Genomic DNA, 250340 nt, shown 5'->3' with positions numbered 1-250340 from the left:
ATTGCGAGCTGGAGGAGTTATGTCGCCCAGGAATTCCACAAACACACTCTTGCGACCCTCCAAATGACACTCATTTTCGCCACGAAACTGTCCTAGAAATTCCCATCTTTGGCGCAGTTGCTGATAGTCAGAAATGGTTGCCTCCACCATGCCTAGGTCCGCATTGACCGTGCGAGTAACCCCGGCCACGTGTCGTTCCGCTTGGGAATCCGCGAGTCGAAGTAGACTCGCAATGTACCCTGGTGGGGTTGTCGAACAGTAGCGTCCCACGTGGATCCGTTGGGATTCCGCGTCAGATGGTTGGTCAATGTGCGATAAACAACACTATCACCTCATTGTTCGTGTACTTTTCCCGCAACATCGCGCAGCGAGCCCTCGGCCGTTGCTCCAGCACGATCGGTCTCTTCGGGTTGAATACAGGCTGCAACAAATTCGTCTCGTTCTTCGGCTCTTGCCATCAACAGACCATACTAGTAGATCACGAGAGTGGCAGTATGCCCTCGCATTTTCTGTGTCCACCGCTTCCATGCCTGATCTGACTTAGTAGGCTCCACAACCTTCTTCGTGACCCTGAACTTCACGTCATGATCCCATTCAGCCACATCGTGGGTCTCAACAGACCATCCACCGTCCGTTGGCACCGGTCTACACTTAACGCGACCGCTGAACAGATTCCCGACCCCTTGTATGATCTCGCGAAATGATCTACCGTTAACTACGGCGTCGTCGAGGGTCTCAGTCAACGTATCGCGTTGGGCAATACTTTTCTTCACCATCGCTCGCAACATCAACTGGTACAGATGCCTTGGGGCTACTTAGTCTTGTTCTTTAGTCGCGTGGGGAGATTCGCCTGGTAGTATTTGCGCCGTTGCTCTTGATGATGGAGGTGATGCAGCTGTGGACGTAGCTGAGGGACCGACAGTACGCCTAAACCAGGCGCACCTGGTGTTGATGTTGTTTAAGAGTACCCCGGAAAGATGGAGAAAGTGTCACCGAAGATAGGAGAAGGCGGCGCGATGAATGAAGAGTGACGCGGTCGACTGTGACGAGAAGGGTGAACAGAGCAATGGGCTGCGACATGGCGTCTGAATCTGATACGTCACGGGATCAGTGCTGATCCGACGCTAGGCCTAGCACCTGTCTGTTCCTGGACCATCATTCAGAGAAACCCCGTCACTCAAGATCCCGTCACGCAAGACCCCGACACTCAAACACCGTTAGACGGGAACTATGATCACGGGCCATAAATTTGGTTGAAGATCGGCTGCGGGAAGCACACCAGAAGTAAGGTTGGGTATGGAACGGATGGCTTAGCAGGCAGAAGTAGCTAGTAGCTGGTAGCCAGTAGCAAGGACATAGGATAGGGTAAGGCTCGGTCCCGAAATTTCTCTGAACTATGTGACGAGGTTCGCTCAGATCTTTTCGGCGAACCCGTCAATAGCCTGCCGCCAACGCACTCTATGTTCGACGCACGACCCTTAGTGGATGGGAGAGGGCAGCTGGCTTCAAGGAACCGCCGCTTCAACAAGAACTGGCTTGGAGATCATGAACACACTCTCGGCCGAAGCCCCAGGTCTCAGCTGAGAGGCTCAGCTATTTCGCTGATACTATTGCGACTCTGAAGCCACGACGACTGAAGTTGACTACCGGGGATCAGCTACTCATCACTGAAGCTTCGTTGAAGATCTGCTGAACCCATGCCTGACCACGCTGGATTTTGCTGAGCTCGGTTCATTATTGGCTAAACCTCAGGCCGAAGCGTCGAATGCCTTAGGCACACTGGCAGCTCTCAGGATGGTCTTAGCACCCTTTGTGGGTGCTCTCCGAACGGCGCTGTGCGCCCCCACTTGATAGGGCTTTGTTTGCATGTGTGATAATTGAATCAGAATCGAATTTGCCCCGAAGGACGCAAGTGGGAGTGTTTCCTTGTGTAAAAGGGTGCCGAGGACCGGTTCCATCAAAACTCAACCCCATATAGTCTTTTTGGGTGTGCCTCGGTGTAAGGAGGAGCTTAATTAGCTATTTTATATTATTACGTGATCTGGACGACATTACCGACACGTATTTCGTATTTTCGGGAGTAAGTGACTCTCCTGAGGTTTCGGCGGAGCGACTACGCGGGGGCTGAGATAGGATCAAGTCTTCAGTGCGGTTGCTGAATTTCGCTCATTTTGGAGCGTGGTGCGCGGGCGTCCCTGGGTGCAGAGCGAGAACCCAGACTACGGACAGGCTCAAACCTAGCCAATTTTCTCGGGGCCACTCTAGGTCTGAGGGGCGAGTGAAGACCTGTGGAAGCGGCTCTCAGCTGGAGCCGCCGGAGGAAGTGAAGAAGCTACGGAGACCAGGTCCAAGGACTCGGAGGAGGTGGACAAGTTACGTGTGGAGTGTCGTGTTTTGTATTGGAGAAAACCCGGGGCAGATTGGGTTGCACACGTGCGAGCTGAGACCTGTTGAGTGGGGAGCAGGTTTCGTTTGGAGAGCGCTGGAGACATCTGAAGTAAGGACAAAGTTGCTGTGGCTGGCTGACGTCTGGGCCCAAAGCGTAGCCCTAGGAAGAACCGTTAAGGGGATCGCAGGGGATGTGCACGCCGCGCCTGACCAAGGACCGGAGCTGGAAAGTTTCATCCGAGCCGTTGTTGGGCTCAGCTGAGGTATTTCAGCTGAGACCCCAAGACGCTGAGCCTTCTGAGCTTTAGTCCGACGTTCGGCGGTCTACGTTTATTCAAGGTTCGATCTGGAAAGCCGGGAATTGGCCCGTACCTCGCCACAACTACAAAGGCCTTGTACAGATCTTCCACGGTCAGAGAAACAACCAAGCGCCGGCAAATCGCGCCACCAGGAACTCATGCCCCCCCCCCGACGCTCGCTGGCTCGGATCTCACCTGTAACAGGGTTACACGCACAAGTGGCTTGTAGCCACTTGTGGTTCTAACTAAAATGTATGTTAGATGTTTTGGATACTTCCTCACCTTGGTGTAAATTACACCAATGGCTACATTGAAGTGGGCCACACATACCCAAAGATCCCGTCAGTCGAAAACAGCATATTTCTACCAATCTGTGATGAGTACAATGACGGGGCTGTGCTAGCCAGCCGCTGGAAATCCTTTTTAGATACGATATTACATTTACGAGGAAGTTCAATTTAGAAACACTGCAGTTCTCATTTTACCTTAATCTAGCTACTTGGCGTCTTTATTTGATTTGAATTATATTTGTGGACAAGTATAATGAATTCAATTATCAATAAATCTACAGCTTCCTCATACACGTAGAGCAACGCGTAAGCTAAGTAGTGAGCCAAAGTAGGCCCATTGCATTTCGCCCTTCAACCCCGTGCCTAACAAGTGGGCACGCTAAACTATACCGGCTATAGGCGCGCTTGGTAACGCGCTGCCCAAGGCGAAAAACCGCACTCGCCCGAGAATCGCCGTGGACAAGACCTCTTAGGCCCGATAATGCCACCCAAGCCCGACAAAACGCCGGCCCAATAACCCCGCTCGACGACACGCCTGCGTCTGAGCAGATGTCACCCGGAACCCCCAACCCAGGTGTTTGCCGATATGATCTATAAGTGCCTTCTCCGAAGATACGCTGTTCAAAGGACCGGGAAATAGCCCGACACGACCCCGGATTGGGTGTGACGGAATTGTGCGAGGACGAACTTACAGTTTTCTGTGAGGGCGCTACTCCACAAGGTCCCTTGTGGGGCTGGAGGCGTAGTGGTCACCTGCTGCTGTATCGCTTTTGCAGTGGTTTATAGTGACCGTGGTCCTAGATCAACAGCGTCTGCTCGCGTTGGGGTTGTGCGTCTAGCCACGTAGGGCGGCAAGGTCGGTGGCGAGCGTCTGGGCGTCGGAGTGTAGTATTTTAACGGGTAAGGCGAGACGTGTGTTAGCTGACGTGGTGACCTACGTGGCGTGGCTGGCATGATGTTCCTTGGAACTGCAACTTACTTGTGGAATACAACAGGAAACCTCTAAACTTGCATACAATTTCGTGGTTGGGGCGATGGGTGCGTCGACTGAGCTAATCGTACAAGGTCAAAAGCGCCACATATTCGCTGAAAGCAGTGGAAACGGAGCCTACAGAGCGGACTTTTTGCAACGAAAGATGAACAATCGTGGCCACAGAAATAATCCTATTCAGCCGGAGGTGTATCTAGATGAATCGCACGTGAACATGAATCATGTTACTAATAAAACGTGGTTGTCACCTAAAAAAATCGATAATCAGCTAGTGTCACGGGAACACAGTTAGCGTTTTATTATTTACTACTCTTTTTCAACATTCTAGCTGTCTTTGTAGAATATGTATCGTAGCTGTAGGCTTGCTATATCGTTCAAGCAGCACGCTAAACGCCGAAATTGTGGAAAACTCTCTAGTTCGTCTGAATGCGACCCACAAACATTACACCAATGCTACTGAAGATGACAACGACAATCATGGGAAATTCAATGCTGAACAGTTTGGAAAGTGGTTCGAGAAGCTGTGCATTGTACTTTGTAAACGGTTTAATCCACCCCAGTATTGCGAGTTCTATATGGATGGAGCTAGCTACCACAAACGGTCGATGTATCCCGCACCGACGTCGAGTTGGCTTAAGACGGACATCCAGAAATGGCTTCAAAATAGTGGTATGTGAAGGGGAACATGTATACTAGCAAGAAGCACTACGTGTAACAGCGCTGAATTATTGGTAGGTGTGGCATACCACCCGAAAGTGGTGAAAGCACAGCTAATCGAGCTTGTACATATGCACAAAACACCTCCAGTATACGCGGCTTATTTGCTTGCCAAGATGTATGGCCACGAACTGTACTTTACACCACCATCAAGGATCGGTAATAATATCGATTTCACACCTAAAGTATTATGAATAATTAGAGAGACGATTTTGACTTACTAACTGTATTAATATTACTATTTGGTTGTGTGTAAAATGTAATATTACAAAAGAAGTTGTAATAGGAAAATCAAACTACTAAACGGCCTTAGCACAGATTCCGCTCGCATTTCCTCATTCGCTCAATCTCTTCGTCGTTGGGATGGAGAATCAGCTGGTACTGGGATCGCACATTGCTTGTACGTGTGCGGAGAGGGCATATCACAAACGAACCTGTCGAAAAGACTCTCTCTTGAAAAGCTGTTGAGGAGCAACGCCCCAGCCAAACTCGAGCGAGCAGTGCTACGGTCGGAAAGGTCTGTTTACCAGTGTCAACGAACCATCCACGAACATCGATGAATTGGCACAGACGCTCCACATTCCAGACTCACTTGGCATTAGGGGAAGTCATTGACAACTTAACAAGCACTGCTCTGCGCTCTTCGGCGTCAGGGTACTGGTGTTTCGCAACTTCAGCCCACTCCACTCGATGGGAGAGCCATTTGTCCATCACGTCATCAGATTGTGTGTGTAGGGTAGATTCTGCCAGTGATTGTTCTGTTTGTTCAGAAACCTCCTCTCCACGAAGAGGGCTAAGCTCGAATTCTGAGGCGTCGAGCACTTCATCATGTGGAGATGCAGCAGCTAATGCACCAGCTGCAGAATCATTCGATTGAGTACTAACGCCATACTTTTGTCTGTATATCTCTCGGTGCCCTATATATACACCTTTTCCAGGCCAAGTTCACCAAGCACAAGGCCAGGTTCAAAACGAACAAAAGCAAATGCACTGAAACCCAAAGCAAATGCACAATGTGCAAGTTCAACTGCACAATCCTACTACATAGAATGTGCTGACTTGTATTATGTTTACTAGGTGATCCAGCCGTAAGGGTTCGCGCCACTGCGCGCCAAAGCAACCACGTTGAGCTCGACGGCACTCCTTCACATCCACCAACCCTGCTTGTCCCTCCTAGATTCCACCAACAGCTGAGCTGCATGCTTTATCCTTGGGTTCGCTCGCCACGTGCGGCCAAGGGATCTTACACACACTGGTCTTTGCTCACTTTACAACCTTCTTCGTGAGCGCCATGCAGTTTCGCTACAATCGCTACACGCTCGATCGAGACGCTCTCCCCCCCCCCGTTGCGACCGCGCAGCTTTGTGCGTCATGATACCGCCACACGCTCAGATTCCACGTCAAAGTGGCGGCGCTCGAGGACATGCCAGTTGGTTGCAGCAAGAAGCACGAAGTACTGATAATTGCGCATTTGTCAGGGTATTTTATTTGGAAGGTCTACTGTACTTGCTTAAGTGCATTTGGCCTTGCACGTTGTGCATTTGATTTGGGCTTCAGTGCATTTGGTTTTGTTCTTTGTGAATTTGACCTTGTTCTTGGTGAATTTGGTCTGGAAAAAGGTGTAGTAGCGTTTTAGTTTAATCCATAATGTTGTTGGTGTGGGCCTCCGTCGCGTCAGGGATTCGAAGGTAGGTTTTTCCTGATCATTTGGTCCGAGAATCAAGCAGTAGGGTCATCGCCATCGGTACGTACGGTCTGGGTAGCCTGGTAGCAATTTGGGGGAGGGTTCGGGTAATGCAGGGGTGCCCCAGCTCGGATATCTTGTCAAACTGCAACTCAATGCAAGGAAAATTCTTCTCGTTTGTATCTTTGTATCTGAGGCTATTGAGCTGGTAGGCAGCAAACGTGTATGTGTTCATACGAGCTGAAGCAACACGGAGTAGTACAAACATCGTAGATGAGAGTGTGTTGGCCGCTTGCGACTCAACCAATACAAGCTCGGCTACACGATGCATAATAGCCTCCATTTCGACAATCAAACTCCATTCATTTTCCGAAATGCAAGTAAAGATAGCTTCTTCCTTCTTGCCATCTTTGCCATTCTTGAAGTACCATTCAAATGCCGTGTAGTTGACGATGGATCTCTGAAAAAAATTGACAACAGATGCTACACGAACATCGACGTCGATGATACCACCCAGTTCCTGTGAGCCGTGCGATTTCTGGACTTCGGTTAGCGCATGTCGACGCTGCACTGCTAGACTGCTGGCGAAATACTTGTTCAGCTCTCGCAACTTTCGAATCACGTTGGAACCTTCACGGAATTCACCTCCATCTGTCACGATGATCCGTTGTTTCATCATTACCTTGGTTTATGGGCACTTGCACGGTTAAGACTGACTGTTTTCTTTGAGCTCTACCCGCACAAGTTTAGGCAGTGCATTGCATAGTCGGTTTGTAAGTTAGTGTTGAATTGACGTGAAACTTTGCGAGCGGCGGGAGCAGTGTGCGAATTGTAAACTTCTCGGTAGTCTCCACATCCAAACTGAACAACTCCCGAAGCTTCAAGTTAATAACTCCAGCAACCTCAACTGAATCATGCCAGTCATTCTTTACTACAGCCAGCAGCGCCAAGTAGACGAACCGCCAGTTGTGGTCGATGAAGAAAATAGAGACCCCGATGATACAGTTATTCGACGTATTCGTCCACAGATCATGCATTGAATTTAGAAATCGCATCCTTTACAACAGCACAAACTCTGACCGCAGCAACTTCATAGTATCCTTGAGGAATTTCTCGTGCAAGACACTTATAATATCATTGTGAGTTTTCGACGATGGTACGGTAGCTGTAGGGTAGCCTGTCAGTATGCGGAAGAGTTCCTTGAATCCTGGTCTCTGAGCAAAGTTGTATGGGTGTCCTAAAACCATCAATAACAACAAACCATTAGACAACTTAACTCACTAAAGCACTGTATTCAATACATAACATCACGAACCAACCAGCGCGAAACAATCCCAGCTAATTCGGTCTTTGTCTGAGCAAAATTCTTTTTCTGGACGTTCGCGTGATGCCCCTCGCTTGTGGTGGGCATATTTTTCTTCGGTTCTACTAACCCCAGGTATTTGTGAGCTCGTTTTGTCCGGGCTTGACGCTCTTCACAGGTAAGTTCATGCTCGGGATGCTTGATCAAGTGACTCCTCGCATTCGAACTGTGAGCACAGATGCAAAGAAATTTCGTCCAATGTTTGGTTTTCGCACAAAGCGTACCAATCTGGGTGAACGTTCTCCCATTGACGGTCACTGCCGACTTCAACATGTGAATAACACTCCACACTGTGTCCCGAGCCCGGGAGAGTTTGCACAGGTCAATATCAGCCAAAATCCCAACACCAAATTCACGACTCGCTATTGCTTGAGTAAGGTTGTTAGATTCTGCGAAAGTAACTTCATCCACCTTCGTAGCCTAACTCGACACCTATATCCCTTGACTGCTTGCTGGGGAGGGCTCACCGTCCGGTTCATCGTTATTCCTGCAGGTTAGATCGCACCCTGAACTGCAAAATCTACGCACAGAGATAACCGCGTTAGAAGCCAGCAAACCATGGACTCTAGTAATGCTAGCCGTACCATTTGGAAAGATCAACCTCATCCTAGAGTTGATTGCTGCAGAAATGATGAACAGGATGACCACAGATGTACCACGGTGCCGTTTCCGTCACATCAGGCAAACAGCAATCGGCATTGGAGCACCTCATCGGATCCGGTTACGATCTTTAGGGAGGAAAACGCAAAAATGAGCGAAAGAATACGACAGAGCAGCTCGGCAACCACCCGTTTGCCGCGTCCTTTGAAGGTATTGACCTAGAACTTCAGCCTGGAATTTAGGAGGATATTTAGTAATTTTATTAGTAATAATATCGTAATTTTTGTTCCTACTAGTACTAACTGCTGTACTTGGCATTGTGATATTAGTACTACTAATAGTGTAGAACTATTAGTATTGTATAGTACTAATAGTGATTTTACTATCAATCCATGATCACCATGCACGTTCTAATTTCGGCCGATTGAGTTGATTTGGAAGCAGGCAACACAGCGCATTGCAAAAGAACCAGCTCGCACTGCTGCTGAACTGAACACGAAAGTTGTTGAACGTTTCACAAGCCAAAAAATTGAGAAAGGCGTATCGTCACGTTCAAAAAGAAGGGGATGCATATTTCAAGAACCTTGAGGAGTGTGAACTGGGGTCAGAGGGCAGCATGGATATTTCAAGCATTGAAGAAGAAGATGAAGACGCATGAATGATCCGTATTGTAGTGGGTCTACTTTGGCTCACTACTTAGCTTACGCGTTGCTCTACGTGTATGAGGAAGCGGTAGATTTATTGATAATTGAATTCATTATACTTGTCCACAAATATAATTCAAATCAAATAAAGACACCAAGTATCTAGATTAAGGTAAAATGAGAACTGCAGTGTTTCTAAATTGAACTTCCTCGAAAATGTAATATCGTATCTAAAAAGGATTTCCAGCGGCTGGCTAGCACAGCCCCGTCATTGTACTCATCACAGATTGGTAGAAATATGCTGTTTTCGACTGACGGGATCTTTGAATATGTGTGGACCACTAATTGTGGTGGCCCACTTCAATGTAGCCATTGATGTAACATATTGTAGTGGCAAAAAAAGCTCGTACCAAATTTCGTCCTCATGTTTCTCCAAGAGATGATGACTTCCCACGTACGATATTTAGGTATAAGGGGTAAATATCGGCATAGATGCCGGTTTTGCAGTCAGATCCGCCGAATTCGCACTCCTTATACTCGATATTCTACCTTGAAAGGACGGTCCTCGAGAGCTCAAAAGTTTGGGGAAAGGGCGCTATTAGGGCTAGCCCATCAGTAATGCAAATTCAAGGATATTATTGGCTCAATCAGCAAAACGTCTGGATAGCATATGGTTTTCAGGCCAACTGCCAGGGTAAACACCTGGCAAGGTCATCGGATTGCATTATGATGATTGCAACATTACAAATCTAAGCATGGATACCAATATAATATTTTAAGGGTCATCTTCGCTGTCGCTTCCTTCACTCTCGTCACCTGCATATGCACACTCAACTTCATCACGTTCTAGAGCTCTTAGATAAGTGTCCTCTTGCTTTTGGACGATAATATACGTTTTTTCAGTCCTTCGATACAATGCGCTGTTTGTTTGCGTCCACTTTCTCTTCAAGCTCGCCGATATTTTTCGCTGGGTTACGACCTATCCAGCCTTTCATGTTGCCCCAAATGAGCTGAATTGGTTGTAACTCAGGGTGGTAAGACCGTGTGTATGACCGTACATGGTACGGCCATGTACAAAGGAGGTTGTAGTGGGTCTAACTTGACTCACTACTTTAGCTTACACGTTGCGCAACGTGTATGAGGAAGCGTAAGTACTTAGTAATTACTTAGGTTAATTATATTTGAATACACAAATATAAGTTAACTTAGACAAGACTCCAAGTAGCTAGTTTAAGGTAAAATGAGAACTGTATTGTTTGTAAATTGATCTTCCTCTAAAATCTGCTAAAAACTGTTTATCATCTATGAAAGGGTTGGCAGCGGCTGGCTGTCAGAGCCCCGCTAATATGCATGTCTCTGATTGGTAGAAAGATGCTGCTTTCTACCAATAGGATCTTTGGGTATGTGTGGACCACTCACTGTGGCGGTCCACTTCAATGTATCCATCGGTGTGTCTTACACCAATGTGAGGAAGTATCCAAAACGTTTAACAGATAACCTATCTGTTAAATTCACAAGTGGCTTGCAGCCACTTGTACGTGTAACCCCGTTACACCATCCCCCCCTTAAGGTTAGACGCGCGGGGTCCCCGCACGTCAATCTTTTGGAATTTGTCCATTCGTCAATTCTCCGCGTTTGGAGAAGAAACCCGCGCTCATTCAACGATGAGCGCGCCTCAGAAGAAGTCCGCAAAGTCGGTGGGGAGTCATCTCTCCATCGACGACTACTTCGAACGCCAGAAGGCGAAGTACGGCGACGATGAAGACATGGAGGGCGAGGAGGACTCGCCCTCAAAGCGTAAAGACTCAGTGTCGAGCGAATCGCTCGACCCTCACGCCAAGAACGTTCGCCCGCGTGAAGGGGACGAATCGGACGCTTCGAGTTCGAAGCGTTCGCGTACTGAGAGTGATACCCCACTCGCTTCAGCTGGGGCTCTCCGCACTCCGTGCGCTGCAGCAGCAGCGCGCGATGTTAAAGCTCAAGGCTCTCCGCGCGCTGCGCCTGCAGCGCGCGATCCATGGATGCCGTCCGCGTCCGAGATCGCGGACCGGTATGGGAACTCGGTACCTCCGAATGAGGTGCCGCTGTACGTATGCAGCGCCATCAAAGATGACGCTGTGGCTGCCGAGCTGCACTTTGATGCAGAAACGCATCAAAGGCGCGATTACTACATCGGACTCTTTCATGAGCTACGATGGTTTCAAAGCAAGAAGACCTCTTCTCGCAGCAAAGTGCCCGAATGGCAGGCACTTTATCAAAGCTGGAATGCCTTTGTTGAGAACTTCAACAAGAGGCCGAGTGCTTACCGTGATCGGATTAAGCAAGCGCGTGATCGCTTCGAGACGTACTCGAAGCGTGGAAAGCTGGAGCAACTTCATGTTGCTGCTGAGGAGGCAAATGTGCCGTGCGCTGTGCCCGAGGGCTTTCAGTGCACGAAGTGCTTTCCAGGCGCGGTCCGCTTGAGCGACCGCGATTTGAACGGGTACACGTCGTTCCGTGTGCCCGAGAGTCTCAAAGAGCTCCGTGCTAAGTTCTTAGCACGTGAGGGTTCGGGCGCTAGCGATGATCGCAGCGCTCGTGTTACTTCCGCTGCGCCAGCGCGTACTGCTCTTCGTACGCCCTCACCATTTCCGGAACGTCCTCCAGCAAGACGTTCCGCGGCTCTATGTATCTCGATGGGGAGGAAATCCTCTCCAACGAATACGAAAACGAGCCCCTTGAGGGTTCGTTTTCGGGATACTATGGTCAACAATCCGCTCAACAATCCAGCGGGTTGAGCCGCGGGCGTCACGGATCGGCGGTGGCGGGGGTGGGAACACGCCCCAGGTATGATCAGCCCTGGGCTGATCAGTATGCGCCTCTCCACGACCGGGTGACCGCCGTGGAGCGTCTTCAGGGCGCTGAGTTCGCCGCCCTAAAACAGGAGCTGGCGAACCAGAAGGCCCAAGTCGCGGCGGTCTCGCAGACCGCCTCGAATATCCAGGTCGAGCTGGGGACCCAGATGAAGGGGTTGCTCCAGCGCGTCCGCGCGCTGGAGGAGAGGTTGCTCGTCGCCGAGGCCAAGTCCTCCGCTTCTGCCTCGGCTCCTGCCGAGGCTTCGGGTCAGTCGAGCTAGATGGCTCGTGCTGCCGGTATGGCTTCAGCCGTCCGACGTAAAAGGTCGGATGGAGGCGCATGCTAGACGGTATGTCTAGCGTGTATGCGTTGCCGTGCCGTGCCAACACAGTGAACGGCCCGATGAAGCGCGGAGCAAGCTTGCTTGCTCCGAAATCCGAAACTGCATGTCTAGGCAGGTTTTGTGTAGCTAACAAAACTAATGAACCAACTTTAAATTCATTTGTGTTGCCTCTGCCCGCATTGTCTGCGTTCAGCTTCTGTTGATCAACAGAAGCTGCTATTGTGTCTTGGACAAACCGAATCACGGCTTGTCTTTTGGTGATGAAACTGATTGCATCCGAGCTGAAGTCATTCAGCTCGCTCTCCGCTAGAGGCCCGGCCTCTGCGTGGTTCTTTGCGGTGTCTGCGCCCTGCGCAGACCCGTGGTCGTTGGCCATGTTGTTGGGGGAGTCTGCGCCTTGCGCAGACTCATGTGGTTTGTCCATTGTTGCAGCTGACACTGTGCAAGTGTCAGCGGTTTTCTGCGGCTGCTGTATTGCAGGCGTAGATCCTCCCCCACTTAAAGTGGGAGCCATCACTCCGAGTAAACTCGGTAGACGTGGATGCCGCATGGCATTCACGTAGAACGGTGTATGCCCGGTCGAGGCATGCACTGAGTTATTGATGGCAAACTCTGCCATCGATAAGCACTCGCTCCAGTATTGGAACGAGTGAGCGTAGCTCTTCAGAATACACGTCGACGAGCACGCGGTTCACGCGCTCGGTTTGACCGTCCGTCTGCGGATGATCCGCAGTCGACATGGAAAGCTGGCTCCCAAGAAGTGTAAACACTTCTTGCCACAGGTGCGCTGTGAAGCGCGGGTCTCTGTCCGACACGATGTCGGACGGCATGCCATGGTGTTTGAACACCATGTCGACGAGCAGACGGGCCGTCTGCTTCGCGGTCACCTCTGCTGGCACCGCAGCAAGATGTACCATCTTGCTGAAACGGTCTACAAAGACCACAACACCGGTGTTCCCTCCGCTATCCGGGGAAGACCAAAGATGAAGTCCAAAGACATGGACTTCCAACACTCCGACGGAGTCGGTAGTGATTACAGTGGAGCCTGCGCGAATGGCGCAGGCTTTACGCGTTAGCATACCTCGCAAGCACGGATGTACTTGCGCACCCACTATACTGGTGGTGCCAGTAGAAGTCGCGCGTGAGAAGGACGTAAGTCTTCTCACGTCCGAGATGTCCCGCAGTCGGGGCATCATGATACTCGTACATGATCCTGAGTCGCAGGTCATGGTCATTTGGCACGACAACGCGATCCGCGTTGTCGTCGACTGCGTTGTAGAGTAGCAGTCCGTCGTGCACACGAAAACGGTGTGCACGCGCTCGAAGGTGCTTGGGCAGCTTCTGACGGGACTTGTCAGAAGGCGCTGTGCCATAGGCCAGCAAGAGTTTCGCGTCCGCGTCGTGCGCGTACGCGGCCTTCACATCATCCAACAGAGATGATGTGGGTTTGCTCGATCGCATGGCGTCAATGGCATTGACGTCAACAGCTTCTGCATAGTCCGGCCGACGTGATAACGCGTCGGCCACCACGTTCAATCTTCCGGGTTTGTATTCGACCCGGAAGTTATACTCCGCAAAGAATGAGAGCCATCTCGCCATTCTTTGTGAAATGTGTGGCGACTTCACTGCGGTGCGCAGTGAAGCATGGTCGGTGTAGACCACAAATGGTCTACTCCCAAGCAAGTACACTCGGAACTTTGCGAGTGCATACTTCATGGCAAGGAGTTCCTTGTCATGCACCGGAAAGTTGCGCTCAGCTGGCTTCAGCTGACGCGATTGGTAGTAGACGACACGATCACGGCCCTCGTGATCGTGCTGCGATAACGCGCATCCGATCGCGAAATCGGATGCGTCACACACTACGTGAAATGGGCGATCTTGGTCAGCCACTGCCAAGATCGGCGCCTCAGTCAAGCCCCGCTTGACTGCATCGAATGCCTTTTGGCAATCGGGTGTCCAATTCCACACAGCTTCTTTCTTAAGAAGCTGTGACAGCGGGCGGATCTTGCCCGCATAGTCCTCCACGTACTCGCACAAGTACGTGGCTGGCCAAGGAACTGCCTCAGTTCCTTTACACTTGAAGGCGTTGGCCATTCATTGATCACTCTGACCTTTTCCGGGTCAGGGCGAACACCATTCTTCCCTACGAGACACCCGAGGACGGGTATCTCGCACGCCCCGAAGATACACTTCTTCAGGTTCGCGTAGAGCTTATGTGTTCTCATAAGCTCAAGTAGTTTCCGGAGATGCACCCTGTGCATCTCTACGTCGGTCTTTCCGTCCACAGCCCGGCTGTGGATGAATACATCATCGAAGTAGCTCGGTGCGAAGTCGCGCACCGAGCGCAACAAGTGCGTCACGCACCTGTTGAAAGTCGCAGGGGCGTTCTTAAGCCCCTGTGGCATTACTAGCCATTCCCAGAGCATGCCGCTTGGCGTGCTCACTGCCGTGAGAGGGATATCGCTCTCACGCATTAGGATTTGATAAAATCCATATCGCAAGTCGAGAGCACTGTAAACGGTGCTCCCGGCCATCGAATCGATGATAACATCTTTTCGCGGTATCGGCGTCTGCGCCGGTACCGTCGCATCGTTCAGCTTGTTGTAGGCATGAACGATGCGCCATCCGCCCTGTGGCTTCTTGACACAGAACGTCGGAGCACTGTGCGGGGACTTTGATTCCCGCATTTGTCCTGCTTTACGACGACTTTCAAAGAAGTCGTCGATTGCTTTTACTTGATCTCGCGGCAGTGGCCACTGACGCGTGACACAGTACTTCGTGCCCGGCACGAGATCAATCTCGTGCTGAATGCCCTTATCGTGCGGAAGCTCCGCAGGAATATCTTCCGAGAGTACGTCTTTGTACTCCCTCAGTAATTCGTAATAGGGATTCGACTTTAGCGAGTCCCAACCTTGTTCCTCGAAGCGCTCTCGTTTCGTCTTCGCACTGAGAGTGAAGACACTCTCAGTGGTACTTCCCATGAAGAGCTGTCTCAGCTCTTCGCTCTCGCTCTCCGTTCTTACGTTGTTCGAAAGAACGCAGACCTGCACGATGCGTCCATCGTGCAAGTCGTGCGTGAAGCGCTTCCAGCTCATGGCTGGAAGCGAAGTCAACTCCGACGCCGTCGTCGGAGGACTAGCGAGTTCCATGTCACGATACTGGAATCCAGTATCGGTGCGCGTCAAGACGCTTAGCGTCTTGACATTCGGCGTCACCACCGCAGTCTGCCCAGCAGACTGCTCTTGTTGCGTCTCGGTCCCGGACCGAGACTTGCGCAGCGTTTTCCGCTCGCGCCGTCTTCTTGTTGTGCGGAGCCCGGCTCCGCACAGTTGCTCTTCTGGTCCAGGCCCGGCCGTGGACTGTCGTTCGCCGGCGGACCCTGTCCGCGGGCGCGCGGTATCAAGCCCGGCTTGACCGCATTTTCCTTCGTGCAGCCCGGCTGCACGGTAATGTGTCCTTCGCCGGCAGACCCTGTCTGCGGGCGCGCGATATCAAGCCCGGCTTGATCGCATGGCGCTTCGTCGTGCAGCCCGGCTGCACGACAGCATGCAAATTGCGTCAGTGCGGTACGTTTGCAACCGTCCGCACTGTTTGCAGCGTCAACTCCCGGAGTTGACACGCCTTCGTCACCTCGACGCCATTCATTGGCGGAGCCCCTCATGACCGAGGGTGCGTCGGCTCCCGGAGCCGACGCGTCGTTGTCGACCTGACCGCTTCGGGTCAGGGACTGTCCCTGCACGCTTGAACGTGGGTGTTGGTTCCCGGAACCAACACATCTTTTTTCTTCCGACGTCGGCAGCATTGCCGACGTGGGTCTCACTTGTGCGCGCCCTCGCGCACTTCTTGGGCACTCCGGGACAGCAGCATAAAGCGCTGTCTCGACTGGTGAGCCGCACGCACCTGCTGGTGCGCGCGCTGCGGTAACAGGGCCATCGCTCTCTGTTCCGCTGTCGCGTCCGAAGCGCACGAGCGTGCGCTTCTTCCAGTCTATCACCGGATCATGCCGCGCAAGCCACGACATGCCCATTACTACGTCGAACTTATCGTCCAGGTCCAGGACGATAAAGTGTTCGACAAACACTTGTTGTTTGTACGAGAAGCGCACGTTCACGACGCGCTTCTCGGTTTTTACGATGGCACCTGTTGCCAATCGTACCTCCAGAAGACTTCGAGGTGTATCTACCTCCTTGAAGTCAAGTCTCGACAGGCTTCGTAGTCGAACAAAGTTGTTCGACGCGCCCGAATCTATCAATGCTCGAAGAGAGTCGCTCGCTCTCTTCGACGTTACCTTCAAGATGACCAGGTTCGGCCTGTCATCTCGTTTCTTACAGCGAGAGCTACTCTCTCTGGGGGCTGCAGTCCTCAGTGTCGCGTGCCCGATGTCGGCACGCGCGACTGCATTACCAGTAGGGCGCCCCGCGCCTACTGGATGTTCGCGTTTTGTTGGACCGCGGCGATGCCTAGCATCGCCACGACGGCCACCTCCAGGGGGCATGGGAGCTGTGCACTCCCGTGCAAAGTGACCGATCCTTCCGCAACGGAAGCATCGCACGTTACCTCCCTGCTGCTGGTAACCAGCAGTTGTTGCGCTCGAGAGGTCCATTGGTTCCGGACCTCCCGTCCTCGCTACCGGACGTGGTTGCGGCCTCGGCACGTTCACATGCAGTTTAGCCTGCCGCAGGCTAAACTTTTCTTGCATGGCAAGAGTGATCGCAGCTTCGAGAGTACTCGGGTACTCTCGGAAGAGATAGGTCTTCACAGGCCCATCTCTAAGTCCTTTCATGAACGTGACGACCTTGGTCGCCTCGTCAATCGGGTTAGTCACGATATTTGATACCAAATATCGTGCGCGCTGCGCGTAAGCATGGACATCATGCTTACCCTGCTGAAGGTCGAGGAACTCCGCCCTCGACCGGAATTCTCGTTTGCGGGGGCTCAAACGCTTGTTTGAGCTCCTCCTTAATACTTCGTACGTGCTGAAGCACGTAGGATCGGAGAGTCGGCGTCCATACGCCCAACTCCTTGCGCGTCCGCCAAGGCAGGACATGGCGAACGCGACCTTCGACAGCGGGTCGACGATGCGTCGAGCCGCTATGGCTGTGTCGAGTTCGACAAGCCATCGGAGGAGAGGCTTGCCCTCTCTTCCCACGTAATTGCTTACGCTCAATTTTAATGGTTGAGCACGCGGTGTCGTCCCTGACGACGCCGTCACTGAGGAAGCAGCGTCACGCTGCTCCTTCATGATGAACCCCAGAGCAACACCATGTTGCTCCGTCGGCGATAGTGTACGCAGCATTGTAGCTGTCGCCGCTTCTCCAATGACTGTTGACAGTCGTTGGAGGGCCTCCCACTCTGGGTCAGACAGGTGGGGGCAGTCAGCGCGTGCAACATGCGTTGCAGGCGTGTTGGAGCTCTCCATGGGCACCTCCGTGCTCATGTGGTTCTCGGCTCCGCGTTCGTACACCGCGTACGAACGTCAAGCAGTCGGTCGTTGGACGGACTACTAAGTGCTACCAGGTGTAGTGGGTCTAACTTGACTCACTACTTTAGCTTACACGTTGCGCAACGTGTATGAGGAAGCGTAAGTACTTAGTAATTACTTAGGTTAATTATATTTGAATACATAAATAGAAGTTAAGTACGATAGGATTCCAAGTGACTTTGATTAGGTAAAATGAGAACTGTATTGTTTGTAAATTGATCTTCCTCTAAAATCTGCTAAAAACTGTTTATCATCTATGAAAGGGTTGGCAGCGGCTGGCTGTCAGAGCCCCGCTAATATGCATGTCTCTGATTGGTAGAAAGATGCTGCTTTCTACCAATAGGATCTTTGGGTATGTGTGGACCACTCACTGTGGTCCACTTCAATGTATCCATCGGTGTGTCTTACACCAATGTGAGGAAGTATCCAAAACGTTTAACAGATAACCTATCTGTTAAATTCACAAGTGGCTTGCAGCCACTTGTACGTGTAACCCCGTTACAGAGGTGGCTTGTGCGCACGGACGAACTCCATTAGTTGAGGCTTGAATAGTTTTGCATCGTGCTGTACATCTATCAGCATTAGTTATAACAGTTAGTACATACAACCTTTAGTAATAATAAATACACACTTACAGTTTGTTTGAAGCCATTCCAATATATCGTCTCTTTTTAAGCGTGTCGTTGGAGCTGGAAGGAGGTTGCGCTTGTGATAAGTGGCTCCATCCATGTAAATATTACATGGCCCGTGTAAGATGCTCGATTGTTGGCATAAATCCGTAAACCAGAGTTCAAATTGTGCAGCATTGAAATTGCCGTGGTAGTCTCCTTCACTGCCCTTTCTACTAGCCACTCAGTTCTGAAACGACTATTCCACAAAGTGACTACGGAGTGCTTTTCCTTGGCGGTACAAAATGCCTGCAGCAACAATACATATTCTACAGTTAGAAATTAGTATTGTTTAATAAATTTGTAGCAACGCCGAAGAATAAATAATAATAATAATACTTTACCTTGTTCCCTTACCGCTCGCTGCATACCGTTTGCGATCCGCACCCAATCGTGTTGCTCCTCGAACGTGATTTACATTCACGTATGACTCATCTAAATACACCTCTGGTCTTAATGGGTTGTTGGTGCGGTCACTGTTGGCTACCTTCTCCTGTAAATACTTTGCTCGATATGCAACATTTTGCACAGCGTCCGCCATGAAGTGGAAGCGTCGCCTTTGATGTAACGATAGCCTAGGCATCGTAGCAGCCAGTCCTTAGGCCGACGGGATATTTGAGTAGAGGTTCGGTTCAATACTTCATCAGCAACCATCCGAGTAACAGGTAGTCGTTCCTTGTTGGACTCGATGACGAATGCACGGATCACGATGGCGACATATTCGTCTTCATAACTCCGAGGGCGGCCTCGTTGCTCTGAGATTTGCGCCACCTGATTCAATATTATAAAGCCAAAGTGTTAACAGATATATAACGTTAATATAGCTCACAGGCTCTCGGCTCGGCAGACTCGGCGGCCTTGCTCGCTTTGTGAGCCTCTCAAACGTCCCCCAACGTTCTTTGAGGCGTGCCAAGACAGCTGTGAACCAACTCGCGTGTGCGCCCAGCCAGCGTTTTGTCCTGTTTCCGACCTTCGAGAAAAAAATTTTATGCGTTCACAATCATAGTGCGCTCGCCGACTCTTAGTTTCTTGCCCCTCGCCATAGCTCGACACCTTTTTGTGGAGAATGAACTATTGCTACTTACAGATGAGGTCGTCAGCATTATTTTGAGGGTCGTTTCATCTTCCTACGTCTAATATTGGAGGAGTTACGCTCGGAATTCTAGCCGGGTTACAATTGGTACGAGCTGTTTTGGCTACTAATACACCAAGGTGAGGAAGTATCCAAAACTTCTAACATACATTTTATTTGTTATAACCACAAGTGGCTTGTAGCCACTTATGCGAGTAACACCGTTACACGAATATGTACTTGTCAGGAAAACGTCGTGTAAAACTTGTGGTTTCGATGCATTTCTTCGTGCACTGTGCACGAACATTTCACCGAATGCAGATATTTCAGGCATACAAAAAGCTAGTGGGTTCACGTGAATGCAATCATTCACTAGAATTCATCGTGCAATTTGCACGATGGGACTCGATGCGTGATCAGCTCGAAAAAAGAAAGAAATATACATTTTTCAGCGTAAGTTTTGGGTGCTCATCTCTCTAGCTAGTGTTTTCCACGACAAGTGATCTAATCTTCGTTCTCTGCCCCTACTAGACACAGACGAAAACGGATGACGAGATTTGATCTGCTCGTACAGAAGGCCAGCACAGTCGGTAGAGCTTTTAACTCGGTGCAGCTCGGTGTTTGATAGTAAGCCTTCTATAACACGCATCAGTCGCTGGAGCTCAGCCAGCCGAACCTTTCGAACTCGGGTAGCCATGTCATGCTTTGACAGCATCCGTAGTGCAGGTGATCCAACACACCAATGCTGCCATATTAGCCGGAGGGTCCCGTTAGGAAGTACAAAATCTTCTGCAACTCGGTGAAGGCCACCACCCCATTGCTGTAGCTCAAGAGGTGATTCCGTCGTGGAAACGACATCAGCAGTCCTTCTATCCGGTTGTTCGCCAGCTAAATGGGTACAACTAAGTTGTGAACGAGCAAGAACCGCAGCAAAAGCTGATTCCAACGCCTCGATCGTCATTATTGAACCATGGACGTGCCGTTTAAGAGTATTCTCGAAGGAATTAGTCAGATCTTGTTTTAACGAATCAATTTCCGCTTTGTACTGTGCCAAGTTGACCATTATTCCCACATGTGGAGGAATTCCGCTTGGAGTGGTGGGATCATTGACTTGAAAATTACGACAAACAACTCGTTGGCGAAGCCACTCAAAATGCGATCGATTGCATGGTGTAAATAAAGAGGTAGTGAACAGCAGGTGATTATGTGGCAAGTGTTCGCGTAAGAACACAAAGTGATACAGTATTGAAGCAAGACCGAACTGACACACCATTCGCAAGCTTGGTGGTGCTCCAGAATAGACGGTATCCATGGCAAACTTTAAACGCTTTTCTAGCTCCAATCGATCTTCTTCAGAGCTGGTTACTGGGCTAAAAACTGGGGGTAATATAGCAAAGTTTGGTGAATCAAAGGGCAGATCAGACACATAGCGCCCAACAATCATATCACCAGCAGCCTCAAATCTCACATACTTGTCCTGGACCCCAGGAAGAGTCCAGCCAGCGCGAAGGCATATTGACGCAGCGGACGGACCTGATGTTGAGCAACTGCTAGCGTATGTAGAAGCTCCTTTCCTCGCAGAATGAGTGCCAAAATCCTTCACTGTCATCCCTAACTTTGATAGCACATGTTGCAATACGTCTTCACTTAGCACGCGTTTCAGTAACTTGAGAAATCGACTGTATTGATTTCTACCCTTGAATAATTTTCCATCGCTGGCGAAGCCCAGAACAGCAAAATCAATCCCCAAGCCCAAAATCGGACAAATCTCTGGCATCGTCGGATTGGCGTAAATATGGCGAGGATCCCGAGGACGACTACCGTCTTGGTCGTTCTTCATGTGTGCAAATTTTATGGTAACGGCATCTTCTTGTCACGAAACATGTGCATGTCGAATGGTTGTTGCATTCTTAGCGCGGCACATTAAATTCCAACAAATAAGTAAAAAGGAGTGACCAAGAACATCTTTCTTCTTGCTTAAGCGCAGCATAGCCTTGGCAATCTCTATGTACATCGAAAATGAGAATGGCTCCTTACCCTCAGTAAGTCGCTCGTTGTTTCGCTGTGCAGTGCGGGCAACAGTGTGATGAAGTCCCCTGAAAAATCTTTTCATTTGGCGGTCAAAATCATGAGGACGTGAGTGCTCAGTCGTAGCGTACAGATACACTAAAGCCGAACGAACATTACCAAACGTGGACTTCCCTCCTATACCGCGCTGCTCCATCGAGGTTAAATAGCGCATGCAATCCTTAGTCGTTAGCACCTGCAGGTCCATGGGGCTCTCCAAAGGTTTACGTGTGAACCATTCAGATATGCTGTCATCATTGACGGACTCCAGTGCGAGAAATTGCCTTGTAAACAGGACTTCACGGTGATCACGATCTGTGTTGGCATATAACCACCCCACAAGCTGTATCAATGCACGACAATACACGTATTTGGTGGACGCTGCGGTGGTGTTGCCGAGTACTTCATCAACTCGAGCGTCCAGGGCCTCCATGATGATGCTGTGCGACTGTTCACTAGATTTGAAGTCTCAAAATATCTTCTAAAATAGATTGCGTGCACTTTGCACGACGAAATCCATTTATCTATACATTTATCTGTCAGGATGCACCTGTTAAGGTTAAAATGTAATCGGACCTAATTTTCCTCTACCCACGGCGGCTATTGAAAAAGCATATGAAAAAAATCGAATTAGCCTATTAGAATGCAAGATTCGCAAGCAGGGATTGGTAGTAATATTGATTTCACCCCTAATGTAATATTTATTATTCAGGAGACGATTTTGATTTACTAATTGTATTAATAGTAATACCTGCGTGTGTGGAAAATGTAATTTTACTACATAGAGTTACTAATAGTAAAATCAAACTACTAGAACGCCCTTGCCACAGATGGTGCATGCATTTCCTCATCCGCTCAATCTCTACGACGCTATGCTGAAGAATTAGCCGGCCTCACATTACGTGTGCGTGTGCGGAGAGGGATCAATACAAACGAACGTGTCGAAAAGACTCGCTTGAAAAGCTGTTGAGAACAGGGTTGGGTAGTAGTCTACAGAATAGCGGCTTTAGTAGACATATTGTCACTTCTTCTTTTCTTATTACTATAGTTTTGGGCTGAGGTCATTGATAGTGCCAATTGAATAGTAGCCAATAAAACTTAAATGGTAGTGCTATTAGCACGTCTAAGGGTGACCGTACCGGTCGCCGACAAATGCCAATTTGGCTTGGGTTTGTCTACAGGTGGCGCCAACGGCCTCGCCAAATGCCAAACAAAAAGTAGCTCGAGAGCTATTTCTGCGACCAAATTTGGCCGTGAAAATAGCTTTGGGTAGCGTGAGTAACGTCATCTCACAATCAAAAAGAGCGGCCGCACGAGCAAACTGTCGGATATCGGGAGATAAAGCTCTCTGCGATGCCTGGATCGAAGTTAGCAATAAGCAGTGTGATATCACTGTTTGAAAGTGGTGCTCATGTTATACATTTAACGCTTAAGCAACGTACAAGTAAATATCATCGGCTTCGTCCAGGAAAGCTTCCACCCACCTCGCACCAGCATCGCAATCCATTACCTCACGCATTGTGTGACAGGAAAATAGCAATACCGCTGTGAGATTTCCACTGGCCATTGCCAAATCTACAATTACCACATGGTTTGCTTGCCAAATTTTGAATAGGGATCACCATCAGTTCGGAAACTCTAATGTATCCATATTAGTACGTATGATCGTGATCCCAACTGAGGTTAGGACCCCTTATCCCTCGATTTCGTCATCAGGGTGCCATATTGGAGACCTCCCCTTGTTCTGTGCTGCCTCTAGTCAGTCATAAAACAGTGTATCAAAGGCAGCTAACGCTAATATTCACAGTCGCTCCTTGTCACGATGGTAGTACGAAGAAAGCCAACACGCAGATGTTGCCGGGTGTTCTCGTAAAAACATTTTGCTGTTAAAGACAAGTAAATGCAGTATAGTTGCTCGTGGCGGACACGATGGGGCTGGGCACGGTGCCGTGCTCTTGCGACTAGGGCTGCACTGCTCGCAGATGAAGATGGTTGAGCGAAATGGAGAGTTGGGTGCCGTGGGCAAACACGGACATTTCTACAACTCGTGCTTGGCACGATCAGTACTCAGTTGCACCACACAACACTGCCGCAGAAGCTGTTTTTTTTAAGGAGGATGTGGGAGAGGGCGGGAAGGAGTAGGAGGTGGAAGAGGATGGCAAGGGGGAGATGTAAAGGAAGAAATAGAGATTAGATCGTGAGTAGTTGACATACATAGCTCAACTAGAAGTTAAAAAATGTTTATGTCTAAAATAAATAGATGTGCAAAGCTGATTACATGTTAGTGTGCTGCGAGGGTTACCGCGTTTTGATGGTGTTGAGGATATCGGCATGGTTTTATTACTAGTACGATGAATAAGTAAGTTTTCCACAAGGTAAAGGAAATTAATATTGCAGCATTTACTGGGTCACAAGGCACTGGGAAAAACAAGTCCCATACGCCCAATCAACTAAAGGGAATGTGTGAAGATGTAGTAATTAGATATGTTACAGGCCCTTTGTAGGTCTACTAGATGTAGCTCACCGAGTTCACTCTACTCACGCATAAGACAGTAAGTTTACCTAAGACGATGAAACACGCCAATAGATGGGAATGAAAACGACCAACCATCACATAATGCATGGCGAACAACGATAGTAAGCAGGCCAGTAGCGATCCCAAGTCAGTGAGACCTAGACTACCGTCCAAAACTTCGACGTAGGCTAACAGGCGCCGATCATCTAAGTACTCTGAGTAAGACGCTATATTCGCGCTTCTACTTTATATCAGAGTGTTGGTATGCGGTTAGCGGATCCAGCGGCTGTGTTCGTCATTCGAGTTACTACATAGAGGAACTCGGTGTACGACTCCGAGTTAGCGAATTGCTCAATCATCCGAGGAAGTGGCAATCACGCCCCATGGATGCGTTTTCTCAACCGATTTTTTCGTGATGATTCCTCTAAAGACTAGAACCGACAACAAGCGTGCGCAGCGGAACCTCATAGTTCGCCACAACCGACTGGAGACAAGGCGTATGGAGGCCAGTAAGTGCCAGATATGGTAGCTTGATCTCAGTGATGTTAGTAGTTATAGTAGTAGTCGTATTAGTACCATGGATACCTCACTACTAGAATATATAGGATTCCACTATTGCTCGAATTCAGATAGCAGTAGTAGTATGACTACTAGCCTAAATTTCCCACTACTACCAAACCCTGGTTGAGGAGCAACGGGCTTCCCGAGCTCGTAATGACCAGCCAATATCAGCCAAAATCCCAACACCAAATTCACGACTCGCTATTGCTTGAGTAATGTTGTCAGAATCCGCGAGAGTAGCTTCATCCACCTCCGTAGCCTAACTCGACACCGATATCCCTTGACTGCTTGGTGGGGAGGACTCACCGTCCGGTTGATCGTTATTCCTGCAGGTTAGATCGCACCCTGAACTGCAAAATCTACGCACAGAGATAACCGCGTTAGAAGCCAGCAAACCATGGACTCTAGTAATGCTAGCCGTACCATTTGGAAAGATCAACCGCATCCCAGAGTTGATTGCTGCAGAAATGATGAACAGGATGACCACAGATGTAACACGGCGCCGTTTCCGTCACATCAGACAAACAGCAGTCGGCATTGGAGCACCTCATCGGACCCGGTTACGATCTTTAGGGAGGAAAACGCAAAAATGAGCGAAAGAATACGACAGAGCAGCTCGGCAACCACCCGTTTGCCGCGTCCTTTGAAGGTATTGACCTAGAACTTCAGCCTGGAATTTAGGAGGATATTTAGTAATTTTATTAGTAATAATATCGTAATTTTTCCTACTAAGTTTATATTAGTTTCGTTTTAAAGTCTACTCTAGTGGAGTGGCAGCCGATGAACACCGGCTAATGCATGCTCGTGAGTGTGTTGGAGGCCCGACCGAAGTCCTCCCTATCCGGATTGTTGTCCATCCAGTGCTCTGCGTCCGCTTGGAGGAACGCGGCCACTTGTGCCCAATGGTTCGGCAGGCGATGCAGGTATTCCCCCGTGGCATGTTTACTCTGTTTTGTGTCCACGGCTATGAGCAAGCCCGTCCCCCGTCTTGGTGAAGTGACGTAGCTACTTCCAGGAGGCCACCATGAGACGGTCAGCCAGCAATCGGCACTGACCATAGAGTCCTTGGAGGTGGCGACATCTCGGCACTCGCCGCATTCGCAGTTGAGTGATAGTAAGGCTGCTATCTCCCACTATGTGCAACCGCATCATGTTCTGGAGCATAGCGTACCGCAAGCCAGTGAGAAGTGCGCGATATTCAGCAACGTTATTCGTTGTCTTGGACGCATAGGAGATACTAGCCAGCCATACAACCGTAGGCTGAGGTGTCGACATTCCGAGTCGCAGGATTACCGACCCAACTCCACCAGGTCCTGGGTTGCCGCGAGAACCACCGTCGAAAAGCAGCAATGTGAAGTTTATATTAGTACTAACAACTATACTTGGAATTTGTAATAATACTATTAGTAATAGTACTATATTATACTATATTATACTATACTATTAATCGTGTACCGTACTAATCGTGATTTTACTACCACTCCCTGATCGAGAGAATCCTAGCATATGATTTTCCCGGGCCTAATAACGACAAAACGGCTGCGAAATGAGCAAATCTGACCTCATTTTCGGGATCTAACGGGTGATTTTTACCTTATACATAACCATCGTATAAGGAAAGTCGAACGCTTATATACGGGACGGGCACAGGCCCATGAATAATGACCGGTACAATAATCTATGCGCGCGTACGGGTAGGATTGTACCCATGTTACCCGTACGCTTTCGACCTGGGGAGCAAAGATTAAAAAGTCGCATAGCTCTCGACTATCACTGCTTTGGACCGGCAAATATGTAGAATTTACATGTTGGGTTGAAATCTCCAGATGCTTGCAACGTTTCGCAAATAACAAGCATTATAGTAGATTTGTTATTCTGTCGATTCCTAAAAAAATAGGATGTTACTCGAAAATATAGTTTTTCGGAGCATTTCGTATCCATCGAACTCACTCACACGGGACTAGACTAAATATCACCACTCTGCTTACTAAATGCAAGACATCATTTCGCCCCAATCAATTTCTGACCCACGGACAGAGCTGCGTCGGACCTCGTCACGTAAGTGTAGCTGGCAAGTGATCCTCTGGCTGCTTGTGGAAGGATTTCACTCCTAGTGTGTTTTCTAGCATCTACAGAATCATTTTTGTTAGTAAATGCTGAAGTGGGCGTGTAAAATCCGACGTAACTTACCGCGAGTTTTTTTCCGTCTTTTCAATACTTGCTGCAAGCTCTTAGCTTCTAGCGTCTGCACCTCCATCATCTCACGAAGCTTTCTGTTCTCCTCCTCTGACATTTCCCGCTGTTCTTGTTGTCTCTGGGCAATCTGTTTCCACAACTGAGAAGTGCTTGTCTTCTGCGGTGCAGGGCATTTCTCTTGAGGGCCCCCCAGCGCCTGCAACTGGACCGTTAATTCTTTGATCTCATGATGCAGGTCTTCTATCTTCTTTTTAGCGGATACTCTCTTGGTACGCTTGGGCTTCGGAGGGCTGGATTCACGCGAAGAGTTCAATTTAGCAGCTAGCGCCCCCACAGATACAGTCGTTTGGTACGGTTCAGGCTTGGAGTTGCTCGTGTACTCGGCCAAGTTTGCGGTGGGTTTGTCTTCAAAGCAAAGCGTCGTCTCTGACAATCCTGCCCATATGCCGCTCTCGTCAAGGCACTGCGATGCGTCATCCAGCTCAATATCCCAATCCAGCCCCAGGGTGTCTTCATCAGCGTCAGGGATCTCGAGGGAGTGGGCGCGAACAAAGGTGTTCATTGCTTCGCCGGACCTTGTTAGTGAATGCGACGAAAATGCGATTCGCCCGAGGCAGCCAGAAGCGCGTTTGGAGCAACTCAAAATGCATTATGCACATGTCTTGCTGACTATAGCGACTAGTTTACCGACCTCACCGAAGCTGGTGAAGTGGATTTTTCGCGGAGACACATTCGCGGTAACATCTGTAATGCTTCACGATCGGTTCCAGCCCTTCTATCACTCGGAAACATGACCCGATGTGTCTTCGTACCGCAGAGCACTTCATCACCACTTTAAAGGGTGCATCACCTGCTGAGGCAATAGCCTGGTGGATTTTTCGTTGCTGTCCATCTTCGACCTTGTGTATTGCTGCCTCGATGGACCGGTACTGTACTCCAAGATGATTACGACGATGATGTACTGGCAGCGACTGACAAATATCCAGTAGGTCCCTTTCGTGCGGTTGTTCGCTGCAGGTTACAGCTAAGCTGTTAGCTCAGGTAGCCGTGCCTCTGCGCCCTGATGGCAAGCACCAAGCGATATACCCACTGAAAATCCCCGACTCCGACACAATTTGAAAGCTGATGAAACGTTTTCGGCCAGCCGAACACGATTTACCGCGTGGTTTGAGGGCCGTTCTTAACAGAAATAGTTTGATAGATTTTGATACATCCGTGACACCTGCGAGCATAATCGTTGCTAACAGAGCCAGGCGCAAAATAGCACATAGCCAGCCATGAGGTGTATCACGAGGTTGCACAAAAGGTATCATATGAAGCTCGTGAGCCTTTGCCAAATTCCGCGCGGCCCTGCTCCTCACTACCGTCTACTATTAAAAGCACTACTTGTCTCATATTTTCACAATCTGTGCTATTCACGGATTTGTCCTGCGGTTTACCTTCTCTCAGAGAATTGGTAGTCAACTGAACCTTAGTTAATAGCCTCCCGGAGTTTTGTCGTTGGATTCCCTTGATGCAGATCCCCGCCGTCATTTCACGCGCTATCTAGCGTGAACTCTTCTTCCGAGGCGCTGTAACTCCAGGCAAAGTGTTCGTCTTCCGAAGCGCTGTTGCCAAAGTGCTCGTCGACGAGGTCACTATCACCACCAAAGAGCGTCTGCTCATCTGACTCAGCATCGCTGTCCAGGCCCATGCTTGAGCGAGCGCGAGCCCAATCAGGGAGAGAGGTGAGAGGGGGGGGGGGGGGGAGTTGCCGGAAAATGACAATTGAAAAATCAGGAGAGCCGTTGAGTTTCATTCTCATCAGAACTGTAGATCGGTTGCTCGGTGATACTCCCCTGTTTCTTGCACAATTAAACCAAGGTTTCACGGTGATACCGATCTACCTCTGTCAATAACGCTCTGCTCACACCACAGCCGCTATGTACGAAACACATTGTACATGGACATGTAGTAAACTGGGCGACCAAAATGCTTACCCCCGCTCGGATTACTGAAGGCCATCGGGCTGTCAGCCAATCCAGCGTCTTGAATCGTCCGTCACCCAATCAGCAGCCTTGGTCAGTGAAGATTAGCGCGACCAAGAGATTGTGCACGATGGCAGCTTCCCTAAAGCGGCACAGGTAAGCGCAGATGGAAGGCGATATATCGCAAACCTGCTTAACTCCGCTCGGCTCATTCCACAACTAGACGCAAAGCGCGCACTTCAACTGGAAACAACCACCAACTCCGAAATCTTCAACGAAAAAAAAACTCGGGTACATTGTTTCCACGCTCATGACTCTCCAGGAGAAGCTCATGAATGGCTCCAACGAGAACCTGGCGCAGCGACGTACGTCCTGGACGTTCATGCGGGCGTTGCTCTGGAAGAACTGGCTCATCAAGAACCGTCAACCCGTTGCTACCGCGGGCGAGATCCTCGTGCCCACCTTCTTCATCTTGCTGCTCGGAATGCTCAAGCTGATTACAACAACGGTCGACGTTCCTCCAGGCTGGAGCGACGACGCCAGCAACACCGCTGGCACCAGTTACAACCTGTTCCAGCCCACGGGCCAGACCAGCGAGTGGGTCGATGTCGACCTGCCCAAATTTGCGCTGCACGAGTCCACCATGACCGGCCTGATGCTCAAGCTTGGACATCAGTCCATCGACGACGGTCTGCACCTAGAGGACCTGTCCGCTTCTGACTTGGCTGCATGCCGGACGGGAGTAATGGCTGATGGACTGGTCGACACCAACACCTCATCACCGTATAGTGTACCGACCGAGTGTGCCGGCAAAGTTGTGCCCTACAAGATCGGCATCGCCCCCGACAACGCCTTCACGCGCAACTACTTCGCCGAGGCGATGGACATGTGGTACCCGCGAATTGAATTGTTGAACTCGTCCAGTGCGTCTCTGACGGTCCCGTCGTTCAAGGAGAGCATCCAGTTCTTCGACTCGAACGACGCACTCACGGAGTACGTGAAGGGCGACAAGTACGGCGACAACTTCGACAATCCCAAGATCTTTGCCGCGATTGTGTTTGATTCGGCTCCATCGGGGGACGACATCGGAACGTTCGCGTCCATCGAGTACTCGCTGCGGCTGAACGCAACAAGAGGTGATAAAAGAGATTCTGTTGGTCGTGTACCTACCACTGACGGGTCTCTGGTCGACTTGGACTCATTCCAGAAGGACATCGTGACGGACTACTACTCGGCCTACACCGTCACGGGTTTCATGACGCTGCAGACACTTGTCACTCGCTTTGTGGCCTGCATGCCTGAGTGGAGTTCGGCAAACCAGTCCACCACGGGTATTTGTCAACGTGCTCAGACCACCGCCAAAGCATCGTCCGAGCTCGACAGCTCGTTTCTTAACACCATCACCGAAGATGCATTGGTTCAGGAAGCACTTGCTGAACTTGGTCTCTCTGGAAGTGCTGGCGATTCTGATCTGTTCGATGGTTTCTCGAATAGCACCAAAGAAGCCTTGTTAACTCCTCTACGCCAAGCCCCTCAGCCGATAGTGGGGTCTATCGTCGCCCCATTTCCTGTTGACAACTACACCAGCTCCCCTTTCTACGCGAATGTTGCGACAGTTTTTTCAATTGTCTTCATCATGGCATACCTGTTCACGATCTCACGAATTCTAGTAGTGCTCATTCAAGAAAAGGAACTCCGCCTGCGTGAATTCATGAAGATCCTTGGTGTGACAGAGAAGACGATCATTTTGACGTGGTACATCACGTACACGGCCATCCTCTTCGTCGGCGCTGCCGTGCAAGCACTTGCTGGACTGGCTGGCCTGTTCCCGAACAGCTCGCTGATTGTCACCTTTCTGTTCTTCTTCCTGTTTGGAATGAGCGTGCTGGCGTTGGCATTCCTCATCAGTACACTCTTCAGCAAGGCCCGAGTGGGTGCGTTCGTTGGAATGGTGGCGTTCTTCGCCATGTATGCAATCTCGCAAGGCTTCTCAACCGGCACCTCGGAAAGCACCAAACAGTTGGGCTCGGTACTGTCTCCGGTTGCGCTGTCACTTGGCGTCAATGTACTAGCGAATGCTGAAGAAACGGGTGAAGGCGTGCAGTTCTCGACGATGGGCACGCTCAGCGACAATTATCGTATCAGTACGGCGCTGCTGATGTTTGCCATCGATACGGTGCTTTACACAATTCTTGGTTTGTACTTCGAGAAGGTGATGCCCAAGGAGTACGGCACGTCGCTCAAATGGTACTTCCCAGTTTCTCCTTCGTACTGGCGAAGTCGCAAACAACGCCAAGTGACGGTCGAGAACCCGGGTGATAGTGCGATGGACACCGTTACCTTGGACGTGAGCCCGAACTTTGAGCCGGTGAACAGTGAGCTTCGGGACCAAGAGCACCGCGGTGAGGCACTTACTGTGAAGCGACTGCGCAAGGTGTTCCAGGTCCCCGGAGGCGAAAAGGTGGCAGTCAAGGGGCTCGACGTCACCATGTACAAGGACCAGATCACCTGCTTGCTGGGTCACAACGGTGCCGGCAAGACCACACTGATCTCCATGCTCACTGGCATGACCGCTCCCTCCAGTGGTAACGCCACCTACCGCGGCATGTCGATCAACGAAGACATGGACGAGCTGCGCCAGTCACTTGGCATTTGCTTCCAGCACGACGTTCTGTTCCCGGAGCTGTCGGTCCAGGAGCACCTGCAGTTCTTCGGACAAATCAAGGGCTACGCGAACGAGGAGCTGCAGGCTGTGGTCGATCGGCAGATCCGCGAGGTCGGCTTAACTGAGAAGCGCAACTCGAAGCCCAACGATCTGTCTGGTGGCATGAAGCGCAAGTTGTCGGTGGCAGTGTCGCTGCTCGGTGACAGCTCGCTGGTGTTCCTGGACGAACCCACCTCTGGCATGGACCCGTATAGCCGTCGCAGCACGTGGGAGATCCTGCTGAACAACCGCAACGACCGCGTGATGGTTTTGACGACGCACTTCATGGACGAAGCTGACATCCTGGGTGATCGCATTGCCATCATGGCTGAAGGCGAGATGCGCTGCTGCGGCTCGTCGCTCTTCCTGAAGAACCGCTTCGGCGCGGGCTACAACTTGACCCTCGTGAAGGACGACGCCAACTGCGACGACGACGCCGTGTCGGCCTTTGTAACCTCGTACGTCCCCTCTGCACAACTCCTGAGCAACGTCGGAAGCGAGATTGCGTTCCAGCTTCCCCTTCACAGCTCGGCGAGCTTTGCTTCCATGTTCGCTGCGATGGATCTTCAGTTGCAGACGCTGGGTTTGCTGTCGTATGGAGTGTCCGTGACTACTTTGGAAGAAGTGTTCATCAAGGTGGCGGAGTTGGCAGACGAGAACAACCAGCATACGCTAGGCAATATTGCTCGAGCGAATTCTTCCGAGTCGGCAGGCAACTATCAGGCGTGTGACGAGTTGATCATGACTGAACCAGTCTTCAAGACCCACTTGCGCGCGTTGCTGCTGAAGCGATTCCGATACGCGAAGCGTGACAGGAAAGCACTCATCTACATTGCAGCGCTGCCCGTTCTTCTTATCGCTGCTGGCTTGGGGATTCTTAAGGCCAGTATGGCGATCAAGGACGACCCTCTGAAAGCTCTGACGACGGAGGCTTATTCCGGTAACGAGACTCCGACGCCGTACTTCTGCCAGGCTGGAGCTGGAACTGGGCAATGGTGCAGCGAGATGATGGCGTCGTCATATTACTCTGGAGCCAACGCACAGGCCCTTTCGATCTCGGAGCCGGCATTTGACACGGATTCGCCCACGGTATTTGGCATCACTTACACGGACCCGATCATCAATGCGAGCGGCGCGACCGGGTACAGTGTTGCGATGGGCCAGCAGGTTTACGAGCGTGGATATGGTAAGGGCGCTGGTCTTGTAGAGGGTCAGTATGGAGCTTACTTGGTGTACGGTGACAGCGACCATAACGTGTTTGGCTACAACGTGTTCACAAACACGACGGCGTCGCACTCGTCGGCGATTTTCAAGGCGTTGATGGACCAGGCGGTGTATCGGTTTTTCGCGGCGAACAGCTCGAGTGACTCGGCAGCTTCGACGGTGAACCTGAAGGTGAACAACTACCCGTTACCGTACACCACAGCAGCGAAAGCGGTGTTCAGTTCATCCACATCGTTCACCGCGGCGCTCTTCGTGTGCATTGCGTTCACGTTCCTGCCGGCATCGATTGTCGTATTCCTGGTGAAGGAGAAGCAGGCTGAGCACAATTCGAAACACCAACAGCTCGTCTCTGGCGTATCGCTGCCTGCGTTTTGGTTGTCCAACTACATCTGGGACCTGATCATGTACATCTTCCCGTGCGTGTCCGCATTGGTCCTGATGGTCGTTTTCAAGGTTTCGGCACTGACGGGCCAAGACTGCGATAGCTGCGCGCCAGAAACGTTCCCTGCCGTGATCCTGCTGTTCATCCTCTTCGGCCTCGCGATCTGCCCGTTCACATACTGCCTATCATTCCTCTTTAAGGAACACTCTTCTGCGCAGACTTTCACGATCGTGCTCAACTTTATGATCGGTGTGGTGCTGATGATCACCTCGTTCGTCTTGGACATGTTCGACTCGACTGCCAACGTGAATTCGGTGCTAAAGTTTTTGTGGCGCTTCTCGCCGCTGTTCGATCTCGGAAATGCTCTTCTTACCATGGTCACGAATGACGTCGACAGCATTCAAAACAGTGAAACTGACACCACGAGTCCGTTCAGCACCGACATCATGGGATTCGAGCTACTCTACCTCGCGCTCACGGCCATTGGGTTTATGGGCTTGACGGTCTACATCGACTACTCCAAAACGTTCCCTCGAAAGGAGGAGGCGGGTACCAGCGACAACTTTGGCGAGGACCACGAGATCGACGAGGACGTGGAAAAAGAAGCGCAACGGGTTGCTTCTGGTGGCGCTGACGGGGACGCGGTGAAGCTTGTGGGACTCCGTAAGGTTTACCCGGGTGGCAAGGTAGCTGTCCGCAATCTCTCATTTGGCTTGAAACGTGGTGAGTGTTTTGGCTTCCTCGGTATCAACGGAGCTGGTAAAACAACCACCATGAAAATGCTCACGGGCGATGTTCAACCGAGTCATGGCACCGCTACGCTGGGCGGGTTCGACATTCTGGCGCAACAGATCGAGGTTCGTCGACAAATCGGATACTGCCCGCAGTTCGACGCCTTGTTCGACTTGCTCACTGTGCGCGAGCACCTGGAGCTCTTCGGTGCGATCAAGGGTGTACCGCAAGACTCGTTGGAGCGTGTCGTGATGGAGAAAATCCACCAGCTGAACCTCGCAGACTTCGAGAACAAGCTTGCTGGCAGTTTGAGTGGCGGCAACAAGCGCAAACTGTCGGTGGCCATCGCCATGATCGGCAACCCGGCCATCATCTTCCTGGACGAGCCTTCCACCGGTATGGACCCTGTCTCCCGACGATTCATGTGGGACGTCATCGCGGACATTTCAACTCGTGGCAAGGAGTCGACGATCGTGCTCACCACTCACAGCATGGAGGAGTGTGAGGCGCTGTGCTCGCGCGTTGGCATCATGGTCGGCGGTCGTCTTCGCTGCTTGGGCAGCGTGCAGCACCTCAAGTCTCGGTTTGGAGATGGCCTCGTGTTCGATGTGAAGCTGGACATGCCTACTGCGGATGAACTGGAGTACCTAGTCCAAAGCGTCTTTGGTAACGGCAGTGAGTTCGTCACGCCTGCAGAACTTGAAGACAAGTGCCGCGCATTCGGCAACGTCCAGCTCGCCGATCGAGTCACGGCGTCGCACCCGACCGGCTACAGTCTTGCGGCCGCCATGGAGCGCGATGGGTTTGTCCGCGCCGAGGCCTTCTGCTCGTGGTGCATCGAGGAAACGCGCTTCGACAAGCTTAACGATTACCTCGTGCAATCCTTCGGTGCGGGCCAAGTGCAGGTGATGGAGCGCCAGAACGACTTCGCTCGCTTCAAGGTGCGCAGCCACAATAACGAAGTAAAGTTGTCCAAGATGTTCGCGCTGGTCGAAGATGTGAAAACCAAGATGCACATCCGCGAATACAGCGTCTCGCAGACGACCCTGGAACAGATCTTCAACTCGTTCGCGAGTCAGCAGGAGGAGGAACAGGGCGTCGCTCGGGGTGTTTTCCAGTAGGAGAGATAAGTCGAGCCAGGAGTAATACTACCTCCGTTCGGAAATAGATAACCATTTTTTTTTTTTTGCGCAGCGCTCCGCCTCGTTCATTTTCCTGATTATAAAATTGTGGGAGTGCTGGTTGACATCAAGCGAGGCACAGTCCAGAGTGGCGCAGGCGTTTAAATTGTGGGAGGGCTGGAGATCAAGAGTTGACACTAAGCGAGGCACAGTCCAGAGAGGTGCAGGCGTTCTTGTTCCGCCCCACTACATACACAAAAATGGATCTAAGGTCTCACTACATGTACTTGAGGGGCACTTGATTTGGCTTTGGGTGCTACGAGAATCCCACTTGCTGCGATGGATAGCAGGGAGGCGCTCGCATTGGCGAGAGATGTTGCATCACATGGCAATGACGTTGGAAGACTGTCCATTCGCATCAGTTTGTCCGTAGCAAATGTTCGAGCCGGTAATCATTTCCACCATTAGACTTCATGATATGCTCCATGGGCGCTGGCAGCAGGAAGCGCGAGCCCTCCGTCCAAGCGTCGCTCTCAGCCTTCGCCTCACGCTCATCGTCAGCAACCGAGCCCTCCATCGTCGTCGGATCCCGCATCGCTTCCAGCACACGACGCGCACCAAGTCGAGCGCGGGGCACGTAGCGCATGTACATGCGAGACACGGGGGGAATCGGTCCGGGCACGAAAGGTCGAATCCAGCGTTCCAGGCCTCGGCGCAGCAGCGTCAGCGCGTGGCGTCGGCGAGGTTGCGTCCGGCGGTTGGCAGGGGCAGCGGGCGGCGGTCCATCTTGCACTCTTTATTGACTTGACCACAGCTGCTACTCGATCTCCCATCGAGTTGATTCCACGCTTCCAATGCGCTCGACAACTTGGCGGCTCACGTGGAAGTACATTGCAACCCGGACGATCTCCCCACGTGTAAGCACGCCTCCTACGCTGCGAAGCAGTAGGGTTTCCCAGACGGCTTGGCGTTCACTATCCGTAATCTCCCCCATCCGCCAACTTTCGAAATGAATCCAGAAGCCAGTGTACGGGGGCCAGCAGTGTGCGGGGGCCAGCAGTGTGCGGGGGCCAGCAGTGTGCGGGGGCCAGCAGTGTGCGGGGGCCAGCAGTGTGCGGGGGCCAGCAGTGTGTGGTGGCGGAAAGCGCGGGAGATTCAGAATTCAAACTCGATTGGTTTAGAAGGGGAATTATGTTGAGTTGGCTGAAATATGATTGGAAACGGTCATCTATTTCCGAACGGAGGTCGTATGCAATGTCGGGCATATTGAAATGAATAAATTGCATGGAATCTGCATAGGTTTCACTCTTGTCATCCTCGGTGGCATTTTGCTTCCGAGCGCTGGAACGCATCATAAATATGTCTTTACAACAAACAGCACGATAATCAAGTCAAATATACTGCCGGCTGCATCATCGTAACAAATCCATGAAAGACATTGAGCATCGTAAACTCGTTTGTGTTACACAGTTCTTTGTTCCGTAATCGGGACAATTCTTGTGTTCCGATAAAACATACAGTTGCGTTGGCCATTGATCCACCTGACTTTCTTTTCGTCGCCCAGCCGAGGTATCACTGCAGTTCAAGCAATCTCACGTGGAGGCTATCCAAGCAAAGGCGCTTGCTGCTTGAAACGTCACGGAGTGGCTTAAGCGCGATGTTCGGATTCATGACAATCACGTGGATTGCGAACACGTCAGCAAAAGGACTCCCTAGCTGTGTCATCGACGATATCTCGTTCGAAAATAGCGTGTCCATGCTGGAAGATCGCTCCCCAAGCATCAGTGCCTTCGCATTGTTTGATGACAATGCCATCCATTCTCCGTATTCTTTCGCAAGATACAGTCGCGTTTTCCCAGCATCCACAGTATCGAAGCATTCACCCACCTCTTCCTGAATCGCCTTCTCCAGCTCCTCAATACGCACGATCCTGTCGAGGTTTATGCCAAATGGTCGACTCCCCGGGACAATGCAGCGCAATATAGGTTTCAGCGCGATCACATGGATGACGTTCGCCTGCAGTGAGTCTTGGAAGACACCCTTCACATGTCTGCTCGGCATGATTTGCCACACCAATAAATCTCGCACGCTGGAGCAGTCTCCCAGCTCAATTGATATAATTTCCTCCGAGTTTGCGGAAATCCATTCGTCCCTTCTCTTTGTGAGATACAACCAAATTGAGGTGGATGGTACGTCAGCAAAATACTCAGGTTTCGCGTCGCGGATCACAGTTTTCAGGTCGTGGATAGTGGAAAGCGCATTTATGTCGACCACAAAAGGGGAATCCCCGGGGGCGATGCAACGAATCCCATGTTTGAATTTTGACTCGATTTCCACTGGCACAGGTTTCTCGTTAAGCGACAGTTGGTCACGCGCCTTCTGCACATCAATTATTGAGCATTTCTCGGCTAGAATGTCCACAATAATCCTTTCGTCGAGCTTAGCAGCTTGCATCAGCGCCTGTGCAACAACTTCGGTGCTACATTCCTTGTACAAACGCTTCACCACGTCCCATTTCCCCTTGCTCACTGCGCAATTGAACGCCTTGTCAATATTGTTCGACTCCTTGTAGCACATATCAGCCAGCAGCTTTATCGCCGTCCAATTCTCGTGCGTAAGTGCCTCAGCCATCGCCTTCTCGGCCTCGTAGCACATGCACCGCTTGTACAGCACATCCAGCAGCGCGCGTCCGCCATCTTTATCCGCCAACGCCAGCCCCTGCTCATATTCCTGCGTCTGCAGTTTCCCACAGAGCAACTTGACCACGTCCCATCGACGTTGCAGCGCGGCCGATCTCATGGCCTCCTTCAGTCTCCCCTCTTTACAGAGCGGGGAAAGCAGCTCCACCATGTCCCAGTTGGCTGCCACAGCGGCGCACGTCAGCGTGATGCCCAGCTCCCTTGAGCCGAGGCCTTTGTGCTTGTGCAGAGCTCTGACCACGCCCCAACGTGCCGCCACCGCCGCATCCTGCAACGCCCGCGCGACGTCATGGGCGTGGCAGTCTGCCAGCACGAGCTGCACGACATCCTCCCGCCCGGCCCTTGCGGCGGCTTTCAGCACTTCTCCAAGGGCGGTCGATCCTGTGCTGCCTCCTTCGTAGAGGATCTGCACCACGTCCCAGTGGTTGTTGCGCGTGGCGTACCTGAGCGCTCGGCGCACCGCGTCGTCGCTGCAGTCGGCGGCCAGAAGCTGCACCGCCTGGCTGTTGCCCTGCTGGGCGGCGCACTTCAAGGCTTGATTAGCAATCATGGACTGGGGAGCCAGCTTTCCGTAGGTTATGAGCCCTTTGATGACGTCATAGTGGCCGTTCGTCACGGCTGCGAGCATGGCGATGGTGGAGCAGGACTTGGCCCGGAAGCGCTGCACGACGTCCACGCAGCCGTGGCGCACGGCGGTGTCCAACGTGAGCGGTATCACGAAGGACGTTATGGCCTCGTGGACGTGGGCCAAGTGCCTGACGCTCTCGGGCAGCGCCACCTCCACGCACGTGAGCTCCATGGCGCAAATTGCGGAATGGAGGCAATCTTTTGCACTAGGCCATACGAAAAGCAAGTTGTTTATCTTGGTCTTTGATTGATGGAAAGATGTTGAAGTGAACAACCAATCAGATGATTAGATTGAGTTACAGTTCATTGCTTCAACGCTGGGAGCATTGCGTCCACCAGGAATCTCTCGATCTGGTGGTGAATATGGGCGATGGTCTCGTCGCACACGGTGAGGGTCGCGACCTTATTGGCCGGCAGCCGCAGTCTCTCCGCCGCTGCCAGTCCGTCGTCGTGCCGCTCCGCGCTGAAAAGGATCTGAATCAGGGTCATGGGCTCGCCGGAATCAGCCCCACTCCCATCGCGAAGTTCTACCAGCAGCGTCGACATCAAGTGCAACCCAGCAGGCCCAGTCACACCAACGAGCTTGGGCTCCATGGTTGTGCAGTAAACAAACACCGTTCGAGTGTCTTCAACGTATCGGCGCACAGTCTTCGCCACATGGAGTCCGTCGACGTGGTTGTTCCGTTTAAGTGCCGCGAAGAAGCTGGAGCTCAACATGTTCCTGTCGTTTCCACTACCTGAGTACGGAGAACGATCCCCCATCGTATAACCTCTGCCGACACTTGGTAAGTCTTGTGGTTCCTGTTGGCCCAGTGCGTGCCAGACAGCTTCCGCGGCTGAACTGGTGCTGAATGGGACCAGCTTGCGCTCCAAGAGTTTGTAGCATACTCCGTTGAGGGTCGTGCTGTCTGTTCGACGCGCTCGCCCCGGACATGGGATCTCGTGCATGCCATTCTCGCGGAACATCACGTCTGCTTGGGCGTACAACTCATCGACGTTATGCAGCATTTTCTCGAAGCACAGTGCGCTGGTACTGAGGCCTGAGTGATTCTTCTTCTGCCGCTTCATCCCAAACATTTCTTGCAGCATCTAATCACACACATGAGGTTAGAATAGCAAGGCTATGTTCCAATAGGAGTAGGCAGGGGGCCTACCTCGATGCGAGTTCGTCGCTTCAAAATCCGCCGCAAATGTCTGGCCTCCTGGACTTGCATTTTCATCACTTCACGGAGCTTGTCATTTTCATCCTCTGCTTGTCGTCGCAGTTCCAACTGCCTGACTGCAATTTGATGCCATAACTGGTGCCTTTGCGTTGGAAATTGCCCTGTCGTCTTCGGCTTCTTTGAGCTTGTTTGGAGATAGCGCAGGCGACTCGTTAGAGTCTCAATTTCCTTGTGCAGTCTGCTTATTTTTTGCTTGTTAGTCACCCGTTTCCCCAGACGTGCTGGGTTTCCCACTGAGAGTTGCGATGTCGAGCAACACTCCGCATTTAAATCTGTCGCCACAGGAATCTGCAAACCGATGTTATGGGTTTCCGGGAGTTCGAGTGGCTCTAGCATAGAGTCCCACAACTCTTCAGTGGCCACGGTGTCCAAGAAGTCCTGCGTCTCTTGAAAGTCCATGTCAGAGTCCGTCCCGGAGACCTCATCCTCGCCCGGGATTTCAAGAGAGTGCGATCGATTGAACAAGGTTGTGGGGGAGGCGTCTCCACGAGCTCGGCTCTGAAATAGCTTGGTAGTTGTGACGCTGTCGCCCATGTTTCTTCAATTACCAGTCCACGTCGAGAGAGATAATAGGGCGAGCAGTATGCGGTATTCCCAAGAATGAGCAAGAATAAGCAAGGAGGTGGACGGTGGATTTTTTTATTGCCCACCAATCGCATCCCGAGCACTGAGACCATAGATTATGCGTTGGTTGCAGCCAAATGTTTACGAGCGCAGCAGTAGAATCACACAGACAGAACAGCTGCAGGCCTCTCAAAATTAGGCAGTGTGTGAAGGGAAAGTGCAAAATGCCTAATCCTATTTTTTTTCAAAATACCTAATTCCGGACATACCTGAAACCACCCTGGCTCGCAGTCTATTCGCATCGCTGCCTGTGCATTCCACCTTTCGGCGCTCTCCACCTCCTAGCACGAATGGGGAAGACAAAAGGATCAAGGCGAGGGTCTAAGAAGGGTGCTCGTGGAGACCAACAGACCGCACCACAGCCTAAAGTCACTGGTGCAAACCGCTGTCAACACTGCCCTTGTGCAAACTAAAATCACCCCTCTGCAGCAGCGACAAAAATGAATCGAGATTGATTGACCAGGAAATTATTGATCGCGTGCCAGAAACGCCAAAAGATGTGATGAATTGCAACGATCTCCAGTTTCGCAATATTGAAACGCACAAGGCTCGGTTGACCGCTGCGTATGGTCCGACGGCAAGTCATGATATTTGGAAGCAGAGACATGATATGGTCGAGCGATACAAGGTCGACACTTCTTTTCATCACCGCGTTGAAAGTGTTGATCGATCTTCGTTTCTTGATGCGTGGTCTGCTGTGGACTGCGAGGGCAATTACAGGTTACTGTTCGCATTCGTCGCTGGAGTGGCGGCGATATCGCCCGGCACTCACTCAGTTGAGAGTGAGTTCAGCGTCTTGAGAACCCGCAGAGAACAGCTCTAACCAACTATGCAATGGAAGGCCAACTCCAGTCGCTGCAGTACTTCTTTTTGCTCGATCTAGCTGAACGCGTCGCTAGGAGTGCACGTAGCTAAGACAATTCACTTGAATAAAGTATACCACCTGCATGCCTAATTTGGATTTTGAGCCATTTGTATCGAACTACTTAAGAACAACCTATTCAGACTTTTCCCAAAATGCCTAATCGAAATCAAATTAGGTAGGTAGGTATTTCTGCCTAATTTTGAGAGGCCTGCAAATTTAGAATAGGCTCTACCGACTTCCCTGGCTTATAGTGGACACTCCACTTACCGGCACAGTGTACCAGGCAAAAAAAGCCTTTGCCTTTTCGGTTACCGGTATGCATACCGAATGAGGGTCGGTTTGAAATATTATATGCATCTAGCCTACTCGACGTGTCGTCCGAGTCGATCTAGCACGGGTTCTAGCTCTCATGGACACTTTGTGTCGGGCTTTGAAGGCTTGCAATCAGGACCACGACCCTCCAAAACCCTCCACATCATACTCCTCTGTTACTGTCAGGCCTCTAGCGTCAGCGTTAGACTCGAAATGGGCACGCCCTCCTTTCTGAAGTCGTTGACCCACTTTACGAGCTCCAGCTCTGCCTCCAGTGGCAGCTTCGTGCCGATTCCGGTGCGGTGCGCTTTCTTCTTGCTGCTGCCATTCTTGGCAGCACACAGGAAAGCAGTGTGCTCTTGATTCGTACCCACTTCAGCACTAGTTTACGTCTAGACTCGTGAGCAAACTCGCTAAAGTTAGGATAGTACTCACGAATACCTAGCCTTGCGAACGTCCTTGCACTCCTCTACAGCTCGGACAACACTAAGCTTCTCGCTAGCCGAGAAGGACGTGCGTCGCTTCTTGTGGCGAGGCGCAGGGTGCCCTCCGTCTGACTTTCGCTTTGCACCCCCTGCGTCTCTCGCTCCCTAGCGCTGTGCCATGGCGGACGACGACGGCTCCTCCGTGTGCGTGGCCGTGCGCTTCCGGGTGCTCATCGAGTGCGAGAAGGTTCCGTGGGGAAGCTTCGGCATCTCTGCTCGCCAGGGGGGGGGGCATCGCCGAACGAGTGGCAATCAGAATCACAATACTTGTACCAAACCGGTAAATTTGTATCTAAATGATTATAGCGGAACTTATATGCCGATGCGACAGCTGGCGTTAAATACTGCCATTTCATTGGCCGCTCTTATATGCAGTTCAAGCCAAGGAAGTCGGTACTGGTACGGTCACCCTAACCCGCCCTATCATCCGAAGAGCCAAACCATGAACAACATCGTCGTTCTCCTTGTTGTCGCTGCTGCCGTGCCCAGCTCTGCCACGCGGGACCTGGGAGAACAAGCTGCTCCGCGTTCCAAATTTGTGAGGCCATGCGATGTGGATGCCTGTGGCCCAGCCGACTCCGACAAAAACATTAACACCAGCAAATGCTGCAACTCTCAGCGATCATCCTGTGTACAAAAACTTTGTGCCCAAAGCTGCACGATCAACTCCCCGTGCATTGTGAAGTAGATAGCAAGTGGGCGCCTGAACAAGCAAAGCAAATCAAGGCATACGCTTCGTTGGAGTAACCAATTTGAGTTCGTTTTCAACACAAGCAATACAAGCCATTCACCCGACTACTCAGTGAACCATCGAAATGAACGTGTCTGACAAACATATATTGTGTGTTACTTTGAAATCCGCGCAGAGACAAACAAGATCAGAGCTCGGAAAAATAATTATTTTATTTTACTGAGAGGGTGGGTCAACTGTCGCTGGACTCTGTAGCACCCGCGGCTACGATAGGATCACCAGCTCCACGCCAATTGACGGGCAAAACCATCTCTGCAGTTAGAGCCCTTGTGGAGAGAACGTGTAGCGTCCAGGGAGGGGAGAACGTATAGCGTCCAGACAGCGAGCTGTGGCACGCATGATTTTCGTGGGCAGCCATGGTGTTCTGAACCAAGTAGTGGATGCGCTGCTCAAGAGCGCAGTGCCGTCTCAGAAGGCCATCGTGCGTGCGTCCAAGGCGGCCAGCATCCAGCTCTTCGTACCCACCCCTCGTGGTCGACAACGACCGCCGCTGCAGAACGGAACTTACGCTGAGAAGAAGATCAGCAGGCAGTAGCATACTGCAGGATTCCTGCAGCAGGGAAAAGAACCCGAAAATGCTGTGATTTTCCTAACTATTTGATGATGATAGCAAACTAATGATGTTAAGTAAATAAAATATTAAGAGACGAAATAATAGCGGATCAATGCCGTGGAGAGGGAAGGCAACTTACTTATGGCGGCACGCCTGAACTAGGTCGTCTGCGACTTGGCTGGGAACACCTGTGTTGTGAAGTGCAGCTGCAAAGATTGATACAGATTGCCGTGGCATGGACGACCTCGTGATCGAGATAATATTTCGATCAAGGAGATCAACATTACTTGTCGTTGAGGCCAACTGGCTGCATTTCTTCACCTCCACCTCGTCGATATCTTCATCCGCTTCAGCATGCGATTCGTTACCATTATCATAACTCTTGGTTTCGACTTGACGCTGGAAAATGTTTCGACGATCAATTCGGCTGGAATACACACTGTAGCATACAAAAACTTCAAAATAGGGATATCGCGACGTTCTCGCCCACTTCTACCGCAGCTCATCATGGCGGTCACGCACAAGTTTCATCTTACCAACTAGGCAATCACCGGGGGTCACGCACCATAGCGCTAATGCGTATTATGCATATCACCCAATTATATTAGCAACCATCGGATTAATAGCTCAATCGAGCAGCCCTCATTATCAGATACTTCTTTTCGCACGCTCACCGCAAAATCCAGAGCTGTTCCGGGCGAAGCACGGCTTTGTTAAAAACACCTGTAATTGCATTTTCTGCGTATCATACGTGAGGACTGACTTTTTGCGTCTGTTATCTACTGCTTCAACACTGGGACCATTGCGTCCACTAGGAAGCTCTCGATCTGGTAATGAATATGGGCGATGGTCTCGTCGTACACGGTGAGGGCTGTGTCCAGATTGGCCGGCAGCCGCAGTCTCTTCGCCGCTGCCAGTCCGTCGTCGTGCCGCTCCGCGCTTAAAAGGATCTGAATCAGGGTCATGGGCTCGCCGGAATCAGCCCCACTCCCATCGCGAAGTTCTACCAGCAGCGTCGACGTCATGTGCACCCCGGCAGACCCAGTCACACCAACGAGCTTGGGCTCCATGGTTGTGCAGTAAACAAACACCGTTCGAGTGTCTTCAACGTATCGGCGCGCAGTCTTCACCACATGGAGTCCATCGACGTAGTCGTTCCGTTTAAGTGCCGCGAAGAAGCTGGAGCTCAACATGTTCCTGTCGTTTCCACTACCTGAGTACGGAGAACGATCCCCCATCGTATAACCTCTGCCGACACTTGGTAAGTCTTGTGGTTCCTGTTGGCCCAGTGCGTGCCAGACAGCTTCCGCGGTTGAACTGGTGCTGAATGGGACCAGCTTGCGCTCCAAGAGTTTGTAGCATACTCCGTTGAGGGTCGTGCTGTCTGTTCGACGCGCTCGCCCCGGACATGGGATCTCGTGCATGCCATTCTCGCGGAACATCACGTCTGCTTGGGCGTACAACTCATCGACGTTATGCAGCATTTTCTCGAAGCACAGTGCGCTGGTACTGAGGCCTGAGTGATTCTTCTTCTGCCGCTTCATCCCAAACATTTCTTTCAGCATCTAATCACACACATGAGGTTAGAATAGCAAGGCTATGTTCCAATAGGAGTAAGCTGGGGGCCTACCTCGATGCGAGTTCGTCGCTTTAAAATCCGCCGCAAATTTGTGGCCTCCTGGACTTGCATTTTCATCATCTCGCGGAGCTTGTCATTTTCATCCTCTGCTTGTCGTCGCAGTTCCAACTGCCTGACTGCAATTTGATGCCATAACTGGTGCCTTTGCGTTGGAAATTGCCCTGTCGTCTTCGGCTTCTTTGAGCTTGTTTGGAGATAGCGCAGGCGACTCGTTAGAGTCTCAATTTCCTTGTGCAGTCTGCTTATTTTTTGCTTGTTAGTCACTTGTTTCTGCAGACGCCCTGGGCTTCCTACTGAGAGTTGCGATGTCGAGCAACACTCCGCACTTAAATCGGTCGCCACAGGAATCTGCAAACCGATGTTATGGGTTTCCGGGAGTTCGAGTGGCTCTATTAGCATAGAGCCCCACAGCTCTTCAGGGGTGAAGGTGCCCAAGAAGTCCTGCGTCTCTTGAAAGTCCACGTCAGAGTCGGTCGGTCCCAGAGACCTCATCTTCGCCTGGGATTTCAAATTAGTGCAATTGATTGAACAAGGTTGTGGGGGGGAGTCTCCACGAGCTTGACTTTGAAATAGCTTGGAAGTTGTGACGCTGTCGCTCAATTACCAGTCCAGGTCGAGAGAGATAGGGCGAGCGGTATGCGGTATTCCCAAGAATGAGCGGACGGTGGATTTTGTTACTTTGTCCACCAATCGCATCCGCCCAGCAGACAGCTGTGGATTATGCGTTGGTTGCAGCCAAATGTTTACAGTCTTGGCAGCAGGGTTTCACAGTTATCCGACTGGGCGGTACAAAACAGTACTACGGTAGCAGTACTATTACTACTGTGGTTCGCATTTTCCAACCACCTGATACGATAGTACTTAGTAGTTCACCCCGCCGGAGGTACAGTACTGTTTTGTACTACCGAGAATCACGGGGATTGGAAGTGTGGACGCCATAGATGAATGGATGCTTGTGTCGACCGCACAGGCTGTGGTTTGCGTATGTGAGGCTCACTCGCTCATTCTTCAAGCTTCTTCGCAACCGCTAGGAAGCCATATTACGTTCTCAACGCCCAAGTCGAGCTCTCATGGCCCTGTCTTCCGTTTGAGGTTATGCAGTTCGTCGACCCGAACGGTGTGGAGACGTTGCTGTCTCTAGCCAAGGACCAGTCCGGCATCTTCAAGGTGGAACCCGTCGAGACAAGCTCGGCATCGCCCACGGTCTCCTCCTCGATGTCGCCGCCGTAAGAGCGCCTACGTCATCGTCCACTGTGCTTGGCCGACGTGCACATCATGCAAGCGTCTCAAGCAAGCCCGGCGGCAAGGTGCAGACGCGGTCCCCCCGTCAGTTCCACTCTTCTCTGCTCTGCCATATTTAAGTGCATGTCGCTTCGCTCACGCGGGTGTCTCGTCATCGACTTCTGAGTTTTCTGCCGCGCGAACGATTTCAAAGGATCGCTGCGGGACATCTTCGCCAACCTGGACGTCGTCGCCGCTCGCGATGCGTAACCCCAAGCTGATGTCGCTGTTCGTGCGCATGAGCGCCACTTTACGTGCAAAGTCCCAATTGTGTTATGAAGGGTTTAGGAGGTCGACCTAGGTTCAAATACATGTATTTGGTGAAATTTCGACAGTCGACTGGCTGTTGTTCAGTAGTACTATAGTACTACATCTATAGTAGTCTAGAATCCATGTGTTGAGCTATTAAGTACTATATTAGTTTAGAAAGTAGCACTTGCTAACTTCTTACAGTAATATTGAAAAGTGCCAGTGCTGTCAATCCCTGCTTGGCAGGGGCTGCTAGCTGCAGCCCGAGCTTCAGGAGGTCAGTTTCAACAGCTAAGGTCTATACAATGAATCACCGTGTAGATACGCGGCATCTCATTACAAGTCTATACACCTCACCTTTCGAATACAATCGATACCCACTCCCACTTTCGACGACCTGAGTTCTCTCCCGGAGCATCGTCTATCACTATTAATAACGGAGACTGTGGCAAATGACAATGATATTATCGCGTTACAGCATCAGGCCCCAAGAACTTGCAAGTTTTGGATCCATGCCGGGCAATCGATCGACTTCTCCGTAATGACAAAGTCTTCGAGCACTCCTCCGCTACTCCGCGAGGTACCATCACCCGAGTTGGTAGTTATTAGTGATAATTTGTCATCAATAGCATTTCTAGACCCTGCGAATATGCTGCGTACTTGTTATTTGCGAGGCAGCAGGATACCGGTGCCGTTTATTCAGCGATTCCGGACCTGCTGTTTACCCTTCTGCATGACTCCCCACGTGGCTTCTTTTAGCACCCCGCCATCGCAGGCGTCCCTCCGTTCGGACAGCAGCGATGACCCAAGTTCAGACGTTGAGGATGAGACTGCCATATTCCACCGAAACCTGTTCAAATAGCCAAACGGGCGGGAAATCACGCTCAATCCACAACCGCCATTTTGACACCAAATTGCTGTAGTATGTGGGTGGTCAGCTCCTGGTAGACCGTGTCGAAGTCACTGACGCATTCCGCACCGCACACAGGCACAAGCGTCATCCGGCTGAAGCGGTTACATGTGCATGTACCGCTTGTCGCTGGATATTCTTGAGCGATTATCGCAACAGAGGTGCCGCTTTGATCACCCACCGTGAAACATCCCGCCCCGTCTTTGCTCTCCATACAAAACCCAAGTGTTCAGCGCCAGGGCTCGATTACCCTGGTGCGTGGTGCATCGTGATTGCCACTGCAGCTCGAAAGCGAATCAATCGAATCGATGGGGCATTCCTCAGCACAACATTCCTGAATTCGCTATCTCGCGCACACTGGTCCTTCGGCACAAAGAGCCCCTCGCTCCTCTTTCAACCTACGCGCCAACCATTCCGGCCGACGAGACCGCCGCCAAACCGCATCTCATGATGCCGGACAAGGGCAAGCAGCCCGCCGCCAACCTGTCGGAGCGCCGCACGTCCTGGACGTTCCTGCGCGCGCTGCTCTGGAAGAACTGGCTCATCAAGCGCCGCCACCCGGTGGCCACCGCCTGCGAGGTGCTGGTGCCCGTGGTGTTCATCCTCCTCCTCGGGCTGCTCAAGAGCACGACGACCACCGTTGCCGTGCCCTCCGGATGGAGCGACACGACCGCCTCGTCGGGCGACGCGGCCGTCGGCACCAGCTTCAACCTGTTCCAGCCCTCGGGCCAGAGCATCGAGTGGGTGAGCGCCGACCTGCCCAAGTTCGCGCTGCACGAGTCGTCCATGACCGGCCTCCTGCTCAAGCTCGGCGTGCAGTCGGTGGACGACGCCATCCGACTCGAGGAGCTGTCCGCGGCCGACCAGGCCACGTGCACGGCCGGCGTCATCGCTGATGGCTTCGTGGAGACCGACACCGCCTCGCCCTACCGAGTGCCCAGCGAGTGCGCCAACAAGGTGGCCCCCTACAAGATCGGCATCGCGCCGGACAACGCCTTCACGCGCAGCTACTTCACCGCCGTCATGGACATGTGGTACCCGCGGCTCAACATGCTCAACTCGTCCAGTGAAAGGTTGACGGTCCCGTCGTTCAGTGAAAGCGTCCGCTTCTTCGACACGAACGACGACCTGACGGAGTACGTCAAGAGCGACGACTACGGCAAGGGCCTCGAGAACCCGCGCATCTACGCCGCCATTGTCTTCGACTCGGTTCCGCTGGGGAGCGACATCGGGTCTTTCGCATCCATTGAGTACTCGCTGCGACTGAACTCGACGGACGGCGACTCGGCTGGACGCGTGCCTGCAACGAGCAGCTCGGTGCTGGACACGGATCCGTTCCAGACGGACATCAACACGGAGTACTACTCGCGGTACGCGGTGACCGGGTTCATGACGTTGCAGACGCTCGTCACGCGCTTCGTTTCGTGCATGCCGGAATGGGATTCCAGCAACCAGTCGACTACGGGTGTGTGTCAGCGATCGCAAACCACGGCACTCACTTCGACCAGCCTCGACGACACGCTGATGGAGTCTTTGAGCAATGACGCGTTGATCCAGGAGGTATTCAACACGGGGTTGGTGTCGGGAGAATCATCCTTTTCGAGCATTTTGGCCAACATGTCTGATAACACAAAGGAGCTACTGCTGACCCCGCTGCGTCAAGCTCCGCAGCCTTTCATTGGAGCCACCGTCGCTCCATTTCCGGTCACCAGCTTCGACAGCTCGTCGTTTTACGACACGATCTCGAACGTGTTCCCGGTGATTTTTGCGCTCTCGTATCTGTTCACGATCTCCCGAATTCTCGTTGTGTTCATCCAAGAGAAGGAGCTTCGGCTGCGTGAATTCATGAAGATCCTTGGCGTCACGGAGAACACGATTATCATCACGTGGTACATGACGTACACGTCGATCATCTTCGTTGGAGCAGTCGTCCAGGCCGTCGCTGGTCTCGCCGGTTTGTTTCCGAAGACGTCCGTGATCCTGACGTTTTTCTTCTTTTGGCTGTTTGGTATGAGCGTTCTCGCCCTCGCCTACTTGATTAGCACGATTTTCAACAAGGCTCGCGTCGGCTCCTTCGTAGGTATGGTGGTGTTCTTCTTCATGCACGTGGTGTCCCAAGCATTTACCACGGGCACGGCAGAGAATATCAAGACAATCGGATGTCTTCTGTCTCCAGTGGGTCTGTCGCTTGGTGTCCAAGTCCTTGCGGATGCGGAGACAACCGGTGCTGGTGTGACGTTCGCGAACGTGAGTGCGCTGAGCAGTAACTTCAGGTTTAGCACGGCTTTGTGGATGTTTGCTTTCGATACGGTGTTGTACACACTCATCGGCATGTACTTCGAAAAGGTGATGCCCAAGGAGTACGGTACGTCGCTCAAATGGTACTTCCCTGTGTCCCCGTCGTACTGGAGAAGCCGTCGTCACCGCACAGCGAACGTTCAAACTCAAGATGCGTTGCTGGACAACGTCGCACTCGATGTGAACCCCAACATCGAGAGGGTGAACGCGGAGCTCCGTGAACAAGAGCGTAACGGCGAAGCTCTCACTGTCCAGCGCCTTCGCAAGGTTTTCCCAGTTCCAGGAGGAGAAAAGGTGGCAGTTCAGGGACTCAACGTCACGATGTACAAGGATCAAATCACCTGCTTGCTCGGCCACAACGGTGCCGGCAAGACCACGCTGATCTCCATGCTCACAGGCATGACCGCTCCTTCCAGTGGTAACGCCACCTACCGCGGCATGTCGATCAACGAAGACATGGACGAGATGCGTCAATCCCTCGGTATTTGTTTCCAGCACGATGTCCTGTTCCCCGACCTCTCCGTTGAAGAGCACCTGCTCTTCTTTGGACAAATCAAGGGCTACGCGAACCAGGAACTGCTAGCGGTAGCTGAAAAGCAGATCCGTGAGGTCGGCTTGACGGAGAAGCGCAACTCGAAGCCTAACGACCTGTCTGGCGGTATGAAGCGAAAGCTCTCGGTGGCTGTGTCGCTGCTTGGTGACAGCTCGCTGGTGTTCCTGGACGAGCCCACCTCTGGTATGGACCCGTACAGCCGTCGCAGCACGTGGGAGATCCTGCTGAACAACCGCAACGACCGCGTGATGGTTTTGACGACGCACTTCATGGACGAAGCTGACATCCTGGGTGACCGCATTGCCATCATGGCTGAAGGTGAACTTCGTTGCTGCGGCTCGTCGCTCTACCTGAAGAACCGCTTCGGCGCGGGCTACAACTTGACCCTTGTGAAGGACGACGCCAATTGCGACGACAAGGATGTATCTGCTTTTGTTACCTCGTACGTCCCCTCTGCACAACTCCTGAGCAACGTCGGCAGTGAGATCGCGTTCCAGCTTCCGCTCCACAGCTCATCGCAGTTCGCGACAATGTTCGCTGAATTAGATCGTCAGTTGCAGACGCTGGGTTTGTTGTCGTATGGAGTGTCCGTGACTACTTTGGAAGAAGTGTTCATCAAGGTGGCGGAGTTGGCAGACGAGAACAATCAGCACACCCTGGGCAACAACATCCGAACGAACAATTCGGAGTCGAGCGATAATTATCAGCCGTGTGATGAAATCATTACGTCCACACCGATATTTAGCACTCACCTGCGTGCACTGCTACTGAAACGCTTCCGGTACGCTAGGCGCGACAAGAAGACAATCGTGTACAGCGCGTTGCTACCGGTTCTGCTCATTGCTGCTGGACTGGGGATTTTGAAGAGTAGCGCTACCGCATCAGACAACCCTTCCAAACCATTGACGACGGAGGCGTACTCCGGAAGTTCGACCCCGACGCCCTACTTCTGCCAAGCTGGGGCTAGCACGGGAGAATGGTGTAACGAGGTGATGGCATCGTCGTTCTTCTCCGATGCGGACGCACAGACACTTTCGATTTCAAAACCAGCGTTTGACTCCAACTCGCCCACCGTCTTCGACGTGGCCTACACGGATCCTTCCATTAACGCAAGCGGGGCCACCGGCTATAGCGTTGCGATGGGTCAGCTACTTTACAATCGTGGTTACGGACAGAACGTGGATCTCGTGGAAGGGCAATACGGAGCCTACCTGGTGTACGGCGACAGCGACCAGAACTTGTTCGGCTACAACGTGTTCACGAACACAACAGCACCGCACTCGTCAGCGATTTTCAAGGCGTTGATGGACCAGGCGATGTATCGTTTTTTTGCATCAAACAGCTCAACTGGTTCGACGTCATCGGTGAACCTGAAGGTCAACAATTTCCCGCTTCCAGTGACGGCTGCCACGAAGGCGTTTTCCGGTTCTGCAGCGGCATTCGTATCGTGCATGTTCATTTGCATCGCGTTCACGTTCCTTCCGGCCTCCATCGTAGTCTTCTTGGTGAAGGAGAAGCAGGCAGAGCACAACTCGAAGCACCAGCAACTTGTCTCGGGAGTGTCGCTGCCTGCATTTTGGATGGCCAACTACATCTGGGATCTGATCATGTACATCTTCCCGTGCGTCTGCGCCCTCTTGTTGATCTACGCATTCAACGTTTCCTCGATGACCGGCCAGAACTGCACTAGCTGCACGTCGGCGACATTCCCAGCGGTGATCCTACTTTTCATCCTGTTCGGATTCGCGATCTGCCCGTTCACATACTGCCTGTCGTTCCTGTTCAAGGAGCATGCTGCTGCGCAGACGTACACGATCATGGCCAACTTCGTCATTGGTGTTGTGTTGATGATCGTGTCGTTCATTATGAGTGTCATTGGCTCGACGTCGGACGCTGATTCGGTGCTCGTTTTCATCTGGCGACTTTCTCCGCTGTTCAATCTCGGGATGGGCTTGCTCCGACTCGTTCTCAACGACATCACATACGTTCGCTTCACCAAGGATGAAAAGACCAGTCCTTTCAGTGGCGACATTATGGGCTTCGAGCTAGCCTATTTGCTGCTGACCGCCATCGGCTTCATGGCACTTTCTGTATACTTGGATTACAGGAAAACATTCCCCAAGGTGAAGGACCACGGTGAGGACATCGGCGGCAGTGATCTCCAGATCGATGCTGATGTAGAAAAGGAAGCCCAGCGTGTTGCTAGTGGTGCTGCTGACGAAGATGCGGTGAAGCTTGTGGGACTCCGCAAGGTTTACCCGGGTGGCAAGGTGGCTGTTCGTGATCTCTCCTTTGGCTTGAAGCGTGGAGAGTGCTTTGGTTTCCTCGGTATCAATGGTGCTGGCAAAACAACCACCATGAAGATGCTCACTGGCGACGTACCTCCAAGTCGCGGCACCGCTACGCTAGGCGGCTACAACATTCTGACACAACAGATCGAGGTTCGTCGACAAATCGGATACTGCCCGCAGTTCGACGCCTTGTTCGACTTGCTCACTGTGCGCGAGCATCTGGAGCTCTTCGGTGCGATCAAGGGTGTGCCTCAGTCTTCACTGAATCGCGTCGTGATGGAGAAAATCCACCAGCTGAACCTCGCAGACTTCGAAAACAAGCTTGCTGGCAGCCTGAGCGGCGGCAACAAGCGCAAACTGTCGGTGGCCATCGCCATGATCGGCAACCCGGCCATCATCTTCCTGGACGAGCCTTCCACCGGTATGGACCCTGTCTCCCGACGATTCATGTGGGACGTCATCGCGGACATTTCAACTCGTGGCAAGGAGTCGACGATCGTTCTCACCACTCACAGCATGGAGGAGTGTGAGGCGCTGTGCTCGCGCGTTGGCATCATGGTCGGCGGTCGCCTTCGCTGCTACGGAAGCGTACAGCACCTCAAGTCTCGGTTCGGAGATGGCCTCATGTTGGACGTCAAACTCGATACACCTACGTCCGAGGAACTGGAATACCTGCTTCAGCACGTGTTTGGTGACGGTGGCACACACGTGACGCCAGTGGAGCTTGAGAGCAAATGCCGTGCATTCGGCAACCCCGAACTGGCAGAGCGAGTCACTGCTTCTCATCCGACGGGCTACAGCCTCGCTGCTGCCATTGAGCGTGATGGATTTATCCGTGCAGAAGCCTTCTGCTCGTGGTGCGTCGAGGAAACACGCTTCGACTCCTTGAACGACTACCTCGTGCAATCCTTTGGTGCGGACCAAGTGCAGGTGATGGAGCGCCAGAACGACTTCGCTCGCTTCAAGGTGCGCAGCCACAACAACGAAGTGAAGCTGTCCAAGATGTTCGCTCTGGTTGAGAATGTGAAGGCCGACACGCACATTCGCGAGTACAGCGTTTCTCAGACGACTCTGGAGCAGATCTTCAACTCCTTCGCCAGTCAGCAAGAAGAAGAAAAGGGCGTCGCTCGCGGAGTCTTCCAGGCGTAGAATGAAGCACGCCGCACGCATAATTCAAAGTATACGAAATGATCAAAAGGATTAGTTACGACGAGAGGAGAAAGTCCGATCACTTGCCTTCGTGCCTTGTTACTGCAGCGTGCAGGTTTCTGGCGGTAGTGTTTCTTCACCCTCGATCACTTCCCCAGGCAACATTGTCTGAATCGCTTGCACAGCATGCTGCTGAACCTTCGGATCACGGGGAAATCGTAAACGTGCTTTCTCACAAGCTGGTAGGGCTCCTGCATCCAAGCATGCCGTTTTCATCTCATCTTCAATGAAGAAAAGCAAAACACGGTCAGATTACTTCTATTAGCCTTCGCAAATACGGAGTTCTCATCGGCTCACCATTTTTGCCGCTGACAATTGCGATAAACCAACATCCTGCTGCTTGAACAAGAGCTGCTGTGCTGAATCGCTTCATACTGTCGACAACAATCTCGAGGCCGCCTTTCGAGACAATCTCAAGCATGCTAGCGTCTGTTAGATAATGCCAAAAGTCAGTAGTGGGAGGATGGAGCTGGACGCTCGTGAAAGCTGTACTGTACCTTGACGCAGGCTCAAGTTGGCCAGCGCGAGACAACTCAGACCCTGCACTTGCTCATTTAGAGGGAATCGCTCCATCGCCGAGAGCACCAGGCGGCGGCTTTCCGGATTGACCCGAACTACCGCCTCATCTAATGACACACGACGAAACGTTAGTCTACGGCATCAAGATCCAGTAAATATGTGTTCCCGATACTATAGCATAGATCGAATCGTAAAGCTGGTGTGCATACCTGCAATTTTCGGGTGAGCAAGCACCGACAGCCCCGCCATGTTGGCAGGCACGTCGTCAGGAAGAGCGACCATTGCATCGATGAGCGAAATGATGCCGCCACTGGACGTGATTATCGCAATGTGATCGTCCGCTTGGTTCGCGTACTCAGCGAGACAGAGCAGTCCATCGCGTTGCAGCGGCAGGGCCTCAGGAAATTGCTTCATCTTGTCAATGACCATTTGGATGACGAGCCGAGAGCTCGCCTTGTCCTTCTGCGCTCCATGTTCACGATCCTCCTCCGCCTCTTCAGACGCCAAACCAGTAGCCAGGAGCGAGTCCGTCGGCGGCTTTCCCACCTCAGAAGCATTAGCCGTACTCCGAACCACCCCCTTCAACGCACGAACCCCGTGCGTCTGGATGCGAGCGTCCGTCCGGAACTTCCTCATGGTCTCCAGCACGGCACTGCCGTCACCCACGTCTCGACCCACGGCTCGTCGCATGATCCCCGCCGGGTCCGTCGCCACCGCAGCAGCAAGAGCAGCAGCAGTGGCTTTGGTCCCCGTCGTACCAGGTCGGTTCTCACTAACTTTAACACCGTCTTTAGCTGGTCTCTCTGCAGCAGCAGCAGCAACAACAGGTCTCGTCTCGTGCTTCTCCTCCTCCATCGTCTCCTCTTCACCATCTTCTCGCTCTTCTTGCTCTTCATCCTCATCAACAATTGGCGGCAGCGCCTCCACCACGGCCTGCACGACTTCCTGCGTGGCCTGCGCCGTCGAGCGGCGGTTGCTCATGTGCTCGTGGCAGATGCCCAGCAACTGGCGCGCCAGCTTCGCGTACTTGGCCAGCGCGCACACGAAGGTGAAGGCGCGCAGCGGCTCGTCCAGCATCAGCGCGGCCAGCCTGCGCTCCAGCGCCTCCTGCGGCAGGCGGTCCAGCTGGTGGAGCGACAGCCCGCCGGCGGGCGGCGCCAGGCCCGCGGGCGGCTGGCGCAGAAGGCACGACATGGCCAGCGACATCGGCAGGAACGACGCGTCCGCCGGCCGCTCGCCCTTGATCTTGGCCTGCTGCAGCAGCAGCAGCATGTGCGCGGCCGCGTCCAGCATGGAGTGACCACCCGAAAACTTTACGCAATTGCTTGTTGAAGTGGCGCTATCGATTTATGAAGGTTTGGTAACCTCGGATCAATTTATGAAGTCTGGGGGCAAATATACAGACATGCATATCTAATTCGGCAGAGAACTGATAATTTCTTGAGGCGCTGTGACTTGACAAGTTTTCAATCACGTATAGATTATCTGAGGTTATGTATTTATACCAATGCCGAATTACAGGTGCTAACATCCACTCGATGGTCGTAAAAAACGGTTTAAATTTGCACCTCAGATGCAGTACTTGTCGTTGCAGGGGGCTCTCTCCAACCATGGTTGAGATTCTTGGAGTACACTGACAAAGTGCTCGACCTCTGACGCCCGCGTCAAGCGTTTCATCGTGACGATATTTTAAGTCCGTCACCTCGAGTGGAGAGTTAAAACGATCGCAACTCAACAGTTCACTCAACGTCCGTCCTTCGGTTGAAGTCTGTGCACGTCAACGTATTTTTAAATTGTGTAGCCCCCAGCACTGTCCACACGCTGCTTCGCAGTTGTTGGTTCGGGAGGAAGGTGACGACGACATACCCGTTGTATGTGGCGAGAATGGTCCGAAGCAGGGGGAGCAATGCCAGCAAAGGGACGACCAGCAAAGGCAGTAGAAACAGCGAGAAGCATTCGTGGATGGCGTCGGTAAGTCGCAGATCGGTCGACAGTGTCCACAGTTCCTTCACTTTGCACACGCGCTTGGCCAACTTGTTAGCGGAAGACCGACAAGACGCCTTCGACCCGAGCGCGAGGGCCATTAAGGCGTGGGACCACATTCTACTGCTGAGCCTCCTGCAGGAGTCGTTCCTGCTGCCGTACTTCCTGGCGTTCCAGCCTGACGCTGTCGGCTCCATTTCGACGTTTTTTGTGCTAATCATCGCGTGTGAAGGAGTGTTCGCGGTGGACTTCTACGTTCAATCCCACACAGGATACTACGCGGACGGCAATCTCATTCGTGACAAGAAGCTCACCATCCGACGATACGTACGCTCATTCCAGTTTCTGCTGGATGTCGTTGCAATCTTGCCGTACCAAGTCCTTGTGGTGAAATACCCGCGAGTTGTGGCTAAGCTGCTGTTTCTGAAGCTTCTGCGGTGGTCCAGATTACCGGCTTTTGTGTCGAGTCTGGACGAGTTTTACACAAAGCACTTCGTAATACTGAAGCTACTCAAGGTCGTGGCTTCCACGGTATATCTAGCACACGTGCTAGCTTGTATACGATACAGCTTTGGTACGGACGAGACCCGCACTAACCTCTGGCTACCAGCACACACAGCGAGCCATGAAGCGCCTCACGTGGAATACCTGACGTCGCTGTTCTGGAGCGTCGGAATTATGACGGGGCTTTTCGAGGGAGAATTACCGCATCATAGCATGGAATTTCTCTTCACAACGTTGGTGGCGCTGTGCGGGTTCTCGATGTTTACGACGTTAGTCGCAACAATTTTCGTCATTTCCAAGTGTGAAAGCGGCCATACCGAAGCTATGGAAGCACGGATCAATCAGCTTGTTCACGTCCTCTCTTTTCACCGTGTTCCTGAAATCCAACAAATCCAGGCTGTCGAATATCTCAAGGTAAGTCTTCCCTGGCTACACTGCAGTCACTCTACCTAGTAAGCTAATGTGGGTAATTTTGTGTTTGAAGCGTTACTACACCGATGCCGAGTCAAATGACCGCGAGGCGGCTAAAATGTTGTGTCCGTCTATAGCGAATGACATCCAAGTGGAGCTTCTAAAGTCGACTATTTCTAAAGTCTCGCTTTTTGACGGCTGCGGTGATCAGTTCATTGTGGCTATGACGAGCTTATTGAAAATGATCGCTGTACCAGCGCAGACGATTTTATTCTCATCAGGAGATTACGGTGATGCCATGTACGTTGTTCAGTCCGGAGTGCTCGCGATCGTTGTAAAGTCCGTGACGGTGCGTGAGATTCGGAAGGGATCGTGTTTTGGAGAGTTATCTGTATTTTCTTCGATGCCGCGAACAGCAACAGTCCTTTCGACGACGTTCTCGATTCTGTACAAATTATCGAGGTTTCACTGCGAGCGTGTTCTTGAAGGGTATCCAAAGTGTGCTGCTGTGATTTCTGCGCACGTCGAGGATGTTTTGAACCAGCTAAACAGCAGCGAAAAAGATGTCAGTAATCCCTCCCCCGCCGATGGCATCAATTCTACAAGTATTTCAAGAAAGGGAGATTATCGACGAGTTTCTGTTGCAGCGGGATGTGTAGCAGGTGTATCCACTCTATCAAAGATGCTTTCGAAAAGAGGAGCACTGGGTTTCTCCAGGAAGCCACGAAGTGCGAAGATAATCCCTTTGCAACCGGGTCAATCACAGTCAAAGTCGAAACGGGAGGGCAGTCAGTTATCTGTGCCCAGGTCGATACTAGAGCCTTCATCTGTGCCAGATACCTGCACTGACACCGGAGTGGAAGACGCTTCTGTTTTATCAAGTAGCACGCTTGGTAGTGGCCACCAACTCACGAGGAGAAAAACACTGAACCCGTATGATCGCCGAGAAAACCTGACGAAAACTACTATTTACAAGCACCACGGTTTGAGGCGTCTGATATTACTCCCAAGGTGCATCGATCACCACTCGCGTGCCCGGATGTGGTGGCTCTTACTATTCTTCGCGAACCAGTGGTATTGTTGGACTCTGATCCCGGTCCAAGTGGTGTTTCCGCTCTGGCAGCGACCGTCGTGGACGACTCTAATTGTCGACGCCATCTCGAATACCTGCCTGCTACTAGATGTTGTATTCACCCTCAATTTGTCCTTTATGACTGACTCTGAGAAGATCATGGATCCCAAGCGCAGTGCGCAGCGTTATCTCGACGGCAGCTTCTTCTTTGACTTGCTGTGCTCGCTTCCGTACGAATACCTACACGTGGCGAGGTACGGTATCATGCGACTCCCGCGCCTTCTGCGCATTGTCCATCTGAAGAAACGTCTGAGCGAGATGGAGTACTTTGTCCACTTAAACAGCAGACGCCAGCTTTTGCTGTTTGGGGTGCTCTTGTTCATGATGTTTCACATAGTGGCTTGCATTCACTTCGCAATTTCATATGTTGAGGGATTCAATCCGAATGAAGAGGAGGCCTGGATTTCGTCGATTAAATTGTGTTTGCGGAGACTAAACGGGACTCACTTGGAAGACTGCAGTGGCACAATATATAACGAGAAGGCTGATCGAGGGAAACTACTAGGAATTACGTGTTTAGAGTACTTCCGCTCGCTCTATTACGCTGTTGGAGTGCTTGCATCACCAGGGAAAAGCGTGGAGCCTGCTAGCGACGTGCAGTTGGTTGCGGCGCTGATTCTCATGCTCAGTGGATTTTTAATCACGGCCATCGTAGTAGACAACGTGCAAAAACGGTTTACCGCCTCTGCCTTCGAGCAAAAGGAGTTCTTTGCAACAAGCACGCGGATTCAACTCTTCTTGCGACGTCAGAAGGCCCCACTAGCCATATACCATCGCGTCAAGTCATTTCTGGACTATTGGTGGTCCTCGCACCGCGGGGCTGTCATCAGCGAACTGCTGGCCGATCTCCCACGACCGGTTCGTCTAGATCTGTTGCGAAGTATTTGCACCCCCGTGCTCCAGACACTAGCACTCCTCCAAGGATCGCGCTTAGTGTGGAGTAAGCTGGAAGAGTTGATGGTTGAGAATGCTCAATTCATTCTGTATGGCCAAGGCGAGATCGTCTACCGGCACGGCGACTATGTTACAGGAATGTTTTTCCTGCTCGAAGGAGAGGTTTGCGTAGTGAAAATGGGCGGTTCGCCTCGTGAAATACCTCGCGGGAGCTTTTTCGGTACAGCAGTGCTTACGCAGCAAGAACGAGGGGAGGGATATACGGAACATGTCAGCGCCAGCAGCGGCTGCATTCTACTATTTGTGTCGCGAACCCAGCTGCAAGCAATGGAAGTCATTTTTCCCAAACTGAAGACGGAGCTTCTCGCTCTTGAGCAGCGATTGCTCAGCAATAAACTGGCAAAAATGCACATGGAGACGCGACGAGACTTGCACGCTCATAGAGGTTCCGCTCCTGAATTACTGCAAAGTGCACTCGCAGGACTAAAAGACTCGCTCACGAGCGTCCACGATCCTAATTCTTTGTTCATTCTCGCGTGGGAAACCTGGGTGTTTCTCGTGATGACCGTGCAATGGGCACTCGTAATGTTTCTGGCGTGTTTCCCTCTTGAAGACGGGCACAAGAATGCTGACGCTCTCGTGGTCTTTCTTGAGGTTTCGTTCGTTCTGGATATGTACATCCGTTCGCGACTAGGATTCTACGAATACGGTAACAAGATGATGGATTTACAGCGGATTCAACGCGCGTACTTCAAGTCCGGCATCTTCGCTCTGGATATTGCGGCACTGTTGCCACTTTACGTTGTCAACTGGTGTGTGCCAGCCGCCAAGCGTTGGGATATGCTGAATATCAACAAACTTTTGCGGCTGTTCAAGGTCCCCAGACAGCTATACGCACTTGAAACGAGATACTTAAAGCGCACGACGGAACTGCGTTTATTCAAACTGCTCTACTACACGTTCATGCTGTCACACGTTCTCGGTTGTATTTGGTTTAACTTCGCATCTAAAGTGGCCGTCCCAACCTTCTTTGAAAGCAGTAGTTTTCCCGTCACGAAGAAAACCGCTTTTGGTGCCAACCAATGGTTGCCGTCTGAGCACTTGGAGCACGAATCAAATATTCTGCAGTACATGTCATCTCTCTATTGGTCGTTCGGACTCATGTCAGCCTCAAGCGAACCGGAATTCCCCAAAACTACGGCGCAATGCATCTTCAGTGTGGTTACCATGACAACCGGGTTTTTCCTGTTTGCCTACGTCATTGGCAACTTCACCGACATCATCGAACTCACGACTTCGGAAAGCAGGGACTTCAACGCGAAAATGGGAGCTGTGCGGCAAATGCTGGACCACTTTCGGATGCCAGGAGCTCTGCAGGAGCGCATAAAGACGTTCTTATTGTTCAAGCGCTTCCATACCATCACGCAGGAACACATCCTTGTGCACTGCTTGCCACCATCGCTTCTAACTGACATCCGCCTTGTTCATCTAAAGCCGATGATTGAGAAAGTGGAGTTTTTACGAGGCATGGAGGGTTCGATCACGCGAATGCTGGTCTCTCAGTTCACGCAGGTGTTGGTGTCACGCGGCGAGTTCGTTTGCAAGTTCGGTGAAAACGGGAGTGACATGTTCTTCATCTTTACGGGTGTGCTCAACGTGCTATTACCTTTGCGAGTAGCAACTCGGACTAAACTTACCTTCAAGTCCATTGTTGAAGGCCTGGTTGGTAAGAAGGCTGGTGCGAGCAACGTAAAGTCTCGTGATAGTGGGGTTGCTCCCACCAGCGCTCAAGACCAAGAACAACTGAAGAAGGTGAATGAAATATCGGCGGGTAGCTACTTCGGAGAAAACTCGCTATTCACAAATGCGCAGCGTGACGCGCACATTCAAGCACAAACTTCCTGCATCTTGTACAGACTGTCACGGGAATCTCTGGAAACTGTTTTCGATCGATACCCAGAGTGGAAACACAAAGTGCTTCGCATTGCTAGTATCCATCGCGAGCAAGATCGTCTATTGCAACTATCGCGTGATGAACAACGACGCAGAACGACAACAGCAAGTGGTGTGATATTATCACGTGCGGACATCATGAACGAGCGCGCCGAGCGGTTAAAAGAGAAGATGTACTCGTCACGCTTGCTACGCAGTGAGAGCGTGCACATTAGCATCATAAAAACCTCTAGCCAACGTGGAGCTCAGTTGCTAAACCAAGGCGTGATGAAGCCCTCTCGTAAATTTGTTGATTCCTTAGTTGAAGGTGTTGCGGTGCAGAGCGACTTCCATCTTCTTTGGATGCGATTTATCGTGTGTTGTACCATGTACGTTGCTGTAATGGTACCCTACCAGCTTGCTATGGACCCTCTGGATCGTGCAACAATTGCTGCATCCGTAGCGAAAGCGATCGGGTTGCAGTGTGAGATTGCTTTTATCATCGACATTTGGTTCAACTGGCACATAAAGGAATCTCCGACCGCGATGGAGCTTTACGACCAAAATCTGCGCAGCATGTACAAGAAGGAGCGAATGGTCTTCGATATCATCGCTGCCATTCCATTCCACGGCTTCCTGTCGGCGTTCAAGTGCGGCTCGTGGGTCAAGCTGCTGCGTTGCGTCAAGATTATCAACATCATGAACTACTTGAACGAATTGAATCGACGCAGCGTTTCCAGCGAGATCACTCGCTTTTGGCATGTTTGGATGCTTTACCTGTTGGTGATCTACTGGGCAGCTTGCTCCTACCTTGTTGTTGCAATGCAGGCCGGATTTGGCACCGAGTGGGAAGGGTGGCTTCCTTCTCAGGAACTCGAAATTTCGGATCCTGATGACCCGTCACCCGCCCAACTAGCTCGGCGCTTTTTACGTGGACTTTTCTTCGCTACCACAGCATTTCTCAAGAAAGCGAGGAACTTGGCTCCTGAGACCGCATCGCTGTACGCGTTCCAAATCGCTGCTTCATTTACGGGGCTGATCACGATGTCCTTCGTGCTGGGTGAGCTTGCAAGCCTATTCATCTCGTACATTGGTTTAGAGGTGGACTTCCGCAAAAATCACATCGCTGTCGAGCTCTATCTAACTCGTAAACGTGTCAGTGATCGGCTCAAACTGCGCACGTACGCCTTCATGACGTCGCTCTGGTCATCACACGCAGGGGTTAACTACGAAGAGCTATTGACAGAGATGCCTGAGTCGATCCGCACAGCTTGCGTGCTCCACACGGCGAAGGAGCCTCTCGACTGGTTTGTCATGAAAGTCGTCTCCCCCATTTGCTGGGAAGGCAACGAGAGCGTAGTGGCATTTACTCTGTCTGTGGCCGAGCGACTGCAGTTTGAGTGCTACCCTCGAGACGAAAACGTTGTGACCGAGGGCAGCGTCGTCCGAGCCATGTACTTCGTGATCAAGGGCCACCTTCAAATGCAAAGTCGATCGCTGCTGGCTCGTCCCGTTGGTCTTCGCGACGGTAGTTACTTCGGTGAGCGTGGACTCTTAGGCTGCACAATCAGCCCCTACACTGTTCGAACGGTGAGGGCCTGCGATCTTCTCTCTCTGAGCTCGGAGGCGTTCGCCCAGGTACTCCAACAGCACCCTTTTTCTCGTCTGGCACTTCAGATCTGTAGTAGCGCGCACAGATACATTAAGGTGCAGTATCGAGTTCCTTGCTCGAGAATCGACATGGAGGATCGCTGGGGGGGAGCTCTACTGCATTCTGTCATAGAATTTAAAAGCAAGTATGAAGCGACTTCAACAAACGCCGAGGTGGTCTCGGCTGAAAGTTCTTCGAGTGCTGGTGTTCTTGGCATCAATGACACACCAGACTTGTCGGCCTCCGAAAGCGAGGCACTCAGGCTAGCGACTTTTCTCAAAGGGAGCGAATTCGTCCCAGGAGAAGGGTCCTTTGCTGCTTGCAGCGTCAACGTCAGCGCGGGCAACCCCGCCGAGTTACCAGCCCGGCTGCGCGAGATGTTTGATGCGCTAGACACCACCACCACCTGCTATGAAGCGTTCGCAGCGCTGCTGCACTGCATGTTGCCTACCGATCCGTTGGACTGGGGCGCTTCGTTTGCCACAACAGAAAACGTCGATCTCACTGCGACGTTGGCTACGCTGACAACGTCGGGCGCAATAGGCTTTCGATACCGCAGCGTACTTCCAACCATCGACGGGTCTTTCAGTGCGAACGACGAACCTGTCAATGGACACCACCGCGCACACCACGAGGAGCAGGAACTGAACCAGGTGGCCGAGACAGCGGAGTTCAATGCGCCGGAGGATCACGAGGCTGAGGCCGCAGAAGCGATTGGACCTACAATTGAAGACACAATGACCGCGATGGTCGCAGAGGTGTCGAGCTCAACAAACGCAACAGTGGAGCGTCAGCAATCTCGGTTGATCAGGGTGAATATCCGACACGGACCGCTGCCGCATCTCCCACAGCTTGGTCCACACGTTCGAGACCTATGATAACGGCCCGAGTGACGAATCCGATATCTTTCCCACGCATTTACGGACATTGTTCGTCATCAACTGAGTTCCCAGGGGTGCCAAATACAGCAGTGCTTTACCAGGTCGGTACTAGTAAAATTATATTGAAGCACCTCCCACAACATCGATATACTACAGTAGTTTATGGTACTTTTGTTCGGGGTTTTATCTCTCCGCTCACTCGCAAAACCTTCAACAGTTCGGTTTGTCTTACCAAAACGCATAACTAACTGCTAGTTACTCCACGCCTAGAACAAACCAAACCACGTGGTTTGGTTCGGTAAACAAACCAAACCAAAATTACCAATGAACCAGGTTCGAAACGGTTTCGTGGTTTGGTTCGAAGTGGTTTGAACCGAGTGAGACGCTGCAAACCAAAGCAAACCACGAGAATGTGGTTGGCTAAAAACTTCGATTTGAAACTGTTGACGATGCGGCTCTTATCGAGAAGTGCCGCGCTGCACAGCCGAAAAGCCGAGCGTCGTTGAAGGCTGGAGCCGCTGTCAAAGACGAAAGCTGCATCAGGGTGAGATGGTCGCCGCCTTCGGGAATGCAAATCCTGCCATCCAGGAGGTGCAAGCGAATAAGCCAACCTTGCTACCGATACCAGCCGCAGATTCTAATTCTTCGGGTATGCCGCTTGCTTGGGCGCGGCCTTTGAAGAGAGCCCGCCGGGAGGACAGAGAGCCATATTGACCAACCAGGCAGCGGAAAAAGCAAACCATCGGTTGCAGCTGAAGCTCAACTCCAAACCACGAAACTCCAAACCTCAGGAATGGTTCAAGAGCGTTGGTCTGGTAACGTTCAAACCAAAGTAACGGCGAAAACTGGTTCAAAGGTCGTGAAATATAACTTCGAACCAATAGTTTGCACTTTGGTTGGTTTGGTTTGTTCTAGGCGTGAGTTACTCGTTGTGCGTTTTGGCCCAACGTCTCCAATAGGGCTGGCGCGATGGTTTTAATTATTAGGTTTTAAGGATAGGGTTTATAGTACGGTAAAACCTGTCACCAACAGAAGTTCTGATTCAGGACTCTTTGTATGATACCGCTTCTTCCTAACACGGCCTAAGATGATTCAGCTTGCTTATCGCGGCCCAAATACCATAGTAGATAAGGCAAATAATACAACTGGTACACCGCAGTCGTTGGAGACCAAGGCTGGTAATACCTGTTGATTTTTAAAAATGCAATTCAGTTTTTGGTTCTATATTGGTTAAATTAATATAACATATCTTTATTGTTTTCTATTCATTGGCTAGTCTATTCTTGGTGGTCTACGTGCTTGTAATTATGGTTTGCCTTGATGTAAAGCAGCTTTTCCACCTTCGGTGAAAATCAGAGCATTTCTAAGCTTCTTATGGACCCAGAAAGCGTTCGGATGCGGAACTTGAAGCGACTAAGCTGAACACGCTCAAGGCGAGCATTTTTAGCGTCGGCCATCGGGATCCAGTCGCAATCCAGAATATATAGCGTCTTGACCTTCTCTTTGAACACCGTGTATCGTCGATCTGAATTCGCTTTCATTTTATTGCAGTACACCTGGAAGGCAGTCATTTCAACTCTTTAATATTTGTTTCGTGCGGTATTAGAGCTGGTGTCACGCAGGAAAATTAACGATAATATCCTTGTGTCGGGAACCATTCCACACCCAAGTTAGCGAGGATCAAGCAGGCACGCGACACCATGAGCATGGGCACGCACGAAGTCTGAGCGGTTTGTCAGTATTTGTCGTGGCGACCCTGGGTTCACCCTCGCCCCACATGTTTTGCCGCCACCTGAGGGAGCGTTGAGAGCAACGGTAAGAACAGCCTCGAATAGTGCTCCCCAACTTCAACGTCAAGTCACATCTAACATTGCCTGCGTCCAGCATTGCTCGACGGAGGCAACAGCACCAATTGTCTGTCGCTGACAGCAACAACTTGACCATACCCGCATTAATATTGCACGTGCAGAACAGTGTTGCCGTGCAGTGCTCTCCATGTAGTGCGCTCCGTGCAGTGCCCTCCATTTGGTCCACCCGCGTTGATAACGCTGAGACCGAGCGTGCCCCTTCATTTCCGATCGCACTTAGCCGCGAACAAACCGCACGAGACTGTCTCCTTTTCCGCAATCACTCAAAGAGAGAACGAGCGGCAACCGGCAACACGCGCCTTGTCGCTTTAGGCTAGTGCTAACCGCGGCAGCGTCTAACGAGCGGCAAGGATGCAGGTGGCGACGCCGAAGCACGCGACGGCGCTGCACGCGCCCACGGCCGCCGTCGCCCCCGCGCTCTGGAGCGCCGACGACCAGGCGCTGCTGGACATTCTGCTCTTGACGGAGCCTGCGGACGACGGGAGCGCAGCGGTTAAAGACATCGAGATGCAAGAGCAACACCCGCAGCAGCAACAGCCACGGCAACAGGCGCAACTGTATACGTCATCACCCTCCTCGCCGGAGGTGCAGCCGGCGTCGCCCGTGGGCGCCCCCAGCCCCTCTCGGGCGGCCAAGGACTCGCCCAAGGGCAAGCTCTCGGCCATGGAGCGGCGCGCGCGGCACCGCGAGGTGGTCAAGCGCGCCTACCATCGCAACAAGGTACACTTCGACACAAGTTGCAGCTCAAGAAAAATCATTACGACATAGGATGGTACTTACGTTGATCAACTTTTGTCATTTTTTCCCTGCTTGCCTGCATGGCTGCTGCAGGCCGCGCTCAAGGGCCTGCGCGACACGGTGAAGGAGCTGGAGCAGCAGCTGGAGAAGCTGTCGACGTCCAAGCACCAGGTGCAGCCCAGAAGCAGCGCCGCGGACGAGATCCAGCGCCGCTACGCGCTGCTGACCCAGGAGCAGGACCAGCTGGGCGGAGAGGCCGCCAGGCTGCGTCTGCTGCTCAACTACAGGCAGCAGTTCGCCTCCAGCATGGTGGCGCTGGCGCAGAGGGCCGCGTCCATCTCGTCCGACGACTCGGACAACTCGGACACGGACTCGGACGCGGCCACCGCGTCGTCCTCGGGCTCGTCGCCGCTCTACGTGGGCGCGGACGCGTCGCCTCCCCCCGCCATGCAGGGCGTCGACTGGAGCGTCTCGCCGCTCAGCAAGAGCCACAAGAAGAGCTGCTCGCCGCAGTTCTTCAGCGAGCCGCGCCCCACGTTCGTGGGCCCCACCATCACAGGCAAGACGCCGCTGGCCGTGGCCATGCGCAAACAGCTTGGCTACAGGCCGCTCGGCTTCGCCGAGTCCTCGGCGCTCGTGAACGAGTTCTACCGCTGCATCCTCGACTTCTCGCTCAGCGGCAGGGCGCTCACCACGGGCGCCAGCATCATGGGCTGGGAGGACAAGCGTCTGCTCGACGGGACCACGCTCAAGTTCTCGCTGCGCAAGCGGTTCGCTGGACGCAGCGCCATGGAGCTCATGACCAGCACGTGGCAGTGCTTCTCCGACCCGGAGTGCACCGAGACCAAGTTCCGCGGCCTCATGACGCTGCGCATCCTGCAGCGCGTGAACGACGACACCATCGTGGCTCTGCGCGAGTCGAGGAGCCCCGACGGCGACAAGCTCTACCGGTGCGTGTATTTATTGTTCCGCGTTCGCACTCGGAAGGGCTTCATCATCTGCGTCAAGTCGGTCTCGCCCGAGCGTCTCACCGATCCGGCGCTGAGCTCCATCAGCCGGGATGGGAAGCCCGTGCAGTGGACAGAGCTGTCGGGATGGTTCGTGTTCGAGCCTACTGTGGAAGCAGGGGGTGATGGCGGGTTCTACCAAGAAGGTGCGCAGGTTGAATACGGCGGCTGCATGGACTACGGTGACGTCGAATCAATAACGGAGCTCGCCATGAACACGCTGTCCATCGTGCTCAAGTGGGAAAGTATGATGGTCGGCCCGCTCTTCACTCTACCGCCGTGCTCATGGTGACTATCGAGTGACTTCATTTAACCTTTTAGCCAACCATCCCGGATCAACGTGAGAGCAATGCGAGAAGAAGCGCTGTGCCGTCGAGTGAGCGTGAGTGCGAGGTTGCGTAAGGTGCGAGATCTGGTGGAGTTAGTTGTATGATAAATAACCATGTTTCCGGTTCTTCTTGTTGCTCTGTTGGACCAACAAGCAAGACAGGAGAAGCTTAGGTGTGTGAGTGTGTGCTGTTCGCTGTTTACGGAAATGCTGGAGCATCGGTAGTTGAGCAAGCACTTGGAGCTCAGTCGTATCTCGAGCTGCCGCTGCTGGACCCTGGTCGCCTCGAGATGCCTAGCGATGTGAGGATCAGGTCCGTGGCTGCAGCCTGACTAGCAAGCAGGCGCTTGACCTCTTCCAATTCCTTAGCGGCGGATTGCTCCACCGCCACAAGCCGCTCCTCGAACGCCTGGGTCGCGGTGGCAAATCGCTCTGCCACCCGCACTGCCTCTTGCTGGGCCTGCTCTCGGAGCGCGAGCTCTCGGCGCTGAGCATCAATGATTGAGACCAACGTCGCGCGCTCACTGCAACGTCAGACATGGTTGTCAATGTTTCGGTTCAGCCAAACGTCGACACGAACGCGTGAGCTAGCATGACGCACCTTTCCCAAGCCTCCTCTTCCTTCGTCGTGGCGGTGGACGTTCCACACGTTGCGTGCGAGCACCGAGGCGACTTGCTCGGCCCTCGTGCTGTGGATCCGTGGCCCTTCATCTTCTTGGCACCAGCCTTGTTCGTCACTTTCGGCTGCCGCTCGTCATCCACCGCGGGGCACCCCACCTCCAATGCACAGACCCGCGTCGGCGATTCGATCGTGCTTTGTCGCGGTTTCTGCCATCGCAGTCAAGTTACTCGAAAGCTTTAGACACTGCAGGTCCAGCGGAAGACTCACCCAGTTGGTCGAGCTCAGCGCGAACGGCGCGACGGTCGTCACCTTACCAAAGTCTTTCGCCAGCGAGACGCCAGCCAACCTGAATGCACGCAGCACCGCCGTGTCAGCAACACAACCACCACCACCTTCTCCTCCTCTAACTCTCCTCTCCACGTACTTCTGCTGCGCTTCGAGCACTTGCTCGCGCGCGCGCTCCTGCCGAGCCAGGTGCATCTGGATGGACGTCTCCTGCGACTCGGTCGGGTGCAGCAGCGCCGCCTCCGTCTCCACGCTCGTGGCCACCGTCGCGTGCTCGCCGCCGTCGTCCTCGTCCTCCGCCGCAGCCGCGTAGTCCGCCGCGCGCAGCGACCGCGCGTTGGTCTGCCACCACCAGCCAATTCACACACCACCGTCACTTCCTCCTTCGTGCAACGCCGCAAAGCTGCAGCAGCCACCGACCTTGGGCGAGAACGTGCACTCGAGCTCCTGCTGCGCGCGCAGCTCCTGCGACCTGCTCGCCAGCTGCGGACGCCCGTAACGACGTGTCAGACGCAGCACAAGAACATTTGCACCCGAACCAGCACCACCTTGCGTTGGCCGTGCACTTTCCAGGCCAGTTGCTTGTCGTAGATGCTGCTATCGATCGCAGGCGGCACGGCTGCTGCAGCCAGCCCTGAAGGTGGCGGCGGCATTTTGCTCTGCGTCGCTTCAAGATCGTCGGCACCACGTCACTGTTACGTTGTCCCTGGACTGTACACCAGCGTTACACACGCCTCTTGGGCTTTGTAACACAAGAAAACAGTATATTATACTGTATGCAGTCAGCGGCTATCGCTACACACTACGTATACGCACTAACGTTCGCAGCATGCCGCTCGAGCTGCCGCCGCTGGCACCGCCCCGGGCGCGCGCGCAGCGCGCCTCGTTGTCTCCGGCGTCTTCTTCGCCCGCGTCCCCCGCCGCGCAGTCCGCGCTCGCGCTGGCGCCACGCGCGGCGCATAAGAAGCCGGCAAAAGGCAAAAAGACGAGTGTGACGCTGGACGACGTGGAGCGCCGCCTCGCCGCGCAGCTGAGCGCGGACGTGCCGCCCGACACCACGCGCCGCATGGCCAAGGCCGAGTTCAAGCGCCTCAAGCACTGCGAGATCGTGCGCCAGTCGCGCGTGCGCAAGAAGGTGGGGGCGACTTCCATAACCTGTCCGAGACAGGATAACGATTGCTATAGAAAACGCTTAACTTGTATCGGACAAGATAACCAGCTTCTCACTAACACAGGGTGCTCTTGCCTGCAGAACGAGCGCAAGGGTCTACGCCAGGTGAACGACGAGCTAGAGGCCGAGCTGAACGGCCTGCTCACGGCCTACCGCCGCGCGCACGACTGGATGCACTTCGACGAGCGCCGGCTGCGCGACGTGCTGTTCAAGAGGTTCGTGCACTCGATCTACGAGGTGCGCGGCCTGCGCCGCGAGAGCGCGGAGCTCAAGGATCAGCTTTTGGTGTTCGACGCGCTGGGCGAGCAGCTGCAGCGCCTGCAGGACGACTTCCAGATCCCGCGCCAGCTCGGCGCGCGCACGTCCATCGGCACCATCCACTTCCAGGAGCTGAGCGTGGCCGAGGCGCGCGACACCATGATCGACTCGCACCGACAGGCCACGTCCTTCTTCGACACCATGCGGCGCGTCGAGGCGGCCGAGCAGGAGCAGACTATGGGCTGGACGCAGCACCAGCGCATCACGCCCGACGGGCGCGTGCAGTTCAACTTCACCAAGCGGATCGAAACCATCGGCGCCGAGGAGCTCGTGGACAAGAGCTGGGAGATGTACTGCGACTTCGGCCTGTACCACGGCATCTACTCGTCCGTGCAGAAGCTCGAGATCCTGCAGAGGATCAACGACAACACGCTGCTGATCCGCAGAGACCTGCAGGAAGGCAGCTCGGCGCCGATCTTCCGCACCATTTTCCTGCTCTTCCGGATACGCCTGGCCAACGGCTACCTCATCTGCTTCCGGTCGCACAACCCGGCCGTGTGTGTCGAGGACGACGACGACCCGAACGTGCAGTGGATGGAGATGTTCTACTGGCTCATGATCACGGACCCGCCCGCAGAGGAGGCTGCTGCTCCGGGCGTGATGGGGCCCGCGAGACCCCCTGTTCGAGGCTGTGACGTCACGTTCGGCGGTAACTTGCTCAACGGCCGGAGTACCAAGCACGCTACGATCTGGAAGTACCAGATCGCCATGGCTCTACTGCGGTGGGAGAGTAACGCTGCTGCGCCGCTCTTCGCGCTGTATGGGTAGCTTATCTGCTCGTCAAGATACTAACGCTAATTGTACTTAATATTTAACCAAAACTTGTCGCCATGACTGACATCAAACACGGTGGCGTGTTGTCACGATCACTCCAGCGACTCTATGTCCTCGTCTTGCAGCGGTGCGTACTTGCTTGACGAACCTCCTGCATCTGAAAAAAAGAAGATAAAACTTCTTGAGCTGATCTGCAAAATGCTGCCAGACATCAACAATATCCGTGTCGTACCTGTGCCACGTTTGCGAAGTACATGAACTGGAGGCGCGTTCTTGTTATCATCGGTCGCGAAACTCAGCGCGTTTTGCGAGTTCGCGCTCGCATTTTGCATGCTGAATACCATGGCTTCTTTCGTGTCGGCGCTTGGCGCCAACTGCTCCACCGGCCGACCCGTAGCAGCATCCACGCTTCGAATCCGCGAGGCGAAGCTACCCTGGTTGATTTGTCCTCGAAGGGGAACCGTGTCCGAAGACTTAGCTGTACGAGCTTCGGCCTGTTCTTGCTGGAGCGTCGACACGATCGCTTCAATGATGTTCGGGTCTTGCTTGTGCACGCTGTCTCCGTCCTTACTGGATTCACCATTAGCCTTGAGACGCCGATTACTGCGCGAAGAACCCCTTTCAACCAGTTTAGGCGTGACCTTGCTGTCGATGTTCAGGCCTTCGTGGTGTAAGTGATGGCGGAAGCTCGCGTTCCAGTCGAGGGGGTCGCTGGGCATTAGGATCTGCAGTAGCGGTGAAAATGCCGCATAGCAGTCCTTACCATCTTTCAGCACGCCGAACATCCTGTCCACGTGCTTCGGTAACTCTTTTTCTGTAATGTCGAGGTAGGTGAAGACTGGTTCCTTGTCGGTGTTATTGAGATCGCTATTGATTTCCTGGACGCTTCCCAGCTCGCTGACTGGTGTGTCAACTTGCGCCTCTGGCGCTGCTGAAGACGAGGATAACTTGGCGTGAGCTGCAACATTGAAAACTCGCATCCCTACATTCATCAAAGCAGTGATGCTAGGAGAATGGACGGGTATCTCTCGTTTGTGTCGCTTTCGTAACTCGTCTACCATCTCAAGCAACGCCTTCCCCCAGTTTTCCTCCATGTCTGGTTTCGAGCAGGCGACCAGGTTTTTCATCTTGAGGTGTTCGTAGGCGCACTCGCAGACCCGAAACGCTACGTGCGAGAACGGGTGCTTGTGTAACACCTCGACGAGATCCTCAGAGCTCAGAGAGAACAGGTCGCAGGCTCGAACACTGCGCACGGTGAAGGCACTGATCGCACTACCCAAAAGGCCTCGTTCACCAAAGAAGTCACCATTTCGTAGTCCGATGGGACGAGTAAGCGCTAGTAGTGAGCGACTGTGCAGGCGTAGGTGGCCGCGCAGCACGAAATACATGGCTCGCGCGATACTTCCTTCCACTACAATGTTCTCGTCCGACGGGTAACCCTCAAAGTGTAAATGCTCCACCAAGGTGTGCCTGAAAACCTCGAGCTCATCGGCCCCCTCCCAGCAGATCGGGGCGATGATTTTCTTGATAAACCAGTCAACAGGTTCCTTCGACACGTGCAGGACGCAAGCTGTTCGGATCGGGCGGGGCATTTCACCAAGAATCTCTTCATAGTTCACACCAGCGTGTGACGACCAAAGCGAGGTCATAAACGCGTGGGCGCGAGCTTTGAGCTGGTCGCTTACGCGTAGACGTGCCAGGTAAATCTCGATCGCGATGTGGTTCTTGCGAAAGTCCACCTCGAGACCGATATACGAGATAAAGAGACTGGCGAGCTCACCAAGAACGAACGACATGGTGATCAGACCAACGAAGGAGACTGCGATGTGGAAGGCATACAATGACGCGGTCTCGGGCGCGAGGTTTCGTGCTTTCTTGACAAACGTCGTGGTTGCGAAGAAGAGGCCCCGCAAGAAGCGGAGAGCGAGTTGGGAAGGCGACGGGTCCTCTGGATTGGAGATCACTAGTTCCTGGGAAGGAAGCCAATCGTCCCATTCCGTGCCAAAGCCCGCCTCCGTCGCCACTGCAAGGTAAGCACATGCCGCCCAATAAAGCATTAGCAAGTAGAGCAGGCAGATGTACCAAAAGCGTGTGACCTCGTAGGTGACACTGCGCCGATTGAGTTCGTCTAGGTAACTCACGACGTTAAAAATCTTGAGACAACGCAGCAATCGCAACGATGGACCGCTGTGAAAATCGGACAAGAAGCGCTGGAAAGGAATAGCTGCAATGGTATCCCATAACATGCGCTCCTTCCTGTAGGTAGCGCGTAAATCCTGCTCGTACAACTCCATAGACGCCGGCGATTCTCGTACGTGCCAACTGAACCAGATATCTACAATGAAAGCGAGCTCGCACAACAATCCAAAGGCTTTTATGATGACAGGTATCGGTGTAGCGCGATCCAGACCATCCATTGCAAGTTGGTACGGGGTCAAGATTGAGACGTACAGAATGCAAACTACCATGAATCGCAACCACGCCAAATGGAAATCGCTTTGCACTTCGGTGCCCTCTACTAGGCAATACAGTGGCGTGGTGATGTATCGTTCAAACCACTTGAGTACTGCTCGTCCAGCACTCGCGACCATTGCAGCATGTCTGCTCTCTCCGTCCTGCAACCGTACGTGCTGAAGTTCCTCCTTGATACGCTCAGCTCGCTGATTCAGGATGTCTGCCCTAGACAGCATTAAACCGGTCGCAGCATCCGTTCCACGATTCTGCTCCTCGCGTGAAAGCTGCAAAAGACGCGTTTGCTCGCGGTGAATATTCACGATGCGCATGACCTTCTCCTTCCACTCCGGGTAGCGGTCGAACACAAGCTCCAGCGACTCTCGAGACAGTTTGTACAGAATGCACGACGTTTGTGCCTGAATGTGGGCGTTGCGTTTGTTATTGGTAAAGAGTCCGTTTTCTCCAAAGTAGCTTCCAGCAGATATCGTGTTCACCTTTCGGAGTTGCTCAACAAGGCTGTTCCTCTTAACATTAGGGCCGCTCGAGCTTCTCCGAACGCCAAGCCGCCATAACTTGGCTGGTGCGGTACTTTTCGTAGTGTTATTTGGTCCTGTTGCCTTTTCCTTGATACCTGTTCCGTTGACACCAGTCGAGGTATTAACAACCCCCAAGGGCAGAAGCACGTCCAGTACCCCCGTGAAAACAAAGTACATATCACTGCTCTTCTCACCTAGTCTGCAAATGAACTCGCCTCGAGAGACCAGCACCTGCGTGAACTGGGAGACGAGCATGCGCGTGACGGAACCCTCCATGCCACTGAGGAATTCTACTTTCTCGATCATTCGCTTTAGGTGAACGAGTCGAATATCCGTGAGTAGTGAAGGTGGCAGGCAGTGAACCAGGATATGCTCTTGAGTGATCGTGTGGAAGCGCTTGAAGAGGAAAAACGTTTTGAGCCGCTCTTGAAGTGCGTCGGGGAGTTGAAAATGGTTCAGCATTTGACGAACCGCCCCCATCTTTGCGTTGAACTCCCTCGTCTCGGAACTTGTAAGCTCGATGATGTCAGTGAAGTTACCGATCACGTAGGCAAACAAGAAGAACCCCGAAGTCATGGTGATGACACTAAATACGCACTCTGCCGTGGTCTTGGGGAACTCTGGTTCACTCGAGGCCGACATGAGTCCAAACGACCAGTATAAAGACGCCATGTACTGCAGAATGTGTGGTGAGTGCTCTAAATGTGCTTGAGGCAGCCAGTCGTTGTCTCCGTATGCCGTCTTCTTCGCGGCAGGTAACAAGGTGCTGGTGAAATTGGGCACGGCCACCTTGGACGCGAAATTAAACCAGATGCAGGCTAGCACGTGCGACAGCATGAACGTGTAGTATAACAGTTTGAATAAACGCAACTCGGTTGTGCGCTTTAGGTAGCGTGTCTCCAGTGCGTGCAACTGACTGGGGACCTTGAACAAGCGCAACAATTTGTTGATGTTGAGTAGATCCCAGCGCTCATGCTCAGGCACACTCCAGTTTACAATGTATAGTGGCAAAAGTGCTGCGATATCCAGTGCGAACGCGCCTGATCTCAAGTATGCACGCTTGATGCGCTTCACATTCATCATTTTGTTGCCGAACTCGTGGAACCCAAGTCGAGATCGGATGTAGATGTCTAGAATGAAGCAAATCTCCATAAAAACCATGATAATGTCTGCAGTCTTGTGTCCATCTTCTAACGGAAAACACGACTGGAACATGACTAGAATCCACTGTGCAGTCATTACGATGAAAACCCACGTCTCCCACGTAAGAATAAACATTGAATCAGGATCGAACACAGTATTGTGGTGCCTCAGCGACCCGAAGATGGCGTTCCGAATGATAATGACCGTAGATTGGCGTCGAATGCGCCGCTGTACCTCTTTGCTCACTGCAGACTTGGCCAACTTGTTGTTAAGTAATCGTTTATCGAGCGTTAGCAGCTCTACTTTTAATGCCGGGAAAATCGCCTCCATTACGTGCAACTGGTCTCGTGAAACGAAGAGTAAGATGCAGCCACTATTGGCGCTCACGTGATCTGTATAACCTTCTCCCCGCTCCTGTTGCGTTAGCGCTGCCGTGCCAAAAAATCCCCCTCGAGGAACTTCCCGGGGTGGGCCGCCAGCAGTCACAACACACACCTCTCCTTCCAGCAGGAAAAACATCCCTGTGACGTAGTCACCGTGGCGATACACGATCTCTCCTTGACCGTACAAAATGAACTTCGCATTTTCCACCATGACCTCCTCGAGCTTATCGCGTACTGTGCGGATTCCCTTAAGAAGCGCTAGAGTCTGCAATACAGGCAAGCAAATGCTACGCAGCACATCTATTCGAACTGGCCTCGGTAAATCTGCCAGCAGCTCTCCAATGACAGCTCCACGGTGAGACGACCACCAATAGTCGAGAAATGACTTGACACGGTGATGAATAGCCAGTGGCGCATTCTGGCGACGCAGGAATAATTGAATTCTCGTGCTTGTTGCGAAGAATTCCTTCTGCTCGAATGCAGACGCGGTGAAGCGCTTTTGGACGTTGTCAACCACAATGGCCGTGATCAGAAACCCACTCAGCATCAGAAGAAGCGCTGCGATCAATTGCACGTCGGTGGCGGGCTCGAAGCTTTTGCCCGGTGATGCCAGCACTCCGACTGCGTAGTACAATGAGCGCGAATACTCCAAAGCGCTAGTCTCGCGAAGGGTGGTGATATTTGCTCGCTCATTGAAAACCGTGCCGTTGCAGTTTTCCAGGTTAGTGGCGTTGAGCCTGCGCAAACACAGATTCGTCGACGATATCCATGCTTCCTCCTCGTGTGGATTGAATCCCTCGATGTACGAGATCGTGAAGTGAATGCACGCAACGATGTGGAAGAGCATAATCAGCAACACCCCCAGTAGTGTGAGTTGCCGTCTGTTGTTCATCGGGTAAAAGTACTCGATCTCGCTTAAGTGTTTTTGCAGGTAGACCACGCGCAGAAGGCGTGGGAGCCGCAAAGCACCATACCTCGCCATGTGGAAGTATTCATACGGGAGTGCGCAAACGAGATCAAAGAAAAACGGTCCTTCAAAGTATCGTTTTGCACTACGCATGGGGTCCATGATCTTTTCGGAATCGAAAGTGTACGACAAACTAAAGTTGAGCAAAATGTCGACGTACAGACCGAACGTGAAAGTCATGTCAATCGTTTGGGTTGCCCATGAAGGGTATTGCCACAACGGGAACACCATTTGAACTGGAATCATTAGCCACGTATAACACAGGTTTAGTTGGAGCAGGACGAGCCACCACAAGCGACCTTGCGATTGATGATCGATGCACTTCTCACGCAGGATGTATCTCCAAATGCCACGTCTCGGTTGGGCGAGTGACTCTGCGGATGGAGATATATTGCGCATGGAGTGGTCTCTTGAAATGCTATGATTCCCCGTTGAAAGGGGCAGCGCACGTTGCGAGTCCACTGGATCCACTTGCGTCGGAATCACCAGACTGCGCCTTCTTGCTGGCATCAGAGCATCGGAAAGGCTTCGTCTCGAGTTGAAATCTCCATTCATCGTCAAAACTCGAGTCAAGGTACTGGTTATTGCCGAAGTGCCTGCCGCAAGCCCAGCGGAAATCGAGTTGCTACGACCAGCAGTTTTAACGGCAATCGATGCATTCGGAGATACGATGCTATCAACAATGTAGTTACTGCCCCCTTGCATATCTCTCAGAGCTGCTTCGACGTGTGCGTCAATCATCATCGCACATCTGGGATAGCCATCAAGCACTCGTTCGCAGTGGAACCGCGACAATTTGTAGAGAATCGCATAAGTGCTCGACATGACTGCTGCAGTGCGCTTTATCGTGGAGAACACCGACAATTCACCAAAGCAAGCTCCTTTGCGGATTTCGCGCACAGTCACCGACTTAATCACGACGGCTAGGACACCCGAGTGGACGATGAACATGGCGTCTCCTTCATCCCCCGCCGAAAACAGAGTCGTCTGCGCAGGAATTGCGATCATTTCCAGCAAACTCGTCATCGCCACGATAAATTGGTCACTGCATCCTTCAAAAATCGGGATTTGGGCTATGGCCGACTTCAGCAGTTCCACCTGGATATCGTTGGCTACCGATCTACACAACCTCTTTGCTGCCTCGCGGTCATTGGACTCAGCATCTGTATAATACCGCTATCGGACATTTAATAAATCATATCAGTGTTTTCACGCTCCGGTAGCATAAAGTAAAAAAAAAAGTGTACCCGCAGATACTCGACCGCTTGGGCTTGCTGGCTTTCGGGAACTCGGTGAAAGGACAGAAGATGTACAAGCTGGTTGATCCGCGCCTCGACGGCTTCGGAGTGGCCGCTTTCGCACTTGGAAATCACGAAAATGGTTGCAACCAGTGTCGTGAACATCGAAAACCCGCAGAGAGCGACGAACGTCGTGAATAAAAACTCGCTGATGTGACGGGGTAGTTCTCCCTCAAAGAGACCTGTCATGATTCCGATGCTCCAAAAGAGTGAGCTCAAATACTTCGTGTGCAGTGGGTGATGGCTTTCCTCCTCCGGAGGTAGCCAGTGATTTGATTGATTCTCATTGTAGCCAAAGCTATAACGTATGCATGCCAACACGTGCGCCATGTACCCCATGGACATCACCACCTTGAGCAGTTTCAGCGCGACGAAATTCTTCGCGTAGAGCTCGTCGAGGCTCGAAATGAATTGGCCCAGTCGCAAGCACCGCACAAACTTGAACAGTGAAAGCCTCACCACCATGTTGTCACCGGAGAAGAAGGCCTGTACTGGAAGAATGGCGATCACGTCCGTCGCGAAATGGTACGAGTGGAAGTATCGTCGCCGCGTGAGTTTCTTGTCTCGAACGAGGTTCCCGTCCGAGTAGAAGCCTGTGTGTGCTCGCACGTAGAAATCTACCAAGAAGGCGCTTTCAGACACTAGCGCCACGACGAACTCTGCGTTGGCCGTCACGACGACGTGAGGTTGGAACGATAAGAAGTAGGGGACCATGAACATTTGATAGAGTAGACACAGAAGCAAAATGTGCTCCCACGCCCTCACAGCGCGAGATTTAGGGTCGAAGGCGTCCGTGACGTCGTCGTCCAAAAGTGATCTCGCTCGGTTCTGGAGCGAGAACGCGTCCAAGACCTGCTCTAACGACCGTCGACCCACTGAGAGACTGGCCAGCGATCGCCGTCGACCTTGAGATACACTGCCGCCCTCCACGCGCCGCACGGCGTACCCGCTAATCATGCTCATGATGGATTAAATAAATGGTGCTGTTCGGCCATACGCGTGCTCGTATAATTGAGATGGAGGTTGCGAAGGTGGTCCGTGTGACGCCCGCAGTCCTCGCCAGGCAAACACACCACCAAATAGAACTTCGCCAGCACGAAACCAACTTGTGTTCGAGAAGCTATCTATCTCCGTCCTCCGAATTAGTTCGGGGGCGGGTCATTCGCCTTCGGCGATCAACCCACTGCAACCAGTTCCGACAGCATGCCCATTGTCGAGCGCTAAGAGAATCCACTCAAATCCGACACAGACACCTTCGAGTGGACAGGGCAACACCTCTCTAACTGCTACGGAACCTCCATTGAACGATCTCAAAACCTGGGCGGCGCTTCGCCAGTAAAACCACAGACCGCGTGCCATCACGATGCCGGCGTCACGACTTCGATCCCTGAGTGTGCCGGCGATACTCGACGAGATCATTATTCGCCCGTCGAGACGCGCCCGAGATCCTCAGGCAGCAAGCTTCAAAGTATGGCATCAAGTGCTGCTGGTTAGTCTACTGTACGAGTTTGCAACCATCCCGTTCATCATCACGTTCCAGCCCAGCGTTCCGCTGTGCGACAACGCCGCTGCTATCGTATTCTACGTGGTTGAATTCTTGTTTCTGGTCGATTTCTACGTCAAGTTCACCACGGGCTTCTACAAGGACGGCAACCTGGTCAACGACATCAGGGTCACCCACGCAAGGTATCTCAAATCTCGGGAGTTTGCGGTGGATTTATTCGCCATCATCCCGTTTTCCACGCTACCGGTGCGGTTGTCGACGTCGACGATGGTCTTAGAAGTCCACAAGGTGCTCCGCGTGTACCGAGTGCCGAGATACCTGTCGACGGTGGAGGACGTCTACGTTCGCCACTTTGAACTTTTGAAGCTGTCCAAGCTGCTGGTCGGCGTCGTGCTGCTGTCGCACTACATCGCATGTATCCGCTTTTCTTTCGGGTATGATGATCACCACAACAACGACTGGCTGCCTTCGCCTCCTGAGCACGCAGCTACGACGCGTACGCAATATCTGATGTCCATGTTCTGGGCGTTCGGTCTCCTGACCGGTCTCTTCGAAGGAGAGCTACCTCACAATATCAACGAGTTCTGCTTTACGATCGCAGTCGCCATTTGCGGATTTTCAGTATTCACGTCCCTCTGCGCAACGTTTTTCTTGATCTCCAAGTGCGAGGCCACAAACTCCGAGGTTTCTGAAGCGCGAATTACGCAGCTCAAGCACATTTTAACCTTTCATCGCGTTCCTGATCACGTGCGGGACCCGATCATCGAGTATTTGAGAGTACGTAAGTTGTACACTATACGTATACTATCTAACTGCTGGCTAACTTATTACGTTGTCTTTCTTACATTTCGCACCGCAGCACTACTACACGGGTACAGACACAATCGATCGCGAAGTGACCAAGCTTTTGTGCCCCTCCATCGGCAAAGATGTCCAGATTGAGCTCTTGAGGGGAGTGATAGCAAAAATCACCGTGTTCTCCAGCTGTAAGGCTGAGTTTATCGAACTGTTAACGTCACTGCTTGAGCGAATATCCCTACCGGCTCAGTGCACGCTCTTCAGCATAGGAGACCCCGGCGACGCCATGTACATCATTCATGCCGGAGTGCTGGACGTCATCGGAAGGAAGGCGAAAATCCGAGAGCTTCGGAAGGACGACTTTGTTGGCGAACTTTCATTGTTTTCGAGCTTTCCTCGTTCTGCTACTGTGGTAACCAACACATATTGCGTCCTTTACAAGCTTTCACGATTTCATACCGAGTTGGTTCTTGATTCCTATCCGACTGCTGCGAACGGGATAAAGAAGATTGTTGATGCAATAATTGAGAAGACGCGGGTGAAGAGTACGTTTGCGCCTGTGGAAGAAAGACCGTTGATCAAGCCGCAAAGAATGAACAGTAAAGAAAATCTGAAGAGCACTACTCAAGCGGAAGTTTGGACAGGAATGACCGCAGCTGCAAAAAAGAAGACAAGTGTTGTGATTCCGACGCTGTTCCACCCCAACTCACCAATAGAGGAAATCAGTCCGCCAATGACCACGGAGATTTCGCAGCCACCTGTACGGCGTCGACCGCGCCTCCTTCTTCAGCGAGTTTTAAGTATGAAAAAAAAGCGCTTATCAGACGCGATGAAAGATGTGTACGATGAATACACGGCTCCTCGAATTGATACCATTGCGCCGAAACCTTGGTGGACAGCTCTGCTTCTGAAGCAAGGACTGGCATGTAATGATCCCTTTCGAATCGCTTGGATCATTGCGTTGGAGATTGTATTAATATTTAACTGGTGCTCGATCCCGCTACAACTCAGCTTTCCAGCTTTTGACAACGTAGATTGGTTCGTTTATGTGATGAACGGTGCTGCCGATGCAGTTCTCTGGGCAGACATCTACGCGAATTTCAACCTGGCATTCGTCCAGGCCTCCGAAACCATTCGAGATACGACCAAGAGTGCGCCACGATACTTGCGGGGAGCTTTTGTTTTTGATTTATTATTCGCCCTGCCATACGAGGTTTTTGCACGCCCCGCTTTGCATTGCTTAGCTCGCGTACCGCGTCTACTAAGGTGAGTGCATGTGATACATAAAGCGATAAACGCCAAGAAAAAATTAACAGATGCTTTTGATCGCAGAGTTTGGCGCGTCCCAGGGCATTTCCATGAAGTAGACGCAATTTACCCCCTTCGCAGCAAGCATCGACTCATACTGTTTGCTGTGCTGTTGTTTCTACTGATCCACATCGGAACCTGTCTGTACTTCAGCTTCACCTCTTTTGTAGGATTCAGCGACGAAGAAGAAGGGTGGTTGTTGTACCATGACGTTGAGCTTCAACGCATCAACGAAACGCATTTTCTCGGCTACGGCAATATCATATACAAGCTCGACGATCCAGAGCTCGAGCATATCGCCACGATGCAGTACTTGCGCTCCTTTTACTTCGCAACCCACAAGTTCACTGGTTTGGGCAAAGGCGTTGAACCCGAAAATGACCTGGAGTACATTGTGGCTCTGCTATTCATGTTGAGTGGGTTTGTCATCACCGCTATCGTGGTGGATAATGTTCAAAAGCGATTCACTGCATCAGCACACGAAGAAAAGGAGTTTTTTGCCATTCGATCTCGAATCCAAGGGTTTTTGCGCCACCAGAACATGCCGTTCGCAATCCACCACCGCGTCAATCTGTTCCTCGATTTTTGGTGGGCGTCACATCGCGGCACATCCGTTAATGAGCTGTTGACTGAACTTCCGGTCTCCTTTAAAACGGAAGTGCTGCGAAGCATATATTTGCCAGCTTTGCAGACGTTGTCCCTCCTGACTGGGGTTCGCCAGGTTTTGACTAATCTGGAGGACACGCTAGTCGAGAATGCTGTGATGATGTTATTCGGCCAAGGTGAGTATATCTATCGGGCGGGTGATAACGCGCGTGGGCTGTACTTCTCGCTAGAAGGACTTGTAGTCCTGGAAACGAGTGATAGACGGACCAAGGTATCACGCGGAGGGTATTTCGGTACAGAAGTTGTGAGTGTTGCCACAATGCAAGCAGGGTATACGGAGGACGCGATAGCTCAAAGTGGATGCGTTGTCATTTTCCTATCGAGAGACGCGCTTCACAAGCTTTACTCGACTTTTCCGCCGTTCCCATCACAGCTGCTCCAGCTTGAAAGTCGACTGCTTCACACGAAGCTTGCGAAATCGGCATTCACCAGCCAGGACTTTCGTCAGTACTCGAAAACTGTGGGCCGTGTGTGTTTACTATCGAGGCAGGAGCGAGCCATTGACCCCGATTCCAGATACGTGATTTTGTGGGAAACGTGGCTGTCAATTGCTATGACCGTGCAGTGGACTCACGTCCTGATCAATATTTGCTTTGGTGCCCTTGTCGAGTCCTCCACTACAACAGACGGAATCACGATAGCACTGGAAGTCTCTTTCGTCGTCGATGTTTATGTTCGTTTATGGCTTGGGTATCGCGAGTTCGGTAATAAGGTTATGGACTTGAAAGCGATCCGTCGGCGTTATCTCCGTTCGTGGTATTGCATCGTGGACGTCGCCGCGTTGCTCCCGCTATTCATGATCAATTGGTTACCCTCGGTCAAACGCCGAGAGCTCTTCAATCTCAACAAAGTAGTGCGATTGCTGAAAGTGCCCAACCAGTTCCGAGCCTTAGAGCAGCGGTACATCAAATTTACGAGCGAGCTGCGCATGATGAAGCTGGTTTACTATACGTTTCTAGCCACCCACATCCTGGGCTGTATATATTTCGACTTCGCTTTTCACGCGTCAGGCCTCCACAGTCTAGTGCTCGGGGAATCATCCGCCACTAGCTTCGGGGAGAACTCTTGGTCCCTTCCAACGTCTTTGGAACACGCTTCGTTGCTTCACCAGTACTTCGCTTCCAACTTCTGGGCGTTCGGCATCATGTCAGCTTCGAACACGGGCGAACTCCCCCAAACTGCATCGCAGTGCCTACTTACGATCATCACGCTTATCATCGGCTTCTTCTTGTTCGCGTACGTGATTGGAAACTTCACGGACATTATCGAGCTCTCGAACGCCGAGCACCGCGAATTCAACACAAAGTTGGGGTCGATTCGCCGTCTTCTGGTGCACTTTAAGCTGCCGACAGGACTGCAAAACAAAATCAAGACGCTCTTGTTTTTCAAGAGATTCCACTCCATCACGCAGGAGGAGGTGCTTGAGCGTTGGCTGCCCCCTCCGCTTATGACGGATATTCGGCTACTGAACTTGAATCCCATGATCGAGAAGGTGCCGTTCCTCAAGGGCATGAACGCGTCCATCACTCGAATGCTGGTGGCTCAGTTCAAGCAGGAACTGATGCTTAAGGAGGAATACGTGTACAGGTTCGGCGATGACGGCACGGATATGTACTTCGTATTCAGGGGAGTTCTCAGCATGTTCACACCGAAGCGAAAAGGTGCACTGGGCGATTCATGCCGGTCGGAAGGAATCCTCGAGTTCGCTCGGATGAGGCCGCTGCAAAAGGTCAACGACATATCTGCAGGAGATTTCTTTGGGGAGAACGCGCTGTTTGCAGACGCACCTCGAACGTGCTCGGTCCGTTGCAAGTCGTCGTGCATACTCTACTCCCTGTCCAGGCATTCTTTGGAGATGGTGTTCGACTTGTTTCCAGAATGGAAAACATACGTGCTCCAAACCGCAAAGCTCCAGCAAAAAGAGATGAAGCAACGCGGGAATTCGATCACAACTCTAGTGCGCAGTTTTAACAGCTCTCCTGGATTGAAACCCATCGAGATTGCTCAGCCACCCACCGGGAATATTCAAGGTGCGTTCGTATCTCCAGGAAGCTGGTGGTGCTCCCTAAACTGGATTAGCAGTTTGTCAGCCGTCTTGGAGACGCAGAGCCCGGAACATATTATTTGGCTGCGTATTGTGACTGCGAGCACGTTCTACGTAGCCTTCATGCTGCCGAGTTGTGTTGCTTTCGATGCATGCAGGGCCTGGAGCGGACTCTCTCTGGGTGCCAATACGCTCGAAGTTCTTAGCTTCATCGTGTTCGTGGTGGATATTTGGGTCAATTTGCGGTTGAAACAAACGGAGCTCGAAATGGAGCTGTATGAGGTTGACATCCGCAAGTCCTATCGACACAACAGATTGGCAGTTGACATTATCGCAGCTCTTCCCATAAAATATCTGTTCTACATGTTCTCCCCGCCAACGGAAGTTGCCTGGCTCAGTGTGAACAGATGCGTTAAGGTGCTCAACGTCGCGCACTACATGAACGAGATCCATCGACAGAGTGTTTCGTACGAGTCGGGTCGCCTCCAAACTATCTCGCTGCTCTACATGTTGGTCATTTACTGGGGCGCGTGCGTCTACTTGATGTTCGCGGACCTCGAAGGCTACAGCACGGAATGGAACTCGTGGTTCCCGTCCACAGAGCTCGACACGGACGAGAACTCGCCATTGTCCATCCTGTACCTCCGTTTCCTCCGCGGGTTATTCTTTGCAGTCACTGCGTTCATCAAGAAGGGGCGGACGTTCATGCCGGAGGGCAACGGCTTCATGTTCGCCGACATCGTGTGCTTCTTAGGCTTGATGGTGATGGCGTTCATGGTCGGTGAGCTCGCCAGCCTCTTCATCTCCTCGATCGACAACGAAGTCAACTACCGCAAGAACCACATCGCCGTGGAGCACACCATTGCCCGGTGGAAGGTCAGTCCAGCGCTCAACGCACGGGTACACGTCTTCCTGTCCAACCTGTGGTCCTCTCACCGTGGTGTTGCCTACCAAGAGGTATTTAGCACACTACCCCCGCAGATTCGTCGAGAAACCGTGCTGTACATTGTCGAATTGCCGCTCCAAGCTTTGATATTCAAAGTCTTCCGTCCTCTAGCGCAGGGCGATGGCCCCAGTCTAACACGACTCACCCAGGCTATCGCAGACCAACTACGGTTCGACAGCTATCCCAGCAGGGAGTATGTGCTGCAGGAAGAGCGGATGCCGGAGGGAGTTTTCTTCGTAGTGTCTGGTCATTTGTTGGCGACTACGAAGACTCGAGGCCCTGACCAGCCAGTCGCGCAGTACACAAGGGGCGACTACTTCGGAGAACGCGCCATCCTCACCCACTCCATGAGCAACACCTCGGTCCAGACGCAGATGCCGTGCGACCTGTTCCTGCTGAGTACTCACAGTCTCATTAGCATTCTGAGCGCCGACGAGTTCTTTTCGATCGTTCAGATCGCGGTCGAAGGCCTATTTCACGCGCTGCAGCGCCAGCAGAGCAAGCAGGGAGGCCCCTCTCCATTCCCGATGACCCCTTCCGTCTGGGAGCAGTATTTGCGGAAGGTGTTCCAGCGACAACAACTCAAGTGGGCGCTCAGCAGCAACTTCTCCGACGGAGATTCTTCGAGCGCATCCAAAGGCGAGGTGCTCTGGAACAAGCTGCTCACCAGCATCCTCGATAACAGCGACGCCACGCTCTCGTGCTTCCAAGCGTTCCGCCCCTTTCTGGAGATGGCTGGGCCCAAGGGCGAGCTCTTCGACCGAAGGGTGCCTCTGCGGCGTGTTGCGAACGGTCTGGCCAACTCGCGCAAGAAGCCTGGGGAGAACTTCCGCTCGCTCGCTCGCCAGATCGGCATTGCAGCTATAAGCACGAAAAACCGTGTGATTCCGATGCTGCACGGGAGTACACCCAGCTCAGCCTCCCGAGCCAGCTCCGTTTCGCGGGGCAAAGACCGCTCCTCGCGGTGGTTCACCGAGAGATCGCAGCGCATTCACGACCAGCCCAGCGGGGCGTAGCTGTGCAGGTGTAGTTCAATACGTACTTCCATTCTACGCAAGTCGTTGGCTCGGAGTCAAATCGCGGGAAATACAGTGATGATCGAGAGAGTTTGCAACGCTGCACGGACGTCTGGCAAGGTAGATTCGGAGGCTGCAGTGAGTGGGGGGGGCTAGAGCATCTTTAAACAACAACACGGCAGTTCACGAACCCACGAATCCGATCGCAAATTTGTGTAGTGTAGTTCTTTGAAGATATCCTCTTGAACTCAGTTACAGCGACCTAAATACATGTATACTGATGCAATCGCAATGATGCAGTTGAAGCTGGCGAACCAACTTGCGAATCGCGTCGGGTAACCCAAAAAATATACTTGTTTTACCTTCCTAGTCATCTTGTCACCGTGTGGGGGTCATCACGTTAAGCGCAACCGGGGGCTTAAGGCGGCAGCGTTTCCGGTAGGCCGAAAAAACTCGTTGAAGTTGGTTCTCAGATATATACGGAGGACAGGTGCGGGATGGCTTTGCATCCGGCCTGGCTGATATCCAGGGTTTAACGTGTCAGTTTGATCTGCGTTGGTTCTCGCTTCGCCTCACGAACGAGCAGAACATGTAGTCTTCAATTCCAAAGGACTTCTCTGTTCTGAAGGATTTATGGTCGAATGCACTCAAGTGACTGTAGCGCTCGACAATCGGTGGTCGGCGGGGCCGTCAGCGCGGAACAGCGTTCCCACCAACAAAGCTGGTTTCTACACGAACACGGGCTATCATATGATATGCCGGCCAGCTGGCGTGTTGATGAATGCGTAATACACATAGAGGGCTTTGCAAGTTTTCCTTGAGCTGCTGTGTATGCTTCGTTCAGAGTGTATCCTAAATGTTATTCACTCTCGCTACGTTTTCGCTTCTAAACAATCTAGACCGAGAGGATTAGACGAGTGGCAGCACTATAATACAATTTGTACACACACAGCGGTGTTCGTCCTCGACGGTCGATACAGGTTAGCAAGTTTTGCCGCAACCTGCGTACATAACTCCCTATGTTCAGCTGGATCGGCTCAGTGAGCCGAAGCAAGCAGGCAGTCACGCTTCCCGGTGCTACATCCGAGCGATGTGCTCGTTGCCCTAGCGGATCCGCTGATGTGCTTTTTCGTGGGATTAATGGCGGTACCGCGGTGATTAACGCCTGTATCGCCCGAACATTTGACGACGACGCCCGCGTCCTCGTGTGCAATACCCGCCTCAAGCAAACAGAAATCCAGACGTGAGCCGGAGTAGCAGCGGGCATCCCCACAGCAGGTCCAAGCCATGTGCGTCCTCATGTCAACAAGTCTAGCGGAGACCGTGGAATCGTGGCTGGGGCCTCAAGGCTCTGCACTGCAGCAGGTCTCGCTCTTATCCCGCATGGGGCGATTCATCTGCTTTGACAAAGGTCAGCAACGTCTTTGTGCGCGAGTTCCTGCAGTGCATCCTCAACGTCGAAGTTGCAGCGCGTTCCGTTCCGCGAGCGGGTCGACCAAGAGTTCATTCCCAATTCCACCGCCTCCGACGCAGGTCCCGCACTCCGCTCCACCCCTTTCAAGACCCACCTGCCTCGGATCCGGACTTCACCATGTCGAAAGGACCGTTCCTCACCGGCGAGGACTGCAAGTCAGCCTTCAACCTCTTCTGCTGCATCTACGGCATTGGAACGCTTGGTATGCCGGGTAACTTCGCTCGCGCCGGTCCGACGATCGCTGTAATCGCCATGGCCTTCATGGCGTTCGCCAACATCTACTCGTCTATCACCATGTCCAAGGTCATGCTGCTGGCGCCCCGGTCCGTCAAGACCTTCGGCGACCTGGGTGAATGGAGCATGGGCATGACAGGCCGCTGGCTGTGCGTCGTCTCGCAAATGGGCTCCTGCTTGTTGATCCCGTGCGTGTTCCTGGTGCTTGGCGGCCAGTTGCTCGACGGTCTCTTTTCCGGGGCCTTCAGCCAGTCCACCTGGACCATTTTGATGGCTCTCATGGTGATGCCCGTGTGCCTGGTGCCCACGCTTAAGGAAGGTTCAGGCGCTGCCTTTGCCGGCTGCATGGGCACGATCATTGCTGATATTATCGGCGTTGCAGTGGTCATCCACGGCATGCGTGGCCACCCGGACGTGCCGTTCCCGGAGCTCAAGTTCTCTCAAGTCGCTGGTGTGTTTGGCAACTTGTCGCTCGCCTACGGTGCCGGTATCGTCATCCCCGACCTGCAGCGCCAGCACAGCGACCCCACACGCATGCCTCGTGTGGTTGGTGTCACGGTCGCGTTCGTGTCGTGTTTGTTCCTCGTGCTTGCCAGTACGTCGTACTCGGCTGTGGGCTGCCAGATCTCGGGCAACCTGCTCTTCACGATTTACCCGCACAAGGAGACTGGTCTGACCTCGCTGGGATTTAAGCCGAAGTGGGGCATTGTGGTGCTGGCCTACCTGTTCATGCAGCTTCACATCACCATCGCCTTTTCGGTGATCCTGAACCCGGCCTTCTACATCTCGGAACGTCTGCTGCTGGGCATGCACAAGGTCAAGAACGAGGAGCTCGAGAACGGATTCGGCTACGATGAGTCGGCCACCCCCGCGCAGGTTGCCAAGCACTCGGACGCCGGGGTTTCCGGCGCGAACAACTCGGTGGTTCACGAAAACCGCCGCTCAAAGATGTCGTACGTGTCGGTGGCTGACTCGGAGAGGGTGCACAAGGACGATGAAGAGGAGGAGGCTGCGGAATACACCGGCGCCAACGTGATCAAGTACGTCGTGCTGCGTGTCGCCATTGTTGTCATCTTAGTGATTCTGGCCATTGTCTTCAAGGACCACTTTTCAGAGTTCGCCGACTTTGTGGGTGCGTCGTGCATTACGATGAACTGCATCCTGCTGCCGATTGTGTTCTACCTCATCAAGGCGTGGGAGCGTGTGCCGGTGTACGAGAAGGCTTCTGCCATTGTGGTGGTTATCGTGTGCTTTATCCTCGGATGCTACGTCACGTACACCACTGGCAAGGCACTCTTTTCCCCCACTGAGAACGACGCTGAGTTCCCGTTCTGCTCCGCCAAGTACGAGAACACCATCTACTACAACTACACTGCCGAGCACGAGGGTTAGACGTCTCTCAGTTAGACATGTACGTGCACGTAGAATCTCTGCCTTGAATGACATATTTTTTTTGCTTTCGAAACTGAGTGTCTTAGCACCTTATGTCTATCTAGAGATAAATGGTTACAGGATTTCATCTTCCCGAAGTAGTGACGAAGTGTGCTCTGGGCATCAGCACTGAGCTACTTTCCCGACGACCTACTACAACACTGGATGAATGGAGCTGCACATGCAGAAGGCGAAAATTACAAAGCGGCTTAGTCCTCACCACACCCACGAAGGGTGACAGCTTGCAGACGACGCAAACGAGAGGAGGCAGGAACTTTGTGTTGGAAGTCGGTAGAATATCTAAGTGACTACAACACAAACAAACAAAAAGTAATGACAGAGTTAATGAGTGGATTCACAAGATATCTGTATGTGGTTTTGGTAACAAAGTATCGAGGATATTACCACGCATGAAAAAGATTGAGCAACGACGATCAAACAAACGTGGTCTCAGCAGCTTTGTAATAAAGTGACGGTATCGGCCTAAGCACTTGCCTATGTCTCGTGAGCAGCCGTGTAGTTGTAGTAGACCTTGTTTTCGTACTCGGAGTCGCAGTACGGGAACTCGGCGTCGTTGGTCGTGGGGAAGAACAAGTCCTTGCCGGTGGTGTACGTGACGTAGCATCCGAGCACGAAGCAGACGAACAGCACGATGCTGCCAGCAACCTTTTCGTAGGCCGGAACGCGCTCCCACGCCTTGACGAAGTAGAACAAGATAGGCAGGAGGATGCAGTTCGTCGTAATGCACGACGCACCCACAAAGTCGGCGAACTCCGAAAAGTGGTCCTTGAAGACAATGGCGAGAATCACCAAGACGACAACAATGGCGACACGCAGCACGACATACTTGATAGCGTTGGCGCCAGTGTACTCGGCAGCCTCTTCCTCCTCGTTGTCCTTGTGCACTCGCTCGGAGTCGGCCACCGAGACAAACGACATCTTGGAGCTACGACGCACCGGGTGGCTGACACTGCCGTGTCCGGCGTTCGAGTGCTTCGTCGTCAAGTCAGCGGGTGTAGCGGATTCCTCGAAACCGAAGCCGTTCTCGAGCTCCTGGTTCTTGACCTTGTGCATGCCCAGCAGCAGACGCTCAGCGATGTAGAAGGCCGGGTTCAGGATGACCGAGAAGGCGATAGTAATGTGCAACTGCATGAACAGGTAGGCCAACACAACGACGCCCCACCTCGGCTCGAAGCCAAGCGATGTCATGCCCGTGGTGCTGTTCGGGTAGATCGTGAAGAGCAGGTTGCCCGAGATCTGGCAGCCCACTGCCGAGTAGGCAGTGCTCGAGAGGATCAAAAAGAGGATCGATACGAAGATGACGGTCACGCCGACAACGCGGGGCATGCGGCTCGGGTCGCTGTGCTGGCGCTGCAGGTCGGGGATGACGATACCGGCACCGTAGGCGAGCGATAGGTTGCCAAACATGTTGGCCACCTGCTCAAACTTCAGGTCCGGGAATGGCACGCTCGGGTGCCCCCGCATGCCGTACATCACGACCGAGACACCGATGATATCAGCGACGATGGTTCCAAAGCACCCAGCGAAGGCCGCTCCAGAGCCCTCCTTGAGTGTGGGGACCAGGCACACGGGCATCACTAAGAGAGCCATGAAAACGGTCCAAGTGTTTTGGCTCCACGCGCCTGGGAAGAGGCCGTCGAGCAGTTGACCTCCGAGGATCAAGAACACGCATGGGATCAACAGGCAGGAGCCCATTTGCGAGATGACGCACAGGTAGCGACCGGTCTTGCCCATGCTCCATTCACCGAGGTCACCGAACGTGTTGACCGAGCGGGGAGCGAGCAGCATGACCTTGGACATTGTGATCGACGAGTACGTGTTGGCGAACGCCATGAACGCCAAGGCGATGCAAGCGATCGTGGGCCCAGCGCGAGCGAAGTTGCCGGGCATACCAAGCGTTCCAATGCCGTAGATGCAGCAGAAGAGGTTGAAACACGACTTGAGATCCTCGCCGGTGAGGAACGGTCCCTTCGCCATGGTGAGCGGAGTGTCGAACTGTGCAGGGGAGTTGCTTGTGTTGGAGGCGGCGAAAGTGAAAATGAGCAAGAACTGTCGACCCCAACACAGGCTGCCACTTCGTCTGCTCAGCATTTAACTACACATACTTCAGGCGTACACTGTATCCGCACATGCATGCCCGTGTGTGAGCCAGGGCCTGTATTCTTCAACATCGTTTCAAGTGCCCGCTGCTCCGGCTCAATGAGGCGGGCTCTGTACTTTCGAGTCGCGGTGCGGCGTAAGCTGTGATGCTCTAAGCACACATCTAACTTCTGAATCTCTAGTATTTCGTTCCCGAAAGTTTAGCGCTGGTCATTTAGGAAATTGAAACAGCGCTATTGGCGTTTGCCAGTATCTGGCTAAGCTCAGTTCGAGTTGTAGAAGTCGACGCTTTAATCCCTCGCGGCGGAGTAAGAGGAACAGCAGCATGTATAATACTCCTCTGGTCCTGCCGCTGAAGTCGAGATCGAGCAAAAGTTCGCGGGCAGGCTACAGAACTCAAATCTCTTGCAGCACATCGTTCGGAAACAGCAGGCTGAGCCTTTTGGCTTCGAGCCGCCAGCATCTGACTTTGGAAAATCACGTGTTCGAGAAGCGTTGCGGAGGAACGAGGTCACAACGACTCGACGGAGGCAAAGCCGAGTGCTCCATGCCGACGCATGACTCGAGTCTAACGAGGAATTTCGTGCGAGAAGCGTGGAAGTTGTATACAGTGTGCAGTGGGGACCGATACGGGTGATCCATCGGATGCAATTGCTGTTCGCTCCGACTTCGGAATCCACTTTGCAGCCGCAGTGCAAAGCTTTCGAGCATCGTCCTCCGTATCTCTGCTAACCAAGGTGAACATTTCGTAATCAGGAGCAATTGTACACGGCGCGTTCAGCGCAAAAGCACTCTTGGCATGGATCGGATCGGGCTGGTGTACCGTAGGTGCATCCGTATCTGAAAAGTTTCAGTGAAAACACGATGACAAATTATTGCTTGGTCGTAGCAGGGCTCGTGTTGTGAGTACAGTATGTATTATAGTTGTATATGCCGTTGTAAACCATGGTGATCCGGTAAGCAACATGAAATCTCCATACCAGGTCGAACTAGTATTTCCCAGCGTGTACCGGTACGTGTAGCACCCAGGAACAAAGTAAACTGTATCAGCAGCCTGCGATAGCCGGAGCCTCCATATGCGAACGCCGGGGATGCGCTTGCCGGGCAAGTTGCCCAGGTAGGGAACGATGGGAAGCAAGAGCATCCTCGGTAAAACTGAGAGCGGATTTTCACCACCGTGGAGCGAGATATCCTTGCTCTCAGCATCGGAGCAGTGCACCGATTCGTGCTCGAAAGACCAACATGCGAATATGTGTAACTCAGTGTTCGGCAGCTGCCTGGAACGTTGTACAGTATCGTACTTCGCGTTAGTCCCGGCGGCTAGTGGTGCTGTTCCTTGTGAGCGTAGCACTGTTGTCCTTACTGGGTAGATCGTGGGCAACGCACGATTCCCGAGAACTGGTCACCCACAAGGGCCTCGCGAAGGCTGGGATGGAAATTTTCCGCTTGTCGGAACTGGGCACCTAATTTTCTCGTCCTCGACGTTTGATGTTTGGCGAGATCTCTAGGTGAATCGGCATCAACGTAAACTGACCTCAAAACGCTTTCCGGTTCATCACCTGTCCTGATTGGGAGCACCCTATTCCAGTTTAACCGAGTACTACATGTAGTTCAGCGACCCAGCCAACGCGTAGGCTTGGGAGCGTAAGCCTGCAGTAAACATAATGGTGACCGAGATCACGCGACATGCTACAGGGGTCTTTGTGGTTCCCGGGAGGGTCCAGCGCCGAAGTTGTAACAACCTTGATGTGTCGTGCTGCCAGTGTCGGCGACCTCTTATGCCTCGGGCGAAGTCGCCATAACCGCAACAAATACAAAAACAAATCTGACCCAAACCTTACAACTAACACTACTGTACACTAACTACCGACGCACCCGATACTCTGGCCATGACCGTCATCACTCGCCTGTACGATCGGGGGGGGGGGGGGGGGGGGGGGTATTTCACAACACGGTGCTTGATAAAGTAACAATAGAACTCGTCGGCAAACAACGACATGTTTCTCTGATTTGATGCCTTCGTCACCGACAACTTCAGAAACCAGGCTAAAGATTTGCATATGGGTAAAAGATTCTGCTGCAGAGTTCACATGGTTACCTGTTAGACCCATGCCGGTCTCCCCCGAGTCGAGAAGAACGTCTTCACAAGCGTGCGAGTCGCGGAGGGCCCTCCATTCTGTCTCCCCAGTGCCGAAAGTCGTAGACTGGCGGAACTACCTGTAGATCTTGGCAATGTGTACACGCGCAAGGAATTAATTAATCGCTAACGAATTCTCGCTACAGTAGTAACAGGTTCAGCAGGTGCAACTTGAAGTGAAAATGCGGTTCCTCCCCGTACATGATCAACAGGTGATTTTCCAGCTAGGAGGTTGAACTGATAATGGGGCCCATAGGAGAAAATGTGCGCGTTATTTTCTGTCTAATGGAGTTTACTACGGTACTAATTAACCACCAACACCCAATGCCGCGCTCAGTAGCAGCAGCGAGGTGGGTCGAGATCAGACAGGCAACTACTGTACGTTACGGAGCTAAGCCGTGAGCTTGGGTGAACGCGTTCAAGACTCGTGCTCCGCCGTGTAGTTGTAGAACACAGTGTTTTCATACTCAGGCTCGCAGTACGGGAAGAGAACATCCGAGTCCGACGGAGCAAACAGATTTTTGCCCGCCGTGTACGTGGAGTAGCAGCCAAGCACAAAGCACACCACGAACACAACGATGGCGGCAATCTTCTCGACCTTGGGCATGGTATCCCAAGCCTTGATCAGGTAGAAAGCCACCGGCAGCAGGATGCAACTCATGGTCAAGGACGAGGACCCCACAAAGTCGGCAAAGTCGGAGAAGTGGTCCTTGAAGAGAATGGAGAGCACCACGAGGATCACGGTCATGCACACGCGAAGAACGACGTACTTGAAAGCATTGGCGCCACGGTACTCGGCGGCCTCGACGTCGGTCTCTTCGTGGCAGTTGCAGTGGCACTTGCTTTCCACTGGCGCAGCGTCGGGCTGCTTCACAATGTCATCCGCCGGGCTGGCAGCCTCGATGTACTGCACGCCGCTCTCGACGTCCGCCGGCTTCACCGCCTTGTGCATACCCAGGATCACGCGCTCGGCAAAGTAGAAGGCAGGGTTCAACAGCACCGAAAACGCGGTCGTGATGTGGAGCTGCATGGCCAAGTACGCGAGCACCACAGCGCCCCAGTTCGGTTTGAAGCCCAGAGACGTCAGCCCAGTGCTCGAGTCCGGGTAGATCGTGTACAGGATGTTGCCAGAGATCTGGCAGCCCGCGGACGTGAAGGGCACAACGGACAGCACGACGAACAGGATCGAGATGATTCCCATCGTGAAGGTGATCACACGCGGCATGCGGTGCGGCTCCGTGTGCTGGCGCTGCAAGTCCGGGATGATGATACCGGCACCGTAGCTAAGCGCGAGGTTACCGAACGTGCCCGCCACCTGCGACAGGCTGACATCCGTCTGCGGGACGCTCGGATGGCCACGCATGCCGTGCATGACGACAGCCACGCCGATGACATCGGCCACGAGGGTGCCCACGCACCCCGCAAATGCAACACCGGAACCCTCTTTCAGCGTCGGCACGAGGCACAGCGGCAGCACCATCGCAGCCATCAGGATGATCCAGACCGTGGGGCTGAAAGCTCCGGGGAAGAGACCATCAAGAAGACCGCCGCCGAGCACCAGGAAGACGCACGGGACCAGGACGCACGAAGCCAACTGGGAGCCCGTGCACAGCCAGCGTCCGGTCTTGCCCATGGCCCATTCACCGAGATCGCCGAAGGTCACAACGGAGGTGGGCGCGAGCAGCATGACCTTGGACATGGCGATCGACGCGTAGACGTTGGCGAAAATCATGAAGGCCATGGCGACACTGGCGTACACGGGCCCAGCACGGGCGAAGTTGCCCGGTAGACCAAGCGTACCAATGCCGCAGACGCAACAGAAGAGGTTGAAGGAGATCTTGATGTCCTCGACCGTGAAGAACGCTTCCCTCGTCATGGTGGATCCGCTGGAAAGTGTTGACTTGAGTGTAGATCACGAAGTGAGTGGTGCTTGGCACTGCAGCGCGTGTCTGTCGCGTTGTACCGTTGTAGAAAAGTAGACGAACATGTTTAGATGCAGCCTTCCTCGTCCAGTCATGCGCGCTACGTGAGACAGACGAAGGAATTGAAGCGAGCAGCGCCGCTACTCCGGTGTTAGAGTTCCGGACACTGGTGCTATAGCTCAGGGCGATTCGGCGTGCCGGTGGCTCTGGCGACTGTCACCGCTGATAGAACAGATCTCCTCCGTGTTCCCCGAGTCACACGGAGAAACCAGTCCTCACACTCGCCGTGTCCAGGAAGGTTGTGGATCTTCGATCCTACAGTTCCTGGACTTGCTGTAGGATGCTTCGCAGTTCGTCTACTGTCTTCGTCTACTGCACATGAACGTTTTCTGTCGGAATACCGGCTACTGGTTCATGAACTAGTACACGTAGTAAATCGGTTTGAGCACCAGTATTCATGGCGGTTTCATTTATCGAGTGTGGCACAGATCAGTCGATGAATGAGCGACCCATGCCGTGGGGGGTGTCAAGCACAACCGATGGTTGTGCTTGACACGAAGTTTGGATTCCAGCAAAACCGAGGTAGTTTTCATAAAATGTCCGACTTACGACAATGCAGCGATTTCGTGTTGGGACTGCAACGTGAACACCACTGGTGCTTCGTCATTTTGATGATCCACACCTTGTCGTGTGCTCACCTGTAATAGACTCGCAAATACTGTACTGGGGACATGTTCATACGTACGACAGGCTTGACACACATCCATTCATCTACACTACGCGGTCTGCTCTCGACTTCTGTAGATTCAAGCTGCTTGGTTGTAGTAAATTGTGTTCTGGTACTTCGGCTCGCAGTACGGAAACGTGGCGTCCGAGTCCGAGGGTGTAAAGAGGTTTTTGCCTGCCGTGTACGTCGAGTAACAGCCCAGGACGAAGCACACGACTAGCACCGTGACGGCAGGGATCCTCTCGTACAACGGAACTTGGCTCCAGGTTTTGGTAAGGTAGAAGATCGTCGGCAGCAGGATGCAGTTGGCAGTGATGGCCGACGCTCCGACGAAGTCGGCGAAGTCTGAAAAATGATCCTGGAAAATGATCGACAGCACCACCAGGACGATGACGATGGTGACGCGCAGCACAATGTACTTGATCGTGTTCGCACCGCGGTATTCGGCCACCTCCGCCTCGTGGGCGTGGATTGGCTGGCGTTCAGCAGCAACAAGAGGAGGAACAAGAGAAGTCTTCGATCGACGGTCTGACGAGATGCTGATCCGCGCAACGTCGCTCTGTTTGGCGAGGTCCTCCACAGGTGTTCCAGCTGCTTGGTATAGCAGGCCGTTCTCGACGTCCTCCGGGGTCTGCTGGTGCATTCCCAGCACCAACCGCTCAGCGATGTAGAAGGCCGGGTTCAGAAGTACAGCAAACGCGATCGTGATGTGCATCTGCATGGCTAAGTAGGCGATCACGACGGAGCCCCATCTCGGCGCAAAGCCCACGGAAGTGAGACCAGTGGTCGAGTCTGGGTAGATCGTGTACAAAATGTTACCCCCGCCTTGGCAACCCATGGAGAAGTACGGCACCATCCCGATAACCATCAGCATGCACATGATGAAGATCATAGTAGCGCCCACAACGCGTGGCATGCGACTCGGCTCGCTGTGCTGGCGTTGCACGTCCGGGAGGACGATCCCTGCGCCGTAACCGAGCGAAAGACTGCCGAACGCACCGATGACTTGGCCCAAGTCGAGGTCAGGTGTCGGAATGCTCGGGTGGCCCTCCATTCCGTGGACGATGATAGCGATGGCGAGGCCGTCTGCAACCAGCGTGCCCATGCATCCCGCGAAAGCGGCACCTGCTCCTTCCTTTAGCGTCGGCACCAGACAAAGCGGAAGCACCGTCACCGTCATGAGAACAATCCAAACCGTGGGGCTGAAGGCACCTGGAAAGAGCCCATCAAGTAGCCCACCGCCGAGAACGAGGAAGACGCATGGGATGAGCAGGCAGGAGCCCATTTGCGAGAGCACTGCCAGCCAACGGCCGGTCTTGCCCATGCTCCATTCGCCCAAATCGCTGAACGTCTTGACGGAAGTCGGAGCCAGCAACAGCACCTTGGACATGGAGACCGAAGCGTAGATGTTGGCGAAGGCCATGAAGGCGGTGGCGAAGAAGCCCAGTACGGGGCCAGTGCGAGCGAAATTGCCCGGCATACCAAGCGTGCCAATGCCGCACATGCAGCAGAACAGGCTGAAGGCCATCTTGAAGTCCTCGAGTGTGAAGAACGGTTGTTTAGCCATGGCTCAGCAGCGGCAATATATTCTTGAAAGGTGAGGTTTGAGCGGAAGACGTCCAATTTGAAAGTGCCATGAGGAGAACAATGTATCGGAGGTGGCTTGACGTCGGAGCTGATGAAGACGAAAGCTCATCCTACAATGGTAGACAGTAGCACCGCCTGAAACGTCCCTGAAGGACACTTGTGTCTCCGGTGGTGCGACCAACGGGTTGGCTGCTTTTTGACTGTGTCACGAGCTCAAGTCCAATAAACAAGACGAACGAAGGCGTGTCGGCAAAACGCCACGCTGCGTGATGGTCGCTATCGACGGACACGAGGACCAAGGTGTACAGAAACTATTCCGGCGCAAGGACATGAGCCAGGGCGAAGCAGGTTTGGCTTGGAAGACTGCACGTGACAGCGATAGCTGCGCAACCATTTCCCATCTTGCTTGCAAGGAACGCTGGCCACGGTCGGCCTTGGCCACGCGGGTGCCTCCCGCGCTCTTCGTGAGCGCGCGCCTTACATGCATAGTATCGGCGGACACGAGCAGAGGCGCCACATGGACTGCGTTTCTCTAGATTGCCCCCGAGCTAGAGCTGCCCTGGAGCACGCAGGCTGAAGTCTGGCAACAATGCCAGCAGGATTGATTGATCCAGGTTGTACGAAGCTACTATAGCGCTTGGATTGGACAATGCCACTCGCTGGCAATAGGCAACACACGTTGACATCGAAGAGCTTTGGCCACCAAAGCTCTTCGCTGTCAACTTCAATTCTGAGGTTGCGAAGATGGTGAACACTTTTCTTGATTTTTCAGGAAAATGTTCACTAATGCGCCCCCGCTGCGTCAGGCTGTAGATGTGTGGTGGCGGCGCAAGCTGTCAGGAGACGTAGGTATTAATAGTGATGGTGGTTAGCGGACGTCGAAGCTCGAGCGGTATTTACATGTACTTCAACAGTTCATGGCGATCGCGTAGCAGGATGATGCACATCACGCGGGATCTTGGAGAGCTTCACGCCAGTCTACGTTCGTCTACAGTGCCGGCGTCACAATGGCATTTCATTAAAACACAAAAAAGCCTAGTCTTCTCGTCGATTCTGGTTTGCCCCTTTCGCTGCCAACGCAACCAAGTTACATGTATTGGGCTACCGTCGAACCACGGGTCTTGCGAGTGGAAAGAGTGTGTCCACGGTTGAAGATAACTGCGGTCATGCCATGTTTGATGAAACTCAAGTAATAAGTAAGTAAAAAAATGACTTGCATCCACAGTGCTTGCAGCAGCAAGCAGCATAAAATGTTTTTCGCGGCACAGCAACTAACACCTCGAAAGCATTCAGAACCATACACGATTGATGCTCGAAGTTCCTCATCGGAGAGCTGCTTGACGCGCTCATACATGTTAGCCGCCTACGAAGCTCGCAATTACTCATTAGTCAGTGAGGATCGACTACATCAGCACAGTTCTCGTTCTACGAATTCCCTTCAGCAAGTGCCCTCGCCCTCGGTGAAATTTAGACATTCGGGGCAAACCATGTCTGGACAGGAACAAGAAGACCGGATCCTTGTTGTGCTCCAAGTCGACGGCGTGGAAAGGAGCGAGAACGACCTAAGCGCGTTCCTCGGCACGTTCAAAGCCAAGGAGCTTCGCTCGGCGTGCACTAAGCTGCACCTTGGGGCTCAACGGCGTGCTTCGGTACAGGACCACAAGATCGGCTACGTCAATCTTCTTTGGGGGGTTTACAAGGCCAAATGTGATGGAGTGCCGGCGGCGCTAGAGGGGCCCAGCGCGATGACAAGACGAGCGACGAGGCATTGTCGATTCCGCTTGCTTAACGTCGTCTTCTCTGATGAGTTTGTGCATCGGATGATTGAGACAGATCAGATTCCGACCCGCCAAGCGCTGGGTCCTGACTGGGGCAGTCAACGCGGATTCTCCATAGTGGGTGGACGTCGCCGAAGCATACAATAACGATCGAGAGCACTACAACGGTTACGCTTCAGGTAGCCCCAGACCAGTCTACGCAGGTGTCAATCCGGCCATAACAGCGCCGCATTCTAGTGGCAAGCTCAAAAGTTTGTGGGATCAGATTGTTAAACGATACGACACGGCCCTATACAAATGGAAGAGGTCAGGCTCTCATGCGCCGTTTTGGAATTATTGCGATGGACATGTGGATGCACTCTACATGGAGGATTGGCTGACTACTCGCGAGGATCGCCGAGAACAGATAGTGGGAATGTTGCCAGCAGCGGCTCAAATGACGACCTTACCAAGCTCTAGCGACTCCGCATCGGAGCCGTCTCAGCAGGATTCAAGTTCTGGGCGTCCTCCTAAACGACGCCACTATCTTACTACTGCTGAGGAGCGCATTCTCGAGTTTATGGAAAAGAATCGAGAGGAGGAACTGACACGGGAGCGACTGCGAGAAGAGGCTTCAACGAAAGGTAATTACAGTGATATCATGGTCTTGCCCGCTGCTGTGCAAACTGCCTTTGCAACGCTTAACGCGTTCAAGGCAGCCCATGCAACTCCTGACCAAATCGAAGGAGCAGAGTTTGTTGTCAACAAACTCATGTCACGCTGGAAGCAGGCTGCCGAGAAGGCCACTGTCACGTGATCTGTAGAACGGAGTCTTGCGGAGGACTTGAGATAGAGTAGGAAAATTGAAGACTGATAGATTGAATGAAGCAAATGAAAGGAGCTCTGGGCTACGGCTGTTACCTGGCTCCAGAGGGAGCTTGCGTGTGCCTGTCAGTCCGTTGGGAAACGGACGCTGCTAGTGTTGGTTTCAGGTTGCTGGATGCAGGTTGTTGCAAGTTGGTAGGCAGACTGACGATGCATCATCGTCACAGTTCCTCCCTTAGACGCGCAGTAGCGCGAGTTTTCGGTAATGTGTCGAGGTAGCGGCGAATAAGCCCGATGACTTGACTCAGATTTTGAACCGGTTCCCATGAAGGGCTGATCGTAGAATCCTGCCATCGTACGAAGTATTGCGTCTGGCCGTGGCGCCTCCGATGCTTGGTGATCGCGGCAACGAGGTGACCCACGGCTCCATCAGCTGTAAGCACGGGTTGAACTCGGTTGATCCTACTGGCGGAGGCGTCATGATGATATGGCCGAAGCATGGAGACGTGAAATTCGGGAAAAAGTCGGAGCCCGGGTGGTAAATCGAGTTTATAGCGATCGGGGCCCGTGATGCTTGTCACGCGGTAGGGTCCGATGAATCTTGCGGCAAATTTTCGCGCACCATCCGTACCGACGTGATCCAATTCGAGGTTGCGAGTGTTTAGTAGTACATCATCGCCAACGCTGTAGGTGGTGTGAGGTCGGTTTTGTCGTAGTTACGCTGCCAATTGGCCTGAGCCGCAGCAATAGCGTCGCGAGCTTGACCGAGAATTGTCTGTTGATGCTCGAGAAATGAAGTTGCCTGCCGCTGCTTCGGGGTTGGACGTGGGATGACGCAGTCTGCCACCGACCGAGGTTCGTAGCCTAAATCCGCCATGAATGGTGACATCCCGATAGACTCGTGGTTGCGGGAGTTGTAGGCGAATTCAGCAAGAGGTAGTAGCTCGTCCCAATTGCTCTGATGCGGGTTCACGAAGTGGCGAAGATATTCAGACAGCACCTTATTGGTGACCTCCGACTGCCCATCGGTGGAGGGTTTAAATGCTGTACTGAGGTTCAGCCTGGTACTTTGAAGGTCCATGATGTTTTTCCACAGGCTAGAAGTAAATTTTGCGTCACGATCAGAGACGATAGACATGGGTAATCCGTGGAGCCGCTGGTAAAGTCTCGAAAGAGCTTTGCCGTCTCGCGAGTGGTCGCGTTTGATTTGGTAGGCAGGAAGTGAGTCCTCTTCGTAAGTCGGTCCACAATAAAGAAAATTGCATCGAAACCCGTATCGGTCTGGGGCAAATTCGTCATGAAATCCATGCTGATGTCGGTCCAGCGCTGCTCGGGAACCTCCAAAGGGTGAAGATGCCCGGTTGGTTTGCCGCGAATGTACTTGTTCCGCTGACAAAGTTCGCATGTCTCGACATAGGAGCGGATAGACTTCACCATGCCAGGCCAATAGTATTTAGACGCGACGAGTAGTTGTGTCTTGGCCTGTCCAGGATGACCGCGAGTCGGTGTGTCATGCTCTTCGTGTATGATGGTATTTATCAGCGCAGTGTCGGCTGGAACACACACTCGAGCCGGCGCGCCAGGTCGAATCCGAAAGAAAAGCAGACCATCTAAGAGCTCGAAGCGCTGATATTTGCGCGGCCGAGTTGAATTCGTCGTGAGTGAACTCCAAATTGGCCCAAAATATTTGTCCGAAGGGTAAAGGCGACTGCATTCCGCCGAGATATCGACCGGTGTTGAAGTTGAGTGGGCAAATAGTGCTTCTTCGTCGGTTGGTTCTGGACCAGTAAGCGACTTTAACAAAGCCGAAAGGCTTACTGCTCGGCTGGTACCGTCGTTCCAGCTCGGATTGCGCGAGATTGTGTCAGCCACCACGTTTGTTGCACCCGGGACCCACTTGAATTGAGGTTGAAAAAGTGCGAGCTCGTTCAGCCATCTAGCAAGTCTCTGAGAGCACGTCTGCTGTTGTAAGATGCCTTCGATCGTGCGGTGGTCAGGATTTATGAAGAATGGTCGGTCGATCAGATAGACCTTCCAAACTCGCATCGCGTGTAGCGCAGCTAACAATTCCTTTTCGCGAGCAGGATAAATGAGTTCCGCCCTTGAAAGCTTACGCCCATTGAAAGCGATGATCCGCTCGCGACCGGAATCGTCGTACTGGAAAAGGTACCCCCCGATTGCGAAGTCTGAAGCGTCCATACTGACGTGAAATGGTTTTGAGAAATCTGGGTGCGCGAGGACTGGTGGGGAAGCCAGCTTACGCTTGAGCTCATCAAATGCGTGCTGCTCCTTCTCGCCGAAGGTGATTGGGTCGCGGCGGCTCTTGCCTTTTGTCAGTTCGGTGAGCGGGGCCATCAGGTCGCCGAAGCCATCGCAGTACTTCATCACATAGACGCAGGTACCGAGAAAAGACTGCAGCTCTTGCTTCGTGCGAGGTGTCGGCCAGTCTTTATCACTTGAATTTTGCTGGGGTCCATTCGAATGCCATCCTTTCCGACAAAATCACCGAGACATGGGATCTCAGTGGCACAAAATGTGCACTTCTCGATCTTGATGTAGAGATGTTGCTCAGCGCACCTTGTTAGCACTTTCTCCAAGGCGACGACGTGGTCATCGATCGAGTCGGAGGAGGTGAACACGAAAAGGTCGTCGAAGTACGTCTGGCAGCAGGACTGGAGATCCGAGAATACCGCTAGCACGAGGCGGTTAAACGATGACGGGCTGCTGGAAATGCCCATCGGAGTCACTAAGTACTCGAAGAGGCCGTCTGGGGTAGCGAATGCAGTAAAGGGTATCGATTCTTCGACCAGCTTGACTTGAAAAAATCCCCACAGCAAGTCCATTGCTGAAAACAGCTTGACCTTGGCCATCGCGCGCAGAATATCGTCCTTCCGTGGGATTGGATTCGCAGGAACGCGAATTTTTGTGTTCAACCCCCTGAAATCATGAACTATTCGCCATTCCCCGGTACGCTTCTTGACACAGAAGGTTGGGGCGCAGTACGGTGAAGTGGAGGGCCTGATCATCTTGGCGTCCAGCATCTCAGCCGTCCACGCACGGATAGCCTCACGTTGCTCGGCAGAAACCGGGAATTGTTTGCGGTGAATAGGAACGTCGTCTTCTAGCTCGATCTTGGCGTCCGTACCAGCTTGGCGGGTGGGGGGAACGGCTGGAAGATGACTGCGAAAAACTTTATCGCGGAATTTGATCACAAGCGGGTAAGCAGGAGACGTTTTCAGCTTTTCCCACGCCAGGTCTGCCTTGCTGGGTTCATCACTGGGGTTCACAAAGAAGCAGAACTCGTTGTCGCATTCACGAAGGAGGCGACGTAGGTGACGAGGTCGAACTAGCCTCGTAGTTCCAACATCCGAGTGATGCCCATGTAAATAGTAATAGTTGAGAAGTGCTTCGTCATCCGATTGGTCGGTACGTCGGGTGCTGCCGCGACGTTGCCCTGCAATACATCGCGCAGGCTGTACGGGGACGCACGGGTGAAAAGCAAGTGCAGATAGTCGGTCGCGTGGTCGGACAGTTTTGAGCTTCCAATCAATATCGGGGTTGGTGTCCACTAGCCACGGCATACCGAGGAGAATATCCTTTCCTTCAGGAATATCCAGTACAAAAGCTTTGGAGCTGTAAGGAGGGAATCCGTCCAAAGCAAACTTGAGCGTGACGACTCGTCTTGGAATAATCGTGGTTGAGCCGCTCCCCAAGCGAATTATAAGGGGTTTAGAGTAGTCTCGAACAGGCAACTGCAGAGACTCAACGAGTCGTGGTGATACCGCGTTGAACGAAGCACCACTATCGATAAATGTAGATGCAGCATGGCTACCGACACGGCCATGCTGCTCTAGGTAACCATAAATTTTGTTGGAGGTCGATCTGAAGACCGCTTCGTCAGTGCCATAGTTGAAGCTCTGAGAGGCGATATGAGACCGAACCTTGGCTTGACGGCTTGCAGTCGCATGGCGGGCGGCTGAAGCGTCAGACTCGGTGGGGCGCCAGCCCACCGAGTCACCTAATTTTGGCTTGCCACCACCACCTTGGTGCCGATCTGGGCAGGCAGGTGCGATGTGGCCCTCCACACCGCAGTGGTGACAAGTGGGTACAAAACCAGTCACTTTAGGCTGACTAGCCCCGAGGCGGGTTTGCTCTTCCGGAAATTGGGCTTAGTCGAACCGGCAGCGTCAAGTCGAGTTGAAGCCGAAGTTGAAGTTGACCCCGAACCCTTCTGATTCTGATTCTGGGGTTGATTCTGGCGGAACTTCGAGGGCTTGCGCGCGTCTTCAAAGCGCTGCGCGTGGTCGATAGTTTCTTGCAGTGTCAACGGGATGTTCTGGGAGATGTGGCTCGAGGTATCTGGGCGCAGATTCTCTTGGTACAGCCAGCGCTTAACCATTTCTGGCAGTTCCAGCGATGATTGGGACAGCAGCAGCATGAATTTGGATGTATATTCGTGCTGCGTGCCCGTCACCTGGAGATCGTGCAATTTTGAGAGTAGTTTGAACTCGAAATCGCTTTCACGAAAGTGAACACGAATCTGCTGTTTAAAGAGGAACCAAGTCCGAGGCTGGTCACCGAGGATGTTCTTGAACTCTCGGTACCAGGACATGGCATCCGGTCCCAGAAACAGGACGACCATGTCGACAAATCGCGAGTCGCAGCTGTCGCGCTCGACAGCAAAGCTGCTCAGGTGTTCTTCGAAAGAAAAGAGCCATAGTTCTAGGTCCTCGCCAGCTCGCCCGTAGAACTTCTGAGGGTCGGTTTTGTGCTTCTGGCGAGTATCACGAGACTGTTGCTCAAACATCTCGCGCTGAAAGTTGCTTTGATGCTCCATGAAGGATTGAAATTGCAGTTGTTGCAGCTGCATGGCTTGTTGCTGCATGGTCATCATGTGCAGCAGCTGACCCAGAAATGCGTCACTAGTGCCCACCCCGGGTTGTGGCATGGCCGCACCGGGAAATTGCGGGGGTGGTGACGTTGAAGATGATGCACTCGGGCCTTGCGGCGCCGGTGTGCGAGTTGAATTAGTAGCAGGCCGCCCTGGCGTCGGAGATTGATCCATGTCGTTGTCGTCGGTCCTTGGTTGCTGGCGCGGTCTCAGGTTCGGCGATGTATCTTCAGTAGCGCGGGGAGTCTTGGGTCTTGGCATGCAGTTAAATCGCACTTAGTCGGGTATACACGGTAGTGCCTCGAATACGGTCGTACAGAGTTTTCACTCCTAATTTCGAAATTGTCACGTGATCTGTAGAACGGAGTCTTGCGGAGGACTTGAGATAGAGTAGGAAAATTGAAGACTGATAGATTGAATGAAGCAAATGAAAGGAGCTCTGGGCTACGGCTGTTACCTGGCTCCAGAGGGAGCTTGCGTGTGCCTGTCAGTCCGTTGGGAAACGGACGCTGCTAGTGTTGGTTTCAGGTTGCTGGATGCAGGTTGTTGCAAGTTGGTAGGCAGACTGGCGATGCATCATCGTCACAGCCACTCGTGATTCTAATTCGTAATAGTTAGATTTGATCTCTCTCACTTAGCTTTGATACTAAAACCTAGACGAGTGAACCTGGCCCCACGAATTTTAGCCTGGTTGTTATCATAGCTCAAAACCGAGTCAATTGTCCTGCCATGGCGTCTCGCAAACAATCTGAGGTCCTCGTGAACAGGATCGGGATACCGGGCGATGATGTCGCCCACCCCGGTCGAGTCGAGATCGCCTGATCGGAAGCATGACTCTCGCCCAATGCAGGGTCCGCCGGACGAACATAAGAAACACACCCTGAGAGTCTCGCCCCCGTCCACGAGGGGCTCGCACCAACTTTGAGAAAATTTCGGTATTGTAGCGAGCTCGGAAGACTTTACGTGCCATTTTGCATTTTGTGTCTTAGTGAGGAAGGGGCATCGACTACTGTGGTTCAGAACTGCAGGGCTCGACGCACGGGCGGACTGGGGCGCAGCAGCTCTCGGATCCTGTGCATGGCTCGGTAGGCGTCGAGGATGGTCTCACGCATCACCCCCCGTGTCTCGATCTCCTCCATGTGATTTACCGCCGCCGTGACAATGTCGAGACACTCGTCGTACGCGATGGCCACGGCCAGACTGCGCGGTTCGCGAGCCAGGGTCACCATCCGCTCGGCGGCGGCGAAGATGGCACGCGAGCACGTCTCGAGCGTCGGCGGGTGTTGTTGTTGTTGACCACTGTCATTGTCGCTATCGCTGTCATCGTCGCATTCGGAAGTCCAGGCGATGGTGGAGCTGCCGCAGCTATATCGGACCGTCGACATAGTTCTCACCAGCTCCGTCGCTCGTAGGTCGTAGCTGTACGCTGGGGTGACGATGTGGTGCGCCGCGCCGATGGTGTCCGGGGTGCTCATGCTGCGCGCTCTACTGCCGTCTTTCTTGGTTTTTAGCGGCGACTTCAGGTGTGAAGGTGGGCGGATGTGAGGATCCACGCTCGAGAAAGTACTTCCACCTGTGTTTGCATTACTTTTGCTTGGCGTTGAGTCGAGAGGCCTGGAACTTGTGCGGTGAAAGTGCGCTCTGCGTCACGGATAGGTTCACGTCTGGGAGGCTGTTATGGCGATAAGCGGTGCGCCTTGTTGGGATGATCGGGTCTCGGCGATCTACAGCGCTCAGATTGGCTGTTGGAGGATCGATAGCTGGTGCGGACCGCGTGTCGTCCTCGAATCCTAAAGGCATGCTCATGACAGACTGTTGAACCGTCAGCAAGTTTGTCATGACGTCTTGTGTCTGCGTCTCTACTCCTGCACCGGTCAAATTCGAAGTACTTACTAGCCCGCGATTGCTACCTGTCGGTGCGACAGTCTTCTTCGTTAGTAAACTCGTATCGGCAGTTGGGTTGCGGTGAGGCAGCGCCGCTTTCGCGTAGATGAAGCAGTCGCTCGTCGCCATTGCATTTGCGCCAGTTGTCATCACTGCCTGCGTGCCTTTTCCTCCATCAAGAATGTCATCAAGTGTATCCGAGCTGTTCCCAGGTCCACCTCCGCTCGAAAGTTGATTCGGCGCCGTATTGGCTCCCGATCGGGGGGTTCTTGGAGTTGCCACAGAAGGTCTTCGTGGCGGCACGGCTGTATTAGGCCCGAACATTGGTTTTCCGGACATGCTAGTCGCCACCGAGCTCACAACCTTGAGTATCTGCTGCATTCGCTTCTGGGAGGTGTCGCTTGAGTCCTGTAGTTCGAGTCGTAGTACTTGCATTTTCGAGGAAAGCTGAGAATGCGAAGACCGCAATGCAGCCACCGCGTCCTCAGCAGCGCGACGCGTACTTTCAAGCTGCAATTGATGCGCAGTCTCATGGCTTTCGATACGCCGTTGAAGCGCTTGCAACTCTTGCTCGTGTGCAAATTGCGCAGTTGCAACCGTAGCAAGAGATTTCTCAAGCTCAGACATTCTTGCAGGGTGGGCTGCAATTTGTTGCTGGATCTGGCGTAACATGGCTCGAATTTGTCCGTCGCTCTCAGCTCGAGCTTTTTCCAGCGCTTGAATGGATCGTGCTTGTTGGCCCCAAGAGTGCATCGAATCGTCCATTCGCTGCTGGAGTTCATCGACAAGCGTATCCTGCTTTGTGATTGCTGCATGTGCCTCGTTTTGCACGTACGCCATCTGCGTAGTGCATCTTTGAAAGAGTTCGTGTTGAGCCTTTGCCACGTCGCGGCGCATCAACTCGATATCGGTAACAACTGCAAGTCGTGCCATAGCTGTGAATGAGCTATCCTCAATTCCGCTGCCTTCATCGCTCGAGACGCGGTTGCTTTCAGTTCGCTGTTGCTGTCCGTGGTAGACGTTTGAGCTCCAAGCGCTAATGAGGTGTAACTCTTCAACAATGCGAGCGAGATAGCACTGAACACTGCGCGCAAGATCAGCACAGTTTCCACATTCCTGGCATCCGAGGTCGATAGTCGAGGACATAGAGCACACGTAGGATCGTCCCAGTCCTTCGTCATCATCTCCTGGATGCAAACCCGATTCATTACCCTGCTGCAAGCTGCCAGCACACCCAAGGTGTTCATGTAAGTCGCCAACCTCAAACATAACAGCCATTTTCAGCTGACTTAACCCCACAATGCAAACTGGGATAACAAGTAAGTTGGGGTGTGGCCTTCATGAACACACAGAAATAGCGACCAAGCAACTTTTTCAGTGCTCAGACGTCCAGGCAGTTAGGAACAGAAAGTGTGAACGCACTCATCTGTCCAATGCAGTCCGAAGCAAACTGTTTGCATTTTAAGATATGGACCAAGTTTAGTTTCGCAATGCGTTCTGCACAAATATAAAAACACACGACGTACATTCAAAATGAAGCTGTGGTGTCTTGCTTGCTTCATCAAAAGAACAGTCCGTTGGAGCCTTGGTTCATGTCAGTAGTGGACGCAGCTTATATTGCGAGATGCAGCGATTCCGTGACAAAATTGTCTCGGCGCTGTTGTGTCAGCTTGACATGCCCCAACTGATCCCTGAGCGCCGCATTCTCCTGACTTACACGAAGCAGTTCGTTGCGGTACAGTACATTCTTCCGCTCGGCCAGGAAGCGGCACTTTTGCTCTCGAGCGAGCGTCTCCTCCATCCCACGCAGCTTCCCTTCTAGCTCCTGCATCGCCGCCGCATCACTCGAAGTCGACGTCGAGCTCACAGGCACCGTCGACGCTACAGCCGAAGCACTCGCGCTCAGTCGCTGGAACATCGTCCAGCCCTTGGGTTTGCCCTTCTCCTCTGCCTCGGTGGTAGCCTGTTCGTGCTGCACTTTGGTCTCGCTCTGCTGCTGGTTCTCCTCTGGAGCCTCCACTTGTGTCTCCGGCGACGCCTCGACCTGCTTACCTGGCGGGCGCTGGAAAACCAGCGTCACGGGGCCCCTAGGCACCTGGCGGAGCTGCTCCACGATCTGCGGGAATCGCAGAGTGGACACGTCGCTGTCGTTCACGGACAGCAGCAAGTCTCCGGGCGCAATAGCGCCGCTGGCCTCCCCCGGCCCGAGCGCCCCGGACGGGAGGCGGTAGAACGGCACGCGTGTGTCCACGACCGCGTGGGTGGCGTCTGCCGCGGCTGCGAAGTAGATGCCGAGGCCATACGCGCCCTTGACGAGCTCCACGGAGTAGCACGAGGCTTCGGGCGAGGTGGTCGAAGCCATGCCAATCAACCAAATGCGATCTTTCGGTGCGCGTCTCTTCGCAGGAGATGGCTACATTGGAAGATTTTTCGATGACTCACTCATGCGGACAACCTGTCCTCCTCAGTTCAAAATTTGATCTACGTGCAGTGTTCAGCATGCAATGGCATTGACGACGCTCTTCCAGCGTGGGGGCTCGACGTTAGCCTTGCCGCCGCTGCTGGAGTAGGTGCCGAGGTCTTTGACCCAAAGCGCGAACTCCTCCAAGTTCCCGCGGAGCCGCGCCTCCTGAGTCGGGTCCTTGCTTGTGATGTAGTCGATGTAGAAAATGTAGTCCCTGTTCGGCATGTCAGTGATCAGCTGTGCGAGCCACCTTAAGTGAAAGTAGGGTTGCAACATACCAGTGCGTGGTCTGGGCGTTGAAGAGGCTGCCGGCGGTGGCCGCAGGTCGGCTCTCGATCTTGACGATCATCACGTTGCGCAGCGCAAAGGCCGACACGATCTTGAACAAGGCCTGGGGTTCATTGGGCACAGCTACGACAATGCTGGACTTGGTGGTCGTGTGTGGACGCGCAGAGTCGCCAGGAGCGGCGCCCAGCGGCAGCGGCGACGCATCAAGACGTCCGAGAATCATGTACCGCGTCTCGCTGTTGAGCTCGTCCCCGACACCGCGCTCGAGCACGACGAGTCCGTGCGCCAGCGCTGCCTGCTCACTGGCAATGGCTGCCACGTGACGCTTGTATTCCTGCTTGACCGTCTGGCACGCGCCGGCGCTGTCCCACGCAGCGTTGCGCTCGATGATGGCGCCGGTCCTGCGCTCCATGGCGCAGATGAAGCTCTCGCAGTGGTCGAGCACCGCCGGGTGCGACGACAGCTGCTTGATCTCGCTCATGGCCACGCCGGGCAGCGCGCAGAGACACAGCTCCTGCACGCACGCCACCTCGCCCACGATCTTGAGGTGCGAGGCCACCAGCCGGTCCAGGTTGCCGTGGAACGTGCCGGAGATGGAGTTCTCCACGGGCAGCACGCCGAACTGCAGCTCGCCGCGCTCGACGGCCTCCACCACGTCCGTCATGTGGGACAGCCCGATGGTCATGAAGTCGCTCGGGCGCAGCACCTTGGCGGCCCGCAGCTCCTCGAACGCGGCCTTGGCCGCCACCTCCGAGAACGCGCCCTCCTTGCCCTGGAAGCCCACCAGCACGAAGCTGGCGGACAGCGCGGCGTCGTCCTTCTCCCCCGTCTTGTGCTCCGCCTGCTTCTTGAGCCTCTTGCGTCCGCCGGGCGCCTTTCCCTCCGCTCCTCGCTTGGCTGCGACTGGCGCTGCAACTGGCGCCGTCGTGGGGCGGCGGCCGGCGCCGGGCAGCCGCTTGGCGCCCGGGTGCAGCGCCAGCAGCTCCGCCTCCTTGTCCCGCCACGCGCGCACGCAGTTGCGGTCCACGCCGAACTGGCGCGCCACTGCACGCAGCGATTGGCTGCGGGAGGCCGCCACCACCTTCAGCTTCTCCTCCACGGTGAAGCTGCGCTTCTTGTCGCCCTTGGCGGCCGTCGTGGGCGCCGCGCTGCTGCCAGCGTCCTCCTCGGCGTCCGACATTTTTGGGGGAGAATTTGCAATTTGGTCAGGTTTTTGACTGGGAATTTGCAATTCGGCCAGGCGTTTGATGATCAGTCGGCACTTTCGAAACTTGGAATTGGAGCACACCTAAAATTAAAATAGCTAAGCTGCAGCCATGCAACCTTATGTGTATTGGTCCCAACGTTGGAGTAGTTAGAAAAAAGGACTACAGCGAGAAGTAGAGAACGGGAGCTTAGAGCTCATTCCACAAAACACCGACTGGCCTCGCAGGTGGCCTTTGCCGCCTCCTCGTCAACCACATTTCTTGAGTCGCTTCACAACCGATGTCAACATATTTTTGTTTCCAGACAAGAAGCCCCAGTCATGAAGGCATGCATGTTCCTACACGACAACAGTCTCCACGAGATTCTTGAGCTTGTACACGCAGATGCTCGAGTAGCCCTTGGCGAGCAAATTGATAGTGTGAGCAGCACGCGGGTCTGCTTCGGTGGCAGTGATTCGGATGAGGTTTTCGGTAGCTCCAAAACTTCCATGTTTCCTCGCTGTGGACAGAGAGATCTAGTCTTCGGTGCATAGAGACTCGTCATACAGAACCAGTCGAGCGTGTGGTTTGCGGCGGCAACGATCATGCACTTACTGAATGGCAGATTCCTAGTTTCATTGGGCCGAATTGCAAATTCCCAGTCAAAAACCTGACCAAATTGCAAATCCCCACTTTTTTTATTAATATAGTGTGGAGAACACGAATGTAGCCATTCGATGTAGCCATCTGGAAATAGGCAAGTTGAAGTGAAGTGTGAGACTAAAAATACGAGAGCAATGGTGTTGTGCTCTGCTGTGATAGATTCTGCTGGACTGAGAGTTTGGGGCGGCCATGGCGATGGAGTCGCTGCCGCTGCCGCCGACGTCGGCGCGGGGTCTGGACCAGCAGCAACAGCAGCGCAGGCTGCAGCAGTTCCTGGACCGCGGGCGGGTGCCGCCTCGAGAGCGCCGCCCGGAGCGAGCCACTAACGACGTGGCTGACATCCTCGGCGCTCGACCGCTGCTCAAGAACCACGTGTACGTCAATAAGCCGCACTTCTACGATGCGCACGACATCAATGGCTCCACGAGCATGGAGCTGCACCCCAAGAACTGGCGGGCGGGCACCGACGACCGCTTTAGGCAGCTCCCCATCGAGGGCACCACGTCGCAGCCTGCCGGGTTCCACACAGATCGAGTTGTGAACCCGCTGGAGCCGAACTACAAGCTCCCGTCCTTCATCAAAGCGCCGCCGGTGCGTTTGGTATACTTGTATTGTGTTGAGTATTTGTGATCTCATCTTGGTTAGCGTTTCTTGCGCCTTCGCAGCTCGAGCCAAAGTTCCTGCGAGACAGCTACAATGTGTCCGACATTGAAGGCACTTCGATCAAAACTCGCAACATTCAACACCCCCGAGACGGCTTAAAAGTGGTAAGAAGGGCGCAATTGAGCTCGAGCTAATTAGAACAGTGGACTGAGCGTGGGGTGCTTGTAGGATGACATTGCAGGTACTCAATGTGGCTGGCTGCCGCGGCACAAGCGGGGACTACGAGAGAATCCTCCGCGAGATATATTGAATGTCCAGGATATAACCAACGTGGATTTCAGGTCCAGCCGAGTCACGTGAGTTTTGTCTTGTTGCTGGTTTCAACTTATCGAAGCTAACGATGGAGACCTGACCCACAGGAACGTGCTGAATCCCGTATATACGGTCAATGGCATGACATTCGCGGACGATCCATTGTCGCGACCGCTAATTCAGCACCCCAAGCGAGACAAACCCAGCTACGCTCTCACGACGAACGATATCGAAGGCGCGTGCTGTGCGGACCCAGCCACAGCTATTGTGGCGGGCATCGTCATGGCACATCGGCGCAATTACCGAGACACCAATGTCACTCAAGACATCACGGGCGCCAGGGCGGATACGTTGCTGCATAGCATCCGTTCTACGAGGCGAGTTGACCCAAACGCCCCACTGTATTCGGCTCTGGATGGCTCGCGTGTGGATGCAAGCGCGATATCTGTTGGCAAATCAATCGTCTTCGCTGACCTTGTCCATCAGCATGAACTGCTGGAGGCTGCCCACAAGCGCGATGACGGCGAGGTGAAGCCGTACGCAGTAAGCGGTGTTGGCAATGTCGGTCTGCTGGGCTCCGCTAACCGAGACCGAGACAAGAAACCCCCAGGGGCTAAGCGAGTTTCGATATATGGTGACAACGATCCTCCGCCAAGAACCGCACCGGTGAACGTGGCCAAAATGAAGACCGATCTCATGCCAGCCATTACTGGAGGTAGGTCGAAGCTGTCCAAACCTGCTAAGCCTGCGTCGGTATTAGGTGGAGCGAAAGACGGAAGGACTCGTAACGAGCGCAAGCAGGCAGAAGTGAGGCGAGACGAGATTAAGCTGGTGCGCGAGCTAAACTAGGATACAGCAAATACATTTTATCAGCATCCTGATTGTGCTTGCTGCTTGTAAATGCTGTAATTCATACCCTGCCAGCAGGGTGTGGCCGCACACGAGAAAATGAGAAGAATGCGTCACTACCCAATTGGCATCAACCTAGATCCATGTGCGTGTCTGACAGTGCAGTTTAGGTGAGGTCGAACTCATCGTACATAGGAGCCGCAGCCTTGGGTGCAGGCTTGGACGCCGGTGCAGGAGCTTCGGGCTTGGGAGCGGGCGTCGCTGAAGGCTCAAACGCAGTGGCAGGATCGTCCGGTATCGAAAATTCAAGCGAGTCCGAATCCGGCATGGCGAACTCGAGGTCGTCGATCTCGTAATCCATACGTACGCTGGCCCGCACGGCTGCAGGAGGCGGCGAAGGTGCCAAGTTAGGGGAAGATTGGTCACTGCGTTCCGGCGATGCGGGCTGCTGAGCCTTAGGAGCAATTTCCTCGCGCGCACGTGGGGCTGGTGCCGGAGCTGAAGGCTCCTTGTCTTCGTTGGAGACGCCGACTTCACCTAAAGCTGCAGCCAGCATCGCTTCGTAGTCACTATCCCGAACGTCGGAGCCGGACGCCGTCGGCGCCTCGGAGGAACCGACGTCGTACTCCGAGTCCAACGACGGCGCGTGCACCGGAGCTGGGGGTGGTGCTGCAGCCGGCGCTCGGGAGGAAGGTGCGAAAGGATTGCGCTGCGCTGGCGCAGCACGGGCAGATGGAGCGAACGGGTTCCTCTGGTTCGGCTGCTGCTGGCCCACGCCTCCCGCGCTCGAAGGTGCAGGTCTGTGGTGTTGCTGAGGCCGCGGCGGAGCGGCGTCCCCGGATCCGTACACCGAGAGCTTGCGGCAGATCCGGCCGACCTGGTTGTCCAGCGCCATGAAGCCGGGCTTGCGCACCGTGGCCTGCAGCAGCTCCTCGTTGCCCATCTTGAAGGCGCGCACCAGGTCCTCCGCGAGCGCGCAGTCGTCCGACGACAGGAAAGAGTCGTCCTGCAGGCAGCGCGAGTACAGCGCGTCGGCGGCAGGCACGTCGCCCGAGGCCAGCATGAGGATCACCTGGCTCAGGTGGGCCTTGTGCACGTTGTGGCGCTGGTCCATGGCCTCGTAGAGCGCCGTGATGCGGTCCAGCAGCTTGACGGCCTCGCCTAGCTTGCCGCTCTTGACCAGGAAGCTCAGCGTCTTGCGGAACGTCTCGACGGCCAAGTGCGGCTTGTCCTGCGCCTCCAGCAGCTCGCACGCCTTCCAGTACAGCGGCAGCACGTCGTCCGCGCCGCAGCCGTGGGTCTCGCAGGCCTGCGCGCCCTTGACGAGCGCGTCCGCGGCCTTGCCCAGCTCGCCCATGTCCACGTAGCAGCCGCTGGCCGTCTCGTAGGCCTTGCGCGCCTCGGCCGTGCGCTGCTGGGCGCTGTGCGCGCCCGCGCGCTCGGCCTTGAGCTGCTGCAGCGCCGTCTTGGCCACGTTCTCCCAGGCCTGCGCGGCGCGGAACGGCGACTGGTTGTGCAGCTGCGCGTCGGCGCAGCGAGTGAAGGCCTGCTTGCTGGCCTCGAAGTCGCCGCCCAGGCGGAAGAGCTCGCCCGCCTTGTCCAGGTGCGGCGCCGCGCTCAGGTAGTCGGGCGCGCCGCGGAAGAAGGAGCGCTTGGCCAGCGCCTTCTCCGCCTGCTTGAGCTCCGCGGCCGCCTCCGCGCACTTGTGCTGCTGCAGCGACGACATGGCCGAGGGAGGACACGTCAGATCGATAGTGTGCAGTCGTAAGGGCAGGATAGGATGCCTCCGTTCATGAGATGGGTGCTGGGATCGTATAAAGAGGTAAGGTGTACCATTTACATGGTACAGTAAGTAGGCTGCAAACTATGCAGGCATCGGTATGAGAGGAAGTTTTTTTTAACACTATCGTGTTTTTGAGGTTTTTCAGCGTCGACCTCAGGGCGAAAGCGCGGCATCTAGGCGCTATTCACGGCGAATACTTCACCACATCTATACTCGAAGTAGAGGTTACGGCCGATTGCCCGAGGCAACAAGACCCGACGGCCAAAAACTATTTTATTTGGTAGTTTCAGAAAGCTAAAATCCTGGGTTATCCAATCAGCGACTTCTGAAACGTGCTAGAACATTCTAAAAACATTCCTAGAAGGATCCTAGATTGCCTGTAAGAAATTGTTACCAATCAACAGTTTCCAACTACTCCACGTGAACAGCGACGTCTGTCAGCTCCTCAAGGAGAGAACCGCCCTCGGGGACAGAAGGAGCATCAATTGCACTCACGGGAGGCGCGATTTCTTCTTCACCCAAGATGCTGTCTAAGAGAAATATGTCGACTTCAAACTAAAGCTGAGAAAGGGATGCTACAGTTGGAGACTTTTGATTCCAGCCAACGGGTGGAACTACTGAGGGAGTCGAGAATCTGCTAAGTCACAAACACACTCGAAATACAACATCAAAGCGTCGCCCGAGCCCACCGCTACCGCTGTCTACAAGTCGTTCTCCATGTGAAACTTGTTAGATTATGAGCCCAAAGAGCGAGCATGGAGGGTCAGAAAACTGATACTATCCAGTCACTCCTGTAACGGGGTTACACGTACAAGTGGCTGCAAGCCACTTGTGAATTTAACAGATAGGTTATCTGTTAAACGTTTTGGATACTTCCTCACATTGGTGTAAGACACACCGATGGATACATTGAAGTGGACCACCACAGTGAGTGGTCCACACCTACCCAAAGATCCTATTGGTAGAAAGCAGCATCTTTCTACCAATCAGAGACATGCATATTAGCGGGGCTCTGACAGCCAGCCGCTGCCAACCCCTTTCATAGATGATAAACAGTTTTTAGCAGCTTTTAGAGGAAGATCAATTTACAAACAATACAGTTCTCATTTTACCTAATCTAAGTCACTTGGAATCCTTTTGTTACTTAACTTATATTTGTGTATTCAAATATAATTAACCTAAGTAATTACTAAGTACTTACGCTTCCTCATACACGTTGCGCAACGTGTAAGCTAAAGTAGTGAGTCAAGTTAGACCCACTACACCTGGTAGCACTTTGTAGTCCGTCCAACGACCGACTGCTTGACGTTCGTACGCGGTGTACGAACGCGGAGCCGAGAACCACATGAGCACGGAGGTGCCCATGGAGAGCTCCAACACGCCTGCAACGCATGTTGCACGCGCTGACACCTGTCTGACCCAGAGTGGGAGGCCCTCCAACGACTGTCAACAGTCATTGGAGAAGCGGCGATAGCTACAATGCTGCGTACGCTATCGCCGACGGAGCAACATGGTGTTGCTCTGGGGTTCATCATGAAGGAGCAGCGTGACGCTGCTTCCTCAGTGACGGCGTCGTCAGGGACGACACCGCGTGCTCAACCATTAAAGTTGAGCGTAAGCAATTACGTGGGAAGAGAGGGCGAGCCTCTCCTCCGATGGCTTGTCGAACTCGACACAGCCATAGCGGCTCGACGCATCGTCGACCCGCTGTCGAAGGTCGCGTTCGCCATGTCCTGCCTTGGCGGACGCGCAAGGAGTTGGGCGTATGGACGCCGACTCTCCGATCCTACGTGCTTCAGCACGTACGAAGTGTTCAAAGAGGAGCTCAAACAAGCGTTTGAGCCCCCGCAAAACGAGTTCCGGTCGAGGGCGGAATTCCTCGACCTTCAGCAGAGTAAGCATGACGTCCATGCTTACGCGCAGCGCGCACGATACTTGGTCTCAAATATCGTGACTAACCCAATTGACGAGGCGACTAAGGTCGTCACGTTCATGAAAGGACTTAGAGATGGGCCCGTGAAGACCTATCTCTTCCGAGAGTACCCGAGTACTCTCGAAGCTGCAATCACTCTTGCCATGCAAGAAGCGTTTAGCCTGCGGCAGGCTAAACTGCATACGAACGTGCCGAGGTCGCAACCGCGCCCGGTAGTGAGCACGGGAGGTCCGGAACCATGGACCTCTGCAACGGCTACTGGTCACCAGCAGCACGGAAGTAATGTGCGATGCTTCCGTTGCGGAAGGATCGGTCACTTTGCACGGGAGTGCACGGCTCCCATGCCCCCTGGAGGTGGCCGTCGTGGCGATGTTAGGCATCGCCGCGGACCAACAAAAAACGCGAACATCCAGTAGGCGCGGGGCGCCCTACTGGTAATGCAGTCGCGCGTGCCGACATCGGGCACGCGACGCTGAGGACTGCAGCCCCCAGTGAGACCAGCTCTCACTGCAAGAAACAAGATGACAGGCCGAACCTAGTCATCTTGAAGGTTTACTCGAAGAGAGCGAGTGACTATCTTCGAGCTTGGTAGACTCAGGCGCGTCGAACAACTTTGTTCGACTACGAAGCCTGTCGAGACTTGACTTCGAGGAAGTAAATGTACCTCGAAGTCTTCTGGAGGTACGACTGGCAACAGGTGCCATCGTGAAGACCGAGAAGCGCGTCGTGAACGTGCGCTTCTCGTACAAACAACGAGTGTTTGTCGAACACTTTATCGTCCTGGACCTGGACGATAAGTTCGACGTAGTAATGGGCATGCCGTGGCTTGCACGGCATGATCCGGTTATAGACTGGAAGAAGCGCACGCTCGTGCGCTTCGGACGCGACAGCGGAACAGAGAGCGATGGCCCTGTTACCGCAGCGCACGCACCAGCAGGTGCGCGCGGCTCACCAGTCGAGACAGCGCTTAATGCTGCTGTCCCGGGGTGCCCAAGAAGTGCGCGAGGGCGCGCACAAGTGAAACCAACGTCGGCAATGCTGCCGACGTCGGAAGAAAAAGATGTGTCGGTTCCGGGAACCAACACCCACGTTCAAGCGTGTAAGGGACAGTCCCTGACCCGAAGCGGTCAGGTCGACAACGACGCGTCGGCTCCGGGAGCCGACGCACCCTCGGTCATGAGGGGCTCCGCCAATGAATGGCGTCGAGGTGACGAAGGCGTGTCAACTCCGGGAGTTGACGCTGCAAACAGTGCGGACGGTTGCAAACGTACCGCACTGACGCAATTACATGCTGTCGTGCAGCCGGGCTGCACGACGAAGCGCTCATGCGATCAAGCCGGGCTTGATATCGCGCGCCCGCAGACAGGGTCTGCCGGCGATAGGACACCATTACCGTGCAGCCGGGCTGCACGAAGGAAAATGCGGTCAAGCCGGGCTTGATACCGCGCGCCCGCGGACAGGGTCCGCCGGCGAACGACAGTCCACGGCCGGGCCTGGACAAGAAGAACAACTGTGCGGAGCCGGGCTCCGCACAACAAGAAGACGGCGCAAGCGGAAAACGCTGCGCAAGTCTCGGGCCGGGACCGAGACGCAACAAGAACAGTCTGCTGGGCAGACTGCGGCGGTGACGCCGAATGTCAAGACACTAAGCGTCTTGACGCGCACCGATACTGGATTCCAGTATCGTGACATGGAACTCGCTAGTCCTCCGACGACGGCGTCGGAGTTGACTTCGCTTCCAGCCATGAGCTGGAAGCGCTTCACGCGCGACTTGCACGATGGACACATCGAGCAAGTCTGCGTTCTTTCGGACAGTGAAAGAACGGCGAGCGAGAGCGAAGAGCTGAGGCAGCTCTTCATGGGAAGTACCACTGAGAGTGAAGACACTCTCAGTGCGAAGACGAAGCGAGAGCGCTTCGAGGAACAAGGTTGGGACTCGCTGAAGTCGAGTCACTATTACAAATTGTTGAGGGAGTACAAAGACGTACTCCCGGAAGAGATTCCTGCGGAGCTTCCGCAGGATAAGGGCATTCAGCACGAGATTGATCTCGTGCCGGGCACGAAGTACTGTGTCACGCGGCAGTGGCCACTGCCGCGAGAGCAAGTGAAAGCGATCGACGACTTCTTTGAAAGTCGTCGTAAAAACAGGACAAGTGCGGGAATCAAAGTCCCCGCACAGTGCTCCGACGTTCTGTGTCAAGAAGCCACAGGGCGGATGGCGCATCGTTCATGCCTACAACAAGCTGAACGATGCGACGGTACCGGCGCAGACGCCGATACCACGAAAAGATGTTATCATCGATTCGATGGCCGGGAGCACCGTTTACAGTGCTCTCGACTTGCGAGATGGATTTTATCAAATCCTAATGCGTGAGAGCGATATCCCTCTCACGGCAGTGAGCACGCCAAGCGGCATGCTCTGGGAATGGCTAGTAATGCCACAGGGGCTTAAGAACGCCCCTGCGACTTTCACCAGGTGCGTGACGCACTTGTTGCGCTCGGTGCGCGACTTCGCACCGAGCTACTTCGACGATGTATTCATCCACAGCCGGGCTGTGGACGGGAAGACCGACGTAGAGATGCACAGGGTGCATCTCCGGCAGCTACTTGAGCTTATGAGAACACATAAGCTCTACGCGAACCTGAAGAAGTGTATCTTCGGGGCGAGCGAGATACCCGTCCTCGGGTGTCTCGTAAGGAAGAATGGTGTTCGCCCTGACCCGGAAAAGGTCAGAGTGATCAATGAATGGCCAACGCCTTCAAGTGTCAAGGAACTGAGGCAGTTCCTTGGCCAGCCACGTACTTGTGCAAGTACGTGGAGGACTATGCGGGCAAGATCCGCCCGCTGTCACAGCTTCTTAAGAAAGAAGCTGTGTGGAATTGGACACCCGATTGCCAAAAAGCATTCGATACAGTCAAGCGGGGCTTGACTGAGGCGCCGATCTTGGCAGTGGCTGACCAAGATCGCCCATTTCACGTAGTGTGTGACGCATCCGATTTCGCGATCGGATGCGCGTTATCGCAGCACGATCACGAGGGCCGTGATCGTGTCGTCTACTACCAATCGCGTCAGCTGAAGCCAGCTGAGCGCAACTATCCGGTGCATGACAAGGAACTCCTTGCCATGAAGTATGCACTCGCAAAGTTCCGAGTGTACTTGCTTGGGAGTAGACCATTTGTGGTCTACACCGACCATGCTTCACTGCGCACCGCAGTGAAGTCGCCACACATTTCACAAAGAATGGCGAGATGGCTCTCATTCTTTGCGGAGTATAACTTCCGGGTCGAATACAAACCCGGAAGATTGAACGTGGTGGCCGACGCGTTATCACGTCGGCCGGACTATGCAGAAGCTGTTGACGTCAATGCCATTGACGCCATACGATCGAGCAAACCCACATCATCTCTGTTGGATGATGTGAAGGCCGCGTACGCGCACGACGCGGACGCGAAGCTCTTGCTGGCCTATGGCACAGCGCCTTCTGACAAGTCCCGTCAGAAGCTGCCCAAGCACCTTCGAGCGCGTGCACACCGCTTTCGTGTGCACGACGGACTGCTACTCTACAACGCAGTCGTGCCAAATGACCATGACCTGCGACTCAGGATCATGTACGAGTATCATGATGCCCCGACTGCGGGACATCTCGGACGTGAGAAGACTTACGTCCTTCTCACGCGCGACTTCTACTGGCACCACCAGTATAGTGGGTGCGCAAGTACATCCGTGCTTGCGAGGTATGCTAACGCGTGAAGCCTGCGCCATTCGCGCAGGCTCCACTGTAATCACTACCGACTCCGTCGGAGTGTTGGAAGTCCATGTCTTTGGACTTCATCTTTGGTCTTCCCCCCGGATAGCGGAGGGAACACCGGTGTTGTGGTCTTTGTAGACCGTTTCAGCAAGATGGTACATCTTGCTGCGGTGCCAGCAGAGGTAACCGCGAAGCAGACGGCCCGTCTGCTCGTCGACATGGTGTTCAAACACCATGGCATGCCGTCCGACATCGTGTCGGACAGAGACCCGCGCTTCACAGCGCACCTGTGGCAAGAAGTGTTTACACTTCTTGGGAGCCAGCTTTCCATGTCGACTGCGGATCATCCGCAGACGGACGGTCAAACCGAGCGCGTGAATCGCGTGCTCGTCGATATGTTGAAGAGCTACGCTCACTCGTTCCAATACTGGAGCGAGTGCCTATCGATGGCAGAGTTTGCCATCAATAACTCAGTGCATGCCTCAACAGGGCATACACCGTTCTACGTGAATGCCATGCGGCATCCACGCCTACCGAGTTTACTCGGAGGGATGGCTCCCACTTTAAGTGGGGGAGGATCTACGATTGCAATACAGCAGCCGCAGAAAACCGCTGACACTTGCACAGTGTCAGCTGCAACAATGGACAAACCACATGAGTCTGCGCAGGGCGCAGACTCCCCCAACAACCTGGCCAACGACCACGGGTCTGCGCAGGGCGCAGACACCGCAAAGAACCACGCAGAGGCCGGGCCTCTAGCGGAGAGCGAGCTGAATGACTTCAGCTCGGATGCAATCAGTTTCATCACCAAAAGACAAGCCGTGATTCGGTTTGTCCAAGACACTATAGCAGCTTCTGTTGATCAACAGAAGCTGAACGCAGACAATGCGGGCAGAGGCAACACAAATGAATTTAAAGTTGGTTCATTAGTTTTGTTAGCTACACAAAACCTGCCTAGACATGCAGTTTCGGATTTCGGAGCAAGCAAGCTTGCTCCGCGCTTCATCGGGCCGTTCACTGTGTTGGCACGGCACGGCAACGCATACACGCTAGACATACCGTCTAGCATGCGCCTCCATCCGACCTTTTACGTCGGACGGCTGAAGCCATACCGGCAGCACGAGCCATCTAGCTCGGCTGACCCGAAGCCTCGGCAGGAGCCGAGGCAGAAGCGGAGGACTTGGCCTCGGCGACGAGCAACCTCTCCTCCAGCGCGCGGACGCGCTGGAGCAACCCTCATCTGGGTCCCCAGCTCGACCTGGATATTCGAGGCGGTCTGCGAGACCGCCGCGACTTGGGCCTTCTGGTTCGTCAGCTCCTGCTTCAGGGCGGCGAACTCAGCGCCCTGCAGACGCTCCACGACGGTCACCCGGTCGTGGAGAGGCGCATACTGATCAGCCCGGGGCTGATCATACCCGGGGCGTGTTCCCACCCCCGCCACCGCCGATCCGTGACGCCCGCGGCTCAACCCGCTGGATTGTTGAGCGGATTGTTGACCATAGTATCCCGAAAACGAACCCTCAAGGGGCTCGTTTTCGTATTCGTTGGAGAGGATTTCCTCCCCATCGAGATACATGGGAGCCGCGGAACGTCTTGCTGGAGGACGTTCCGGAAATGGTGAGGGCGTACGAAGAGCAGTACGCGCTGGCGCAGCGGAAGTAACACGAGCGCTGCGATCATCGCTAGCGCCCGAACCCTCACGTGCTAAGAACTTAGCACGGAGCTCTTTGAGACTCTCGGGCACATGGAACGACGTGTACCCGTTCAGGTCGCGGTCGCTCAAGCGGACCGCGCCTGGAAAGCACTTCGTGCACTGAAAGCCCTCGGGCACAGCGCACGGCACATTTGCCTCCTCAGCAGCAACATGAAGTTGCTCCAGCTTTCCACGCTTCGAGTACGTCTCGAAGCGATCACGCGCTTGCTTAATCCGATCACGGTAAGCACTCGGCCTCTTGTTGAAGTTTTCAACAAAGGCGTTCCAACTTTGACAAAGTGCCTGCCATTCGGACACTTTGCTGCGAGAAGAGGTCTTCTTGCTTTGAAACCATCGGAGCTCATGAAAGAGTCCGATGTAGTAATCGCGCCTTTGATGCGTTTCCGCATCAAAGTGCAGCTCAGCAGCTACAGCGTCATCTTTGATGGCGCTGCATACGTACAGCGGCACCTCATTCGGAGGTACCGAATTCCCAAATCGGTCCGCGATCTCGGACGCGGACGGCATCCATGGATCGCGCGCGCTACCTTTAACATCACGCGCTGCAGCAGCAGCGCGCGGAGTACTGAGAGCCCCAGCGGAAGCGAGTCGGATATCGCTCTCAGTACGCGAACGCTTCGAACTCGAAGCGTCCGATTCGTCCCCTTCACGCGGGCGAACGATCTTGGCATGAGGGTCGAGCGATTCGCTCGACACTGAGTCTTTACGCTTTGAGGGCGAGTCCTCCTCGCCCTCCATGTCTTCATCGTCGTCGTCGAAGTCGACGACGTCACCGTACTTCGCCTTCTGGCGTTCGAAGTAGTCGTCGATGGAGAGATGACTCCCCATCGACTTTGCGGACTTCTTCTGAGGCGCGCTCATCGTTGAATGAGCGCGGATTTCTTCTCCAAACGCGGAGAATTGACGAATGGTCAATTCCAAAAGATTGACGTGCGGGGATGGTGTAACGGGGTTACACGTACAAGTGGCTGCAAGCCACTTGTGAATTTAACAGATAGGTTATCTGTTAAACGTTTTGGATACTTCCTCACATTGGTGTAAGACACACCGATGGATACATTGAAGTGGACCACCACAGTGAGTGGTCCACACCTACCCAAAGATCCTATTGGTAGAAAGCAGCATCTTTCTACCAATCAGAGACATGCATATTAGCGGGGCTCTGACAGCCAGCCGCTGCCAACCCTTCATAGATGATAAACAGTTTTTAGCAGATTTTAGAGGAAGATCAATTTACAAACAATACAGTTCTCATTTTACCTAATCTAAGTCACTTGGAATCCTTTTGTTACTTAACTTATATTTGTGTATTCAAATATAATTAACCTAAGTAATTACTAAGTACTTACGCTTCCTCATACACGTTGCGCAACGTGTAAGCTAAAGTAGTGAGTCAAGTTAGACCCACTACACCTGGTAGCACTTTGTAGTCCGTCCAACGACCGACTGCTTGACGTTCGTACGCGGTGTACGAACGCGGAGCCGAGAACCACATGAGCACGGAGGTGCCCATGGAGAGCTCCAACACGCCTGCAACGCATGTTGCACGCGCTGACTGCCCCCACCTGTCTGACCCAGAGTGGGAGGCCCTCCAACGACTGTCAACAGTCATTGGAGAAGCGGCGATAGCTACAATGCTGCGTACGCTATCGCCGACGGAGCAACATGGTGTTGCTCTGGGGTTCATCATGAAGGAGCAGCGTGACGCTGCTTCCTCAGTGACGGCGTCGTCAGGGACGACACCGCGTGCTCAACCATTAAAGTTGAGCGTAAGCAATTACGTGGGAAGAGAGGGCGAGCCTCTCCTCCGATGGCTTGTCGAACTCGACACAGCCATAGCGGCTCGACGCATCGTCGACCCGCTGTCGAAGGTCGCGTTCGCCATGTCCTGCCTTGGCGGACGCGCAAGGAGTTGGGCGTATGGACGCCGACTCTCCGATCCTACGTGCTTCAGCACGTACGAAGTGTTCAAAGAGGAGCTCAAACAAGCGTTTGAGCCCCCGCAAAACGAGTTCCGGTCGAGGGCGGAGTTCCTCGACCTTCAGCAGGGTAAGCATGACGTCCATGCTTACGCGCAGCGCGCACGATACTTGGTCTCAAATATCGTGACTAACCCAATTGACGAGGCGACCAAGGTCGTCACGTTCATGAAGGGGCTTAGAGATGGGCCCGTGAAGACTTATCTCTTCCGAGAGTACCCGAGTACTCTCGAAGCTGCAATCACTCTTGCCATGCAAGAAGAGTTTAGCCTGCGGCAGGCTAAACTACATGTGAACGTACCGAGGCCGCAACCGCGCCCGGTAGCGAGGCCGGGAGGTCCAGAACCAATGGACCTCTCGAATGTAACAACTGCTGGTTACCAGCAGCAGGGAGGTAACGTGCGATGCTTCCGTTGCGGAAGGATCGGTCACTTTGCACGGGAGTGCACAGCTCCCATGCCCCCTGGAGATGGCCGTCGTGGCGATGTTAGGCATCGCCGCGGACCAACAAAAAACGCGAACATCCAGTAGGCGCGGGGCGCCCTACTGGTAATGCAGTCGCGCGTGCCGATATCGGGCACGCGACACTGAGGACTGCAGCCCCCAGTGAGACCAGCTCTCACTGCAAGAAACAAGATGACAGGCCGAACCTAGTCACCTTGAAGGTTTACTCGAAGAGAGCGAGTGACTCTCTTCGAGCTTTGGTAGATTCAGGCGCGTCGAACAACTTTGTTCGACTACGAAGCCTGCCGAGACTTGACTTCGAGGAAGTAAATGTACCTCGAAGTCTTCTGGAGGTACGACTGGCAACAGGTGCCATCGTGAAGACCGAGAAGCGCGTCGTGAACGTGCGCTTCTCGTACAAACAACGAGTGTTTGTCGAACACTTTATCGTCCTGGACCTGGACGATAAGTTCGACGTAGTAATGGGCATGCCGTGGCTTGCACGGCATGATCCGGTTATAGACTGGAAGAAGCGCACGCTCGTGCGCTTCGGACGCGACAGCGGAAAAGAGAGCGATGGCCCTGTTACCGCAGCGCACGCACCAGCAGGTGCGCGCGGCTCACCAGTCGAGACAGCGCTTAATGCTGCTGTCCCGGGGTGCCCAAGAAGTGCGCGAGGGCGCGCACAAGTGAAACCAACGTCGGCAATGCTGCCGACGTCGGAAGAAAAAGATGTGTCGGTTCCGGGAACCAACACCCACGTTCAAGCGTGTAGGGACAGTCCCTGACCCGAAGCGGTCAGGTCGACAACGACGCGTCGGCTCCGGGAGCCGACGCACCCTCGGTCATGAGGGGCTCCGCCAATGAATGGCGTCGAGGTGACGAAGGCGTGTCAACTCCGGGAGTTGACGCTGCAAACAGTGCGGACGGTTGCAAACGTACCGCACTGACGCAATTACATGCTGTCGTGCAGCCGGGCTGCACGACGAAGCGCTCATGCGATCAAGCCGGGCTTGATATCGCGCGCCCGCAGACAGGGTCTGCCGGCGAAGGGACACATTGCCGTGCAGCCGGGCTGCACGAAGGAAAATGCGGTCAAGCCGGGCTTGATACCGCGCGCCCGCGGACAGGGTCCGCCGGCGAACGACAGTCCACGGCCGGGCCTGGACAAGAAGAACAACTGTGCGGAGCCGGGCTCCGCACAACAAGAAGACGGCGCAAGCGGAAAACGCTGCGCAAGTCTCGGGCCGGGACCGAGACGCAACAAGAACAGTCTGCTGGGCAGACTGCGGCGGTGACGCCGAATGTCAAGACACTAAGCGTCTTGACGCGCACCGATACTGGATTCCAGTATCGTGACATGGAACTCGCTAGTCCTCCGACGACGGCGTCGGAGTTGACTTCGCTTCCAGCCATGAGCTGGAATCGCTTCACGCGCGACTTGCACGATGGACGCATCGAGCAAGTCTGCGTTCTCGGACAGTGAAAGAACGGCGAGCGAGAGCGAAGAGCTGAGGCAGCTCTTCATGGGAAGTACCACTGAGAGTGAAGACACTCTCAGTGCGAAGACGAAGCGAGAGCGCTTCGAGGAACAAGGTTGGGACTCGCTGAAGTCGAGTCCCTATTACGAATTGTTGAGGGAGTACAAAGACGTACTCCCGGAAGAGATTCCTGCGGAGCTTCCGCAGGATAAGGGCATTCAGCACGAGATTGATCTCGTGCCGGGCACGAAGTACTGTGTCACGCGGCAGTGGCCACTGCCGCGAGAGCAAGTGAAAGCGATCGACGACTTCTTTGAAAGTCGTCGTAAAGCAGGACAAGTGCGGGAATCAAAGTCCCCGCACAGTGCTCCGACGTTCTGTGTCAAGAAGCCACAGGGCGGATGGCGCATCGTTCATGCCTACAACAAGCTGAACGATGCGACGGTACCGGCGCAGACGCCGATACCACGAAAAGATGTTATCATCGATTCGATGGCCGGGAGCACCGTTTACAGTGCTCTCGACTTGCGAGATGGATTTTATCAAATCCTAATGCGTGAGAGCGATATCCCTCTCACGGCAGTGAGCACGCCAAGCGGCATGCTCTGGGAATGGCTAGTAATGCCACAGGGGCTTAAGAACGCCCCTGCGACTTTCACCAGGTGCGTGACGCACTTGTTGCGCTCGGTGCGCGACTTCGCACCGAGCTACTTCGACGATGTATTCATCCACAGCCGGGCTGTGGACGGGAAGACCGACGTAGAGATGCACAGGGTGCATCTCCGGAAACTACTTGAGCTTATGAGAACACATAAGCTCTACGCGAACCTGAAGAAGTGTATCTTCGGGGCGAGCGAGATACCCGTCCTCGGGTGTCTCGTAAGGAAGAATGGTGTTCGCCCTGACCCGGAAAAGGTCAGAGTGATCAATGAATGGCCAACGCCTTCAAGTGTCAAGGAACTGAGGCAGTTCCTTGGCTTGGCCACGTACTTGTGCAAGTACGTGGAGGACTATGCGGGCAAGATCCGCCCGCTGTCACAGCTTCTTAAGAAAGAAGCTGTGTGGAATTGGACACCCGATTGCCAAAAGGCATTCGATGCAGTCAAGCGGGGCTTGACTGAGGCGCCGATCTTGGCAGTGGCTGACCAAGATCGCCCATTTCACGTAGTGTGTGACGCATCCGATTTCGCGATCGGATGCGCGTTAATGCAGCACGATCACGAGGGCCGTGATCGTGTCGTCTACTACCAATCGCGTCAGCTGAAGCCAGCTGAGCGCAACTATCCGGTGCATGACAAGGAACTCCTTGCCATGAAGTATGCACTCGCAAAGTTCCGAGTGTACTTGCTTGGGAGTAGACCATTTGTGGTCTACACCGACCATGCTTCACTGCGCACCGCAGTGAAGTCGCCACACATCATTTCACAAAGAATGGCGAGATGGCTCTCATTCTTTGCGGAGTATAACTTCCGGGTCGAATACAAACCCGGAAGATTGAACGTGGTGGCCGACGCGTTATCACGTCGGCCGGACTATGCAGAAGCTGTTGACGTCAATGCCATTGACGCCATGCGATCGAGCAAACCCACATCATCTCTGTTGGATGACGTGAAGGCCGCGTACGCGCACGACGCGGACGCGAAGCTCTTGCTGGCCTATGGCACAGCGCCTTCTGACAAGTTCCGTCAGAAGCTGCCCAAGCACCTTCGAGCGCGTGCACACCGCTTTCGTGTGCACGACGGACTGCTACTCTACAACGCAGTCGTGCCAAATGACCATGACCTGCGACTCAGGATCATGTACGAGTATCATGATGCCCCGACTGCGGGACATCTCGGACGTGAGAAGACTTACGTCCTTCTCACGCGCGACTTCTACTGGCACCACCAGTATAAGTGGGTGCGCAAGTACATCCGTGCTTGCGAGGTATGCCAACGCGTGAAGCCTGCGCCATTCGCGCAGGCTCCACTGCAATCACTACCGACTCCGTCGGAGTGTTGGAAGTCCATGTCTTTGGACTTCATCTTTGGTCTTCCCCCGGATAGCGGAGGGAACACCGGTGTTGTGGTCTTTGTAGACCGTTTCAGCAAGATGGTACATCTTGCTGCGGTGCCAGCAGAGGTGACCGCGAAGCAGACGGCCCGTCTGCTCGTCGACATGGTGTTCAAACATCATGGCATGCCGTCCGACATCGTGTCGGACAGAGACCCACGCTTCACAGCGCACCTGTGGCAAGAAGTGTTTACACTTCTTGGGAGCCAGCTTTCCATGTCGACTGCGGATCATCCGCAGACGGACGGTCAAACCGAGCGCGTGAATCGCGTGCTCGTCGATATGTTGAAGAGCTACGCTCACTCGTTCCAATACTGGAGCGAGTGCTTATCGATGGCAGAGTTTGCCATCAATAACTCAGTGCATGCCTCGACCGGGCATACACCGTTCTACGTGAATGCCATGCGGCATCCACGTCTACCGAGTTTACTCGGAGTGATGGCTCCCACTTCAAGTGGGGGAGGATCTACGACTACAAAACAGCAGCCTCAGAAACCGCTGACACTTGCACAGTGTCAGCTGCAACAATGGACAAACCACATGAGTCTGCGCAGGGCGCAGACTCCCCCACCAACAAGGCCAACGACCACGGGTCTGCGCAGGGCGCAGACACCGCAAGAAACCACGCAGAGGCCGGGCCTCTAGCGGAGAGCGAGCTGAATGACTTCAGCTCGGATGCAATCAGTTTCATCACCAAAAGACAAGCCGTGATTCGGTTTGTCCAAGACACTATAGCAGCTTCTGTTGATCAACAGAAGCTGAACGCAGACAATGCGGGCAGAGGCAACACAAATGAATTTAAAGTTGGTTCATTAGTTTTGTTAGCTACACAAAACCTGCCTAGACATGCAGTTTCGGATTTCGGAGCAAGCAAGCTTGCTCCGCGCTTCATCGGGCCGTTCACTGTGTTGGCACGGCACGGCAACGCATACACGCTAGACATACCGTCTAGCATGCGCCTCCATCCGACCTTTTACGTCGGACGGCTGAAGCCATACCGGCAGCACGAGCCATCTAGCTCGGCTGACCCGAAGCCTCGGCAGGAGCCGAGGCAGAAGCGAGACTTGGCCTCGGCGACGAGCAACCTCTCCTCCAGCGCGCGGACGCGCTGGAGCAACCCTTCATCTGGGTCCCCAGCTCGACCTGGATATTCGAGGCGGTCTGCGAGACCGCCGCGATTTGGGCCTTCTGGTTCGCCAGCTCCTGCTTCAGGGCGGCGAACTCAGCGCCCTGCAGACGCTCCACGACGGTCACCCGGTCGTGGAGAGGCGCATACTGATCAGCCCGGGGCTGATCATACCCGGGGCGTGTTCCCACCCCCGCCACCGCCGATCCGTGACGCCCGCGGCTCAACCCGCTGGATTGTTGAGCGGATTGTTGACCATATGTAACGGGGTTACACGTACAAGTGGCTGCAAGCCACTTGTGAATTTAACAGATAGGTTATCTGTTAAACGTTTTGGATACTTCCTCACATTGGTGTAAGACACACCGATGGATACATTGAAGTGGACCACCACAGTGAGTGGTCCACACATACCCAAAAGATCTTGTTGGTAGAAAGCAGCATCTTTCTACCAATCAGAGACATGCATATTAGCGGGGCTCTGACAGCCAGCCGCTACCAACCCTTTCATAGATGATAAACAGTTTTTAGCAGATTTTAGAGGAAGATCAATTTACAAACAATACAGTTCTCATTTTACCTTAAACTAGCTACTTGGAGTCTTGTCTAAGTTAACTTATATTTGTGTATTCAAATATAATTAACCTAAGTAATTACTAAGTACTTACGCTTCCTCATACACGTTGCGCAACGTGTAAGCTAAAGTAGTGAGTCAAGTTAGACCCACTACACCTGGTAGCACTTTGTAGTCCGTCCAACGACCGACTGCTTGACGTTCGTACGCGGTGTACGAACGCGGAGCCGAGAACCACATGAGCACGGAGGTGCCCATGGAAGCTCCAACACGCCTGCAACGCATGTTGCACGCGCTGACTGCCCCCACCTGTCTGACCCAGGTGGGAGGCCTCCAACGACTGTCAACAGTCATTGGAGAAGCGGCGATAGCTACAATGCTGCGTACGCTATCGCCGACGGAGCAACATGGTGTTGCTCTGGGGTTCATCATGAAGGAGCAGCGTGACGCTGCTTCCTCAGTGACGGCGTCGTCAGGGACGACACCGCGTGCTCAACCATTAAAGTTGAGCGTAAGCAATTACGTGGGAAGAGAGGGCGAGCCTCTCCTCCGATGGCTTGTCGAACTCGACACAGCCATAGCGGCTCGACGCATCGTCGACCCGCTGTCGAAGGTCGCGTTCGCCATGTCCTGCCTTGGCGGACGCGCAAGGAGTTGGGCGTATGGACGCCGACTCTCCGATCCTACGTGCTTCAGCACGTACGAAGTGTTCAAAGAGGAGCTCAAACAAGCGTTTGAGCCCCCGCAAAACGAGTTCCGGTCGAGGGCGGAGTTCCTCGACCTTCAGCAGGGTAAGCATGACGTCCATGCTTACGCGCAGCGCGCACGATATTTGGTATCAAATATCGTGACTAACCGATTGACGAGGCGACCAAGGTCGTCACGTTCATGAAGGGCTTAGAGATGGGCCCGTGAAGACTTATCTCTTCCGAGAGTACCCGAGTACTCTCGAAGCTGCAATCACTCTTGCCATGCAAGAAGAGTTTAGCCTGCGGCAGGCTAAACTACATGTGAACGTACCGAGGCCGCAACCGCGCCCGGTAGCGAGGCCGGGAGGTCCAGAACCAATGGACCTCTCGAATGTAACAACTGCTGGTTACCAGCAGCAGGGAGGTAACGTGCGATGCTTCCGTTGCGGAAGGATCGGTCACTTTGCACGGGAGTGCACAGCTCCCATGCCCCCTGGAGATGGCCGTCGTGGCGATGTTAGGCATCGCCGCGGACCAACAAAAAACGCGAACATCCAGTAGGCGCGGGGCGCCCTACTGGTAATGCAGTCGCGCGTGCCGATATCGGGCACGCGACACTGAGACTGCAGCCCCAGTGAGACCAGCTCTCACTGCAAGAAACAAGATGACAGGCCGAACCTAGTCACCTTGAAGGTTTACTCGAAGAGAGCGAGTGACTCTCTTCGAGCTTTGGTAGATTCAGGCGCGTCGAACAACTTTGTTCGACTACGAAGCCTGCCGAGACTTGACTTCGAGGAGGTAGATACACCTCGAAGTCTTCTGGAGGTACGACTGGCAACAGATGCCATCGTGAAGACCGAGAAGCGCGTCGTGAACGTGCGCTTCTCGTACAAACAACGAGTGTTTGTCGAACACTTTATCGTCCTGGACCTGGACGATAAGTTCGACGTAGTAATGGGCATGCCGTGGCTTGCACGGCATGATCCGGTTATAGACTGGAAGAAGCGCACGCTCGTGCGCTTCGGACGCGACAGCGGAACAGAGAGCGATGGCCCTGTTACCGCAGCGCACGCACCAGCAGGTGCGCGCGGCTCACCAGTCGAGACAGCGCTTAATGCTGCTGTCCCGGGGTGCCCAAGAAGTGCGCGAGGGCGCGCACAAGTGAAACCAACGTCGGCAATGCTGCCGACGTCGGAAGAAAAAGATGTGTCGGTTCCGGGAACCAACACCCACGTTCAAGCGTGTAAGGGACAGTCCCTGACCCGAAGCGGTCAGGTCGACAACGACGCGTCGGCTCCGGGAGCCGACGCACCCTCGGTCATGAGGGGCTCCGCCAATGAATGGCGTCGAGGTGACGAAGGCGTGTCAACTCCGGGAGTTGACGCTGCAAACAGTGCGGACGGTTGCAAACGTACCGCACTGACGCAATTTGCATGCTGTCGTGCAGCCGGGCTGCACGACGAAGCGCCATGCGATCAAGCCGGGCTTGATATCGCGCGCCCGCAGACAGGGTCTGCCGGCGAAGGGACACATTGCCGTGCAGCCGGGCTGCACGAAGGAAAATGCGGTCAAGCCGGGCTTGATACCGCGCGCCCGCGGACAGGGTCCGCCGGCGAACGACAGTCCACGGCCGGGCCTGGACAAGAAGAACAACTGTGCGGAGCCGGGCTCCGCACAACAAGAAGACGGCGCAAGCGGAAAACGCTGCGCAAGTCTCGGGCCGGGACCGAGACGCAACAAGAACAGTCTGCTGGGCAGACTGCGGCGGTGACGCCGAATGTCAAGACACTAAGCGTCTTGACGCGCACCGATACTGGATTCCAGTATCGTGACATGGAACTCGCTAGTCCTCCGACGACGGCGTCGGAGTTGACTTCGCTTCCAGCCATGAGCTGGAATCGCTTCACGCGCGACTTGCACGATGGACGCATCGAGCAAGTCTGCGTTCTTTCGGACAGCGAAAGAACGGCGAGCGAGAGCGAAGAGCTGAGGCAGCTCTTCATGGGAAGTACCACTGAGAGTGAAGACACTCTCAGTGCGAAGACGAAGCGAGAGCGCTTCGAGGAACAAGGTTGGGACTCGCTGAAGTCGAGTCCCTATTACGAATTGTTGAGGGAGTACAAAGACGTACTCCCGGAAGAGATGCCTGCGGAGCTTCCGCAGGATAAGGGCATTCAGCACGAGATTGATCTCGTGCCGGGCACGAAGTACTGTGTCACGCGGCAGTGGCCACTGCCGCGAGAGCAAAGTGAAAGCGATCGACGACTTCTTTGAAAGTCGTCGTAAAACAGAGACAAGTGCGGGAATCAAAGTCCCCGCACAGTGCTCCGACGTTCTGTGTCAAGAAGCCACAGGGCGGATGGCGCATCGTTCATGCCTACAACAAGCTGAACGATGCGACGGTACCGGCGCAGACGCCGATACCACGAAAAGATGTTATCATCGATTCGATGGCCGGGAGCACCGTTTACAGTGCTCTCGACTTGCGAGATGGATTTTATCAAATCCTAATGCGTGAGAGCGATATCCCTCTCACGGCAGTGAGCACGCCAAGCGGCATGCTCTGGGAATGGCTAGTAATGCCACAGGGGCTTAAGAACGCCCCTGCGACTTTCACCAGGTGCGTGACGCACTTGTTGCGCTCGGTGCGCGACTTCGCACCGAGCTACTTCGACGATGTATTCATCCACAGCCGGGCTGTGGACGGGAAGACCGACGTAGAGATGCACAGGGTGCATCTCCGGAAACTACTTGAGCTTATGAGAACACATAAGCTCTACGCGAACCTGAAGAAGTGTATCTTCGGGGCGAGCGAGATACCCGTCCTCGGGTGTCTCGTAAGGAAGAATGGTGTTCGCCCTGACCCGGAAAAGGTCAGAGTGATCAATGAATGGCCAACGCCTTCAAGTGTCAAGGAACTGAGGCAGTTCCTTGGCAGCCACGTACTTGTGCAAGTACGTGGAGGACTATGCGGGCAAGATCCGCCCGCTGTCACAGCTTCTTAAGAAAGAAGCTGTGTGGAATTAAGACACCCGATTGCCAAAAGGCATTCGATGCAGTCAAGCGGGGCTTGACTGAGGCGCCGATCTTGGCAGTGGCTGACCAAGATCGCCCATTTCACGTAGTGTGTGACGCATCCGATTTCGCGATCGGATGCGCGTTATCTAGCACGACCACGAGGGCCGTGATCGTGTCGTCTACTACCAATCGCGTCAGCTGAAGCCAGCTGAGCGCAACTATCCGGTGCATGACAAGGAACTCCTTGCCATGAAGTATGCACTCGCAAAGTTCCGAGTGTACTTGCTTGGGAGTAGACCATTTGTGGTCTACACCGACCATGCTTCACTGCGCACCGCAGTGAAGTCGCCACACATTTCACAAAGAATGGCGAGATGGCTCTCATTCTTTGCGGAGTATAACTTCCGGGTCGAATACAAACCCGGAAGATTGAACGTGGTGGCCGACGCGTTATCACGTCGGCCGGACTATGCAGAAGCTGTTGACGTCAATGCCATTGACGCCATGCGATCGAGCAAACCCACATCATCTCTGTTGGATGACGTGAAGGCCGCGTACGCGCACGACGCGGACGCGAAGCTCTTGCTGGCCTATGGCACAGCGCCTTCTGACAAGTTCCGTCAGAAGCTGCCCAAGCACCTTCGAGCGCGTGCACACCGCTTTCGTGTGCACGACGGACTACTGCTTTACAATGCAGTCGTCGACAACGCGGATCGCGTTGTCGTGCCAAATGACCATGACCTGCGACTCAGGATCATGTACGAGTATCATGATGCCCCGACTGCGGGACATCTCGGACGTGAGAAGACTTACGTCCTTCTCACGCGCGACTTCTACTGGCACCACCAGTATAAGTGGGTGCGCAAGTACATCCGTGCTTGCGAGGTATGCCAACGCGTGAAGCCTGCGCCATTCGCGCAGGCTCCACTGCAATCACTACCGACTCCGTCGGAGTGTTGGAAGTCCATGTCTTTGGACTTCATCTTTGGTCTTCCCCCGGATAGCGGAGGGAACACCGGTGTTGTGGTCTTTGTAGACCGTTTCAGCAAGATGGTACATCTTGCTGCGGTGCCAGCAGAGGTGACCGCGAAGCAGACGGCCCGTCTGCTCGTCGACATGGTGTTCAAACATCATGGCATGCCGTCCGACATCGTGTCGGACAGAGACCCACGCTTCACAGCGCACCTGTGGCAAGAAGTGTTTACACTTCTTGGGAGCCAGCTTTCCATGTCGACTGCGGATCATCCGCAGACGGACGGTCAAACCGAGCGCGTGAATCGCGTGCTCGTCGATATGTTGAAGAGCTACGCTCACTCGTTCCAATACTGGAGCGAGTGCTTATCGATGGCAGAGTTTGCCATCAATAACTCAGTGCATGCCTCGACCGGGCATACACCGTTCTACGTGAATGCCATGCGGCATCCACGTCTACCGAGTTTACTCGGAGTGATGGCTCCCACTTTAAGTGGGGGAGGATCTACGACTGCAATACAGCAGCCGCAGAAAACCGCTGACACTTGCACAGTGTCAGCTGCAACAATGGACAAACCACATGAGTCTGCGCAGGGCGCAGACTCCCCAACAACATGGCCAACGACCACGGGTCTGCGCAGGGCGCAGACACCGCAAGAAACCACGCAGAGGCCGGGCCTCTAGCGGAGAGCGAGCTGAATGACTTCAGCTCGGATGCAATCAGTTTCATCACCAAAAGACAAGCCGTGATTCGGTTTGTCCAAGACACTATAGCAGCTTCTGTTGATCAACAGAAGCTGAACGCAGACAATGCGGGCAGAGGCAACACAAATGAATTTAAAGTTGGTTCATTAGTTTTGTTAGCTACACAAAACCTGCCTAGACATGCAGTTTCGGATTTCGGAGCAAGCAAGCTTGCTCCGCGCTTCATCGGGCCGTTCACTGTGTTGGCACGGCACGGCAACGCATACACGCTAGACATACCGTCTAGCATGCGCCTCCATCCGACCTTTTACGTCGGACGGCTGAAGCCATACCGGCAGCACGAGCCATCTAGCTCGGCTGACCCGAAGCCTCGGCAGGAGCCGAGGCAGAAGCGGAGGACTTGGCCTCGGCGACGAGCAACCTCTCCTCCAGCGCGCGGACGCGCTGGAGCAACCCTTCATCTGGGTCCCCAGCTCGACCTGGATATTCGAGGCGGTCTGCGAGACCGCCGCGACTTGGGCCTTCTGGTTCGCCAGCTCCTGTTTCAGGGCGGCGAACTCAGCGCCCTGCAGACGCTCCACGACGGCCACCCGGTCGTGGAGAGGCGCATACTGATCAGCCCGGGGCTGATCATACCCGGGGGCGTGTTCCCACCCCCGCCACCGCCGATCCGTGACGCCCGCGGCTCAACCCGCTGGATTGTTGAGCGGATTGTTGACCATAGTATCCCGAAAATGAACCCTCAAGGGGCTCGTTTTCGTATTCGTTGGAGAGGATTTCCTCCCCATCGAGATACATGGGAGCCGCGGAACGTCTTGCTGGAGGACGTTCCGGAAATGGTGAGGGCGTACGAAGAGCAGTACGCGCTGGCGCAGCGGAAGTAACACGAGCGCTGCGATCATCGCTAGCGCCCGAACCCTCACGTGCTAAGAACTTAGCACGGAGCTCTTTTGAGACTCTCGGGCACATGGAACGACGTGTACCCGTTCAGGTCGCGGTCGCTCAAGCGGACCGCGCCTGGAAAGCACTTCGTGCACTGAAAGCCCTCGGGCACAGCGCACGGCACATTTGCCTCCTCAGCAGCAACATGAAGTTGCTCCAGCTTTCCACGCTTCGAGTACGTCTCGAAGCGATCACGCGCTTGCTTAATCCGATCACGGTAAGCACTCGGCCTCTTGTTGAAGTTCTCAACAAAGGCATTCCAGCTTGACAAAGTGCCTGCCATTCGGGCACTTTGCTGCGAGAAGAGGTCTTCTTGCTTTGAAACCATCGGAGCTCATGAAAGAGTCCGATGTAGTATCGCGCCTTTGATGCGTTTCCGCATCAAAGTGCAGTTCGGCAGCCACAGCGTCATCTTTGATGGCGCTGCATACGTACAGCGGCACCTCATTCGGAGGTACCGAGTTCCCATATCGGTCCGCGATCTCGGACGCGGACGGCATCCATAGATCGCGCGCTGCAGGCGCAGCGCGCGGAGAGCCTTGACCTTTAACATCACGCGCTGCAGCAGCAGCGCGCGGAGTACTGAGAGCCCCAGCTGAAGCGAGTGGGGTATCACTCTCAGTACGCGAACGCTTCGAACTCGAAGCGTCCGATTCGTCCCCCTTCACGCGGGCGAACGTTCTTGGCGTGAGGGTCGAGCGATTCGCTCGACACTGAGTCTTTACGCTTTGAGGGCGAGTCCTCCTCGCCCTCCATGTCTTCATCGTCGTCGTCGAAGTCGACGACGTCGCCATACTTCGCCTTCTGGCGTTCGAGTAGTCGTCGATGGAGAGATGACTCCCCACCGACTTTGCAGACTTCTTCTGAGGCGCGCTCATCGTTGAATGAGCGCGGGTTTCTTCTCCAAACGCGGAGAATTGACGAATGGTCAATTCCAAAGATTGACGTGCGGGGACCCCGCGCGTCTAACCTTATAGGGGGGATGGTGTAACGGGGTTACACGTACAAGTGGCTGCAAGCCACTTGTGAATTTAACAGATAGGTTATCTGTTAAACGTTTTGGATACTTCCTCACATTGGTGTAAGACACACCGATGGATACATTGAAGTGGACCACCACAGTGAGTGGTCCACACATACCCAAAAGATCCTATTGGTAGAAAGCAGCATCTTTCTACCAATCAGAGACATGCATATTAGCGGGGCTCTGACAGCCAGCCGCTGCCAACCCTTCATAGATGATAAACAGTTTTTAGCAGCTTTTAGAGGAAGATCAATTTACAAACAATACAGTTCTCATTTTACCTAATCTAAGTCACTTGGAATCCTTTTGTTACTTAACTTATATTTGTGTATTCAAATATAATTAACCTAAGTAATTACTAAGTACTTACGCTTCCTCATACACGTTGCGCAACGTGTAAGCTAAAGTAGTGAGTCAAGTTAGACCCACTACAATAACTTCCGGGTCGAATGCAAACCCGGGAGATTGAATGTGGTGGCAGACGCGTTATCACGTCGGCCGGACTATGCGGAAGCTGTTGACGTCAATGCCATTGACGCCATGCGATCGAGCAAACCCACATCATCTCTGTTGGATGACGTGAAGGCCGCGTACGCGCACGACGCGGACGCGAAGCTCTTGCTGGCCTATGGCACAGCGCCTTCTGACAAGTTCCGTCAGAAGCTGCCCAAGCACCTTCGAGCGCGTGCACACCGCTTTCGTGTGCACGACGGACTACTGCTTTACAATGCAGTCGTCGACAACGCGGATCGCGTTGTCGTGCCAAATGACCATGACCTGCGACTCAGGATCATGTACGAGTATCATGATGCCCCGACTGCGGGACATCTCGGACGTGAGAAGACTTACGTCCTTCTCACGCGCGACTTCTACTGGCACCACCAGTATAAGTGGGTGCGCAAGTACATCCGTGCTTGCGAGGTATGTCAACGCGTAAAGCCTGCGCCATTCGCGCAGGCTCCACTGCAATCACTACCGACTCCGTCGGAGTGTTGGAAGTCCATGTCTTTGGACTTCATCTTTGGTCTTCCCCCGGATAGCGGAGGGAACACCGGTGTTGTGGTCTTTGTAGACCGCTTCAGCAAGATGGTACATCTTGCTGCGGTGCCAGCAGAGGTGACCGCGAAGCAGACGGCCCGTCTGCTCGTCGACATGGTGTTCAAACATCATGGCATGCCGTCCGACATCGTGTCGGACAGAGACCCGCGCTTCACAGCGCACCTGTGGCAAGAAGTGTTTACACTTCTTGGGAGCCAGCTTTCCATGTCGACTGCGGATCATCCGCAGACGGACGGTCAAACCGAGCGCGTGAATCGCGTGCTCGTCGATATGTTGAAGAGCTACGCTCACTCGTTCCAATACTGGAGCGAGTGCTTATCGATGGCAGAGTTTGCCATCAATAACTCAGTGCATGCCTCGACCGGGCATACACCGTTCTACGTGAATGCCATGCGGCATCCACGTCTACCGAGTTTACTCGGAGTGATGGCTCCCACTTTAAGTGGGGGAGGATCTACGACTGCAATACAGCAGCCGCAGAAAACCGCTGACACTTGCACAGTGTCAGCTGCAACAATGGACAAACCACATGAGTCTGCGCAGGGCGCAGACTCCCTAACATGGCCAACGACCACGGGTCTGCGCAGGGCGCAGACACCGCAAGAAACCACGCAGAGGCCGGGCCTCTAGCGGAGAGCGAGCTGAATGACTTCAGCTCGGATGCAATCAGTTTCATCACCAAAAGACAAGCCGTGATTCGGTTTGTCCAAGACACTATAGCAGCTTCTGTTGATCAACAGAAGCTGAACGCAGACAATGCGGGCAGAGGCAACACAAATGAATTTAAAGTTGGTTCATTAGTTTTGTTAGCTACACAAAACCTGCCTAGACATGCAGTTTCGGATTTCGGAGCAAGCAAGCTTGCTCCGCGCTTCATCGGGCCGTTCACTGTGTTGGCACGGCACGGCAACGCATACACGCTAGACATACCGTCTAGCATGCGCCTCCATCCGACCTTTTACGTCGGACGGCTGAAGCCATACCGGCAGCACGAGCCATCTAGCTCGGCTGACCCGAAGCCTCGGCAGGAGCCGAGGCAGAAGCGGAGGACTTGGCCTCGGCGACGAGCAACCTCTCCTCCAGCGCGCGGACGCGCTGGAGCAACTTCTCATCTGGGTCCCCAGCTCGACCTGGATATTCGAGGCGGTCTGCGAGACCGCCGCGACTTGGGCCTTCTGGTTCGCCAGCTCCTGTTTCAGGGCGGCGAACTCAGCGCCCTGCAGACGCTCCACGACGGCCACCCGGTCGTGGAGAGGCGCATACTGATCAGCCCGGGGCTGATCATACCCGGGGCGTGTTCCCACCCCCGCCACCGCCGATCCGTGACGCCCGCGGCTCAACCCGCTGGATTGTTGAGCGGATTGTTGACCATAGTATCCCGAAAATGAACCCTCAAGGGGCTCGTTTTCGTATTCGTTGGAGAGGATTTCCTCCCCATCGAGATACATGGGAGCCGCGGAACGTCTTGCTGGAGGACGTTCCGGAAATGGTGAGGGCGTACGAAGAGCAGTACGCGCTGGCGCAGCGGAAGTAACACGAGCGCTGCGATCATCGCTAGCGCCCGAACCCTCACGTGCTAAGAACTTAGCACGGAGCTCTTTGAGACTCTCGGGCACATGGAACGACGTGTACCCGTTCAGGTCGCGGTCGCTCAAGCGGACCGCGCCTGGAAAGCACTTCGTGCACTGAAAGCCCTCGGGCACAGCGCACGGCACATTTGCCTCCTCAGCAGCAACATGAAGTTGCTCCAGCTTTCCACGCTTCGAGTACGTCTCGAAGCGATCACGCGCTTGCTTAATCCGATCACGGTAAGCACTCGGCCTCTTGTTGAAGTTCTCAACAAAGGCGTTCCAGCTTTAACAAAGCGCCTGCCATTCGGGCACTTTGCTGCGAGAAGAGGTCTTCTTGCTTTGAAACCATCGGAGCTCATGAAAGAGTCCGATGTAGTAATCGCGCCTTTGATGCGTTTCCGCATCAAAGTGCAGTTCGGCAGCCACAGCGTCATCTTTGATGGCGCTGCATACGTACAGCGGCACCTCATTCGGAGGTACCGAGTTCCCAAATCGGTCCGCGATCTCGGACGCGGACGGCATCCATAGATCGCGCGCTGCAGGCGCAGCGCGCGGAGAGCCTTGACCTTTAACATCACGCGCTGCAGCAGCAGCGCGCAGAGTACTGAGAGCCCCAGCTGAAGCGAGTGGGGTATCGCTCTCAGTACGCGAACGCTTCGAACTCGAAGCGTCCGATTCGTCCCCTTCACGCGGGCGAACGTTCTTGGCGTGAGGGTCGAGCGATTCGCTCGACACTGAGTCTTTACGCTTTGAGGGCGAGTCCTCCTCGCCCTCCATGTCTTCATCGTCGTCGTCGAAGTCGACGACGTCGCCGTACTTCGCCTTCTGGCGTTCGAAGTAGTCGTCGATGGAGAGATGACTCCCCACCGACTTTGCGGACTTCTTCTGAGGCGCGCTCATCGTTGAATGAGCGCGGGTTTCTTCTCCAAACGCGGAGAATTGACGAATGGTCAATTCCAAAAGATTGACGTGCGGGGACCCCGCGCGTCTAACCTTAAGGGGGGGATGGTGTAACGGGGTTACACGTACAAGTGGCTGCAAGCCACTTGTGAATTTAACAGATAGGTTATCTGTTAAACGTTTTGGATACTTCCTCACATTGGTGTAAGACACACCGATGGATACATTGAAGTGGACCACCACAGTGAGTGGTCCACACATACCCAAAAGATCCTATTGGTAGAAAGCAGCATCTTTCTACCAATCAGAGACATGCATATTAGCGGGGCTCTGACAGCCAGCCGCTGCCAACCCTTCATAGATGATAAACAGTTTTTAGCAGATTTTAGAGGAAGATCAATTTACAAACAATACAGTTCTCATTTTACCTTAAACTAGCTACTTGGAGTCTTGTCTAAGTTAACTTATATTTGTGTATTCAAATATAATTAACCTAAGTAATTACTAAGTACTTACGCTTCCTCATACACGTTGCGCAACGTGTAAGCTAAAGTAGTGAGTCAAGTTAGACCCACTACAACTCCAGTTCGACGGCAAAAAATTCCTGCTTACAAGGAGGGCATCAAGGCAGCGCTTCGTGCTCGGTTAATACTGGAAAATCCTGACTAGCAAGGAAACTAAGCCTGAGAGGGACGGCACGGACGCAGTAAAGAAGAAATGTAAAGAGTATAGGCAAAAGGTGCTGATGCTGAATGACACCCTGACAAACATGTTAGATGACGGAACCCGAGTCTGACTCGCCCATTTGAAGAATCCTCAAGATAAGTGGACTGCTCTAGTAGATGATTTCGAGAAGAAGTCTTTTGTTGTCACATTGTCCAAGCGCCGAGAGCTTCTCAACGTGGAGTTTGATCTGGACAGAGAGTCTATCTGTGGTTACATCCATCGAGTTGAGGCCATCCGGCAGGAGATGACGCTGATGAATAAGGAAGTATCGGACTAAGAGATGATTACTGCGCTGTCGGCGGTCCTAGGCGAAAAATGTGAAAGTACGGTTGAAACGTTTGATAACCTGGATGAATACTCGCTACACCAAGTGGAGATTAAACTCACAAGCCACGAGGAACGACTTAACCAGGCCAAGGCTGTCACGGAAGCGAAGGCTCGGAAGAAAGGGAGTGATCATACTGGGGCTGGTACACTGAAGTCTGGAGGTGCGCAATGCGATGATTAGGACGTGTCGTTTGTGAACTAACGGAACCGAGATCATGGAGAAGGCCGAAGTCCACAAAAGCGACGTCGTGCTGAGATTGATTGCTACAATTGCGGAAAAAATTGGCATTACGTGTACAGGTGTCGTGCTCCGAAACGGGACCAGCAGCAAGGTTGCAAACAGAGACAAGGCAATTTGCAAGGTTAACGTCGCAAGCAGCAGAAAAATGATGCCAGTTGTGACGATCTCCCGGGAACCCAAGCAAGCCCAGTGGAAAGAAGTCTAAACCTGTTACGATGATTGAAGTGGTGGATGAGGAATAGCCCCTGGCATGTTTCGCTAATCCTGAGGTGAAGAAAGATGCTGGTAGCAGCTTTTTCGTTCCGTTTGTGTTGGGTAGCGCCTCTGGAGTAAAATATATGGGGAAATTGAGAGGCATTTGTGTCTTTGACTTCCGATTGTGATACCGTGATGAAGTGGTTTGAGAACACACGCAAGAAGGAGCAAGTGCAAGGCCAGGTGAAGTTTGCGATCGTCGATGCGATGACCAGGGTATGGATAGCGGTGGAGACGCTGTATGTTGAAGGTGTAACAACCCTGTTATCTCAACGATCGTTGTACAAGGACTATGGTTATAGCGCACAGAAAAAGAGGAAGACCAGGAGGTGCGCATCGAGTGAAGCACTTTACCTGGCATTTCGATATGGTAGATGGTCTCTATCATGCAATGGTGGAGGTGCCATGCTCCCATCCTGCATTAGCTGCGTTGCAGAATTCCGTGCAACCTACCAGGAGCCTCCGTTCGTGGCATCATCGTCTGGCACATGCAAATTGGCAAATGATTAAAGACATGGCTGTGAAAGAACTTGGTGGTCTGGACTTGTCACAGGAGGAACGAAGGAAGAAAAACTCAGTGCTACAACTGTGATATGGCGAAGATGAGAAGAATGTCTTTCCACCACACCAATCCAAGTCGGACAGATATGCCGTTTGAAACGGTGTTGATGGATGTGAGCTGTACTCAGGATCCAACTATAGAGGGGTACCCAATTTACTTGCATTTGATTGACGAAAGCTCATGTTCCGGTGGTGGTATGGACAGAGAGCGAAGAAGGAAACTGTGGCCAAGTTGAAGTGCTTTCGAGATATGGTGAGTGCAAAACATCAGAAAGTAGTGAGGACGTTGTATTGTGACGAGGTCCGAGCCAATTCTAGGCCAGGACCCATTAGTCAGAAGCCCAAACCCTATCACGTACCGGCCACAATGCACTTGAAACGTGGATATTTCTTGACCCAAGTCTGGTTTTTGTACATACTTCAAGTTGTGCTGGCTACATCTGGAAACTGAGCTCTGCGAACGTCCAGTGGCAGCGACCCAGACCCCCAGGTCTGAGGTTTGAATTCGGTCTGGGGTCTGAGGTCTGAGATTCGCTCTAGAGGCCGCAGATCTGAGGTTCCAGGCCTTGAGTCGGACTCTGGGCGAAGAGCTGAGCCCTGGCCTTCTGGATCTGTGATTCGAATCCCCATGGTTGCTCAAGTCTCAACGGGATCATGTCACAGTTCTTCTCTGCGCAGTCGCGTTTCTCTTTACAGTCGCTTTCTTCTTAATAGGACTATCTTATTCACTTTCACAAACGGCACATTTGAAGCCGATACCACACGTTTCAGGTGATAGAATAGCCGTATCAACATGACCGTACTTGCCGATTGCTGCGCCTTTGCCGAACTCGACACACTTGACACCAAGTCGATGTCACACCGCTGCGCTTTCGCCGAACTCGACGCACGCGATACCAAGTCAATAGCAATGCTATTATTCACATGTGCATCGCTAACAGCGTGATTAGTGTCAGCGCACCTCTCCGATAGCACTTCGCTACCCGCTTCATCCAAATCCACCCGATACACATCAATGATACGTTTGGTCTCGCAGGTCGAACCCGACGCGCATGACTGCAAGTCAATCACTCTAGTCTCGACTTCACGTACATCACTCCAAGCAACTTAGGCGCGCGATAAGGTTCTCCATCAGAACTTACCATTTCAAAACTATGGGAGCTGCTGATATCAAACCGAGCATCTAGAGAGACTGACCCGGTCCAACAAGCCTGTAGTGAAAGAAGAATCACGGTAGGAACAGCGCTGAATTCGGTCGGAGCGGCGACAATGACGTATGACTGATCGTCGTCGTTCTGGAATTTAACATCGAGCTCATTTGCCTCGTTCAACCACCCGGTTGACTGGGACCCCCTTCTTGCAGCGCAACGGCCGAAATTCAATCTCAGTGTGGTAAAATTGTGTTACCCACCCTTCAAATCTGCTTTGAATCTCGTACTGGATCTCGACGACTCGTCGGTACGTGGAAGCCCGTGCCCGTAGTTCGTCGCTTGTGAAGGCGAACTTCGGCTCGCCATATTCTTGGACGGTTGCACCGGCACCAGCACCATCACAAGCAGCGGCGACGCGTGAAGATTAGGCTCTTCCAAGAGCACAGGCAAGCGCAGCTGCTGGAAAATTGGTCGGATGGGTGTGTGTGCGTGATTTTCACATCTCGCGCGGAGATGACTTCTTCATGCACTACAAGCCACTAGTCACTGATCTGTACAAGAACCTGTCCGGAGTGCAGCATTCCAGATTTTTATCATGGAGAGCTGTAAGCTGGGAGTCGTGCAATGCAGCAAGGGACCAAGCAGTGGTGTTGAAGAGCAAGACCTACGCCGCAAGATCGACAGTGTGATGACCGTAGGCTCAAAAGTCGAATGCATTCTTGAACACGTCCTAACTGCGCTACCACTGCCACCTATCAATGCTGAAAAAGTGTACACAATGCACTACACGGTCCGGAAATATGTGTCTGACGAGTTCCTGTCTGACCCCATGTATTCCGCTCCGACAAAGAAACAAGGAGATGCCGCTACAACGGCGAACCAAACACGACGAGAGCACAGAGCTGTAATGGAAGTGGCAGCAAAGAAAAATCAAGATCACCGCGGGCGGGAAGAAGAAGGAGAAACAACTCACACGGGGAACAAGATGCGCAAGACGTCTAACAAGGAGTAGGTGATAGTGGAGTAGGAGACAATTCACAGCGATACTAATGTCCACGTCATTTTCAAAATGATACTTAGAAACAACAATGTCACTATTCTGAATTGAGGACAACCTAAATTTTGATCCACATCCGTTTCAAATTTTAGCAATCCGAAAACACCACCGGATCTCCAGCGAACTCCCAGAAAGCCTGTTGTGGCTCAATACAAAGAGGAGACGCGGCGCGTTGTAGTGATGTGCCTAACTCGCGATTAGTAGCTGGGTTGATTAGTAATAGAGTGTTTGACGCCGTCTCATATTTACAAAAGGCCTCTAGCGTACCCCTAGAACCCCTTAGATACAATGTTAACCCTTTAGCTACTGGACCATTAAGAAGTCCATATTGAGCTCTGAGTGCCCCAAGTCAACGATGCTAATTGGCTAAATTTAGATTGGGGTATGCCGCGGTACATACTTGTACGGATCCGAGGGTCATAGAGAACTATCGGTGGAGCTAGATAGGGCATCTATTTTTGGATGTGATCCGTTCCTAACACCGATATTAGAGAACTTTAGCTTCTGGAGTTGTACCTACATAATATCTAGATAATCCGAAATAATCTGGAATAACTTACGGATAAAATACTGGCGGATATTCCGATACTTAACTCCAAGGAGTTTATTTTTGGAGCAATTCCAAAATAGCACCAAAACCCGAGATAGCCCCGGAAACGAAAGTTTTCTATTAGCGCCAAATAGGTTTTGGTGACGTTAAGCAACGCGTAGAATGTTGTGCCGAGCATGTGAAGAGCTTAAGCAGCAGCAAGAGTACCTCATCGAAAGCATTGCACTGGATGCACTCGTGGACTGAAAATACCTGCTGTAGGACCTAGACGATTCCGGCGACGTCCCGATTGACGGAGCTCACGACTTGTGCTGGAGACACGTGGCTTAATGGACCTCGCCATCTGCTGGCTAATGGTGCGGCGATCTTCAGCTTCAAGGAGCTCGCGACTGCCGGCTCATGGTGTCAGCGATCTGAAGATTTATAGGGCTCGCGACCTGCTGATCTGCGGAGCTTTCGCCCGGGCAGATGGCCTACCAGAATAATTGGAAATACTGTTAGGTACTGAGCCGTCCTATTGGCATTGTTAGTGACCAGATATTCCAAACACATGCCTCTGAACTTAACACCAACATCCACGCACCATGGCCAGTGGGCAAAGCATGCATGGAGGTTCAAAGCATGCCAGGCAATCTTCACGTTGTTGCATAAGACAAAGTCAAAAAGCTTACCGCGAAAAGCTGAATTGGGGCTAGTTGCATTGTTTTTACGAATACGTTTCGGCGCAGCCTCCAGACGTGGACTTCCTATGTTCTAGTATCCAAAGAACAACCAAAGCTGACTGAAGTGAGTCCAGCGCTTACTTTGGTCTCGAGATTGCCCTGACTGTACGCCCGCTTTGTGAAATATCTTGGCATTTGCCTGACTGTAGATTTATGGGTCAGCCGCATTCAAGGATTCCATACCAAGAGCAAGACTTCAGAGGGTACTATCAGCACTTTAGCTCCATGCTCCTACTGGCCCAACACTTGGCAAGTTCGGGGGCACAGTCGGACCATTCTTGCTCAATTTCAAAAGCGTTTTGCTGGATTTTCTGACGCCATGTGTGTAAGCAGCATCGATGAAATGACAGTACCTACCAACGCACGACCACAGGCGCGAACAACATATATGCATTCCAAACCCAACATATACGGAATTCGCTTCTACGCTGTTGTCGAATAGAATTTGCGTTACAGCCACACGTTGTGGGCCAATGCCTCTGGTAACTTAGGGTCATCTACTTCTGCACAAAGGTACACAGAACTATTTCTGCCGCTGCGTACCCCGCTGTATAATACACTGAGGAGTGATGATGTTACTAGAAGTCCCAAGTCAACGACTGCACTATGGATCGCCATGATAGGTCACCAAGCAAAAAACGCTGCGTTCTCTGAGCAGGTAGCGACTTTCCGAAACCCCGAAGGTTTCTCCCTCCCCGGGGAGGGACGGCACGTGCGTTATGCTGTGCTATCCTGAGGATCAACGCTAGCCTCATACACATGTGCTCACTTTAACATTTACCATGTCGCCCAGCCAGCACGACCCTGACCCTTGGACAGAAGCAGACCCTAAGTGCGAAGGCCGCCACGCAAACGTCAATGACACAAGGGCAAATTGCCCAATGGGCAACCGACCAATTAGAGAGCCTTCGATGGTGTGTAACATGATCGGGGGAGACCTGGTACCGAGCCGAGGCTGGCTCTACCGGTTCCGGTAGCGCACGGGACTCAGATTCTCGGTCCCCATAATGAGGATGGCCCCTCGACATGCACGTGGTGAAGGCAAGCAGGAAAAAGATGAAGGAGCTGGTCTCGTCCTACCGCCCCAAGGACGTGTTGAAAACGGATGAGATCTCCTTATTCCACCGCTGGGAGCCCCGCGGCACGCTCACCCCGGACATGAAGAACAAGGTGCGCGTGACGGTGTGTAAAGTCACTGTTGAATGAGGAGGCGCGCAGCGCGCGCCCCGCTCGTAGAATGGCAGCAGGCAACGCCTGTCTACCAGTCGAGTAAATGAATAATGAAAGAAAAACCTCGTTAAGGTGTTAATATTTATATTAGCAAGTACGAGAGGAAAATGTTCAGACCGCCAGCTGCGATCTGGATAGTACAGGCAGAGAGCTACCTGCCATCCATAGTGCGATGACGACGTGAGGCCGAGGAGTGAGCTGTCGAGGACGCAGCCCGAAGACGAGCTCACTTCCTCTTTTGCCTCCAGGTACCGAGCACGGACCTAGAGTAGTAGGCATAGGAATATGAGGTTAAGAGTAATATACTGTAGTGAGTTACCTACAGTATTCTGTTCATTTTAACATTTCAAGTAACATGAGCAAGCCCCAAGTTGACAAGAGTTCGGTCGACTCGCTGCGGTTCAGCGGAAAGCCTCTGCACTTCGCACCATGGAAGAGCAAGCTAGTTATCCACCTCAAGGCGCTAAGCGAGCAACGCGCGCTGGAGGAGCTACAGCACAAGCGTGCAAAGCCGCTGACTCGGTTCGAGGATTTGCTCGAGAGCCAGCCGGTAATGCCGCCGCGTCCTCCTGCAGAGGATAAAGCCGCGGCATGGCAGCACGATTTGCACGAGACGCTGCTAAGTCAGCAGTCGTCGTACATCAAGCGGCTTCTGGGCAAGACGCTGCCGGGCGATTTCAAGGGAATCGCGACCAAGCGCATGGACGAACCCGTCCATGTAATTTGGCGGCTCGTTGAAAAAAAGTACAGCCTCAGCAACGCGGCAGGCGTCGTCGGGCTGGTTCGGCAGTTCACGGTGAACACCGACTTCAAGAGCGTGGGACAGCTCTTTCAAGATCCCAACAGTCAACGTGAACGCGCACGAGACTCTGCATAGCCACATGTTGACCTCCCAACTTATGCTGGTGATGGTGCTCGGAGTGCTTCCGAGGCACATGTGGGGCTCTTCGGTTGAGCTGACCCAGGATGGGCTTACGCTCGAGAAGGTGAGCGACAAGCTCAATGCCATCTTCGGCACCAAGAGCAAGAGCGAGATGCGGGCTCTGGCCAGCGGAAAGGCGGTCAACCATGTCAACGCGGCTCCTGCAAATCCGAAGGGGCCTGTGCTTGGCAAGCGCAAGGCCGTAGACGGGCCGGTGCGCGATTTGCACTACAACATTGGTGCAATGAAGTGCCACTACCGTGGTGGTGAGCACAACAAAATGAACAATGTTGGGCCACACAAGATGATCAACTGCCCCAAGCGTGCACTTGACAAGTCAGCTGGCGTGCACCGCCGGAACATCTGGTCAAGGCCACGCCGCCAGGCTCACAAGGAAGTCCACGAGCCAACGCCCAAGATGAGGGGCAATGACAAGGGGAGGGCCAAGGCCAAGGTGAGACGTGAAGTCCCACCAGATGAGTGCCTGGCTAAAGCCGCGGCGGTGGACGCGTGCAATGCTGAGCACGGCGCGTCACCAGCGACAGCAGATGGGTACACGAGCCCGCCTCCGAGCAACTTCAAGGTGCCCATGACCCCGGGAAAGGGCACGCTGCCCTTCAGCGACGTAGACGAGCCAATGGATACCGTCGTCAACGCAGTGAATGCTGACGCCACGGGCAAGGCTCAAGCCGCGGGTAAGGAACCGGACGGCGACGTGGACATGGAAGAGCAGCCAGGCAAGGACATCAATCAAGCGATTGCTGAGACGACGAAGTCTTTCGCCGGCATGCTGACTGAGCTCGAGAAAAAGGTGCGAAATTTGTATCCATTTCTGTTAGATGATGAAATGTATCTAACCACAAATTCTTGGGTACTTGACTCAGAGTGGGGCATGGCCTAACCATCGAGACAGCGCGGTTTGTGCGGAAGGAGCCCAACACCCAGTACATGTTTACAGTTGCACAGGGCTCTAAGCATTCAAATACACATATTGGTACAATAAAGTTGTATTTTGCATGGTCCACGAGGAATTGGACCTGTTTTGTTCGAACATATTGCATTAGTACCGGACGCTACCTCGAACATTCTGAGCGAGTTCTGCCTCAGGCGCGGTGGGTACCAAATTTTTGGATCCTTAACTGGCGAGTACAAATTTGTACTTTTCAAAAACGAATTAGTTTTTGTTGCGAAAGCTGTCAACGGGGCGTATTATACCCAAAATAAAACGCTGCAAGAAAGAAAACTGCTGTGTAACGCAGTGAAGCAAGGGCTCACCTTAATAATAAAAGGTTTGAGCGCACACTGCAAGAGTGGCATGTCAAACCAGGCCACCTCAATCAAGAGGCAGTTGTTGCGATGCTAAGCGCAAAGTCAGTGGCTGGAATGCCAAAATTACCCTCGTCAGGTCTACGAAAAATTCTGTTCTTCTGCACAACGTGTGCAGAGATGAAGGAACGGAGGATGTCCTACCGGAACGCGAGGGGTTCGAGATACGAACACCCATTCACATGGACACAAACGGCCCCATGGAAACAATTGGGGTGTATGGCAGCTGCGGGAAAATTAACCCTTTCGTTCGGCCATACACTTCTATATTAAGCTGATCTATAGTGAAATCAAGTCAAATCTGTAAAAAGAGACATTATGTCTGGTTCTTACTGATCTATTCGTAGAGGTTTTGCTAAGTAAATCGAGTTATAACAGGATTTCTTATAAGAAGTGCAAGTGTTTTGGCGACCCTTCAACAAAATGGGGCATTAAGTATGGTTCTGCATACGACGCATCGATTTGCCGAAATAAATCTTGCATGATTGCTATTCGTCAAAACCCAAGCACAACTCACCGTTTTGGTAGTACCGTGCGGAACGCCAACATTCAGAACAAGAAAAATGCTTTCCAACCGCCAATCGCGTAGCAGAAACACAAGCGGCGTGCCATCCTCGTGCTGAGCTCCACGGTGATAGCCAGGATTGGAGCTATCTGCCTTCTCGCTTCGACGCAGTGATGCAGCCGCCTTCGAACATACTGCTGCTGGTCTTCAGCGCCAGTTCTCTGGACGCGACTCGCTGTCCGTCATTCTCAGTGTCGATGTGCCGTTACAACAGCTTCAAGACCACGTTGCAGGCGGTCATGATCGCGAACACAGCGCCGCCCTCTTGAACACCAAGGGCGACAACCGCACGGGCTTCGTGCGCAGTTACACTTCGAGAGCAATCTCGAAAAGAAAAAAATGCTTTGGCATCAAGAGATGTAACCTGCTGCTGTAATTCGAACCTAAATCAGCACAACACTTGTTCGCTGGGTGCGATTCTAATCTGGTAGCGGTATGTGCCCAAGCTCGATCACATCTACTAATTCGTTTGTTTGTTGTACTTACTAAGTGTGGGGTATTTCACTACACCAGGGTGCATCTACCATACGGGTGTTTCAACTCAAGATATATCGCTGCGACTGTGTAGTAAATCGTAACTTGTTGGCTGGGGGTATCGTTCTCATACGTGTCAATGACTGCGAGTGTTTTATACTATCAATTTGTCAGCTTTCTGCTAGTACCTGAATTGACGGATTGGATTCGCGCATTTCGCGCCCAGAAAGTGGTGCCCTCTCAAGAGCACCCAATGTATGTTCATGTGATATGTATCAAAGAAGACTGGAGGGGTAATTTTCTGCTGGATTCTTTATGCTGCTAATGTGTGAGCCGTTGCTGCTGTGACGACAGGCTGTAGCTTGTACCTAACGAGAGGACGATTCTACAAACAAATTATCGCAGCTGGAACGTATAGAAGACATGTCAAAGCTATTCACCGCTTCGCGTTTACATCGAGTGATAGGAATTTTGCTGGACACGTGCATTTTCACTGAAGCTACATCTCCCAGGAGAGCGGCCTTGAATGAGAGACCCGGTAATATCAATGTGCTTCTAATATCCACCCCAACCTCCTCAAACTCTACGGCGTCTGCGACTTTGGTGCCGATCGCTACAATGTCTACGAATACGTGGCTCACGGTCAATTGAGTAGCTATCTCAACCATCAATGGAACGGATCTGTGGGCGACCCCTTGAAACTGGTGTGGAGAAAACTACTGGAAGTGGCCCAAGGATTGCATTATCTTCCCGAACGCGGACTCGAGCGCGGAAATCTGAAAATTAAAAATCTGCTGGTGGATGGAACGGCATCGTCAATCATGGTGGGTTTGGTGACAATGGGGTTCCGCGGGAGGATGGACGTGGCGATGAATGGTTTGCCATCGATATTTTCGCGTTGGGTTTGTGTATTGTGGAGCTGGTGGACGGCCACGAAGTGCACTGAAAAACAATGCTGCCTGCAACAGCCCCAGAACTTATCAGCGACCAGTGGCGTTTAGTACGGCACTGGTGCAATTCGATTCCACAGGAGAATCTAACTGTCGATGCGGTAGTTCACAACGTTAGCCCTCTACTCTATAGTCTCACTACTAGCTTTCAGCCTGGACATTCAGATTCAGTCGGTAATGGCCTTTGAGTATGAGCGATGCCCATATGTAGGACGGAACACGTCAGTTCATGAGTCTTTGTAAATACTTTTGACGCCAAATGGATGAGTTTTAAAAGCATGAATTATTTTATGAATGCCTATTCTAACAGGTACACGATGTAGCAAAGCTATCAGCGTCCTCTGTGCTCTCCGGGCAGCTGGTTTCGTTGGTAGCACATCGGGAACGATCCTTGTTCCGCCGTCTGATAAATTGAGCTTGGGCTTTATAAATCGCTGAGCTTCGAAGCAAATTCCCACCAAGACTGTATACTTTTCGAGGTAAGTAGTAATGATGAAACTTTTGCCAGCAAGTCCAAGATACTTCTTGACACAGGTGTGATTTCGTGCTATCAACTGAATAGGAGCGCTTACATAGCGCGACGTGGTGTGTCTCGCAAAAATCGGTTTTTTGAGTAGGGACTCTCCCCTCAAACCTACACACGGTGCACTCACGCTTCGCCCTGCTCCTGTTCTTCAAAATTACTGAAGATTCTTTAGCGACACAAATAGGTACTGCGCTCTCCGTTACGCTGCTTCTATTGCTTTCGCTGAGTGCTTGAATGACTTGAGTAGATGTGGGATCTTCTCCGGCGTATGCAATACCCTCTGCAGGACTCAACCACTTTTTCCAAGATCCATCAAAAAGTTCGCGAACGAGCTCAGCGACAAACACACGGTGTGGGTCACGTCCCTGGGGCACGTTACTGTCTTCACAATGCGAGCTATCACTACCACCATCATTGTTCAACCCTCCAGCTGCAAGTCCGTGACAAATGTACGCGTTGCAACGTGCAATATCGATAGCAGACATGGCCACCTTTTTGTGCCATTTTTTGAATGAATGCCCGTCAGCGATAGAAAATCTACCACGAAGCTGGTCGTGGCGATCAACACCCTGCATGGCAGCGTTATATTCGCTGACACACGTTGGAGCTTCAAAGCCCACACGATCCTGTTTGATTCTACGCAGAACGGTAGTAGTGCTGGAGTCATCAGCGTTCGATATAATGTTGACTATCGACCCGTCCATCCAACTTGCTGCTACAATATGCTTGTCCAAACACACACCTTGTTTCATACTCCCTCGGTCCTTATCCACTTTTGGGTCAAGCATGGTGAAGTGCGGGAAATGCTTACTGGACGAGCGAACTGTTCCCCGACCATGTAACCCAACTGAACGCAGACTCTCGAGAAGCAAACAAGAAGTATAAAAATTGTCCGTGTTTACAATTCGACGTGACCCCTTCAGTGAATTCGTTACTTCCAGTACGTGTCGTCGTATTTCTGACGATTTTTTTGTAGCCTCTGCCAACCGAACAATTTCAGAAGTCTCTAGTACACCTTCCAGCCGGTCGTGAAGCTCACTGTCACAATGTAGCTTGAAGTCTACCACAAACCAGGTCGTCGAACAGCAGCACATGTAAAATTTGAAGTGGTACTTTCCTGTTGGTTTTCGTGGATTATACACAATTATATGCCTGGCATACTTGGATCTGCAAGCCACGCTGGCCTCATCGACCGCCACGTTACGGCCCACAACAACGTGGCGCTTGCAACGTGTTTTCAGGATTGTAAGTAGGGGGCGAATTCTAGCAGCCGGATCCCGCTCCATTTCTCGCGGCGTCACCTCTGCGCGAAAAGCTAAATTCTTTCTGATGTATATGAATCGATTCCACACCATAACACCCGCCATATTGGTTGAACCTGACCCGGGAAATATTCTTGATTCTTCGTTGTCTCTCCAATAGTTCTTCATTTCGCCTTTATCGACAAGAGACATGTACCAAAGGATACCCAAAATATCATGAGCTCATCCAATGTAATAGGCTGACGGGAAGCATTGCCTCGTTCAACTGCATAAGCATTACTGAATTCGACAACTTGTTTCCAGAACGAAATCGGAAGAAACGCAAAAAAACTTGAGGTCGCTGAGTGACCAAAGTACTTGCGACTACTTTCATGCATCTTAGTCTTAGTAGACCCATCGGCATGGGTAAACAAGCCCGCTGGCTGTTCGAGTGATCCAGTTGGTACAAATGTCATAGATTCGATAGCTTCAACTTCATCGGGGCTCAGTGCGATCTGAAGTTCTTTCCTACCTCGAAATGCACTCAATTCTCGGTAGTCTGCTTCATCTAGTTCCTCATACTCCTCGGTAAGAGCCGGAATGTTGGAGTACTTGGGCACCATACTGCACAGTGAACTCCACGACTCCATAAACTCTATCTGACCTCGATGCAAACGAACAAACTGGGCGACACCACGAACTACAACGTCTTCAGATATTCCGTGAACGTGGTCTTTCGATTGGAAGGCTGTGTTTGTCCACAGCAATTTGAACATTGGTGTTGGAACCTTTACACGTTCACCACTTTCCATTTCTTCAATTACATAGCGAGTGATGATACCGGTGAGATATGCTGCTCCTACATCACGGTAAGATTTTGCTGGCATCCACGATTCTTCGGCAGGCGAAAACGAAACCTTTGCGTTGATAAACCGATCCGCTGAAATTTGGATTCTGCGCAGGAGCTCGGATCTGAAAGTGGCATCCACGTTGCTGGTGGATTTCTTTCCTTTCTTTTTTGCCTTGAACACAGATGAACTTGAGCCAGGCTTTCTTGTATTTTTCTTCGTGGGTGGCGAAGTTTTCTCTGAAGACGTAGCGCTTGTCCTCTTCAACGGAGAGGGATGCTTTGCTTTTTGCCGTTTTCGCTTGGTATGCTCTGTTATCGTTGTTGCACGATCACACGTTTTGACCACCGCAATCGAAGTTGTCTTGCGTTTCGTGAGTGGCATAGGTACTGTTGTATTGCTCAGCGCCGACACAGGCACTAGGTCTGCCGCATGACCATCCAAACTCGGTTGTGAGTCCCTCCTTGCTGTATATAAATGATGGGTCCAAATAACTTCGCTTCGGTTTGCTGTAGCCGCCATGTAACATTTTTCACTACAATAGCATGACTCCCCAAAGTCAACAATCGCTTCACCGTTGCTGTCGTGAAGATCAAGTCTAGCGCACACATCATGTGAGGCAGAAGTGGTGCATGAATGCACCACAATTCGAACACGAACGCTCGAGAGAGCACTCCATCTGACAAACAACGCATACTGTAGCAGAAATACTTTGCGCTAAACTGTGTTGAACGTTACTCCACGCGTCACTATGAACTTCAGCATCCTTTTGTTCCTCCAAATCATGTTCGCTCTGTGGAATCGCTTCGCGCGTACCACATGGAGCTGGAATCGACCCACTAGTTGCACATGCAAAGAGGCTTCGATTACCACTGACTTGCGATTTAGGCACACTCAGATTGGTAGATTGGTCGCGTTCACGTCTAGCACCAGCTGTCGCGATATCCATAGCCTCCGTGTCTCCATCACGTGACGGCTTTTCTCCACTCAACGATTCGTAGTGCTCGACAAGGCTCTCCTCCCCAAGAAAAAAATCGCGGCCTTCTTTGCCATTGACATTTCCACCAGGAGGAATATATCTGTAACGGTTGTCTAGGCTCCGACGTTGAGGTGGCTTCGAATCCCATCCCGCTCGATGTAAAATCCGCCACACGTCTTTGAACCTCGCTGCATCGACTACATTTAAAAGAGCACGAATATAGATTAGGAGACACCAATTTATACGCCGTCATGATATGCCGCAATACCTCGTCTGCCCGATATAACGACAGGTTGAGATTGACCTCGAGTAATTCGACGAGGCGAATCATTCTCCATCGTTTGGCGAAGGCCAAACCGTGTACAATATACGCTGTCTAGACGGTTTGTTGAGGAATGAGCGGCTCCTGCGGTCGCTCCGATCATGAACAGTCAGGGGAGGACTAAATATCTCGTATTTTGTATGTCAGCCTTCGTGTGGTGGGCTGAGGGCTTCCAAAGATCTTCATGGGTTCATGAAGATGGTTCATGGAAAGAAACCCACTCCACCCCACGGAACTGAATATGGCTCGTTACATGAATTCAACTATGAGTACGTTTATTTACGTGATTGCCTAAAGGCTCAAAATCGAGCTGGCGTGCAAGGCGACCGGCTTCGCCTTCACCTCGGAACGACTTACATGGCGTCACGTCTTGCCACCAGCACCTCTTTTCGGCGCGCCTTGACGTCGCTATCGGGGAGCAAGTGCTGTATGGACAAGCTTGAAGTCGAGCAACTCTCCATCAGCCCCCGAACCCGGTGAGGAACGTCTTCAGATGATCACACGCCTCAAGTGTGAAAACGACTCCCAGCGCTTGTCCAACCGCTACAAAGACCGCATGTGACGCATCTCGTCCAGCGAAGGCACCAATCGAGTCGGAAACCCGACGGCGTACCCTTATCCCCGAAGTCCAACCGTTGGATAATGGCAGCGAACGCGATCAGACGTGGGTGGGATGAAAGCCATCGCAGCACGAGAAACGGCGTCCGGCACTGGGTAAACATGGCCGCTCAATAGCGCTTGGTCCACGCGCGGTGTCATGTAGCGCGGCAGCGCGGTCGGTCCGGTGTGGCGTTCCTTCCCTGGGGTATGGCACTCGTTGTCACGCGGCGCCGTCCAACCCAGTCGTCAGTGTGTTGTGGTGGATAAGATCCAATGTGCGGGTGGGCGTAAGAACCAGCATTGTGAGTTTCAGGAACCGGCACGTCGCTCGGAGTCTAGCATGTCGCCATCCAACTTGCGTAGACTTGGTGTAGAGCATCGCAACGTTAGCAACTCAAGTGTGGTGCTTACAACGCCATCGCGGATCCGTCATCCGGGCACTCACCATCGAGTACGGGGCTGTCCACGTAGATGTATCCAGCAAAAGGCACCACAAACGACGGAATCTGGGGCACGGCGCTCGTTGCTGAGTGTGGAATCGCCTAAGAAGATAACGCTCGGCGTCGTGCAGTACGGCACGACAGAGCGATCAATCCGGAGTAGTGTTGGTAGATTCGTCGTTGGTCCGACATCCGGACCACGGTACACAGCTTCGAGCACGGAGCTGTCCAGTACAGCGACCTCGGCGTCGAGTATGACGTCGCCAAGGGGCGCTTGAATAGTCGGCAAATGATGTACGGGATCAGCATACGCGGACCGATAGCGTGGGAGTGGCGAAGTCGTACGAGCGCATGATGCAGGCGTGCCGCATCAGCCGTATGGAGTCGACGCGGCAGCATACGGGCACCATGCTTGGTACAGCTTGGAGGCGACACGGACGTTGTGGAGTTGTGGGTGAAGCCGCACGGTGAAGAGCGTTCGTTGCAGCGGTCTCTTGGACAATGTGTGCAGGCCGAGGTAAATTGGAAACTGAGAGTCGATCAGCAATTGGAGATCTTTTCGCGCCACAGAGCATCAGGGCCATCGAGTGCCCGTTTAGATCTGGCGCGCGTGGTTCCGTCAATCACAGTCTTTCATTCAAATATGAAAGATGTTGATTGGCGGAACCGGACCAAAGCGAACCCAAGGAAAAACTTGTGGCAAGATGATTGGCGGAATTTGCCAACGCGAACCCCAAGACGAAACTCAGCACCGATCTTTTGTCAACTTCAACTTCGCGTCACAGCTTTACTGCGTGCGCTAGTATAGATAGGACCGGTACGCTAATTGTTAGACTTCCGATAGTAATTTCACCCTAGATTTCCTAACTCATTTCATACAATTAAATATATAAATGGCCTGAAAGTATAGTGTTTTGTTAAATCACAGCGTGCCGAACGTCTACAGTAACCACAACTGCTTCCGGCTCGCGATCCGCCGTCGACATTGCGATCGGAACCAGCTGGGGTAATAGTTACCCAAGCAGGAAACGCTTACTCAGAGGCTCGCACATTCACGGTTGGCAATACCACCAAACCGATCTCACACTGAGCTACATCTACGGCAGTCGCGACATAGGCACCCCTTTCACCCAGCGGCCCGCTGTTGGTCGGAACGACCAGCGGCAATATTCGGTCAATGTCACCCCAGAAAAATCGCATACTCAGAAGGTCATACAAACTACGGTAGTCGTTGGTTGGTCAACTCACCAATCCTTTCTCGGGGTGAGCTATACAGTTACAGCAACCAAAACACGCATACATCTTTCCTTCCTTGACCTGCCGTCGACATTGCGATCGGAACCAGCTGGGGTAATAGTTACCCAAGCAGGAAACGCTTACTCAGAGGCTCGCACATTCACGGTTGGCAATACCACCAAACCGATCTCACACTGAGCTACATCTACGGCAGTCGCGACATAGGCACCCCTTTCACCCAGCGGCCCGCTGTTGGTCGGAACGACCAGCGGCAATATTCGGTCAATGTCACCCCAGAAAAATCGCATACTCAGAAGGTCATACAAACTACGGTAGTCGTTGGTTGGTCAACTCACCAATCCTTTCTCGGGGTGAGCTATACAGTTACAGCAACCAAAACACGCATACATCTTTCCTTCCTTGACCCGCCGTCGACATTGCGATCGGAACCAGCTGGGGTAATAGTTACCCAAGCAGGAAACGCTTACTCAGAGGCTCGCACATTCACGGTTGGCAATACCACCAAACCGATCTCACACTGAGCTACATCTACGGCAGTCGCGACATAGGCACCCCTTTCACCCAGCGGCCCGCTGTTGGTCGGAACGACCAGCGGCAATATTCGGTCAATGTCACCCCAGAAAAATCGCATACTCAGAAGGTCATACAAACTACGGTAGTCGTTGGTTGGTCAACTCACCAATCCTTTCTCGGGGTGAGCTATACAGTTACAGCAACCAAAACACGCATACATCTTTCCTTCCTTGACCCGCCGTCGACATTGCGATCGGAACCAGCTGGGGTAATAGTTACCCAAGCAGGAAACGCTTACTCAGAGGCTCGCACATTCACGGTTGGCAATACCACCAAACCGATCTCACACTGAGCTACATCTACGGCAGTCGCGACATAGGCACCCCTTTCACCCAGCGGCCCGCTGTTGGTCGGAACGACCAGCGGCAATATTCGGTCAATGTCACCCCAGAAAAATCGCATACTCAGAAGGTCATACAAACTACGGTAGTCGTTGGTTGGTCAACTCACCAATCCTTTCTCGGGGTGAGCTATACAGTTACAGCAACCAAAACACGCATACATCTTTCCTTCCTTGACCTGCCGTCGACATTGCGATCGGAACCAGCTGGGGTAATAGTTACCCAAGCAGGAAACGCTTACTCAGAGGCTCGCACATTCACGGTTGGCAATACCACCAAACCGATCTCACACTGAGCTACATCTACGGCAGTCGCGACATAGGCACCCCTTTCACCCAGCGGCCCGCTGTTGGTCGGAACGACCAGCGGCAATATTCGGTCAATGTCACCCCAGAAAAATCGCATACTCAGAAGGTCATACAAACTACGGTAGTCGTTGGTTGGTCAACTCACCAATCCTTTCTCGGGGTGAGCTATACAGTTACAGCAACCAAAACACGCATACATCTTTCCTTCCTTGACCCGCCGTCGACATTGCGATCGGAACCAGCTGGGGTAATAGTTACCCAAGCAGGAAACGCTTACTCAGAGGCTCGCACATTCACGGTTGGCAATACCACCAAACCGATCTCACACTGAGCTACATCTACGGCAGTCGCGACATAGGCACCCCTTTCACCCAGCGGCCCGCTGTTGGTCGGAACGACCAGCGGCAATATTCGGTCAATGTCACCCCAGAAAAATCGCATACTCAGAAGGTCATACAAACTACGGTAGTCGTTGGTTGGTCAACTCACCAATCCTTTCTCGGGGTGAGCTATACAGTTACAGCAACCAAAACACGCATACATCTTTCCTTCCTTGACCCGCCGTCGACATTGCGATCGGAACCAGCTGGGGTAATAGTTACCCAAGCAGGAAACGCTTACACAGAGGCTCGTACAACTGCAGTAGTCGTCGGTTGGCAATACCACCAAACCGATCACGCACTGAGCTACATCTACAGAAGCCGCGGCTCGTACACCTAATTGAATATTGTAATATGGCAATGGAGTAGGTTTACTGAACGACCTATGTTTAATGAAAACGAAGCGGAATATATTCATACTGAACAATTGAAATGGAGGAGACGGCGATACACATACGCCCTATGAGGTTCAGTAGACTATGATACCGTTACCGAAGTGACTTGTTCCAGCATTCACATTGAGCAGAAACCCCACCGGCATGCTGGTCGGTGTCTTGGGTGCGTTCTGCATCAAATTCGCTTCCAGCCAATTTTGGGACCTTCCTATTGCTGGGCTGTCGCAAGGCGAAATAATACTTGGATTCCTCGTCGTAGAAATCAGTCTTTACGAATTCAATAATACCGATTCAAACAGAGGACACTCAGTTCCTTTATTCTAACTTCACATATCATCAATTTATTTAATAGTGTAACATGTACATTAGGGTCAACTACGCCAACGCATGGTGTTGGCGCGAAGTTGAAGTTGACAAAAGATCGGTGCTGAGTTTCGTCTTGGGGTTCGCGTTGGCAAATTCCGCCAATCATCTTGCCACAAGTTTTTCCTTGGGTTCGCTTTGGTCCGGTTCCGCCAATCAACATCTTTCATATTTGAATGAAAGACTGTGATTGACGGAACCACGCGCGCCAGATCTAAACGGGCACTCGATGGCCCTGATGCTCTGTGGCGCGAAAAGATCTCCAATTGCTGATCGACTCTCAGTTTCCAATTTACCTCGGCCTGCACACATTGTCCAAGAGACCGCTGCAACGAACGCTCTTCACCGTGCGGCTTCACCCACAACTCCACAACGTCCGTGTCGCCTCCAAGCTGTACCAAGCATGGTGCCCGTATGCTGCCGCGTCGACTCCATACGGCTGATGCGGCACGCCTGCATCATGCGCTCGTACGACTTCGCCACTCCCACGCTATCGGTCCGCGTATGCTGATCCCGTACATCATTTGCCGACTATTCAAGCGCCCCTTGGCGACGTCATACTTGACGCCGAGGTCGCTGTACTGGACAGCTCCGTGCTCGAAGCTGTGTACCGTGGCCCGGATGTCGGACCAACGACGAATCTACCAACACTACTCCGGATTGATCGCTCTGTCGTGCCGTACTGCACGACGCCGAGCGTTATCTTCTTAGGCGATTCCACACTCAGCAACGAGCGCCGTGCCCCAGATTCCGTCGTTTGTGGTGCCTTTTGCTGGATACATCTACGTGGACAGCCCCGTACTCGATGGTGAGTGCCCGGATGACGGATCCGCGATGGCGTTGTAAGCACCACACTTGAGTTGCTAACGTTGCGATGCTCTACACCAAGTCTACGCAAGTTGGATGGCGACATGCTAGACTCCGAGCGACGTGCCGGTTCCTGAAACTCACAATGCTGGTTCTTACGCCCACCCGCACATTGGATCTTATCCACCACAACACACTGACGACTGGGTTGGACGGCGCCGCGTGACAACGAGTGCCATACCCCAGGGAAGGAACGCCACACCGGACCGACCGCGCTGCCGCGCTACATGACACCGCGCGTGGACCAAGCGCTATTGAGCGGCCATGTTTACCCAGTGCCGGACGCCGTTTCTCGTGCTGCGATGGCTTTCATCCCACCCACGTCTGATCGCGTTCGCTGCCATTATCCAACGGTTGGACTTCGGGGATAAGGGTACGCCGTCGGGTTTCCGACTCGATTGGTGCCTTCGCTGGACGAGATGCGTCACATGCGGTCTTTGTAGCGGTTGGACAAGCGCTGGGAGTCGTTTTCACACTTGAGGCGTGTGATCATCTGAAGACGTTCCTCACCGGGTTCGGGGGGCTGATGGAGAGTTGCTCGACTTCAAGCTTGTCCATACAGCACTTGCTCCCCGATAGCGACGTCAAGGCGCGCCGAAAAGAGGTGCTGGTGGCAAGACGTGACGCCATGTAAGTCGTTCCGAGGTGAAGGCGAAGCCGGTCGCCTTGCACGCCAGCTCGATTTTGAGCCTTTAGGCAATCACGTAAATAAACGTACTCATAGTTGAATTCATGTAACGAGCCATATTCAGTTCCGTGGGGTGGAGTGGGTTTCTTTCCATGAACCATCTTCATGAACCCATGAAGATCTTTGGAAGCCCTCAGCCCACCACACGAAGGCTGACATACAAAATACGAGATATTTAGTCCTCCCCTGACTGTTCATGATCGGAGCGACCGCAGGAGCCGCTCATTCCGCAATTTACCCCGTCGACATCAGATCAACAACAAGAGAGACATACTCCACCTGAGTTCTGAGATCAACCATGGACGACCGAGTGGACAAGATTCGCGTTAGTCACTCCAGCGTGGTTGTGTAGATATATCTAGATTTCTGATGGGCAATGTCGCAGTTACCTTTTATAGCAGGCGCCTCAGCATCCAATGGACGGCGAATCTACGTAAACTCAACACTCTCGGTAGCGCTTTTCTACTATTGCAGTCCAACCAAAGTGAACTTCGACTCGTTGCTCCCTGTGTTTGTGCCGGCCAAAGATCGAGTATAGCCGAATCCGTACAATTGAATGGGTTGTAAACGCTTGTAGACTAACAGAAGATGTCTGTTGTAGGTTTTCGAAACAGCGTTCGGGTCCACTGAAGACATTGACGACTTTATCGACATGTTACCGGTGAAAGAGATGCACTCTGTCTATAAAGCAGTCTGCTCAGGAAACGAGAAGCGCTTGCATGACTTCTTGTGGATGATGCACTGGCTTCAATTATCCATGGATATTTCAGGGGTAAGAGTTTTAGTATGCATCGCACCTTCAGAAACAAGAACGCTCACAAAGCCCTTTCGTGTTACAGATAACTCGCCAAATGATTCGTGACCGCCTCGAATTTCTCAAAGATTTTCTTGTGCGCAAAGGAAAGTTTCTTGATGCGCATATTGAGCGTGGAATCAAGATGGCGCTAAACCCTTCGAATGACGAGAAAGTTATGTCAAAGTACCGGTTTCAAGGCCTTATTTATGAGAACAAGTTCAATGGCATACAACACCTATGGACGGCGATGAACGAAGTGGACATCATCGCGGATCAGTGGCGGTTGGAATTGACTTGGGGGCCGTGTTCATGCACAAAGTGCACGTATTATCGCACACCTGCATGGCAGCAAGAGCAACCGTCGGAACTGGCGTACGAAGCTCTACCGCTCAACCAAGTTTACAAACTGGTAAGCCGTTGGTAATGGCGCTGAAATACATGTTGATACGGTTGTGCTGTGATATTTATTGTTTGTTTCATCTCTAAGATGGATAAGAGCATCTCCACCACCGCGGGAGCAAAGCGTTCGTGGAAGCCACCGTAGCGTTCCGGAAATTGGTCAGTGTGCCCCTAGCAGCGTATTCTCAAACAAAAAATGACAACTCCACGTTGCAGGCGCCGTACAGAGCTACCACGTGAGAGTGATTCAGTCAAAACCAGCCATCCGTCTCGTGTTTGAAGATTGTCTCGCCTCAACTCGAAACGTTTTTGCCGTCTCGACTTGAAGCACCCGCTTGATCACCAGTGATGAGTCGAGCCAGGTCCCTCGATGCGCCGACGCGAAGGCGCCACGGCCTAGAACTGTATCGCTGGTTCGCAACTCTACTTCATGAGGATGTAATAACCGCACAGGTAGAATCAGTGGCGTCCTTGTAGGACCTGAAATGGTATATTCGACTCCGGACACCGCACCTTCAATCATCGGGATCTCTTCATCTGCGTACTTACTCGAATAGCGCCGCCGCTCGAACTCGAGAGCTGCACAAAATCCCTACACTTGCCTCACCCAACTGTCCACATCGAACTGGTCACTGCCTTTCTCTTCCAGCTCTTTCAAAGTTGCAGCAGTATCCGGTACTGCTGCGCACAACGCTTGTTCTTGATGTCTGCGTAGTATTCGCCACGGTGGCATTGATCTTATTGGCACGATGGCGACCTTCTACTTGAGAGCACAGCGGCGTTGAAGCACGCCTTGTCCAGCATGGATCTGTATAATACGATGGCGACCCTGCTGAGTCTGGACACCGTCAAGATCAGGGCGGCGTTTGCCAACGCACCCAGCTCGTACTACGCATACATCCGCCCCATCTACGAGCGCAGCCTTGAGCATGTGCTCATCGAGACGTCCCTCACCGTCTTCGTCATCTACACCACGTTTAGCAAGCGCGACAAGCCCAAGGGCACAGCCGTCAAGCTCTCTGAGCGCGAGATCGACGCCCTGTGCGACCTGTGGACGCCCGAGACCATCATCCCGCCCAGCGCCATGGTGGGCGATGTTGAAGTTAGGCTCGTCTTTGGAAATAAATGTGACTCATACTATTGCATATATGAAGAATGATAGTTCCAATTGGCAGGCAACATGCTAAATCGTGGGTGCCTGGCAATTCTTCACTAAGTTTTTGAGAATAGCATACTAGAACCCAATGAGCCTAAGTTCTCCTAAGCTTATTAAGCTTACCTTTTCTTTTTACCGCCTTCCTCTATAAGTCCTTTTCCCAAGCGCAAAGACTGCTGTATCCGTGTTTAACAGGCTCTTAATAAAGCCAAGCGTTGAGGGGACTGGATATCACAACCGTATTTCCCCGAGACAGTATCTTTTGCTCTGTATGCATTTACGCGAAGTCACACTGCAATGCATTTCCGTCTTATTGACACGTTGAACGGGCTATGATGCCTTTACATAAAGTTCATTCTGACATTTGTGAACCCGTGGCTGTTCCTAGTATCATATATCTGGTCGTCCCCGAGCATAAGAAATGTTATCGCCTGATGAATGTTAACTCCCATGCAATTGTCTACAGTTCCGACGTGTTTTTTTAATGAAGACAGTTTCCCATCGTTAGGTCAGAACGATATTCATTCATCAACACAAGTATACAACTAATGTCCTCAACAAGTTCAAACACCTTGTCACATACCCAACTGCGACACCATCAGACCGCAGCGCTAAACTGACGAAAGCCATAGCGCCTACCACTCAAGAAGAGAGGGAGGCGATGAAAGAAGTTCCCTACCAAGACGTCGTTGGTCGTATCATGTACCTGATGGTTGGCATTCGCCCCAATCTGGCATTTTATATATGCGCGAGTTAGCCAATTCTTGTCCAATCCTGGAAAGGAATACTGGAAGGCAGCGGTAAGAGGTCTTAAAAGCCTTTCGGGTACAACAGATCAAGGTCTACTACTCGGTGGGCCACTATCTGCTGATGCCAACAACTTTGCTGATCATCTGACAGCTTACAAGACTCAGACTATGCTAATTGTCCTGACACGAGAAGGTCGATTGGCGGATACGCTACGATGAGCGGAACAAGTCCAGTGTCATGGCTGTCGAGAAAGCACCACACCGCAGTGCTCTCGACTACAGAAGCTGAGTACATTGCTTTATGTCATTGCATGCAAGAAGTTATTTTCTTTTACCAAATCACTTGACAAGAATCAGTTCAGAACGTTAAGAAATAAGCTAGGAATGAGATCCATTAATTCGCTAACAAATAGATAGGTCAACACACTAACACAAGTGAATTCACCATTTCACAACAATTATTTTATGAGTCACAGGACAGCTTGAGGTTTCCCCTAACAATAGGTTTACTCGTAGCGTCTTATAAGGTTTTACCCTCATTTAGGTTTCTCTGGCACACTCACCGAATATACAACAATAAATAGTGAACATGAGTGACAGAGTCAATGAAGCAAATTTATTATCTGCTTAAGCCTGAATGACAACCTTGCGCACGAACATCACCGCGTCAATCCACTCGCCATAACGTCCCAAGGTCTTCTTGGCATCGCCGTCGTGCACGGTTAGCTTCCGTCCGCTTACGTGAAGAGCAAATGCATGCCCGACGCCCATAGTACTTTGAGCTCCAACGACGTAGACCCCATTCTTGAGCTTGAGACGCCGGATTGCTGCAGCACCTCGGTGCCCGGACTGCTGGTAATTGAACTTGAAGTCGGGAACCGATAGGGGTGAACCGGCACGTTGCAGCTGGTTGAGGAAGGCGCACGTCTGTTTCCAGCTGATGCCACGCGAAATGTCCACGCCGCGAGCCGCAGCACCCTCCTGGAAACGCTCAACTTCTTCACTTGGCACTGCCGACGGAGAACCCTCAAGGACGGCAGCCTTCGCCAAAGCTTCAAACATGCACGTGCCATTGATGTTGGCGCCCAGCACAGCTTCGTGATGCGTTCGTGCCCAGACGAGAAAGTCGCCCTCACGCCCGGCATCAACCCACTCATCCACGATGGCCATGGCGTCACCAAAGCCATCCTCACGCAGCTTGGTGGCAGGTTCATCCGTTTCGGGGCGCTGTCCTCCCACACGAGTCTTCCACACCACGGTGTACTTGATATCGGCGCCTGTTCCGACACGGTCGCGGAGGTAGGCAACCTTCCACTTCCTCGCCATGGCCCTGGCCATACTTGCCTCGGCATAGCCTGCTCGCACTGCCAGCTGCCGCTTCGGAGGCCTGCCACCCACGGATATCTTTGCTGTCTGCTTCGTGCGAGCCATTTTTGCAGAGAGCTACCAAAACTCTTAGTCAAAAACAACTAGGACACGAATCAAAAGCAAGAAGTAAGCAAAAACAGTATATTTTCTGCTTAAGCTCTGGGTGGCAAGTTGCTAAATGAGCCAGTAACGATCAAATGCGGACCGCACCGTGCGGCCCGAACCAATCCCTTGCAGATCACAGAAAGTATCCCGTCTGGATACCCATGAATTGACGGGACATCCACTCCAAAAACTAATGACTCTAAGAACTAATAGAATTTTTGCAAACGGCCTCATTTGAGAATTTGCCGAGTCGTACACACTTGTCCCGATCGGCAAACCGACCAGCTGACCCCCCTCACGAGGAGAGCTCAAATCCGGTCTCGGATTAGCCGTAGGCCCTCTGGAAGCGCCAGAAAACGCAAAAAACAAGTTTCGGCCTGGCGGTTTTGTCGATTTACAAAATCTGACTGAGCGATTTTGCAAGGGATGTGCATGCAAATTATGACCAATAAGAATGATCCCTGACGATGAGCCAGAGATGCTGTTAGGCTCGTCTTTGGACATAACTGCGACTCGTACTATTGCATACATGAAGAATGATAGTTCCCAGCGACATGAAACGTGCTAAATGGTTGGTGCTGGCAATTCTTCACTAAGTTTTTGAGAACGGTATACTAGAACCCAATCAACATCAGTGCTCTACCTCCTTCCTCTACAAGTCCAATTCCCACGCGGCGTCTACAGTCGATGAAGTTCCCGCCCTCGCACGTGAACGAGGACTCGTTCTGCGACGGCTGCGGCATGGACTCCATCGTGGGGAACATGTACTCGTGCTCCAAGTGCGTCAACTACCACCTGTGCGAGAGCTGCTACCAGCTGGGCATTCATGGCTTCGAGGAGTCCAAGCTGCTGCTCGAGGTGCGCGAGGACTTCGCGCTGCGCAAGGTCATGGACGTGTCCAAGAACAAGGTGCCCGAGGAGGTCTTCACGGTGCTGCTCAAGACGGTGTGCCGCGGCGAGGTGGACTAGTTCAACTTCCTGGCCAAGTGGATCACGGCCGTCGTGCTATTCCAGCCCATCAACACGCTCGAGGTGCGCGGCATCGAGATCCCGCACCTGGACGCCGTGACACGCGGCACGCTCGTGCAGCTGCTGACCCCCGTGCTGGCTGACCGCACGGACCTGGAGGTGTGCGTGGAGTGGTTCTGCCCCGTACGTCCGAAGTTTTTTATTTCGTGCTTCTCGTATTGTTCTCAGAATCTTGTGACTGATTTGTTGTGCGGTTGCCGGTGTATTGACGATGAACTAGGACGCCGACAACATGGACATGCCCGGTGTGCAGCGCCGGATGGAGACCATCCGTATCTGGGTGGCCACTGACAAGGATCAGAAGTCCCCCTTCGCCATGAAGGAGGGTCTCAAGGACGAGGACACCGAGTCGGACATGTCCCCGACGAGCTCCAGCGGAGACGTCATTGGCTCTCCTGGCCCGGCCAGCCCTGCGTCAGAATCGCCGAGCGTGACACCCCCGCCGTCCCCCTCGGGGGTTCGCCGCAAATCCACGGGAGCGACGTCAATGACTTCCGAGTCGTCCTCTCAGGTCTCTCCCCCGCGCCTTGATGCGCTGGCGCTCACCGACAAGGTCGCTGAATACACGTACGAGGTCGACGACACGCACGAGATCCTCGAGTAGGACATCGCGCAGGTGATGGGGACCACCGACTCGATCACCTTCTCGGGCACGGAGGCCACTTCGTCCTCTGGCGGCGTTTGCCAAACGTGGCGACCACATTGTCATGGATGAGGGCTGTAACGACTCGGTCCTGGTGGACGCCATCCTGGCCCGCTCCACAGTGATTTACCACAAGCACAACGACATGGAGGACCTGGAGCACGTGTTGAAGCGCGTGCGCGACGAGGACAAGCGCAAGAACCGCGGTTCGGACTGCCAGCGCCGTGACGAAGGCTCTGTTCTGCAACCACTGTGACATGATCGAGCTGCTCAAGGTGGTGGAATCGTGCAACAAGTACTTCTTCCGCATCTTCCTGGACGAGAGCTTATCGTTCGGTGTGCTCGGCAAGGCTGGTCGTGGGCTCACGGAGCACTTTGGCAGTCGTCGGACGTGCTCGAGGGATTTGTCGTTAGTGTGAACCAGCTGCAGGAAGGAGGCGAAGGCACCACTTCGACGTCTGTCGGGGCATCGGGGCATGCACGCTAAACCACACCGCTGCTTGGGAGTTCGGGAGATCCCCCTCACGCTGCGACCACAAAACCCTTGGCTAGCATGGACGACTCGGAGGTGGCCATCATCTGTAGCTCCCTGGCCGGATCCACCGCCAGTGTGGGCGGCTTCAGCGTCGCAAAGAAATCCAACTTAGCAAAAGCTGGTGGGTTGTAGCAGATAATATTGGCTTCAGTATGAGCTCTCCCGGTCGCCTACCCACTTTTGCTAAATGGGACTTAATGTATTGTTATTAGAACGAAAGGGTTAAATACTTTCTGAGCATCATTGACGACAACACATCATGGCGTTGGACTTATGTCCTGCGCAATAAGAAAGAAGTATTTGAGAAAGTAGAGGAGAGTAGTAATTCTTAGAACATTACGCCGGCAGTTTTTTTCTAACCGTAATTTACCAACAAGAACGATCCTGGAACATTCTTTCCAACCAGACGCTATTTCGTCGACAGCACCGCTACCCACGCTCTGGTGCGAAGGAGGCCTCCTCCACACCTGCGAGCACCAGAGAAGATCTTAGTAGCGAAAGGGTGCATGAAATCTTAAGGTGGTTTCAAAACCGCTAAACCAGTGCAATCTCGTACAAAAGCTCATTCCGCATTCAACCAGATCAAGCTCAAGACCAAGATGGATCAAGCTGCTATAGAGAAGGAGATGGTGGTGCTTGACGCACAAGGTGCCCAACTCAAGCAGAGCATCACCGAGGCTCAAGAGCTTGAGAAGGTTGCTTCTGAGAAGGCTAAGAGATCAGAGAAGAACAATGAAGAGCTCACTGTGCAAGAAAATGAAGACTTGGAGAAGGCTCAAAATGATGCTGACAAAAAGCTGGAGAAGGCCAAGATTGCATTCGCGAAAGCAAGCGACAAGCTCAAGGCGGCAAAGGACGCAGCCCAGTTACTTCCACTACGAACCCATTGGTTTGAAAAGCGAAACATAGCTTTCGCTATGATGGATGACGACCGCACGAATGCCACTGAGGCTACCAAGAATTTAACAGGCCTCGAGCGCTCATATCTGATGACTCAGCACCGCTACAAAGAGCTGCGAGACCAACTCACCATCGTCAAGGGTACGACTCAAATGAATTGCGAGTAGGAGCCCAGAATTGATCCAGAGAGCATGCTTGTTGGTTAAAGTTATATTGGTTCCGGACAATGGAGCATCGGCTATATATAGGCTAGCCGCACGACTAATGGTAACATTAGTATTAGATACAGCTTTGGGCGTATGCATATGTCAAGTATCCCGTCTGATCAAGCGAGAGGTAGAATGCTGGATTATAGCATGAAGAAAGGAAAGTAGGCTTGGGATAACTAAATCCACTCATTAAATCGAAGATCGAGTGGCGCAAGCCCGAAATGGATCGATTGTTTTCAACGGAGTTGAAAACGGAGCGATTTCTAAGCTTGCTTATTTTCTGTGGCCTCTTATATAAGTCAATTGATTTTTAGTCATGAGCTCTATTCCCGACTATGGTGGATCACTCCCAAAGAAGTACAAATCCGAGTCAGTCGGTGATATCAAGGAACTTGGTATCAAAAAGCTATTTAGGATGGTCATCCTTGGTCCATCGTTCTCAGGTAAGAACAACCTGTGCTACCATATTCTCAAACGCGCACCACATGCCTTCAGCCACCTCCACATCATCGCTAGAAATCCACATCAAGAGCTCTATAACTACCTCCGCGACAAGCTTGAAGGATTCATCACGTTTCATGAGACTCCTCCTCAAGTAGATGCTATTAGAATCACTCCTGGAAACAAACCTGAGCTTGTGATCATCGATGATTATTCGAATGATAAGTCCCTTCAGAAGAATGTGTTCAGCCATTATTTCACAAGGGGTCGTCATCATAAACTATCGACCATCTTCCCGAGCCATAGCTGGTTTGCTACAGATAAGATGATAAGACTCAATACTGAGTATGTGGCGATCCTTCGCGCGAATTCACGTCGCGATCTAAAGCTACTAATAACCGATTTCAACATTCCTGGTCTCACGGAGGAAGGCATTCTGCATTATTATAACCGAACTGTCGGGCGCGGAAAGGGCCAGATGCTGTTCATAGATTCTGCAAAGGGTCAAATCAGGTACAATTTTGATCAGCCAATTAAAATTGGCGAAAACTATTAGTCGGATTATATAACAAATATGAGTTGTTTCGTCAAGATTGATAATACTAACTTAGTCCAAAACGGCTTGAATAATACCTGGCGATATCAATTTCCAGGCTCAGCTTGTAATTTCCAAGATGTCGAGGCTTCGATTCAATCGAGTTCACTGCACAACTCCGAGTTCAACATCGATTCAGGGAAATTCGCTAACACCAGTTTCACGAATGAAGTGCCTACTGCTGCTATCACTTCTACTATTAGTGTCAATCTCCAAGACGGATACTACTTGTACTCCGATATCAACCGAAATATACAAACGGCGCTGGTCGCAGCTGGGGCGTATCTGATTGATAGTAATGGAAACAATGTTTTCTACATTCAGATCGAAGAGAATTCAACCTATTATGCGTGCCAGCTTGATTGCTCAGCTACGCCCACATCGCTTCCAACTGGATACACGCGACCAGCAACGGGTCAGTATTCGACAACGGGAACTGGTCTCCCAACGACGACACGAGTTCCGCGTTTGATCATCAATAATGCCAATTTTGGTTCGATTCTTGGCTTTACAACAGGAACATATCCGAGTGCATCTCAGACGACTTCTACGAATCTTCTGAGCAATACCAGTCCAGCTATCAGCCCTTCTACGAGCTACATAGTTCGGTGTGATCTTATCAGGAATGACTTCGTGATTTCGGGAGATACGATGGCCTGTTTTGATAAAGGAAATGCTGGTATAGGTCAGCAGATTCAGTACTTCCCATCGCATGAAACTTGGTGCCAGACGCATGACGGCCCTCGAGTGAGCATTACCCAATCGATATGGAACCAGAACAACCAACCAGTGAAATTTCGTGATAATAGCGTTAATACCATGCTTCTACTGCGTAAGAAACGAAGCTAAAAAAAGTGTTTTTCTTCTTACTATGGTCACATCGTGAAACTTCCAGCGAGCATTGGTTTTGAACCACTTGATTTGGTCTTTCGAAGACTTCTAAGACGTTGCATATGAGACTTAGCTTCAGGGGAACCCTTCGAAAACTTGGTTTTTAACTTAGGTGCTACACCTAATCCAAAGCGATGCTTGATATCCTTGCGGACACTGCTGATGAGCTCGTGATGTTCAGGCTTGGTTGCCTTAGAGTGTAGGAAACGCTCGCCCTCATCGATGACGTCAGTGATGATCCCCTTTGTCTTAGCATATCGGAGGGCATTGCCCGCATGTAGCTTGATATCTGCGAAACTAACGCGACCTCCTTCCTCACCGCTATCATAATTATCTACACCGATTCCGGTAAGAGACTTAGACCTGCTCTAACAGGCACAGAAGCTTCAGGAGCACCAACTGCGGTAGCAAGAGCTGGAATAGCAGCGTCAGCAGCCTTACTTAGTAGTCCCGAGTCTTTGGCGAATTTGAAACCAGACTTGATTCCCGACCAAATCTTACTCCAAACGCTAGAACCAAGCGCTTTTTTATACCCCTTTTTGATTTAGTGCTTCGTGATGTGAAGTCGAATACCACACCCAGCCTTCTTAGCTTTTACAGCCTTCTCATGCGATTCGGGATGTAGATGTAGCTTAGCGCCACTTCCAGCTAATTCAGCTGCTGTGAGCGATAGCTCACTGGTCTTGACAGCCTTTCGCAATTTATGGGCTGGCACGCCACTCGAAATGATAAGTTCGCGATACATCGTTAGTAGTATATTAACTCAGAATTTTAAAGCACTACGATATTTAAATTATAAAATCGTTTGAAGATATCCATGTGATTATGCTGCTTTGCATATAACCAAAGGATACACAATATGCCGCAATAAGATCCATGAGCGGATTGGGCTTGAATTTCGCTATATTTGCTGATACTATAGCTTGTTGGTGGACCTTCTCCCATTGAGTCGTAGTATTCATGATCATGGACCGCTGTCCAATGCCCTACATGCTGGTTTGGCTTGCGTAGTAGAATCAGAAATGATCCTTTCCTTGGGAGAGCCGATTTGATCTCATTCGACTCATAGATGTGATCAAGATGGATATCCAGCTGCTTCGCTAAAGATATTAAATCGTGATCAGAGGAGACTGGTTTGACTAAGTTCATTTAATTATTTTTCGTAGATCCTATATCGAGAGCTATATAAGTGCTCTCAACAAGTATGTCGGAAACTCAACTCGCCGATCAATTTCTATATCAGTCCTCGCTGAAGAGCGACCCGGCCGTCAAGGTCAGTTCACGCAAGCGCGTTCCGTATGTGATCGATCTAAATCAGGGTTCATACGCGAATGGCGTTATTACAATCGATGCTACTGCTCAGCTCAATGGGGCGGAGGGTGTCGCATGCCTTCGCGATGCGTACGTTGTAATCCCGTACGAAGTTAGCATGAAGAACACCCACGCAAGTACTACACTTGCATCTGTAGCCAACCGTCTATCTGTTGGTCTTAAATGTGGTGTTTGGAATGTTATTGATGGTATGTCTCTCGAGCTCAATGGTAAGTCTGTCATTAGCATGAGTGAGTACAAATTATTTGCTAACAACCTACGAGCTCAGGCAGAGACTTCGCTCGACTATGTAGATAAGCATGGTGCAGAAGATTTCCTTTTCCCTGATAGCTCGGGCTCGTTGTTATTCACATCTGGTGCCAGAAGTCTCTATGGTGATGGCTACAGCGCTACTGCTGCGGATATTACTCCAGCTCTTGGGACGTCTTCTACTGGTGCTGCTTCGTACCCTGTAAATGATGGATTCATCAAGCGTCTTCTAAGCAACCCCCCCAGTAGCTGGTGCTCAGAACACGAACGGATGGGCCACTATCGCATCGGGTGCTGCTAATACGATCGCTAACCAGTGTGGACGTGGTGCTTTTGTACCTGGTTCAACTGCTGCAGGTGCTGTTGCAGGAACGTGGAACTATATGCTTAAGATCGAACTCGTCGATCTTCACCCGATTTTCAAGGAGTTGGACCTCATGGCTAACCCCCAGATCAAGCTTCGTTTCCGAGTGAATCAGGGTGCGTCCGTAATCACACTTGGTGCGACTAAGTCAATGACGCTACCATCAACTGCACTTGTTTCGGGTCAGAGCTGTCCTATTATGGTAGCATCTGCTGCTGGCTCTGCTCCGAACTCAGGTGTGTTTAATGCTACGACCGCAGGCCAAATCTCGGTTGCGTGGGGTGCAATTACAAACTCCCTGGAGCCTACTATTGATTCTACATACTTCCCATTCACGACTACCCGTCTCTATGTTCCGTTCCTTGATCTTGAGAACCCCCATGCTATCATCAGTAAGCCTAACAAGACTATCAGATATATGGACTACTACGCGCAGTGGTTTTACCAGCGAGCTGGCACTGGTGTATCTTCTACTGAGCTAAATACTGCGTTTGACCTACAGCTGTCGGCAAGCCTGAAAAACGCTAACGTAGTTGCTCTACTTCCATTCGCGGAGACCTCTTCAGGCAACTTCAATGCCTCTACCATTCAGCAATTCCAAAGTTGCTTCGATAGCGCTCCTTGGACCGTCCAGCCTGGTTCGTCGATTCGTAATTTCAATGTACGTATTGGTAGTCAGCAAGTGTTTGATATCAGCTATGACTATGATTTCCAAGATTTCATTAATGAGTTCTCTAAGCTCGGCTCGATCAATGTTGATCAAACAAATGAGTTATCGAACGGCCTTATTGACTACCAAACCTGGCAGCAGACTAACCGTGTCTTGTAGCCGATGTGTCACGTTTGACCGAGAAGGATGTTCCTCAGAGTATCCAGGTAATGGGGACGAACGCCTCGACACAAGGCTGCAACATGTTGGTTCTTGTTGGATTCGAGAACGAGATGACGTTTAATAGACTCACAGGTGAGATTTTAGAATATACTGCTAACTAAGTTCTCGTTTGAAGGATCGAATGATTATATAATCGCCTTTCTTTAACATAATTCTATCATCGTTGGTCTTGACTAATAGGAGCGTCTTACCTGACCCACGAGCGATTTGCTTAACTTATATCGATACTAATCTGGGACACGAGTAAGTGTAAGACTCCTCTATCTGTGAAGTTATTCATAGTTATGCTAATGATTGATTTGCCTTTTCTAAGATCATGAATGCCCATAATTAAATATTATTTTTCAAATATTTCCTGATGCTTATATATATAGACAGACTGGATAATAATCATGACTTCATTAACGTTTGGTAAGCATAAAGGAAAGGTTATTGAAGATGTATATGCTTCTGATCCAGGCTACTGTCGTTGGCTGCTGAATCAAAAGATTCTAATTGATTCGAACCCTGCGATTGCTGAGTTTATTAATAGCAAATTCACTAATGATGACGGGTCGTTCCTAATGACGTGACGAAAGCACAAAGGGAAGACTATCCAACAGATCTATTCATTCGATTGTGGATACATCGATTGGCTAAAGAAGAATGACTTTGTTAATGAGAAGATGCCCAAGTTGTTAACTGCTCTAAATGAGCTCTAAGCTAATGGTATTTTTTTCGTATAAGATCAATCGACTTTGTGTTATACGACCCGTTATTACTTATATAGTTATTGTTGCTATCTGTGGTGCTCGGAGGTGTGGAGGAGGCCTCCTTCGCACCAGAGGGTGGTTAGCGGTTGTATCTAAGGAAAAGTGTCTGTTGGTGTAGAACGTTCCAGGATCGTTCTTGTTGGTAAATTACCGTTAGAAAAAACTGCCGGCGTAATGTTCTAAGAATTACTACTGAGGAGCTACTTTTTCAGCTGTAGCGTGAGGAAAGTTCACGATTCGTCGGATCAGGTCCGATGGAGGAACTAAGTTTGTGAATGCAGCGTTTAAAAGCTTTTGTAAAAGCAAAGGAACTGTATTCCAGACATCGAATACCTACAACCCTGAAGAGAATGGTGCTGCAGAGCGAGATCATCAGAGCAAACTGGACAGAGTTCGCTGCGTGTTGAAAGACGCTGATATGGTACACAAGTGGTGGCTAGAGGCACCTATGTACATGACGTATGTGCAAAATCGCACACCTATGGCGCGGTTGGGAAATAAGACACCGTATGAGATGGTGTATGGGACACCTCCCAACGTGAGCAAGCTACACGTGTGGGGCTCTGTGTGCTTTGCGCATATCCCTGTCGTCTTAAGAAAGGACAAGAAGCTGTCTGCTCGTGCCGCAAAGTGCCGGTTCCTCGGAATGTCGGAGGAAACGAAGGGTTATCGACTCTGGGACATGTACAACAACAAGTACATCCATTCACGAGACGTGTTGTTCGATACGACCAATGTATCCACCATGGTCCAGTGAACGTTCGGGCAGACTGATGAGGCCCTCACAATTGAATCTGCCGCGCGAGAGTTACCCGCAGCAGAGGGAGCCGATGCACTTGCAACCGAGACTACGGGAGCAGTGGGAGCTGAAGAACCTGTGGAAGGGTCTACTGGTGCAATGGGAGCTGGAGAACCTGCGCAGGCCAGTAACCCAGCAGTGGGAGCTAAGAAACGCCGACGTGCGGGACACGTGGATACGCCACCAAGGCGTGAGCCCCGCCCACGTCAAGAGGCGAAGAAACCGAAGAGATACTCGGACTACCAGTGCTTCCAGGCATTGTTAGAGCACAACGTTGCGCAAGACATTCCAGAGCACAGAGTGCCTACACCACGATCGCTCAAAGACGCGTTGAGTAGCCGTTATAGAGAGCAGTGGAAACAGGCTCTGGAACTCGAGTACGACTCCTGGATCGAGAATGGGACGTGGAGACTCGTACGACTGCCACCTGGGCGTAAGGCGTTGCCATGTCATTGGGTACTGGTTGTAAAGTATAACACTGATGGGACTGTCGAGCGGTTCAAAGCACGTCTCGTAGCACAAGGCAACCACCAGGAGTTTGGGGTAGACTGTGACGAGGTATACGCACCAGTGGCACGATTCGAGTCACTGCGCCTAGTGCTGGCGATTGGAACGATATTGGACTGCCATATCCATCAGATGGATGTCCATACGGCGTTTCTGAACGGCACGATGGGAGGAGAGAAAAGGATCTATATGAGGCAACCTCACGGATTTACGAAGCGGGCCATGAGCATTTGGTCTGTGAACTTCAAAGAGCATCTATGGCCTGAAGCAAGCCTCACGCATCTGGTATCGAGTTTTACATACCTTTTTGACGTCGATGGGTTTTGCACGCTGCTTCAAAGCGTATTGCATCTACGTGCAAAACGTGGGAGAAGAATGGATCATAGTCGTGGTAAATGTCGATGATCTGACGATCATGTCGCGAGATATGCGACTCATTAACAGGCTGAAAGCCGAATTGTCAACTGGCTCAAAATGAAAGACCTGGGCGACATTCATTATATCCTCAAGATGGAGGTGCACCGCAGTAGAAATCAGCGTGTGATGATGATATCACAGCGCAAGTACATTGCAGAGCTGATTACAAAGTACAAACTGGGCGAATGCGCGCCAGTAATGACACCACAAGTGCCTGGCCTCGTACTCAAGCCCGAGACAAAACTAAGCGCAGGGCAAATTGCTGCGCAGCCCTTTGACTACAGAGGTATTGTTGGCTCACTCCAATATTTGGTCCGTGGCACACGCCCGGATATCGCCAACGTGGTTAGAGAATTAAGTAAATTTCTATCTTGCTACAACCGCACGCATTGGGATCCAGCTAGGCGAGTACTCAAATACTTGAAAGGGACGTCAGCGTACGGTCTGTTTCTCGATGGAAAAACGAGAGACGTGACTTACAAAGTGTACACTGATGCGAGCTTCGCGTGTCAATCAAAAGAACGTACATCCGTAACTGGGTATGTGATCCAAATTGCCGGAGCGAGTGTGTCATGGTGCAGTAGGAGACAGGGAGGCGTGTCACTCTCGACTACTGAAGCTGAACTTATCGCACTAAGTAAGGGAGCCAAGGAAAGGGAGTGGTTGTGGTATTTGCTGGGAGAAATGGGATTTCCTCAAAAGGTACCAGTGCAAGTATGGTGTGACAGCAACGCTGCCACCAGCATTGTGAAAACCCCTGGAAATCACAAAGCAAATAAGCACATTGAGATCCGCTATCTATTTACGAGGGACCTTGTTGAACTCGGTCGCCTTAAGATAGCCTATTTGTAACGGGGTTACACGCACAAGTGGCTACAAGCCACTTGTGAATTTAACAGATAGGTTATCTGTTAAACGTTTTGGATACTTCCTCACATTGGTGTAAGACACACCGATGGATACATTGAAGTGGACCACCACAGTGAGTGGTCCACACCTACCCAAAGATCCTATTGGTAGAAAGCAGCATCTTTCTACCAATCAGAGACATGCATATTAGCGGGGCTCTGACAGCCAGCCGCTGCCAACCCTTTCATAGATGATAAACAGTTTTAGCAGATTTAGGAGGAAGATCAATTTACAAACAATACAGTTCTCATTTTACCTAATCTAAGTCACTTGGAGTCTTATCTGATTTAAATTATATTTGTGTATTCAAATATAATTAACTCAAGTAATTACTAAGTACTTACGCTTCCTCATACACGTAGCGCAACGTGTAAGTAAAAGTAGTGCGTCAAGTTAGACCCACTACTGGTAGCACTTTGTAGTCCGTCCAACGACCGACTGCTTGACGTTCGTACGAGGTGTGCGAACGCGGAGCCGAGAACCACATGAGCACGGAGATGCCCATGGAGAGCTCCAATACGCCTGCAACGCACGTTGCACGCGCAGACTGCCCCCACCTGTCTGACCCAGAGTGGGAAGCCCTCCAACGACTGTCAACAGTCATTGGAGAAGCGGCGATAGCTACGATGCTGCGTACGCTATCGCCGACAGAGCAACATGGTGTTGCTCTAGGATTCATCATGAAGGAGCAGCGTGATGCTGCTTCCTCAGTGACGGCATCGTCAGGGACGACACCGCGTGCTCAATCATTGAAATTGAGCGTAAGCAATTACGTGGGAAAAGAGGGCGAGCCTCTCCTCCGGTGGTTTGTCGAGCTCGACACAGCCATAGCGGCTCGACGCATCGTCGACCTGCTGTCGAAGGTCGCGTTCGCCATGTCCTGCCTTGGCAGACGCGCAAGGAGTTGGGCGTATGGGCGCCTACTCTCCGATCCTACGTGCTTCAGCACGTACGAAGTGTTCAAAGAGGAGCTCAAACAAGCGTTTGAGCCCCCGCAAAACGAGTTCCGGTCGAGGGCGGAATTCCTCGACCTTCAGCAGGGTAAGCATGACGTCCATGCTTACGCGCAGCGCGCACGATACTTGGTCTCAAATATCGTGACTAATCCAATTGACGAGGCGACTAAGGTCGTCACGTTCATGAAAGGACTTAGAGATGGGCCCGTGAAGACCTATCTCTTCCGAGAGTACCCGAGTACTCTCGAAGATGCAATCACTCTTGCCATGCAAGAAGCGTTTAGCCTGCGGCAGGCTAAACTGCATACGAACGTGCCGAGGTCGCAACCGCGCCCGGTAGTGAGGCCGGGAGGTCCAGAACCAATGGACCTCTCGAATGTAACAACTGCTGGTTACCAGCAGCAGGGAGGTAACGTGCGATGCTTCCGTTGCGGAAGGATCGGTCACTTTGCACGGGAGTGCACGGCTCCCATGCCCCCTGGAGGTGGCCGTCGTGGCGATGCCGGGCATCGCCGCGGACCAACAAAAAACGCGAACATCCAGTAGGCGCGGGGAGCCCTACTGGTAATGCCGTCGCGCGTGCCGACATCGGGCACGCGACACTGAGGACTGCAGCCCCCAGTGAGACTAGCTCTCGCTGCAAGAAGCAAGATGAAAGGCCGAACCTAGTCATCTTGAAGGTTTACTCGAAGAGAGCGAGTGACTCTCTTCGAGCTTTGGCGCGTCGAACAACTTTGTTCGACTACGAAGCCTGTCGAGACTTGACTTTGAGGAAGTAAATGAACCTCGAAGTCTTCTGGAGGTACGACTGGCAACAGGTGCCATCGTGAAGACCGAGAAGCGCGTCGTGAACGTGCGCTTCTCGTACAAACAACGAGTGTTTGTCGAACACTTTATCGTCCAGGACCTGGACGATAAGTTCGACGTGGTAATGGGCGTGCCGTGGCTTGCACGGCATGATCCGGTTATAGACTGGAAGAAGCGCACGCTCGTGCGCTTCGGACGCGGCAGCGGAACAGAGAGCGATGGCCCTGTTACCGCAGCGCACGCACCAGCAGGTGCGCGCGGCTCACCAGTCGAGACAGCGCTTAATGCTGCTGTCCCGGGGTGCCCAGGAAGTGCGCGAGGGCGCGCACAAGTGAAACCAACGTCGGCAAGGCTGCCGACGTCGGAAGAAAAAGATGTGTTGGTTCCGGGAACCAATACCCACGTTCAAGCGTGCAAGGGACAGTCTCTGACCCGAAGAGGTCAGGTCGACAACGGCGCGTCGGCTCCGGGAGCCGACGCACCCTCGGTCATGAGGGGCTCCGCCAATGAATGGCGTCGAGGTGACGAAGGCGTGTCAACTCCGGGAGTTGACGCTGCAAACAGTGCGGACGGTTGCAAACGTACCGCACTGACGCAATTTGCATGCTGTCGTGCAGCCGGGCTGCACGACGAAGCGCCATGCGATCAAGCCGGGCTTGATATCGTGCGCCCGCAGACAGGGTCTGCCGGCGAAGGGACACATTACCGTGCAGCCGGGCTGCACGAAGGAAAATGCGGTCAAGCCGGGCTTGATACCGCGCGCCCGCGGACAGGGTCCGCCGGCGAACAACTGTCCACGGCCGGGCCTGGACCAGAAGAGCAACTGTGCGGAGCCGGGCTCCGCACAACAAGAAGACGGCGCAAGCGGAAAACGCTGCGCAAGTCTCGGTCCGGGACCGAGACGCAACAAGAGCAGTCTGCTGGGCAGACTGCGGCGGTGACGCCGAATGTCAAGACGCTAAGCGTCTTGACGCGCACCGATACTGGATTCCAGTATCGTGACATGGAACTCGCTAGTCCTCCGACGACGGCGTCGGAGTTGACTTCGCTTCCAGCCATGAGCTGGAAGCGCTTCACGCGCGACTTGCACAATGGACGCATCGAGCAAGTCTGCGTTCTTTCGGACAGTAAAAGAACGGCGAGCGAGAGCGAAGAGCTGAGGCAGCTCTTCATGGGAAGTACCACTGAGAGTGAAGACACTCTCAGTGCGAAGACGAAGCGAGAGCGCTTCGAGGAACAAGGTTGGGACTCGCTGAAGTCGAGTCACTATTACAAATTGTTGAGGGAGTACAAAGACGTACTCCCGGAAGAGATTCCTGCGGAGCTTCCGCAGGATAAGGGCATTCAGCACGAGATTGATCTCGTGCCGGGCACGAAGTACTGTGTCACGCGGCAGTGGCCACTGCCGCGAGAGCAAGTAAAAGCAATCGACGACTTCTTTGAAAGTCGTCGCAAAGCAGGACAAGTGCGGGAATCAAAGTCCCCGCACATTGCTCCGACGTTCTGTGTCAAAAAGCCACAGGGCGGATGGCGCATCGTTCATGCCTACAACAAGCTGAACGATGCGACGGTACCGGCGCAGACGCCGATACCGCGAAAAGATGTTATCATCGATTCGATGGCCGGGAGCACCGTTTACAGTGCTCTCGACTTGCGAGACGGATTTTATCAGATCCTAATGCGTGAGAGCGATATCCCTCTCACGGTAGTGAGCACGCCAAGCGGCATGCTCTGGGAGTGGCTAGTAATGCCGCAGGGGCTTAAGAACGCCCTTGCGACTTTCAACAGGTGCGTGACGCACTTGTTGCGCTCGGTTGCGCGACTTCGCACCGAGCTACTTCGATGATGTGTTCATCCACAGCCGGGCTGTGGACGGGAAGACCGACGTAGAGATGCACAGGGTGCATCTCCGGAAGCTACTTGAGCTTATGCGGAAACATAAGCTCTACGCGAACCTGAAGAAGTGTATCTTCGGGGCGAGCGAGATACCCGTCCTCGGGTGTCTCGTAGGGAAGAATGGCGTTCGCCCTGACCCGGAAAAGGTCAGAGTGGTTAACGAATGGCCAACGCCTTCCAGTGTCAAGGAACTGAGGCAGTTCCTTGGCTTGTCCACGTACTTGTGCAAGTACGTGGAGGATTACGCGGGCAAGATCCGCCCGCTGTCACAACTTCTCAAGAAAGAAGCTGTGTGGAACGGGACACCCGATTGCCAAAAGGCATTCGATGCAGTCAAGCGGGGCTTGACTGAGGCGCCGATCTTGGCAGTGGCTGACCAAGATCGCCCATTTCACGTAGTGTGTGACGCATCCGATTTCGCGATCGGATGCGCGTTAATGCAGCACGACCACGAGGGCCGTGATCGTGTCGTCTACTACCAATCGCGTCAGCTGAAGCCAGCTGAGCGCAACTATCCGGTGCATGACAAGGAACTCCTTGCCATGAAGTATGCACTCGCAAAGTTCCGAGTGTACTTGCTTGGGAGTAGACCATTTGTGGTCTACACCGACCATGCTTCACTGCGCACCGCAGTGAAGTCGCCACACATTTCACAAAGAATGGCGAGATGGCTCTCATTCTTTGCGTAGTATAACTTCCGGGTCGAATACAACCCCGGAAGATTGAACGTGGTGGCCGACGCGTTATCACGTCGGCCGGACTATGCAGAAGCTGTTGACGTCAATGCCATGGACGCCATGCGATCGAGCAAACCCACATCATCTCTGTTGGATGATGTGAAGGCTGCGTACGCACACGACGCGGACGCGAAGCTCTTGCTGGCCTATGGCACAGCGCCTTCTGACAAGTTCCGTCAGAAGCTGCCCAAGCACCTTCGAGCGCGTGCACACCGCTTTCGTGTGCACGACGGACTACTGCTTTACAATGCAGTCGTCGACAACGCGGATCGCGTTGTCGTGCCAAATGACCATGACCTGCGACTCAGGATCATGTACGAGTATCATGATGCCCCGACTGCGGGACATCTCGGACGTGAGAAGACTTACGTCCTTCTCACGCGCGACTTCTACTGGCACCACCAGTATAAGTGGGTGCGCAAGTACATCCGTGCTTGGGAGGTATGTCAACGCGTAAAGCCTGCGCCATTCGCGCAGGCTCCACTGCAATCACTACCGACTCCGTCGGAGTGTTGGAAGTCCATGTCTTTGGACTTCATCTTTGGTCTTCCCCCGGATAGCGGAAGGAACACCGGTGTTGTGGTCTTTATATCGCTTCAGCAAGATGGTACATCTTGCTGCGGTGCCAGCAGAGGTGACCGCGAAGCAGACGGCCCGTCTGCTCGTCGACATGGTGTTCAAACACCATGGCATGCCGTCCGACATCGTGTCGGATAGAGACCCGCGCTTCACAGCGCACCTGTGGCAAGAAATGTTTACACTTCTTGGGAGCCAGCTTTCCATGTCGACTGCGGATCATCCGCAGATGGACGGTCAAACCGAGCGCGTGAATCGCGTGCTCGTCGATATGCTGAAGAGCTACGCTCACTCGTTCCAATACTGGAGCGAGTGCTTATCGATGGCAGAGTTTGACATCAACAACTCAGTGCATGCCTCGACCGGGCATACATACACCGTTCTACGTGAATGCTATGCGGCATCCACGTCTACCGAGTTTACTCGGAGGGATGGCTCCCACTTTAAGTGGGGGAGGATCTACGACTGCAATACAGCAGCCGCAGAAAACCGCTGACACTTGCACAGTGTCAGCTGCAACAATGGACAAACCACATGAGTCTGTGCAGGGCGCAGACTCCCCCAACAACAAGGCCAACGACCACGGGTCTGCGCAGGGCGCAGACACCGCAAAGAACCACGCAGAGGCGGGGCCTCTAGCGGAGAGCGAGCTGAATGACTTCAGCTCGGATGCAATCAGTTTCATCACCAAAAGACAAGCCGTAATTCGGTTTGTCCAAGACGCAATAGCAGCTTCTGTTGACCAACAGAAGCTGAACGCAGACAATGTGGGCAGCGGCAACACAAATGAATTCAAGGTTAGTTCATTGGTTTTGTTAGCTACGCAAAACCTGCCTAAACATGCAGTTTCGGATTTCGGAGCAAGCAAGCTTGCTCCGCGCTTCATCGGGCCGTTCACTGTGTTGGCACGGCACGGCAACGCATACACGCTAGACATACCGTCTAGCATGCGCCTCCATCCGACCTTTTACGTCGGACGGCTGAAGCCATATCTGCCGCACGAGCCATCTAGCTCGGCTGACCCGAAGCCTCGGCATCGGCCGATGCAGAAGCGGAAGCCTTGGCCTCAGCGACGAGCAGCCTCTCCTCCAGCGCGCGGACGCGCTGGAGCAACCCCTTCATCTGGGTCCCCAACTCGACCTGGATATTCGAGGCGGTCTGCGAGACCGCCGCGACTTGGGCCTTCTGGTTCGCCAGTTCCTGTTTCAGGGCGGCGAACTCAGCGCCCTGCAGACGCTCCACGACGGTCACCCGGTCGTGGAGAGGCGCATACTGATCAGCCCGGGGCTGATCATACCCGGGGCGTGTTCCCACCCCCGCCACCGCCGATCCGTGACGCCCGCGGCTCAACCCGCTGGATTGTTGAGCGGATTGTTGACCATAGTATCCCGAAAACGAACCCTCAAGGGGCTCGTTTTCGTATTCGTTGGAGAGGATTTCCTCCCCATCGAGATACATGGGAGCCGCGGAACGTCTTGCTGGAGGACGTTCCGGAAATGGTGAGGGCGTACGAAGAGCAGTACGCGCTGGCGCAGCGGAAGTAACACGAGCGCTGCGATCATCGCTAGCGCCCGAACCCTCACGTGCTAAGAACTTAGCACGGAGCTCTTTGAGACTCTCGGGCACACCGAATGACGTTTACCCGTTCAGGTCGCGGTCGCTCAAGCGGACCGCGCCTGGAAAGCACTTCGTGCACTGAAAGCCCTCGGGCACAGCGCACGGCACATTTGCCTCCTCAGCAGCAACGTGGAGTTGCTCCAGCTTTCCACGCTTCGAGTACGTCTCGAAGCGATCACGCGCTTGCTTAATCCGATCGCGGTAAGCACTCGGCCTCTTGTTGAAGTTCTCAACAAAATCATTCCAACTTTGACAAAGTGCCTGTCACTCGGGCACTTTGCTGCGAGAAGATGTCTTCTTGCTTTGAAACCATCGGTGCTCATGGAAGAGTCCGATGTAATAATCGCACCTTTGATGCGTCTCCGCAGCAAAATGCAGCTCGGCAGCCACAGCGTCATCTTTGATGGCGCTGCACACGTACAGCGGCACCTCATTCGGAGGCACCTAGTTCCCATACCGATCCGAGATCTCGGACGCGGACCGCATCCACGGATCACGCGCTGCCGTTGCAGCGCGCGGAGTACTGAGAGCCCCAGCGGAAGCTAATGGGGTATCGCTCTCAGTTCGCGAACGCTTCGAGCCCGAAGCGTCCAATTCGTCCCCTTCACGCGGGCGAATGTTCTTCGCATGAGGGTCGAGCGATTCGCTCGACACTGAGTCTTTACGCTTTGAGGACGAGTCCTTCTCGTCCTCCATGTCTTCATCATCGTCGTCGAAGTCGACGACGTCGCCATACTTCGTCTTCTGGCGCTCGAAGTAGTTATCGATGGAGAGATGACTCTCCACCGCCTTCGGAGGCTTCTTCTGGAGCGCGCTCATCGTTGAATGAGCGCGGGTTTCTTCTCCAAACGCGGAGAATTGACGAATGGTTAATTCAGAAGATTGACGTGCGGAGACCCCGCGCGTCTAACCTTAAGGGGGGGATGGTGTAACGGGGTTCCACGCACAAGTGGCTACAAGCCACTTGTGAATTTAACAGATAAGATATCTGTTAAAAGTTTTGGATACTTCCTCACCTTGGTGTAAGACACACCAATGGATACATTGAAGTGGGCCACCACAATGAGTGGTCCACACCTACCCAAAGGTCCTATTGGTAGAAAGCAGCATTTTTCTACCAATTAGAGACATGCGAATTAGCGGGGCTCTGACAGCCAGCCGCTGTCAACCCCTTTCATAGATGATAAACAGTTTTTAGCAGATTTAGGAGGAAGATCAATTTACAAACAATATAGTTCTCATTTTACCTAATCTAAGTCACTTGGAGTCTTATCTGATTTAAACTATATTTGTGTATTCAAATATAATTAACTCAAGTAATTACTAAGTACTTACGCTTCCTCATACACGTAGCGCAACGTGTAAGTAAAAGTAGTGCGTCAAGTTAGACCCACCACACGGGTGGCATCGTCAACCTAAGCAAACTCGTCGTCCTGCGTCTAGGCCCTACAGCCCAATGCTGAACCCCCATCGAGGGGTGCAGGAACTCGCACAAGGCCAAGATGCTTCGGTTCATGGCCGAGAGGAAGCAAGAGCTTTTGGTGCGGGGCGAATATGCTATGTCCACAGAGCATCGAATACAGTTGATTAAGGAAGCGGTGAAGTTTGGCAAGAAGGTGATTACTGCGCGACATGTGTGGCGTTATAAAAGACACTGCCTGCGTCATATCTTGGCAGCGGAGAAGGGAGATCATATGCAGCTAGGTGCGTAGCTTTGAATTTCGCTTCAATTGTGTACCCATCCATTTTGCAAAACATGAAAATGGACTTTTTGCGCAAAATCCCATTTTGCAACTTGGTTTTGTAAAGCTTGCAACTAGGGTGGGAAATGATATACGTACATGGTACAATATGGTACAGACACCACGCCCACTTCCAGCACATGGGTACACGCATAAATTTTTGAAGTGACATGTATTATTGCTGGATATAAGATTGGACGATCTTATTCTGCGTTTTAGGGCTCACTATGCTAAATAGTGAGCGTCATACATTTACACCAAGACAAAGAGAAGTACATTCAGTTTGGGATTTACAGTTAAGTGTCTGGTGTGGACTCTTGGAGTCCGTAAAGTGTACGGACTCGTAAGTCGTTCTGGTATTAGAACTACCGCTATCCCTAGCTAAGACTCGGTGAGTCTAACCTGTCTTCCTCTGACGCAAAGCTACGGTAGCCCCGTTGCAACTATACTACCACGTCCTTATACACGTAGCGCAACGTGTAAGCAAAAGTAGTAGTGAGCCAAAGTAGACCTACTACATGATCGTGTCCTTACCTGTTACTTCACGCCAGATCTCGTCGCTCCACCTCATTGCGTACGGCAATCACATACGGGTTCTGATTGATGGTTTTGGGTCACGCACCTTGTTGTATACGTACCGAAATTGCTTTTCTTTGAATGATGCTACAATACCCGTGTCCAGTGGCTGTTGCGTTGGTCGGGAAATGCTGCACGATCACGTTGGTCAATGTTAGATGGTCCACATCATGAGAGGACGCGTTGTTCAACAGTAGCAGGACGTGGCTGTCCGCAGTTCGCATCTGTCGATCGACGCCATGCAACCACTCTTGAACTATGTATTTGATCATCCATGGCTTTTTTTGGCCTAGTAGTTGAAGCCGAGATCCTTAGTCGACTTCTTGTTGAAGCACAGGAGATTCTTGGTGTGACCGAGGTACAGTATAGGACGCGCATGTGAGCCGTCAGCATTTGCCGTCATCACCAACGTGATCCTGGTCTACTTCTTCTTTATTCCCGCATCTCGTTTGTACAAATTGAGCAAGTAGCAGCCACAGCGTAACACCAACTGGTTTCATCCATATTATAAATATCATGGGGTGCATACATATCAGTTACATGTTGAATCTGTTGCAATCCGATCCGAACTGCCTCTGAGACAGCCTCTCTATGTCGTACGCGATGGCACAGTTTATGGCGCCGCACGAACGCCATGAGCCAGCCGTCTGAACAGTTAAATCCCACGCATCACAGAGTCGCGCTTGCAGCTCTTGTGCCTATATTGTGATCAACTCCCTGGACAGACAGATATTGCGAACCTCCAGGTCCATTATCCGGGTGCGAGTCACTCTTCAAGCTGAGGCGAAGTTACTTTGCTTGGCTTACGCTGGCGGTCGTGGCCGTACGTGGTGCTCATGACGGTTGACGCGTTCTTTTTGATATCGCTGATTGCGTTTCGAGCAGATTTGGTGCGCAAGCAAAAGCGCTTCGCCACCCACGCTGCCAGCTCTGCTTGTGTCATGGACGGAAAGGCCTCGGGCTTTCGTATAATGGCTTGCTTGTGCCCAATGTTGAGCGATTTAAGCCACCAGAACCCACACACCAGGCTTGACGCTTGCTCTGGTAGGGATGCCTGTGGCTGTCCAACCCAGTTCGGGACCCGGTTCTGATACCCCTCACGACACTAAGAGGCATTTTTCGACACTTGGGGCCTCCAGCCCACCCAACTATCCTACACAGGGGTGCGGGTTGACAGGGCGGACTACTCCACGGAGTGGCTGCTCGTCCAAGATATTGTCATCTCCGGCCTTCGTGTAAAGTCCCGCACTCGGCGGGGTTGTGCCCAATGTTGAGCCAGCGGCCTATGGTGCTTCTCGGACTTGGTCTGTTTTAAAGTGAACGCCAATACATTGCGAGCGGGAGTGGGCAGTCCTCAGGGCCTACCATTTTCCGCTCAAAGTTACCTTTACACATTGTTTTTCTGATTTAAATAAATGTGAAACAGGTTATAGGCATACCGGGCTGACTATAACGTGGTCCACAGGAATTGATGTTATGTAACATCAAGTCTCATCTTTATCACGTTGAATAATATTTAACGTGATAAAAATGTACCGATATTTTGGTACGAGTGACGCGCCGCTCGTCGCTGTCGTTTGTCCGTCCGACCGACCGACGACCGACCGGGTTGATTGCTGCTTTGTCAGTCAGCTTACCGAGCTGTGCTCGTTGAACACCAGCGTTGCATGAACGTGCAGCGCTTGTCATGACTCGCAACATTTTCGCTGACATGGATAATGGTGGCTTCGATTGTCAACGCCACCATGACAAGAGGACCGACGACAAAGCAGCAAAATCGCGCGCTCGTTCTCAGGTGGTCGACAGATGTCGCCAGCCTTTCGGGGCTGCTTGGATAACCCGTCGACGAATCTCTGGGACAGCGACACCACCGTTCGCATCGGCGCTCGTACTGCGACGTCTGCGCGCCGTTCAACGCATGTATGAACAGTTTGTAGCGTGCTTAGCCAATGGTTGCCGCCAGCGGGGATCTGTCGACGAAAATAAATTGAAACCGGCAATTTTTGACTGCGAAGGGATCACGATTCCAACTTGAGTTGAGGTCTGGCTGAACGGATTCGCCGGAACGTCTCTGCAGGCCGCCCGGAGCGTTTTTGGCATGAAATTTTTTCAACGCTGTGCAGCCTACACTGCAGAAGATGGCAGGACAAACCGACTCTGGGTGGGGAAACCGGGGCGCAACGAGAGCGTGAATCCACGTGTTTGAACGTCGCTGTCGTCTGCCCGGCGAGCGGAGCCACTCAGGTTGACCGGAGCGAAGCTCGCTGTGATTGTGGCGAAGTTCACAATGGCCCGCGCATCCCGATTGAAGAGAAAGTCTCAACATGCCGCGTCAAAAATGTTTAGACGAGCACTTCAAGCGCAGATGGCATGTAGGAGCACACTCGTCGCATTCGAGCTCCGCCGAGCGCGAAGATCGCCGAAAAGCAGCACTCCTGTAAGGCATCCGGAGCGAGACAGTCGCGGCCTCATCACCTTTTCCGGTCCTCGGGTCTGAAGCAGTAATGGCCAAAGCATCCCCATTGCGCGCAAGTCCCCGCTGTTCCCCGCCAGTCGTCTGAGTATACGCACATGTGTAGCTTTCCGCCATGCATGGTGCCCATATCCATACCGGCGCCACCGGCGGAAGCTCTCGGGCCGAGTCGGGGCGGTCTCGATTAAATACATATACAGAGGCAGCAGCGCCTCCTCTGTCGGAGCGGACTGCAAGTTGCAGTTTTCGCGGCGGGCGTTCCGCTAAAACGGACCACCGGCGCCGAAAAAGAGGCTCCTTACAGTCCTCGCTCCAGCAATCCAGGGAAACGCAGAGCAAGCGGCGCTCAAAGGCGGTGCAGCGCCCGTGTCAAGGGACCGGGGCGTCCACCAGAAGATGCTTGTTGCGATGCAGCTTTACCGGTGCCGCGCGTCCTAACAGTCCCCTTCTCATGTCCTTGCACCGGAAGGTCTCTGCACGTCTTGATATCCGTATATCCTGGGCCATATCCAGAGCAAGCAAGAGGCTATTCGCTGGCCGCGCTGCCCACGAGGACAAGGGAGCAGCCACGGCTAGTGTCTCGGCCCCGCCACCCACCGCGATCGCCATGCAGCGCGCCTTTTGTAGCTCTCGCTCACTTTGAAATTGGCTGCCAACGCCGCATTCCCAAGTCCCCACCACCCTCGCAATCGCTCTCCCACCGCGACACCATGGCCAAACAGCCCTTCTTCACGTTCGAGGACGCCAAGTTCTCCTTCAGCCTCTTTTGCTGCATGTGCGGCGTCGGTACGCTGAGTATGCCGGCCAACTTCGCCCGAGCGGGCCCAGTTCTCGGCTGTCTGGCCACCGTCTTCATGGCCCTCGCCAACATGTACGCGTCCGTCGCCATGTCCAAGGTGCTTTTGCTGGCCCCCAACTCCGTCAACACCTTCAGCGACCTCGGTGAATGGTGCCTCGGCAAGACCGGCCGCTGGCTGTGCATCGTCTCGCAGATGGGCTCCTGCCTGCTCATGCCGTGTGTCTTCCTCGTGCTCGGCGGTGGTCTGCTCGACGGACTCTTCCCCGGTGCTTGGAGCACCACGACCTGGATCATTCTGATGACCATCACGGTGCTACCGTTGGCGTTGGTGCCGACCCTGAAGGAAGGTGCCGGCGCGGCTTTCGCCGGCTGCATGGGCACGCTCATTGCTGACTCCCTCGGCATTGCCATCGTGGCCCACGGCATGCGCGACCACCCGTCCGTTCCGTCGCCCGAGCTCAGTCTGTCCCAGGTTGTCGGCGCGTTCGGCAGCCTCGCCATGGGCTTCGGTGCTGGCATTGTACTGACTGACGTGCAGCGCCAGCACAGCGACCCGAGCCGCATGCCCCGCGTTGTGTCTGTCACGATCGGCTTCATCATGTGCATGCTGCTGGTCCTCGGTTTCGTGCCGTACTTCTCGGTCGGTTGCCAGGTTTCGGGCAACCTCCTGTACGTGATCTACCCGGACGCCTCGACGGGTCTCACCTCGCTGGGCTTCGCGCCGAAGTGGGGTACTGTTGTGCTGGCCTACCTGGCGATGCAGATGCATGTAACCATCGCCTTCTCCGTGCTGATCAACCCGGCGTTCTACATCGCCGAGCGCTTGATTCTGGGCATGCACAACAAGAAGCAGGAGGACACCGAGAACGGCATGGCCTACCTCGAGTCCGGCACCCCCACGACGGACGCCAAGGCCGACCTGTCTCGTGTGAGCATGACGTCTAGCCGTCGCTCGAGGACGTCCGTGTTCCCACTGACCGGCGAGGTCAACAACACCCACGAGCTGGAGGCTGCCGAGTACCGTGGCGCCAACGCGATCAAGTACATTGTGCTTCGCCTGGCCATTATCGTGGTGCTCGTCATTTTGTCGGTTGTGTTCAAGGACCACTTCTCGGACTTCGTCGACTTCGTGGGTGCGTCGGCCATCACTGCCAACTGCATCGTCCTGCCCACGATCTTCTACCTCATCAAGACGTGGGAGCACGTCCCAATGTACGAGAAGTTCGGTGCTGGTGTCGTCATCGTGGTCTGCACTGTGCTGGGCTGCTACTCGACGTACACGGCCGGCAAGAACCTCTTCGCGCCCTCGGACTCGGACACCCTCTTCCCGTACTGCGACGCCGAGTTCCAGAACACTGTGTACTACAACCAGACATCGTCCTAAATGTGAATACGTATAACTATGGTCAGTACGGTAGGATCGCGTAAAAGACAATGAAAGCGCCGTTATCCACCACAGTACACTTGCTTGCCCCTCTCATTTTGTAACAGTACAAATCGGTGGACGTGTCACGGCGTGATCCGAGTCAGCACGGATTTGACGAGATGCTTTTGACTCATGCAGCATTGTGAGTAACCCGCAAAAGGAGATAAGGAGATCGACCCTCTGACGCTAGTGCACATATTACCCCCTCTCCCCAACATGCTGTATTACATGTATAGCAGCATCACCGAGGTTGTCAAGCATGCGATAGTCGTGTACACCTGCTTCGCTCGGACAACAATGAAAACGATGATTCATCGCCGACGCACAACGGAATGGGACGCCGAGGTTGTAGAGGTCGGTCTGATCAGCCCCCATAGCTGTATATAATGCTCCCCTCGACACATCAACGGCAATTGGTGAACGAGGTGAAGGAGCCGTGCGTTGAAGCTAGACCTGCGACGTGTGAGCGGGTCGGGTTTACGTGGTGTCTACCACACCGGCGTTTGGTGTGCGCCACACAGCCCCTCGCTGTCTATTATACCGCCGTCACCAAGGCATCATCAGTTCGTCGCTCCAGCAGTGGCAGTGAATCAATCACACGGCATGAGCTACAACAACAACCGGCGTGGCGGCTTCGGCGGGCGCAGCCGCGGTCGCGGCAACCGCGGTGGTCGAGGCGGCTACGGCGGCGGGCGCGGGGGCTACGGCGGCGGCTCGTCCGTGGGCAACGAGGTGTGCCGGCGCTTCATGGACGGCGGCAAGTGCGAGTTCGAGCAGACGTCGGGCGGCCGGCCGTGCCGCTACCCGCACTTCGTCAAGACCATCGGCGAGACGCGCGGCCACAACGGAGCCATCAAGGACGTGGTCATGTGGGCCGAGCGCCAGCAGCTCTTCACGTGCGCGGCGGACGCCAGCATCAAGCTCTGGGACTGCGCCACCTGGCAGGAGATCACCACCATCAGCGTGCAGGACGCGCTGCCGCCCTCCGCCAACGGCGGCAGCAACGTCGGAGGCGGCGGCGGCAGAGGCGGCAACAGAGACAAGGCGCCGCACACGGAGGGCGTCGTGGCGCTCGTGCTCTGCGGGCCCTTCCTCTTCGCGGGCTTCGAAGGCCGCTTCCCGCCCAACCCCAAGGTGTCCGTGGGCATGGTGCGCGGCTGGAACCTCGAGAACGCGCAGGCGCCGCCCTTCGAGTTCCCGGCCTCGGAGCTCATGCCCTTCGCGCACACGATGAACGTGCAGGCGCTGGCGGTGGCCACCGACACGACGGGCAACGCCACGCTCTTCAGCGGCAGCGCCGACGGCTCGATCCGCTACTGGCAGATGGACACCGCGACCAACCAGTTCAAGTGTCGCGGCGTGATGGAGGGACACGTGCGCGGTGTCACAAGACTCAAAACGTTCGCGGTGGGCGGCGCGCCCATCTTGGCGTCGGCCAGTGTGGACTCGACGATCCGGCTCTGGGACCTCGCGACGTACCAGTGTGTCAAGGTGCTGTCGGCCGAGGAGAATGGACACACGGACGCCGTCATGGACCTCGAGTTCTGGGTGAACAACAACGAGACGTTCCTCATTAGCGGCGGTTTGGACTGCGAGATTATCGTGTGGGGTCTCACCCCGCCCTTCCAGCAGCTTTTCAAGGAGACACAGGACTCGCAGGTCACTGCTCTTTGCGGGACGCAAGATGCCGCGCAAGCTCCGATTCTTCTCATTGGCATGGCGGTGAGTTAGCTTGGTATTGATGCGTCGTTGACTTGTTGCCAGGATACTAATTCTTAACTGTTGTTGGCGGTATGATGCTCAGGATGGCACGATTTCCGTGAAGGAGCTGCCGTCGTTCGCGTATAAGACGACACTAGGCGCCAACCTCAACCAGGGCCACCAGGATGCTGTGCGGCGCATCACGACTGGCCCGAGCAATACGTTCTTCTCCACTGGTAATGATCGCAAGATGATTGCCTGGCAGATCACCGGCGATGCTGCGTCAATCCAGTCCAAGTAACAAGGGTCACATTTTGATCACATGGCACCAACGCCGCTGTTGTATATACAGCTCGAAATACAAGAGAAATAGGATGGCGCTTGGTGCACACGAAGCGCTAGACAGCAGAACAAGAGTGACCACGGAGTGAGAGGACTGGCCTATTGTTTGGGGCGTCACGATAACGTCGACCACCCCTGCAGGGAAGTGGAGTTCTCCCTCAACAAGCCGAATTAGGATAGCACTAAAACACGGTGAACAGCTTGCGTTGAGGGCGAAAGTCCACACGCTCTGGAATCTACATGTACTGTAGTCTTAAAGTAGGGTGAAATTTCTGTCTGATTGGCGCTCAGATTGTGGCGACAATGAGGAGATAGCCACACAACCGCGATACGCGGCAGTCTTGCACAAATTGGTGAACAAGATGCTGTAGCCCCATAGCGATCTGGGGACTATGCGTGACGAATAGGAACCGGCATGCGCGTATACAGCTGCTCTAAACGTTACCGGAGCTGTTTTCGTTTTCCTGTTTTCGCTGTAGATCGACCCCCGCGACTCCATATGCGGCAGGACTTAAACGTGTCTTGTCACTGTCTTGGCTTGGCATATTCAACAAAATTTGCTGAGCCCCGAGGCTTCCATCCGAGTGCTGTACTTGCTGATCACCATTGAACCCAGTACTTGAGAGCTGTTGAACTGTTGTCTGATCAGTCACCGCGACACCGTCGACAATACCGAGTTCCTTACGAACACGTTGAAGCCACGTCGCTGCCTTCTGATACGACCGGTTTAGCGCATAGGCTTCCTCGAAGCATGTTGCAGCCAATTCCAGCTGCTTCTTGCTGTAGTGGCAAAGCCCCATGTTGTGACTTGTCACGTGATGCTTGCCCATTTCTTGGGCGGATAGCGTGTAGTAGGCTAGCGCGCTGTCGTACTCGTGCAAACCGTAGTAGAGGCGGCCGATCTCAAAGGCCACATCCTTCTCCTTGTCTAACGCGTAGTAATTTTTCCAGACTTGCGGGATACCATATATCACGTCCTGTTTGAGCTTGGCAGCAGCAGTCGGGGACTGGTCGAGCAGCACGTCACGGAATTTGTAAAATACATCTGGGTCCCACCCACTTAACTTCATCAGCGCAAGTACGGCCTTCAATGATGGAGCTTTGGCATCTTCCTTCGTCGATTTCTGCATCACGAAAAAATCGTTAGGGCCAAAAGATACGATATCGTCCTCAAACGCTGTCGTAAGATGTGGGAACTGGAGACTACGCTTCGCACACATCCGGTCCAGTCCGTCACCGTAAAGCCCCGTCATTGCCGAGCTGACGGTCTCACTCGCACCCACTGCGTTAGCAGGTAGCACAAAGGCAGACACCTTGAGGCTGGCCTCTTCCTGTGGACTGTGCAATGCGAAGCCGCCCCGGCTTGCAAAGTACACACCAATGGCGTGGTAGTTAACCATAACGGAGAAACTGCCGTGTACAGCGATGTGTGGGTCGTTGACGCCGCAGAAGTGGTCGGGGTTGTTGTTTCCCTTGTCACCGGATAGCGTGACGAGCCCGTTCTTCGAAAGCGCGGCAAGACGCTCGATAGCCGACAGAGCTCCGATGGGGACCAGAATCGTGGCACCCGAAGACGCTGGATCGAAGTACTCGTGGTACCACTTCAGAATGTTGTTGCAGTGAGGTCGCGTCTCTCCGTAGTAAGTCTCGTCGATCTGTTCGTACTTGAAGAAGTTGTTCAAGCGCTTGATGATCTCAGGATCGAGTGGATCGGGCTCCTCGGCACGCTTGGAGCCGACACTCACAAGCCCCTCTTTCAGCACACCACCGTCCACTTGGAACAGGTCGTGGTACAGCGTGTCAAACAAGTAGTTTGCAATCAGACACAGCGGGTTCGCCAGCTCGCCGGGACGGATGACCTGACCGGATGAGTACAGACGCAGCTCCGTGTCGGTGGTGGCGTCGAAGATGGCGAAGTCCACGATCCCGCGCTTGACGAATGGCGCCAGCGCCGGGTGTGTCTTCCAGAAGTTGAAGTTCTGCTCCGTGAAGTCCGTCATGATGTAGCGGATGTTGCTCAGCGGGAAGTCCAGCACGCTCTGCAGTTAACCAACCACCACACAACACGGTGCACTACGTCAGCAATGCACATGAGACACCAGTAGGTTGCCAAGCTCACCTCCACTTGTGCGAGCGCCTTGAGGAAGTAGAAGCTGAACTTGCCCGATCCGGCGCCGAGCTCCACGATGTAGAAGGGCTGCGACGCGTCCACCGGCGAGGCCGAGCCCGGCCGCATGGCGTCCCGGAAGTAGGCGCGCAGCACGTTGCTGTAGCGCTTGGCGATGAAGGTGTTGGACGTGATGAAGTGCGGCACGATGCCCTGCGCCCAGGACTCGACGCCCTGGCGGTCGTAGAAGGACATCATGAGCTTCCAGAGGTGGCAGCGCGCGAAGGGCGTGAAGTCCTCCAGCTGGCAGCGCGGCGCCTGCATGTCCAGCTCCCGCACCTCGTCCGCCTTGCCGGCGGCAGCTGAGGCCGAGGCTGTTGCTGTTGCTGCTGCTGCAGCAGCGGAAGGCGCAGGCGGCGGCGTCGCGGCGGTGGCCTCGCCGTCGCTGCTGTCGCTGGTTACGGGCGTCGGCGACTTGGTTACGCGTACCCCCACGGCGTCTTCCGGGACGGTGAGCGAGCCCGGTCGCACGGACTCCGGGCTCAGCAGCGGGTGCGCGTCCACGGGCAGCGGCATCGGGGACGAGGGAGCGAGCTGCGTGCGCGGTCGGAGGCGGAATGCGGAATGCCAGCGTCCCTTGAACTAGACAGGACGGGGGTTTCCAAAACGGTTGAACCTGCGCGAGCGAATAGATCATCTGTTATAGTCGATATCTCACGATGTCAACAAATTTACAATGCGGGGAGCGTTGCGACCAAGTCTCATGATTGATTCAATGAGGTGTCGAGAAGCATCAATCGGGTGTGCGTCGACGTCTGCCTCGTCATTTGTCCAAGTCTGTCGATGTTGTGATATTTAGGGATGTGTGCTGCTGGCCTGCGATGAATATGTTCAACAAGTCTCCACCTGTCGCAACGTAGATTGTAGTGAAGTGGAGCCATCTACCTAGGTAGGTCATCGCCAAAGAACTGGCGTAGGCAAACTAAGGCGATCACTTTGCGTTGGCGTTGACGACGGAGCAGGCCGAGAAATTTTATGCCAAACGTGATAATGATTAGATATTTGATACTAACATGAATGCAGTATGTGAGGGAAAAACGGACGTAACCAACAAGGGGTACGCTGTAACCGAGGACGAACTTCAGCTTCGCTGGGCGCTGGGATGGTGCTCAAAGCGCGGTTCGTAGGTTGTGGACAACTAACTGTGGATCGCTACACGTCCAGCAGGGCTCGCGGACGTCGTGCGGCTGTCGGGAACGCACGCGTGTCGCACAGCTAGACGTCGCGATTGCGCCACAGCGCCTCGGCTCGCTCGAGGCTTGTCGTGGTGACTTCTTCAACGCGTGCATTCACTCAAACGCTAGCGACAGCAGCGGGATTAAATAGTAGCAGCCTGGTGCTGTAACTGCGTGCCCAAAACGCCACGTTTTAGAGCTTGCCAAGCTTTTTTGGTGGCGATTGTGAGCACCAGCGCTGCATCTACGAAACAGTGCGGCCGCGAAGAAACCCAAACTGCTTGGTCGTTAAATCTACCAGACACAAGCGTCGAGCGTCCAGCGTCGAGCACACCGAGTGCAGTGTAACCTGTAGAGGTCCAGCGGATACTCTGTGCTACGTACGCACTTCAACTTGGACAGTACCGCATTCTCATTGGCCAAAATCGAGCCGCGCGCAAAGCCATGCGCAGCTGCTCAGCTTACCCACGCCGACGTGTCCGCAATAAGCGCGGCATCAGTCCGCATCTCGCCTCGTCGCCGCCATGTTCAGCCAGCCGGCGCTCGCGGGCAGCGCCTTCGCGGGCTTCTCCGACGAGCTGGTGGCGTACCTGACGCTGTTCTGCGAGCCGGCGGAGCTGCTGCGCCTGTCGGAGGTGAACTCCGTCTTCTACGTGTTCAGCCAGGAGGACCCGCTCTGGATGGGCCAGTGTCTGCGGCTGCACAACGGCGACTTCTCCTTCCACCGCAACTGGAAGCTCACAACCTTCTACCCACGGGACCCGCGGCCGCTGCGCCAGCTGGACGAGGCCTTCCGCCCCGTGGCCGTGAGGGGCTTCGGCTCGGACTTCCTGTACCGCCGCTGGTGCCGCTGCCACATGCAGCTGGGCGACGCCTACCTGCTGCCCAGCGAGGAGCAGGACCCGACGGTCCGCCGGCTGCAGAAGATCGACGTCGAGGACTTGACCTTCAGAGACTTCTACGAGTACGCGCGCAGCGTTCTGAGGGGATGTTGGTGCGGGTGCTGACTGTGTTGTTGCTGCTGCTGCTGCTAGGCAATACTCGAGGGTGCCGTTCATCATCCGCAATGCCATTGGCAGGTGGAAGGCGTCTACGGAGGTAAGAGGGGAGGGAGGGTTGTGGTGACAGTGCTGGGTGGTGTCTGGGCTAATGGAGTTGCTGCTACTGGTGGTGTTGTGCAGTGGACGGTCGAGAAGCTGGTGGAGAAGTACCCGAGTGACGTGAAGCACCGCATCACGCACAACCTGGACGTCATGTCCAGCAGCCCGACCATGGAGATGAGCTTTGCGGATTACTTCCAGTATGCGAGCAACCAGCACGACGAAACACCGCTGTACATCTTCGACGCCCACTTCGGAGAGAAGATGCCCGCCATGCTGGAGGACTACAGTGTTGAAGACCTGAAGGTGTTCCAGGAAGATTTTCTAAGTGTAATTGCCAGTCCAGAGGAGCAGGAAGAGAAGGAAGGTAAGACGGTACCTCGTGTGAAGCTTGCAGCTGGAGGGAAAAAGATCCGAAAAGACAAGAAGAAGAAGCGTGCTCCTGGGTCTATTCGGCCGGACTTCCGCTGGATCGTCATCGGGCCGCAGCGCACAGGTGCTCCGTGGCATCAAGACCCTGCGAGGACATCTGCTTGGAATTCGCTTGTCAAGGGCCGAAAGCGATGGGCAATTTACCCTCCGGATTCACCCCCACCGGGCGTGAACGTCGGCAAGAATGGCGAGTACCGCGAAAGTGGTTTGGACATGCCATCGCTCATGTGGTATTTGCATGTGTACCCTACACTCACTCCGGATCAAAAGCCCCTTGAGATCATTCAAGAAGAGGGCGAGACGATTTACGTCCCCAATGGATGGTGGCACCTTGTGTTGAATTTGGACCTCACCATTGCGGTCACCCAAAATTTTGTGGACTCACACAACGCGCTCATGTTCATGAAGGACTTGCTCAACGACGGACACGACGAAGCGATGTCGATGTTTCAGCACGAACTGCGTGCCACGAGACCAGAAACATTTGACATCTTCCGCCTGGTTCAGATCCCCCGTGCGAATGGATATCTAAGCGAGGATATGTACCAGCAATCGTTCCGCATCCTTGAGTACTGGAAGCCGCAGCTAAAGAAAATTCTCAAGCGTCACAAGGTGCTCACATTGCCAAATAGCTTGGGAAGCGCTAAGATTGCGGGGGAGAAAATCAAATATCCGAAGATGAAGAGCCTAACGTCGCGCGTGAACCCGACGTTTGCGATTGGAAAGCGGTTGCTCGTGAAGTTCTTCAGCCAGTACAATGAAAACTGGGGCGAGTTTGACTTTGAAGCCTACATGGCTCCAAACTACAATTCAACTGACAAAGAGCTTCCATCGTCATCAAAACGATGTAAGCGAAGTATCCTGCAACCACATGAGTTGAAAGATGCCATGTCACTGCGGTGTGCAATGGAAGATTGCTTCCGCATAGAGAAAACTGTTTACAGCACAATTGAGAAAGCAGCGAGCTCTGGCACTACGCATCAGTCGCTCCAGGGGATGGTCCCTCGATTGTATCACTCTGGGCACCTTTTATATGCGGATGAAGTGGACGATGAAGGGGGAGAAGGCCCGATGTGGCGGTGGCCGTACGTTGTCATTGAGTACAAGAGCAGCGGTGTTGGCCTCGATTCTATGACGAAAAAAGGTGGTGCTACTCCTAGGAGTTGGAAGAAAGTAGCTGCGTGGGTCAGTCGGGAATTTTTGCCAAAACTGCATTCGGTTCCGATTGATCCCGAATTTCGGGGAATATACGGTCACAGCAAAGCTGAGTGGGACTGGTACATTCACTACATGCTTCGCCAAAGAAAGCGTGCCATCTCATGTAAGACTGCTGTCGCGTTACGTGATTTTTGCGGAAACTAACGTTGGTTGTTGTATTTATTGTTGTTGTCCAGTTCACCTGGTCGAGAGCGACCTCCCGGCACATCTAATGAAGCTTCTTGAAAGCTTTCTCCCCGGTGCAAATAGGGATGCTATTGCTGCGGAACTACTGCCTGTAAAGCCATCGGAGATCAAACCTGTGCTGCTCCACGGTGACTTGACGGACGAGAATATTCTCGGGACTGAAATTGATGTGCAGACAAATGGAGTGATCATGTCGCCCCAGGCTACCAATTTGACGCAGTACTTAACGTCGATCGGCTGCGAGAAGTACATCCCGATTTTAGTGGAGCAAGAGGAGCTAACACTGGAATCGTTGGGCCACCTGGATGAAGCACACCTGAAGGAATTGGGTATCCCACTTGGACCTCGTCTCACAATCTTGAAGGGGAGCCAGTCTACTGGTCGTGCTCGTATTATCGACAGCGAAGAGGATGGAAGCGACAGCCATTTTGATTTTGAGGAGGACTGGGAGACTAGTAGCAGCAGTAGCAGCAGCTCTGAGGAAGAAGAGGGTGACTTCTCAACACCTGCGGGCTTGGCAACAATCGAAGAGAAGCGCAAGGAGAGGTTTGTTGGCCCGCATGAGTGGGCTCCAACGTCCGTGATTGACTTCGCGGACGCCAAAACAGGCGACCCGTTGTACGACCTCGTCGCAGTCTTCTTTGCTGCTCTGGTAAGCGATATTTGCTACTGCACTTAGCATCTTGGTATCGATGATCTGACCTGCTGACTTTGTCCGCAACAGCACTGCGACCGCGACCTGTGGAAGGAGACATTGGCTTCAGAGTACTGGCAAGAGTATATCCGTCGAGAGGAGGCACACAGCACACCGCAGCGACGTTGCCTTCGGGAGCGGTTTTTGCAGCTCGTGCTGCTGCACCCGAGCCGCTCCGTCAAGGGTATGTTCCACTACTTCCCCCAAGCATCAAATTTCACGAGTTGGGAGGAACTCGCTCGTGGAATCTTCGATGGCGTGTTTTAGACGAAGGCGTCACGGTGGCTTGGCGGTTCTTTTGTGTCGTTAGGTTAGTCTAGCGACTAGACTAACCGAATAAGTTTTGACGAGTTGGCTTGATGCTTGCGATGCTTGAAGCTAAACGCACCCTCCATAGTATCCAAGGAGAGACATGTAGCTATGATGGCGAGCTAGCGTCCCTCAGCACCACACACACACCTCAACATACACAGCAGTTTGTCCTCCTTCAGCAGTCGAGGGCTCAATGTGGAAGCACAACAGCATCAAGAAGACAACCCGGCTAATGATAAAGTGCTACATGTATGCAAGTTGACGAGTGATGGCGACGCGGCACACAGCCGGCCGGCCGCCTTCTAACGATCTAATACGTCGGCTGCACCTGCTTCACGTCCGCCAACAGCTCATCGTAGGCCTCCTGCGCGTTGAAGCCCGCCTTGTTGGGCGTGATCAATATGCAGCTCGTGGGCCGCTTGGACAGCGCCGACGCGCCCAGGTCCACCTGCAGCAAAAAACGCAATACATTGCACCTGTTAGTCTCGTTGAAGATCGCAGCGCAGTGTATCATCAACCGCATCCGGCGCACCTTGGACGGCGTGAAGATGTACGGGATGTCGTTCTCCTCGCAGAGCACGGGGATGTGCGAGATGACGTCGACGGGCGAGATGTCTCCGGCGATGATGCACACGCCCTTCTCGCCCTTGCGGATGCCCTTGACGACCTCCTTGACGCCGCGCTTGATGCCCTTGACCTTGGTGGCCTTCTTGACCACCTTGTAGGCGCGCTTGGTCTGCTTCTTGGAGGCCAGCGGCTTGGCGATCACCGACACGTGCTTCACGCGCTCCTCGTAGCTGCTGCCGCTCTTCTTGCTGCTCTCCGTGTCGCTCATCGCTGCCGAGGGGTCCTAGGACGAGGTGCTGCCGCTCAAGCTCAAGTAAATTGCTGGCGAATCGGAGCTGCGCGCCAGTCAGGCTGGACCAACCGTCGTGGATGTCGCCCCAAGCTGGCGCGACCTTCGCCCCACATTACCTAGAACATGTGCGCCACACCAAATACGATTTTCAGCCAATGGGAAGCGCAGCGATTTATGGCCGCTGGTCTTGCGCGGGGGCAGAACCCACGGAACTGAGCGAGCACTAGCAGCAGCAGCAGCAATGGGCTTCACGGGCATCGCCGTCGGCACCCTCATGGGCCTCTCCACCAAGCTCGGCAGTAACGTGCTGCAGAAGGTCCCGTACATGCGCCGTACGTGTCCGCCCTTGTGCTGATGATTATCGCCTGATGCCTGGAATTCGGAGCTTTGCTCGCTCCTGGATGAACTCTCTCTCTCTCTCTCCTCCACCCTCCTGAGCTTGCTAATAGAATGATGTGTTGTAACTTGACTGCTGCGCAGACCCGTGGGAGCACGTGCTGTTCATGGGCGTGGGCGCTGGCCTGGGCAGCTACCTGCAGAACAAGTACCACCGGGACCTGGAAGAGGTGGAAGAGCTGCGACTGTACCTGGAGCGCCGCCCGGACGTGAACAAGAAGGCGTAAGCGCGTGTGGATGGACCATCAGCAGTGAATCAACCAGCAGAAAGAGTGCAGATAAGAGATCGCCCGGCCGCTCCTTCTCGTCGTGGAGTGTGTAAGCTTGCAAGAATCCAAACCTGAGAAACACGAAGAAAAATGCCGACTTTGTCTCCGTGTTGCTGCTGGTGCCTCATACTTGTGGAGTAGGTAGCTAGGCGATCTGCTGCTGCTGCTGGGTATATGCAGGTCAGTCCGTGGACATTGAACAGGCTGCGACTGCTGGTCACGAAAGGACGCGATCCGGCGGCACTTTCAAATCGACGCAGAGGCGACCAAGTCCAAGACTGCAGGGATGGAGCTCGCGTACTTGTACACGAAGCAGCGGGAGAGCTTTGGGCGCTACTGCGACTTCCGCAACGTGGATGCCAAGGTGCTGGAGAGCATTCCATGCACGGATGCACTGGAGAATGACTACGTGCGCCGAAGACCGATGGTCACCCGACTGGACACGACGCCGCACATGTCCGAGCACGAAGTGAACACGGAGAGGCTGGTGACCAAGCACAGCAGCATGCGTCACGTGGAAGGCGGCTGGCCCAAGGATGTTGATCCGGCCGAGCAGAGCGACGTCCAGCGGTTCCGCAAGAAAGCCGAGAAGGACGACGACTACAAGCAGGCAGTCAAGTGTCTCGGGCCGGTGGTAGATCGCGCTCTTAAGCAGAACAACACAATCAACATCTACCAGGACTACTTTGCACACATGGGCGAGGCCGCCACGACGGAGCAGCCCAGTGCAAAGGGCCTTGCAGTCTTCCGTGATCCAGAACCCGTTAAGCGTACGGTCTCCCAGATCGACTGGCACCCGGAGAGTCCCCAGAAGATGGCAGCGTGCTATTGCATCCTCAACTTCCAGGATCCCAAATTCGCGTCGGCGCGGCTGCCAGCAAACTCGTACATTTGGGATGTGCTGAATCCGAACACCCCCGAGACAACGCTCAAACCAGCGTCTCCACTGGTGTGCATGCGCTACAACCCAAAGTCCGTCGACCAACTCGTCGCTGGGTCGTACAATGGCCTCATCTCGTTCTTCGATCTGCGCAAGTCCGGCGCCGCACCGGCGGAGACGTCTATCATCGAGCACTCACACCACGACCCAGTGTACGACGTCTTCTGGATCTCAAGCAAGACGGGCAACCAGTGCTGCTCCGTCTCGACGGACGGCTGGATGCTCTGGTGGGATATTCGCCACCTGGCGCAGCCCACGCACAAGCTGCTTCTCACCGACAAGGATGGTCTGGCCTTTGGTGGGTCGTCCATGGAGTACAACACCGAGGCTGGTCCAACCAAGTACCTCGTGGGCACCGAGCAGGGCGCTGTCTTGAGCGTGAACCTGCGTAATGCGAAGCAGAACAACGGCATCACCCTCTACGACACAGGAGCAGGCAAGCACCACGGCCCTGTGTGCGCCATCCAGCGCAACCCGACGCACAACAAGTTCTTCCTCACGATCGGAGATTGGACAGCTCGTCTGTGGTGCGAGGACCTCAAGACCCCCATCATGAGCACCATCTACCACGACTCGTACGTGACTGCAGGCTGCTGGTCGCCCACACGCGCCGGCGTCTTCTTCGTCACTCGAATGGACGGGGTCGTGGACATCTGGGACTTCTTCTACCGCCAGAACGAGGTGGCATACTCGCACAAGGTCGGGGATGTGGCGCTCTCGTCCGTGAGCGTGCAAGGCAACGCCGGGTCCGGCGGCAAGCTCGTGGCGGTGGGCGACTGCAACGGCATGATCTCGCTCATGGAGCTGTCGGACGGCCTGGCGGCCTCGCAGCCCAACGAGAAGGCGGCCATCAACGGCATGTTCGAGCGCGAGACGAAGCGCGAGAAGAACCTGGAGGCCAAGGAGAAGGAGCTGCGGCGCAAGAAGGCCACGATGGAGGAGGGCGCCGCGGACGACCGCGGCGGCAGCCTCAAGGACGACAAGATGGAAGAGCTGCTGCGCACGGTGGACGCCAACTTCCTGGGCATGATCAAGGAGGCGGAGGACTCGGAGAACAAGAACATGGAGCACAAGGGCGGCGACGCGCTCGGCGGCAAGGGCGACGAGGACAACCAGTAGTGGTTGATGTGCAGTAGATACCTAAATGTGACCCCCTTCAACTTCAAGCAGGAGTGATGGTCATCTGGTTTCCCTTTTCATTCCGCACTCGTCACTTTGTATTTGACTTCAGTATCGACAAGTGCAACTGCGCCAGAGCTGCTATGGTGAAGCAGCAGGAGATGCCGTCGATCCGCGTGAGTCCTGCAGATAGGGCTCTTAGGCTGCGAATGCGGGTGGTGACGTGGCTGCTCTCTCTCTCTCTCTCGGCTGTGACTGGTGCAGGAGAGCGAGGACGGGATGCTGTCGAGCGGCGACGGCGTCGCGACGGAAGGGGAAGAAGAAGAGGAGGAGGAGGTTTATCCCATGCGCGACTTGATGGCGAAGGGCGAGGGGCAGCAGGACACACAACAGTCGATCGCCGAGGACGCGGCGGAGGGCGGCGAACCGCTGACGACGTACGTGGCCAAGTGCTACGGGCACCTGGAGACGCTGAGGAAGCGCAAGCGCGAGCAGGAGGAGCAGGTGGAGACGCTGGTTGAAGGTACGAGCGGCCGAGTCAGAGAGACTGGTGGCTGGGCTTGGCGCTTACTTGCTTGCTTGCTTCGTTGGCGGGTTGGTTGGCTGCTGCTGCTGGACAGAGACCTTTGGACAGATCGAAGCGGTCATGCAGGAGATTATGCGCGGGCTGCAAGAGCGCCACGCTGTGTCGCGCGCGCAGTTTGAGGCCACAGACAGCAAGCTCACACGCAGTCTGCGCGCGCACAACCGGGTTCGTGAGAATCGCGCGCGTCTGTTGTTGTTTCCTTTCCCTTAGACGCACAGGGAGCTGACTGTGGGCCATGTTGCTGTGCGAAGATGGAGAAGAAGCTCAAGATGATCGCAGCGATCCTGCTGCGCGAAGACGAGGGGCTGGAGTAGGCAGGGCAACAGGGGCAACGTCAACTTCATCTGCGTAAAAGTTCGTTTTTTGCACGCCGTATTGTGAATTTTGCCTTTTGGTTATTGGAACGGACGCCATCGAATGGCCAAGGACGAGAGGATGCCGCGCGCCGCTGCGGACGACAGCTCAGACGAAGACATGGAGGAAGACGTGGCTGGTGCCAGCACCACCGCGTCTTCAGCCGGCGGTGACGACCAATCGTCCGTAGACACCGACGCACAGATGACTGAGGAGGAGGCGGTGGACAGCGACGCCGAGAGCGCCAATGGACAGGGAAGCGACGAGACTGGTGTCGCCGAGGAGGAAGAACTCAGGGATACAGCGGATTCAGCCAATTCAGTAGACAAGAGCACCAACGCACGGGTCTCAGCCAACAACAGAGCGCTCGGAAATGGGGTCAATTCACTGGACAACACCAACCCGTTACTCGAAGGCGTTGGGCCGGCAACCAAGTCCTTTGACCGTCAGGTTGCGTACTGGGCTGACTCACGCACTGTAAACTACTTGTACTTCGACCAGTGGAAGAACAAAGTAGTTAATAGAGAGACTACCGTGACTCGATTGCGGCTTACACTGGAGGAGTTGCTGCCAAGGGTAAGTGGTGACCACATAACGGTTTTCTGTATATGAGAGCTGATAGTGCGCTTGCATCATTTCCGCAGCTTCTGGGGGCTCGAGATTACGCAGGCGCGGCGAAAGTATTGGAAGTGATGTATCACAGATTCGCCGTGACGCCAGCTCTGTGCGTTGAGGTGCGTACAGACACATAACGGCGAATTTGAATATTTCAAGTATTCAACTTGGAAGCTCACCAAGTCAAATTCTTTGTGCATATAGGCCAGCCTTGAAATTATTCGCCGACAACCAGACTATCGTAACGATCTACTGAATTTTTACGAGGCTGCATTGAAAGCCCGGCGCATTGATGTACGTACAGTCCCTGTGCACTGCTGTTTGAATGGTGGTGGACTAAATGTTGGGCCTGAGCTGTTAAATGCATTGTCATCTTAGAAAATGTCGATCCTAAAGGAAATGTGGTTTTTCCACATCATTCACGGAGAGTTCTACGAGGCCTATCACATGTACCTAGACAAAATTCAGCATGTAAGTTGCCTTTGGGACTTTTCATGTTTTACCTTATCGAGACGCTCACAGTAGTTTTCATATTGAATGTCCTTAGATGAAGGAGGCAGAGGATGATGCTAGATTGCTTGCAAACTTCGGCATTCTGTGCTACTGGCTCATGTTTATCGAGTCGAAAGAACTTCGTGAAAGGCTCAAACGTGAAGACACGGGCGATGACGAAGAAGATGATATGGATACCGCTACAGGCAATGGTTTCGGCACGTGTGAAAGCATCGAATCGGTGATCGAGTCCAACTACTTGTTTAAGTCCCCCGTCGGGGTCCACATCCTCTATCAGCACTCCAATAGTGCACTGAGGCGTGCAGTGGCATTAAGTCCGAATTCTGCAATGTTTGTGGAACACTACGTCCAACTGCTTGTGCTCGTAGGAGATATTCAGCCGGCGTGCGACTATCTCGAGGCATTCTTTCACCTGAACCCTCATGACCCCCACGGGCCGAGAATGGTACGCTGGTTGGCACAGGTAGCAAACTATCCGCCACTCTAGTAACTTACGTCGTCTCTCTGCAGCTTGCAGGATTTTTGGAGTGCTATTACCCGGATTCGGTCGATGCTCAGGTTGCTGCGTTCTCTAGGTAAGCGTGTAGATCATTTGTATAGCTTTGTCCCCTACTAACATGCACCACTCAATATTGCCGGCAGATGGATGAAGAATGACCCATCCTGTAGTTACCCGCTGGAAAAGATGCTCGAATTATCCAGTGCTGGTGCAGTTTCATCGTTTTTGCTGACAACAGTTCTTGTTGAAGCACTTGATACGTGCGGTAGTGACTTGTATCTTGTTGAGCATCCGGAGATAGCACTGACGTTGTGGAGAAATTTGGCTGAGCTGCTTGCAGCAATGGACGAAGATGAATTTTTGCTGGATCAGGTCGAAGGGGGGGAGTCAGATTCATTGCACCAGAAAACGATTGCAGATGTGGGGGCACAGCGCCTTTGGTGGAAACGAGTCTATTTTGCCAGGCCTCGTGCGGTTGAGGAGATTGTAGCTCTCTCACAGCGAGACAACACTTTTATGGAGGCATCGATCTATCGCGCCGCTGTGGCTGATCGGCTTTTCCCTGGGCATATTCCGATGTCAGAAGCTTTGTGCTCTGCAATGTCTTCATCCAATCAGATATTCAATCGAGAACATATTCGCTTGTTTAAAAGGTACATCCGGGTGAGCGCTGGGTTGTTGCTTACATAGAACCTGTACTAACGTTTGCTCTGTATTTTAGCTTCTTTCCGTCGTCCCTGAACACGACAGCAGAAGTAGTGACACGCACATCTTTTGATGACATGGCATTCATTCACGTGACCGTCGCCGCCGATAAGGATGGGCCCACGAAGCGCCCATTGCCAGTCTTCAAAGGCAGTTCAGACACTTTTCACGTGATTGACCGGAAATCTATCGTGGAAAAAGAGGCCAAAGGAGAAAAAGCGGAGCTGGAGATAACGGGAACTGGCGAAACAGACGAAGTGGATCCTCAGCTTGTTGAAGAACTGTATGAAGCACTGGAATCTGAAGTTGGTTATTCAACTGGCTGCAATCTACGGTCTCGGCGAAAGCGAAAAGCTGGCGCTATATCTAGCACTACTGCACCAGTACTGATTCCAGCATATGTCGGCATGGTCGAGGAAGAAATCTACTGCAATCCGGATGCATCTCTGCTTCACGTCTATACGATGATACATCAAAAACTGCGTCGCTCCGATATGCTGGTGCCGACATCGAATATGGTAAAGCACTGTATGGTATTCTTTCAAAACCGCTTGAGGACAAATCTCACGAAGTACGGCCACGGCGGGTTGATGATGCGATACGAAGAGTTTATTGCCACCTTTGTGCGCCGTCAAAGAGCAAAAGGCGTGTATGAGGTAACGAAAGACACAGTCAAGACACTCATCCAGGCGATGAAGCGAGTTTTGCCCAGCCCGCACCCGTACTTTCCCAGCGAGAAGATCGTGGAGGAAGCTATGCATGCCAAAACCGGGATATTTGACCGCCAGCGTAGACTTCGCTTGATGGAGATGAAGAAAACGCTGAAAATTGTCATCAGGAAGCTCGTGTACGTGGATGAAAAGATATTCGTCGACGCAGTGGATTCAGTATGCAAGCAAAACGGGCTTCTGGGTGTGATTACCCGTTTCGATATTGCGCGTGCGTTACAAAACATTCTACCGCGGCACTACTACAAGGTGCTAGATGAGATCCCCCCGAACGTGTTGCGAAAACTTACTTCACCATCATTTCGCAATGGCTGCAGTACAGCACAAGATATCTATGAGAAACTGGGGAAAGCCCGACGAACTATTGGCGAGATCAAAGCACTTCTGTGGGTGGAGCGGTACGAGGCGCTGTACGGCCCTATTTACGACGAGGAGGATGTGGGCGACAGTGATACTGATTTCAGTGACAGCGATTCCAGTGTCAGCAGTGTCAGTGTTAGCAGTGTCAGTACCAGCGACTCGAATAACGGTGATAGTGATAGTGGCAGCGAATTCAGCAGTGATGGTGATAGCGACTCCGGCATCAACGAGTTACGTGCCTCAACGAAGCAGAACCTGAAAACAGAAAACGCTGGGGGCATGGAGGAGCAGGAGTCCCTGAGTGGGGTCGAGAGCGGAAACGAAAGCAGTGTCAGTGTTACGAGCAACAGCGACGACGACTAGAAATGACCCCGAAAAAGTAAAATAAAATGTTCAAGCTAGTGTTTGATGGAGATATTCCTGAGCATTTGCAACACATGCACGGGCCATCGCCTACTTCTGATTGAAGATTTCGCCGCGTCGGCGTTTGTTTTGATGCGCCTTGCACCATTGCACATCGAGGTCAGATGGGTGTGCTTCCGCTGTCGTTGCTTGGGCAGCCTCCAGTGCGAATTCTATCTGCAAAGTCTTCACGGCTGATTGTCGGGCTTGAGCATTCGCGTGGTGAAATGAGCGTGTGAGGAGCCGCTGGATTCGATAGCAGCAGCTCCGACACCGTCGAAACGCACATCGACTGGCACGTTGGACTGTTGCAGAGCACTGTGGAGACTCGCAAACAAGCTGAAGCTGAACTACCGAATCGACATCAGAGCTTTCTTGGTTGAGCGTGTCACCATCTCCAGTTTGGTTACCATCTGTGTGTGGTCGGTTAGCGGACCAAATCACAGGCGGAACTTCGTCGTGAAGATGTTCGACGAGTGCCAGCTTCGTCTGGTGGCGCGCTTTCCTACGAAACTTGTAGGCATCATTTGGGTCAGTGCTGGTTACGTCTGAGACCGCTAAACGTTGTACGCTTGATAAGTCGCGAAGAGCTTGAGCAAGGAATTGCTCTAAGCTTCCGGCGTCCCGGAGAAGTACACGGAGTGATCCAGCAGATGCGACTCCGCCGATCCGCTGGGTGAGGAATGGTAGAAGGAAACGCGTTATCCACGGCGACAAACTAGACAGAATCCACCTGGAAGCTGAAAGCGCCGCATCCTGGAGCCAGTGGCCGAGTGGAGTGTGAAGAAACCACCCCAACAACCCCCCTGTGTTGACACTACTACAACGAGAGTTGTTGTTTGGTTTCAGGAAGGACACTTGACTTGCTTTTTCGGTTGTGATCACCCACGCCCCAGAATGCCGATTTGCCTTACTAGCTGCTTTGGTTTCGGGTTCTCTGGGCTCTTTGTTGACCGTAAAAACGGCGTCGGACAACGCCGAAAAGAACGCATGCGCTGGCTGATTGCGCTCTGTTGGCTCCCAAGTAAACTCCAGCGTTATGGCGTCTGTCTTAGCTGCGACCTCAGCTAGTTTTCGCATCATCGCGTGCTCCACACCACGATTTAGCGCACGACAGCTTAGCAAAAAGCTATCGACACGAAGGATGCTGCTGCCGTGTACGCGCCGACAAAGAGCAACACTTACGAGACCGTAGTGACCAAAACGGTCGGTCACGTGGGCACAAATCACTACGTAGCCCGGAGTCACGACGTACTCCAACAATGTTTGTTCCTCCATGTGCTTGGCGAAAGTTGTGGCCGAATTGAACTGATTTGTACGATGGTGAAGCTGCAGCGCTCTATAAAATGAGGAGCTTCTATCTGGAAGCTCCTGCTCGCCATCGAGCTCTTCAAAGACAATCTTCACGCCAAGAGCACTCAGAAATGCTTTATGTGTTGAAGAGGATTCACGAAGTTGCTCGCGCTTAAGATTTTGCTGATAAAGCTGGGTTCGGTGACTGTCTTCCTTGGTGCTTGTGCTGCGTGCCGATTCACGCGGCTGTCGAGACAAACCTTCGTCAAAAATCCATTCGTGGTCGAGAACAGACTCGGAGAAATTTGCTCCAAGCGTAATGACTGTCACGGTCGGCAATGCAGTCGCGACTTCATTGCACTCGAGGGGATTGTCGTCGATGAAGATGAAAGAATCCAACCCTAAGACGGCACACACATGTGGGTTACCAATAAATTTTACCGACATACAAAAACAACAAATCGTCGCTTACCCAACGAGAGTTCCTGGGCGAGTTGCGCGATATTTTTCGATTTGGGTTGCCAATTGACCTTTGCGGCTACGACATGCTTGTCCAAGTCGAGCACCATGTCATCGCGTCGCTGTTCAAACGCTTGCGCCACGTCTTCACGAATGTTTTTGCTACAGAGTGCAAGCAACATGCCACGCTCTTGCTGCTTGAACACAAAACGCTGCAGTGCGAGAAAACGAGGGGCGAGATCAATGCCGCTTGCACCAACTTCGGCCACCGCACCACCCCACAGCGTGTTGTCACAGTCAAGGACGATAACTTTCTTTTGACCGCTTGGGCTACGGAAGAGGCGACATATTTGCCGACACAGCGACAAACCGATCACGTTCTGCATGGCCTGGGTGTACGGAGAATGTTGGCGCTTGTCGGAGACGGCGTCGTAGAATGCAGTCGTGTACTGTAGCTGAAAGAGCTCCATGAGCCGACCTGCTGATTGCACATCGACGCTCTTCATTGCTCCAATGATGGTCTGCATCTCGCGCTCCTTCGCGTCGAATCTTGCAGCTGAAGACGGAGGGCATGGACACAGCACCACCACCAGCGGAGCAGCGGCAGACTTCGTAGCTACGGCATCATACCGCTCAAGATCGCTAATAAAATGCTTGATCGGGCCCTCAGGAATACCAGCATCCGACCTTTCCGGGTCCACCTCTTCGACATCGTTGTCCTTGGAGCCTTGCAATTCTGGGTGTGCTGCTTCGAGGTCACTGAGGCGGACAAGTAGCAGCACCAAGTCCACTGGACGCACAGCATGCAGCACGTCAGCAGACCACTCGTCGAAGTCGGTCAGGCTGCCATACCGCAGCCATTGCAAGTCCACGTCGACGTCCCACACAGCCTAGCAGCATTGCACACGAGCGACCACCAGCCATCCAACACGCATGTGAGTCCGCCACCAATGCTACGCTACGACTGGGCATGTGCATGCACCGCTGTAATCGACTCGAAGCGAGTTCTAAGCACAACAAAGCAACACCAACATTCTCCAGAAGATACTGCAGAGGCACCGCCAGCGCCTCATCGCACGCGAAGGTGCCACCGATCGCCACACGCCTGCGGGACATGGTCTCCACTCCTCGGCTCTAAAAACTACAGTAAGACTCGTACATTATCGCGATTCAGTTAAGTGCGAGCAGGACGACCTCAACCTGCTGCTAGTCCTCCGGCTCACGGTCGTACTTGGACGGATTGATGCGATACCTGTAAGGCGCAATACAGTAAAAGCACACACTCGTAAGTGACTTCTGGCTCTGGAAGATACCATTTGACGGCGTGGGGGCCATTGCTAGCACGCACATGTTGCCATATTGGATCGTCGGCGTGTGCTCGCTGTCCACGTCCACGATACACACGGCCATAGCTGCAGCACGCACACAGTCAACGGGTGAGAATTAAAACCAACTAGCGTCTGAGCAGACAGCGAGCCACTCACTGTTGGCGTCGAGGATGCGGTACGTGATGGTGACCATAGACTCCTGCAGACAGAAGTTGAGGATGGCCACGCTGGCCTCGGGCTTGAACACGCCGTGGCACGTCACGCCCTCGAAGCTCCACTCCATGAACGTGCCCTGCTCGTCGGGGATGAACTGCATCGGTAGCAACAACACCATAACAAAAGACCGTCAGCCTACACCTCTTCCACTGCCAGCAGCTCTTCTTCAATCTGACCTGCACCGTGTAGGCGCTTGCGAGATCCTGCTTCTTGTGGGTGCGACCGAAGGACCACCGGAGGAACCTGGAGGTGCAATTGCACAGCATAATACCGTGAGTCGGCATGCAATAGTGCGATAGACTGGAATTGCAGCGGCGGACGCACTGGGTGTTGGGCTGGCGCGCCGCGTCCAGATCCTCCTCGATGAACACGACGTTGTTGGTGGAGCGCAGGTGCTTGAAGCTGGCGCCGAAGTGACGCCACTCCAGGTTGCGCTTCCAGAAGCCCTTCAGGTACGCGCAGAAGTCCCCATTCGGCACGTCATAGCGCACCACGTTGGTCGGCGCCGCGCTCATATCGCTTCGAGCTCCCTCTCTTGATGCGACCGAAAATCAATTATCAATTATTGTTTCTGGTTTAAAAACAATTATGCGTGGGCCACGTAGTTTTGCAGTACCGTAGGCGTCAGTGTGTGTCACGCTCGACTGGCGAAGTAACGGCCATCAAAAGGACAAAGTATACAGTACGGTTGACTCGGATCAAGTCATTTGATTCAAGTGACGTTGACGTTGACTTCATGCCCTGGTGGGAGGCAGACCGCTGCGTTCATGTTTTGAGTTGCAGCGGGTGGATGCCTCCGCCGCTTTCGCTGTTGAAGGCAGTCGCTGTTGGAGGCGAAGCTCGCGCGGGGTCTGCTCCGCGGGCAAGGATACATCGGATCAGACCGCGTGACGGTGAAGCCGTTTCTCACGCTCGTCAGCGCGCCAGACACCAGGGCGAGCAGCTTGGTGGCCGCGGTAAGAGCAGGCGTCGGCCGGTGTTCGACGAGACTGCACCGGCCCTGGCAGTCTGCTGTCGAGTGAGAGTGGCTCGGTGGATCCATTCAAGACGCAGTGCCCGGCGCACGGACGGAGACTGCCTGGCGCTTCGCACGTCTGCGGGCTGCCCGCGTCAGCTGGTGGCAGCAACGGTGGGCTTGAGCGGCCAGAAACGAGCACTTAATTGTGGCGCGTTGCCACAAATAAACTCTTTGTGATGAAAAAAGCTGGCGCGTACTGCCATCCTGGTTAGCAGCGAGAGTCGACGCGAGGTCCACCAGCGTATCGGAGCTCGTGATGTCTTCAAGAGCAATCAGCTTGAACTTAGTCACCTATAATCACGGCCCGGTTTTGCTGTTAGCTACCGACACTTCCACATGACGGCGTCAGCAACCGTGCCACGGCGTCCACGGCTCGCTCTCTATAGCCCCTAACTTCCATTCACCTCGCCTCGGTACTGGAAGATCACTTCTCCATTTGCTTTGTCGAGCACACTAGCAGCTCTCCATCGACGTTTGAAACTTCAGGATGGCCAAGTTCCTCACCCTCGCCGCCGCGGTCGCCACCGCCGCTTTCGGAACAACGAACGCCGCTACCGTGGCAGATACTTGCGTTCTCGCGGACTTCCAGACTGCGACGGCCGACTTCATTGGGCTCAACAATGTGCTAAGCCTCGTGCCGTCGCTGCTGCCAATGTACATCACCGATCCTCTGGTGCTCAAGAACCAGACTCTGGCCGACATTGACTTCAAAGTCCTCGGCCTCGACTTCACGGCCACGCCGTCGTTCGAGTTGCTCGACGTCAGTGGCATCACCACAATCGGCTTTAAGCAGGCCAACGTCACGGGGACCAACACGCTTGACCTCGCGGCATCCTTTTCGGGCGAAGTGTCGGTCAGCGGCACCTTCTCGGTCGAACTCACGCAGGTCGACAAGAAATGGTACCAGATCTGCTGGACTAACCTCCTGCACCAGCACAGCTGCCCCCCGATGACGGTCACAGTGGATGTGGCTCTCGCGCTGAACAAGCCCTCCATTGCGGCAGGAATTGAGGCAGATCTATACCAATGCGCTTCGGGCGTGCCAGCATCCGTGTGCTCCAACATGACCATCACCTCGATCCTCGTGGCTGCTCTTGGCGGCGATGTCACAAGCGTGCTCAACACTGTGTTGCACCACTTCAAAGACGCGTCGCTAACGTCTCTGACGCTCGACTGGGACTCGATTACCAACATCGATCTCACATTTGACGATACCAGCGCTTTCATCTCAAACATTATCAATGGACTCCTGGATTTCTCCGCCGAGAAACTCAACAAGAAGAAAACCGCTTACAAGACGTTCATCAAGGTTCTGAACAAGCTGGTACGCTCCCTATTGAACAACCTCATCGACCAACTGCTGGTACCGCTTTTCGGGGCTACGTGCCTATAAGGCCGTCAACCTGCAGACGGACGCCCCTGCTATGGCGCAAAACTTGCAGGATGAACTCTTCAAATTGATGGTCCACAGGGCGATATGCTTTAATTTCTAGCTGTTTTATCATTTTGGTTTTGTCGCTACAGTCGTGAACGCTTGATGCAGTTTAGCACGGCAGGAGTCAGCGACGAGAAACCCACCAAGGCCAAACGCGGTTGGCCCTTTACCTACCTATATGGGCGACAAGATCATTTCCATTGCGCCTTCTTGCTGCGCCCATCCAAGCTACTCGATAGCGTTCATGTATTCAGTAGTACATGTAGCTCCATTGATGTACGTGAGTCTTCACGCGAACCAGGTCAAGCCGAACATCTTTGTCAGCTGAGAGTTCAAGGTCGGGACTACAATGCAGTCCGGCTATATGGTGACCTTGACATTGAAGTGAGCCGACCACCGCTGTACATGCACGCTCACAAGCACGATGCACACTTGAGAAGAGCTCCATCGCCACCAACTTCGTCACCAGGACGTCAAAACAGCAGCTTGTTATTTTTGGTACTTGGGGTTCCCTTGTGGCTTGTAGTCGCGTGCAGTTTGTGGCAGCTCGAATGCAACAGTTTGGTCAAAGTACTCCCGACCTATCCGCTTGTGCACCTGAAGCCGACTCGAGGTGATCCATGACTGACCTCTCTCAGAGAGTCTCTGCGCGTGGATGATACATGTACCAACAGGTTTGTCGCCGACGCCTGCTCGTGCTGGTGTCACGCTCTCCAACACCTCGCCTCGCCCGCTGGTGATCGCTCCCCACTTTTCAATTTGCTTCCTCGAACGCATTTCAAAGCTTCTAAGCAACATGGCCAAGTTCTTCAGGTTTGCAGCTGCCGTCGCTGCTGCGATCGGCCTTGCTTCCGCTGAGAGCAGCGCGTCCGTGGCCGACACGTGCGTGATCGTCGACTTTGAGACCGCTACGTCGGACTTCACGGCGCTCAACAACATTGTGACTATCATCAAATCGTCGCCGTCGCTGCTGAGCTCATACATCAGCGACCCGCTGACCGTCGAGGACCAGACCCTCACGGAGCAGGACTTTTCCTTCCTGGGCTACACGTTCACGGTGACGCCGACCATCAACTCGCTGAACGTGTCGGGCCTCACCACGCTATCGCCCAAGCAGATCAACGTCACGGGATCGGACACGCTCGACATCGGCACCGACTTCACCGGCACCGTGTCAGTGGCCGCCACCTTCTCGGTGCAGATCGCGCAGCCCAACCACAAATGGTACCAGATCTGCTGGGTTGACCTGCTGCACCCGCTTGTGTGCGACCCCGTGACGTACACCGTGGACGTCGCGCTTGCGCTCAAGGAGCCCGAGGTCTCCACCAGTGCTCAGGTGGACATGTACCAGTGCGCGGAGGGCATCTCGACGTCGGTGTGCTCGAACCTGACGGTGACAAGCATCCTCGTGTCCGTGCTCAGCGGCAGCGACCTGACCACGATTGAGGAGGAGGTGCTGCTGCGCATCAAGAGCGCGTCGCTGACGGCGCTGACGCTGGGCTGGGACTCCATCACCAACATCGACTTCGTGTTCCACCAGACGGGCACGTTCATCACGCAGATCATCAACAGTCTGCTGGACTTCTCCGCGGAGGAGCTCAACAAGAAGGGCGATTACTACACGGTGTTCATCGAGGTGCTGGACAAGCTGCTGCTCTCTCTGCTCAACAACCTCATCACGAACGATCTGGCGTCGCAGTTCGGCGCCACGTGCCTCTCGTCGTAAGACGCCTCCGACAGGATCGCGTGCGTCCATTTCTCAGCGCCATCGCGGTGAGACCTACCGTACCGTACCGTATGAACATGACAACCTTCTTGCCACTTTTTTTTTCAAATCCATGCTCATTTCTGGTATCGTATCCATGTATTTGTGGCAGGCTTCAAGTGTATCCGATAACCTGGTTTCTGCATCAAAGCTGCCAGCACCTTCTGGCCCCTTTTGGTAGCCGCGGCGTGTATCTTGGCAGAGCCCGGGCTCCCATGCGCGTCTGCCTGCTTACGTTGCCGTCCGGGTGCATTGCAAACAGCGTCTTGTGTGGCGGAGACCGCGGTCTGTCGGATCTCTCGCCGAGGGCACATTCTGATTCCACGTGACTAGTACGTGTAGACACTACACATGTACCAGAAGCTGGACATGTAACACGTCGCTTTCGAGCAGCAAGAAGGAGCAGGCAGGGTGCAGTGTCGCTGCCAATCCATTGAGGTCAATCCATGCCGGCCGACCAGCTCCGTAACTCGATGCAGCGGCCGGGTGGTGCTTGATCAGGCTGCGCATAACTCAATCTGCTTCCCTCCGTGCAGATCCCCAGACTCCATTTTGCTCAAGATGGTCAAGTTCCTCGGACTTCTCGCTTCAGTCGCCGCTGCTGTTGGCGTCGTCTCCGCCGGCAACGGCGGCGGCGTGCTCACCGCAGCCCCCGCGACTACCGTGCCCACCACGGCAGCCCCCGTGGCTACTGTTCCGGCCGCAGCCCCCGTGACTCCCGCTCCGGCCGCAGTCCCCGCGACGACCGTGCCTAGCGTTACCACTGCCGTCCCCAGCCCGACCACCGCGGCCACCGTGGACAACACGTGCGTGCTGGCGAATTTCGAGACCGCGACGGCGGACTTCATCGCCATGACGAACCTGGTGAACATCATCAAGACGTCGCCGGCGGTGCTCAAGCAGTACGTGAGCGACCCGCTCGTGATCCAGAACAAGACGCTGGCCACGCAGAACATTTCGTTCCTCGGCGTCGACTTCGCGGCCACGCCCACCATCAATTTCCTGAACGCGTCGGGCATCACGACCATCTCGCCGCTGCCGGTCAACGTCACCGGAACGAACACGCTGGACCTGGGCACGGGCTTCACGGGCACCATCGCTCTCGAGGCCACGCTCACGGTCGAGGTCGCGCAACCCAACCACAAATGGTACCATATCTGCTGGGTCGACCTGCTGCACCCGATCAAGTGCCGCCCGAAGGTCATCACGGTGGACGTTGCGCTCGCGGTGAGCAAGCCCCAGGTCCTGACCAACATCGAGGCTAATCTGTACGAGTGTGCGCCCGGCGTCGCGACGTCCGTGTGCCAGAACCTGACCATGACCAGCATCATGACGGGCGCGCTGAGCGGCGACCTCACGTCCGTGACCAAGTCCATCTACAAGAACTTCAAGGACGCCAAGGTGAACAAGCTGGCGATGGGCTGGGACCTCATCACCAACCTCGACTTTGTCGTGCACAACACGGGCACGTTCACGGAGCAGATCATCAACGGTCTGCTCGACTTCACGGCCGAGGAGCTCAACAAGAAGGCGCACTACTACCAGACCTTCCTGGATATATCGCAGAAGATGCTGCTTTCGCTGCTCAACAAGATCATCGACACGCAGCTCGAGCCGCAGTTCGGCGCCACGTGCCTGTCGGTGTAGGCGTATTTAGGAAAAGAGGCGTACAGCAGCAGAAAATATATAGGATGTTTTGCCACTTGTTGCCCTGCGTACAAGTCTAGTCTCCAGTGAACTATGAAGGCCATCTCGATGCAAGCATGCAGCATGTGCACCCCGACAAAAGTCTGCTGCATGTGCCGAAGCTTGGGTGAAAGGAAAGCCGACGCCAACGCTGCGTGCTGACGAACGTGCTTTCGACGGATGCTGGCACTTTGCAAATCTCTCGGAGCGCTGCGAACCGCAGGATGAGACGAACGCACAGACGATGTCAGCGCCGTCGAACCTTAGCGGAGTCCAGCGGCAAGTCCAGCCGGCAAAACGCCTCGCTGCGCGAGCGCCATCGCCATTGGGACGAGGCACGCGCTCCGTAGCGACAAAAGCATGAAGCACTTTCGCGCGCATACGCCCGCGCCCAAAAAGCTACGAGTTACGAACGCGTCCGACGCACTTCAACGTCGGCCCCAGACGGCCGCGTTGTGATCGGCAGCTGCCGCTATAATAGCAGCGAGCCATCGGCTACTGCTGACGGCATCCTCTATTAGGCGATGCAATGCGATCGCGGAGGTGTCCGACGAACATCTCCGTACAGGCTACGGAGCTGTACGGCGTACAGGCAGAGAGAGACAGTATCGAGGCCGTCGGCCGTACTGTAGCGGTGACGACCGGCTGGGAAAGATTTCAGGAGGATTGCTGATCACTCATTGGCTCCGAAAGGGCGCTGGGAAGCGGCGCTCAGCGGTCCATACAAACGCCAAGTCAAGCACATAGAATTGGGCCGACGCCAATTTTGATACCTCTCTATCTCGATTACCGCGTAATCCGATATTCAGCGTGCACTGACAGTGCCCAGTTCACATCTATGTCATGGGTTAACGGCTCCCAAATGCGCTGCACCTTACATCATCAATTAGATCAATTAAGTATTCGTTTTGCCAAGTTACGAAGCGTTTCATCCACGGAATATTCGAATGAAGTATTATTAGGCGGCGCGAGCGCGGAAGGCTGCAAGCAGGCAGCGCAGGGCCTCACTTTGTATTTTGCGATAACGCCGCGCGGCTCCAGCGGGAGTTGACAACCGGACAGACTCATGCACTGCTACCACCATCCGCGCCCGCCGCCGCCAGCCGACGATCTGCGCCTGCGGCAGTTCGAGGGGCTGGTGTCGAGCGCGCGCTTCGGCCTGGGCGGCCAGCCGCGCCCGCAGCTGTGGGAGGCCGTGATGCGCGGCCTGGCGCAGGCCCCCGCCCACGCCCAGCAACGCCTACAGCAGCAGCAGCAGGACGACGAGGAGGCACAGGAGGGCGAGGCCGCGATGGTCGTCAAGCGCTCCAAGACCAACAGCGAGCGCGGCCGCGCCTTCCGCGCGCGCCGCAAGAAGTACGAGGACGACCTGGTGACCATCGTGAGCTCGCTGCGCCAGGAGGTGGCCGACCTGGGCTTCCTGCGCGGTGTGCGCGCCGACAAGGTGCTGCGCAGCCGCAACAGCATGGGCGGCTCGCTCGTGCGCCTGGCGCGCGAGTACTTCGCGCTGTTCGAGCACGGCATGCCGTCGGTGCGCGGCGCCGGCCACAAACGCCCGGCGCTGCTGACCGACGGGTCGTCCGGTGACGAGGAATCGTTCGAGGACAAGCAGCGGCGCTTCCTCGACTGCGCCATGGACCAGGAGCTGCAGTTCGGCGACGTCACCGGGCCCGAGGCGCTGCTGGACCAGTGGAAGCGCTACTCGAGCTACCACGCCAGCATGCACGTCGAGGTCGTGGGCGTCGAGGTGTCCGGCGAGGAGGAGAACCCGATGGTGACCGTGCGCTCCGACCTGCATGTGGTCTTCTCGCGCGCCACGTTCGACCACGTCTTCCCGCACGTGGCGGACAATGAGGAGCTCGTCAACAAGTTCATCGGCCGCGAGGTCGTCTACCGCGGCGTGAACCGGTTCCAGTTCTCGCCCAAAGGCCAGATCCTCATCTACGACTCGGACGTAGGCTTCGTCGACGCCCTAGTGCACGCTGGAGCCAGCGTCTCGGACATCGCGCTGCTCATGCAGCAGGCGAGGATCGCGGACGAGTGCCGACTCGGAGACGAGGGCGGTGATAACAACGGCAGAGTGCAGGAGCTCGAGCCGGACAACCAAGACTCCAGTTTGTCTCCGGAGGAGGATGGTAGTAATAGCGCTAGCGACATAGTGGATAGTGACGACGCCGCGAGTCCGTCCAAGATCGACGGAGCCAACCTGGAAGCAAGATCGCCCGAGCGTAGCCGGCTAGCCATTGACTTTCTATTATCTTAGTGCATATACAAATATTTTATTCATCAACGACTCGGGTTTCCTCAAGCTTCATGATGCTTGCACGTGGACAAGTGGTGTGCTGGGACCAAGAGTACTTGGTGCTGTATTCATTATCATTGACATGTAAGATTAAGACAGCAGTCGGTTCGGTTGTTTTAGTGAAGAAGGCTCGAACATTGTATTTGCCGATTTAGATTTCTGGTAGATGTAGTGAAGTGTATGCTCGAGCTGCCCCTAGGGGTCGCCTAACGCAGCGCGACAGCAATGGCGGCAATGGCGCCATAAGTCACGAAAGACAGCGCGGTGGTGGCCGCATCCGATGTGGTGGTTGAATTGGATGAAGCGGTTTTGCTGACAGATCCGGACGTGGAGCCAGAAGCGCTTGCACTCGGGATTTCGACCGAGCCGCTGCCGGAATCGGACTCGTTGCCGGTCTTGCCGTTGAGGAAAGAACTGATCAAGTGGCCGTAGGTCACGTTTGTGCCGTTTACTTCAATTGTGCATTGACTCGCGACATTGGCTTGTCCATTGACAATGTTGATCAGCGCTGAGCAAGCGCTGCTTAGTTGGGCCTTCTTGGCTTGGGCAGAAGTCGGGAAGGACGAGATGTCGAAAATGTTGTAACCAGTTGCCTCGAGACACGGCTCTTCGCTCGCGGTCATATTGGCCTTGGTAGAGGAGCCAGAGGAGAGTGCTGCCTCAATGGCAGTCAAGTCGCATTGAGTAGCAGTCACCGAGACACCGACACCAGCGAGAACGAGAGCGGACAAGATGGCGATCTTCATGGTCTTGGATAGAGGAGGTTGACCTGGCCTTGTTGGAAAGCGGAGAATTCGAGTTGTGGCGAGTTGAGAGGGTGGCACGCGTCGCTGCTTCTGGTGTATTCCCGGCTACAACGATAAGACTCGAAGGCAGCGTCCCGGAATGCGACGGCGTGCCATCCATCTTCAACGGGTGGTGCATTTATCCCAGTCCTTTTCGCCAAAAAACTTGCTCGTCTTCAACAGCCGACAAGGCTATTATATAACTTGTGCCTGCAGCACCGAAAGCCGTTGAAACGCCAAGCACTCGTCTGGGAAGACACCATAAATCGCGCACACGCGACGAGCAAGTTGAAGCTGCTTTCATTTTTGGAACCGAGATCTGCGAAAGCTTTACCCTAGCTGCTGAGCGATAATAGATCACGAATACGACCGTTGTTATCCCAACAATCTTTTGCACATTCCCGGATAGCTCTCGGCTGAAAATACCAGGCCTTCGCTGCTACTAGTATTGCCTAGTGACTCCAAGTTGCAACGTTGCATCGATCAGCAAGTCTTTGGCACTGCTCATCAAACGCGGCCAGTGACGCTGGGTGGAGCACGTTCCTCTTGGCGGGCCCGCGTGCATCTGCCGAGCTTGCTGTAGAGTCCTCGGTACTCGGCAACGTTGTTTGTCGTGTCAGCGTAGACTTGTGAAGAGTTGGTTGCACATAGAGCATGAAAGCCAAGGCTAGCTTGGAAAAGCATCGCTCAGCCTCCCGACTCCCATAAAAGAACAGTACAAGTGAATCTGCCTCGGTACTTGTCATCGGCGTTCGTCCTCCTGCTGCTAGTGCATGACAAACAGCCTTGAAGCTTCGCGCGAGACGTCCGGGTTGTACGATCGATAATAGACGGCTGTCACGGTCGACCCGTCTACCTCCGTTTTCTGCTCCCGAGCTGCTTGCACTCTCGGTTGGGACTTCAATCGAGCTGCTGCCAGAGCCGGGTTCGTTACTCGTGAGACCTTCATGGAAGCCGCTGACGAGCTGTTCGTAGATCACCTCTGTTTCATTCACAATGCTGGAGAACCGAGTGTTGATGTTGACATAGCCCATGGCAGGTTGATTGCGATGAGGCAACCTCTGTCGCTGTGCTGGAATTTCATCGCATTGATGTCGAAAAAGTCAACGCCTGTATACTCCTCGCACGTGTCGGCGGCTGGTATCGGATATAAAGACACCAGCGATGGTCTCGCTGGCCATGAGAGTTGCCTTCATAGTCATGAAATCGCATGTGCTCGTGGAGGCCACACCAACGGCGCCAGCGGAGCGATTGCAGACAGGAGGGCGATCTTCATGGCCGTAGCAGGATTCAGCGGGAGGCTGGTAAAACGGGGTGTGGACGCCAGTAGGACGGCTCGCGCGCTCCTGGCTGGTTACAACGATAACATGTATACTGGGGCAACATCCCATAATGCATGATGGACTTCACGTGATAACGGGACTCACCTCGACTGGGATTCATTCATGTCGTGAACACGGACAACAAGGACAGTCTGTGCTAATTACATGGACATGAAGAGCCTTCATAACTTGCAAAATCTGAAGCTAAGCTACAATAACAAGCCAACTTCATCGAGCTTTAATCCACGACAAGCTGTCATTACTCAAAATCACAAACCAAGCTACAGTACAAACAACACTACTTCATTTAACTCAAAACTAACGCTACAACACATAAAAACCTCAAAACTGGAACCTTGTTGCAAAGAAAAAGAATACAAGCTGATTGCACCATGCGAGGCCCGAGGTGCACTACGGTAACTCTATCTCACCTCGAGGCCCCCTTTACTGCAAGGCCAGCGCAATAACGCCAGCGACACAATACCCGACGATTGAAAGGGCGTGGCTACCAGCCGCAGCGCTTTTCTCCGAGGACTTGGACGCGGCAGCTGAGCCAGAGCTGGTGGCCGAGCTGTGGAGCTTGGCCGAGCCCGAGTCCACCGACCCGGAGGCGCTGGCGCTCGGAAGCACAATGGAGCCGCTGCCCGAGTCGGACTCGTTGCCGGTCTTGCCCGTGAGGAAGTCGGCGATGAGCTTGCCGAAGCTGATGGAGACGCCATCGATGGTCACGTTGCACTGGATCTCCGAGTTGGCCACCTGGTTGATCTGGTTCAGGTAGTCGGCGCAGTCGACGTTCTGCGAGAGCTCTGTGACCTGCTTCGTGGTGGGGAAGGTGCTCACGGTGAAGATGTCGATGCCCGTAGCGTTCTCGCAGCTGGCCAGGCCCGCCGACGCGTTCGGGTAGAGCATGCCCTCGATCTTGGCCATGTCACAGTCGGCGGCGCTCGAGTAAGCGATGGCGGCGGCGAGGGCAATCGCGGACAGGCAGGCGGTCTTCATCGTGGGCTGGAGGTGAGGAAGAAGTAGGTCGAGTGCTGTGCTCGGGGGCTGGTGAATTGTAGAATGACAAGCGCGGAAGGCGCCGCCGTCGTCAGGCCGTCGTCGCGACCTCTGCCGGCAAAGGCGTCGCGGAGAGGACGCCACCCAAGCCCCCGCCGCCGGCTGGCCGCGCCATTTGGTCGCGCTGGGTGGGGTTTCAAGTGCCCAGGCGGTTGCACACTGCGAGCAGGGCACGCTGACTACTGTGGGCCCGGCATAGACAGGGGAAGTAGGACGCTATAATACGAACGCCTTTCGCGCTCGGCGGCGAGTGTGTTGCTGGGGCTTTCGCACCGGCGTGAGTATACATGTAGCATAGAGCTCGGGGAACGTGCAGGCAGGAGGATAAGAGGGCGATGCAGGCGAGCTCTCTAATTGAGCTCTTCGTGCGGTGCTGCGCTATTAGCGAAACGAAATCGGTTTTCTGGATTAAGCGCCGACCGTTATCCGCCGCTGACTTTCTTTCGTGTAGTCGAACAGCTGAACATGTTCGTGTGGGCGGCGGTGGCTTGGCTGGCACCTTATCACGCTTGGAAACGCGCGCTCTGCTTCATGCATGGGTTGAGAGAGTGGCGGTGGTGCGGAGCGCCAAGCGCTTCGCATGGCCAGAAGACGCTCTCGCTTTGAACGAGGTGCTCCGGCAGCGGAAAGGATGTGCTCCCGTCACGCTGTGCGGGTCTTATCCGAGCATATCGCCGTCTGGTGCGAGGGCCATCGTTTCTTCGTGGCTGCGGGCGTCATCGCGAGCGCGATCTCCACAATATGTCGCTTTGTGAAAGATTATCCCTGCGTCGTGGAGGTCCTGTAGCAGCAGCAACGACGCAGGTGCAAGCAGATGCAGGGATGCAGACGCAAAAGAAGCCCAAGCTTCAACGCTCAAAATTCTATTTGGCAAAGGTATAGTGTGCAAGTGTGAGGTGACGTTGAGTGAGCTGTCTAGAGCGCAAAGGCGAGCACGGTGGTCGCTGCAGCCGCGACGACCGAGAGGGCGGCGACGCTGGCGCTGGACGTCGCGTTCTTGCCGCTCGTGCTGCTGCTCTCCTGCTTGTCGGCGGCGGTCGAGCTGCTGGACGCCGTGGACCCCGAGCTAATCGTTTTCTTCTTCTTGCTGCTGAAGGCGGACTCGCTGCCGGCGGTCGACGCGTTGCCTGACGCCGAGGCGCTGCTGGAGAGAGAAACGCTGCCGGACATGCTGCTCGATCCGACCACGGTCTCCTTTGTCTTGTTACCGGTCTGGCCCTTCAGCAAGTCGGTTAGCAGCTCACCCAAGATGATAGTCTGATCGCCGACGGTTATCTCGCACTGGATCGCCGTATTGGCCTGCTGGTTGATCTGATTGATGTAGTTGACGCAGTCGCGCGACTGCGAAATGTTCTTGGCCTGCGCCTTCGTGGGGAACATACTCATCGCGAAGACGTCCACTCCCGTTTTGGCCGTGCAGCTTTCATGCCAGGTCGTGCCGTTGGGTAGCAGGCTGCCCTTGATGGCGCTCATGTTGCACGGCTCCGTGGCGTACACAGCAGCGATGGCGGCGCCAGAGATGGCAAGGATGGCGAACGTGTTGGTCTGCATGCTGGAACTAATTGGTTGAGCTGTGAGGCTAGGCTGGAGGAGGTACCCGGCGGCTGTGAACGCGCTGCTGAGGGTGGAGAGGAGGAAGGCTCGCTTGGACGGAGGAAATTCCGGAATGAGCATGAGCCGAGCACGCAGCTAGCGAGGGGATCAAAAGCACTACAGCAACGATGGAGGCGATAGAAGAGCGTCCAGCGTTGTCGCTCCGCGTGGTCGATCGACAGGCCTCGGTCGTCAGGCGACGGCCTGATAACGGATCCCAAGTTGAAGCCAACCAGCCAATCACATCACTCGACCGTTACTCGCGTCGTCCGGCGCGCTCTAAACTGCAACGAGCGATTCCGTGGGCTCAGCACACACGCCAGCAAGACGAATAGTGCCTGCTATTGTCTGAGTATATCGGTGCCTTAGTCGCGCCCGACCGCACGCCAGCTCCTCGAGCTGAGTTCTCTCGATCGTCGAATCGATCTGGCTGTCTGAAAAGGTGAGCAACGGCGGACTGCAGTGAGTTCAAGGTCCACTGGTGTACAAACCAACGCTAGCACAGTGTGAGCTGGTTGCTCTCTTTGTCGGCGTTGCAGCCCGGTACCAGACATGATGCTGGTGTCGGTGCTCGCGATTTTCTGAAAACCGAGCACGTGCTTGCGTGGGGAAACGGCGCCCTTGAGAAAATGACTGACGGTGACGGTTTGGTTAGTGTCGATCGTGAACCTTCACGCTGACTATTCGGCCTTCTCCAACCACGTCCAAACCGACTGCAAACGTTGATTTCAAACCATTAGTGGTATGCATCACAAATTTATGTATTATTTGGCTTTAAAACTTTGTACTCTTGGTGCCGGTCCTGGCAAAACTGCCACAACTCAGCCCCTCTAATTTCCATTCCGCACCGCAGCGCCTCGGTTGGCGTAGAGGTCGCGAAAGAACTGGTTGTGCACCGCCCGAATTGACGGTGGATCGGATTCAGGAGAAGTTCTTCGCGACGGCACCCCCGCGGAGGCAAAATACGGCGTGTACGCTGCGGCCGGCTGACTTCGCTTCGGCGTGATAATTCGCACGCGAACTTCATCGCTCTTGCCGCCTGAGCTGCAACTGCTACCGAAGCTGCCTCGGCGTACGGACGGCGAAACACTGCCTGAACGCCGGCGGCGGTTAATATTCACAACCGGGGAGCCATCGATATGCCGCTGCGGCGATTGAAGAGATAGCGCCGAGGTGGAGGACGCCCAATTGCGCCTTCCCACGTCGCTGCGCAACAAGATATCTGGGGCGTTCATGCTGAGTCGACGACGACGCTGACCGCTATCGAGCTTCTGATCCCCAGTAGTTGGAGTGGGCGCCGCGGCCAGCGTGGCGCTGCGCCGTCGGTGGTAGCCAGGAGGCGAGCTGTTGACAGTGTTCATTGCATCGCTGTCCACAGACATTTGCTTGGCCGATAAACGCGACACCGACGTGCGAGATCCATACTCGGTGCTGCTGGGGAAAGCAGTCGCCACCGTCATCAGCCTGCGCTGTCGGGAAAGCTCCTCCAGTCCGGAGTGATGCGCGTCCGCTGAAAGCGACACCATCGAGTGGCGACGGCCAGGTAGACGACCTTCCTCCTCGTCGTCGTCTTCTTCCTCGGGGATATCATCATGATCCCACCGCCCACTCGTCACCTCATAATCGTTTCCGTTTGCGTCACGCGCCGCATACCGAGTGGCGTCCTCGTGCAGGACCTTCGCAACACAAGCTTTACAGAAGCAGCGCGCCGACACAGGCCCCGATGTCCACGAAACTCTAGCCGACGGTACTACCTCCTGCCGCACACTGCATTGCGAGCACGTCCACTGGCGACACGCCGCACAGCGGCGCTTGAGTGCGCTGCCCAGGCGGCGCAAACACATCCCACAGCGTCTCTCTCCATCCAACGATTCCTGCACCGACGTAGAGGACAGCGAGGCGACGGCGCGCTCCGTCTCGGTGTGTTCCACCGCTCGAGCCAGCTTCTTGGCCAGCGCGCACGCTCTAACGTCCGCCAGACCCAGCAGCGTCTCCACAATGCTCTTCTCGGCAATGGACTTGGGCAGCCCCAGTCCAATGGTGCCGTTGCCTCCTCCGACGTCGTACGTCCCCTCATGAAACACCTCCACCCTCCCATTGCGCAGCTGTCGGAAGAAAGAGCACAGGAAGATCTGTCCTCGGACGACCGAGTGGTTCTGGAAGGGCGGGCAGGACGGGAACGTGATGGAGTGGCGCAGTCTGTAGCCCAGCTTCACGCCCGAGCGGGGCGAGTGCACGACGCCCATGGACGCCAGGTAGCAGAAGTCCCGGTCCTTGACCACCAGGCCTCCGTGGGGCGCGCGCTTCAGCGCCCACTTGACACTCAGCGACCGGAAGGGCTCCGCGGCGGACGGCGCCTCCACCGAGCAGAGCACGGCGCCGTCCGCCACGCCGTCGCGCGTGAAGTGCGCCCTGGCGGCGCGTTCCGGCCCGGAGCGCCACATGGCGCCGTACAGCACGTCCTCCAGCGTGCCGCCCACGCTGCCGACGAGTCTCAGCGCCGGCAGCTCGCGCGCGCGGCGGCGTCCGGTCTCCGGCTCGGGATCGGGCTCGCACTCGGGCTGCCTGCTCTTCCTCCTACTGGGCTTCCTCCTGCCGGGCCGCTGGCTGAAGATCTTGACGCCCGCGCGCTGCCCCACGAGCTTCCAGGCGGCGTCGGCGTCGTCCGCCGCGTGCGCGTCGTAGCTGGCCAGGTACGCGGCCAGCAGACGCGCCTCCACCTGCTGCAGCTCGCGCACCTCGGGCGCGCTCAGCCGCACGGGCGCGAAGAAGTCCGCGGGCAGCGGCAAGCGCATGGCGGGCGGGCGCTTGAAGCTGCGGTGGCTGGGCAATTGGGACTCGCATCCGACGACGACGCGACCACCGGCGGCCGGTCGATCGACGACCAGCGCGTCTCTACTACATGTACGTGGGAAAATCCAAATGAGAAGGGGTGAACGCAGTCCGAAGTGTGAGTTGGTAACTGTTAAGCAACCAGCTTTGTTCCATGTCTTCCGTCCGGGTGAGAGCAAACGCCTCGACTCTGATTGGTCGGAGGCCTCACCTGAGTTTTAGCGACTAAACGCGCGCCGAGCTATTCCTCGAGCTATTCCTCGGTGGCTCACTCAGCACACAAGACCACACCGTCGGCTGCGTGCTCGCTCCCCGCCGCCCCCGTCGAGTCCCCAGGCGTCGTCGCCGTCCGCGCCTTCCACGCCCATCTGCACCTCTCGCCCGTGCTCCCCACCGCGGCAGTCGCGTCCTCCAACTCGCGTTGCTGCGTCCTGCAGACCGCCTGACCTGATCGCGGAAGACCCCTAGCCGAGCCGAGCCATGCTCCCGCAGCGACAGAGCTCGGGCAAGCGCGCGATGGCTAGCCACCGCCGCACGCGCGGCGTCACCTTCCGCAACGCGGCGCTCGTGGCGCTGGGGCTCGTCTTCGCGCTGTACATGTACTTCAACCTGCGCTTCTTCGCCGCGACCACGGCGTCCACCAACTCCATCGAGGCGGCCGGCAAGGGCTGGCGCTCGTTCAACGGCGCGCCCGCCAAGCCCGGCGACGCGCTCGTGGACGCCTCGGCCACGCGCCAGGTCAAGCACCTGGTGTTCACGTCCACGTGCCGCGACCTCGACTTCGTGCACGCCGAGGTGCTGGCCTTCACGCTGCGCCGCACGGGCTACGACGGCAACGTCACCCACCTGCTGTACGGGTGCACGTCGGAGCAAGCCAAGGACTTGGTCCGACGGAAGGACCCGCGCCACAACGTGCAGACCAGACACTACGCGGACGTGTCCGCGGCCAACACGACGTTCGGCGAGAAGCTGCTCAAGACGACGCTGAACCCGGTGGTGCTGGCCAAGTGGATGCTGGGAGCGGACGACGGAGAGTTCGGCGACAGCCGCGCGCTGCCGTTCGAGGAGCGCTACGCACTGGCACCCGACGATTTCGTCATGGCCGTGGACAGCGACGCCATCTTCACCAAGAAGCTGGACATGTGGAACCTCATGGCCGAAGCGAACGACGTGATCGACCCCCGCATCTTCGGACAGGATGCGTCGTGGTACTGGCCGAAACGGTTCCCCCTTACGCACGAGCACCTCGTGAGCATCTTGCCGACAAACTCGCGCGCGCTGCTGCTGGACGACTGGCGGGAATACGCTGCTATCGCGCCGTTTGTGGTTGAAGTGGGCGCGTGGAAGGAAATCCTGCCTACCGCTGTGGACTTGTGGGGGAAGCTGGCACACGAGCAGCGCTATCTGGCTGTTCCTGTCGCTGCCGCTCACGAGAAAACACCCATCGGCGTGTCTGGTGTGCTGAGCGTGCACCACTACCCGTCGCGCTACCAGAACTGGGACTTTGTGGACGATATCAAGCACAACCCATGCTCGGAGCGAGCTGAGGGGAAGAACTTGGCACTGTCGTCGTACCCCATTTCAATCCGCGCACTTAACTTCACGCTACCGCAGTGGATTGACGGCCGCGACTGGAGTTTCTTTGCCGACCAGGTGCCGTCGGATTTCTTTTCGTGCGATGCCTGGATGATTCACCAGCCGACCGGTTACCTGTGGCACCTCGCTACACACACGAACGGATACGAGCGCGTCCCCAATATTCTTCGTCGACGCCACACCATGAGTGTCTGCCTCGCGGTGGAGGCGTACAACAGCGCGTCTGAGAACTACCGCTCGCGCGTGTGCCCCACTGGGTTTAACCACAACCGTCGTATTCCCATGGAGTTCGAGAAGAAGACATGGAGCACTGCTGTTGCTCTTGCAGAAGGCACCACCATGGAAGAGGAACCACCCGTGTACTTTGGTGACTACAAGAGGAAGAAAAGCCCTGATACCGCGCCAGAGAATGACCTGAAGCCTGGCCAAGAAGGTAGCGACGAGATGCACTTTGTGTTCTCGACTTCTTGCGAGCCCTACCAGGACTGGCAGAGCGAGGCCCTTGCGCAAAGTTTTGCGCGCGTGGGTCAACGTGGTGCTCTTACGCGCATCGTAAGTGGTTGCTCGGATGATGCCGTGAAGGAGCTGCTTCGGCGTACCCTGAAGTCCTCGCCACACCTGCGCATTCACGTCACTCGTGACTTCCGCTCGCTCCCTATTTTCAAGGAGGTGTCCGACGACGTGGAGAAGGCTTCGACGCCCGACGACTACGCGCCGTACAACAAACCGTTCGGTCTGCGCGACTGGCTGGAGTCTGCCAACCCGCCTGTCCGCGAGGAGCTCGTTGTTGTGCTCGACCCGGATTTCCTGTTCATTCGGCCGTTCGCCGTGAACACTGGTGGCCGTGTGACATCAGCAAAGGGGGTGGACTCGGGAAATTATGAGCACGACACCGAGGTTGTCGAGGGCATGCGGCAGTACAAGCGCTTCTTCGTGTACGAAGGCTCGCGCGACAAGAAGGATGTAACTGATACCGTGGCTAATGGTGTGGCTGTGGCTCAGCGCTGGTCCGAGTACCTGGGCAACGCAGCGTTCGAGAACAGCAGCTCGATCTGCCCGGAGTGCGCGAAGGTGTCAAAGGCTGATGCCACTGAGTATTTCGCTGTTGGTCCTCCGTACGCCATCACCCGCAAGGATCTAACCGAGTTGATGGACGATTACTGCAACATGACGGTGCTCAAACGCGACCAAAACCGCGAGCACTGGATGAGCGAGATGCTGGGATACTCTCTTGCAGCGGCGAAGCACGACGTGAAGCACACGACCTTCGACAACCTGGCGCTGGGTAACAAGGCGGACGACTACACTGGCTTCGTGAACATCATGAAGGGAAACCCATGCGAGGACCCCGTGACGCCGATCATACCGGGCGAGGCGCCGCCTCTTTTGCACGGCTGCCACTCATACGAGGCCGATGACGACCGCGGCCTCAAGTGGATGTTCTACAAGCACTTGATGCCGAACAACATGTTCACGTGCGACTCGTGGCTGCTGGCGTCGCCGCCCGCAAGCGTCTGGACACTGGCCAAAAGGAGTCGCGACAAGCAACGCATGCTGGAGGCCTACGGCGTGTGCACGAGCATTAAAGTGTTCAACCAGGCGCTGGTCGATTTCAAAACGAAGATGTGCCCCGACGGCTTCAATCAGAACCGCCGTCTACGACTCGTTAAGGACGTGCGCCAGGATCTGCTCAAGGTGGGCCAGGTGCACAAGGCATGGCAAGACTCTGCCCAGGAGAACGCCCGCGAAGGCGCGTGAGCCGTCGCGCGGATCATAGTACAGGTAGATGATAACAGCACGTAAAGCTGCGCGTTTTTAAACACGCCACCACAGTCGATTGCTTGCGCATTCGTTTAGCTTGCAGCGAAATTGAAAAGTTTACGCTGCAAAGTCTTGCAGGAACATGGGCAAGACACCAGTTGTCTCCGAAGGTTGGAAGGCGGCATCTCAGTTCGACGCAGGGTGAAGCTTCGTGGCCACCAGGCAAGCTCAACTCATTTGATACTAAAATACAGCACTTCGAAGTGCTTCTTAGGCCGGTTCTCAACCGAGGCGTTTTTCTCGACGCGTGCGTTACATGCGTGCCCTACCCCGTATGCTCGGTTGAGAATGAAACTGACCAAATTTGATTGGCCCAGTGTTTGATCAATATTATCCAATCATTGTACTGTTACTCTGTGTGATCTACGTGTGGTTCACGACTCAACAATATCTGAAGCGCTGACCAAGACTCCCCGTCCGGCTTGAAAGCTGAATCTCTAAGTAGCGTAGAAGCATGCACTCGCCACGAAATCCGCTCTCGAACTGTTGGATTTTTTTTTTCGTGCTGCTTGGTGTCGCTTGATGGCTACCAAACAAACCAGAAGGCCGCACAGCTCCTCTTCAGCTTTCCAGCGACGCCGTTACCTTGCGGTGGGGTGAGGTGCTTTGAGGGAATGCAAATAATGCAGTGCACTGATTGGCCAAAAGTAGTTAACGCTTGCCAACGCATGAGTTGTGCAGTATCATTTTTGTAGCGTCCTGTTAACCAATCAGATCACAAAGTGTCCGAAAACGCATGCGTCCGCCTCGGTTGAGAACCGGCCTTAGCTGTTTCTACAGTAGACAACACAATGCCAGGCAATGCGAAGTCTACCGAGTTCAAACTTCGGCTTTCCCTTTATGGCACGCGTTTGATGGGTTTTGAGTTTGCTTCGCGTGCGAGGTCGAATACCAAACTGAACTGAGGTAGTATGCAGTTGTAGTTCGTGGAGTGATCGTGCAGCCAACTCTGCTACTCCTAACCAACGCAATCCCTCTCCAAGATAACAAACATTCGATGTGAGCGGCCGTGAAAGTAAGTTTTGAATGGAGTGTAGAATGACCGCCCGCCGTATCCGATAGTATTATGGACAGGCATGCCAGTCAAAGCTCCCGCTATCGGATACGGTACGATACTCTACAAGATATGAAGCAAAGAGACTTGGTGCGTAACACAATTTCATTAGACTGTACTTACGTAGCTGGGTTTGGGAAGCAGGCGGTGCTGTACATGTATTAATACCTGTGACTTCCGAATCTCTGTGCAGGACAAATGCAGTGTGGACATCGAGGCAGTGATACATGTATGCCCCCCCCCCCCCCCCCCCTAAAATTCTGGCAGCGCATACTGTACTGTACATGAAACGGAAACCATTTTACCAGTACTGTACCCATTTTGCAGGGATCTGTAAAAAAAAAGAGGCAAAAAACTAAACCCGTCGTATTGTCGAGACAAACGATGTACACTTATATGAGAGACTGTCCATCATGCGGTCAATACAATCACCAAGAGCTCCGCTACTTACTGCGCCCGTATTGCGAGTCAGTCTGTGGTTGTCGTGCCGCCGCCATATCCGTGCACCGCGGCAGTCATCCGCCTTCGCCCCCCGCTGTTAAACCCCGCGAGAGAGAATGAGCTGGGCCGCGCACCCAATCGCCGACGAGCCGCTGCGCGTGGTGCTCGACGTCGGCGCCGACGACGCCGAGCTCTTCGGCAGCGAGCTGGGCGATCTCTCCGCGAACGTGCAGTCCGCCAAGTGCAGCATAGAGTCAACGGCGGGTGCGGCGCCTGCTGCTCCGCCGACGCTGCGGGCGACGGCGCCGCTCAACGACGAGCAGCGGCGCTCGCGGCACAACGCCAATGAGCGGCGGCGCACCAACGCGCTCAAGGTGAGTGGCTGAAGCCATGAGTCGACTGCTGAGAGCAGAGATACAGGGCTGGCGGCGTATGGCCTGTCCCCTTGGGAATGACGCAATGCGCCACGGGCGAACTGGCTCACGGATCACTGTCATGTGTGCAGACGCGCATCCTGCAGATGCGGGAGGAGATGGAGGCGCTCGAGCGCCAGCGCACGAGGCTCAAGCGGGAGACGCTGACGCAAAACCCCGCGCTTCTGGACACCATGGCGCTCATCGACCAGCTCCGCCAGGAGCAGCAGGAGCTGCGCAAGAAGCTGCGCGCCTTCGACATGCAGAACAGCACGTACCAAACCATCGTGTCCGAGTACGGAGCCCACTCGTCGTCGTCCGGGGTGGCGGAGACGCCCTTCGACGCGGAGGGCGCGGACAGCAACGAAGATCGACTGGCGGAGGCGCCTATCTTCCAGCGCGTGCTCTTCCGCCGCCCCATGCCGCTGGAAGCCGTCATGGCCTGTGTGAAGGAGAGCTACGAGGCCATCATGGCCTTCCGCGCGGAGCGCGACTTTGAGACGCTGGACACGGAGGTGCTGGGCTGGAGCGACAAGCGCATCCTGAACGACAGGTCCATGCGCTTCATGCTCTCGCAGCAGTTCGAGTATGTGCCGCCGTCGGAGCTGGTGTACAAGACGTGGAACCTGCTCACGAACCTCAAGCTGTACCGCCACATGCAGCCGCGCACCGTGGCGCTGGAGCTGCTGCAGCGCGTGACCGAGGACTGCGTGATCGTGCGCCTGAGCGTGAGCAACGGCGACAAGGTGCACCACTCGATTTTGCTGATCGCGCGCGGTCGCATTGACGGGGGTTACCTGATCACATACCGCTCGATTCCGCTGTCCGAGGGCCAGCGGCAGTTCGCCGCCACGGAGAGCAACTACGTGCACCTCTTCAACTGGTACATGTTCCTCGAGAAATCGACGCCCGCGGGCATCCCGGCGTGCGAGGTGACGTTCGGCGGCGGCGTGGAGAACCAGCCGATGGAGTACCTGCGCTACCTGATGATGGAGGTGGTGGCGGGCGTCGTGCGCTGGCAGACGGCCGTGGGGCACAACAAGTTTCGGCTGACGCATGGTTGAAGCTGAGGTGGCGGCACCGCAACAAGAGGAGACAGGAGTGCATGCATTGTGTAGTGATTGGCGACTCCGCCCGAGTGAAGGGCGAGCCCCATGTCGTGGTAGTATTTAAGATTTCTCTCGCTCAAATAGCAACTCTCAAGAAATGGCTGCGGCGTCGGACGCTCATGCAGACAGACAGGCAGGCAGGTAGATACATAGGTACATGTAGGAAGGCAACCAGGGCAACACGCACCACGACAAAATTCGTGAGCCTAGCGTCGTACTTACTACAAGCGGTACGGTACGTTGATGCGTTATCAGCAAAATAGACGGGCCATTTTCGGTGCGACTGATGTAACGGTTGCACAAAGGAAGCGCGCAAGTTAGACTGACTGCCTTTGCTCGCTGTTGGCGCTGCTCACTGCAGACTGCAGACTGGCCCTCTGCATACGACACTGCAGTCTGCAACGCAATGCCGCCGGTTTGCGCGCGTCCGGCGCGAGTGCAAGATTGGACTGTTCATCCTAGCCCGCGCACGCACGGAAGCTGTGCCACATCATCCGCCGAGACGTGACCCGCTCCTCAAAGGCGGGGCGAACCATCGTCGCCCCAGGACAGACGCGTGGGTGGCTCTGCGTGTCCTTCCAGCAGCATGCTGAGGCCTCGACAATGCGGTCGTGTCCGCGGACGAATAAGGCGACCATCGTCGTACACTGTCGCACAGTTGCCTTCATTTACGGCTTTGTTTACATCGCACGCGGCATGTCATGTTGGACGTGAAACTCTTCGTCTTGGTGTACTTATATGCAGATATGTATATATGCGTGTGTCTGCCTACCCTGCCTACCTATACGTTGCTTGCTCGCTCGCCTACGCGCCTGAGCAGACAGCTGGCTGGGCCTGTTGCTCGCTGTCGTCCGCCGACAGCAGGAACTCGACGTCGAACCGCGAGCGCTCGGCCAGGTCGGTGGGCGCAGTGTGGATAAAGCCGCACCCTTGCGGCTTTATTTCGTCCAGGGCTCTGTCGCGATTTGCTAGATAAAGCCGCAAGCAAATTCAAAAAGCCGAATAGAGCCGGCCCTATAAAGCCGAAGATAACTCCGCGAGATTGGCTATACAACGGTATACGAGAGGCTATACCTACTTGTATACTCGGCTAATTTGTGTGGGGTTTGTGTTTCGGAAAGTTCCTGCTCAGGTGAGCACCACAACACAACCCCCCCTCAAGTTCCCGTCCAAATCAGTATACAGCCAGCCTACTCATACAACAAGCCTACCCTGGCACGATGGGGCGCCTCCAGGGCTACGAGCGGCAGCAGTTCATTGAGACGGGCTTACCGAAGAAGGGCGACAGGCTCCAGCTTTGGTGCAAGCATTGTCATGCAGCTTACGGCGACGAACAAAGATCTGATCCTGCACCCGCGCCCAAGATCGTCATAGGGCGAGATACCAACTATGTGAGCCACCTCAAGCGTTGTGAGTACTTCCTTGAGGCAGTCACACTGCGCAAGGTTGTCCCTCCTCCCTTTGAATGTGTTACTCTTCACGAAGCGTTGATGCGCAGCGCCCTGCGGCCTATACCCAGACCCAATGTGGCGAGGACCCGACATCGGGGGGATGACGTCAGTGATAGTGTTTCGACGGCTGGAGTTTCCACGGCCAGCTCCGACAGCCCAATTAGGTACGATTTGTCCGGTAATGTCCGGATATTGGCCGCCACTTGCCCCACAAATAAAGCCGATCGGCTAAAAAATCGATAAAGCCGAAAAGCCGAAAATAAAGCCGCGGCTTTATCCAACACTGGTGGGCGAGGTGCGGACGGCCAGGTCGTTCAGCGACACCTGGTTGGGCGGCGACATGAGGTACAGCACAGTCTCGTAGTCGCCCGCGACCGGCAGCAGCGCGTCAGCGAAGTCGATGTCACACACGTACTTGACGACCCGCTTGTTGGACGCGAAGAAGAAGGTGGCACGCATCAGGTATCCATAGCAGATCTCGTGGTCGAGCATTTTGCTGCTCAGGCTGAGCAGCTGAGCCGCTGGGTGCCCGCAGAGTGCGCGCTCCCTTGATCTTGATATCCTGCACTGCAAGTACATGCCGATATATGAATTTTGTAATGAATGAGTTCCAGTCTGACCATTGCTGGGTGGGCTTGACTCCACCAGCCAGGTCGGATCGTGTTGCTCATTGTTACATTTTGGTTTGCAGCGGCCTGCTGCCAACGGGGTGAATGAATGGCCAACAAACCACCATGAAACATGTTCATGTCCCTCCCGGCCGGCCGGATTGTTTCCTCGAGACCACGCGCCGCCGAGTTCAAGTCAAGTCGCCAGCGCCGTCGCATGCTGGCGCCCCCTTCAAGCAGAGCTGTGAGCAGCGCCGCTGTTTCGAACGATCGCTGTCTGGGATGGGAGGCTTGCGCGGGGATGGCGCCTGACGAATCACTTGGTGCTGAGTGTCGAGCGGCACCGACCCGGCAATGCCGCCGCGACGACATCCTGCCTTTTTGCATAGAAGCGCTAGATCATTCACTTTGATTCAGTCAGGCCTGTTAAACGCGGGCTCGGCGCTTGCTCAAACGATCACGCTGCAGAGCGAGGACCCAGTCGTGCCGATCATCAGCCGCTACGAGCGCACACGCCGATTGTTTCGTGTGCGCTTGGCCCGTCTTGGCGCAAGTTACCCGCAGAGAAAAAGCTCCCGCGGCGCTGCTCACGCGGCCGCCCTCCCGCCTGCGGCAGCGATCGGCTTCGGTCTCTCTTGCAGCTCCCGGGCGGGCTTATCTTTCCGAGATATCACATTGGACCAGATCGTGTGCGAAAGAGTAAAGAACCCGCGGGGCTCGGAGCTGGTGAGCCCGTTACCGGCGCTGGGTATTACGCCACGCTTACCCCGAGATCGCTGGCGCTGCTCATTTTGCCAATTGCAGCGTCCTGCGTCCATCTGGTTCGGACACATCTGTGGCTGGCGGCACCACATCTCATCGCGACCTGAGCCGAGCTTCCTACCATCGTTCCATGCCGAGTCTCGCCATGGCGCCCAACAGCAGCAGCGAAGACGACTCGCGCCTCCTGGCGGCCACCATGATGGGACCCGCGCGGCCGACGCCGCCCAAGAAACAACATGCCGCAGCCACCACGCAGAAGAAACCTGGCAAGGTACGGGCGCTGTCCACGGAGCGCAGTCGCCAATGCCGCGAGCGCCAGAAACTCTACTCCGAGAACCTCGAGGCCGTCGTGCGCGCGTTGCGCACCGAGGTGTGCGACCTCGAAATTCTGCGCAACCTGCGCCGCGAGCAAAGCCTGCAGCTTCGCGGGTCAGTCTCCGGGTCGCTTGCCAAGATCGTCCGCGAGTACATGGCGGTCTTTCGACACGGCATGCCCGCGCCGGCCGTGGAGGCCGCCATCGCCGGCAAGAAGCGCGCGTTCGCGGCAGTCTACCAGCCGACACCCGACGCCCAGCGCGAGTTCCTCAACTGCATAATGGATCCGTACGTGGAGGTGTTCGACTGGTGCGGTCGCTTCGTGCTCGGCGCCAGCACACTGTTGAACGGCTGGACAGCCTGGGCCGCATGGCACGACTCGCTCGACTTCGAGCTCGTGGACATCGATGTCGTCGACACGGAGGAGACGCTGGCCGTGACCACCAGGGCGAACCTGCGCGTGCGGATCTCGCAGAAGACCATCGAGCACCTCTTCCCGCACATTGCGGGCAACCAGCGGCTGTGCAGCAAAATGCTCGGCCAGGAGATCTGCTACCCGATGCGCGACACCTTCTTCTTCGCGTCCAACAAGCGGGTTATCAAGTACGTGTGTGACATCGATTTCGCGGAGGCACTGCTGCCGGTCGCGGGCGACTACGAGACTGTGCTGCACCTCATGTCGCCGCCCAACCAGGTGTCGCTGAACGACCTGGCCGTCCGCACCTCGCCCACCGACTTGGCCGAGCGCTCGCGGTTCGACGTCGAGTTCCTGCTGTCGGAGGACGACAGCGAGCAACAGGCCCAGCCAGCTGTCTGCTCAGGCGCGTAGGCGAGCGAGCAAGCAACGTATCTAGGTAGGCAGGGTAGGCAGACACACGCATATATACATATCTGCATATAAGTACACCAAGACGAAGAGTTTCACGTCCAACATGACATGCCGCGTGCGATGTAAACAAAGCCGTAAATGAAGGCAACTGTATGACGATGGTCGCCTTATTCGTCCGCGGACACGACCGCATTGTCGAGGCCTCAGCATGCTGCTGGAAGGACACGCAGAGCCACCCACGCGTCTGTCCTGGGGCGACGATGGTTCGCCCCGCCTTTGAGGAGCGGGTCACGTCTCGGTGGATGATGTGACACAGCTTCCGTGCGTGCGCGGGCTAGGAGGAATAGTCCAATCTTGCGCTAGCGCCGGACGCGCGCAAACCGGCGGCATTGCGTTGCAGACTGCAGTGTCGTATGCAAAGGGCCAGTCTGCAGTCTGCAGTAAGCAGCGCCAACAGCGAGCAAAGGCAGTCAGTCTAACTTGCGCGCTTCCTGAAGTCTGCAACGAATATCGACCGTTACATTAGTCGCGCCAAAAATGATCCGCCAACTTTCTGATAACGCAGTTATCAATACCGTATCATTTCCTTTAGGTACTACACTATTGGGTCGCTCCTGAAAACCCAAATTGCTAGTACCAAACTAGCCGATCGCCGCCGCTTCGCGGCGGTATGTGTGTGGTAAGTCAAAGGCGGTTACGCTCGCTGTTCCAACTCGCTCCACTATTTGCCATAGCCCCCTCTGCTTCGCTCCGGTGGGTGTACCGTTCGTCCCAACCCGTTACGCTCGCTGTGCCAGCTCGCTCCACTACATGACCTACCGTTCGTCCTAACCCGTTACGCTCGCTGTGCCAGCTCGCTCCTCTATTTTGCCTACCGTTTGTCACACCCCGTTACGCTCGCTGTGCCAGCTCGCTCCACTACATGACCTACCGTTCGTCCTAACCCGTTACGCTCGCTGTGCCAGCTCGCTCCTCTATTTTGCCTACCGTTTGTCACACCCCGTTACGCTCGCTGTGCCAGCTCGCTCCACTACATGACCTACCGTTCGTCCTAACCCGTTACACTCGCTGTTCCATCTCGCTCCTCTATTTTGCCTACCGTTTGTCACAACCCGTTACGCTCGCTGTGCCAGCTCGCTCCACTACTACGCGATCGCACGCGATGCTTTAAGGTCCGTCGTGCTTTGAGGTCCGTCGTGCTTGAAGGTCCTGCGGGAGGTGCTTGAAGGTCCTGCGGGCTTGAAGGTCCGAAGTGCTTGAAGGTCCGGCGTGCTTGAAGATACGGCGTGCTTGAACGTCGGGCGGGAGGTGCTTGAAGGTCCTGCAAGTCGTGTTTGAAGGTCCGGATTCACCCCTGTCCAGCGCACGTCTTGTATTTCGCGCGCTGTAAAGCGAGATGCGTGTGGAACCCCGAAAAACAATATATTCTAACAGAGAGGATTTCGGCCAATCACAGAGCAGTAATAATATATTATGTATTTATCCAGTCAACGCTCAGGCCCAGAAGGTCGTCCACTATTGACTTTAGGGCGCATGTACAGGTTGCTATGTCGCACACACAGCGCACCGTCGTCGCTGTGCGGCGCTCGCGGACGGTGGGGTCCGCTGTGGCGCCCGACGTCCGCACGCTACGTCGCTCCGCGGCCCGCGAAATTAAAAAAAAGAAATGTGAGCGCTGAGGCAAAATCGGCCAATCACAGCGCGTTATAAATATAACGCAGAAAATAAGCCAGTCCAGAAGATGGTGGGATGCCATAGGGCAGGTTACTAATGCGTTAATGCAGGGCGGTAGGACGATGCTCTACGACAGGCTAAGGCTCGAAGACAGAGAACGGACGGACTCACAGACAAACAGACTGGATACTCGGTTAGTTGTTTAGGACTAGCCGATTGCCGCCGCTTCGCGGCGGTGGTTGTGGGTTTGGTCACAGTAGTGTGGGCCGCCCGCCTCCGCTTCGCTCCGGCGGGCGATGGTTTCGTCAAAGGAATACATTGCTAAACTGAATCGCACTTCCAAAAAAGACATGTATTTATGTAATTATGAAGTGTGTACTGCTGAATGCCTACTCCGCCTAAGCATCTTCGAATATCTGCCTGTACACAATGTTGTCAGTGTATGCACCGTCGTCTCCCTCCAGCTCCGGATACTCGATCAAAGCCTTGAACTTGGACCTGGATGTAACCCGCGACAGCGCCATACAGAGCTGCCCGTGGGAGAAACAGGGTGTCGCCAGATACAGACCCAGGTTCTGGACAGTTTGGCCTTGGGCTGTGTTGATGGTCATGGCGAACGCTGGTACAACTGGAAACTGCTTACGTCGCAAGCGGAAGGGGAACTCGCGCGCGTCCCCATCGCTGACGAAGACGATCCTTGGAATTAGAACGTTTTGGCCTATGCGCTCGACAGTCATGATGGTAGCATGAATAACGTGAGGCTTGAGCTGGACAACCCGTAGTCGCGTTCCGTTGCAGAGTCCCAAATCGGGGTTCAGGTTTCTCATCATCATAATTGGTGCGCCTTCCTTCAGTGTAAGCTTGTGTGGAGGAATACCGTTGATAGTCACCGAATGCAACACCTCCGGCTCGAAGAAGTTTCCTTCGTTGTCGTCATCCACTGAATCCACCGATAGATACTCGCGGGCCTCCCCGGAGAGTCGCTCCGAGACGCCTTGGTTGATGCGGTGCACCACGGCATTGGTAGTGGTCAAGATGATCCTGTTGGCGAAGTACTTGTCCGTAGCAACCTCGGGATCGTTGATGTCGGCGTACATCTTATCAATAATGTTCTTCAAACCCCGTGGAACAGCTCCAGGTGTGATTTCTTCGTCTTCAATGTCGTCTCCTTCTTCGTAGATGTTGTCGATCAGCATATCGCGCGGAATCTTCACAAAGTCCCTGCCCAGGGACCTGTTGACCTCGTGCCTACCCTCTCCGACTTGTAGGAGAAACTCCGAGAAAGCCGCGAGCTCTGCGGCGGTGCTTTCGTTACTTGCCGATTGTACACGCATGTTTTCCGTGAGATGCAGCTGCTTGAAGTGTCGCCAGAGCGTAGATGACTTCAGACACGCGTCGATGGTCTCTGCAGGTGTGCCGCGTACTACCACCGGCAAAATCTGTCGGAAGTCACCCGAAAGTACAAATACTTTTCCTCCAAAAGGCTCCTGGTCGTTACCCATGATGTCACGCAAAGACTTGTCGACCGCTTCGAAGGCGTGCCTGTGAGTCATCGGAGCTTCGTCCCAGATAACCAAACTGGCTCGATCAACATCTTGAGGCGCGACTGTTTATAAATCGCACACGTCGACTTGTCGTTCAGCTTGAGAGGTATCTTGAACGTCGAATGCGCTGTGCGCCCACCCATGAGCAACAGCGAAGCAATTCCGCTCGAAGCCACAGCAATCGCGATCTTCCCGGACAGTCGCACCTTCGCCAGGATATGCCGCAGCAGAGTTGGCTTTCCTGTACCTCCCGGGCCGTCAATAAAGAACAGCTTGTTGCCTTGAACTGGCGCTTCGGCCGCCTGGATGATTTCGTCGTAAATAGCTCGTTGGCCGTCGTTCAGCTGGCTTTCTTGGTCCACAATGTCTTGAAGGGTAGAGTGCTGGTACCCCTCCAGTTCGCGTCGAATGAGGTTGTTCCGCAGCAGCGAATCCAGCACCAGCCGCGGGTATTCATTCAGCTGAGGGAGGTCAAAGTCCAGCCACTGATCTGGAGCAGGTCGTTAAGGTCCTTGAGTGTGTGGAACCCGATCATGTCTTCCTTCTCCTGTCCTTCCAAGCCCCGGTATGTGTACGCGAAGTCTTCAGAAAGAACCTCGTAGAATCGATTCCACAGTACGCGAACCTCCGAAACTTGAGAATAAACAATGATCGTCGCGAAGAGCTGGCGGAGTTGGTACGGCATCTTGAAGGCAGCGGCTTCTTCCATACACGCAATCCATTCTGCATCGTCTTCAAGATAGCCCAGTTTGAGTGCGGCCTGGCGGTACGACGCATACGTAACACCATCCACTGTCCGAAGCTTGGCAAAGGACTGTGGTCCCTTGCGGTGACACAGCAGTACACGCATGTAGAACCGCTCCATGTCCCGAGGGGTCACATGAACCGTCCGCCCAAGCGCCGCTTGGTATTGTTTGCGACGAACCCATTTCTTTGCCTTGTCATCCCATCGGAATAGCTTCGGAATGTCTTGGTACACCATGGTCTTTGCCACTTGATTCTCCGGGGCCTCACTCGCGCACAGTTCGAAGAAGCGGGTCAACATCGAGTGGCGACCACGCGTGAGAACTCGATCCGGGTTGTCGCTCGAACGGAAGGTCACAAATTGCTCGTTCTCCAGGTGGATAGTCAGCTGTACAATGGAGTGCGTCTTGCCTTGAACGGAGAAGTCGAGAAGCCGCATGCATGCCTCTATCGGAGATATATACCTTGCGTTCAGGTACCGAAGAATCTCGTTGGGATCCATCCTTGCACCGTTCGACTCCCCGCCCACCGTTTCCACAGTGATTACAGCCTTGTCGGACCCCTTGTAGACGTACTTGTACAGGTATTTGACTGCTGTCAGGGCCGTACAGACCTCCACGTTGATATGGCAGTTGTACTTCTGCGAAAGGTAGGGGTTGTACGGGACCACCCACTGGTTAATGGTGGCGTTGTCGTACTCCCTTCCCTTGAACTTCAGTACTCCCGGTGGCCGGCGGCGACGTCTGCAGACAGGAAACCCGTTCACGTTTCCTTGTGTAACCTCTACCAACGGCTTCGGGTATCCCTTCGTACACTTCCCGTCCTTCATGCAGGGGCTGGAGGGGTTCGCCGCGCCACATGGACCATGCATCATGCAAGTGAGGATGGTCTCGTACAGCTGGGGGTTGATCTCGGCGTCCGGGAGCTCCGAAGAGCACAACTTGTCGATGATTTGTCTTGTACGCGGCTTGTCTTCGTCTGCGAGAATAATCATAATGTGTGCGTGTGGGAGGCCCCGCTTCTGGAACTCAACCACGTAGATCCTCGCCAGAACACGTCCCAGTACGCCCTCATCCAAGTCTTTCAGCATCGCCGCGAGTTTCTGCTGCCAAACGCGGGCTACAATGTCCGGGCGGTCTTGTGCGCTTTGGTTTGGCTCCGGTATCTTTTCCTGGATCTCTTCCCACGTAGGGTTGCACGTCATAGTAACGAAGACGTCCGGTTTCCCGTACTCCCGCACGATAGCCATGGAATCTTGGTAAGACTTGTACATGGCCCGCGGACTCCCCGAATGCGTAGCTGGTAGAACGATGCGCTTGCCGATTTGGTCCAGGAAGTGTCCCGAGCGACGCTGCGGTTCGTCTGGGTGTTGTAGCGCCCCCGTTTCGCGGTTGTATTCCGTTAGTAGAGCTTCTCCCTCGCGCAGAACCGCCGTGTTTTCACTTAGAAGCGCGTCTCGAACCCCGCTGTACTGATCGGCGCGAAGTTCAGCTTGATGGGATGCCACCCAACGCGGTTGCTCTTGCTCGCGCTTGGCCCGTTGATCTACGCAGTACTGCTGGAATAATCGCCCACCTTGGTGCAGTACCGACTCGTCACCGACTTTCTGGAATAACCGGTAGGCTACGTGCTCGCGGAGGGACATTTTGCGCTTCTTTCTGCGCACCATGTTGTTCGCATACACGTCTGTGTAGGTCCAACCCAGTTCTCCATGCGGAAGAAGTAGTGGGTACTGCATCGGGTCATACACAGAGTGTGTTTCGAAGAGATGCAGCAGCGAGTGATCTTTAGTACGCAGAAGGATGTCGCGCGGGCTGTCCAAGTTGCCATCCTCGATAAGAGTCGCCCCAACTTCCGAGACCGTGGGTTGGTTGTGGGTTCGTGGGTTTGACCTCTTCTCGTGCAGCCGGAACACCATATCAACCACCTCCTTTCCCGCCGCCTGGTCGGAGCGCAGCTTCTCCGCGAAGGTGAGATATTGTTGCGCGAACGGATTGCACTCCTCCATCATCTGCTCGATCTCCAGCAGCGTCCCGGCGTGGAGGTCAGCGAAAATACCTCGGCGACGCTCCGCTCGTTGTTGCATGTCTGGATCGACGATGTAGATCTGGGCAAACTTGGGGGGCATGGGCTCGTTTGTGAACGTATCGATACGCGGAAGTAGAGAGCCCAAGTGGTACCCCATGGCTCCTTGAATACGATACGTGTATACGCCTCGTTGTCCAGCAACGCTCTCATCTTGGTTCACGTCCCTGAAGTTGTACCGGCTGCTACAGGAAGCCCCAATCGACGTGAAGGCAAACACTTGGTTGTAGGCACGGATACGGCGCCGAAACTCGGCGTCCGTGTACAACTGGTGCACTCGCGGTGGCGCAGCAGGTAGTGGGAGTAGTTGCACCGCTCCCTCTAAACAGCAGCTTTTCTTGGACTCCCCAGGCCATTTCCACGCGTTGCAATGAGGGCAGACCGTAGTCGGAGGCAGTCTGTGGCGTCCATGGACGATATTGGCGCCACTGAGCATGGAAACACTGAAATTCTCCTGGTTCGCGAGTGCATGACCTCTGCGAAGAGTGCTGCGCCGTATACGCTCCTGTTGCCGTCATTCCTCTCTCTCCTCCTCCTCTAGAGCATCACGAAAAACGGCATGATACTCTCGAGTGGCTGCTCGCTCCGCATCTGCTTCCTCTTGCGTCATGTTACCCCGACGTTCTTGACGGCGAGTACGATCGCGTTCCTGGCGCTCTTGACGTTCATCAGGAGTTTCTTGCTGTCGTTGTTGTGCATGCTGGAGACGGTCGGCTTCCTGAATGATCTCCCTTTGTTGCTCAGTTTGGTTAGCTCTTCTATTGGCCCGTTGTAAACGGTATTGTTCGCGCTCTGAGGTCCGTTCGGCCTCGGGGACTGACGTGCCTGTTGACGTTCTGCAGCTCTACGTCTTTGACGCTCACGCTGGGACTCCGTCATGTTAGCCCTTCTAATTCGAGCTCTCTCACGGTCGCGAGCTCGAGTGCGCTCCTTTTGAGAAGCCGACATTGCTGTGCCCCGCCTACGCGCTGCCTCCGCCGAGGTAAGGGCAGGCGCTTGCTCAATTGTGGTGGCAGCCGCCGCTGCTACTGTAGGAACAACAGGCGCTGCTGCTGGGGCCGCAGGCTGTTCTCTGCGGACTGGTGGAGGCTCAGCAGACGTGTTCGCGACCGTGGTGTGACTCTCGACAGCCGTGACCGTTGCAGCTGTGTCTGCCACGTTAAGCGCTTGAAATTCCTTGTTTAAGTTGTGGCACTTAGCCCTCCGACGTCCCTGGCGGCGCTTTTTAGCGACGGGGTCCTCCGGGCCAGCGGGAGTTGCGTTCACGCGCTCGTTCTCCCGCATGGCCTGCTCGATCTCTTCGCGCGTCCTTTTCCTTTTCGTTCGAGCCATTTCGGTCTGCGTACACGCAACAGAGTCACATGACGCGTTAGACATAAAGTCTAAGAACACCGTCGCCATTTCCTGGGTCCTATACACGCGCCCCGCCGCGGACACAGAAGCGCAAATAGGTGCGTCCACCTAGAGCGCCGGTCCCATACACGACCACTGGCCCGGAGATGAGGCAGGTCACCCGGCTTCGCCGAGATCTGCCCCATTTACCCCGGATTGGTATGAGATTTTCCACGCCGCTGGCGGGCGGACGTGGGCACCTCAGGGTCGCGGCTCCCAAGAGCGGTCGCTGCGGCAAGGGCACGCGCAATCCTACGTCGGCGGCGGGTGCCAGCTGCAGTCTTTCTTATCATCTTAAAATGGGTATTGCTACCCACTTTAGAGAAAGTAACGGTCAGTATAGTGGAGAGCTACAGTACCCAAATGCCATTCCCCAAGGTAATTAAACCCGGGGTGCAGGTAAGTGAGCAATGTTGCAGATTCGGGACGACCTGCCTGGCATCTGTGCACCAACGGGGGAGTCTCGACTACATGGCCGTGTCGTGGAACCCACTGCAACTCCCCCGTGGCCCCACCGGAGTAGGCACCAGGCCGCCCTTAATCCCACACTATAATACCTCGACTGCCCTGAAGGTACCAGTTATCCCAACAGGCGGAACTCCCGAAACCGACACTTCTATTACAGTTAGGAAACTATGTAGCTAAGCGTACCTTAGTCCCTGTGCGGCGCTCGCGTCCTGTGGGGCTTGCAGCGGCGCCCGACGTCCGAGCGCTTCCTCGCTCCGCGGCCCGCGAAATTAAAAAAAAGAAATGTGAGCGCTGAGGCAAAATCGGCCAATCACAGGGCGTTATAAATATAACGCAAAAATAAGCCAGTCCGGAAGATGGTGAGGTGCCATAGGGCAGGTTACTAATGCATTAATGCAGGGCGGTAGGACGATGCTCTACGACAGGCTTAAGGCCCGAAGACAGAGAACGGACTTACGGACAGACTGACAGACTGGAGACTCGGTTAGTTGTAGGGGACTAGCCGAGCGCCGCCGCTTCGCGGCGGTGGTTGTGGGTTTGGCCACAGTAGTGTGGGCCGCCCGCCTCCGCTTCGCTCCGGCGGGCTGGTTGGTTCGCTTAAGCACCGCTTTGTTTTTGGGGGATGGGTATGCCCGCCTCCGCTTCGCTCCGGCGGGCGATGGTTTCGTCAAAGGGATGCATTGCTAAACTGAAACGCATTTCCAAAAAAGACATGTATTTATGTAATTATGAACTGTGTACTGCTGAATGCCTACTCCGCCTAAGCATCTTCGAATATCTGCCTGTACACAATGTTGTCAGTGTATGCACCGTCGTCTTCCTCCAGCTCCGGATACTCGATCAAAGCCTTGAACTTGGACCTGGATGTAACCCGCGACAGCGCCACATAGAGCTGTCCGTGGGAGAAGCAGGGTGTCGCCAGATACAAACCTAGGTTCTGGACGGTTTGGCCTTGGGCTTTGTTGATGGTCATGGCGAACGCTGGTACAACTGGAAACTGCTTGCGTCGCAAGCGGAAGGGGAACTCGCGCGCGTCCCCATCGCTGACGAAGACGATCCTTGGAATTAGAACGTCTTGGCCTATGCGCTCGCCAGTCATGATGGTAGCATGAATGACGTGAGGCTTGAGCTGGACAACCCGTAGTCGCGTTCCGTTGCAGAGTCCCAAATCGGGGTTCAGGTTTCTCATCATCATAATTGGTGCGCCTTCCTTCAATGTAAGCTTGTGTGGAGGAATACCGTTGATAGTCACCGAATGCAACACCTCCGGCTCGAAGAAGTTTCCTTCGTTGTCGTCATCCACTGAATCCACCGATAGATACTCGCGGGCCTCCCCGGAGAGTCGTTCAGAGACAGCTTGGTTGATGCGGTGCACCACGGCGTTGGTAGTCGTCAAGATGATCCTGTTGGCGAAGTACTCGTCCGTCGCAACCTCGGGATCGTTGATGTCGGCGTACATCTTATCAATAATGTTCTTCAAACCCCGTGGAACAGCTCCAGGTGTGATTACTTCGTCTTCAATGTCGTCTCCTTCTTCGTAGATGTTGTCGATCAGCATATCGCGCGGAATCTTCACAAAGTCCCTGCCCAGGGACCTGTTGACCTCGTGCCTACCCTCTCCGACTTGTAGGAGAAACTCCGAGAAAGCCGCGAGCTCTGCGGCGGTGCTTTCGTTACTTGCCGATTGTACACGCATGTTTTCCGTGAGATGCAGCTGCTTGAAGTGTCGCCAGAGCGTAGATGACTTCAGACACGCGTCGATGGTCTCTGCAGGTGTGCCGCGTACTACCACCGGCAAAATCTGTCGGAAGTCACCCGAAAGTACAAATACTTTTCCTCCAAAAGGCTCCTGGTCGTTACCCATGATGTCACGCAAAGACTTGTCGACCGCTTCGAAGGCGTGCCTGTGAGTCATCGGAGCTTCGTCCCAGATAACCAAACTGGCTCGATCAACATCTTGAGGCGCGACTGTTTATAAATCGCACACGTCGACTTGTCGTTCAGCTTGAGAGGTATCTTGAACGTCGAATGCGCTGTGCGCCCACCCATGAGCAACAGCGAAGCAATTCCGCTCGAAGCCACAGCAATCGCGATCTTCCCGGACAGTCGCACCTTCGCCAGGATATGCCGCAGCAGAGTTGACTTTCCTGTACCTCCCGGGCCGTCAATAAAGAACAGCTTGTTGCCTTGAACTGGCGCTTCGGCCGCCTGGATGATTTCGTCGTAAATAGCTCGTTGGCCGTCGTTCAGCTGGCTTTCTTGGTCCACAATGTCTTGAAGGGTAGAGTGCTGGTACCCCTCCAGTTCGCGTCGAATGAGGTTGTTCCGCAGCAGCGAATCCAGCACCAGCCGCGGGTATTCATCCAGCTGAGGGAGGTCAAAGTCCAGCCACTGATCTGGAGCAGGTCGTTAAGGTCCTTGAGTGTGTGGAACCTGATCATGTCTTCCTTCTCCTGTCCTTCCAAGCCCCGGTATGTGTACGCGAAGTCTTCAGAAAGAACCTCGTAGAATCGATTCCACAGTACGCGAACCTCCGAAACTTGAGAATAAACAATGATCGTCGCGAAGAGCTGGCGGAGTTGGTACGGCATCTTGAAGGCAGCGGCTTCTTCCATACACGCAATCCACTCTGCGTCGTCTTCAAGGTAGCCCAGTTTGAGTGCGGCCTGGCGGTACGACGCATACGTAACACCATCCACTGTCCGAAGCTTGGCAAAGGACTGAGGTCCCTTGCGGTGACACAGCAGTACACGCATGTAGAACCGCTCCATGTCCCGAGGGGTCACATGAACCATCCGCCCAAGCGCCGCTTGGTATTGTTTGCGACGAACCCATTTCTTTGCCTTGTCATCCCATCGGAATAGCTTCGGAATGTCTTGGTACACCATGGTCTTTGCCACTTGGTTCTCCGGGGCCTCACTCGCGCACAGTTCGAAGAAGCGGGTCAACATCGAGTGGCGACCACGCGTGAGAACTCGATCCGGGTTGTCGCTCGAACGGAAGGTCACAAATTGCTCGTTCTCCAGGTGGATAGTCAGCTGTACAATGGAGTGCGTCTTGCCTTGAACGGAGAAGTCGAGAAGCCGCATACATGCCTCTATCGGAGATATATACCTTGCGTTCAGGTACCGGAGAATCTCGTTGGGATCCATCCTTGCACCGTTCGACTCCCCGCCCACCGTTTCCACAGTGATTACAGCCTTGTCGGACCCCTTGTAGACGTACTTGTACAGGTATTTGACTGCTGTCAGGGCCGTACAGACCTCCACGTTGATATGGCAGTTGTACTTCTGCGAAAGGTAGGGGTTGTACGGGACCACCCACTGGTTAATGGTGGCGTTGTCGTACTCCCTTCCCTTGAACTTCAGTACTCCCGGTGGCCGGCGGCGACGTCTGCAGACAGGAAACCCGTTCACGTTTCCTTGGGTAACCTCTACCAACGGCTTCGGGTATCCCTTCGTGCACTTCCCGTCCTTCATGCAGGGGCTGGAGGGGTTCGCCGCGCCACATGGACCATGCATCATGCAAGTGAGGATGGTCTCGTACAGCTGGGGGTTGATCTCGGCGTCCGGGAGCTCCGAAGAGCACAACTTGTCGATGATTTGTCTTGTACGCGGCTTGTCTTCGTCTGCGAGAATGATAAGAATGTGTGCGTGTGGGAGGCCCCGCTTCTGGAACTCAACCACGTAGATCCTCGCCAGAACACGTCCCAGTACGCCTTCATCCAAGTCTTTCAGCATCGCCGCGAGTTTCTGCTGCCAAACGCGGGCTACGATGTCCGGGCGGTCTTGTGCGCTTTGGTTTGGCTCCGGTATCTTCTCCTGTATCTCCTCCCACGTAGGATTGCACGTCATAGTGACGAAGACGTCCGGTTTCCCG

General features: G+C 53.9%; 51 protein-coding genes across 53 annotated transcripts; 26 read left to right on the top strand and 25 right to left on the bottom strand.

Annotated features, from left to right (window-relative positions):
* Positions 1 to 26520: 26520 nt before the first annotated feature.
* IUM83_05019 (uncharacterized protein) lies at positions 26521 to 27277 on the bottom strand (the record flags this gene model as incomplete). Its single annotated transcript, XM_067929127.1, has 2 exons — positions 26521 to 26648; positions 26710 to 27277. The coding sequence occupies 2 exons, from the start codon at positions 27275 to 27277 to the stop codon at positions 26521 to 26523; spliced, it is 696 nt and encodes a 231-aa protein (XP_067794604.1).
* Positions 27278 to 28992: 1715 nt separating this feature from the next.
* On the top strand, positions 28993 to 34845 carry IUM83_05018 (ABC transporter A family member 1; the record flags this gene model as incomplete). The annotated part of the gene is made up of 1 exon (XM_067929126.1): positions 28993 to 34845. The coding sequence occupies one exon, from the start codon at positions 28993 to 28995 to the stop codon at positions 34843 to 34845; it is 5853 nt and encodes a 1950-aa protein (XP_067794808.1).
* Positions 34846 to 36417: 1572 nt separating this feature from the next.
* Positions 36418 to 38343, bottom strand: IUM83_05017 (uncharacterized protein; the record flags this gene model as incomplete). The annotated part of the gene is made up of 1 exon (XM_067929125.1): positions 36418 to 38343. The coding sequence occupies one exon, from the start codon at positions 38341 to 38343 to the stop codon at positions 36418 to 36420; it is 1926 nt and encodes a 641-aa protein (XP_067794933.1).
* A 131-nt stretch (positions 38344 to 38474) lies between these two features.
* On the bottom strand, positions 38475 to 39391 carry IUM83_05016 (protein S-acyltransferase 22; the record flags this gene model as incomplete). Its single annotated transcript, XM_067929124.1, has 2 exons — positions 38475 to 39260; positions 39326 to 39391. 2 exons carry the CDS (start codon positions 39389 to 39391, stop codon positions 38475 to 38477), a joined length of 852 nt encoding a protein of 283 aa, XP_067794645.1.
* Positions 39392 to 43763: 4372 nt separating this feature from the next.
* Positions 43764 to 44683, bottom strand: IUM83_05015 (protein S-acyltransferase 22; the record flags this gene model as incomplete). The annotated part of the gene is made up of 2 exons (XM_067929123.1): positions 43764 to 44549; positions 44615 to 44683. 2 exons carry the CDS (start codon positions 44681 to 44683, stop codon positions 43764 to 43766), a joined length of 855 nt encoding a protein of 284 aa, XP_067794774.1.
* A 2827-nt stretch (positions 44684 to 47510) lies between these two features.
* On the top strand, positions 47511 to 53354 carry IUM83_05014 (ABC transporter A family member 1; the record flags this gene model as incomplete). Its single annotated transcript, XM_067929122.1, has 1 exon — positions 47511 to 53354. The coding sequence occupies one exon, from the start codon at positions 47511 to 47513 to the stop codon at positions 53352 to 53354; it is 5844 nt and encodes a 1947-aa protein (XP_067794940.1).
* Positions 53355 to 53453: 99 nt separating this feature from the next.
* IUM83_05013 (Armadillo-type fold) lies at positions 53454 to 55226 on the bottom strand (the record flags this gene model as incomplete). Its single annotated transcript, XM_067929121.1, has 4 exons — positions 53454 to 53635; positions 53712 to 53843; positions 53912 to 54040; positions 54143 to 55226. 4 exons carry the CDS (start codon positions 55224 to 55226, stop codon positions 53454 to 53456), a joined length of 1527 nt encoding a protein of 508 aa, XP_067794647.1.
* A 669-nt stretch (positions 55227 to 55895) lies between these two features.
* On the top strand, positions 55896 to 56568 carry IUM83_05012 (uncharacterized protein; the record flags this gene model as incomplete). The annotated part of the gene is made up of 2 exons (XM_067929120.1): positions 55896 to 56447; positions 56527 to 56568. The coding sequence occupies 2 exons, from the start codon at positions 55896 to 55898 to the stop codon at positions 56566 to 56568; spliced, it is 594 nt and encodes a 197-aa protein (XP_067794646.1).
* A 4767-nt stretch (positions 56569 to 61335) lies between these two features.
* IUM83_05011 (Cyclic nucleotide-gated cation channel alpha-3) lies at positions 61336 to 63318 on the top strand (the record flags this gene model as incomplete). The annotated part of the gene is made up of 1 exon (XM_067929119.1): positions 61336 to 63318. One exon carries the CDS (start codon positions 61336 to 61338, stop codon positions 63316 to 63318), a length of 1983 nt encoding a protein of 660 aa, XP_067794648.1.
* Positions 63319 to 65540: 2222 nt separating this feature from the next.
* On the top strand, positions 65541 to 67226 carry IUM83_05010 (Abnormal spindle microcephaly-associated protein; the record flags this gene model as incomplete). Its single annotated transcript, XM_067929118.1, has 2 exons — positions 65541 to 65909; positions 66021 to 67226. The coding sequence occupies 2 exons, from the start codon at positions 65541 to 65543 to the stop codon at positions 67224 to 67226; spliced, it is 1575 nt and encodes a 524-aa protein (XP_067794585.1).
* A 280-nt stretch (positions 67227 to 67506) lies between these two features.
* Positions 67507 to 68822, bottom strand: IUM83_05009 (uncharacterized protein; the record flags this gene model as incomplete). The annotated part of the gene is made up of 6 exons (XM_067929117.1): positions 67507 to 67786; positions 67864 to 68090; positions 68152 to 68230; positions 68309 to 68511; positions 68590 to 68652; positions 68718 to 68822. 6 exons carry the CDS (start codon positions 68820 to 68822, stop codon positions 67507 to 67509), a joined length of 957 nt encoding a protein of 318 aa, XP_067794835.1.
* A 176-nt stretch (positions 68823 to 68998) lies between these two features.
* IUM83_05008 (uncharacterized protein) lies at positions 68999 to 70426 on the top strand (the record flags this gene model as incomplete). Its single annotated transcript, XM_067929116.1, has 2 exons — positions 68999 to 69304; positions 69422 to 70426. The coding sequence occupies 2 exons, from the start codon at positions 68999 to 69001 to the stop codon at positions 70424 to 70426; spliced, it is 1311 nt and encodes a 436-aa protein (XP_067794689.1).
* A 98-nt stretch (positions 70427 to 70524) lies between these two features.
* Positions 70525 to 78170, bottom strand: IUM83_05007 (Voltage-gated Ion Channel (VIC) Superfamily; the record flags this gene model as incomplete). The annotated part of the gene is made up of 3 exons (XM_067929115.1): positions 70525 to 70589; positions 70665 to 76151; positions 77519 to 78170. 3 exons carry the CDS (start codon positions 78168 to 78170, stop codon positions 70525 to 70527), a joined length of 6204 nt encoding a protein of 2067 aa, XP_067794902.1.
* A 406-nt stretch (positions 78171 to 78576) lies between these two features.
* IUM83_05006 (Voltage-gated Ion Channel (VIC) Superfamily) lies at positions 78577 to 85495 on the top strand (the record flags this gene model as incomplete). Its single annotated transcript, XM_067929114.1, has 3 exons — positions 78577 to 79494; positions 79577 to 79703; positions 82641 to 85495. The coding sequence occupies 3 exons, from the start codon at positions 78577 to 78579 to the stop codon at positions 85493 to 85495; spliced, it is 3900 nt and encodes a 1299-aa protein (XP_067794834.1).
* Positions 85496 to 87086: 1591 nt separating this feature from the next.
* Positions 87087 to 88595, top strand: IUM83_05005 (Amino Acid/Auxin Permease (AAAP) Family; the record flags this gene model as incomplete). The annotated part of the gene is made up of 1 exon (XM_067929113.1): positions 87087 to 88595. One exon carries the CDS (start codon positions 87087 to 87089, stop codon positions 88593 to 88595), a length of 1509 nt encoding a protein of 502 aa, XP_067794901.1.
* A 1040-nt stretch (positions 88596 to 89635) lies between these two features.
* Positions 89636 to 90632, bottom strand: IUM83_05004 (Amino Acid/Auxin Permease (AAAP) Family; the record flags this gene model as incomplete). The annotated part of the gene is made up of 2 exons (XM_067929112.1): positions 89636 to 89699; positions 89818 to 90632. The coding sequence occupies 2 exons, from the start codon at positions 90630 to 90632 to the stop codon at positions 89636 to 89638; spliced, it is 879 nt and encodes a 292-aa protein (XP_067794833.1).
* A 2678-nt stretch (positions 90633 to 93310) lies between these two features.
* Positions 93311 to 94768, bottom strand: IUM83_05003 (Amino Acid/Auxin Permease (AAAP) Family; the record flags this gene model as incomplete). The annotated part of the gene is made up of 1 exon (XM_067929111.1): positions 93311 to 94768. The coding sequence occupies one exon, from the start codon at positions 94766 to 94768 to the stop codon at positions 93311 to 93313; it is 1458 nt and encodes a 485-aa protein (XP_067794832.1).
* An 852-nt stretch (positions 94769 to 95620) lies between these two features.
* IUM83_05002 (Amino Acid/Auxin Permease (AAAP) Family) lies at positions 95621 to 97108 on the bottom strand (the record flags this gene model as incomplete). The annotated part of the gene is made up of 1 exon (XM_067929110.1): positions 95621 to 97108. The coding sequence occupies one exon, from the start codon at positions 97106 to 97108 to the stop codon at positions 95621 to 95623; it is 1488 nt and encodes a 495-aa protein (XP_067794695.1).
* An 8509-nt stretch (positions 97109 to 105617) lies between these two features.
* Positions 105618 to 106076, bottom strand: IUM83_05001 (uncharacterized protein; the record flags this gene model as incomplete). The annotated part of the gene is made up of 1 exon (XM_067929109.1): positions 105618 to 106076. The coding sequence occupies one exon, from the start codon at positions 106074 to 106076 to the stop codon at positions 105618 to 105620; it is 459 nt and encodes a 152-aa protein (XP_067794767.1).
* A 109-nt stretch (positions 106077 to 106185) lies between these two features.
* On the bottom strand, positions 106186 to 106614 carry IUM83_05000 (uncharacterized protein; the record flags this gene model as incomplete). The annotated part of the gene is made up of 2 exons (XM_067929108.1): positions 106186 to 106413; positions 106495 to 106614. The coding sequence occupies 2 exons, from the start codon at positions 106612 to 106614 to the stop codon at positions 106186 to 106188; spliced, it is 348 nt and encodes a 115-aa protein (XP_067794768.1).
* A 1160-nt stretch (positions 106615 to 107774) lies between these two features.
* Positions 107775 to 108847, bottom strand: IUM83_04999 (Prephenate dehydratase; the record flags this gene model as incomplete). Its single annotated transcript, XM_067929107.1, has 4 exons — positions 107775 to 107821; positions 107908 to 107935; positions 108012 to 108041; positions 108203 to 108847. The coding sequence occupies 4 exons, from the start codon at positions 108845 to 108847 to the stop codon at positions 107775 to 107777; spliced, it is 750 nt and encodes a 249-aa protein (XP_067794831.1).
* A 132-nt stretch (positions 108848 to 108979) lies between these two features.
* On the bottom strand, positions 108980 to 110417 carry IUM83_04998 (Prephenate dehydratase; the record flags this gene model as incomplete). The annotated part of the gene is made up of 2 exons (XM_067929106.1): positions 108980 to 109163; positions 109228 to 110417. 2 exons carry the CDS (start codon positions 110415 to 110417, stop codon positions 108980 to 108982), a joined length of 1374 nt encoding a protein of 457 aa, XP_067794941.1.
* Positions 110418 to 111273: 856 nt separating this feature from the next.
* Positions 111274 to 112848, top strand: IUM83_04997 (uncharacterized protein; the record flags this gene model as incomplete). Its single annotated transcript, XM_067929105.1, has 4 exons — positions 111274 to 111675; positions 111750 to 111851; positions 111916 to 112043; positions 112107 to 112848. The coding sequence occupies 4 exons, from the start codon at positions 111274 to 111276 to the stop codon at positions 112846 to 112848; spliced, it is 1374 nt and encodes a 457-aa protein (XP_067794814.1).
* A 166-nt stretch (positions 112849 to 113014) lies between these two features.
* Positions 113015 to 114574, bottom strand: IUM83_04996 (Gamma-soluble NSF attachment protein; the record flags this gene model as incomplete). The annotated part of the gene is made up of 1 exon (XM_067929104.1): positions 113015 to 114574. The coding sequence occupies one exon, from the start codon at positions 114572 to 114574 to the stop codon at positions 113015 to 113017; it is 1560 nt and encodes a 519-aa protein (XP_067794813.1).
* Positions 114575 to 131146: 16572 nt separating this feature from the next.
* IUM83_04995 (reverse transcriptase) lies at positions 131147 to 132646 on the top strand (the record flags this gene model as incomplete). The annotated part of the gene is made up of 2 exons (XM_067929103.1): positions 131147 to 131453; positions 131820 to 132646. 2 exons carry the CDS (start codon positions 131147 to 131149, stop codon positions 132644 to 132646), a joined length of 1134 nt encoding a protein of 377 aa, XP_067794812.1.
* A 1173-nt stretch (positions 132647 to 133819) lies between these two features.
* On the top strand, positions 133820 to 138722 carry IUM83_04994 (reverse transcriptase; the record flags this gene model as incomplete). 2 transcript variants are annotated; one of them, XM_067929102.1, is made up of 2 exons in its annotated part: positions 133820 to 134275; positions 137619 to 138722. In XM_067929102.1, the coding sequence occupies 2 exons, from the start codon at positions 133820 to 133822 to the stop codon at positions 138720 to 138722; spliced, it is 1560 nt and encodes a 519-aa protein (XP_067794810.1). The 2 variants fall into 2 exon arrangements, with proteins under 2 accessions (XP_067794810.1, XP_067794811.1); XM_067929101.1 differs by lacking the exon at positions 133820 to 134275 and having other exon boundaries at positions 137499 to 138722.
* A 1226-nt stretch (positions 138723 to 139948) lies between these two features.
* On the bottom strand, positions 139949 to 140563 carry IUM83_04993 (uncharacterized protein; the record flags this gene model as incomplete). Its single annotated transcript, XM_067929100.1, has 1 exon — positions 139949 to 140563. The coding sequence occupies one exon, from the start codon at positions 140561 to 140563 to the stop codon at positions 139949 to 139951; it is 615 nt and encodes a 204-aa protein (XP_067794818.1).
* Positions 140564 to 147209: 6646 nt separating this feature from the next.
* On the top strand, positions 147210 to 169595 carry IUM83_04992 (major facilitator superfamily; the record flags this gene model as incomplete). The annotated part of the gene is made up of 5 exons (XM_067929099.1): positions 147210 to 147323; positions 167138 to 167266; positions 167336 to 167473; positions 167571 to 167595; positions 169072 to 169595. 5 exons carry the CDS (start codon positions 147210 to 147212, stop codon positions 169593 to 169595), a joined length of 930 nt encoding a protein of 309 aa, XP_067794817.1.
* A 20280-nt stretch (positions 169596 to 189875) lies between these two features.
* Positions 189876 to 191348, top strand: IUM83_04991 (Amino Acid/Auxin Permease (AAAP) Family; the record flags this gene model as incomplete). The annotated part of the gene is made up of 1 exon (XM_067929098.1): positions 189876 to 191348. One exon carries the CDS (start codon positions 189876 to 189878, stop codon positions 191346 to 191348), a length of 1473 nt encoding a protein of 490 aa, XP_067794816.1.
* A 645-nt stretch (positions 191349 to 191993) lies between these two features.
* IUM83_04990 (uncharacterized protein) lies at positions 191994 to 193392 on the top strand (the record flags this gene model as incomplete). The annotated part of the gene is made up of 2 exons (XM_067929097.1): positions 191994 to 193112; positions 193195 to 193392. 2 exons carry the CDS (start codon positions 191994 to 191996, stop codon positions 193390 to 193392), a joined length of 1317 nt encoding a protein of 438 aa, XP_067794815.1.
* Positions 193393 to 193958: 566 nt separating this feature from the next.
* Positions 193959 to 196116, bottom strand: IUM83_04989 (Tetratricopeptide TPR1; the record flags this gene model as incomplete). The annotated part of the gene is made up of 4 exons (XM_067929096.1): positions 193959 to 194029; positions 194095 to 194557; positions 194717 to 195472; positions 195553 to 196116. The coding sequence occupies 4 exons, from the start codon at positions 196114 to 196116 to the stop codon at positions 193959 to 193961; spliced, it is 1854 nt and encodes a 617-aa protein (XP_067794614.1).
* A 1183-nt stretch (positions 196117 to 197299) lies between these two features.
* Positions 197300 to 200672, top strand: IUM83_04988 (Histone arginine demethylase; the record flags this gene model as incomplete). Its single annotated transcript, XM_067929095.1, has 6 exons — positions 197300 to 197739; positions 197810 to 197873; positions 197957 to 199035; positions 199567 to 199628; positions 199702 to 200363; positions 200436 to 200672. The coding sequence occupies 6 exons, from the start codon at positions 197300 to 197302 to the stop codon at positions 200670 to 200672; spliced, it is 2544 nt and encodes an 847-aa protein (XP_067794615.1).
* Positions 200673 to 201027: 355 nt separating this feature from the next.
* Positions 201028 to 201552, bottom strand: IUM83_04987 (Ribosomal protein L7Ae/L30e/S12e/Gadd4; the record flags this gene model as incomplete). Its single annotated transcript, XM_067929094.1, has 2 exons — positions 201028 to 201165; positions 201250 to 201552. The coding sequence occupies 2 exons, from the start codon at positions 201550 to 201552 to the stop codon at positions 201028 to 201030; spliced, it is 441 nt and encodes a 146-aa protein (XP_067794607.1).
* A 265-nt stretch (positions 201553 to 201817) lies between these two features.
* Positions 201818 to 202199, top strand: IUM83_04986 (putative mitochondrial protein; the record flags this gene model as incomplete). Its single annotated transcript, XM_067929093.1, has 2 exons — positions 201818 to 201908; positions 202057 to 202199. 2 exons carry the CDS (start codon positions 201818 to 201820, stop codon positions 202197 to 202199), a joined length of 234 nt encoding a protein of 77 aa, XP_067794608.1.
* A 328-nt stretch (positions 202200 to 202527) lies between these two features.
* On the top strand, positions 202528 to 204300 carry IUM83_04985 (dynein-like protein; the record flags this gene model as incomplete). The annotated part of the gene is made up of 2 exons (XM_067929092.1): positions 202528 to 203004; positions 203089 to 204300. The coding sequence occupies 2 exons, from the start codon at positions 202528 to 202530 to the stop codon at positions 204298 to 204300; spliced, it is 1689 nt and encodes a 562-aa protein (XP_067794609.1).
* A 143-nt stretch (positions 204301 to 204443) lies between these two features.
* Positions 204444 to 205200, top strand: IUM83_04984 (Dynein-like protein; the record flags this gene model as incomplete). The annotated part of the gene is made up of 4 exons (XM_067929091.1): positions 204444 to 204476; positions 204565 to 204823; positions 204921 to 205051; positions 205138 to 205200. The coding sequence occupies 4 exons, from the start codon at positions 204444 to 204446 to the stop codon at positions 205198 to 205200; spliced, it is 486 nt and encodes a 161-aa protein (XP_067794828.1).
* Positions 205201 to 205303: 103 nt separating this feature from the next.
* Positions 205304 to 209023, top strand: IUM83_04983 (Tetratricopeptide-like helical; the record flags this gene model as incomplete). The annotated part of the gene is made up of 8 exons (XM_067929090.1): positions 205304 to 205816; positions 205885 to 205974; positions 206060 to 206149; positions 206234 to 206326; positions 206403 to 206813; positions 206879 to 206943; positions 207011 to 207520; positions 207589 to 209023. The coding sequence occupies 8 exons, from the start codon at positions 205304 to 205306 to the stop codon at positions 209021 to 209023; spliced, it is 3207 nt and encodes a 1068-aa protein (XP_067794610.1).
* A 479-nt stretch (positions 209024 to 209502) lies between these two features.
* IUM83_04982 (uncharacterized protein) lies at positions 209503 to 211930 on the bottom strand (the record flags this gene model as incomplete). The annotated part of the gene is made up of 4 exons (XM_067929089.1): positions 209503 to 209567; positions 210616 to 210756; positions 210828 to 211704; positions 211847 to 211930. The coding sequence occupies 4 exons, from the start codon at positions 211928 to 211930 to the stop codon at positions 209503 to 209505; spliced, it is 1167 nt and encodes a 388-aa protein (XP_067794611.1).
* Positions 211931 to 212020: 90 nt separating this feature from the next.
* IUM83_04981 (uncharacterized protein) lies at positions 212021 to 212873 on the bottom strand (the record flags this gene model as incomplete). Its single annotated transcript, XM_067929088.1, has 5 exons — positions 212021 to 212066; positions 212163 to 212226; positions 212299 to 212452; positions 212535 to 212601; positions 212683 to 212873. 5 exons carry the CDS (start codon positions 212871 to 212873, stop codon positions 212021 to 212023), a joined length of 522 nt encoding a protein of 173 aa, XP_067794612.1.
* Positions 212874 to 213863: 990 nt separating this feature from the next.
* On the top strand, positions 213864 to 214769 carry IUM83_04980 (Dual specificity protein phosphatase CDC14B; the record flags this gene model as incomplete). The annotated part of the gene is made up of 1 exon (XM_067929087.1): positions 213864 to 214769. One exon carries the CDS (start codon positions 213864 to 213866, stop codon positions 214767 to 214769), a length of 906 nt encoding a protein of 301 aa, XP_067794613.1.
* Positions 214770 to 215607: 838 nt separating this feature from the next.
* On the top strand, positions 215608 to 216537 carry IUM83_04979 (Dual specificity protein phosphatase CDC14B; the record flags this gene model as incomplete). Its single annotated transcript, XM_067929086.1, has 1 exon — positions 215608 to 216537. One exon carries the CDS (start codon positions 215608 to 215610, stop codon positions 216535 to 216537), a length of 930 nt encoding a protein of 309 aa, XP_067794850.1.
* Positions 216538 to 217137: 600 nt separating this feature from the next.
* IUM83_04978 (Dual specificity protein phosphatase CDC14B) lies at positions 217138 to 218223 on the top strand (the record flags this gene model as incomplete). 2 transcript variants are annotated; one of them, XM_067929085.1, is made up of 1 exon in its annotated part: positions 217138 to 218223. In XM_067929085.1, the coding sequence occupies one exon, from the start codon at positions 217138 to 217140 to the stop codon at positions 218221 to 218223; it is 1086 nt and encodes a 361-aa protein (XP_067794848.1). The 2 variants fall into 2 exon arrangements, with proteins under 2 accessions (XP_067794848.1, XP_067794849.1); XM_067929084.1 differs by having other exon boundaries at positions 217894 to 218223.
* Positions 218224 to 219328: 1105 nt separating this feature from the next.
* IUM83_04977 (uncharacterized protein) lies at positions 219329 to 220525 on the top strand (the record flags this gene model as incomplete). Its single annotated transcript, XM_067929083.1, has 1 exon — positions 219329 to 220525. One exon carries the CDS (start codon positions 219329 to 219331, stop codon positions 220523 to 220525), a length of 1197 nt encoding a protein of 398 aa, XP_067794685.1.
* A 245-nt stretch (positions 220526 to 220770) lies between these two features.
* IUM83_04976 (Elicitin-like protein) lies at positions 220771 to 221310 on the bottom strand (the record flags this gene model as incomplete). Its single annotated transcript, XM_067929082.1, has 1 exon — positions 220771 to 221310. The coding sequence occupies one exon, from the start codon at positions 221308 to 221310 to the stop codon at positions 220771 to 220773; it is 540 nt and encodes a 179-aa protein (XP_067794684.1).
* Positions 221311 to 223115: 1805 nt separating this feature from the next.
* Positions 223116 to 223670, bottom strand: IUM83_04975 (elicitin-like protein; the record flags this gene model as incomplete). The annotated part of the gene is made up of 1 exon (XM_067929081.1): positions 223116 to 223670. The coding sequence occupies one exon, from the start codon at positions 223668 to 223670 to the stop codon at positions 223116 to 223118; it is 555 nt and encodes a 184-aa protein (XP_067794827.1).
* Positions 223671 to 224645: 975 nt separating this feature from the next.
* On the bottom strand, positions 224646 to 225281 carry IUM83_04974 (Elicitin-like protein; the record flags this gene model as incomplete). The annotated part of the gene is made up of 1 exon (XM_067929080.1): positions 224646 to 225281. The coding sequence occupies one exon, from the start codon at positions 225279 to 225281 to the stop codon at positions 224646 to 224648; it is 636 nt and encodes a 211-aa protein (XP_067794852.1).
* Positions 225282 to 226153: 872 nt separating this feature from the next.
* IUM83_04973 (START-like domain) lies at positions 226154 to 228118 on the bottom strand (the record flags this gene model as incomplete). The annotated part of the gene is made up of 1 exon (XM_067929079.1): positions 226154 to 228118. One exon carries the CDS (start codon positions 228116 to 228118, stop codon positions 226154 to 226156), a length of 1965 nt encoding a protein of 654 aa, XP_067794830.1.
* Positions 228119 to 228635: 517 nt separating this feature from the next.
* IUM83_04972 (UV excision repair protein) lies at positions 228636 to 231509 on the top strand (the record flags this gene model as incomplete). Its single annotated transcript, XM_067929078.1, has 1 exon — positions 228636 to 231509. One exon carries the CDS (start codon positions 228636 to 228638, stop codon positions 231507 to 231509), a length of 2874 nt encoding a protein of 957 aa, XP_067794682.1.
* Positions 231510 to 233183: 1674 nt separating this feature from the next.
* On the top strand, positions 233184 to 234544 carry IUM83_04971 (UV excision repair protein; the record flags this gene model as incomplete). Its single annotated transcript, XM_067929077.1, has 2 exons — positions 233184 to 233441; positions 233573 to 234544. The coding sequence occupies 2 exons, from the start codon at positions 233184 to 233186 to the stop codon at positions 234542 to 234544; spliced, it is 1230 nt and encodes a 409-aa protein (XP_067794683.1).
* A 1769-nt stretch (positions 234545 to 236313) lies between these two features.
* IUM83_04970 (Chitobiosyldiphosphodolichol beta-mannosyltransferase) lies at positions 236314 to 236532 on the bottom strand (the record flags this gene model as incomplete). The annotated part of the gene is made up of 1 exon (XM_067929076.1): positions 236314 to 236532. The coding sequence occupies one exon, from the start codon at positions 236530 to 236532 to the stop codon at positions 236314 to 236316; it is 219 nt and encodes a 72-aa protein (XP_067794851.1).
* Positions 236533 to 237555: 1023 nt separating this feature from the next.
* On the top strand, positions 237556 to 238554 carry IUM83_04969 (Chitobiosyldiphosphodolichol beta-mannosyltransferase; the record flags this gene model as incomplete). The annotated part of the gene is made up of 1 exon (XM_067929075.1): positions 237556 to 238554. One exon carries the CDS (start codon positions 237556 to 237558, stop codon positions 238552 to 238554), a length of 999 nt encoding a protein of 332 aa, XP_067794769.1.
* Between the last annotated feature and the right edge of the window lie 11786 nt (positions 238555 to 250340).

Source organism: Phytophthora cinnamomi (genome assembly GCF_018691715.1).
Source record: "Phytophthora cinnamomi strain GKB4 chromosome Unknown Contig23, whole genome shotgun sequence".
Taxonomy (NCBI): Eukaryota; Oomycota; class Peronosporomycetes; order Peronosporales; family Peronosporaceae; genus Phytophthora; species Phytophthora cinnamomi.
This window is presented reverse-complemented; position numbering and strand designations above follow the sequence as displayed.